Raw genomic sequence first — 232,235 nt, forward strand, 5'->3', positions numbered from 1 at the left:
ACACATTGAAGCGAGCACATGGGGCCATGCCTTCCACCAGAGCACGTTGTAATTTCCGCATGTTTCCAGTTGTGCCTCATGTTAAGGTCATGTCTTTTCGAACGTAAGAAACTATGCAAGATGCTACAGTGAAGCCATTCTGTTGCTTTCCTTGAGTAGGGGTTGCAATGTCAACATCTTATCCCTGTCTACTGTGCTCCTCGTTTATAGGTTCACTCGTTCGCTCTTACTGGTGTATAGAAGGTAGGGCTTCCGGTTGCTTATCGCGCCGACGCGAATCACGTGATCGGGTGTAATTCCGTGCGACTGCCTCATCCTATCGACGTTCGCGCCTGCTTGGCTGGCTAGACAGACCAATGTTGGACACGGCAACGCATACATCTTCAATTCTTGCGGTTATCACTCTCATCCTGCTGTCTGCGAACCAGTGGCGGAGTCTACGCTACCGCTAGGTGCGGGGGCCTGCCTGAGGCTGAGCTGCTTACCGTACGAATATAGCAACAGAATGTCGCGACCTCTTCCCATCACCTTAGCAATTTTGACGACCATGTGAAAAACTTCGCAGAGCCGTCGTAATGGCCGTGGACTCAATCTACTCACCTCTACCTGCGAAGGCACAAACGATTCGCTTACTCCGGTTACTCCCAAATGCGTTCAGCAGGGATATCGAATGCGAGCTTTTGGAGCGTCCTATTGCTGAAGCACGCGATCGTTATATCGCCATATCATACACCTGGGGAAACATAAACGCGACCAAGCAGGTCCTCATAACATGCAACGGCGTCCGGGTCCCTGTCTCTGAAAATCTATGCACGATACTGCGTCGACTTCGACATCCACTTCGCAATGCAAATGTCTGGGTTGATGCTCTATGCATCAATCAAGCAGACACTTCCGAGCGGACAGACCAGGTTGGCCTAATGGGCGAAATATATAGGAATAGTCGCGAAACCGTGATATGGCTGGGCGAGCCAACTCCGAAAGACGAAGACGGACGACGGTTCCGCAGTTCTTGCTGTTCGACTGCGAACAAGATATACCAAGAACAAGGAGGCCCGTTACGACTTGTCTGGCATGGGGGTACTGCAGATGACTACATTTTGGATCAGTATATGCAGGACTGCCTACATGATGATCTCAGTTCCGCGGATGTCCCCAACGATGTCTTTGGGGCATTTTGTCTTATCTCGAGTCTAGCTCAGGGCACCTCGAGCAGAGTGTTTGAGATGCTCAAACACGATGAGAGCCGGCTGTGGGCCAGGTACGATCAAGACCAAAGCTTGTACGACTTGCTATCTGGGGATGTGCATGTCCTAGGCTCGAGAGCAGCAAGAGTCTGGGCTGGGCTTGAACGAATAATGAGCAAGTCTTGGGTGAGTAGCTCCAAGTAACCAATTCTCATTTCAAGTCAAGTCAGGCTACATCATGCATTTTCTAACGACGTAGCAGTGGACTCGTATCTGGGTTATTCAAGAGACCGTTCTATCGCGTAAAGCAACTGTGCATTTTGGGCAGCTTTCTGCGCCTTGGACGATGTTCGCTGAGGCAGCAATCCGATTTGCTCAAGATCGCCAAACCTTCTGTCTGGACCTGTCTGGCGCCTTTCGCGGTCAAAGCATGTTGACTGCGTTCAGCAATACTGTTCTTCGAATCGACAATGCCCGGCAACAGAGCCAGGCATGGCTCGATGTCGACTTACTTTCACTGTTATGGAGGTTCCGCCCTCTCGAAGCGAGCGACAAACGCGACAAGGTTTTTGCGTTACTTGGCTTGGTAACCAACTGGCAAAATAAACCAGCGATGCTTCCCGACTATCGGATGGACGTAAGTACCACGTTTGTACAGACTGCAGCGAACATTGTACGGAGGACGATGTCACTCACAGTTCTTGCGGGTGACTTGGACGCCGTTCTGAATCGGAAGAGAGTCGAGGACCTCGCCTCCTGGGTTATGGACTGGTCTCTACCCTGTCTCCCGATCGAGATTGATAGAGTGAGTTCGCTCGGGCTATACGACGCCAGTGGTGGGCATACTAGCCCTGTACGTCTCCACCAGCAACACTCCATACTAGAAGCTTCGGGCTCCTACATCGACTACATCATCGCTGTGGGTGAGGTCAGTCGACACACTCAGATAAGCGAAACCCTCGCTGCCATCCGAAGCTGGAACTTCGAAACGCAGAGACATCAAGAGCTTCGCGGTTCCTATCCCACAGGATGCACCTACGACGAAGCCTTCTGGAGGACACTCATAGGCGACGTCGTCCACACAAACAATGGCGACACACGAAAAACCAACAACAAGGCCTCCTACCGCAGAGCCACAACCGACGACTTCGAAGCCTACCGCGCCTGGCGCATGTGGTCCCGCTGCATCGCGCGCGACACCCTCAGTCGCACTGCAACCTTCACCCAACGCGACCTCGACGACGGCATCTCCTCGATCCACTACGCCCTCAAGACGGCTACTACCTCTCGCCGCTTCTTCATCACGTCTAAAGGATACATCGGCTTCGGCCCAAGAACGACCCAACTCGGCGACGAAGTGTGGGTCTTGTCAAATAGCAAAGTCCCGTTCTTGCTTAGTGCTACACATACGCCCGCGCAACTTCCGCATTTTGGGCGGCAGCATAATATTAAGAAATGTACGGGTTCGGGGTTAAGCACACTGATCGGATGTGACGCTCGAGACGGCGTGTGCAACGAGCCGCATGGCTGCCGGCGCATGGTCGGTGATTGCTTCTGTTACGGGATCATGGACGGCGAAGGTTGCGCCGCAGCTGGGGAGGCAATGAAGCAGGTTTATCTGGTGTAGTGGCGTGATACACCACACGCAGTACCGCCGAGGAATATTACTGCGATATTAATACAGGATACCCCTTTCTTGTCACATTCTCAATATCATTATTCGGGGTGGGGGGTTTCAATATCGTTTCGTGGGCTTTGAGGAAAGTGATCCGGAGAATTGATATATCAGAAGCGGGATAAGACGTTACGGGAAGGTCTGGGGCGTGCATGGCGAGAGATCCGCGCAGGGAATGTGCGCCGTTATGGGTCGGTCCGATGGGCTGTTGGGGGCTGTACGAGACTTGTCGCGCTGTCAACTGCTGGCTTGGCGATCTCAGTACCGCATACCTACGATGTGAATCGAACGGACGTGTCAAACCAGAACAGCACTGTGACAACTCGCAATCCGTATCTGCCCCAAAAACAAATCGCGTGCTATACAAGAGTCGTATGTACAAAGACTTCAGCACCACTCCCACTCCACTCCCCTTTCACCCTTCACGTCTCCTCAGCCAGGCCTCAAGAAAACGTCCTTCTCCGCTCCAACATCTGCCCAAGCCTCCTCATTTTGGGCTTGAAAGCTCAGGCGTCACAGTGCCCCAACTCAGGCTTTTGCAGATATGTCTCCAGTGATGGTCTATCTTTTAGAAAGAAGTATCTTTGAAGAACAAATGAAAAGATACGCTATAATTTGAAAAGAGTCAGGTGAGAAGCAAGCACCATGAGCTTTTAGTCTTGGTGTTGTGAGTAAGTTACTTTGACCGTGTCGACAGAAGAGACGCACGGTACAGTATGCTTGCTTCAGACTGCTTGGATGTCTCTATGGCGATTTGCTCTACAGAAGAAGAGACTTGCACTTGTTGCGTGTGACGCAAGTGCGTCTCGCTCGCTCGCTCGTAAGCAAGTGGTACGAGAGGGGCGCGTCATCACAAGGTTCTTTGCAATATCGTAGACTACCATAGGTAGCTTCACCGATGAGGTCGTGAAAGCGATGGATAGAGATACGGGTGAGACATTCCAGTACAAACATGAAGTGTGGCTCTGGAAGGGTTCTTGCGCTACGCTTGCATGGTCAAAGGAGCTTGGGGGGAGCAACCGACTGAGGCGTCTGGACGGGCGTGTGGTGCGTAGCGAGACTGGAGCTGCGTGTTAGCAGTAGAGTAGAGAGATTGAGTTGTTGCACGTCTTCTGGATGGACTATGAAGGGAGTCGTGCGCGGTGCTTTAAGCGACTCTTTGTATGAGTGAATCCCTTGATTTGAGTTTGTATGGAAGCTCCACTGAGGCGAGGTCGTGGATGCGGTGGGCTGGACGACGACAGGTTCATGGAGAGTCTCGGTAGACTATTTCTGCACGCAGGATATTTCGTTTGTGTAAAGGACGTAGTGGTGGACGACGTTCTGTTCAATAGTCGCGACTTGGGAAGCTGTCAATGAATCGTACGTTTGAAAATTGATTGTAATTTAACTTTTTGGTTTGGAAGGGAGTACTATCTGCGCAGTCGTATCAAGCTACATACACTTTTCTATCTGTCAAGAAGGAACAGCCAGCTGTCGCAATTTTTTTTTAAAGAGCAGGACTCGCCGTAGCGAGTCTTCCACTAGCGAAATTAGGTTGTGATAGAGTTAGGCGTGGTCGTAAAATCTTGAGTCGCGTCTCGTCATTTAGAAAGACTTTCCGCTCTTCTGGCTATTGGCATCCTCCGTCGTGACACTGACGTGCGTTTGCACCACGATGTCCTTCCCATTCAGCGATCGCTGCGTACCGCCGCTGGTCTGTAGAGACTGCATCTTGATCTCAGCGCCGGGCTTGACAATGTGTTCCTCGCTCTCGTTGTCGAAGGTCATGTTCCTCGAAGCGTCGCGGCTCTGGGGACCCGGTCGGCTGCGATTCGAGGCGCTCGCACCGCCGCCACCAATGGTCACGAAGCCACTTCCGTGCGCGTTGTACTTGTAGGCTTTCCTGTTGCTGCTCGAGTTCATGGTGCTTGGGAGCCAGGGCTTGAGCCAGATCTTGAGGAGGGGGAAGACCATGGGGAGGTTCGTTGTGATGACGGCGATGAAGGTTTCTCGCGTGCCCCATGCGGCTGCTAACTGTCCGCCGTGCTCGGGATCCTGTGCGAGGGTTAATCAGAGGCTGTATCCGATGCGATGGTTCGGCAATCGCAGACAAGGGTCGGGGGAATGGGGCCGAACTTACGACCAGGACGTAGACACTCTTCAAGATCGCACAGACAACGATGAGGATACCGCCGCTGAGCACAAGAGTCGCAGCAAGCTTTTTGTACGTCTTCAAACTCGACTGCCACAGCATAGGCAGGGGTATCACGAAAAGATATATATCGGTCGAAACGTTCCCTACGAACATGACCCAGATAATCGGCTTCGAGACGGCTGCTTGGCAAGTATTTCCCGGATCAGGGTTGATCTGCCAGTAGTGGTTGAACGGTCGACATGAAAGGTAGATCGTAAAGATCAGCGTGACGAATGTTATTGCAATGAGGCCGATTGCAATGTAGATGCGTATGCGATATCGCTTGAGGCCCTCCTGAGAAGAATTCGTCAACGGGTGCCAGTTGAGTATACTCGGTACACGAACGTACATGCAGACGCAGGTAGAAAAACGCAACACAAAATTTTAGCGTCCAGAGCAGGAATGATGCTGAGGTCCATCCTGCTACTTGGATTTTGGCACCGATGAGTCTAGCAGTGTTGTTAGCTCTTGCCTTCCGCATCTGCGCTTCGATGCGCGGCAAAAGAATATGAAGAAACGTAACGTACCTGAGAGTGTATTCGGGATCATCAGGCGAAAGTGCACTCCGCTGTGCTGGGGTCATGCCACTGTTGTCTAGGCCATGCGCAGCAACTCCTACGTTGTATCCGAGACCGCACTGCACGGAATAGAAGATCTGTGTAGAGGACATGTCAGCTTGATGGATACTGTGCCGCATTATGGGGATACGAACCACCGCAAGCCATATTAGGTAGTCGTCTGGACGTAGGTCACGAAAACCCACGGCTACAACTCTCGCATAAGTTCGTAGGATCGTGAAGGAGACGCCTATAGTGTACAGCGTCCATAGCTCTACTACTTGGCTGGAAGGCATTGCGATCGTCGGTTTTCAGATACCCAGGTGTCGTTGATCTGGAGGAGGATCACTTGTGGGCCATGGGACTGTCGTTCACAGGGTGACAGATTGTTCATAAGGTCAGGCACGAGCATGCACTGCCACGTGAAGGAGTTGCATAGAATACCCACTCAACGGGCATAGATCACATCAGTATAGCCAGGGCATCGTAGTGATTTGACAGTGCAGACAGCTTGATCCAGAGAGCTGGAGCCGTGCATCCTCGGTTGATTAACCAAGTGAACCGAAGCGAGTGTGATGCGTGCGTCAGGTTCTGAATGTATGCCGATCTCCGAGTTGGTTGCAGGCATGTTGGGACCGAGGTGCAGATGTGATACAAGAGTTTCCCTGCAAGGACGTTCGACCGCGCGAGACTATCGAGACTAACGCCAACACGGCAACGATCCGAAATGAATTTGCTCCGCAGCCGTCTTCTAGCGTAGCGACGGCGACTCTCTTTTATGGAGTTAGCATTTGTTAGTCGAACTTTAAGAGGCTTCTAGCTTGAATTCTTCGCGAATGGCTACGCGGGCTGTTTGATGAGACACGGCCCGCAGCGCTACTAGCCATCCGCGATGGGGTACCGTTGTATTCTGACTACACATGTCTACAAAGATTGTTGCTGCTTGAAGCGTGGAAGTGTTTTTCGATTCGCGTAAAAAGCGTTTACCAAGGCCAGATCCTCCCGGGCTCGCAGCTCGCGACTGAAATCTCCGAACTTGCATGCATACACGCAACGTGAAAAAGAAAAGGGATAACAGGGTACCGTGTTGGCGGGACGAAGTTACGCGGAACGGAAGGAGCGACCAATGGAAAAACACCGCGATGTAGTAACCCTAGACGCCACAACGCGCTGAAGAGTGACATGCGATCCCCACGGACGGAAGAGTGCCGCCCAATCAATGCAATATATCGCTCGTACGACACGAACGCTAGATCGGTGGTGGGTGCATCGTGACTTCGCTCGCGTTATTTTCTCCAAAGATCTAACGCTTAGCAACATTCAGGAACCCAACTACAAATCAGGCATTCCGCCGAGCAACGCGCAAACTATCGCGAACGGTGCGATCCTTCGTGGCTATGGCGTCTTCCGCTTTCGTGCGCCCAGCCAATTTTTCTTCTTCTTTTGCAGAGCCAGAAGCTTTCCGGAATGGGGTCGGAGCCGCGATCATGTACTCGACCACTACCTCGGTTCTGTATACCCAGGAAAGCATGGTGTACCCCACCCTGGTTCACTTTCACTCGCCTCTGAGGCTCGTGTTCAAGGACCCTTGATTTCCAATTACAATGCGCGCCTTCCTTTCCGAGGGGCCATTTCCCACGTGTGGGAAATTCCCTTATCTTCCAGGCACCCGGAGCTAGAACATCCCACCGTCACAGGAAGCACTCAATCTTCTCCTGCGTTGTTGATTCGTATTCCCACAATGTTTGCTCGCTTCCTGACGCCATTGGCGGCCGCGCTGTCGGTCCTTCCTCTTGTTTCCTGCGGTCCTACCTCGGGTGACCTGCTCCCAAGAACACCTGCCTCGGGCATCGATGTTCAGGCATTTGCGAAGTATCTTAGCAAGAACGCCCAGATTTACGTTCCGGATGATGTCCAATTTAAGACCTACACGGTCCGGTGGTCAAACCTTGATGCACCGACGGTAAACGTTGTGGTCCTTCCTGGAACTGAGGCGGATGTTTCACAGATCGTATGTTCCCCGCTTCCTCTTACTCTTCATGTCGCACAAGCGGCTATGTGCGTCTCGGAGATGTGAGCTGTTTGCCTGACACATTGGCTCTCTGTCATCCCGATACACTGCACGTCTACTGTGGGGGACTCAAGCTGACACTGCTCGTTCAAGGTCAAATTCGCCTACAAGTATGACGTTCCCATTCTTGCTTACAATGGGCACCATGGCGCTCTCACTACGCTGGGAAAGATGGACTATGGCATTGCCATCAACCTGTCTCAACTCAATTCCCTGAAGATCGCCAAGGATGGAAAGACTGTGACCGTTGGTGGTGGTATCAACTCCCACAACATGACTGAGTCTCTTTGGGCAGCTGGAAAGCAAGCCGTCACGGGAACCTGTGAATGTGTCAGCTACTTGGGTCCTGCCCTTGGTGGTGGCCACGGATGGCTTCAGGGCCACCACGGCCTCATCTCGGACCAGTTCGTATCCCTAAACGTTGTTCTTGCCACCGGCGAGGTAAAGACGGTCAATCAGAGCTCTGATCTATTCTGGGGACTTAAGGGTGCCGGCCACAACTTTGGCATCGTCACGTCGGTGACCAGCAAGATCTTCGACATTGTATCCTCCAACTGGGCGATTGAGACCATCGTCTTCGGTGGTGACAAGGTCGAGGCCGTCTACGAGGCTGCCAATGAGTACCTCATCAAGAACGGCACGCAGAGCGCCGATATTCACCAATGGTCGTACTGGATGAATGATGCCACCCTCGATGCTGAGAAGGTAAGACAATCGCTGAGCCTCCACTAAGCTCCGTTGAACATTCGCTGACACTCCCCCCTAGCCCGTCATCTACGTCTATACCATGCAAGAGGGCGTCGACACCGTCGACCCCGTCTACACCCAGCCCTTCAAGGCCCTCGGCCCTCTGAAGGTCACCCCCCAATCCGGCACCTACCGCGACCTCGGCGCCTGGACCAACATCGCCCTCGACTCCCCTCCCTGCCAGGACTTCGGCTTCAACAACCCGCGCTTCCCCATCTACGTCAAGACCTACAACACCACCGCCCAGCGCCTCGCCTACGACCTGTACGCTTCTAAGATCGCGGGCGCAGACAACCCCTACACCAACTCCATCTTTATGTTTGAGGATTACGCTACGGGCGGTGTCCGCGCTATCGACGATCGCAGCAGTGCGTTTGCGTTCCGCTCCGACCGCGTGCTCGCCGCGCCGCTCATCATCTACAACTCCACCGGCGCGGCGGAGGATGCGAGCGTCGCGACGCTGGGGAATCAGTTGCGGGAGATTATCCACGCCGGGACGCAGCAGGCGGAGCTGCACACGTACGTAAACTATGCATATGGCACCGAGACGACGCAGGAGTGGTACGGGTATGACGCGTGGAGGCAGGAGAGGCTGAAGGCGCTGAAGACGAAGTATGATCCCAAGGGGAAGTTCAGCTTCTATGCGCCTATTGCGTGATGACGATCACCGTAGATAGTCTAATGATGGTGAAAAGGCGACGGGGGCTGGGATAGCGCCCTGAGCTGTAATGAATGTATATATGTTAACGAAGTGACACTGTATGTATGGTAGTGATGTGTGAAGTATAACGTTTCCTGATGATACTCAACAAAAAACATAAGAATTGGAAGCCTTTCTGAGCGGACCTGGAATATTGAAAGGTCTGAGGAATGGTTGGTCGAGTGCGAGTAGAAGCGCACTCGCGATTTGGCAATGTCGGAAAATAGAACATAGGTGGTACGACTTTACACTCTAGACCATGGCGTATGTTGACGTTGTTTTCTCGAAAGACGAGATGCATGAGCAGGTTCAGACATTCAAGGGTCGCCTGAGCTCCGACATTGCATATAAGCACTACCTTGGCTTCGAAGACATGCACCATTGACGGTTGACCTTGAGGGTCGCATGCAACAGGCGATCGTAAAGAAAGCGTACGCAGACGGCCATCGACTATCGCACCTCAATTCCTCCAGTCCCTCCATCTCACCTCTCCAACGCATCAAACAATCTCCAAACAAAGGCACAAACGCCAAAGCTATGCATTGATATAATTCTCTATAACATGATATCACGAAAGATACAAATCCAACCCTAAAGTCCAACGAAGCGAAAAAGGGTATACATTCCCATCCCCGTACGAGATAAGCTCTAAACCTCGTCCCCGGTGTTCGTCAGCGGGAAGCTTACAGCAGGAATATGGCTAGGAAAGCGAAGAGGACGGCGTGAACGGTAGGTAGCATGGTGGATGCTGCGCCGGTGAACTCAGATGGCTTGGAGGGCACGGGCGGGGAGGCGGTGCCGGTGGGCTCGTAGGCTGGTGTTGTGGTGTTGTAGGGGAGGGTGACTACGATGGTGGTGCCGGTGGTGCAGGGCGTGTTGGCTGGGGTGCCGGTGGGGAGTCTCGGTCGTGCAGGGGTGGTGGTGTTGCCTGCGGGTGGCGGCGGCGGGACGCTGCTCGATTCAGTGGGTGTGGTCTCCGCAGGGGTGGCGGTGGGACGCTGCTCGACTCAGCGGGGTGGTCTCTGGTGGAGGCGGGACGTCAGAGCTGCTTGACTCGACGACCTCGGTGGTCTGTGGGGGCGGCGGTGGGACGTCTGTGCTGGTGGTGCAGGGTGTGGAGGTGGATTCCGGGGTGGACTCTGGCGGCGGGGAACCGAGCTGCTCGACTCGACGACGGAGCTGCTGGACTCAACGACAGGGGAGGCGTGGAACTGGACTCGCAAGGGGTGGAGGTCGAAGGGGCGGGCGTAGGAGTAGGCTCGGGGGTAGGCGTGGGGTGGCTTCAGTGTAAGGGGAATGGCAACGCCATATCCATACTGACGCCTCTTCAGCTTGAAGTCGGTCACGTTGCTTTTGGGAACATCAGTGAACTTGGGTGTGCCAGTGCCAGTAGCTGCGACACCAGTGCCGACACCAGTGCCGATCGTGCCAACGCCAGTACCAATAGTGCCAACGTCAGTCTCAACAGGGTCAGTGTAGACATCGGTGGCAGGACGGAAACCCTTCTCGGGAGCAAGGCAGAGAGTGGGCATGGTCTTGACCGTGGTGAAGACGGTTTTGTGCTTGCGGATAGGCTTGAAGGGGTTGAGCTCGTTGGTATCGACACCGGGAATGACCATAGGCATAGCAGGAAGAACAAAGTTGAAGCCGAGATCGACAGCCATGGAAACGTTCCACTCGATGTAGACGAGCGACAGCTTGTCGGGCTGAGTGCTGTTGGTGCCGTTGGTGAGAGGGAAAGGTGCTTCGTTCGCGCGCTTGAGATTGCGAGCGCGCTGAGCCTGCAGAGAAGCAGGTGCGCGACGAGTGTTAGATGCGTGGCGGATGGCCTTGACGTCGCGCTTCGCAACAGATCGCTTGCCCGCCGTGAAGCCATCCTTCTTGTCTTGAGCCTTGGCCTCAGCTTCGGAGGCAGCAGAAAGGTCTGTGTCGTCGGTGTCCTCAGTCTCATCACCAGTCTCGGTGTCGTCGGTCTCATCACCAGTCTCGGTCTCGTCGCCAGTCTCGGTGTCATCGGTCTCATCACCGGTCTCGGTCTCGTCGCCAGTCTCTGTTTCGTCACCAGTCTCGGTCTCATCGCCAGTCTCGGTTTCGTCGCCAGTTTCGGTCTCATCGTCAGTCTCGCCATCCTCAGTCTCCTCGTCGTAGCTGAGGTCATTGCACTGAGTGTCAGCATCGTCAATGGTATAGACAAGCGCATCAAGACGAGGAAGGTCCATCTCGGCCTCAACACCGACGTCAAGGACAGACAGGAACTTGAAACCAATGGGAATGGAAGGAACCATGGCAACGGAGACGAAACCGTCAAGCTGCTTCTGCTTGAAGTTGAAGGGGAGAGGAGTAAGGGTTGAGTCTTGGAAACCCTTGACACCAGTCTTGGACATGTCACCAAGGTCGATGCGCATGGTGGAGTTGCTCGGGACCTACTATCGTTAGCTTTGGGAACCCATACAGAAAGAACGACTACATACCTCGAGGTTCATACCATAGCTCATTTCGAAACCGCCATCAAACTCATAGTCGGCCTCGAGAAGAGCCTCGAAGACAGCTCCAGCACGACCGACACCGGGGATGACGAACCCAAGAATGGGGAGCTCGAGTAGGCGGAAAGTGAAGTAACCAGTGCTCTTGGGCTTAGCGCCCAACTCGAAGTAGGCTTCCAAGCCGTTGGCCTTGAGCTCGACGAAACCACCGGTGACAACCTTGCCCAGGTCGAAGTCGACACCGCGCTTGGCCATCTTGTTGCGGCGGTCAAAGGGGTTCAGGTCAGGAAGCTTAGTAGGGATGGGAATGTCGTTGATGATGCTGTTAACCTTGGATTGAGCGGCATCAGCAGCACTGGTAATGGCAGCGACAGCGGTCTCAGCAACGCTCTGAATCTTGGAAGGAGCGGCGTCGACGATGCTGGTAACTGCGTCGACACCCTGGTCAAGCTTGCTGGTAACTTTGTCGACGCCCTGGTCGACCTTGCTCTCTAGCTTCTCACCGGCCTCATCCATCTTCTCGGGGATCGCGTTGATCAGGCTAGGAACAGCGCTGGCGACCATACCGGGAATCTCCTTGAGCTTGTCGGGGATAGCCTTGAGTGCTGCAGTGTCGATCTGGATGTTACCCTGTGAGAGGATGATCTCTCCCTTGGTCAAGCACTTCTTGCAAGTGAGCTCGAGGGGCAAGTTCGCAATGTTGGTAAGGGTGAAACCAACGGGAAGACCAGCAAGGAACTCGTCGGGCCTGAAGGTCTTGTTGGTGACTTCCCAGTTAAGGTCGAACTTGACATCGTTGACGTTGGGGTCCGAATCCTCAGGAACCTCATCCAAGACCGCAGTAGCGTTCTTCGCACCCTTTGCCATGCCCTCGGCGGTCTCGACGTCCGCAGCAGCCATTTCAGCGGTGGCAGCCAGGCCTTCTAGTCGTTCGATTTCTGACAATAGACGCTTGCGGATCTTGAGGTCAGTGTGCTCGCGGACGGAGTGGTGCTCCTCAGTGTGGCCAAAGCCAACCTCGATGCGGTCGAAAGCATGCTCAAATAGGGACTCTGCGACATCGAGCTCGAGAGTCGATCCGTCACGAGATGCCGAAGCACCGTGAACACTACCGATGTCAGCCAAAAGAAGTTCTTCTTTGTATGTAATGACTTACGTATAGACTGATCGCTCGCCCTCCGTGTTGCAGCCAACGTGGGAAGTGATGATGATACCACCTTCAGGGCCGTGGCACGCTAACCGAGCATTCATAGCCGAAGTGGTATCGGCGAACTTAAGGTTGATCTTTCCGTCAACACACTGGACATCCTCAAGGTGATGTTCAATGTCTTCCAAGTTGAGGATCGGCTTCTTGGAAGCAACCTTCAACTGCGAAGCAAAGATGGAGTGACCGTTGTATCTTGTAGGCTCTAATCAATTGTTAGCTGGTATACTCGACTTCTGGAGGAATCAACGTACCCTCAACATATGGCAGCTCATGCTCGAACGTCGGCTCGATCCTGTTTGATCGCTTGTGGGCGGACCTCTTCATTCCCGCACGCAGCACCCTCTCATTGCCAGTAGGAGCACGTGTAGCAACACTTCCTGCCTCCACACCTAGCGACCCGGCCAACAACAGCGCCGTCGCTGCTTTGTAAACGCTGAAGACCATGATGAACTTTGTTTTCAGATGTGTATCTTAGTGAAATGATGAATGATGAGTTGTAGAAAAGACTGTGAACTGAGTACCTCGCAGAGAGTACCGTAAAGAGTGAAAGGACGTAGAGCTACCCTTTCGGGATGAGGCTCTAGAACTAAAGAATGACTGAATGGAAAAAGAGAGAACGCAACACACCCAAGTGCAATGCAAAAAGCCTGTGAGATCACATCCAGCCTGGGAGGGGAGGCCGTTTGTATAATGCGCTCATGGCGGCGCAGTAGGCTACTTGCTGATCCATCGGACAACATCCTGCTCGGTATTGCTTGTGCCCATCTGAGCCAAGTCCAGCTTACAAGGTATGTGCCGCAGGGACTGGATCTAGCCAATGTGCGAACTGGTTGCCCTACAAAATCTCGTGGGCAGGCCGTTTCATGGGTCCGAAACAAGTTAACACCTCGTGCAGAACGTCCGGAGGCACAACCGGACACGCATGCTCACGGCAGCTATTATTGGGCCGAAGTGGGTCGCTGTAGGAAACGGTAAGATAATGGGGAAAGGATGAAAGATCAAACGTGAGCGTCCTCTCTGGCTTCCATGCGGGCTTCGGAGCTAGCAATAGATGAGGACAAGCGCACTCGCTTAGTCTGCCGTGTGGGGTCGATGGGGCTGAGAACCCCGACCTTTTCACTCTGCAACCCCGAGGACGACACAACTCTATGATCAAGCTCATTAAAGGTTCCATCTAAACCAAAATCGTGCCTCGTAGAATTCATCGTTCATATTACAATCGCGGTTATCGAGTTCTTTGCTCGCTCCCTGCTGTTCGCGGCAGGGTGCTGGCATCAGCTGAATTGAAGCTTCGGACATCGCGCCGCCACGGTCTATCGGACTTCGCAGGCTCATCTTAGCTATTTTGCACTCGCCTGCCACAATTATATCTCCGGTCGGATAAGCCTACGCCCGCCTGGGCCATCTAATCTCCATAGCTTTGGACGCTGCAACCCTACGCTGCCAAGCGGTTCGCACAGCCTCGTCACGTTCTCGCAATCTGCAGCACTTAAAACATCCTTATCATCAGCCATCGCCAACGAAAGATCCGTTTCGAACTGTGCTCACTCAGAATGCGAAAACGCGAGGCATCAGCATTATCCGAATGTTGAAGAGCTAGCTGTACGTTCCAGGTCTGCGACGTGTGAATACGGCCTTGCAACAGTGTTAGTTCGCCAAGTTCAGGCAGGAAACCCTGGAAGTATTCGTCTAAATCATCGCACTGCTAGAAGGATGATCGTGCCATACTGTGGGCCTCGTACGAGAACGATTCGAGGAGCTCTTTTAGCACACGACCTCCAAGAGCGTTCTGTGACCGGACCCCATTTGGCCCCAAAGCGACCTGGTTCGACCTGGTGTCTGTTGGCGTGCACAAATCTGCGTCTAGTGTCACAGTACTTTGCGGCTACGCTCACGTGTTTGTCCGGACTTCGCAATGCGCACAGATGCTGATCGCACTGGGTATCTGGAATGTCCGGTATCTTGTCGAACATCGTCGCTTCTATGGACTACCACTTGAGCATTTGAGATTGAACACCAAAGGGTGCAATCACCTCAACAGACCTGCTGTCTTGAAGTTTTAAGCACCTGTCTTTCTTCATCCTGGACCCGGCCTGACTGCCACTCGTAGGGATCGCCGATGATGCCCTTTCTTAACAGCGCGCGATCTCCCAAATACAGCGCAGCCTGGGGTGGTGCGCCTTCCGCTGTGGTGGGCAATTATCGCTCTGTCAAACAATTCCAACATCGCTTCGCAGAACTGACGGCGCATCAACGAATGTGAATGACATAGTCTCCATTGTCATGGCGCTCAATGTACTCGTTCTCGTAAAGGGTAGTTTTTAGCCATTCCTTGAACCGCCAGTACGCCCTTAAGGAATCAATCGTTGCGTCGAACGACCCTACACGTTCATATACCGCGTCTTCGCATCGGACTTGGCGAACAAGCACTAATCCTCCACATATTCGCGGCGGGCTTCCCAAAGAGAGTACAGGCAGAATGAATAAAGGTGAACAACCTTGGGTATGCGAGCGTTGACTACTTGATCGCCTCGCCATGTATGAGGGTGGTGCGGCTGCTCGTGCGCGAGGCAGAGGCGACCATGGATGCCCGAAGTCTCGTGACCTTGGTGATATTGGGGATTGAGGATCTTGAGACCAAGGATCTTGAGGTCGAGATGTTTGTAGCCAAGATCCTTGGAACCGAGGTGCTTGTGACCGAGGCTCGTGGAAACGAAGCCCCTGAGGTGCTGGCGATGAGACTGTTGCTATGTGGCGAGACGGCGCTGAGCGGATTGGTGCACTAGAGGTGCGGAATTGCCGCGGCGGAAGAGGGATCTGGACACGAGGGGGAACTGGTCTGGGGCCGCTGATGTCGCGGGACGTGGAGTTTGTCGACGGCTCTCCAAAATGCTGCGGACCGAATTCTGCAGATCGAAGAAAAAAGTTGAGGTGAATACCTCTATTCTCAAGATAGGAGTCGCGAAAGCGGTATTCTGATTCCGAATCTGGTGTTGATACCAGCTGATTGCGCTCGATGCTTCTCAAGGGGCCCTTTGCAACTAGTACCCTCCGATCGGTTTTGTCTTTCCAGTCTGGTTTGAATAGCATGTACGGTTCTTCTTGAGCAGTGAGCAGCCATTCAGGCCATGAGACTTGAGAATTAAGAGAGGCCCACGACCAGCTCGGAGCGCGTCCAATATCCGGGTTTGCGAGGCGTGCGTCCAATGGGTTCTCGCGCCAGAGCAGACTCCGAATCAGGTCACTTGCTCGGAATCCATGTATGTCGCGGTCCTCTATGCATTTCCCAATGCGATCCATGATTCCCCAAATTGCTGGAAGACGGTCTGACTCGAAGCTCAAACGGCGTCGCGTATATTCTTCGATGATCTGGAACCATACTGAACTGTAGAATCGTGCCTAGTGAAAGGTTAACTTCAAGTCAGGCTCAAAGGTGGTCTCTATTACAGTGTCCTTATCTTTGGAGCTGCTCTCGGTGTCAGCTTCAGCCAAGTATTGTATGTTCTTCCTGATCCTACGTCCATCAACGAGTGTGGACATGGATTTCGGAAAGCCAACTGGCCAAGTTTCGGAAGCCGTCATGCCGCATTCCCAGTACATTTGATCGTTACCAAAGTACAGCACTCTCTTCGACTAGGTGCTTACTTAGTACAGGGTCTGGTCTCTGGAAACAAACTTACCGATAATTCCTCTTGCAGGACCCATGCGCGATCAGCCAGAGGTCCGTCAGTCAGTCCATTCCATGAATACAAGTCCACGACGTAAAATTCGTCGTGTTGTTCATGTGCCCTGACCGTCTCGACTGCAGGCTGTTCACCTGTCCAGAATGTGGTTAGAGGTACTGCTCGTTTGTGAGCGAACTTGTTCATTTCCCGTGTTGCAAATGTTACGGCTGGAAATGGCACAGATTTCAACTTTTGTGATGGGAAAAGCCGATCGTTGCCGTCTTTGGCCGCAGACGCCATGATTGTTAGGACGGAGTTGTCGTAGTAGTCAGCCATTCGATGAGCCTCGTATTCCCAATCGTATTTATCTAGCTGATCCTGTACAATGCATAACGAATCAATCCAGATGTACTGATAGCCCAAATGGAGAGTGACATATAATGCGTCATGAAACAGTTGTCCAAGCTCTTGAATTGGGATGCTCTTTGACAAGTCGTCGAAGTTATTGCTTTTGAGCCTTAGATCTTTTCGGGATTCGGAAGATGGCTGAACGCCCCAGCAGTGGCTCAATGTAAGATAGCGAATTTGATCTGCGAGGCGCAACCGGTCTTGATCCGAAAATGAACGAACTCGAGCATGTAAAGTATCGTCGACTATTAGAACTTCGACAAGTCGTGTAGGTAGGCCTAAAGCCTTGTGCTTTCCTGGAGAGTTGTGAGTTGCATGACATTGAAAGTGGCCCTCTAGACAAGTCTGAAGCCATTTCTTTGCGTCGCTTAAACGTGACCCGAGGTTTCCTGGCAAGTCTCTCGTGAATGGCATTCTTCCCGCTGGTGTAAGTGTTAGGTGGTGCTTTAATGGTGATAAAGCGCGCCACATGTTGTCCGTGAAAACGATCTGGAACCGGTTCATAGCATCGTCTTTGAACAGTGGAAAGCCAGGATGGTCAACTTGTGTTGGGCTGTGACGGAGTCTGGTGCAGATGTAGCACCCTTTCGCAGCCGCATCTTCCTCATGGTCTATACGTCTTTGCTCAAGCTCTTCGGCATTCAGTTTCGTGATATTGAGGCTATTGGCTACGATGTTGAGACAAGGCTGACATAGCCACCCTTTGCTATCGGCCAAACAAGCTTGCCTCGACTCATCGGCCATGTTGCCTCCCGACGGTCGTTTGGGCGGGAAGACTGTCTTACTTATTCCAGGCAAAGTGACGAAATTCAACGTTGTTGGGGGGGAGGGTGAAGTATGACGAATTCGGAGCAGGCTGAAGGCACAGGCGCCCATTGATTTATACGGATTGCCAGGTACACGTCCCCGCACCTCGACAGCTTCCAACCGCAGCGCACACTGTGGCAGGCGCCATGCACGTACGCCACGCCAAACTTGTTATCGCGCGAGGCTGGATCATCTAGGCATCAACGTGATTTGCAGCTATCGCACTGCATTCGTTCGGCCTTCTATCGGATCCTTTCCTCAGGCTCCGAGGCCTTGACCGGTGGACACACTTTCCAGGTTCGTCAGCTCGCATGGTGTGGCATCCTAACCGCGCGCTCTCAATCCAGCCTCGATATTCACCGAGAACTTGCTCTCAGTTGGAGATTGGTTTTCTAAGACAAGGACTCGGGCCGAGCATCATCGAGACATGATTTGAAATTTCGAGCATCTGTTCCACATCGTTCTTTGCGTGGCCTTGCACTCGCACCGCTACATGTCACTGGTCCGCTTTCGCCTGCAATGCGCAGCACCCTGACCTTCCTCGTCATTCGTCGCGCGCACTCGTATTCGCATTGTGACATATCCCTGACTCGCTTCACCCTGCGTAGCTCCTGATTGTATCTAGCAGACGGCTAATCGCCGGAAAGCTCACAGGGTGGTGACCGGTGCTGAGAGATCACTCAAGCCACAACCTTGCCCCGCATCTGCCATGCTGTACTACGAAAGGAAAGCTGAACATATGCCAACCACCTATCTAACCTCAACCTACCTGGATAGCAGCCCGATGCGTTCCAAGGTTTAAGCTGCCCCAAAAGAACTCCTTTCTCCTGCCTACATCTGTCGAACCTCCGCACGAAGCAATGCGCCTTCTACAATGCAACGATAACGGCGAATTTACGTTCACAAAGGACCTGATCGGCGACGACGTTGTCCCTCAGTACGCAATACTGTCTCATACCTGGAAGGATGGCGAAGAAGTCACCTTCGAAGAGTTAAACAATGGCACTGGAAAGGAAAAACAAGGATACAAGAAGATACAGTTCTGTGGAGAACAGGCCAAACGTGACCGCTTACGGCATTTCTGGGTGGACACATGCTGCATCAACAAGTCAAACCAGGTGGAACTTCAGGAAGCCATCAACTCAATGTTCCGCTGGTACGAGAGTGCAGTACAATGCTATGTCTACCTATCTGATGTATCAACGGGGGAGCGCGAAGTGAACGATGAACGGAGTGGGATAGGCTGGGAGCCGGCTTTTCGAGCAAGCAGGTGGTTCACACGTGGCTGGACGCTCCAAGAACTTCTTGCCCCTCGTTCAGTCCAGTTCTACTCCTCAGAGGGCATCTTTTTAGGTGACAAATGTGCTTTAGAGCGAGAGATCTCCGAGATTACTGAGCTACCCACTTCAGCCATCCCAGGGACGAACCTTTCGCAGTTCAGTGTCGAGGAGCGCTTCTCGTGGGCGAAGCGACGCCAGACTACACGCAAAGAGGACAAGGCCTATTCCTTGTTAGGGATATTGGGACTGTTCATGTCCCTGAACTACGGCGAAGGGGAAGAGAACGCATTCCGACGTCTCCAAAAGAAGATAAAGTCTACGAGAGAAGATCAGGAATGTATCAAGCACCTGCGGGTGACCGATCCTCACGATGACAAGAAGCGAATTGAGGACACCAAGGGTGGCCTACTAAAGGATTCATACCGCTGGGTTTTCTACAATACCAACTTCCAGCAGTGGCGCGGCGGTCAGCAAGGCCGGCTGCTGTGGATCAAGGGTGATCCGGGCAAGGGGAAGACGATGCTCCTCTGCGGAATCGCTGATGAGTTAAGGAAGTCACTGGGAGAGACAGAACTACTATCCTACTTCTTCTGTCAGGCCACAGATGCTCGAATCAACAGCGCTACAGCCGTACTGCGCGGTCTGCTATACATGCTTGTCATCCAGCAGCCTCTGCTCATCTTGCATATACGAAAAAAGCATGATGATGCGGGTAGGGCACTCTTCGAAGACGCTAATGCGTGGGTCGCTCTGTCTGAGATCTTCACAAACGTTCTGCACGACCCAAGCTTAGGAGACACGTACATTATTATTGACGCACTTGATGAATGTATAGTAGATCAGAAAAAACTGCTCGACTTTATCGTCCAACAATCCTCTGCATCTCGCATCAAGTGGGTCATCTCCAGTCGCAACTGGCCTGACATCGAGGAACGGCTGGCGAAAGCTCGCGAGGGGACAAGACTAAGCCTTGAGCTAAATGCGGATTCTGTTTCTGCTGCAGTCGACTTCTTTATCAAAGAGAAAGTGCGTCAGCTATCGCAAGATAAGAATTACGACACCAAGACTGCAGAAGCTGTGCAACAGCACTTATCTTTGAACGCAAACGGCACGTTCCTATGGGTAGCGTTAGTGTGTCAGAACCTAAAAGACACTGCAAAGCGGAACGTTGTTAGGAAGCTAAGTGCCTTCCCGCCTGACCTTGGCTCGCTGTACAAGCGCATGATGGAGCAGATAAGCAGCTCAGATGATGCCGATGTTTGCAAGGAGATCCTAGCCTTGGCTGCGACTGTATACCGACCTCTCAACCTCGAAGAACTAGTAGCGCTCGTAGAACAGCTTGAAGAGGAAGCAGACGATCTTTTGGCTGTACAAGACATTATCAGCCACTGCGGTTCGTTCCTCACCCTACGGGAAAACACTGTCTACTTTGTGCACCAATCAGCAAAGGACTTTTTGCTGGACAAGGCAATGGACGACATATTCCCTTGCGGAAGAGAAGAGGTAAACCGTGCAATTTTCTCTAGATCGCTCCAAGTAATGTCTTTCACGCTTCATCGAGACCTTTACAGTGTACACAACCCGGGATGCCTCATTGATCAGGTCACGCCGCCAGATCCAGATCCACTAAGAGCTTCGCGATACTCATGCATCTACTGGATCGACCATCTCTGTGACTTAAGCTCTCCCTTCTATAAAGAAGAATCATTTGGCCCACTAGTCAGAGACAGCATTACCACTTTCGTACGACAGAAGTACCTCTACTGGCTAGAGGCGTTAAGCCTTTGCAAGGCTTTGCCAAGGGGAGTAGTATCAATGACTAGACTGGAGGCTGCAATCAAGGTAATGCTCCTTTAAGAACTATATCTAATAATAAGTATAAGCTGACAGTACATAGGATATAGCCGATACCTCTGAATTACACCAACTTGTTCAAGATGCGTGTCGGTTCATTATGTACCACAAAGGAGCCATAGAGAGCGCACCACTGCAAGCATATATGTCTGCACTTGTCTTCAGTCCAACAGGTAGCCTAATACGGAATTTATTTGGGCACGAGGCGCCGAAAGGCATTGTAGTTCAGCCAAGCATGACCAATGACTGGAGCGATTGCTTGCAGACGCTCGAAGGCCACAGCAACGATGTCCGATCGGTGGCCTTCTCTCATGACGCGACCCAGCTGGCATCTGCGTCCGTAGACAAGATGATCAAGATTTGGGACGCCAGCAGCGGAGCGTGCCTCCAGACGCTCGAGGGCCACAGCGATGAGGTTAACTCGGTGGCTTACTCATATAACTCGACCCAGCTAGCGTCCGCATCCAACGACAAGACGGTCAAGATCTGGGACCTCGGCAGTAGAGCGTGTATTAAGACGCTTAAGAGACACGGCAACACTGTCCGTTCGGTGGCCTTCTCTCACGACGCGACCCAGCTAGCGTCCGCATCCGACGACAATACGGTCAAAATCTGGGACGCCAGCAGCGGAGCGTGTCTCCAGACGCTCGAGGGACATAGCCATCTAGTTAGCTCAGTGGCCTACTCACATGACTCAACCTACCTTGCGTCAGCTTCCTTTGATGGAACCGTCAAAGTTTGGAACGCTAACAACAAAGCGTGCCTATATACGCTTGATGGCCACAGAGGCTGGGTGAAGTCAGTGGCTTTCTCCCATGATTCAACAATGGTAGCATCCGCATCATTTGATGATAAGGTCAGGATCTGGGACGTTGGTACTGGTACGTGCCTACAGATTCTAGAAAGCCATAGCGACTTTTCCTCAGTAGCCTTCTCTCATGACTCAACCCGATTGGCGACGGCGTCGTACAAGATAGTCATCTGGGAAGTAAGCACTGGGGAATGTCTACAAATGCTTGAAGGCCATAGTGGCGCCATCACTTCAGTAGCCTTCTCTTGTGATTCAACCCGGCTGGCGTCGGCGGGCGACAACACGGTCAAGATCTGGAATATTGGCCGCGACGCGTGCCTGGATCTTTCCGATAGCCATGACAGTAGCGTCATGACCGTGGCTTTCTCCCACGACTCAAAGCTACTAGCTTCAGCATCATGGGATAAAACGATTAAGATTTGGGATGCTAGTAGCGGAGCATGCCTACATACGCTTAAGGGCCGTAGCGGTGGGGTTACATTTATAGCCTTTTCTCGTGATTCAGCCTGGCTAGCATCGGTATCAATGTTAAAAACAGTCGGAATATGGGATATTCACAGTGGTGCATGTTTACGAACGTTTGAGGGCCACAACGATTGCATCTATTCAGTAGCGTTTTCCTATGATTCAACCCGGCTAGCTTCAACATCAAGCAATACGGTTAAGATCTGGAACACTGGCAATGGAACGTGCCTGCGCACGCTCGAGGGGCATAGCGACGATGTCTCGGCAGTAGTCTATTCTCATGATTCATCCCGATTAGCGTCAGCCACATTTGATGGAACAATCAAAATCTGGAACGCTGCTGACGATGGAGCATGCCTGTATACACTTGAGGGCCATAGTGACCGGGTCACATCGGTGGCCTTCTCTAATGATTCCACTATACTGGCGTCGGCATCGCGGGATGGAACGGTCAGGATCTGGGATGCGAACAGTAGCGTGTGCTTACGGACACTTGAAGTTAGCATGCACTTGGTACACATCTCATTCGACCACGATAACTCACGCCTTCACACCAATGCGGGCACCATAACAATCGGAGCAAGCTCAATCATACCTACGGCAGATTCAATAGGTCAAACCGCTCAATACAGTGGCCCACGTTTGAGCCCAGATGTAACATGGATAACATGTAACTCGGAAAATTTTCTGTGGCTACCTTCAGAATATCGACCAGGTTCAACCATATTGGGGAATGTGATTTCAGCCATGTCGGGGAATGTGATTGGGATAGGTAATGCGATCGGCAGAGTGCGCATATTCAAATTTGACTCTGACCTTTTCAAAGAAGAATGAGCATGTCAGGATTGTGTATTTTTTTTTGTTGCTTCATATTAGACTAGCGATCAATCAAATTGTCGAAAGGGCGAACAAACGCCTCGCCTGCGCTAGTCAGGAAGATGGTCGACCTGTTTCTGCTCTCCCCTTGTGAGTTTTCCGGCGATAGATGAGTACCATATCACGGTAGATCACACAACCGTCTGCTGGATACAAGCAGGAGCTACACGCTTGAAAGTGATCTAACGCGTATACTTGAGGTATAGCTTCCGCTAAGCGAAGCTGACGCCCTTGCGGTGAGAAAGCTCTCAAAGTGTAGTAACTGGAAGCCGTTTCTGCAAGAGAGTGGACGTGCCTTTGGAGGTGCACTTTGTGGTTCCCTTCACCCCCGCTCTTCAACCTCAAGCCATACAACTCAGTCCTGTACACCTCACCGTGCTGTCGTTCTATCCAATTCTCGCGTCCTCGTGTACCTATTCATGCAGCACAACGAGGCTCATCCTTTGTGTCTCGGGTGACACCTGCCACAGGATGGAGCCTTGAAGCCTTAGGCAGACAGGCACGACCTTCAACCTCGACTTCATCAGGCTCGCCAACATCCGCCTCTTTGCATCAAGATTCGTTACTGTGGACAGCCTGGAACCTGTCATCACGATTACCGGACTCCACGCCCGCTGCCCCATCCAACTCTCCCGTCGTCTTTCCATTTGCGCAGCGAAACGAGGCTCATCCCTTATGTCTCGCATGGCACCTGCCATGAGATAGAACTTTGATGCCTCAGGCAGACAGGCGCAACCTTCCACCTCTACTTCATCATTGGCAAACTCGCCTTAGACTCGCCAACCCCCGCCTCTTCGCTACTGTGGACAGCTTAACCAGCCTCCCGTCTCTGTGCTTCACTGAAACCCCATCTTCAAAATCCACGGCTTCCTCCTCTCCAGATCCAGAATAACCTGCCCAAACAGCCCATTCGCCCAGCTAAACCACTGCCTGCTCCACACTCCCTCCGTATGCGCATGCACACTCTCGTGCATCAACCCATACCCATCCGTACTCTGCACTAACCACCTTAGATTCTTCACTATCTCGTCATCGTCGTCGCTCGTCAGGATGGCCATGATGTTCGCCATCGGCCACGCCCGTCCCGGTAGGGTATGCATACTTCCTACACCCTCTATGATAGGGCCCCATGCGTAGTACGGGTTATCCCGAGAGAGGATCTTCCGCCGCGTGTTCTGGTACACGGTGTCGCTGGCAGGTGTGTAGCCTAGGAACGGCGCAGAAAGCAGGCTAGGCACGTTTGGATCGTCCATTAGGATCGCGCTTCCGTATCCGTCGATCTCGTACGCGTAGATAGGACCGTACTTGGGGTCCTGGATAACAGCGTGGGTCTCGATGCCGTTGCGTATCCCGGTGCTGATTTGGCGCATCCAGGTCGTTAGATTACTGCCTGGAGGCTGGACGTGCGCCATGATGATGGACGAGGCGTTCAGTGCAACGCTGTACATCATGTTGCTGGGGATCAGGTACTGATAGATACAGCTGTCATCGCTGGGGCGCTGGAAACTCCTCACCAACCCAATGCCTCCCCTGTGTGGACTGCCATTACAATCGTTAATGGGTGTCCCGCCGTACGGCGCACAGTACGTGTACGGCGTGTGCTGCCAGTTCCCCTCCGCGTCGTAGCTGTCCATCATCATCGCTTCCGTTATCTCTAGGATCTTCTTGACGGCAGCGATCCACGAGTGTTCACTGAAAAACGTGAAGTCTCCCGTCATGCGCGCATAATCCGCCGAAAGCTGTAAGAACGAAGCCAAAGAGTCCAGCTCCCACTGACAGCTAAACACAGCCATATAGTTGTAACTTGGACTAATCGTATCGCTATTCGCAGAGCTCCTCCTCATAATCCCGCTCTCCACCGGCGCCTGGAACGCATTGCAAAAGGGGTTCCCCAGAATATACCTCGCTTGGAGATTAAGCGCGCCCCTAAACAAACTCGCCAGGCTGCCTTTCTTCTCCGACGGACGTAGCAATGAAGTATACGACTGCAATTGATTCGCCGAATCCCGCAGCCACATAGCCTCTATATCCCCCGTTATTACAAAACTCAACTCCTGCTCTTCTTCCCGCGCCAGGCGCGCTATCTCTTCGTCAGATAGTTGGAACTTATGACTAGCATCCCACTTCACGCTCCTATTCATCACGGGATCCACCTCCTCCACAACCGTCTTATTCGCATACCCCGTCCACGCAACCGTCGTGTCCAGCGTAGACGGCCACGTATTCTCAAATAACCGCATCAAGTCCGGGTCTACGATGACGCTTCTCAGTCTTTCTATCGTGGCTTCGACTTCCTGGCTCTTGAACGTTCGACAGGGGGGGATGGGGCGCATGGAGGAGTTGCCATTTTCCTGAGGAGAGGGGAGGTGCTTTTGGTAGGCGTAGTTTGTGTAGATGGGGCATTGCGCTTGGACGTGAGAGAAGGAGAGGGAGAGGAGGAGGAGCAGGGGCACAGGGAGGGGAACCACATCTTGTGTGGGGGCCGGGCGCCGGTTGGGAGGGTGGGGTCACAGATGCTTCATTGGACTGGTTGGCGTGAGGTGAGACGTAGATGATGATGTTAAGGCAAGCTGAAGACGTTGTAGCACAGATGTTGGAAGACTCGTGCCGGGCGCACAGAGTGCAAGGTGGCTTAATGATGCCAAGCGTCCGCGGCGGGTAGGACGGGCGTTGTAGTGAATAGACAAACGCGCTAAAACGCAATCTCCAACGAGTGCAAAGCGCTAGAAGTAACGACGCTACAATGCCGCGCGGAAGAAATGTGAACCTCGAAGGAGAAAGAGTGCAAAGGTAAACGCGCGAGGAATGTAGTCCTTCTTGGCTGTGGAGCGAACATAGATTAACCAGCTCGCCAAGCTGCTCACATCCCTGCTTCAGATCCTTCCATCTCACCTCGGTCCCTTGACGATGCTCCGCGCAAAGCTTCTCTCGTCCGCGGTGAGCACCCACGCGATGCCCGAGTCGCCCGCCTCTTCCGTCGACACCTCCTCCCACTCGTCGTCCTCCATGTTCATTATCAACGTCATCTGCGTGCACTTTGCGAAAGCGTCGCGTAGCGCGTATTTCCCTCCTCCAACCGCCGCTGTCACAATGCCCGAGATATCGCGCTCCAGCCTTACCGCACCAAGCTCATTGACGAGCCCGTGGTACCCCCGGATGCGCTTCTCGAGGGCACTGGCCAGGTAGGCGAGAGCGACGGTAAGCAAGCGGTCAAAATTCGCAGTAGTAAGTATGCGCTTGATGGGCCTTATGAGCGCGCCCCAGCCCCGATCAAAGCGCGCTTTAACCAGATCTGCATCGTCTTCTTCGCCGTCTTCGCCATTGGCGTCTTCGTCCGAAGGTCTGTAGTTAATCTCGCGGAAGGCTTCTGAGAGGATGGGGCGAACGCGGGGTTTGAGGACGGTGTGGAAGGCGACCTGTATGCCGTCGTTTAGCAGCTCTCCACTGTTTACGGCAAACGAGTGTTCGAGGTTGCGGAGTTTTGTTTCTACGAAGCGGGCGTCGTGGCCGAAGGGGAATAGGTTTTGCAATGGTGATTCGGAGGAATCTTGCGGTTGGGAAGGGCCGCCGAGCTGCTGCTCCACGATGCGCTTGATGTAGTCATTTGAGACGTCCAGGTTGTTGATCAGCACAAGGAAGGCAATGACTTTGTCTTCCGGGGGAAGGCCGCCTTGTATCACAGGTCTGGGATAGCTCTCATCGCGCATCTTGCGCTGGATCATGCCGATAAAGTCTGTGCCTAGGAGACTACCGACTGTGGGGACGACGTTGGCGATGACGTCGCGCTGGGAGGTTGCTAGTGCGCGCTGGAGGACTTGGTTTAGGATGTACATGACGGTGTCGACGGCGGTGGTGATGAAGGGGGGTTCGGCACTGAGGGGCTTAGTGGGATTGAGGTTGAGGCCTGAGGGGGATTGGTCCATTTGGAAGGCTTTTTCTACGGAGCGGCGGAAGAAGAAGGTTGTCATGAAGTTGAAGGGTTCGATTAGATGACCAGAAACCTTTCGGTATAGGTTGCTTGTCGCTAGGAATTGCGGCATTACCAAGCCATGGTCGATGCGATCTTCGGGCTCAGCAGGCTGGGGACGTAAGTATGGTGGTACAAAGAGGGAGTGAAGAACGTACTGCGCATTTGTCGGATATGAAGCGGGAGTAAAGAGCCCAGCGACCGAGCATTAGGGCACTTTCAGCAAGTAGGCCATCGACCTCCTTCATGTCAACGCCTTCATCCTCGCTGGTACGTCCGGCAGCATTGGCCGGTGAGCTGGAACGGGGGGTCCCATTGGCGGGCTTGAAGCTCTGCAACAGAAAGGAGAAAGCATAAGATTTGATATCAGTCAGTTTACGATCAATGTTGCGCTCGTCGTGCCAGGTGTCTAAAACAATGCCACCTTGAACGTCTGCCTCAATCTGCAGACGCTCAATGACCTTTGCCATCATGCCGGGACCATAGTGGCGTTCTACTAGCGGCTCGTGACCGTCTACAATCTGGGCGATGTGCTCGAACAGCTTGGTGAGGGTTTGGCCATAGAAGTAGCTCTCCTGCCTCTGGGATGGCGGGGCCGAATTGAAGTTTGTGCGGGCTCTTGCAGCGACGCCCTGGCACACATAGCGGCCGTATGCATCGAGACCCGTGTCTGTTCGCCCAATCAAGGGGAACAGCTTGAAGAATCTCGTTACGCGCGAGCCATCGCCCTCAGTCGCGGCCTTCTCAAACTCGCGCAGGAACAGGCCGCACAGCGACTCGGCGGCGGCGTTCAGTGTCACCCGCGGCGGGTCAGGCACCTCTGCTGTGGGCACAATCTCTTCCGCAAAGCTGCCGTCTATGACCTCGTCTGGTATTTTGGAGGCACGGCTGAGGTACCCCGCGGCAGTTTCCCAGTCCTGCGGGGCACCCATGGAGCCATGCACACCCAGCACGCATGCCTTCAATTCCGCCACCTGCTCGACAACCTCCAGCGTCGCCTTCACATTTGACTGCTCGTGGTCCAATCGCTTCACGGCGCTCGATATGCGGTTCGCGGTGGAGGCTGCGTCGGACAGCATGCCATTGCTGATGGCGCGGGTGTTGACGACCTGGGTGCCGAGATTGGCGCGGAGCAGATCGAGGCGACCGAGCTCGCGGGAGAGGTCTTTCTGGGAGGCGATGAGGTCGTTCAGACGCTGGGTGACGGCGGCTTCCTGCTGGTGCAGCTCCGCAAGCGCAGCATGGATCTCAGCCACCGATGTGGCGGCGTATACGTCGTGTTGTGCGGTAGCGAGGGTGCCGTTCTCCATTGTCGAGAATAGAACGGCAGAGGCAAAAGCGAGGGCGCTTGTCTTTCCTATGGTACGTGTCGTCGATCGATGTCTTCTCTGAGTGGGCGGTTATGCAACGGTTGCTTGGATGACGACGGCCCACTTGCGCTGCTGCAGGGGCCGCCCGTCGCTCATGAAACCTTGGAAGACGGCTGGCCGCGAAACAACCCCCCGACCTCGTCCCTGTGTCTTACGTCTGACATACTTGCCGTTGCTATACCCACATAAATCGCTTGTTTGTTTAGCATCGTATTCACACGCACAATTGCAGCCGCACACCTACATCCTCCGCTCTACGCTGCGCCCAGTGGACCCCACGTCCAGACCTCCAACGTGCATACGCCGCTGGCACCATTACGAACCAGGCGCAGTTCTCGCTAAATCGAGTACAGCTGAACGTCTGCACTTCAGAGACATAGATACCGCTTTCGACCGTTTGACGGATTTCCTCTCGACGCCCGACGCATTCCTCAGCCTGCTGCGCAAACGGGCTCGTGCGACGGCCTATTGTCAAACACATTGCCCGTTACGTCGAAGCCCGAGTCTGTGCCCGCGAGCACCACGACGAGGCTGGCTGGCTACACGCTGAGACAGACGAACCCGCTGCGCTTCCTACCTATGCCTTCGACGCTACAGTCGCTTCCTTGAATAATACTTCTTCGCTGCCGTCCAGACACCGTGCTGCTGGCTGCGCTGCGAGGAACCACCGTCGTTCCGCACCCGAACCGCGGGCACCCTCCGCGCACCCGCCTCCATGGATTCCGCCGGCCAGCTGCTCCATGATGCCCACCAGCTCTACGACCGCTCCGGTGGGATAGGCGGGGACGCCTCGTCTCGGCCACCCGTATACAAAATCGTCGGTATAATCCTCGCCATATCTTCCGGTCTATTCATTGGCGTGTCCTTTGTGCTGAAGAAACATGGCCTGCTTAAGGCCAACGAAAAATACAATGAAGAGGCGGGAGAGGGCTACGGATACCTCAAGAACGTGTGGTGGTGGTCAGGCATGACGCTCATGATCATCGGCGAGATCTGCAACTTTGTCGCATACGCCTTTGTCGACGCCATCCTCGTTACACCAATGGGCGCTCTGACCGTCGTGGTCGCTGCTATCCTGTCTGCTATCTTCTTGAAAGAGCGCTTGAGTTTTGTGGGAAAGATGGGCTGTGTCAACTGCATTATCGGCTCAATTGTCATCGCTCTGAATGCGCCGCAACAGTCTGCTGTATCCAATATTCAGGACATGAAGAGACTCGTGATAGCGCCAGGCTTTCTTAGTTACGCAGGAGTCGTCATTGTTGCGAGCGTTGTTATCGCCCTCTGGCTAGGGCCCAAGTATGGAAAGAAGACTATGATGGTATACCTTACCATCTGCAGTCTCATTGGTGGTCTCAGTGTCGTTGCGACGCAGGGTCTTGGATCCGCCATTATTGCTCAAATCAACGGCCAGTCCCAGTTCAAGGAATGGTTCTTATACGTTTTACTCGTATTTGTGGTTTCTACTTTGCTAACCGAGATCATTTACCTCAATGTAAGTTTTTCACATCGCCACACCAAATCCGTTACTAACATCTCCTAGAAAGCGCTTAACCTCTTCAATGCCGCTCTGGTCACGCCCACCTACTACGTCTTCTTCACTTCCGCTACCATTGTCACCTCGGCCATCCTCTTCCAAGGTTTCAAAGGCTCGGTTATCAGCATCACCACTATCATCATGGGCTTCCTACAGATCTGCACTGGAGTCATTCTACTACAACTGTCCAAATCTGCAAAAGACGTACCCGACGCTGCTGTGTTCAAGGGCGACCTTGATCAAGTCCGCACCGTCGCTGAGCAAGAAGAGCCGGAATACGAACCGAGAGCAGACACCATCCGTGGCGGTGGTGCCATCCTGCGGTCCATATCCAAGGCGAGGAGCGAGAAACAACTCCAAGAGGCGAAGAGATTGCAAGAAGAGCGCATGCAGCCTATTGGCGAAGGGGAGGCGGTCGAATTCGATGGCCTGCGAAGACGAAAAACCGTGCTCGACCCCAACCGCCCGCCCACGCGAAGCGCTACTATCGTTCAACACAAGGTTGTGCATCCCCCGCTGGGCATGTCGCACTTCCCCGAAGACGATTCCGACGACGACACAGCCTCCTATCACCCAGGTTTCTTCCAAAGGCTGCGATCTCGCGGCAAGTCGCAAAGCAGCACTAACCCTCCACTCGACCTCGAGTCCCTGCCGCCTGGATCGTCTGGAAAGCCCTACGGTGGCGACATGCAAACCGACACCTCGTACAAACCCCACGAGACCACCATCCAATTCACCTCTTTACCTCATCCGCCTCACCCGCAAGATCCCGACTTCGAAGACGCGCCGGGCGAGCTGCATCCTCCGAGGCCACCACCCCACACCGCGAAGCGCCAGTTCTCCTTTCAGAACGTCTTCTCACGGAAGCGCTCGGAGTCTGGCGCCGGGGAATCGATAACGAGCAGGCCCGTTAGCAGGCACAGCCGAAAAGGCAGCCAGAATGTAAAGGACGCGACTGAGGAGGAGCGTCTGGGGCTCGTTAAGGGCGATTCGCGCATAATGGGGCCGATAATTAGCCGTGACAGTCGCGAAGGGAGCCCGCCGATGTACACAGATGATGAGTGGCGTATAGCGAGGAGTTCCTCTCCGGAGCGCGGGCTCAGTCCCGGCAGAGGCCCGAGTCAGGCGCAGGGCCAGGCGTTGCGGCGCGTGGACACGGAAGAGTGGGATCCGGATGACGATAAGGAGTTTGAAAGTAGGAAGGCGTCGGGTGGGGCGTTCATATAAGGGCGCTAAAAAGAAGAGAAGGGAAGAGAGAGGTGATCTGATTCATTTGTGCGCTTGATATGATACCAACGCGCGTGCCTCATTCCTACCGAGAGGATTCTTTGGATACAAGCTTTTCTGCGCGGGTTTTCTGGAAAAGAGCAGGGCGCACTGGTGGTCGCTTGTACGATACGGGGGCGAGGGCATAGTATATACGGGGCTGGACTGTACATGGGATGGGGTGTATATAGATAGTGGAGAGAGAGCGAGTGTGCCGTGGCTTTATGCAGTCATGAGGTAACGACCGACGTATATAATGATATCATCTTCTGCTGCTATCTGTCTCTGTCCTTACCTCTTGCTGGTCTACTCCGCACGAAACACTGCTCTTGGGGCCGGGGATATATTCTTCTCCTAGACAGACTTTGACCCTCGTACCACGCTTAAACTGCTGTTCTGGAAGGAAAGTCTTGGACCGGTTTTCCTGACGTCTTCTTCCAAGAGCCATGTTACTATTCCGCTTGACTGCAGCTTGGTCTTCGTACGAAATTTCAACTTTTACATATGCCGTTGTACTGCTCCTTATCTTTCTTTCACGTTAACGCATCGCCTGTACGCAAAAATCGGTAACGACAGTCGAGTATGGAAGAACGACTACTTTTTCGTTTACGCTTGGATCTTATACAATCTATCGTAATCATTCGCATCATGAACATGACTTCTAATTACCTTGAGAACACTCGATGTGGTAAACTCACGTTCTTTCCAAGTCGTCTGACGGATAACTTCGATAGTAGGTTCTGGCGACAAGGTAAGAGGGATGCAAAGTTACCACCGAGCGTTTTTGTACAGGTTTGCTTTCAATTAAATATGCCGTCGTCGCGCATACAGGTGATATCGATATATACAGGAGATACCGCCGCTAAAATGGGAGTCACAACAGCATCAAGCGCTGGAAGCTCTCAGGCCGGCATCTAGCTGTCCACGCCTCAACCCTTACCCCGGGAAACCCACAACCTGGAAGTTGTAGTTGCAAATATCCGAGCTCGTCTGCACAGTCTGGTTGCTGTAGCCGCCGGCAACCATCTCGCTGCCATCCCCTGTATCCGCACACAGTTAGCAAAGCCACTCATTACTCTCGGGAAGAAAGCAACTCACAAACTTCAAGCTGGACCTTTCCTGCGCCTAGGTTGTCGAACTTGAACTTGTTGTACCCCTCCTTCAGCGTCACCTTGCCAAGCTCCTTCTCGCCGTTGTTGACAACAGCTACAAGGCCTGTGCTGCCCTTCGCAACGAGCACGACACCGCTGACAGAGTCCTCGGCAGGCAGCGGCTCAGGCTTGCCCTTGGGGTCCGCGCTGCAGTCTCCACCAACGGTGAGGGTATGATGCCAAAACGCGCCTTGTACGTTCTTCCCGTTCGTAGGCACCACGTTCGCAAGGTCCGTCTCGCAATTATGCCACGCCTTCGCAAACCCCTTAATCACCTGCTGATACCCCGTGTGGTCAAACCCCTTGTACCACCCCTGCGCCTCGGTGTTCCCCGCGTTAGGCTCGTCCCAGATATTTCCAATGTAATGGCTTTCAGGAGCGTCGTTCCACGTCTGGATCTCGATCATGTCGGGCTGGTTTTCGCCGCTCAGGAGCTCCGCCATGCGGACTTCGAGGTTCTGCTCGCCGCGGCGGTACCAGTTTTGGCCGTCGTAGTGCTTGAAGTTTAGGGGGGAGAGGCCTGCGATGCGCAGCTTGCCCTGAGCGTTGGAGACAGCTTGAGCCCAGACGGCGTCGTCGGTGGTGGACGCGTTGGTTTCGACGAGGCCTGCGGATTGCGCGGGCCAGGAGTTCCAGCCGAAGACGCCGTCGTAGCTGGGGAAGGAGCCGAAGAGGTTGGCGTCTGGTGCTTGGTTGTAGAGGCCTGGGATGAAGAGGATGTTGCCGCCGACGTTGGACTTGAATTGTGAGATTTTGCCATCGTCGAATTGCTCGCCGCCGAAGGTGGTGACGAGTTGTTTGCCGTTGAGGGCGTAGTATGAGGGCCTTGAAAGGAAGGGCTTAAGGTAGTCGACGACTTGGCTGGGGTCGCCGAAGTTATTCACGCCGAAGTCGAAGGAGAAGAAGAGCTTGAAGCCGAGGTCGTCGGCGTTCTTAAAGAGGCGCTCTACGGTTTCGGTCGCCCAGGAGTCCAGGGAGTCTGTGATATGTTAGTTCGTGCTGGATGGTCACGAGACGGGTGCAGTACTGATGTTGAGCGCGAATGCGTCAAGGCCAAGATCCATTGCATCTTGAACATCTTTCTTGGTGTGTTCGTCGGTAATCTCTCCGATCATATAGTGGGCGAAGCTTCTATGGTAAGCTCGACTTTCCAAGGTAAGACATAGCATGTACTTACATCCCCTTGCTTGCGCAATCGCGTCGACTAAGAGGTGCGCTCGGCGCACACGAAGCCAAAGCCGCAAACGCGGCAACGGACCAGCCCGCGAAGAAACGCATTGTGAAAGAGTGACTGTAAACGCGAGAACGAATGGAAGACCCCTAAAGGATCGAAAAGACAAGTGAAGAGAAACGGTTTAGCTATTACCGCCCCATCGCTCCGACGCCATCTCTTATATCAAAAAGAAAAGCGTACCCTCATGTCAAGTGATGTTTGAAACGCCCGCTCAGGTAAGGCGAGCGACTACGCTGCCACGGTAAATTTGACCTATGGAGCTGGCTGTCACCAAGATTTGGCCCCAGCGGGAAACATGAAACTGCGTAAAGTCCGCCACCCGCGAAGCTACCATAGGTAGCTCGTAAACCTCGCTCAATACGGCGTTAGCCTCTCGCTGACGCCGGCATGGCAAGGGATGGTACTGTGGGAATGTGGAAAATGCAATAGGAGAGGATGTTTCAACCCTCGCACGCCGAGAAGTGCGGTGGCATGTTTGGATCCGCTAGCCAATCAGGGCTGCTTGGTATGACTGCAATCCAGCAAGGCCAGTCGCTGTAACATCGCGGTAACAGCCGTGATGTATACACAGCAGGAAGTCTGGCGAACTCGTTTGCTTGAAAGTCCACTGTCAAAGCATCCCCGAGAAGGTGGGTCGAACCCGAATCGCGGCCCTGACGGTGTCCGCTGGGCTTCGGAACCTCCCACTCAATTGGTGTCCTTGCATTGGGAGACGTCCTTTATAGAATCTTCATTCTGTTCGAGCAATTAGCAACGTGCATAACCTCGTGTAATTCGTTCTGTAACCAGAACGATGCGCATGTGGTGTGGGACTTGAAATGGGGTTGGAGTGATGCGCGCAGTGCCGCTGCTAACCAGATGGGGGAAGGTACAGGAACACATTTGCTGATCGCGCCCGCCAGTCCGGACGTCAACCACTTGCAATCCTCTAGGAACCTCAAAATCATAAGAACTGACTTTTGAGCATGTACACATATAACGAGGCGATGCAGACAATTGCTACCTGGAGTTTCCAGCCCCTCATCGATGATAACGGTCTGCACACAAGAATCTACACTCGCCAAACAGAGGCAGACATTCTTGTAATTGAAGCCAAGCGACCCAAACTTACAATGCAAGCGCATGCTTCATCTTCCTGATCGCCCCCCGCAATATATGCGGCACCCTTCACTTGGATCACATGAAGCCGTTCCTACAGAAATTCTTCACAGTCACGATGAGATCCCATCTCTCAGGCCGCAAGCTATACGTTCTTCGATTGCCCTCGAAAATACACTATGAATCGATTATGAGCGGTTTTTAGTCACTAGCAATCTCGTGAGTATCAATTAAACCACAACTTGCCCAAACCATGACAATGGGTAGAGAGATTTTCTATCAGTCCAAACAGAACCCCATGTACCGAAGCATAGTCGATTTCAGTCCCAGGTTGAGAAATCTGAGGGAGAGCGTGTGAAGAATGAAAACGTAGGCGGGTCAAGAAGTGTTTAAATACCTAAGAGAGGCGCTCAGCCTTAGCAACCACAAACAGAACCCCATGAAAGAGGCTTGTGCGGGTTTTGGACTGTCCCAATTTCCTGATAGCGCCCGGATCCCCTTTCTCAATGCCCATAGCAAAGTTTCGTCAAGATTTTAGAAAGCCGGTAATCTCAAACACATGGACTCTATAGACCGCGGAAAAGCCATATGCGCGTTCGTCCACGAACTTTTGCAGTCATATGCAAGCGTTCGGAGTAGAGACATAGGCTGGTGGCAGTGTTTATATGCCTACGTGAAACGAAACCATCACCTAGCAGACCCAAGTAGGAGCCCACGGTTATGGCCTGCGCATAGACGGTTGAGATGCCATGAGCAATAAGGAGACCGCTTTTTAGATAAGTCATCGGCGATAGTGGTGACTCATTAGAGTCCATCATTTCGAGTTGAGGCTCTTTTTAGACCACCAGGGCAAAGCCATAGTGCTTGGCTAGGTGGTTTTGGTCCCAAGCTAAGGAGCTTGAGTGTAAGCGTGTAGAGGGGAGACACAACCGGGTGGAAGTATTTATACATCTCTAAAGGCGCTAGCAAGGCGTTTGTCGAGGTCAGAGGATCACGAGCGGGGCTGGCATGAGGCTTGTGACGGGTGCATATTACATGTATAATTCGCAGACAAACAAACGATGATTACGGTCAGCTGATAGACATGGGCTCGTCTTCCAAAAGTTTTATGATGCCATCAATACTGTTCCATCTATCACAGCCAATTCAACCACTTCTTCAAAGCCTCCGCCGTTTCCTTCGGTGCTTCCTCTGCCCCAAAGTGCCCAACATCGCCTCCAAGAGCATGAAACTCGAGCTTTCCGTCCACCCATTCGCTCCACACCTGGGGAAAATCATACCTCTTCCCAATATACCGCTCACTATACACCACCAACGTCTTCACCCCGATCTTCTTCCCCTTCTCCCTCCACCCCTTTTCAACATCCACATCTACCGTAGCACCAGCCTCGTAGTCCTTGTTGCTCGCATCCAGTGTGTGAGGCTGCTCGAAGAAGCCCCTGTACACAGCTAGCGAGTCATCGGCTTTAAATGAAGTGAGACCAGAAGGATTCTTGCCCGCCCAGCGCAAACACATCTCCTCGCACCAGTTTCCAGGGCCGAAAGCAGAGATGAGGCGGTTCGCGAGATCGACGTTAGCGAGGAGCGGCCAGTGGAAATAGCCTACCACTTCTGCCGGGTTCTTGGATGAGGCTTCCCATTGGACTGTCGTTGGGACGATGTCGATTAGACAGACGCCTTTGATGGCTACGCCGGGGAAACCCTGGACGGCGAGGTGGTGTGCGACTCGAGCGCCGCGGTCATGCCCGATGAGTACGACAGGGATGTTGTCCAGAGACTTGCTGCTCGTGCGTTTGGCTTCTGTAAGGAGGGCTGTTAGAATGGTCGATCCGATAGAGTACTTGGAGTTGTCTTCGATGGGAGCGCTAGCGCCGTATCCGGGGAGGTCTGGGGCGAAGATGGGTGCGTCTGATGGGAGGAGAGCAACCAAGTGTCTCCACATGTACGAGGACTGCGGGTACCCGTGGATGAGTACGAGGATCGGGTTTTGCTCGGATGCTGCACCTAGGCCACGACTGTAGCTGACGACTTGTTCTTTGTTGACTGTCATCTTCTGTAGACCCAAGCTCTTGAGCTTTTCGTCCTGAATGGAAATCGCTGAGGTCGACATGGTGGATTGAGTGAGACTGATAAATAATTGTGATGTACTGAGTCACTACCGACGGGCTTAATCGTAGTGATACTTGTTTGCACGAGTGCAATGAATTGTACACGATGCCTTCAGTCGCTAGCTTCACTACTGACTTTATAGTGCCGCTGTTGTTTGCGCCCTTTAATCGAAAGTGGTGGCTTTGAAATCGAGGTTATGACGTTAGCTTCACAGAGTAGCCGTCGGCCAAACAGCACGCTGCGCTAGTGTATGCGCAACCACGAGAGCTACTCACCTACTGAAGGTGCATCACAATGCGACGACAACAAGGCGTACAAACCTAGAAACCGTAACAGGGTATATAATTTTGCCTGACACATGCCAAATCAAATGATGTCGACAGAGTGGCGCCGCAGTAAGTGCATATCAAATCCTGGCGCCGTCGCTATGCAGAAACAGTTTACAGAAATACCTCCCCTCATTGTTCCCGTGCTAAGATCGCCTTCTCTCGTTCGGCTTGTCGTCTCACTTTGCCCTTCTTGCTGTGTCGGCGCTCGTTTTCTTCCTTCCTCTTGACAGAAGCCAGTTCATCCTTCTTGATTTCGCCAGCCTTCTTCACCTGTTTCGGCACATGTCTATGCCTTGCAATGCGTTTGATCTCAGGCATGTGTTGATATCGCTCCTTCAGCGCGTCATCGTACTGCAGCTTCTGTCGGAGTGCAGCTGACTTGACGCCCTGTCTGGCCGACGCCTTTGCTCTCCACAAGCGCACGTTGCCGTCGTCACTGCCGCTGAGGACGTAGTTGTTATCTGCGCTCCATGCTACCGAGAAGACTCTCTGCATCCGCTGTGTGTGGTAGATGTCGCGTGCGTGGCCTTTCTGGCGTTCCCATAATCGTACCGAACGGTCATAGGAGCCAGAGACCAACTCCTCGCCTGTAGGGCTGTACTCAACGCTCATGACGGCTGCGACGTGGCCCTTGTAAATGTTCAGTGCTCGCTTCATGTTCCTCATATCGAAGGCATAAATGTTGTGGTCCTCATTCGCTACCGCAAAGTTGAATGCCTCCATAGGGTTCCATGCGATGCAATTCGATGCCAGGTGCAGCACTGTCCGATGTAGTGGAGAGCTTGTCCTGAGATCGTACAGGATGATAGCACGATCCGTTGCTGTAGAAGCTATGATCGATGTCTCCACCTGGTTCCAGGCCAGAGCATTAATGGTGTCAATCGCTGTAGGCCAATTCAGTGTCTGCACTGGCGCGCCTGAGGCTCGTGAGATGTCGTATATAGAGACCTTGTCCGACGCGGCCGCGAAGTTTGGCAGATTGCGATGGTGCGCAACCGAAGTGAATGCGCCTCCGTGCCATGTCGCTTTCGGGGGGCTTTTCGAGGGTGTAGTATACGGGTCGAACAGTTGAATTTTCTGGTCTGAACCGCAGGTGAGGAGGTGCTTATTCCTTGTCCAGCACATGCCTTTGATCATGTTTTCGTGGGCTTGAGCCTTCAAAAAGTCAGCGAGAACGAGGAGGGGTTCAGTAGTCGTAATATGTCTCCCGGCCAAGTCATAAAAGTCTTGTCTTGTGCCAACCAGACACATCTGCTGTACTGACGCGGCAATTGCGTACCTGCCAAATCTCTTTGCGCGAACCTTGGTCCCACACCTTCACTATGCCGTCACCGCTGCCGGATGCTAGGTTCTCGAGACTCTCGGGATCTTTTGCCAGGCTGTATACACCGTCGACGTGGCCTGGCTCGAAGTCGCCCAGGAACGGCTGTGCGAACATACGCTCCATCTTTGTCGCATTTAAAGCACGGGTGTATTCCCGCGCGCGTTCGAACGGATGTTGCGTGGGATCCAGATTGCGTGTTAATTTGTTGACTGAAGACCCAGGCGCCTGCGCCGACGACGCAGGCCTGGAGAGCGCTTTGATCTTCATGGGGGTGGTATTATCGTTCGCGCAACTTTTTTGGATGTTAATCTTTCGAGCACTTAGTCCATGTCACCAGCGCTGTTTGGCGTGAAACGAATGGAAGGATCCAGAGATTCGCAGAATTTAAGGTCACGAACGAAGAAAGTAGAGGTTACGAGCGTAAACACGGTGAGGATGTTTTCTGGCGTGGGTCGCAAGAGCAGCTCGAAAAGTTCGCCCATGGATGCCAAGACTCTGGTGCTTTTTGGTGGGGCGAGGCCGCACTAATCGATTCACACTTAGCGTCGGCGCGGCAAAACCTTTAGCGAAGACCGCACGTTAGATTTCGAACCTTGCGACCATTCTCCAACATCAACGACCGCCCATCCACACTAACCGCAGGACAGCAAAGATGAAGTTGTGAGTACAGCCCGAATACTCCAGTGGGAAGATTGCATGCGTGCGATTGGGGATTTGCAGGCGCATTGAGGGTCGCAGGGTATTTTGAGCAGACTGCTAACAACCTCTTCTACAGCCTCAAGGTCGGACGCGTTGTCGTATGTCGCAAACCACTCGAATCGCCTGCTCGCACGAACTTACACATATCTAGATCATCACCCGGGGCCGCTATGCCGGAAAGAAGTGTGTGATCATTTCTCCCCTCGACAACGGCACCAAGTCGCATCCCTTCCCGCACGCCCTCGTCGCCGGCATCGAGCGCTACCCCTCCAAGGTTACCCGCCGCATGTCGAAGAAGAAGCAGGACAAGAAGAGCAAGGTCAAGCCCTTCGTTAAGCAGGTCAACTGTGCGTGATCTCCATTGTGGTGCCTGGAGGCTCTCGGCTAATTTTGGCAGACACCCACATCATGCCCACCCGATACACCCTCGAGCTCGAGAACCTGAAGGGCGTTGTCTCGGCCGACACATTCAAGGAGGTTTCCCAAAGGGAGGAGGCAAAGAAGACGGTCAAGAAGGCCTTCGAGGAGCGCTACACGTCTGGCAAGAACAGGTGGTTCTTCACCCCCTTACAGTTCTAAGCTTTCTTTCGGTTATGGCTGGGCGTCGACGGGCATGGTTTGACAATCGAGATGATCCTGCATGAGTATGTCAAGGGAAATGACCGAGTATGCGGAACCGAGAGAGGTCTGCTGCTCGGGCGTGTATTTCGATAAACAGAGCAAAGAATCAAGGCTTTGGGTCGAACCGGCGATGTTCATCAAAAGTGAGGAAGTGTTTTTAACGCCCATGATGGAATACCCATAGGACAATATTACGATTACAAGAGACTGCACCAGGAGCCACCACGGTGATCTACGACAGCAACAAGGCTCCCGCAATCGTCGTACAGATTTTGCACAGGCCCATCGCACACCGCTAACATTGCGACACGTAGGTTGACATGCACATACACGTATGCATCGGGGGTTGCAGTGAGTCATGATGTTTCTATCCCTAAGGGCCAACGAAAAGGTATCTAAGCAATACTACAAGAAATCATGTACAGGCCGTCCCATGTATTAAGCCAACAAGCCTCCATCCAACCATTCAAACTCTCCGCGCAAGACTCCGCAATGCAAACCGCTGCACCTACTGCTTCTTCTAGACGCACGATTAGCTTACGCTCCTACACGAAAAGCACCAGGAGAAGATTTTGAGCCCAGCCAATATGCCAGTCGACGACGTCCCAGAGCTGTGCTTCAGGAATCACTCACCTCATTGATCTTCTTGCTCGCCTCCTTATGCCCCTTCTGCCAATACTCCACCAACATGGTATACCCATCGAGCCCAATCTTCAACTCCGTACTAATAAGCGCCTTCACGTTCTTCACCACGCCGTCCCCCCTCGTCTTGCTATACTCATCCTGCCACGTCCCCACTACATACTCCCGTCCCTTACCCGCAAGCGCAAACGGCAGGCCCACGATGTCCGACACCGTCTGCTTGAGCTTGCTAGTGTCCTCCTTGACGATGGGGAAGCGCGTGTCTACTTTGGAGAGGCCGCTGTCGCCGAGCTCGTCGGCGCGCGAGAGGTACGGCGAGAGGTAGGAGTAGGGCGTTTGGAGGTAGGGGTGTAGGGGCGCGACGAAGGAGTTGTAGGTTTGGTGGAGGAGGGAGAGGGATTTTGCGCCGTAGGGGTTGGACTTGTAGAATTCGAGGCCGTCGTGGACTACGGGGTAGGTTTGGAGGTGCTGGTCTGGTCAGAATTGTGGGGAGGAAACAAGGGAGGGGTGTGGATTGGAGAGGACGACGTGGGATGGAATGGTGCTCACCGATAAGACTTTCGAGTGCGGCTTGTCGCCGTTGGTGAGTCGCGTAGTCGTCATGTCTCCGTTGACCGTATCTTTCTCGGCGTGAGGCATCAAGTGTGGTTGTTGAGCTGTAGTGCCGTGTGAGAGTTGTGTCCTATCGGGTGTGATAACGGAGGACGGTGTTGGTTTGATTGACAAGCACGTCTAGCCAACATACCTTGTTTAATAGCAAAGGGAAATGACGAATGTGTGGCGCGCGGTCCTGAAAACGGCGGCTGCGTCTCTGTAGGATGTGTTAGTCGCGGCGTGAATGGCATGTGAAAGGCCCTCTTTTTGATTTATCGATAAGGCTGCATGGTGGAGCGTACATGGGTGAATTATTGACCTGCCTGCAAAGGTGCTGCAACGGCCGGGAATTGGTCGAATGTGAGGGGGGGAGGAGCAGCGGAAGAAGGCGGAGTTGCGCGTTATCATAAGCTTCGCCCTTCCTGCAGCCTGCTATAAGGCCTGTTATTTCGTGATTGCCTGCGAAGCATTCCACTGGATAGGCGCGAATGGCGCATGTGAAAGGTGCACGGACCCGCCCCGACCAAACGTCACCTCCGAGCGACAGCCTTGGGCGGGTATCAAATCGCCCCCGCAGGAGGCCAGATTCTGTTGACACGCCGCGCTCACGCGAATACGAGACCCGCGGACCCAAGCCCTACGATGCGCCGCTGGTTGACGGATGCGCAGTTTCCGGTTTCCGCATGCTGACCTCTCAGGCACAACTTGCGGGGTGTGCAGGTCAAACAGCTTCTAGAGTCTATTCAAGGCACCTTGATCGGTGACCGCTGTGCAACACCTATCTATACCGCCATTGCAGGTCTCTGCCCCAACACTTTGACTGGCCGGTTCCCCAGACCGACAAAATTGAGTGAAGGAAGAATGAGTGGGCGGCATGCGATTGTGTCTCTACCGCAGGCAAACCAGTCTTCCATTGGCTCTACCGCAAGCAAACCAGTCCTCAATTGGCGTTGCCGCTGTCTTATCTGCGAGCGCTTCGACGACGCAGTTCAGTAGCAGGGTTTCCAGATTGTGTTTCATTGTGATATTGGTGCGCTCAAGTCCTAGCGATGCGGAGCTGCGTCAGCCGCAGTGGAGTGTCCAGGCAGAAAGGCAGAATTGAAGCATGTGAAGGAAGAAGTCTCGCTTCCGTGGCACGGTTGCTTGGCCTCATGTCTTGGCTACTCTTATCAGAACATTGAACAATCGCATATAGACGCAAATTTTCGCATCTCCGTGATCGTTCAGGTGCTGCCGAACAACGCCTCGGCTTGGAGAGTCAGTGTACACAGTATATGAGATTGCCTAGGCTTCAAAACGTGGAAAGAGTCCCGCTTTGGGTGACACGACGTTGACAATGGTGGCTCGTTCACGCCACTATTGGAGTACCACGGTACTTTCACGTGCCTATCCACCAGCCACGGAGTTGAACTGCATTGCAGCGAAGCGAGCTCAACAGCCTTGGATGAGGCTGCAGCTTGGCTCAACGATCGTGATCGGGTCGTCGCAAAGTTTCCCGGAACGCCTCGCAAGCCCCAAGCAAAGACGATGATCTCGTAAATGCCTGGAGCAGTTACATGCTCGTTTTGGAGGGAAGCCTGCTGAGACTAGCTCAATATTGGATCTCAGACCGACACTCACCTGGCACAAAAAAGGAAGGGCGGTGTGTTGAAAACCGACCTCCAACTGACAATCAGGTGCAAGAGATGATCAATTGCGGATCATAAGTAGAGCGAATTTCGCCTCTGGACTGATATGTGCAGATGTTAGTTGCGATTGCGTTGCTTTCACTAACCCCTTGAACAGAAAAAAAGCGGAGGCGGCAGTAGCCATGTCTCATCGCCACGTATGTCGCACTTCAACACCTGGTTTTGCAGTTACACAATCGTATCAGCGAGATTGCCACGGTCCAAATCAGGCCGCAGTACACTTACCCCTCAACGAGTGCTTCCCGCTCAATTCCGACATGTCGTACCTCAACTCCACGAATAGAAAAGGAACCCCACGACTGGGACGAGAACCCCATATATCCAAGGCATACCCCACTCTGAGAGAAAGATTAAGCACCTCTGCTCAGCCTGCATGAGATTGGACCTATTGCTTGATGATCCGTTGATCCTCGAGTCCAAGGTCATATACGATGGCTTCAAATGCTTGAAACCAACTGTCGCACATGTGAACCCAGCGGCATCGATATCTGCAAGGTCCAAGCTCATGCAGCCCGGAACGAGAGGATCGTGGGCATCCGCAGTGTTAAGTTCCTGGGGAATCGACCACCAATGACCTCTTCGATCACGTTCTGGGCTTGAAAGAGTATCGCGTGACGAGAACACAAAACAGAGGAATACGTGCATCGACATGAGGTTCCAGTGACTACTTACGAGCTGTCTGCGTCTACAAGGGATGATGTCTAATTTAACATAACCAGATCATTGATAAACATGTGCGTATAAAACCACAAAAAGAGCTTTCAGAGCTTTACGTGTTCTTCCAAGCAGAAGGCCCCCTCTACTCGATTGATCGAGATTGTGCAAGACCATAGCTTCGGATTATACATTTCAATTCCGACCTTGGGCTGGGATCCAGTATACCACGCTGAGCTATTCATGGCATTCTAGAGAAGACTCAAACCGTTGCTGTCACATATGAATCGATGGACCAATTGCCGATATATCAGTGTGCTCCAATCAATGTGTTGAAATGCAGTACACACTACCCTACGGCTTGATCTGACGTATGTATGGATTGATGCACTCTGCATCATTCAAGACGATATGCGTCACGAATATTTGAGAGTTCAGCCTATGTAGTGAGCATCGTGGATCACTTAGAATCAAGAACACGAAGATATGCTGTGCTCTAATGCTTGTTGTGTGATACAAATCGCAGCTCCGATGCCTTCTATACGCTGCATATATATTGTGCAACAGGCAGTGTCCGTAGAAGATGGATTGGTTGATGAAGTTATCGTCTGGTGGAGCTCCGGTATTGTGCGGCATACCAATCGAATCATTATCTTCCACGGCACTAAGTTTCTTCATAGCAAGTTGACGCGATTTATCTCATTAAATTTGACATCCAATGCATCGCTCGCATGGGCTGATACAGGCAGACGCAGATCCAAGTCCACAGGAAAGTATAGTTTCAGAGCCCCTCATTACAACATACTGTTAGAGAAAGTGACGTCCTTGCACTTCCCACAATCCATCCAATCGTTCACAAATTCGCCTCAATAGCCTTTCTCAGCTCTTTTGGTCTAGCCCCCGTCACGCCCTCTTGAATATCACCGTCTTTGAAGATACTGAAAGTCGGCATCTGGCTGACACCCAGCTCTTGTGCTATATCCTCCGTCTCTTCCACATCGTATGTGTAGAAGTGAACATTTGGGTATTCAGTGACCATCTTTTGGACTTCCGGAGCTATGGCTTTGCATTGTGCGCACCAAGTGGCGGTGCCTTCGAGGACGGTTACGCCTTCGTACATTACGGCTTTTAGATATGCGGCTTTGGAGTCGAGCGTTTGGATGTTTGGGTCAGACATTTTGGGATGGTGATGGTGATACGGTTTCAGAAGGGTATAAACCGTGTAGTAAAGGTACTCGTAGAATAGGTCAGTGTGGGAGTTAAGGGTTATTGCGTCATCGTTCCCGATTCTAACTATATATAGACTAGACCGCTCAGCTACGCTACGTTGAGCTATAATGCTCACAGCTTCAACGCGTCGATGCGTGGTCTCTGACAAGAACCGTCGATGATCTGGGATTAAACTATGCCTTCGAATTTTCCTCCTGCTCATTGAGCACATGCTCAGAATCCAATGCTCTGTCCATACTCGCATGCTTGATGAAGGCGCTCGCGACGCCAGCCAACACCGCGACGCCCAACAGCACCTCAAAAAGATTTCGAAATGCCTCAGCGTATGCAACACGATAGGACACCATTTCTGCGCTGTCCGGCATCGAGTTCAAGACCAGGATGAACGCCTCTGCGTCTTTAGCAACATGCTCGTCTAGACCCCTTGAAACAAGGTGCACAAGCAGTCGATTCTGAAAAACGGTACCTAAATTGCGGGTACCATGAGTATGAGATCTGAAAATAGGAGCCCGAAAGTCGACATACCGCCAATAGCAACGCCGAGACACATTCCAAATGTTCTCATAAATGTGTACATGGCAGCAGCATATGCGCCATCGCGCTCTTTAGCAAGTGCTTGCAGCGCGAAGTTGAGGGAAGTCAGGACGAGACCATGGCTAGGTCCTATGGTGAGAAAGATCAGGATCCAGCCGTATGTGGGTGTAGTATGCGACAGGATAATCAATAACGCGGTTGAGACGATGATGGTTGCCCATCCGGACCAGATCGCCCAACGGTAGCTGCCCAAGCGCGTCATAAATCCTCCCACGATAATAGAGGTAGGGATGAGGCCGCCGATGATCGGAACTAGGCCTACGCCAGATAGGGTAGGACCATAGGCCTGGACCGACTGGAGATACATTGGGAGATAGTAGAGATGTGAGAACATCTGTGATTGAGTGTCAGGCCCCCGCGGCAATCAAAAAGCGGATGAAAATGAGGATAATGTGAAGGACAGCAAAAAGAAGACGAGACTTACCAGCAGACCTTGCAGAACAGCACACGCGTACGCTGCGGTAGCTGCATGGTCTTTAAACAACCAAACTCTGAGAAAAGGCTGAGGAGCCCCATACCGTTCCCAGGACAAGGTAGCCAGGATACCTACAATTCCTAGTACGATAGGCACAATTGTTCGCCAGCTATCCCAAGGATACTGCGTGCCGCCCCACGTAATACCAATGAGAAAGCTGCATGTACTGGAAATGAACAGAAAGGCACCAAACCAATCGGTTTTCGTGAGTCGGTCCTGAAAGCTCGCACGCTGGGCGCGCAGTCTCACCACGAATGGGACCATACACAACCCTATCGCGCAGAATGGAAAGTTTATATAGAATACCCAGCGCCACGTCGAATGCTCTGCGAATCCACCACCTGCCATAGGTCCAATGATCAAGCCCACTGCCTAGATGAAGTCAGCGCATGTCCACGACATATCCGCTCGCCCACTAGTATAACTTACCCAGGCAAGTTGGATGAGACTATAGTATTTCGGTCGCTGACGAAGCGGGACTATATCGGTCATGATAACGAGGACGAGGGACAGCGCCCCTTCCCCACCGATACCCTGTACCGAGCGACCGGCAAGCAAGGTGCGAAAGTTTTGTGCTACACAGCATAGTATTGTACCGATTGTGAATAGCAAGAGTGACGAGAAGAGCAGTTGGCGGCGGCCGAAAGCGTCGGACAGCGAAACGATGAAAGGCTGGAAGATGGCACATGTTACGAGGTAAGATGTCCCGGCCCAGAAGGTTTCGTTCGCATTGCCGTGGAGGCTTCGTGCAATGGCCTGAGAATGTGAGTCAGTTTGGACTTGCACTCTGGAGAAGAGGTTCAAAAGGACGACTGTACTGACGGGAAGAACAGGTCCAAGGATTGAACTGTCCAGCGAAACAATGAGTGAAATGATGGCCAGGCAGAGGAAGATGAGCCATTCACCACGACTCGTTTTCCACTCGTTCGTAGAATGGTGAGTATTTACGGCGGTATCCTTTTCAGCCCGACCCTCCGATCCAACATCTCGCGAAATTTCGCTCAGAGTTTTGTCTTCGGTTATGTTTGCTTTCCCTTCCATATTGTCTCCCAGTCAATGGTCATTGAGAAACTAATTTGGTTGCAAAAGATGAAGGGCAGGCCAAATGCAACCAGAATCTCGAGAGGCACGTACATTGACCAGTCTTTAGGGTGAGACATGACATATTCCACCGCTCTTGAGGGACCTAGGAACGAATCGAGTGAAAGTAAGACATGCATGCCTTCGTGGCGGCGGGCTGCATCACTATTCGAGCTAACCATTCTTAATGAGGTGAGTAAGCTGTAGTCGGCGATGCAGCTTAATCATTTTCACCACTAAGAAGCCAAAGGATTACACTATTGATTTAGCGCGGTGTAAGTGAGCCTGTGTCAGACCAACCTTGGCTCGCGGGTGGGGGCCGCGAGGTTGGTGATGCTCGCGAACATCTTGGAGGATCTCCTCGCTCAATTCAGCAACCTCTTCGGTATGCATGCCTCCTCTTAAGCAAGATTGAAGTAAACTTCGGGCTAGTATCTGCGATTTTCGGGGCTTAGGCTCGCCAGATTTTCAAATGATTCGCGTCGGCCAAGAGTAAGCTTGCGCTGACTGGTCCTTTGTGCGCCAACCAAGTGCGTCTCAAGAGCTCGGCTCGCGCAGTACTACCACTTTTCGTGATAGCCTCTTTAACCATAAAGCTAGTTCAGATGGGCCAGATGCATCGAACTCGTTATAACTAGGTCCGATCGACCGAAAGCGCGACCATAAAGCGAGCGAAGAAATGCTCGGGATGTTATTCGCAGACCTATCGAACATCTACAGGCTATGGTATAACCACATTGGTTCTGTTATCGGAAGATTCCGTTAAATGGCGAAGATGTTATCATTACAGACCTATGGCTTTGTGTTACATAACGTGTCAGTACATCGATCTACACTAGGTCACCTCCAGTAAAAACCCCACAAACTGGTCAGCTCGCCTATTTTATTACCCTATTGGTTATAGAGTCTGCTTGCAGACCCAATTTCAGGGTCGTGGCAGACCACGACTCGAGTCATCATATGGTTCAGATGGGGCTGAAATGCGTAGGGGTACAATGATAACGACGCGAGGAGCTCAATGAGGGTAAGTTGGGAGCGACCTCTGCATTCAGCCTCGCGCTACTGCCAGCTGAACTCTTAGTGACAGGCGTAGTGAAAGGCAAGAGTGCCTTATGGCGACCCTGGCAGCTGCACGACCAAATGCATCGCGATTAGACGACGCTTAGCCATTATGACGAGACTGCAGCTTACTTGGCAAGGAGGTGAGGAAGAAGCCTAGCCTGTCTCACTGTGCAAGGATTGATACGTTGGATCTATGAAGACAGGTACATAATCGTTACACAGTCTCTCCACATCGACAGCCACGCCAACACATCCACGAGTGCAACTATTAGCGGTTTCCTGCGGCTCGCTGGCTCACCCCTTCGGGATCTTCTGGCCTCAAAAAGTGTACAACATTAGGCCGCTCGCTCGGCTCGATTTGTTTCCCTCTACGTGAATCATCATGACAGTCCAAGCTGCACAAGAGAATGGGTATCGCACAAACGACGTGTGCGAATCCGAATCGGCAAATACCAATGACGTTCAGACGAACAAAATTCCGAGATCACAGCCTAATGGCGTTCAAACGAACAGGAACGGCTTCAAGGACGCCATATCCGAGGACACAGTTACTCCACCGCCTATTGCCATCGTAGGTATGGCTCTGCGGCTTCCCGGTGGAGTCTCCTCCCCAGAAAGTCTCTGGGACCTCCTCATCAATAAGCGAGACGGCCGGAGCCGGATTCCCAGCGATCGTTTCAACGTCGAAGCATTCTACGGCCCATGTGCAAGGAAGGGTGAAGTTGCTTCACAGTATGGTTATTTTCTAGAGGACTCGCTAGAATATCTTGATGCATCTTTCTTCGCTATGTCGAAGGCCGAGATTGCTCAGCTCGACCCTCAGCAAAAACTGTTGCTAGAGGTGGTGTATGAGTGCATGGAAAGTGCTGGTCAGTCAAACTGGCGGGGTAGCAAGGTCGGTTGCTATGTGGGTGTTTTTGGGGAGGACTGGTTGGACCTTTGCAACAAAGACACCCAATCGTTCGATATGTACCGTATTTCTGGAACTGGAGACTTTGCGATATCGAACCGGATCTCATATGAGTATGACCTGAAAGGGCCGAGGTGGGTAACATCGTCTTTCATACTATGCTTAGGACCCTGGTGAGGAACGCAAGCACCTACTAGCTTTTACTGTTTTCTCGATTCGTGTCTTCATTGAAGGATATTGTTCTTGATAAGATCACTCACACTATGCAGCATGACTATTCGTACCGGCTGCTCTTCGGCCCTTGTTGGTCTCGATGAAGCCTGCCAGGCTCTTGCCAACGGCCATTGTTCCTCCGCCATAGTAGCTGGCACGAACATCATCATCAGTCCAACCATGACACAGCATATGACACAGCAAGGCGTCCTATCCAAAGAGGGATCATGCAAGACATTCGACGCTGCTGCTGATGGGTATGCCCGTGGTGAGGCTATCAACGCTGTATACATTAAGAAGCTAGACGATGCCCTAAGAGACGGCGATCCAATTCGCGCAGTGATCCGCTCGACCTTCCAGAACAGTGACGGCAAGACAGCTGGGCTCACTAACCCGAGCTCGCAAGCGCACGAAGACATGATGCGGACGGCGTACAGCATTGCTCAGCTACCAGTGTCACGCACAGCTTACGTCGAATGCCACGGCACTGGAACATCAGTCGGTGATCCGCTCGAAACAGTTGCCATTGGTAAGGTTTTTGGCGGCTCAGGTGTGTATATTGGATCAGTCAGTGTGCCTTGCCTGAGTCTTCTGCAACATAACTAACAGAAGGCTCGAAGGTCAAACCAAATGTTGGCCATTCAGAAGGGGCTTCCGGTATTACAAGCCTCATAAAGGCAGTTCTGGCTTTGGAGAACCGAACCATACCCCCGAACATCAAATTCTCGACACCGAACCCGAAAGGTACGTATGCCTTCAATTGCTGTCTCAGATTTATATCTGACAAAAACGGTTGCAGTTCCTTTCAAGGAGGCCAATCTTCAAGTCCCAGTGGAGCCAACGCCGTGGCCGACTGACCGAGCTGAGCGTGTCAGTGTCAATTCATTCGGGATAGGAGGAGCAAACGCTCACGTGCGTGAGAATTCGAGGAGTACCTACAACAACGTCAAGTCTGACCAGTGAAATAGGTCATATTGGACTCCGCTGCGTCATTCCTAGGCACAGGCGCCGGAAGAAATGCCCAAGCCACAACACCAAGGGATTCGACTCCTCGTCTACTTGCGCTCTCCGCGAATACTTCAGACTCCCTTCGCAGACGTGCCACTGATATTCAAGGTTATTTCGACTCTCATTATGACGGTGTTGATGACATCGCCTACACCCTAGCCTATCGTCGCGAGCACCTACCTCACCGTGCATTTGCCATAGCATCAGGGAAGGATGCCGTGAACTTCTCTAATTCTCAGAAGACGCCCCGCAATGCCCCTACAGTGAACTTTGTATTCACCGGCCAAGGGGCACAATGGGCTGGAATGGGTGCTGAGCTTATTGCAGCTTTCCCTACCTTCAGCGACGACATACTCTACCTAGACAGCGTACTACATGCGCTACCGGATGGGCCATCCTGGTCAATGCAAGGTCCGAGCATATTAATTCCATACAAGATGGCTAAAGACGCTAACATTGGGCAGAGGAGCTGAGCGCCGGGAAGGAAACATCTCGGATCAACGACGCAGAGCTCTCGCAGCCGCTCTGCACGGCACTACAGATTGGTCTAGTGAACTTGTTAGCAGGATGGGGAGTTCATCCCTCAGCCGTGGTCGGCCATTCCAGCGGCGAAATCGCCGCAGCGTACGCTTCGAAGGCGATTTCCGCTGAATCTGCAATTGCCATTGCATATTACCGCGGAATGGTGACGAAGACAAAGTCACGCACAGGAGTAATGGCTGCTGTGGGTCTTGGTCGTAAAGAAATGGCCGGGGTTCTGGTCGAGGGCGTTGTTATTGCGTGCGAGAACAGTCCCAAGAGTGTCACTTTGTCTGGTGACGCCGACAAACTTGACGAAGTCATCAAAAGCTTGAAGCAAGAGCAGCCTGATGTTTTTTGTCGACTACTGCGCGTCGAGATGGCGTACCATTCGCGTGAGTATTTCTTCGGTAGAGGTTTCCGCGAAGCTTTGCAGACTAATGGAAAGATAGATCATATGGCCGAATTCGGAGAGCAATATGAATCTCTGATGGAACCACATGTCCACAGTGATGCACCCACTGCCAAGTTTCACTCTAGTGTGCATGGAAAGGTAGTCGCAGACGCTGGTCGGCTAAACGCGGATTACTGGAGAGCAAACATGGAGAAGCCTGTCCTCTTCTACACAGCTATCAACTCCATCCTCAGCTCCACACAAGGCGAGCCAAACATTTTCTTAGAATTAGGACCCCACCCTGCACTTGCGGGGCCACTTCGCCAGATCTTCCAGGAGAAGCAGCCTACACCCACCCCAACATATATCTCTTCGCTGGCTAGGAACGAGGACCAGGTCCACAGTATCTTATCCACAGCTGGACAGTTGTTCCAGCAAGGCCTTGCCGTAGATTTCAATGCAATCAATGGGCCTGGTAAAGTCTTATCCAACCTCCCATCCTACCCGTGGCAGCACGACACTAGCTACTGGAAAGAATCACGTGTGACCCGGAACTGGAGACTGCGCGCTTACCCTCACCACGAGCTTCTTGGCTCGCGAATGCTGGAATCCAGCGATCTTGAACCGTCTTGGAGGAATGTGTTGCATCTGGATAGTGTGCCATGGCTGCGCGACCATAAGATCGTCGAAGACATTGTTTTCCCAGCTGCAGGATACATAGCCGCCGTTGGCGAAGCTATCCGTCAAACGACAGGGTCTAAAGACTACAGTATCAGAAGACTCGTTGTCAAAAGCGCATTTGTGCTTCAGGAAGGTCAGGCTCCAGAGGTGATCACCAGTCTGAAGCCCATAGCGCTCACGGACAGCCTGGAGTCCGAGTGGTTCGACTTCACGATTGCTTCGTATGACGGTGCGAAATGGACGAAACATTGTACCGGTCAAGCTCGTGGGGGGTCCAGTCAGCCAGAAATCGTCAGGAATGTCGTCGTTCATCCGCGCGCAGTGCAGTCGAGCGTATGGTACCCAGCTATGAAGAAGATAGGCTTGAACTACGGTGCACGCTTCCAGTGCCTGCAAGACATAACCGCGCACCCTATACAGCCCGTTGCCAGCGCGAACGTGCAGGATAATCTGGAATGGCACGAAAGCGTCTATGCCACCCATCCTACAGTAATTGACCAGACGCTCCAGCTCTTCACCGTAGCAATGTCCAACGGCCTGGCGCGCCGGCTCGACAAGCTCGCCATCCCAGCAGTCATAGGCGAGTTATACATCGGTGAGAGTGGTCCTTCTATCGACATGGAAGTGGAAGCCCGCGTGACGCCCAAAGGTGCTATCCATGGATCGGCGTTTGCAGTATCGAATGGGAATCTAGTGCTCTCGCTCACTGAATCGACATTTAATCCACTTGAAACCGATAGTGCCAGCTCTGAGAAACTAGATAACCTGGCAGCAGTCCGGTTAGAGTGGAAGCCAGACATTGACTTTGTGCCTGCCACGGACCTAATCCGTTCGCGAGGCAACAAAGACGAAGCTATCCTCTTGGTAGAAAAGGTTGCAGTGCTGTGTATGATCGAGACAGCCGCACGTATCGCATCGCTCAACATCGCGTCAGGGCATCTGCAGAAGTTCCGGTCGTGGCTGGATATGGAGGTGACACGCATGGCTGATGGCCAATACGACATCGTTCCGGAGGCCAAAGCATGGGTTGCTCTACCATCGGAGGAGCGTATTCAGCTTCTAGAACAAGCACTAGTAGATGCCTCGGCCAATGAAGACAGTGCACCCGTGGCGTCCGTCATTCAGAGCATCCTAGACAACTGTGACGGCATATTCCACGATCGCGTCAGCGGGATAGAGCTCCTGCTGCCGAATAACGGGCTTGCGAGCATCTACACGTTCTACCAAGATATGGTCGACTTCTCCGATTTCTTCGAGCTGCTCGGCCACTCGCAGCCTACTATGCGAGTCCTTGAAATAGGTGCTGGTACTGGAGGTACCACGTCGTGGATCCTAAAAGCGCTTCAATCGGCTGAAGGAGTCCGGCTGTTCTCAAAATATCACTACACCGATATCTCTGCTGGGTTTTTCCCTACTGCGAAGGAGAAATTTAAAGACTTTACTGGTATTGAATACTCGGTGCTAGACGTCAGCAAGGACGTGGTTGAGCAAGGCTTCGAGCTTGAGACCTACGATATCGTCGTCGCCTCGAACGTTTTGCATGCCACACCGAGCCTGCATGGCACGTTGACGAACGTGAAGAAGCTCCTTGCGCCGGGAGGACGTCTGTTTTTGCAAGAGCTGTGTCCAAATCTAAGGTGGACTAACTATATCATGGGCATTCTTCCGGGATGGTGGCTCGGCGAAGCAGACCATCGCCCTTACGAGCCTTTTGTATCGCCATCCCGGTGGGATGAGGAACTCTGTGCGGCGGGCTTCAGCGGTGTAGACAGTGTTGTGTACGATAACGCTGAGCCGCTTCAGATCAATGCCAACATGGTGACGATGGCTGTGCAGACAGAATTGCAGCCAAAGAAAGAGATCAGCCTGATGTACCATGCTGAGAAGAGCCCTGGTGCTCACGAAGTCGCGAACCACTTCATCGAACAAGATTTCGCAGTCACCTGGCAAACGCTCGATCAAAAACCGGATGATGACCAAACGATCGTTGTCCTATTGGACCTAGACGGTCCGTTTCTCCACGATATGTCCCCCGAGAAATGGTCCGCCATCCAGAACTTCTTCTCTCACTGCAGTACCCACTCCAACCATATCATCTGGGTAACGCAGTCCGGCCAGGTCAGTTGCTCAGATCCATCTTACGGCTTACTGCCCGGCTTCGCTCGAACTTTACGCTCTGAACTTTCGCTCGACCTCGCCACATTCGAGATCGACAATTTTCGTACGGACGCCTGGAAAGCTCTAGTCGAGCTCTCGAAAGGCTTTCAACACCGGCGAAAGAAGGAGACCCTCAATCCGGAATACGAGTATGCGTTCTTTGATGGGAAGATCCACACTAGTAGATTCCACTGGATATCAACTGCAGAGAACGACGTGACTGAGGTATTGAACCCGGAAGCTAGATTGGAGATCGGAAAATACGGCTTGCTGGGCTCCCTGGCGTGGAAGATTGTCGATGATAAAGAGACGCTTCACAACGAAGAAGTGGAAGTTCAGATTCGCAGCGTTGGCCTCAACTTCAAGGTAAGATGAGTGCACTACTCTTCTATTTTGATTGCTGTCCTGACCTTCTCTTAGGATGTCCTCGTTAGCATGGGCATCGTAGATGGTCCAAAAAATAGGCTAGGCCTCGAAGGTGCCGGCGTGATCACCAGAACCGCACCAGGTGTTGATCACCTACGCGTGGGAGATCGAGTGTTTGTCTGCGACCTCGGATGCCTATCTACGAAGATTGTGACTTCAGCGCAGTTGTGTGCGCGTATACCTGATAGTCTGAGTTTCGAGGACGCTGCCACCATGCCATGCGTCTACAGTACTGTAATTCATTCGCTTGTCAATGTCGGGGGTCTCGAGAGCGGACAGGTAAGTCACTTACATGGAATTGGGGCGGTCCATATTTGCTGACGAGTGAGCAGTCTGTCTTGATCCATTCCGCTTGTGGTGGTGTCGGAATAGCAGCAATCCAGATTTGTCGCATGCTAGGAGCAGAGGTAGATTCCCCACATGCTAGCACCGACCAGTCCTAATCTACACAGTTATACACGACCGTAGGCAGCGAAGAGAAAGTTCAGTATCTCATCGATACTTTCAGGATTCCACGCAACCGGATATTCGACTCCAGAAGCACGTCTTTCCTACCCAATCTCATGCGCGAGAGGAATGGCAGAGGTGTTGACTTAGTTCTGAACTCTTTGTCGGGCGAGCTTCTACATGCTTCTTGGAAGTGCGTGGCACCATTCGGCAAAATGCTTGAGATTGGGAAGCGCGACTTCATCGGGCACGCGCAGTTGAACATGGACATCTTTGAGGCTAATCGGTCATTCTTGGGAATTGACCTAGCACAATTGACCCTAGAGAGGCCGCGAGTGTGCCAAAGGTAATCGAATTAATTACTTTATTGGCATAGCTCACTAACCCAATTGCAGGCTTCTTGAGCAGTGCCTCGCCTACTACCGGCAAGGTGGGATTGAACCAGTTCGGCCCGTGAAAGTCTTCGATGCGGCGCAGGTCGTCGATGCATTCAGATACATGCAAAAGGGTCAGCATATCGGGAAGATCGTCATCAACATGCCCAGATCTGCGCAGGAACTGCAGGCGCAACCGCAATATCAAGAGACGAGATTCTCTGCAGACACATCTTATCTTTTGGTCGGAGGTCTCGGTGGCCTCGGTCGAGCTGTATCCACATGGATGGTTGAGCAAGGAGCCCGCCATTTGGTGTACCTCTCGAGGTCAGCAGGATCTACGCCTGAAGACACGGCTTTCTTTAAAGAGCTCGAAGCGCAAGGTTGCAAGGCGATTGCTATTTCTGGGAGTGTGTATTCTGAGGAGGATGTCAAACGTGCGATTGCACAGGCTGAGAGACCAATTGCCGGTGTTATACAGCTTTCCATGGTATTGAAGGTAAGTTGATCACTCGCGTTGAATGATGTTCAGCCCTGACAAATCGTAGGATCAGAACTTCCTCAAGATGACGCACGAAGAGTGGGAGACGCCGCTCTCTTCTAAGGTGCACGGAACGTGGACCCTGCACAACGCATTCCAAGATACGGAACTGGATTTCTTCCTCCTCTTCAGTTCCCTCTCGGGTATAGTGGGCCAATGGGGACAGTCCAACTACGCCGCAGCCAACACGTTCCTCGATGCCTTCGTCCAATACCGGCATAGTCTAGGACTTCCGGCATCTGTCATCGACGTAGGGGTAATGGAGGACGTGGGCTACGTCAGCCAAAATGCTGCAGTGCTAGAGATGTTCCGCGCCTACAGCATGCATGGACTCAAAGAATCAGACCTACTTCGTGCCATTGAAATCGCCATCAAGAGGTCGATGCCGGGTCCACCAACGCAAGGCACATACTGCAATGTGGGTCAACTCACCACTGGCCTAGCTTCGGCCAAGTCTATCATAGATCCCAGCAACAGAGCAGTCTGGAAACATGACGTACGTATGGCTTTGTACAGGAACCGCGAACCGGAGAAGCAGTCTAGCTTCAGTACCGCTAGCGAAGGCTTGAAAGACTTTCTAGCTTCGGTAGCGTCTACTCCTGCGATTCTAGACGAGAAAGAGAACGTAGACTTCCTCACGCAGGAGATTGGGAAGCGGATAAGATCGTTCATGATCCAGTCGGACGATCAAGTCGATATCAAGATGTCGCTTTCCGACATGGGAGTCGATTCCTTGGTTAGCATTGAGATTAGAAATTGGTGGAGGATGGGATTGGGTCTAGAAATCAGCGTTTTAGAGATCATGAGCGCAGGCTCGATTGAGAGATTGGGGACGGTAGCAGTGGACGGATTGCGAGTAAAGTATGGTCCCAAGGAGGGTCCGCATCCTGGTTTGGCCATGAAAGCACCTTGAGGAAGATATGCAGAGCTTGGAAGAATGCAGTCGACTCCCCAAACAGGCTAAAAATAAGTTATGTAACCTTGACACATTAGCTAACCATTCCAAGATTGGCGCCTGACGCGCCTGACACTCACCAGCTCACAGCACCGGTGAGGAAACCCCACTTTCTCATCCACGGCGACGCCTATGATAACAGACCTGGCACATTACTGACTATACGAATCGATTTCGATCTACTGTCCTACAATTGAACAAGAACCAGCTCCCTGATCGTCGCGCTATCAGATGAGCAGTGCCACAATGCGGCTCGGCAACGAAACGCGAAGCATGTGTCCTCTACTACGGATACCTGGCGAACTACGCAACCAGATCTATAAATATGTCCTAGTAACTGTCATTGATGAGGCAGCATGTCGTCGCATGTCGGAATCACCGTACCGAGGCAACCCCATTTATCACATTCCCGCGGAATATCACATGGATCAAGCACGGAAGATGAGCCTGCTTCACGTATGCCGTCAAACGCGTCAAGAATACCGTTCGCTGTACCTTCGGTATACTCCATGCCTTTATATGGACCTAGTGCCTGCATATATCGAAGCGTTTCATCCTACATCCACACCTTTCAGTGCGGAGATCGAGCCTTTAGGGTGCAAGATCTCCATAGACAGCGACGTAGAGCTACAATGCCTTGCGAAATTACTCACAACCTTGTACGACCATCCTCAGATTGATTTCAAGTTCCTGGAGTTCGTGGAAGGAGATCCCACCAAGATACTGCAACGCCTCTTCAAGGACAGAGCGCTCGCTTGGAAGACTGCACTCGGTGCGACTGTCAAGGAGATTGTCTTCTCAGTCTACTCTACGTGGACAGGCGTGTTTATGGGCTGGTCGTTAGACATCTTTGTCGATCTGAGTGTCGAAAGCCTGGCTGCGCAGCAGAAGTCCCGCTCACCTACACGACTCGACGAAACTCTCGCCGACATGGGACTGGCACGCACTGATCGAGAGGTTGACGACACGCGCGACCGACATGACATATACAGACGTAACCTGGGTAGCCGCATCAATGTCAGATCATTCGAAGAGCTCGCCGAGTTTTTAGGGCAAAAAGGAGGAGCGATTGACGGACTGCCCTGTAAACTCTCAGACTCTGTTTAGCACGACTCCATCTGCAACAACACTAGGGGGCGACACAATTATTGCACGCTTAGCTCAGCAAGCAACCTTCAAAGTTTCTCCTTCCTAAATGTCTTTCAAAATCTCAAAATTTAACGTAATAACATACCTCTTTCTACAAAGGCTCAATTTCTTAAGATTTAAAGTGTCTTATCTACGCGTTGTTGAGATAGACATGTGAAGGAGGGAGAATCTTGAGGGTGGTTTTGCTGAGCTAAGCGTGCAATAGTTGTGTCGCCCCCTGTTGACAATTAGTTCCTTCGACTACTCACCTTCCCTGGACGAGAGACAAGACCGCTTCGGTAGAATCCATTTCAACCACTTCGGGTGCAGAGTAGTACATGCATTGGCATGAAGAGCATGGCATTGAGCTGCGTAAGCCACAAATCTACACACCTAATTCACAACCGTCCCACTCCACTGCTCGCAATCAACCTCCACCGCACTCCCAACCGCAAGCCCAACACCACTGCTCCCAAACAGCGCCGAAGAAGCACCGCTATCAATGCAAAGGTCGAAGTTGAGGTTCGCTCCATACTGGTTGGTGCCCGAAAGACCGTTTTGCGCGCAGAGAGGGTTTCCGTCAGCTGGAGCACCATTGTCAGCTACGATCCACAGGATCAAGGACGAAATGGGGGAGACTCACCAGGGCAAAGATTCGTCACTTGCACTACGATGCTCGTCCCGGCGTTCGACAGGTTGTTGCCGCTGCTGTCGGTCTCTGCGGTTAACTTCCAGCATGTGCCGCAGCCGGGGCCGGCTCCTGCGCCTGGGCCGACGCCGAATTCGTTCTGCGAGACGGCCGCTGAGTAGCCTGGTGAGGTGTAGAAGCCGCATGCTGTGGTGGCGACGTTGCAGTTTCCTGAGCCCCAGGTGTCCGTCGAGCCGTACTCTGTGAAAGATGCTGTGTATGTCGTTGCGGCGGTGGCTGTTGCGCTGAATGCAGCCGCCGAGAGGAGGAAGATCTTGGAGAACATGGTGAGTGGTTGAGGAACGTGTGGATGAACTAGTGGGTGTTCGAAGTCCTTGATCAAGTCGATGTAGAGAGAAACGAAACGAAACGAAACGATTGAACGTTCGTTCTTATATGGAGTCGGCATTGCTTTCTGTGGAGCCGGTTCATCCTTGCGAGACGACGATCGCATCCTGGCCTTCCATGCTATGTCACCTTTCCCTCGCACCAGGACCACCTCATCGTCACCAATCCTTCTCAACAGACCCACCACCGTCTCGGCTGCGCACAGCTAAGCCTTTGACAAGCTTTTTGGCTCCGGGAGATTAAGCGATGCCATCATGAACCGGGTTCTTGGATGAAACTGTGGGGTTGGGTCAAGCCATCTGGGGCCGCGAAATCTCAAGACGGTAGAAAGCAATTTCGGAATAGACGGCTGCGTTATAGGGCTGCTCAACTTCAAACGCCCATCCGGGTGTGGCCTTGCAGGATTTGGGATTGGCGGTCGATCGGCAGGGACGGGACCAAGGAGGACGTCGATGGGGCGCCGACGTTTCAGGTAAAAAACTAGTGACGACTCGAGCAAAAGCACAAAAACTCCCCTTGTTGTCGAGCCCGCGCTCGCAAACCCTTAGATCTGGACGTCTTGACAAGCCGCACCCTCACCGAAAGTAAAATGCTTGCCTCAACGGCTTCTCAAACCGGCCCAGCTTCTCGAATCCCTCATACGCAAACCCTCTGATGATCGCATACCCCACAATCTCATGATACCCCTTCTCCTCCATCTCCCGCACCACCATCGGAAACTCCGTGTTCTTCAGCACCACCACCTTATCTCCCACCCTGATATCCGAAACCCCCTGGCAGCCCATGCCTACAAGTCCAAATTCAGTAGAGAAGAACGTGCGACCAGAAAGCGAAGTCGCGTTCTCGTAGGACTCGCGGTGGAACGTCTTTTCATTGTGATTGAACATGTTATTCGCCAGGATATTTGGCTTTCCATCTTCCAGCCTCGCAGTCGCAGTCTCAGTCGTAACGCTAAGCGCCTCAGACGACGCCTCTCCTTCTTCGACCACCGTCTCGAACTGTGCGAACATCGCCGCGGCGTTCTCATCATCCGGGAACTGCGCGGCGACAGCTTCAAAGTACTGGCGCGATTCGTCGAGGATCATTTGGCTCAGCGCCTTTTGTCTGGCCTTGTCTTCTGCAATCGTTTTCATTAACGCGTCGCGGTCCACGAATTGTTGATCGCGGTATTGGTGGTAGGAGTCATGCGTTGTGCTGGATCTTGTTTTGGCAGAGTCGGGGAAGGCTCGGATGGCGTGCGCGTAGCTCAGGATGAGTCGCACTCGCATTCGAACCTCCTCCTCGTGCTCGCACGCTGTGATATGGTGCTGCAATAGTTCATAGCAGGGTTGTATTTGCGCAGCTACGCCGGAGTCATTGCTCGGAATCCAATCTGTAGCGCTCTCATTCTGTGCGAAACCCTTGATATTGCGCAACTTGGCAGAGACAACAGAGGTTTGCGACTCGGTGTACTGGCAAGGCAGACTTGGCTTCCTTAAGTGTTCAACCTGATCCAAGAGATTTGAGTAATCGAACAGTGCGGCGCCATATAGGTCTGTGGCAGAGTGATTGCTCTCCTCCAGAAACAAGTGTAGAGTCGAGAGCCGAAGGCATATCTGCATAAATGCGGACCCAGTCCTCAGGTGCTCATGGATCTGAAGACTGATCGGAATCCTGGCTTGAAGAGTAGCAATGGTGATTTCTCTAGAAAGCCCTCGTAACTGCTCTATCAAGCTTTCGCACGTGGACATGTGAGATTTAGAGGCATCTTTGATTTCGTTGAAGAATGGGTCGAAAGTTGATTTGAGGATATCGTGCTTCTCGAAGATATTGAAAGGCGGCAGCTCAAAGACTATGCTTTCCATGTTTCGTTTGATGATGGGATTCATCCATTTTCGTACGAGAGCTCTAGTGTGGAGCGTCGGCAGTGCCTTGAACACTGGAGGAGCCTTTCTGAGCAAAGCTACACTTGGGGTGGCGGCAAATATGTTCTCGAGGAACCACAGCTCCCGGACAGTACTTGGCCAATTAGGCTGGTTGATTGCATATACGTGGTTTACTGAGTCCAGTAGGTATCCCTCCATGGCTAGAACGCCCTCCCGAATGGCGAGTGGGCAGGGTGAGCTTTTCCTCAACTTGCCGTAATCAAATAAGTTGTGCTCCAGGAACGCGGCCTCTGGTATCGGCTTGGTGAAATCCGGGACCCAGGAAGGCATGTCAAGAGAGAGTCTGTGAGGATACCACCAGAAGACCTGCTGCCATCCATCGATAGCAAGAATCCAGGTTGCAAGCTTATGAAAAGCGGTTCCGACGGGCTCTGAATAGTTTGGTGTGAAAACAGCTTGCGCAACTGGGTCCAAGAAGGGACGCATCCCGTATATTCTATCTCGAGGGTTGGTGCACCTCAAATTAACCTTTTTGAGAACGCCCCTTGGCAGCCACAAGTGAGGAAACTCGGGTCTATCGTGAGCCAATCGGAGCGTTAAGACGCCGTAGACGTGAAGTATTTGCCTCATAACGGGCTGCCATGACATTTGAACGTCGAGATCGAGTTTAAAGTCTCCAGCAAATGGTACAAGGTGTGTTGCGATCTTTCCTTGCAGCATTCTCCAGTCCCTTAGCAAGGCGGATACTCGAATCGAGTCGTGTCCAAGGTGGAAAGTCGGATTGGTTTGTGCAAGGCCGTACTCTTGCTGAACCCAAATCCTGTTCCACCATGGCAGATGACAGAAATGGATGAAAGCTTCGAGTAATTGTCGTATATCGCTCTCATTCTGGCCCAAGACTTCAACAGCCTTCTCTGCTGAATCTTCTTCATATACTTCCCGGTTGAGAAAGGAGAAGAGCGTTGGGCTGACAGTTGCTGGCTCGCCGAGATAGACAGCGACATGGTTTGCGGACCTGTATATCTCTTCCATCATGCAGATCTGGGTCTCTTTATCTCGGTTGTCATTTTGGTTAATACACACTGCATCCACCCATAGGACGCGAGGGCTCTGTCTCGGTCGCAGAGCTTGAAGTGCGTGATGGAGATTTGGAGTAATCTCCATCATTGTGCCATCGATATGAAGGAAATAGCTAGCGTCCGCTTCCATTGTTCCCCACACGTATGACAAAGCTTCATAGATCGGGCCCGACGATAGATCCACGCAACACATTGTGGCTTTCAACAAGGGGCCTTCTCCAGGCAAGAGCTCCAATACTCGTATGGTATCCCCAGGTGTAGCGATTCGATGCTTTTGGTAAAGTTTGTGGACGACCGGCTCCGGCTCGTGCCGCGGCATGTCAACTTCAAGAGTTGGAGCAGTTGGTTTTCCGGCTACATGTAATACTGCGTGCGCGTGCTCTATAAGCGCAGCTTGAAGATCTTTTTCAGATGTGGTCTCATCAAGCCTCCACCGCGGCAACTCTACATCTGAGAAACCTAAGACCAGAGAAATTAGAACTAAGCCTTGAGATAGTACTTGGACGAATAATTTTAAACTAGCTGACCTTTTGATGCAAAGAACAGGCCCAGTAAGATCGGTACGCTATGGGTTACCCACGATTTGTACCACTGTAGCCTTTGTATGGGTGATGTCTTGGCATTCACTTCATCGACATGCGCAGGCAAAGAGTCACTTTCGAGGAAGTAGACAGGATTGCGAAACTCTCGAAGCTCTTCGGGCTTCCCGAGGCGTTCCCAGTAATCTAAAAACGCAACCGTGGTCGCTTGCTTGGTTTTCTGGTCTAGGAGTCCACGGAGCCATAGACGAACTTGTTCCTCATTGTCGATCCCTCCTGGAGAAGCTTGTTCTGTATCCCCTACTCCTAAAATGTAGAATGCGTGGCCTGCGCAAGTAGTTGTGATTGGTTTCTTTTGCTCGGTACGTGCCATCCACTTTAAATAACAGTCGTCGCAAACAAAGACGAAAAGGCACGACTTGCAAGCAAGCCATCTAGTGTAAAGTTTAATCCGCTCCTCACAGACGTCGCAAGAGCCGGAATTTGTTGGTTGTTTGAATGCAAAGGATGCATTCGCCGCATCGTTACTGCGTAGACACATGAGTCCCAACACCCAAATAGGGCTCCGCTCAACCTTCAACATCCGTTCGCATAGCTGGGCAAGCTTGACAACGCACTGATGTCGTGGGCGGTCATTCCGAAGCGGCTGCTGATAGAATTGTTGAAGATAACTGAACGACAGCACCTTGCCCAGGGCTACAGTAGTAATGTGAGTGTCTCCGAGTGCTCTACTAGAGTTTTCGAACGCATGTTCCAGCACATCAACCGCACCGTCGTGATAGTTTCGATTTCGAAACTTGAGCCCCAGCTGATACAACATCAGCCTTACAACATCCATTTCAGTCTTATGCAGCGCACGCATTTCGCTATTCATATCAGCCCCGAGCTTCCGGGAACTTTCCACGACTCTCTCGAGCAGGCTAAGCGCTTTTGTTGATTTCCCACTCTGGATGTACACATCTGTCAAGCTGAGGGAGGTCGCAAACGTGTCGTTATGGGTGCGTCCTGCTGTCCTCTCATCGAGCATCAGCGTCCGCTGAAGCACGCTCTCTAGGTTTGCGCTTTCCCCAATCTTTTTGTAGAATAATTCTCTAAGGGCCGATGATACTTCCGGACTATACGGGCCATATGTCTCCTCGGCATCGTTCAGCTTTTGCTGGCACGTTGCTTCGTCCGTGACCACTTCGTCCGCAACCACTTCAGGATTCACCACCTCGTCTGTGACCACTTTTGTGGAGCCAGAGACTGCTGATGAGGGAGTACTTCCAACTGCTCGTAACGAGAGCGCGACTCTAAGCATTATCGCGGTGAACACGCTCAAAAACGTGACGGGGCATAATGTTCGAAAAACAGTTGCGAACCCGTTTCGGATCCATCTTGTGATCATGGCTACGGAAGGTAGGTGTTCAAGTAGGACCGTACAGCCAAAACATGAAGCTCAGTGTAAAAGTGATGGGTTGCTCAGGTAGGAAGTGCTGCCTATATAGGCTAGCGCACTCCTGCCGTACTTATAGAAGCTCCTTCCAAGAGTAGGTACCTCTAGTGAGACAAGGTATGGCCTGGCTTTTGCGGAAAGCATAGTAAAGGAGGTCGGAGAGGCTGGGAAGCGGAGACAGAGGATGCGGCGCGCCATCGCATTGTGGCTGGAGGGCTGAGTCGAGCTAATGCAGGTGTCGTATTCGGCTTCGTGGGGGGGTGACTGAGGCTGCCTTCCTCGTATTACGTACATTAGATATATATCAAGCAGGGAGACTTGAATTTTGAAGTCGAACTGTGATGGCTCTGTAATGAACCATCTAAATCGCATACTTATCAGACGAGATGAACAATAATGAGTTGCTAGATGACATGGGCAGCGACGTCGCCAACAACGCGAACAGCAGTCGAGATCAGCTCAAGAAATGATTCTTCACTACTCAATGCGTCTATCAATTTATACACCCGATCTGGTCCTCACTCTATGAGTCCAACGGGTATCTGTCCAAAAACTTGAACGTCTTCAAACCCTCCTTCAACTGCTCAGCAACATCACTTCCACTGTACACACCCGGCGTCCCCGTCTCGATACCCGCAGCCTTGAACGCGGCGCTCGCTGAGCCCATAGCAGCAACAGGCTTTCCCCACCTATACCCATCCTGCAGAATCTGCAGCGGGCGTCCAGCAGGGTACAGTGTCGCGAAAGGCGAAGACGTCGCGTTGCCTCCCGATGAGGAGGTGGTGGAGTTGGAATTAGCGAGGTTGTTGGATGTGGTGAAGAGCCCATCGGTGGAATCAGCGATGACAAGGGCGTCGAATTGGGAGGCGTCGCTGGCGGAGTAAGTTTGGTCGACTCCATCGCCGAGCTTCTCAGCGACAACCACGAGGCTGACGTTTGCGGCCTTCAACGCAGACTTCAATGCGCTAGCGCTGGAGTTACCAGACACGGCCGCAGAGGTTAGGTATCCAACTTTGAGGCCGTCAAGCTTCAGAAGTCCGCCTTTTGCGACGGACACACCGGTCGTCGTATTGTCATGGTAGTACGTCTCGTCAGCTTCGGGCGCTGTCATGCCGAGGGCGGAAGCGACGCGAACGGCAACATCGTGGCTGATGCGGTTGAGCTGGATGAGGACGTTCGACTTGACGACGTCGCTCTTGAGTTGCGAGCTCTCGAAGCGCATTGCGTTGATGACGAATTGTTGCTCGACGGGGAGTAGGGAGTTGAAGAAGAGACGGGGTTGAGACCAGACGTCGGCAAAGGTGGAAGACACGGCACGAAGGAGTTTTCCTTGTGTCGATCGGTTGGGTGCGGTGAAGAAGCCTCTGCCGGCCGTTTGGTTGGCCTGTTTTGGCCCGCCCGAGTTGACGGTGTTGGGAGAGTACGCGGCGGTATTTAGTGGGATGAACATTTGCGCTGCAAAGACTTAGCATATTCAACAGATAGGCGGAAGTAGCAATCTTACCTGCGCCATCACGGTTGTTGTTGTGAATTGGGACGCGGGGCCTGTTGATCGGAATCTGCTCGAAGTTGGGACCGTTATGACGGTTGAGCTGGGTGTCTAGATAGGAGAAGATGCGGCCTTGCAGCAGTGGGTCGTCTGTGAAGTCGATGCCTCGCACAATATGACCGGGTTGGAACATCTAGCAAAGTCAGACTCCACTTAAATAGATCACGGCTAGAGACTTACAATCTGCTCAGTTTCCGCAAAGTAGTTGGATGGGTTGCGGTTCAACGTCAACTTGCCTAAGGGCGTGAAAGGCACAAGCTCTTCCGGCACGATCTTGGTGGGGTCAAGAAGATCAAAGCCGAATCTGAGTTGATCCTCTTCATCCATGATCTGGGCCTGGAACTCCCACTCGGGGTACGATCCGCTGTCAATGCTATCCCACAGATCCTGGCGATGGAAGTCCGCATTCTTACCCGCCGTAACCTGCGCCTCTTCCCAAAGTAGCGATGCCTTGCCCTGGAGAGTCTGAAAGCGGAACTTGACAAGCTTCGATTTGCCATCGCCGGTAACGAAACGGAAGGTGTGGACACCCCAACCATCCATATGGCGGAAGGAGCGCACGGTTCCGTGACCGCTCATCGCCCAGAAGAGCGTGTGAAGAGCACTGGGTTGCTGGCTGAAGAAATCCCATGCCGTGTCGTGGGCGGTTGCAGCCTGGGGAATTTCGCGGTCTGGGTTTGGTTTTACAGCATGGATGAGATCCGGAAACTTGATGGCGTCTTGGATGAAGAACACCGGAATGTTGTTGCCTACAATGTCTGTCAAGGCGTTAGCAGTCAATTCGATAAAGTCTGAACCGCCCGAAATGTGATAATTCAGAAGAAGCCCCCGAGACCGATTAAGAGCACGGAAATATACAAGGCACCGAAGGGGTTATACTGCAGAATTCGTTCTCGAAGGTGGCGGAATGTTTGACTTACCGTAGTTGCCTTCATCGGTATAGAACCTGACTGCAAAACCATGAACATCGCGAACCGTATCAGCCGAACCACGGCTACCTGCCACAGTAGAGAATCGGATGAAAACATCGGTCTGCTTTCCGCCCGAGTTTAGGAAGGAAGCATCGGTGATGTTTGACCAATCACCATATGATTCGAAAACACCATGTGCTCCTGCGCCTCTTGCGTGAACCGCCCTTTCGGGAACTCGCTCATGGTCGAAGTGTTGGATCTGAGTCTGTTAGCGATTTCGATCTGTGAGAGCTACAACCAGATCTAACCTTTTGGCGGAAGATAAAGTCTTCTAAGAGTGTAGGTCCTCTCTCCCCTGCCTTGAGGCTGTTCTGGTCTTCGAATGGTCCTCCGACATCGCTGGTCATGTAGTCCCCTTCGCTGTCGTTGAGTTCAAACTGTGCCATGAATTCATCGGTACGAGCAGCAGTTGGTGTCGAATCATCTCTTCGAACAGGAGGATGATGTGCTGGAAGGTCACGAGCATCGCTCTCCATGTAAGGGCACATTGCCTGGCTAAGGCCGCTGTAGGCGGCGAAAGCCGCAAGGAATCGAGAAGCCACCATAGTGAAGTTGACGGAAGGACGAACCTAACGAACGGTTGATGGGATGCATGCGCTTTTAAATCTTGGTAACGGTCCATTCTTGCCGATGTCTCCCTGCTCAACGCCCCGCTACCACTTGCCGAACAAGGTAGTGTCGAGTCCATTCTTGGATTGAATAAAAGGGTCGAGATAGGTAAATTACAGGGCATTCTGAGCCAGAAATACATGCCGGATGTGGAAGTCGCAGATTGACATAAATCAGCAGCCGTATGTTTGAAACGTTATTGGTGCATTTGTCCATGCATGTGGATTGTTATTTTCAGTACCTGGCAGACTGGTGTGATCTGACCACTGAGGCGTCATCATCCCCACTACGAGAGAGCTAGTGGTCCGATTACAAGGATCCAACGGTGATGCCAAGTGAATACTGAGCAGTGAATGCGGCACGGGTCACGACAGCTACGCGAGGCCCTAGACTCAACACCAGTGGGACCTACTCTCACAACTCTGGGGATCCTGACGCACCACAGAGGGCACAAGAGCTAGCATGACCAAGTTGGCCAGCACAGGAAGCTGTTTCGTGTAGAGTAGATACTTTTGAACATGAGGCATATTCTGTGATTGCGTTGGAGCTTGTTGCACAGACCTCAGAAACTGACCTGGCAAGTGCTGGGATCTAGCGTTGGGTGACCACCAACGTCACCTCAGAAAGATGGCACCATCGATGATGAATCGGCGAGGTCTCTGGCTTAGACAGGCGAAAGTATTCGCAGATTCCATAATCGTCCGACTCTGGTGGGAACCAAAGACATGTAGCGCGTCCGAACAGGCTACTGGATCCAGTAGGCGAGGCTCGTCCCTCGGCGTGATGACGAGCGACAAGAATTGAGGTATGGATCTGGTGAGCGCACAGGACCATGAAGTGAAAATTAGCGCGGACACACGGCTCGGCAGTAGGGGAGAGAGAGCTGTGTGGAATCTGCTCCTCCTACCTTCTCGAAAGACCAGGAGAGATTATGGAATCATGGTAACCTAGATCCTTTGATGTTAGTAATTGCGGAGTCCCTGGTGGTCGAGCTGCCAAGGCAAGGCGGGTGCTGCACAAGCAGTCATTGCGTAAGCTGCGATTGGCGCAGGCCCTTGTATTGCAAAGATCGCTAGCTGGGAAATCCTCCGACCGCCAAGTGCGCTGTGCAATGTCTACACGCGCTTGCACAGTGTGACAAGAGGACTTGTGTGCATGAACTCCGGCTTTTGCAGTAAGGGTAATGGAGCGCGACGTCGGCCTAACATTCTTTTGACTGCAGTTTTGCGACGAGACAGCATGCTTGGGCTTTGATGCAATATCGACAGACCAGGATTGCCGTTGGCGAACCAGGAACAAAACGCAGAGCAATCCTGGAAGACGGGAAAGACCCGCCCCCGTTTAACGAAGATCGTCCTAACGAGCTAAGCCGGGGTGAGTTAAGATGATAAGGAATCGCATCTGACATGCGTGTTGAGGAGCTGTGCGACATCGGATCCTGCGACATGGCGTGGCTGTGTTACTTGAGTTACCTCTCTGCCTCGAGCGTCTACATGCCATGGTGGAGTTGCTGTTTCCGTGTTGGAACGTTGAACAGGCACCGTCAAGGCACACTGTGTCGGGGTCCACAAATTCTGCAGACACAATTCGATGACAGCGCTAGGGGCAACACGTTTCCCATGTGCTCTGCATCGGCGGACGGAAAAGCGGAGCGGTGTGGCCGGCGGCAATCCACATTTGATTCATATGTATAAAGTTCCAGACACCTTGAATCCGTCAGCAGGAAGTCTTCGACAACTCGATGTGATGTTCGCTCTCGCCCTCTCCCCGACAATCGGGCATTCGCCGAAATTCGCCTTCGAACCCACCATGGACACTGCACTGTGCACTTCGAAATTGCCATGGAGCTGAACCATGGTGTTCCCGTTGGCGGGACTGAAATATCCTCGAAACACGTACTCTCTGGGAGGTCTTCAGATAAAGCTGCTTCCCAATCGATTGAGCCGAGGAGCACAGGATGCCTGAAGGTAACCTTCCGGCGGCGAGATAGAGGGCGATCAGGAGCACCCGCAGCACTATTGCCAGTTCCTCGTGCACGTCTCTCGTGCTGGAAGCCCGTTCTTTCGCCAGACGACGTCAAGTCACCGGTTCATTGCATCCTTCAACGGACGACTTCCTGACGGTTCTTTCCGCACATGCGCGTAGACTGCGGTGGAAGAGATCGCAGTGTTGCTCACTGTTGAGCGATATTCTTTGCGAGCAGCATGACTCGGTGCAGGCTTAGGAGGTATCGTTCATCTTGAGCTTGACGTTCTCGCGAAGTTGTCTGGACACGAAGGCGCGATACGGTCTCGGTGTTGCTAAAAGATAAGCGTCCTTTCCCTTCCAGGCGCGTGGCTTGCCATGACGTCGGTGGGCGCTTCGTAGAACCACTGCCTGCAGCCCATGCCCCAGAACCTCAAACAGGTTCATTCTCCGCTCCACTTGCCAGAAGCTGCGCGTCAACTGTTTCAAACATTCCGAGGAGCATTCAACTCATACCAAACGACCGCTTGTCTGCAATCTGCGCAGCCGCCCGTGAGACCGTGCGACCCTCCAAGCGCTGCATCCCCCCGCCTCGGGCCCCTGCTAACAATAGCTGCATGCAGAACGCGATATAACCTCGAGGTATACCTCGAATACTTTCAGAATGTAAGCTGGTCTTCATCTGTTTCCCTTGCATAGCACGCATTTGGTTCACGGCATCTTCCATTTTCCCGTCCCTTTCTTGTCACAGCTTCTGAATTGCCGGCATTATAATTCGCAATGGCTATTTATGCATATCCCTCCAACCCTCCGCCTCCGCCACCACCTCCGGCCTATTCTAGCTCCCCACCGCGCTCTTTGAGTCGCGCTCGTTCGATGTCTAACATATCTGCCCGCGTTAGGAATCGATCATTGTCCATCCGTTCCAAGAAGGATGGGTCCAACGGTGGGGAGAAGTCGGCGCCGAAGCACCGATTTACTATGGCATCGCTCCGTGGCATGCAACAACCAGACTTGTCGAAGAAACTGTACAAGCTCATAAAGACGGAGAACCATGCTATTGGTGCATATGAGTCGGCCGGACGCGAGCGCATAGCCATCGCCCAGCAGCTCTCCGAGTGGGGCGAAGCTACGAACGATGATGGCATCTCGGAGGTTTCGGACAAGTTGGGGGTGTTGATGGCAGAGATCGCCGAGCAGGAGGACTCATACGCCCGATCATTGGAAGAGTACCGAGGCGTTTTGAAGCAGATCCGGAATACGGAGAGCTCGGTTCAGCCCAGTCGCGACCACAAGGCAAAGGTGGCGGATGAAATCGCTAAGCTGAAGTACAAAGAGCCACAGAGCACTAAGATTATCCAGCTTGAGCAGGAGCTCGTCCGCGCCGAAGCTCAGAGTTTGGTTGCAGAGGCACAATTGACGAATATCGTAAGGTCTCGTTGACACCCAATTAAGCTCCGTTCTGACAAATGTAGACTCGCCAAAAGTTCAAGGAAGCCTACGACATCCATTTCGCGGCCACGATCGAGCGCGCCGAGAAACAGATTATCTTGGCTAAGCAGGCTCGTCGCATTGTCAATCTTCTTGATGACACGCCCATCGTCCCAGGAGACACCCATCCGGAGTTTGCGAACGGCGAGTATGCCCGCCAAATCCTCAATGACGCCGAAGATGGGCTCCGAAACTGGCAGCCCAACATTGAACCGATTCACTCTACTGCTGGAGGTCTAGGAGTCGGAGCGATGCCTGGTGCTGAACCTGCCTACGGAAGCGAAATCGGGCAAGAAGCCGACCACCCTGCGTATATGGAAAAGACGTCGCGCAGTAGAAGTCACAGTGGTGACCGACATGCCGCTAGTGACGGTCCGTTGGGACCCCGTGAGGGTGGTGAGGTGCAACCTCAGTACACCGAGGCCGAGAGGCGGGAGGTTGCTCAAGCAGGTGTCATCTAGCAAAGGCATTCGCCTTGCGTGGCAATTCCCTGTGTTTTGATAAGCAGACGTTGGGGTTAATGATTGTTACGACACGTATGTTAAGACCAGGTATTTTCTGTAGGACTAATGGAAGGCCCATGAAGCCAATGACTGATGCCTTGAGTTGTTTCGTTAGGGGAAAGTGATTAGAACACTTGTTACTGCATGATTGCTTGTGGGAGCCGTGATGAAGGTTGCCTTGAGATCTAGAATTGTAAAGGCGGTCAATGGTGTCAGTCTTGGCGGCGGCCCAGTTGGTGGGGTCCAACTAGTGCGGGTTCGTTGCGGAGGACACATCGAGCGTGCGAGCTTCGAACCTCACCTCCGAAATTCCACACCACATCCCATACCCGCCGTTCTCACCATCCACACACCTCGAATCGCATACTGGGAGCCCCGGCGATGGCTCCGCCACGTAAAAACAGGTATGCGGGTGTAGCCTATGAGCAAGGCGCGAATGTTCCTGCGAATGCTGGACCTCCTGGTGCGCCGGCTGGACTTCCCCCTCAAGGGCCTCAAGGAGACTTCCAAGCTCAATATGGCTTTCCAAGTGCACAATCGCCCTCCTATGGCGCACCTCAATACCCCGTGGCTCCACAAGATCCGAACGCGCTGGGCCAGCAGTTCCAAGGCATGAGCTTAGGAGGTCAGCCGCAACAACTTCCACCTCAAGTTCCGCAGCAAGTCCAGCAAAACCAGCTCCTACCCTCAGACTTGATCGCAGGTAGATTTATCCTCTAGTCAGCGTATGGCATACTGTCGCTGATTTGATTGCAGCTCCTGTTCAAGCCGTCGAAGTAGACGCCCCACCGCCGGTAAGCTTTACAATGCAAGGTCCCGAAGGCGTTTCTAATCAAGTTCCAGCCGATCCCACTCCCTGCGAATCTCGCTGCAACCCCGTCTCCGCATGCCAACTGTCCTGCGCCGTACATTCGCTCGACGCTCGCAAGCGTACCAACGACCCACAGCCTCCTGAAGAAATCGAAGCTGCCTTTCTCTCTGATTGTGCAGCCGTACACGTCCCTTCACGAAGATGAGGCACCGATCCCCGTAATTGATGACCAGGTAGGAGACTTGCCTAGAATGTTAAGCCGGCTGTCGAGGGAAGAGAATTAATAGGAATTCAGGTTATATCGCGTTGCAGGAGATGTAGGGCATACATCAACCCGTTTGTGACCTTCCTCGGTACGAATCACTTGGTATACTGTGGATGTGTGTTTGGCGCACAAGAAGACCTTTCAGGGTTTGCTCAGACATACACATACATTGGGACCTTACTTCCAATCTTGTGACCTGCGCTGACCTTATGAATTCAGATCACGGCCACCGCTGGCGTTGCAACATGTGTAATTTGACCAACGATGTCCCGCAAGCGTTCGACTGGGATGCAGCAGCGCAGAAGAGCGTTGACCGCTGGCAACGAAGTGAGCTCAACTACGGCGTTGTCGAATTCGTGGCGCCTCAGGAATACATGGTCCGCCCTCCTCAGCCATTGGTGTATCTGTTCCTGATTGAAGTGGGACACCCATCTTTGGTCAACGGACTTTGCGCAACGGTTTCCAAAATCATTTCTGAAGCTCTTCCGCGGATACCCAATGCAGAAGGCAGAACGAGGGTCGGTTTCATTGGTTTCGACACGAGTTTATACTACTTTTCGATTCCTCGAGATGGCAGCGAGAACAACGATCCGTCGATGTTGGTCGTTTCCGATCTGGACGAACCTTTCCTACCAACACCCGACAACCTTCTCGTAACTCTCTCCGAATCGATGCAAAACGTGCAGACTTTCCTTGAGAAGCTTCCGACTATGTTCCAGGACAACCCACAAACCGGGTCCGCAATGGGCTCGGCCCTCCGTGCTGGTCACCGAATGACAGCTGCAATTGGCGCTAAGATCACTGTGCTTTCTTCATCACTACCCAACGCTGGATTCGGAAAGCTTGAGAACAGAGAGCGGAAGGATATACTCGGAACAAGCAAAGAGGGCAGTCTGTTGCAGACCCAGAACTCGTTCTACAAGAGCTTTGCAGTTGAATGCTCGAAGAATCAGGTTTCGATCGACATGTTCCTTTTCTCTAGCGCCTACCAGGACGTCGCATCGCTCAGCAACCTCCCGCGATACACCGGAGGTCAAACCTATTTCTATCCTGGATGGAATGCGGCAAGACAAGAGGATGCAATCAAACTCGCACAGGAGTTCACAAATTATCTGAGCTCAGAGATTGGAGTAAGTTTTAGATCTCGTCTATAAGCCTATGAATATGCTAATAGCTCTATTAGTTGGAAGCAGTTCTTCGTGTCCGCGCCAGCACTGGTCTTCGAATGTCTGCTTTCTACGGCAACTTCTTCAACCGTTCCTCCGACCTTTGCGCTTTCCCGTCATTCCCCAGAGACCAGCAATACAACGTCGAGGTTGCAATCGACGAGACGCTCACACGACCGCAAGTCTTCTTGCAAGCGGCTGTTCTTCACACAAGCTGCAATGGCTCAAGACGAATTCGCGTGATGACCTTGGGACTGCCCACAACCGATAACATCGCCAGCGTGTATGCAGGTGCCGACGCGCAAGCAATTACGACGTACTTCAGCCACAAGGCCGTTGAGCGAGCTCTGTCTAGTGGACTCGATGCCGCTCGAGATGCCCTTCAGTCAAAGGTCATCGAAATTCTACAGACTTATAAGTCGAACATCGGAGGAGGCACAGGAGGTCTCAGTAAGTCACATCCCATATTCAAGTCGAGCACTATTCCTAACAGTCTCCAGCACTTCCTGGCAACCTACGCGCTTTGCCTGTGTTGTTCCTTGGTCTGATCAAGAACGTTGGCTTGAGGAAGAGTGCCCTGATACCCTCGGACCTGCGCGCTGCCGCCCTCTGCCTCCTGTCTACACTACCAACCGCGCTGCTCCTACGATATATATATCCAGCATTCCACTCTCTCCACGACATGCCAGACGACGCAGGCGTGCCAGACCCTCAAACTGGCAACATTGTCATGCCGCCACTCCTTAACCTCTCCTCCGAGCGCATTGTACCTTATGGTCTCTATCTCCTCGATGATGGCGTCAACCAATTCCTGTGGGTTGGACGAGACGCAGTACCAGCACTGTTGCTGGACGTTTTCGGTGTCGAAGATCAGTCGTTGATCAAGCAAGGTACGTAGATCTACACGGTCGTTAGCGCTTCGAAGGTTCATGCTGATACTTTACAACAGGCAAAACAACTCTACCCCTCCTAGACAATGACTTTAGCCAGCGTATCCACGCAGTCCTCGAGAAGGCACGGGACCACAAGTCAAAGGGCGTGGGTAGCATCACCGTCCCCACACTCTATGTGGTCCGGGAAAGCGGCGAGCCCACCTTGAAGCTGTGGGCGCAGACTCTGCTCGTCGAGGACAGAGCAGACCAAGGCGTCAGTTTACAGCAGTGGCTGGGCATGCTTAGGGAGAAGGTACGTTCCAACTTGGAGGATGTACCCCTCATCCTCTCGACATGGCCCGATTGATAGATGGCTGACCCCGCGACCAGGTTGTGCAGTAGACAGTATCATAAAGCGGAATGAGCAAGGGGAAAGCGAATCTTGACTTGCTTTGGCGAGCGTTCTGATGATGGAAATGAAGCGAGATGAACGGACAGGAGGATACTCACTTGGGCCTACATTGAATTGAATGCAGCCCGTGCTCTGGGCAGTGGATGTAGAGGTATCGCTAGACCTATGCAGTTGAATCCAATGACATGCAAACTATAAATCCGTAAGTCGTAGTATATTAACAAGATAAGCCTGCTCTGCAATACACCTCCGCGCACCACGTCTCAGCATCTACATGCCCACTCCTCTCACGTTCAGCTCCGCCCTCCCCTACATGTACATGCCCGCACGCACCCCTCGTACCACCGCCCCTCGTAGCGAGAAGGCGGTGAGATTTCACTCTCAGCTCGCCCGCGCACCGAGCGTTACACATCCCTGACTCGCACGCACGACATAGCTTGTGTCCCCCCTCCATCACATACATACGCGTTATCTCTCATACTCACCGGAGCGTCTTCAATGCATACTAATGGACTGATAACCCAGCCAGCCAGCCAGCCATGCCATGCCATCCAGGCAACCCCCGCCACTGTACCTCACGCGTAGCACAAGCGCAAGTACAAGTACAGCGCACATGGAGCCTCGATGGCGCGCCGCCCGTTCTCTGCATGCATACACGCGGGAGACAAAGCCTGTGACACGCGCTGTAAAGCTGAGGCGGCATCGGGAAGTGCCAGTTCGGGAAGTGTCGCGGGCCACGTGCTGGCTTTGGGGATGGGAACGTTGTTTTGTGGAGTGTGCAGTGGAGCTAGGTTGACGAGGTTTGGTGCGTACGCGTACGCGTGGGCTGAGGTGAGATGGTGGTGGTAAGCTGGAGAGGGGAAGGGAGGTGAGGTGAGGCATGTCGAGGTGGGCGTGGGTGCTCTCGGGCGAGACTGCATTGGTACCCCCGGGGGTCCGACGTCGGATCTGGATCTAAGGGAGGGGAGGTGGTTCGAGTGAGCTTCCGGGAAGCAGTGACAACGTGGGGAATGAATGAGTAGAGCGTCAGTTAGGCAGATACATGCATGAGGATCGCCCAGGTCCAGAGATATAGTATGAACAAGCCGGTCAACAAACATCTCATCTCATCTCATCTCCATAAGAACAAGAGTGAAGATTCGTATAGCGAAAGGTATTCGACTCGAAGCATGTACAAAATAAAGTAAAATAAGATAATCTCCCAAGTCCCCTTCCCTCCCCAGCCGCCGCCGCCCATTAAACGCTCATAAAGCAACAAAAGCAACTAAAGACACGCTCTGCACACAACACAACCAATCATAAACAGTCCAATTTGACAGATCCTAGCAAACGCAAGACAGAAGGAAGGCCTAAAAGCCTTCAACGCCCGCTCCGCACAGACGGTGGTATATCCCAATCTTCTCTCGCGAAAGAAAAGCGCGCTCGTAAAGGCATGACATAGGAGAATTTCGTAATGCAGGACAGCGAAGAGCGAATGGAAAGGAGGTAATCATGCCAACAAGGGAAGTTCCAGCCATGCCATCCTGCTGCTCTCATGGGGTATCATCGAGCCGGTAATAGGAGAACGATCCCTGTCCATCGACATGGTGCGCAAAACAGGCAAAACGCGAGCAAACATAGCAAACATACGAATCGAGATAGATGTGTATCGTGGATCAAAAGGGAGTCGTAGACATGTGTCGATGGTCGTCAGGTCGTTTCGATTCATTTCGTCTCGTGCGAAGCAATGAAGCGATATGTTCTAGGACGCTCTCCAAGGTTTCTCCGAGGAGGTCGCATCCAGGTCATAATGTAAGGTGGCATTCGATGTAAGGGTTTCCGGCTCTTGATCTTCATAGATCGTAGACGATGAGCTGTTTTCAACACTCAGAATATTCACTGGCGGTTTCTAACTTGCTCCCCAGTAGCAACAGCAACAAGCGCTTCCAACCGTCGCATATCATTCGCAGGTGGCTGCATGATTGGCGGACCAAAGGTAACATGGCCTCTCTCCGGCTGCTGAAAGGACCGGTAAGACGGAGTCGAGAGACTATGGCTATGGTATGGTTGTTGCTGGCTATATATCGGATGAGGTCGGTCCATGATAGAAGTGCGAACAGGCTTATGTTCTTCAAGAAGCGCACCTGGTGGGTGCGGCTCCACATAGCCATTGCTGTGCACGATGGCTGGATGATATTCAGTCATCGTGGAGTTTGAAGGCGTAGGAACCCCTTCACTGCTACTTGAATCTTCTGGCGAAGTTCGTTGCATAGCTCGGGCCGGTTGCGGAGGGACATTCGGGTTGAGAGGCCCGTTGTACCAGGCCTGACGCTTGTTTCTCTTGGGAGTGACCGGGGGTTCCTGAGAAGTCCTGCCCGCCTCGGCTGCTGAGTGTTGCCCTGCGGGCGAGCTGTCAGTCCGCTGGTTGAAGTAAGCCGGGTGCGGCGCAGTAGTGGGACGAGCATGCACGGTCTGTCCTGGACTGTTTTGGTAGTGGGACCACGCTTCTCTTTGACGATTTGGGCTCGCAATCTCAAGATTGGTAAACCCTCTTTGCAGATTCGTATCCCATGAGATGCTAGTACGCTTTTCATGCTTGATGGGAGGTCGAAGATCCGTGGGAGCATGATACGTGAGTGGTCGCGCGGGTGTATCGATCTGCATAGGGCTCGGTTGGCGCCGCGGCATCGGCGGGGGCGGGGCGTGATCGAAGCTCTCAATACCCGGCAGCCTCGTCTGGGATGCCGCAGGTTGCGACGTGAAGGAAGGTCGCGGGGCATCCGGAGTCTGGTGATAGCCTAATCCGCTGGTAGCAGGCCGAGGTCCGGAATACGAGCCTGGGTGCCATGTTCGTCTCCTCCAGTCTGCATCCGCGTTCGAATCCCTTCGTGAGACGGGAAATTCTGGGGCGACCGGGCTTGCGTACGAGCTACTTTGGGGAGAGAAGGTAGTGGATGGTGTAGCTGATGGTACGGGCGTAATGTACTGAGGCGGATACTGCCCTGGAGGGCCCGAAAAAGGGTTACCGTTTGAAGGCACAGAAAGCCGCCGCCCACTTGGCATGGGTCCTACACCGCTCCAAGATACGGGTCGTGAAGCAGATGCCACGGGTGACTGCACCGCCGAGCTGAAACGGCTCGGGCTTCCTGTAGCGGTGGAGAATGTAGCCGATGTAGGTGTCGTTGCATCACTGTAATCAACAATCTGCGGCCCCGGGCTACCCATGAGCGGAGGATTGTACGCATCCATGGTGTTAAGTGACAAACGTGCCCTTGCACCTCCGTCGCTGGCCATGGCAAGCGGAGGTGGTCGACGTCGTACGTCCGGAGACGGAGCTACGCTTATGCTCGAAGCAGTAGATGTGATACTGGAAGCTGAGAGGTTCCTGCTGTGCCCCCTACTATGGCCTCCTGTGCTCCCTAACGTATTGGCACGGGAGCGATTCCCGGGTGGTCGCACACGGTCGGTCCGGATTTGTCTTTGAAAACGGGTGCCGGTTGCAGCCAAAGAGTCTCCTGGAATGTCTTCATTGACGTGGACTGTCTGCGCATGCTGTCGCAGGTTATCGAGACGAGAAAATCGTCGAGAGCAATGGCATTGGAAGGGTCGTTCGCCGGTATGCTTGCTGTGGGGTATTAGCATACTGAAGCTCATATCCACAAATAGTGACTTACCGAATGTGGCGGGCCAGGTGTTCGCTTCTTGTGAAGCTCAAGTGGCACGGTGGAAACTCTGTGCAAAAGAAGCGTTGACCCTTCTTTTTCTTTGAAGCCGACTTCGCATCTCCACTAACACTTTCGTCATCCGAACCTTCCTTTCCCTCTTCTTCGGCGCCACCCATTTCTACATCTTGTGAGCCGGCAGATTGCGATGAGCGGTGCGAGTCCTCGCGCGTCAGAGGGTGCCTGCCGGGGGTGGTACTAAGCTCGCGTGAAGGCGTGAATGGGGACGACGGAAGAGGGCGCTGGCCAGCGAGACCTGCGAAACTGTTACGTGTAGGCGTTTTCGCCGAAGGATCTTCAGCGCGTGGGTCGTCGGACAAAGGCTTCGCGAAGGTACTGTTCGGTCGAGGTGTGGTCGGAGTCGTTTCTTCGCCTGGACGCCCAGGAGGATCCGGCACCGAAAGCGTAGTGTTGACGGCTTGGAAAGAAGACATATCGAAGACTATGTGCGTTCGAGGACGCTGTTAGTACGCGATGTTGTCGTCTGATGTCGTTCGAGGACGCGCTGTGCCTCGCGACGATCGAACGACGTACTCGCGGTCTATGCCGGAAGAGCTGATGCTCTGCGAGGCCACTCGGCCGCTGCCTGGGGGGACTAGATGGTGGACGGCGCGATGTTGCAGAGCCGCATGGAGTTCGACAGTGTGCTGTAGGACCTCGCGTAGCGCCGGAGGAGGCTGGGAGTGAAGCTGATGACGAATCGAGGACGGCGCACTTGCAACATCCGGGCCGGGTGCTTCAGTGCAAAATGAAGCGAAATAAACTAATCGTAAGTTGTCTCTGGGTCGATATGCTCTTCAGATACGGTGCATCACTATGTAGAAGGTGGTGTTGCGGGTTCGAGGCGGATGCGGCGAGTGCTCAGGGCAGTGACGCTGCGATAAGACGCTGGAGGGGCGATCCTCCCCGCCACCAAAGGACGCGCTGAGCTGCAGCGTTTATGCACAAAGGCACGGGCGGCGGCGAACAGGGTGCGGTTCTCACGGACGCACAAGGGCAGTTCCAACAGACGCCGAGAGCCGAGCAACAGATTGGTGCAGGCAGGACGAGCGGATTGGGGCAGCCGTCGCGGTCGAGGACAAAATTGCGACGCAACGGGCATGCGAGGCCGGTGCCATGTAAGCAACCTAGCGGCCTTTGTCGTCTGCTCGTGCCCTGGGACCTGGGGCCGAGCGTCGCAGGCAGCTGGGGTTCGACTTCGATCGGCCTTGCGACGCGCCAACTCTGCTTGCAGATCCCCTTGGAAGACCTGGTCCTCCGTCCAGCGAACCACTCTTCAGGCGCCGGCCAGACCCGCCCTCTGGGCACGACACAGTTGAGCGCGAGCGCGGCAAACCTTGGCCTGGAGGAATGCGTCCGTCTCGCAGCGGTGCACGAGTCCTACATGCATGTGGAGCTTTTGGGCCATGCGTCTATCCGGGACGCCAGGCGCAGCGACGGCATCTCTGCAGCACTGGGAATACACCGAGATGACATGCTAGGCGGCCGCACCCTGCATGCTGCCTCCGCCCGGAAAGACTCACTCCAACTGAAGCATCGTGCGCCTCGCCTTGATCGAGGCCGCGAGCCAAGGTCTCACCGCCATGTTTCACGTGCCGTGTGAGATTTGAGCGTTGAGCGCACTTGCGGACGTGTTTTAAGCTCAGCCCGCGAATTGTCGTCAGCAGGTGCCCAGGAGTGTGACGACCCTGACGTGGCCATTGGTTGCGTATCGTCCGCTGGGGCACTGCGTGCAGAGTACTAACACGGCGACCAAGCATAGCTGCAAGGGCTGCCGGGGTGTGCTCGAACATGATCCACAAGACACCAATGTACTTCTGTACCTTGCTGAAGCGAAAGGCTAGTCGGCCGATGGTGCAGGCCAGGCTCCCACGGATTCGATCAAGACAGTCGCATTCCGATCGACGAGACCGGCTCGTCAACGGAAAGCGTGGGACGCCGCCACTCTTCTCCACGTTATCGTGTGCGTGGTGAGACGCATGTCTGTTACTGAGAGCCCAAGTGACTTGGCCTAGGCATTGGACTCTTCTCGCCTCATTCTGCCCATCCAGGTATGCCATGGCAGAAGCGAGCGCGGTATGCGCGCGCACCCGAGCAGGCAATACTGACTGGTCAGCTGATGGCTTCGTGTTGGGCAGGTCCAGAGCTATTTTGGTGTCATTTAGAGTTGCAGTTGCAGCCACTATAAAGTCTGTCAATATCTCCGGCAGCCTGTACTGTGCCAATGCAGCGATAAGCGAGCTGTATCGATATCGACATGTGTATATGAAAGACGGCGCAGTGGAGCATTGCTGACAAAGTCAAGTCGTTAGGTGAAGGTCATGGGTAGTCGGCAAGATTATTGCAGTAGTGCTAGGCTTGGGCAGGCGTCGAGTATGGGACGCCGCGAAGAAGCCGCTGAAGAGGGTCGGATGGCAGCAGCTGGTGGCCCATACTGGCGATGGGCGGATTGGTGTTGAGGGGCATTGGTTGGGCGGAGATCTACGCTAGTCAGGCGCATTACATCATTTACCGAGTGTAGCGCTGTTCCTGAGTAAGGGACGGCAAGCGAGCCACACGTCCCGGGCCACTCCATGCAAATCATCCGCCAGCCTATCGATAGCGAGCTGGGACCACCTGGCTGCAGGGAACCAGTCACTCCAGTGTGGCGTAACCCTCTCGGCGGTACCTGAACACCTCAATCATGTCCTGTCTCGCCTTTCGTGCTGTCCATAGTTCTGGTGCTGTCCAGAAATTGGCGATCAAACGTTGCCGAGGTCCGCTCGTAATGCCGACTGTAGCGGGTGTCTGGGGTTGGGCTGGAAAACGAAGCCACGAACGAATACTGTCGTGTGCGCTAGTGTATGAGATAGATTGCATCTTGATAGGGTTGGAACGATCGTCGAAGTGCCCGTGGAAGGTGGTCCGAATGAAGCTTTGTGAGGAAAGAGCCCTGGAGCCCTCTTACATAGGTACCTAGGTACCTACATGCCATGTCATTCATGCTAACTTCTAACACGCATGGGCACTATTAAGCCCCCTTCCCCAACAAATCGAAATGATCCGCATATTCGAAAGCGATGAAAGGTTTGTGCAGCATATGGGGAAGAAGCATGGACAAGTGCAGGACCGTATCCTTTATATACAAACCAAAGCGCCTGCGGTATGGTATCCAAGCTTCAACGCAATAGCAACAACAAGCTTAGGAAAGAGAAGAGTCAGGCGGTCGCGGCCACGGAGCATTCGCATCATCCAACTGTTCCAAAGAATGCAACATGCCCTGGACAGGTCTGCCTACCTGTCCCACATCATCCCGATTGTGCGTTAGAATACTGCGTATCGCTTCTACCGGAGGCCCCGAGCTCTCTCCTCTCCATGGCTCTGTTGCTGCCGCCTGAGCTGCTAGCTCACTGTGCGACATAGCCGTGCTTTCAGGGTCTTCCGATCGCAACGCACTCGCTTTGTGGACCGCCGGCACTGCATGCTGCTGACTGAGAAGACTTCTCGCAGGCGCACGCGGAGACGCCATCATTCTCGAATAGAGCACTGTGGGCCGCTGATTAAGAGGACTGCGCATAGGCGTCCTAGGGGAGGAGACCATATTCGAGTTGAGCACGCTCCTCCACGCTGGATGAGGTTGAGCTGAGAACCCTCGCTGTTCCGGTTCGTCAAGTTCTTGGTTGAGGTGCGGCATCATGCTCATGGGCAAGGGCTTCGAACTTCCTGTTTTCGAGAATACGGCTGTGTAATCTGGCTGGGTGACGACTTGGCCGTGAGGGCGCACTTTCTGCGGTGCTGTGCCTCCAGAAGGGCCATCCAGACGTGCTATCTGGATGCGCGATGTCTGCTGTGCGAGGTTGATTAGGCGTTGGGAGTGGTGGCCTGTTGTTGGTTTGGACATTACGACTCTTGAGTCTGTGGGTAAGAAAATGTTGTGGACCTGCCGACGGTGTAGGGTGAGATTTCGTAGGTTCAGAAACCGTGCTGGACAGGCTTCGCAGGTAACTTGCCCTTCTGGGTTTTCGGTGGCTGAGAACCTGTCTCTGACGAAGTTGCTTGTGATTTCGTCCGAGGGCCATATGCCGCCTATCAACTCGGGGAGCCACAGGGTCATTACGATACCGTTGTTGAAATGAGAGGATATGTGGCTAAAATATGTCAGCATTGTGTTGAACAGATCACCTTTTATCTAAGAAGAGTACTAGTATTGAATTTGTGAAATCTTGACTTACTCTGCTCTCGTCTTCCAGTCCACTAACTCAAGACTGCAGAATCCACACAGCAGCAGCACCTTACGTTCGATCGGCCTGCACCAATCTTTAATCATTTTTGGTGGCTGACAACCATGAACCTGCTTAATGTGCTGAGCCAGTTTGTCCTTGCGCTGGAACGTCCGCAATGCCCATGATGCTTCAGAACAAGTGATGCTCTTATGTGATTTCAAGTGCTCGTGATCTACATTCTCTAGACCGCAAAAGACGCATTGGGAGCCTTCCACAGGCCCATTCGGCATACAAACCCATTCTTTCTGCGGGAAATGTACCGACTCTTCATGGCGCTTCCAATCGTACTTTTGTTCGAAATCGTGGGTGCAAAATGTGCACTGATACTTCCGGGAAGGACTTGAAGGCTTTCGGAAGATCGTTTTAGCTACGTTATGAGAGGGCTCGCGCTGTCTTTTGCGCCCTTTGCGAGAGCCGCGGCTGTCTAAAGAGTCCATGCTTGCAGACGAGGAGTTGGAGGTTGAGCTTTGGGAGCTACTACGAACCGACGGGGTTCTGCCTTTCCTCGAACGGGCTGGCTTGATGGGTCTGTTCATCACATTGGCTGCTGTCCGTACGGCGTCTTCGGAGATGCCTTCATCTTCTGGGGAACTGGAAAGGAAACGCTCCATGGGCCCTTGCTGGTCTGGAGGAGCCGGGATGTCTACGCCTTTGCTCTGTGTAGAAGGACCAGGCAGCTTTCGCGCCCTAGCATTGGCGAAAAATATCTGTACCTGTCGAATCGACAGACCAGTGTCTGTCGCTAGTCGCTGGACCTCACCCTTTGGGATGTACGGATCTTCTCTATGACGTTCGAAGCAATTCGTGAGCAGGCGCCTCGCCTCTGGCGGCATGCGCCGAGTTTTCTTTTCAGTCCTTCCCTCGCCTTCTTTCAGTAAATACTCTTCGGCATAGGACGATGAATTTGAATCTGAATGGGGCGTATTCCCTGAGAATACAGCTGTGTCGGCTGGCGAGACCCAATCACCAGACTGAATCTCATTCGGCAGCTCAGCCCACCATTCCTCCAAGGTAGGGAAGTCGAGCGTCGCAAATGCAGACACATCCTCTGTGTTAGGTGCACTATGGTCGCCACTGGAGACTTGTAAATCATTCGAAATCTTTTGCGGGACCGGTTCAGCTGTTGCTAGTTGGCCTGCAGTCGGAGCAATAGGGCGGGTAGGGTCATATTCGAGATTGACAAAGCTGGACCAGTCAATCTGCTCCGTTGCCGCATGGTGGACATTGTCCAGCTCTAGTCGAGCCCAAGTATCCTCTTCGACTTCCATCTTGCGTAGCGCTCATTTGTAGGAATGCCAGCGTCACTGTAAGAAATCAGTACCCTCATCTATCACTAGTGCATTGACAATATCCAGAGTCCCTATGTTTTCCTGCTTGCGAACGTGATTGAAAAGTGGGGTGTGGATGTACTGTGTAAGCTTGCGAAAGTCTAAGTGTCATCGCGATTTCCCAGTTCGGACATTAGCCGGACATAGGAATCACCCCTGCCACGAGCGTCAACTTGAAAGAGAAGCAATACATGACCAAGCACAGGAAAAAGATATATCGCTTTAGGCTCCCATACATCGAGTCTCGCCCCAAGATACAGAGTACAACTACCAATCGCAAAGAAGATGAGCAGTGTTTCGTACCGCAGGAATCACTGTCCAGTCAGCCGCCGCATAGGTTCTTGTGTCCAACTGGAATACCCCACTACCCCACCCATAGCGTCCACCACAGTCATGTTAGATGAAAATTCAGCTCCTAATCGCCACGACCTTCGTGCGCTCGAACTCACGTTCTCCTTGTTATGATATTGCCGGCTATATTAAGACCACATTCAACACAAGTTTCATCAATTGAACAAGACCAACGGTCGGTTAGCTCAGTTGGTTAGAGCGTGGTGCTAATATCCAAATGTTAACGCCAAGGTCGCGGGTTCGACCCCCGTACTGACCATCATTTTGTTCCTGCGATGGACTCCTTCATCTAAGCGTTCTCGCTCGTTCTTTTTGATCGAATACTAGATGTTCGAACGGGGTCAAGAACCGGGCGGTCGTTGGACAGTCACCAAACCCTGTTCCTGTTTGGTTAAAGTAGCAAAGCCCTTTTACTTTTGTTGACTCTGCTCAAGATATTATCAATCTGTAGATGATTAGTAGCCATTAGTTACAAGAGCGTATAGATAGTGATGTGTTCCATTCATCCGGCCGCGATGCTGCAGGTCATGACGCTATGCTTCCTCAAAGACGCTATGTATTACAAGCAAGTATCGTTCACCAAAAGACATTGATATCGTACCATAACGCAACCATAGGAAATCCGTCCAGGGAATGCAACAATATACGCCTGGTATCATGAAAGAGAATATGCAAAGGTGTGCACCTCACTGTTAGAGGCCATAGTCGACGTAATCCTAGTCGACGTCGCCAACGAAGCCTTTACGTCTCGAAGCACACTCATCAAGGTTGCGCAGAGGGATGCCAAAGTCGTCTTCATCGGCCCAATCCTCCTCCTCATCGTCGGACAGCCACGATCCCGGGATACTCTCGGTAATATTGCGAAGACGGTAGGTGTTGAAGCTAAACACGCCATCGGAGATCTTAGCTGCGATGCGTAGCATGAGCGAAACGAGGTGCGCCGGCGGTCCGAGGACTATTTCGGCTGTCTTTCGGATAAGTGCTGTTGTGAACTGCTTCCGAGGGCCGTTAGTTGGCGGGCAGAACAAGTTCTGTGGAGCCGGCATCGGGGAAAAGGCACGTTTTTGTGTAGCACCTGTGAGGCGTTTCATTCGGATCGCATCGGGTGGAGTGGCTAAGTCCAATGATGGCAGACCGAGGCTGTCGTCATCCGAATCACTCACAAGCGGAGGTGTAGAAGGCGCCGGCGATAGGCGAATCGTGGGTGCTGAGGTAGCGTGGTCGTCGGTCGGAGTGACTGGAGCTTCTTCAGCCGTATGCGTGGAAGATTGCCGGACTGTCAATTCTGACGCCTGTCGGCGGTGCTTGCTACGACCCCGATCTTCTCCGTGCGCAGTGCTTAGTTCACCAGCCCACGGATTGGCAGACTCGCCTTCGGCGTCCAAGAACGGAGGGGTGGGACTACTCTGAGTCGATGATTCGATCGAATAGAACGAGTCAACGGTGGAGACTATGCTCTGTGCATCTGTAGACTCCATCCTCTCCAGGGCTGATCTTACCGGCGGGCCCGGCTCGTCTCTTTCCTTCCCTACCTTGTGTCCTAGTGCAACTTCCTCAGGAACGGCTTCGCTCGAGAATGATAGTCGATGGGCCATTTGTGCTATAGGTGCAGTGACAGACCTCTTCTCTTCGAAAGTTCTTGTGCGTTCGGCGACTGACAGTCGTCGTGCGGGCATAGGCTTCAGTGTGGGCTTGGGTGGGGTAACTTCCAAAGCTGTAGCAGGAGTGTCAGGCCTTGGTTCGCTCCTATCAGTGCAGATGCTCGAAGTGTCGTCCTCTTCGAATGATGACGCGGTACCCGCGTCGGAACCTTCCAATATAGGCGTACAAGGCCGCGAGCCGTCCTCTGGCATCCACGTCTTATCGAACGTCCACTTTTTGGCCTTTTCGGCTGGCTTTTTGGGTCGTCTGCGCGGCGGCGATTTCGGACGCTCGGGCAGCTCTACTTCGAAACCGCGTGTGAATGGGCACCGTGTTCTTTCGTATTGCAGTACCTGCCCAAGGACCTTCTTAAAGTCTTGCACCTTTTCTTTATCTTCTGCAGTCTCGTGCGGCAGTTCTATGCGATAGTATGCGTCTTGCCGTACACGTAGCACGAAAACAGAATCGCCGTCGACGCACCAACATTGAGATCTTGGAAAGATGGTGTGTAGGAGGTTCCCGGAGTTGAGGAATGAGACATTGGAGGATGTCACGCGATAGATACGCAGCGGGCCTGCATTCTCGGTCAGTAGCGGCAACAGCACGCGACCATCTTGCTCACCAACTGCTAACGTGCGCTCCGTTGTTGATCTCCAGGGTATAGAAGGCGCGGCATCGTCGTGGTTGGCGCTGTGCCGCCGCGATGGCGATGCTCGTCTTGACGACGCCGAGGCCGTAAACGATACGATCTTGGTAGAAGTGCACACGAACAGGGTTTCTATCCCGTCGGTGCTGGAGGCAGGCGCGGGCGAAGGCGACTTGGTCGCGATGCGCGCGGGGAGCGTAAAGGAGCGGCGGACGGTTGCATTCGAGACAGCGGGCGGCGCTGGCCTGGATGCCGGCGCCTGAGAAGCCATAGTCGAAAGCTCAAGGTGGCATTTCTGTCCTTCGATGGTTCAGGCGAAAGGTCGAGCGAGAGTACTGGTGCTGGTCTGTGGCTAGTAAGAGTATGAATGGACGAACAGCGAGAGGGCAATGTCCGAGTTGCAGTGCGGCGCGCAAGGTTGCGCGCTAAAGTCTGAAGAAGGGTTTCAAGCTGGTCAGTCGACAGCGCCTGGCCGTGCCTGTCTGTTCTGCACGGCTTCAGACACCCGCAATGATGAAGGAAGGGGAAAAAGCTCGTTATGCGCAGAATGCCAAACAAACACAATGGATGGGCGGACAAGCCTCCGGACAAAGAGGACAAAGAGTGATCGAGTCCCTGCACTCCCATAGGCTGCTGCGCTTTGGCCCGGCGCGTACGTCATTAGTCGCGTCCCACCGGTTCCCAGCAATCCTACAGCTGTGAATCGTTTGATCTCCCACATTCAAATCACCCCCGGTCACAGAGCCGACGAGAGCACGCGATCATGTCCAACTTCGACCCCAATGCCATACTGAGGGGCGCCCAGCTCACTCTTGTTGGAGGTATATCTTCTTGCAACGAGCAGTTACATCATCCTTGACTGAGATTAACACGCTCTAGTAAACCGCGCCCTCCAGAACCCGGCATTGTTCACCTCAAAACACTATCGTCAAGCTGCATTGGCCGTTGCTGCAGGCGTCGCTATCCGTATTCTTGTTTCGATACCAGTAAGCTCTCATATAGTTTGCAGCCACCTGCAGGCTCAAGTCGCAGCCCACAGCATCATCTTGTGGCTAACAAAATCATAGATTGTCGGCGTCAGAAGCCTATTATGGATGTTAGCCTTCATTGTAGATATGGACCACGCTCATTGGGACAATGCTGTGGCGGACGGTCTCCATTTCCTCGAGCACTCCGTTCTTCAAGTGCCCTTCTTTTTGATGACGCTCATGCGATACATCACTCCGACTCTCGACCAGATGTTTATGGATTCCCTGCATTGGGTCGACCAAACATACATCCAGAAGCACAAGTCCGAAGATCCTCGTAACCTCCGCGCAATGTACTATCCCAATCTGAATATGTACCAAACACATGGCCTCAAGAACGAAACCAAGACGCCTCTCAAACAAGCCATCACCGCTTTCGCCATCAGATACGGACGCAAGGCTGGCATTTCACTCGCTGTACTGGCTCTGTCATACGTTCCCTACGTCGGCCGCTTCGTGCTTCCCGCAGCCAGTTTCTATACCTTCCAAAAATCTGTTGGTCCGCAGCCAGCTGTAGCTATATTTGCAGTATCGCTTGTGATGCCACGGCGATACTTGATATCCTTCTTGCAATCATATTTCTCTTCCCGGACTCTCATGCGCGAATTGGTAAGTATGGCCCTTCAAAAAAGCCAGTGTCTCTCCTGACTTTGTTCTAGTTGGAGCCTTACTTTGCGCGGGTACGCTATTCAAAAGAACAAAAGCAATTGTGGTTCAAAGATCGAGCCGGCGTACTGTTCGGCTTTGGACTCGGCTTCTACGTCTTCGTCAAGATACCCTTGGTTGGAGTCCTGATCTATGGACTAGCGGAAGCCTCAACAGCCTACTTGATTACCAAGATCACTGAGCCTCCGCCAGCTCCTTCAGAGGCTGAAGGTTTCAAGCAGGAGGATGTTAGATGGAAGAACAAGCATGAATTTCTCAATCTGCCATGGCATGATATGGATGCATACAATATTGAGATGGCAAAGGACAAGTTTCGATCAGAAGTTCGACAAACGCCTCGCAAAACCTTTAGTTAGGACATCCACCGTTGCTAGCGACGGGGTTTTCCCTTAGGTCGCGCATAAGTTTACGACCGAAGAATGACAAACAACGAACGAGAGTAAACGAGAGTATCGACAACTTTAATTCCCTTTACGCCACGATTTCGCCTGCGCATATGTTTGCTGATAAGCTTCTCGCGTCGGATGTTCCACGCGCATACCTGCCGCTGTTCGGTGGTATACCCCGCTGCGGGGCCGTTGCTAGGAGCCAAGCTCCGAGCTCTATCCGCAGAAGCTCAAGCTTGGGATACGTAACAGCTCTGGTATCTCAGCTTATCAGCTTCCGCTCCCCCAGCCGCGGGTGATAGCTTGATCTGCTTCCTCGGAGAATGAGCCTGGGCTGTCGTATCGATTGTATGACGAGAGCAGTGGGTTTCCCCGCAGCTATCATGCATTTAAAACATTGCAAGACCCCGCGTGCCTTGACAGCCAACAAGCAATATAATACAGCTTCTTACTCCAATCTTATTGAGTCATCGTGAAGATCTTTCTTAACAAACGGTTGCAGAGACGACCATGGGTAAACAAGAAATCCGCTACGCCGCGAAAGTATCTCTGGATACGCCACCACCAGAGCAAAAGGTGCTTCATGTGAGTTACATCTCACTAAAAATATGAACTCTAGTTCTAACTTTGACTAGAATCGCTGGCACCCAGACGGTATATATGCAACCACACCTCACTACTAAGCTAGACGGCTGATTGGCGCATAGTCCCCTCCGTCGGCACCATCAAGAACGGAGAAGTTGTCAAGATTGAATGTTTGGACTGGACTGGCGGCCAAATCGGAAACAACGATTCTGCAGATGACGTCCGCGATGTTGACCTTACGAAAATTCACTACCTAACCGGGCCCTTCGATATCGAAACCGCTGAGCCGGGCGATGTACTCCTAGTAGAAATTCAAGACGTGCAGCCACTTCAAGAGCAACCGTGGGGATTCACTGGTATCTTTTCGAGAGAAAACGGGGGTGGTTTCCTCGACGAGATCTATCCGAAGCCGTACGTATCACCCACATACTCATGCTTCCGGTCAAAACACGTACTAAGGCGAGAAACTATAGCGCAAAAGCAATCTGGGACTTCGAAGGCATATTCTGTTCCTCTCGCCACATCCCCGGTGTCCGCTTCGCAGGCCTCATCCACCCAGGCATTTTGGGCTGCGCGCCTTCGCAAGAAATTCTAGAGACCTGGAACACCCGCGAAGCCGAGCTCATCTCAACACACAGCCATCTCGACAAGATTGTCGCGCAGCCTCCCGAGCCTCAGAACGTGCATGCCGGCACCGCCTCAGATGATATCAAAAAGAAAATAGGCAAGGAAGGCGCACGCACAATCCCCGGCCGCCCCGAACACGGCGGAAACTGCGATATCAAGAACCTCTCCCGCGGCTCCAAGGTCTATCTACCCGTGCACGTCAAAGGGGCGAAGTTCAGCGTGGGCGACCTACATTTTTCGCAGGGCGACGGAGAAATCAGCTTCTGCGGCGCAATCGAGATGGCCGGCGTCATCACAGTGAAGTGCACAGTGATGAAAGACGGCGTTGCTCAGCTTGGCATGAAGAGCCCGATTTACATCCCTGGGCCTGTGGAGCCGCAGTTTGGACCTGGCAGGATGTTGTATTTTGAGGGTTTTAGCGTGGATGAGAAGGGGAAGCAGCATTACTTGGATGCTACGGTAGCTTACCGACAAACCTGTCTCAGGGTCATCGAGTACTTGAAGCGATATGGTGAGCGATCCTTTTCTTACTTTCTTTCAAGCGGGAGGGGATGCGAGGTCTGAACAGGTGGACATGGCTGACGTGCGGACTGCAGGCTACGACGACTACCAGATTTATCTACTGCTATCGTGTGCGCCTATCCAAGGGCATATTGCGGGTATCGTTGATATTCCGAATGCTTGCACGACTATTGGGCTACCGATGGATATTTTTGATTTCGATATCAGGCCGGAGACGAAGGCGCAGAAGATAGACTTGGGCAAGTGTGCCTATGCGAGTAGCTAGGTTGTTGTGAGGCTTCGTGTGAGCGTTGAGGTGGTGTTGTTATGAGCATCGACGTGGTGTTGTGGGGGCATTGAAGTGGTGTTGTGGTGAGCATTGATGAGATGGTCGGGTTTTTGAGTTATGTTTGGTGTATGTGGGTGTTGTACTGTGGCTCAAGAAAGAGGTGAGGCAATCTGAATCCGAAATTAGCATGAGTAGTTATTGCTTGGCTTGATCGCCTCCAAGCCATTCAAATCGCGTCCTGACGTGTGTGCTATCGGTGTGATAACGATAGGAACAGACATGCTTCGAGTCGACGTGGCTGCTCACCCTTGGTGAAGAGAGGGATGCGGATCTGGGAAATGCGATATTGGAAAGCTGCTGCGGCAGGAACAATCGTCGGGTAGCAAACTGTCGGTTTGAGGAGTGATCGCGTAGTCCTGCACGCCACAGCATCACGCAATGCACAAATCCAGAAGGACGGCATAGTGCGGTATACATGGCGGTGAAAGCTAGAGAATTGCCAATGGGGGTATTATCAGGTGCCTTGGACACCAGACACCAGAAAGGTTTACGGGGTGATGCAGGTACCGAGAGTGCATACCTAGGCAACAAGGCTATAAAATCAGAGTCAATTTCCTGGCACACTGATAGGTGTAATGAAAATAGTGTAATGAATGACGCTGGATTATTTGCTCGGAGAAGAGTTACGGGCAGCACTGATAGAATGAACAACGTCTACTGGCTTGCTTGCGATGTACCTCGATGCGAGATCAGATTCGAACTCCGAATCCTCTAATACTGCCCGAGCTTTCTGTGATTTGCATTTTTTTCACGCTGGCATTCGTATCGGAGTGATGTGACCGTAGACCATTCGGTCCGACCATGAGGCTCTGCTCCACCCCACAACCCACGCATGTCATTCCAGCCCCATGACGGGTCTTTTTTAGGAAAGCCCCGATTTTTTCTCCTGGGGACATTGTGCCAAGCATGGGGATCTGCGTTGAATACGACATACGTCACTTAGATAGTGTATCCGACCCCACGAGACGAGGCGGTGTTGGTACACTAGACGCTAGGAACAGGACAGTGCACGATACTATATCCCTTGGCTTAGAGGACGCCGTAAGCTAGCAGTCGTTCTACCGGGCAAATGGCGATCTCATTTCGTTGTTCATTGCGTACACTGTACTTTTTGCCTTGTTTCGACTTCTCGGTTGGGGTCGCTTTCATTGTGAGCAAAGAATTTCAATGAATCTGGCACCAAGATACTTTTGATTTGGTATACCAAGCTCTTCAAATTGATACACGCAATCGGCAATATCATTGGCAAAGCTGAGGCTACCGTTCGCACCGAATCGACCCCAATTGCTGCATGCATCCGGAGCACTGCGTTAAGCTCGCCAAGTCCGGCGGTCCACAGTGCTAAGCTTCTCTAAGGTGCCTTGGATTTTGCTACTGATATAGCGCGAGGCTGGAGTACTAGGAGAAGCGAACACTGAGATTGAGGAACAGTGTACCTTGGACAGCATCATGATCCACCATAGTGAACAGTGCCATGGGATCCACTCAATCCAACAGTGACATTCAGTGTCTCCCGAAATCGTCCGGCCATGATCGGATCGAGTACTCTTCAGGTATATAAACCCAAGGTCTTTCCGTCTCAAAACATATCCCACATTTCAAACCCAATCATTACATACAAGCTTCCATCAAACCTCCACCATGAAGTTCACCCTCTCCACCGTCCTCGCTCTCGCGGCTTTCACCAAAGCCGCCGAAGTCACCCTCTTCACGGGCCTCGACTGCGACCCGGCCAACAAAATCGGCGACACGCTCACCGTTGCCGACGAATCCGGCAACAACGCGGACGCCAACTTCAAAGACGACAACCAAAAGCCCACCAGCATGCTCGTCATCGGCTGGGCGACCGTCCTCCTCAAGAAGAACACAAACGATATCTTCGACCAGCCTACCTGCGCGTACGTACTGTAGACTGTAGACAATAACAGTGAGATTACCTGTGTTGACCACGAACTATAGGTACTGCGCGAACTACTACACGAAAAACGTCGGTACTGTGGATGACGGGTGCCACCCTGACGATGGCCAGAAGTGCGTGAACATCGACACGGGCTTTGGCATTGGACATGTCAAGTTGATTGCGGAGGGATCCCCGAGTCCGGCGGATATCCCGTGCAGGAACCATTTGAACCAGTGTGGCTTTCCTGTGCCGCCTGGCAATGGCTTCTGCGATCAGTCCCATTAAGTGGGGTGTGTTAGGGAAGGGCTCGGTCTAATGAGAGTGAGGATTGGTTCGGGATGATGTGCATGTAGATCGAGGATTCTATATCCTACTGTTCTTCGATGCTTTCGTGCTTCAGATTGTAACGTGGTGGGGCGAATAGCTCAACGAAGTCACACTGAAGGCCGAAGTGCTCTCAAAATATATGACGGCCAGAAATGGTCGAAACAATTACATCATATATGTCATAGTCAAAAAAAATATCATTTGCCTGATATTACGATATTAGCTTGCTTCTCTGACGTTTCGTCTTTCTGATATCCAAAGTCTTGGGTACTTGTTGCATCCATATCCGCGGAAGTTTGCCTACAGTTTCGCGGCTACAGCCATGGGAACTTCCCCATGATCCAAAACTCTCTGAATTTCGTCCTCCGTCTTCTTTCTGTCTTGAGAGCTTAGCCAGGATACGAAAATATCAAAATAAGTTGCACGACCGAGATAGACAGATTGCTCGCAAACGCTATTTGGGGAGCAAGCCTCCTCTACCGCTCAACGACCAGGACGACTTGTGATTGTGGCATCTATGCGGCATCTCACAGTAGCAACCTTACACCTGAACAGGTATTGCAATTGACATCGAACATGGTCGAAAGCATAGTCTGGAGCCCGTCATCGGGCAAAAGATGACTTTGAGGCTGCGAAGGCAACTACTCAATTGCACGTGTCGTGCTGCTCCAATTCGTTAACAGGTCCCTTTCTCTCGGGACTGAACCGGCCAACCGAACCATGGAAACACTGCCGACTGCATGAGGGATAATCTGTTGACTGAGCAGTAGACTGGAAAGGTCCCACCGTACTTTCGCCGTTTCTTCAAGACATTAGCGCTTAATGGAGACGCGATGAAATACTGCCTATCCTGACATCGTAACGCACCAACATCGTCGTTGTTTGTCGTCACGAGGATAGCTCGATTGCCTTTATGCTATCCTTATGCTTCAAGCATAGATCTGACTAGGTTTCTCTTGCTCCCTGACAATTTCTCCTTACCGGGTAGGGACCTCTTCAGGTAGGTGCGCCTAGATCTCTAACTATCGTCGGTGACTCCTCTGGCACCTCACTGGAAATAACGTAGGTTCGGCATATTGACAGCTTCCTATCTGGGACTTCTTTTGCAATGTCGTTTTGCCCATTGACCAAAGATTGATGCCCGGAAAAGTATCCGCTCCACTGCTGCTTACCAACACTCCTCGTCCCACTGTAGCACGCAGTCTTAAGATATTTGCCATCTCAACGTCTTTGAAGGTCAGCAGGAATCAATTGCTAATCCATCATGTAGTATGGCATGCCAATAGAATCGTGTGTTTGGACTCCGCTCTGGCTAAGTGAGCTCTCACTTACCCCGCTACGTCATGACCGATAATTCCGTATCTGCGGAAATGCCTCGGAACCACAGCATCCACATTCAAATGCTCCACACTTCCGAGGCTTCACTTTTTCTTCGATAGCTCAATCCTCCCTTGCTTAGAAATAGCCAAGTATATAATTCACCTTGCAGATCGAATACCATAATTGCAATTACGAACGAAGACCAACGAGCACCATGTCGAACACAATGAAAGCAGTAGGTCTGTAGCTCCTATACCCTCTTGAAAAGCACCCGATTGACAGAATGCATAGATATCGAGGGCGGAAAAGGCCCAAGATCCGCTCTACACATCACGTCGGTCCCGCGCCCCAAACCCGCCGACTCCCAAGCCCTCGTCCGCATCAAAGCCTTTGGCCTCAATCGCATGGACCTCCTCCAGCGCGAGGGCATGTACCCCGTCCCTCCACAGGCCTCCAAGATACTCGGCGTAGAATTCAGCGGCATAATCGAAGAGCTCGGTGCCGGCGGTGGCGGCCGCGAAAACTTCAACGTAGGCGACGAAGTTTTCGGGCTGGCCTACGGCGGTGCCTACGCAGAGTACATCGCCGTCAGCACGCACATGCTTGTGCGCAAGCCTGCGGAGCTGAGCTGGGAGCAATGCGCGGGGATCCCCGAGACGTGGATCACGGCGACACAGGCGATGTATCTCATCTCGCATTTCGCGCCTGGGAAGACGATTCTCTGGCATGCGGCTGCGTCGAGTGTGTCAATTGCGGGGATTCAGCTGAGCAAGGCGGATGGCGCAGCTGCTGTTTATGCTACGGCACGCCAGGACGAGAAGTGCGAATTCGTGGTCAAGGAGCTTGGCGCGACGGCTGCGTTCAATACTACTACGCAAAATTGGTCTGAGGAGGTGCTCAAAGCAACGGACGGAAAGGGCGTCGATATCATCGTGGACTACATTGGTGCTCCTTACTTTGGCGACAATCTCAACGCGCTTGCGAGGGATGGCGTGTGCGTTAGTTTGGCAGTTATGGGCGGCTCGAAGCTACCTGAGGGTGTAGACGTGAGTGCGTTCGTCAGGAAGAGAATATCATTTGTGGGTAGCAGTTTGAGGAGCAGAGATGAAGAGTATCAAGGAAAGCTGCGCGATCAATTGGTCGAGCATGCGCTGCCGCGGTTCAAAGACGGAAGATTTAAAATACTTGTCGATACGGTGCTTCCGTGGGAGAAGATCCAGGAAGCGCATCAGTTGATGGAAGAGAACAAGACGAAGGGCAAAATTATTTGCACGATTTCGTAGGTTCGATGCACTTATGTAGCCAAATAAGTAATTATTACTCTGACTGAAGGATACTGCAAGTCTTCAACTATCTAGCACTTACATTTCACCATGTTGTTCACCGGCGCACCTGCGCGAAACAGGAACCTCAAACATTCCCCTTCCACTCCTCCTAATCCCTACACCAGCAAAAATGATCGACATTGGCCAGATTCGAACTGACGCTCCCGAAGGAACAAGATTTCTAGTCTTGCGCGATAACCACTCCGCCACAATGCCTTTAAATCATGTGATTGATAAAAGACAACATTCATTTGTGATATATAACTAAGATAAATAAAATATCACCAGAATGCTCCTGACACTTTACGGAAAACTTGAAGGTGGTTTGTCTAAGATAGCGATTGGCTCGGCTCAAGGGTATATTATGGACGGTGGGGGTTAGCGTCGAATCAAGATCGTCGAGGAATGCTGTCTTTATGAGTAGTACAGTATTACAATAGTGTTTTGAAGCTCGTCCGTCAAAGCTGGAATGGGACAATCTAACGAGAATTAATCAAGGTTGAGACGTAATGTGCGTTCCGGGGAACGTTTTGAACAGGGCAGGGACTAGCTATATACCATAGGTACCATAGATGATCTCGAACTCAGGTCTTCTTTGTGCCGACCCCTCAAAGGAAGCAGAATTGAAAACACCCAAGCGTTCCCATATTGTCATTGGAACCGTATGACTAACGCAAGAATAGATGACCTTTGACATGCGGTGGCCTAGTGCTTTTTCCACATTAGGTAGCGCTAGTGATGCAACTATTCAAATCGGACGCATGTCCATAACGTATATAAGTACAGCAGCAAACAATATTCTCCCCATAATACTCCCAGTTCAGGTCAAGTCAGCATGGCGCGTCCCTCTTTAATGGGGATCCCCATCGAGCTTCGCGAGCGGATTTACAAATACCTCCTTACACATACCCCCACCTCATCCTCCACACTCGCCCCAGCGTCGCACATCTGCGCTCTTCTTACCCTAAACCATCAGATCCACGCCGAAATCATCTCATTCCTCCAATCGCAACTTCTTGTGCTTCTCAAAACAAACGACAAGGACTTCATCTCCAAAACGCTCGACACGGACTCTACCGCCGTGCCATTCATTTCGCAGCTGCGCTCTGGTAATTTGACCATCATTAAGACCGCCAACAATTCTCACATTGCAATCTCCAAAACGCCCCACACCTCACGGGAATCTATCGCCATGCCATTCGTTTCGCAGCTGCGCTCTCGGGATCTGACCATCCAAAAAAACGCATCTAAGGCTCCCATTGCAATGGAGTTGAACTATTACATATTCATGCCCGATAAAGAGCTGGACAGTTACGCTGCGTTCCTTGTCCCTGCGTCGAGCCTGAAGGCAATGGTGGGTGCGCAGGACAGTCAACCATTCTACACGTGCATCAGGCAAGCCCTGCTTTCCGTCAACCTGCTCGAAACGTTCCCACATACAAGGGATCAAGCCCAGAAGCTACTGCTGCGACCATATATCGACGGATTCTCGCGACCGTTTTTCTTGGGCATAAAGACACAAGGCGTAGCCGCCGAGATGACCAAACTGCTACGCCTGAAGCTGGAAGGCAACTACGAGGCCATAGGGCGCCTGGACATACTTAGAAAAATTACGCTGTACGAAGCCGTAAACGGAGCGGACGGGGCTGAAGTCGACTGGGGCGCAGCAACGGGAAGATTCCGCATGGCGATACGCTATGCGGAGCTGCTGTGGGAAAATCACCAAAATTGTCTTGCTACTGCTCCTTTTGATGGTATTCACCGTTTGTGGTTGATTCACAGTAACGTGTGCGCGGATCTTGTGCAGGTGATGCTCGATGCGGCGGCTGGGACGCCTGGTGCCAATGGAGCGTTCGCAAATGCAAGAAGGGCCGCTGAACAGGCGATCGAGTTTCTAGGTCCGAGGCCCGGATGGGGGACGCCAAAGACAGCTGGGGTGGTGCGGGCGCTGACTGCGCTGAGGAAGAGCAAGGCGAACATCAGTGTCATAGCGCATAAGGCATGTAAGGGCATGGGAGATGTGGATGCGGCTGTGGGATATCTCAGGGAGGCATTGAAGTACGAACCGGAGACTAGTGAGATGCTGTTAAAACAAATTGAGGAACTGAAGGAGGAGGGTGCAGGGGATGGAGAGGACATACAGGGGGTAATCAAGTGGGTGTAGCAGAAGTTGCAAGCTCAAAATAGCGGCAGAGCTCAAAGCTGAGCCCGGTATGGTCTTTGTGAAGCTTGGATTACTCGATAATAAGCTGCTAGGCCGATTGCAAAGTCCTCACAATGAAACATCGAGACGGTTTTTCGACATGTCTTTAGAACGCTCTCTAGGTACCAATATCAGTCGCAAGTCCCGAGAGACTGGTATCTAGGTGATCATATACTCGTCTTTCCATGGCTTAAAATAGCTTCCATACGAGATTCAAAACCGTATTGGCGAGTCCAGGTCCATTAAAAAGTCCCATGTCTTTACGCGAGGCAAGTACTCGCCATGATGACCTGAAATAAGTTATTCGTATGAGATTATAGCGTTCGGTAGTTGATTCGCCATACTCGGACTCTGGAACAGTCCGATCTTGACGCTAACACGGGCATAGATCTCCCCGCTAGAAGCTCCCGAGCGCCAGTCGAACCCGAACAACAAATAACGGTACATATCATAGGTATATATGGAGCGTTCGCACGGCATGGAGCGTCATAGCCAGCATAATTCAGAAGACAGCCATGGATTTCACCAAACAATATCATCTCGACACCTACGCTTCCATCTCATGTACCCAGCCTGAGCTGTCGCAATCCGGCCGCACTATCTTCATCACTGGGGGCGCCGGCGGAGTCGGCCTTGCGATCTCAAGGTCTTTCACGGAAGCTGGAGCGACTCGGTTGGTTATTGTCGGGCGGCGAGCAAAAAAGCTTGCGGAGGCCAAAAATGAGCTCCTCAAGCTTGCGCCCAAGCCCGAAGATCTTGAAATATTGACGTATCCGTGTGATATTGCAGACTCGACTGGATCCAAGGCTGTGTGGGCAGATTTGAAGAGCAAAGGAATCGAAGTCGATGTTTTGGTCTTGAATGCAGCTATTGCCAATACCGTTCCCAATGGGTTGGATGAAGACGACTTTGTGGACAAGGTTTGGGCGACGTTCGACATGAACGTTCGAACAAACCTTGAGTTGACCAGCCTTTTCCTCAAGCAGGGCAGGACAGGGAAGGTATGTCCACTGTGTCGAAACAATCTTGATAACGGGTGTTGACGATTGGATGCAGGCGGTTGTCAGTATCAATTCTAGTGCTGCACATATCAGCCCGACCCAGCCCATTCAGCTTGGCTACGCACCCTCCAAAGCCGCTCTGGGTGCTCTTATGCAAGGGATAGCTGACTCTCTCAAGGTGGAAGAAGCCCAGATCGTCAGTTTTCATCCTGGCTCAGTCAAGAGCGAATCAGTGATGAAGTCTAGATGGGCCAACGCTCCAATCGCTTGGAACACAGACAAGCTATCTGGCGATTTCGCGGTGTGGGCGTCCACAAAAGAAGCACGATTCCTGCATGGGAGGTTCGTGTGGTGTAACTGGGATGTGGATGAAATGAAGGCAATGGGCGAGTTCAAACATCCGGGTTTCAGCAGGATTGGACTTCAGGGGCCGAAGGCATTGTCGTCAAACGAGCTTTGGGGACAGATGGAAGGCCTCGTGAAGCGTCAAGCGTGAGCTGGCGCTGTATCGCGATGCTGATGCTCGAGGAATTGGATGTGTTCGTGATGAGCCACGAAAATGCATTGATCACACGATAGGAAAATCGTACATGTGCTAATGAGCTCTTCTGTTGTTTATTCCACCTCCAAGACCACTTGCTATCCAAGCGTGTCCAGAGTCTTCTATTCCACACACTATATCATACACTAGCACTGTAACCGCCTGGCATTCCTCTCGTCATCTTCCGCTTCTTCAGCCACTTGCGCGCCTCATCTGCCCAGAACACACAGCTAGCCACCGCAACCAGGTGAACGATGTCCATCAGGCCTAGCGCCTCGGTCTGGAAGATACTCTGCAGAGGCGGGAAGTAGATAACCATCAATTGCCCAACGAGACTTCCGGCTACAGCGTAATTAAACATTTTGTTACCAAAGACTTGGATTTCGCCCGCGAGGACGGACTTGCTCTCTGAGCGGCAGGTGAGCGCGTTGAACATATCGAATAAGACAAAGCAGGTAAAGGTCATGGTGGTATCGCGGGCGGTTATTTCGTTATCATCGCCCATTTCACGGTAGTAGGTAAAAAGTGTGCCAAGCATTACGATTGATGCGGACTGTAACACACGTTGAAGAAGGGCGCGAGTCAGGACTCGTGCGTGGCGAGGGCGAGGTGGTCGCGACATGACGGCTGGGTCAACCGGTTCAACGCCAAGTGACTGGGCCGGTGGTCCGTCCATGAGGATATCTACGATGTATTAGAAGGGTGCAATGAATCACTATTGTAAGGGAGACGTACTTATCCAAAGAATCTGCATAGCGTTGAGCGGATTCTGGAAACCGAGGAAGGTGCTGAGAAGAACCAAGCTTAGAGCAGCAGCAGATGTACTGAGCTGGAAAGTGATGAAGTTCTGAATGTTATAGAAGATGCCCTTCCCTTCCTCGATGGCATTGAGAATAGTGGCGAAGTTGTCGTCTGTAAGGATCATGTCCGCAGCTTCTTTGGCGACATCCGTTCCGAGCCGTCCCATAGAAATACCAATGTCTGCCTTTTTGAGGGCTGGTGCATCATTGACGCCGTCGCCGGTCATTGCTACAACATCGCCACGGGCCTGTAGTGCGCGCACAATCTTTAACTTGTGTTCCGGGCTTGTACGGGCGAATATCGAGGTTGTTGCAATTGCCTGTGAGAGCTCTTCCTCGCTCATCTGATCCAGTTCATCGCCTCGTATCACGGAACGGCCCATGGACGGGTTCATGTTGATTGGCATACCGAGCTTTTTGCCGATTGCGACGGCCGTTGTCTCGGCATCTCCAGTGATCATGATCACTTTGACCTTGCCGGCCATCAAGCGCCGTAGGGCCCTTTCCACACCTTTCCTAGGAGGGTCGTTCATGCCAACAAGCCCAGCAAACACTAAGCCTCGATAATGCTCATCATCTCCTAGTGCCGAGATGCTAGAAGGTGCGGGTGATGCGGTGCCGCTGTTTCCCTTGCGGCCAGATTTCGAGCCACTTGCGAAGCCTAACACCCTTAGACCATCTTGAGCCATTGCATCAGCAGCCTTGATGGCTTCTTGCTTTCGACCTTGATCCAACGGTACCTCGTGCCCCTGCGCGGTCACGTAAGTATCGCAACGATCGAGCACTTTCTCTAGAGCACCCTTGATATACGCAACCTCTGGACCAGGCGCGAGGTCCGCACCTGCACTTCCGCTGATAACAACACCCATCCACTTCCTTTCGGAACTGAAAGGGGTCTCGTAAAGACGAGCGCCAATCCTGTCCCTTACATCGTCCTCGCTGAAAGCATCGAGAAGGTCCAGGAGAGCAATGTCGGTCGGTTGCCCGACCCACCGGCTCTTCGCCCCAGAGCTGTCGTCGCCGATCGTAGAAGATAAGACTGCAGCAGTAGACGCCGCTTGGGGACCGACAAGGCGTGCGTTGTTAACAATGTTACCTATCCGCAAGATATTGCGTGTAGGAGAGTCCAGAGCTTCCGAGTCATGCTTCGTCTTTACATCGATAGGTGAGGGCTCGTCAAAGTGCCAGATCTTGGTTACTGTCATGTGGTTCGTAGTCAACGTGCCTGTAAGGCCATTAGCAACCACTCAGAACTATCTTTCGTATGTACGTACCTGTTTTGTCGCTGCAGACGACATTGACGGAGGCCAATGTCTCGACACTTGGCAAGCGTCGCACAATAGCATCCCGCTTCGACATACGGAGCACGCCCAATGCGAGCGTGACGGTAACAATGATGGGTAGACCCTCAGGAATAGCAGCGACGGCCAGTGAGACGCCGATCTGGAACATCTCCAAAAATTCCCAGCCTCTCCAGAAACCCAGCAGAATGATAAATGCAATGACGCCAAATGACATGTAGCTCAACTCTTTCCCAAGTCTGTCCATCGAAAGTTGCAGTGGAGTACGCGGGCTTTCGATCTCCTGAAGAGACGCAGAAATGGCGCCGAACTCGGTGTTGCCTCCGGTTCCAATCACCAAGCCTTGCCCGTAGCCCGAACGAACCAGAGTTCCCATGAAAGCAATGTTCTTCTGATCGTTCAAGCGAATATCGGCGCCAACGGTTCCAGCAGCAGGCGATGCGTAGAAAGGAGACTCGGGCCTTTGTATACCATTCGCGCGTTCGAGGGTATCTGGTGTTTTAGGGACTGGTTCGTTCTCACCAGTGAGGTTGGATTCATCGATCGTAAGGTCTGCTGCGTGGGTAATCCTGATGTCTGCAGGGATACGGTCACCGGTGTGGAATAGTACCAGATCACCCGGTACCAACAAGGTGGCGGAAATAGTATTGGAGCGGCCCTCTGCAGCCTCCAGCGAGGCTGGCGTGTCCTTGACCTCATCCATATCTTCGTTTCCGGCACCCACGCCGTTTGCTACCCGACCGTTTCGAGGCTGCTCCACTCCAGTGCGAATTACATGGGCGGAATGGGGAACGAGCTGGTTTAATGCCTCCAATGACTTCTCCGATCGGTATTCTTGCACGAATCCGACTGTTACGACGATTGTAACTGCAGCCGCTATGCTGACGGCATCATCCAGGTTTCCCATAACCAGAGACACCGCAGCAGAACCAAGTAACAGCAATATTAAGGTCTCTTTAAACTGTTTGAGAAATCGAAGCCATAGTGGCTCAGGGTCCTCGTGGGGAAGCTCGTTGAGCCCATGGGTATGGATTCGCGCCGACGCGCTGGACGAGGAGAGACCGCGAGTCACTGACGTTTCGAGTTTGCGCGCGGTTTCGTGGGAGGATAGCAAGGAGAATTGCGACGTTATTGACTACAAAATCATTGCGATTAGCACCATGTACAATGGGCAGTGGTAGGGCAACCAGACAACCTACCGATGGTGTTGTTCGTCGCTGAGGCGGCTCTGGAGGAGACAGCAAAGGCGTTGCTCCACGAGAGGCTGTGTCTGGGCCATTGGAGGTGTTGTAGAGCGGTAGCGACGGCGTAGAGACTCTGGACATGTTTGCATGGCCAAAGGCCAGTGGTTGCGCGGCGCTCTGAGCGGAGGCCGAGTACGAGGTCGGGGCGGCAACGGGGCGAATTTAGGGAGCACTGATCATCTCATGGATGCTGGTGAAGAAGACGGCAAGCGGCGAACAGTTGTAAGAGCGAAAGGACGGCGGGGGGCCGGGTTCTTTGAGGCTCAGACTGATCGATCTGGCTTGATGAATTAAAACGTAGGCTAGACACGACCCGAGCGCCTCAGATGGATGACTGGGGTCCAATTCTTCCTGCCCCGTTTCACGAGTAATGTCGCGTTTGGGACTTGCGCAGAGAATCATGTGGCCACTCCTCACGCAGCTGTCCAGCAAGCGACTCCGTGAATGTCCAAGGATGGCTGTCTTGGATGTGTTCGTCGCTGGTCGTGGATCATTGTCTTGGCATGGCCGCGTTAGGCCATGCGGGTGCTGCATATGCCCGCGAGCCTTCCCACGTCCAGTGACTTCGTGATTTGACGTGCGCACCACGTCACTTTCTGGCTGGCGCACTTTATAAGCGAAAGATGCAAAAATACGTCTTTGGACTGATGATATGCCAGAGGATGTTGGAGTATCCTCCAGTGAGTGCAAGCTATGCTCTGCGCAGTCTTGACGTAGGTGGAATGTGTAAAGCGGAAAGCATTCCTGTACTTGATCGCCGTATTATTACTATCAGACTGCCCCTGTAACGAATTCTGAACTATCCACCGAGATACTACAAGATGGTGGTAGCGTTGTGAAGCTGTTTGCTCTTGCTCCTCGAATTACATGTTCGCGGCTGCTGCCTGCCTGGTCCGTGCGTTCCCAGCCATCCGTCTGTGTGTGGTGCCAGCCCCAACCTTGGATGCAACTGTCGTCAATCATCGCTCACCGACCACCAGCCCGCCCATCGCTCCCCACCTTCACTGCCATTGCGAAAATACGGCGCGCGCCCGGCGCTTTCACGTACGCCGCCCGCGCACGCGAACAACACGTCTCGTAGACCCTGATCGCCGACGCGCCGCGATCAAAACAAACCAGCAACGCGCATATACCTCCACCACCCACAATTCGACTGCTTATCATCGTCACCACCATGTTTTATCCTTCCGAATTGCTGCAGCGCTCTGGGCCGCTCGCCCACGTCTGGCTTGCGGCCAATGCTGAGAAGAAGCTCACCAAGCAGCAAGTTCTGCAGGACAAGATTGAGCAAGACATCAACGAGATCATGCGCCCTCAGGCACCTTTCTCGCTGCGCCTGAGTGGTTCATTGATGTTTGGCGTGGTGCGCATCTACAGCAGAAAGGCGCGCTATCTGCTAGATGATTGCACCGACGCGCTTTGGAGAATCAAGATGGTATGTTTGCCTCGCGTGTAGACTTCCATAGCTGGGAAACTGACCATCATGATAGGCATTCAAGCCTGGAAACATCGATTTGCCCGCTAACTCTCATGTTGCGAACCCCGCGGCACTTATGCTGGCCGATGCTATCACCGACATTGACCTCCTTGCGCCAATGCCTGACCCCTCATTGCTACTGTCTCAGTCTCTGGACTTACAGAACCTGGGTCTTCCCAACCTCGGTGCCGATTGGGATATGGACAGCAGTCAATTCCTTTCTGGCAGCATCGAACAACCCCGACGCGCAGAACCGGAGATCTTGGACGATTCTGACGACTTGGGCTTGGATCTTGGAGAAGACTTCGACGTCCCCCTTCCATTGGATGAAGGCACCAGTATCGAAATAGGGCGTGACGCGCCGGCTGCGCGACCTTTGGAAGAAGAGTTTGGAACCGAACTTGGAGGAAAAGGAGCCGAGTTGGAAGAGCCCGAAGATCTTGGACTTGATATGGGCGACGACCTTACCGAAATACCTGGCCGACCCGACATTACCATCACGGACACGGACGTTCCTATGGGCGGCATGACTGAGTTGGGCGATTTTGATGAACCAATTATCCCAGAAGAGGAGCCGGCGCGCGAGCGCTCAGCGTCGCCCCTTTCAGAACTTGGTGAAGATGAAGAACGCGCCCTAGAACAGGAGGTGAGCGTTTTCCAACCTGCAGCCGAGCAGGAGGAAGAGGAAGAGCAGCACCAAGCCCGCGCCAAACGACGAAGGGTCATCCAGCAAGACGCTCAGACGCAGCTGTCTACCACGGAAATTCGTGAACAACAGAACAACCGCGAGCAAATCCTCAAACCTGCTTCATTCTTACCCCGCGATCCGCTCCTGATGGCTCTCATGAACATGCAAAAATCAGGCGGCTTTGTGTCCAGCATTCTTGGAGATGGCCGAAGCCAAGGTTGGGCGCCAGAGCTCCGAGGCATCCTCTCGCTGGAGGTCGTGTCTCGTCCTGCGCAAAAGCGAAAGCGTGATAGTGGTGTCGCCGCTACCGCCGACGAAGGACGTGCATCTGCTGAGCCGACACCTCAGCTGGAGTTCGAAGAGGATCAGCTTATTGTTGAAGAAGGGGACGGACTTGGTGGCGACATTTCCATTCGTGAAGATGAGGAGCATATCCAACTGCCTGAGGACGAGCCCGGTTTCATTCCTCAAGAAGAAGAGGAGGACGTATTCTCTCCCATCCCGGACAACTTTGATGATACAACGGCTCCTATCCTCCATCCTGCAGATAGCGGTGTTGTATCCCTAGAGACCAAGCACGCTGTCCACCTTCTACGACAAGTCTTTGGCGACGCGGCCGAGACGAGTGAGGAAGAACGCAGGAACACAGCCGTCTCCTTCCAGGGCATGTTCCCCCGAAACCACCACAGCAAAGCCCGACATCGCCCGCATGTTCAACGAGATCCTCGTCCTTGGCACAAAAGACGCCATCAAAGTTGAGCAGCAGACCACCGACAACGAGCTCGGCGGACCCATCCGCATCCGTGCCAAGCGCGGCCTCTGGGGCTCATGGGCAGAGACCGATGTCTCCGGCGCCGAGGCCATCAAGTCGGCGGCCGCAGCAGAGGCTGGACCTTCTGTTAGAGACGACACTCAGACGACTGCTACGTCTGCAGCACCTATCCCTTCGGCTGAGATCGCTGTAGAAGCATAGATGCGTAGACGAGTAGATATACGCAAAGCCGGTCTTATTTATATATGGGGTCGGGCTTGCGGTGAGCATTCATTGGCGAGCGGCGTTGGAATACCCTTTGGGTTGAATTGGGGTGGATCATTGTACAGGTGTTCAGAGTGTTTTGATAGGACGCCTGTATTTTTGTGTGTCCGGAACATGGTCGTATCGAATCAATGCATGCGTTTCTTCGTACCATTGGCTTTTGGTGATTTTGGGGCTTCAAGTTCAGTGTCGCGAAGCATTTTGTGCGTGGTGGGCAGCGTAGCGCAAGCGTTTCGGCGGACATGGGGACGCCGTACAGTAGCGCGGGCAAGGGCTGGACGTGGGATTGGCTTCGCGGCACCGGGAAGTAGCCATTGGGCATCATCGCCTGCCGTGAACCATTTCGCTGCACCCACGAGGCGGTGAATGACTGGCTACATAATATTATCGTCTCGCGCAGTCGTCCATGTCTTCTTTTCTCCCATGCACTTTGTTCGACTGTCATTTGCCATGTTCCAGCTGCATGCCCTCCGCATTCGCCACAGTGATACTTTGGAAGGCGCAGCGTTGTTGCGACTCGATCCACGACCACGGCCTTAGCATCCCACGTACAGCCTTTTTGTCGCACAACGTCGCCTGTGTTTGTTACTAGACAGCATGCACGGAATCGCACACTGCGCGACCTTAGATTTTCTGCCCCTCCTCTTCAACTCCGTTCTTGATTCACTCCGGCACATGCAATACCAGATTCATTGACCGTTCAGCCATTCTTGCCAGGATCTCCTGCAGCCCTGCGTGAACACGTAGCATGGTGGGTAGAAAAGCGAAGCTCCCTTTCCCCGCTTCCGTCGGTTCTGCAGTCTCTCTCCATACTGATCTGTGCTACGATCCACAGACAGACCGCAGAGCCGCTTTCGACGGCGTGTTCGGCCGTACGCGACACCATAGTCCGGCTTCAGAGACTCGTTCGACTCTTTCTTACAGAAGCGCTGGCTCGGATGCCTCAACTGCTTCTACCAATCCTCGACGACGCTCATCACGCACGAGACCGGCCACAGATGTTGCGTCTGATTCGTCTCGGTCATGGCTAGGTGCTCATGAGGACGACATCTATGAAGCAAAAAGACGTCACATTACTTCTCGTAGAGCCGCCAATGGTTCAAGTGTCGCTGCCTCAGAACTATCCTCTTCGGACACAGGAAAGGACGCGGGTGGTTTCCTACCCAAGCTTGGTCGCATACTCGAGGGAAAAGAGAGCAAAACAACCAGACGCAGGCGGGACTCTACAGCCAGCTCCATGGACAGTCATGCTTCAGCACGTCGTATGAACCGATCTGTAGACGCCACTGCTTTGAAGAACCGCTCAGCCAGACAGAAGCACAGCTCATTGCAACGCGTTGAACTAAATCTTGCCAATCTACAAAATCCATCCCTCATTTCTGTCCTTTCTGGACTGACGCAGCAATCTAACGCGTCGAATGAAAGCAATTCGACCATCACGCAACAATCGTATGACAGGAAACTAATAGCTAAGCGAAAGCCTCCTAAAAGTAGGACACGACTTCAGACAAGGAGGACGCCTGCCACAAGTGAAACTACAGTCATGGCATCAACACAGCCAAGTGTATTTCAGTACATGGACCAGCCAACTGGCCCAGATACGTTCATTGAGAGACATCCTTCGTCAAGCCGTTCATCAAGTGCATCGTCTTCGTCTATGGGCTCTGATCATGGTGATCTTTCTTCACCCGCGGAGGAGCCGGTCATAGAGTCACCTCCAACTTCACCAGCGTCAATGCGGAGGCCATATGCTGAAGACTCTCATGAGGACGATGAGACTGACTCAGAACCGCATACGAATGCAGGCCCTAGGTTCCAGCCTAGCGTGAGTGAAGTTACGTACGACACTGAAGGACAGAATGATGATACCGAGGAGGTAGGCGATAGTGATAGTGGGTCAGAAGGGGAGCAAGCCAGCAAGGCTTCGAGTACTGCTAAGTCTTCACGACGACCGTCTCCGAAGGACCGTATGGCTTTGGAACGTGTTCCACCGCCGAGAGTGCCTTCTTCAACATCTTCCCGTCACTCCGACCGACACACAAGACGCCTTAGGCGCCAGGAGCAGGCCCTTGCTGAACATATCCTGCAAAATCCCCAGCCCCATAGGGACTTTCACTTTACTGGAGCACCGTCTCCACACTATGCCCCACCAATGCCTATGTACGATCCGTACCTCCAGTCGGGAGCTTCGCCTGTCAGCTTCACCACTACTGCGCATTATGCTCCACCAGCGGCCCCTCCTCCTCCTCCACCTCCACCTCCACAACAACAAACGATCGGATACTATTCACCTCCGCACGCACCTGGAGCCCCATGCTCATCAGGGTATGGAAATGAATTTGCAGTGGCAGCTCGGGCACCGATGGTTCCTAGTGCTGTGGCACAGTCCTCCCAAGTCCAGTACTCGCCTATGCAGCCTCCCCACTATCAAGCTCGACCGCCAGGGTCAGATGCCTCCAAAACCACCATGGTAGGATATGAATTGGTCGCAGACAAGTTGAGCCAGCATTCGAGAAAAATCCAAGAGGAAGCTGTGGTGCCCATGTATCGCAAGTTTGAAACTCTCAACCACCGGGTGTTGCTCCATCTTCAAGACGAAATCGCGGAGTTGGAGGAAGAACTACGCTATCTAGATGAGTGCATTGCGCAGTGCTCGCCGAGAGACCATGCGGGGCGCCACCACCCTGCATCTCGGCGCGGCGACGCACGCTACGGAGGTGAGCTGCATTACCGGAGGACAGAATTGCTAGGACGCATCTATCTGAAGCTGGGACAGTACAGTAAGTGTTTCTAGTATCATTGTGCCACCTTGCTGCATAGGATAAAAATTTGTTTTATGACGAGTGATTCCAGGTGTCATAAAGCTGACTTCTTCTGCAGATACAGCGCTGACTTCCTTTAATTCCATGGTCAAAACCCTAGACCCTGCGAATGCGGAGGACGTTCAGGCCTACCGCTCATGGATGGAGAAACGTACACCGGTCGACCATACGGAAACTAGGTTTCTAGAACACAATCACGATCTGCTCACAGTCTCCGAGGGAGGGTCAGCAAGCACAGTTAGTGGCGTGACACCCCGCCAATCTGGGGCGATATGGCTACCGCTGGTGCTCGTTCTCCCTCTCATGGTATTTGCCATAGTACCCGGCTTGCTTGGAAGGCTCGTCATCCTAACTTTGACTGGTGCGGTAACTATGAAGCTGATAGCTACCACAAAGGAGCTGATGGATATGATGACTGCCCGGGAGTGGGCAGGGTGTTTCTCTGTGTAAGTTTAACTTTTGTTTGTATTGTATGCATGCAAGTGCTCGCATGCGGCATGAACCGATGGAGCAAAACGCAATGACCAGCTTAAACGCCTAAACGCAGAGGAACGGACTGGCGTTTGCGGGGTCCTGAATCCTCCGCGGTTCAGCTCGGCTGTCGCTCCTGCAGGGGTGTTGTTACTCGCTATCGAAGTGTATCATGGAGACGAAGTGCGCTCGTTCGCTTTTACCCGGCCATGGCCACCCCTTATCGACATATATCGACGTCAACAGTACTCTTCGCGAGGCACGGGCTGACGAATGTGTAGTTATTTTGGATTTATGGCGCTTCTTGCGGCATTGGCACACTGACTCGAACGAACGCCACTGCGGAGTCGATATTGATCGACCAGGCACGGAGGCGCACAGACAGGTACGGCCGCGACGCGGTTCTCAGGGACCACGGCACTTGCTCGGACATTGCACGTCGTAGATATTTTTGATGACTTTGTGCGCATCGCAATGGTTTGTTCCTTATTTCCTATCACGGATCTGCATTTGTGGCGGGGCGATAATAGATAGATGGACATATATGGGCACGATCACTCGTTGGGCTTTTCTTCTGCGGGGAGCGCTCCTGCACGACGTAATGGTGTGCTGATGATTACTTATGATGGCGATGTTGGGTTCCTGGACTCAGGGCGTTGGAGGAGGACAAAGATGGTCGGATAAGAAGCTTGGCCGCAGAGAGGGAGCGGGATGACCGGCGCGATGGACGTGCAATGGGTGCTTCGACATGGGGGCTACTCCAAGTTTGCTTGTCTCTACATCATCTAGTGGGGTTTTGGGCGGCGGAGCGAGCCCAAAGCAGCGTGTGGCATGACAGAAACACGATGTGGGATATTGCAGCGATGCCAGAAACTTGCAACGGTGACTCTTTCGTCTACACGAGGCCGCAATGGCGCGGCGAGGCAATATTGACCGGACGGCTAGCCCAGACAAGCGCTGGGGGAAGATGCGCGTGATGCCTACAAAGTTTCATACATACATTCCGGGGGGTTGTTGCTGGAGTCGTTTGTACGAGGCATTGTAGAGGCGGAGATGTTTCCGCCGCGTCAGGCCAGCGGGCTGCGAGTGTCGCTGTAATTGGACAGGGGCGGGCGTCGTGGTGCAGCAATGCTTGTGCGACGAGGCCCGATCAATGTGCCCATCCGCGGGCCTGACTGTCAGATGGCGCTCCGTCCGTCATACCGCGCACGGTAGACAGTGTAGATGTCGAGGATGCAGGGCATGGTGAAGGTCGGCGTGCGGTCGTCGATCGGTATCTCGTTTTGCCTTAGCCCGGCCTCGCGCTTCGGCTGATTGACATGCTGTAGCCAGGCACGTAGCGCCGTGTGCGAGCAGCCCCTTGCCCGCCCGCCCTAATCCCGCGCCCAGTCGCAGTTTCAGGTGCGCTGTGCGGGCGTGTGGAATCGAGAGAGAGGGCGTTTGAAGGCTGCTTGCGCGTCCGCCGACGCCGTGCGCTCCTCTGTCCCTGCTCGCTGCCCTTCTGCATCGTCCCGCCGCTCCACCTGCGCCGTGCCGTGCCCCTGTTGCAGCGTTTGGTGGTCGACTAAACCCGCCGGAGACCATCGCCTTATCCTGAAACACGTCTAGCACCCTCCGTTCGACCAAACCGACCCGCTCTGCTGCACCCTCCCGTCGACACCAATTCGCACCGGGCGCTGCTGAACGCGCTGGTGCTAGCAGACATCCACACAACAACCCTCTCCCTGCGCGCACAAGACACCGCATTGCTGCCGCCCACGCCCTGCCTGCCTGATCCGACTACAGCCCCGCGCCCGCTTGCGCCTGCCCGCTACAACCACCGCACTTTCCTCCGCCTGTGACTGCCCGACCCATCGCACTGCTAACCACCACCTCGACGCCCGCCCACAGCTGCAACACCACCAGCGCCGCAGCAATCTCTCTCAGACGAACGATCCTCAGCCTTCTCCGTGGTCTCGCATCATCGCCTGCACACGCCCACTCACCGCACCAAGCCCGCGCACAAAGAAAGACCCACCGGACTGCAGCCAAAGAACCCCTGGCACGCGGACAAAGCGACACACACAGCGACGCCAGGCGTGTGGGTGACTGCCGGTGGCAGCGTGACACACGTACCTGAGTCTACTCCCTCGTCGCCAATCACCCCGCGACCGCTCGTACAACCGCATTCCTCTACAACACTACAGGCCGCGCCTGCCCCGACAAGTTCCTCGCGCGCCGCCCACGAGTCCTCGCCATGGCCGTCTCCATGCTGCACGCCCCCTCGCGGGCGTCGACGTCGTCCTCGTCCTCCTTCATACCCGTCTCCCGCCAGAACACAATGTCGTCACACGATGGCTCGCGTTCGGTGCGCCAGTCGAAGCGCTATTCAGTCACGGCGCTGTACCTATCCATGTCCGCAAAGGACAAGGATCTGGAGATTGAAGATGACCTAGCTAAAGGTACGACTACCTTTCATATGGTATCATACAGCAAACACTAATTCCATGCAGCGCAGAAGATATTGCGTGAACTCAAATCCAAGATCTCGTCGCAATCGAAGAAGAACTTCGTTCTCGAAAAGGACGTGCGCTATCTCGATTCACGTATAGCACTGCTCATTCAGAACCGCATGGCTTTGGAAGAGGTATGCGTCACTCTCTTCCTATCATTTGTGAATTTCAGCCTGATTGTGCATGCAGCAAAATGAGGTCGCAAGCCACCTTGACGATGCTACCGAACTTCAAGAGGGCTTCTTTCCGAACGACGAGAAGACTCAAAAATACGGAAACTTGCTTTTTCTGCTCCAGTCCGAGCCCAGACACGTTGCGCATCTTTGCCGCCTTGTATCCATGGCCGAGATCGATGCGCTACTACAAACAGTCATGTTCACTATCTACGGAAACCAATACGAGAGTCGCGAAGAACATCTGCTACTCACTATGTTCCAGGTACATTCCCCGCCCAATGGCAACCCAAACTAGCTAATACCAGATCAGTCTGTCCTCACATATCAGTTCGACAACACACCGGATTACAGTTCGCTCCTTCGCGCAAACACCCCCGTTTCTCGCATGATGACCACCTACACTCGACGAGGACCTGGTCAGAGCTATCTGAAGGTCGTTCTGCAGGACAGCATTAATTCACTGATCGAGCTTAAGGATCTCAATCTGGAGATTAACCCTCTCAAGGTGTACGAGAAGATGGTCACCGACATTGAGGATCAGCAGGGTACCCTCCCAGCGAACCTGCCCAAAGGTGTGACTGCCGAACAGGCTGCAGAGAACGAGACAGTGCAGCAGATCATCGCTCCCCGGTTGACAATGCTCATGGAGATTGCTAACAACTTTCTGACCACCATTATCACTGGCTTAGAAGAGACGCCATATGGTATCCGATGGATATGTAAACAAATTCGCAGTTTGTCGAAGCGAAAGTACCCAGACGCACAGGATCAGACCATCTGCACGCTCATTGGCGGTTTCTTCTTTCTTCGATTCATCAACCCGGCCATCGTCACTCCACGGTCATACATGCTCATTGATGCGACTCCAGCGGAAAATCCCAAACGGACACTGACATATATTGCAAAGATGCTCCAGAACCTGGCCAACAAACCGTCTTACGCAAAGGAACCATACATGGCAAAACTCCAGCCATTCATCCAGCTCAACAAGGATCGCATTAACAAATTTCTGCTTGACTTATGCGAAGTCCAAGACTTCTATGACACGTTGGAAATGGACAACTACGTGGCGCTTTCCAAAAGAGATCTAGAGCTATCCATCACTCTAAACGAAGTGTATGCGACACACTCCCTGTTGGAGCGGCATGCCGTGGAATTGGCCAAGGATGACAGCTCACATCTTGGTGTCATTCTCGGAGAGCTTGGTCCTGCTCCTGCCCAGCTACCTCGCAAGGAAAATCGAGCAATCAATCTTCCTTTGTTCAGCAAGTGGGAAACTCCCATTGACGATCTGACTGCAGCTCTGGACATCACCCAGGAAGAGATCTTCTTTATGGAGGCTAAGTCGACATTTGTGATGATCTTGAGATCGCTGCCGCCAAACAGCTCCATCACCCGGCGACCGCTAAGACTGGACCGCATTGCCGAAGCAGCGGCCACCACGAAGAACGACTCGGTCATGGTGAAGAAGGGTATTCGCAGTATGGAGTTGCTGAGCCAGCTACAAGAGCTTGGAGTCGTAGACAAAGAAGACGGTTTCTCACTGCTCCGCGATGAGGTTGAGCAGGAGCTGGTGCACCTTGGCTCCATGAAGGAGAAGGTTATAGAAGAGACCAGGAAACTTGAAGAGGTTTTCCGCACCATTCGCGACCACAATGCCTACCTCGTTGGGCAGCTCGAGACCTACAAGTCATATCTCCACAACGTCCGCAGTCAATCCGAAGGCAAGACCAGGAAACAGCAGAAGCACCAAGTATTGGGACCATACAAATTCACCCATCAGCAACTTGAGAAGGAAGGAGTCATCCAGAAGAGCAATGTGCCTGAAAACAGGAGAGCTAACATCTACTTCAACTTTACCAGTCCATTGCCTGGAACCTTTGTCATCTCTCCACTACAAGGGCCGCAACCGTGGCCTACTTGAGCTGGACCTGAAGCTGGACGACCTGCTTGAGATGCAGAAAGACAACCAGGAGGATCTAGATCTGGAGTACGTCCAGTTCAACGTTTCCAAAGTGCTCGTCCTTCTAAACAAGCGATTCGCTCGCAAGAAGGGTTGGTAGAACCATACCCTCTAACCTGCGACGATGCTATGATACACCATTTCCTCCCACTCCCTGGCTTTTCAATGTCATATATGACGCACGTAATTCTCCAACTTTCACATCCACGAACGAAATATATCTGGGAGCCAAGGAGTCTGGAGTATTGAGGATTTTGCTGGCTATTCGGTTCTTTGAGGATACCCCCTGGGCGGTGAGCGACCATGACAATCGAGAATGAAAGGCAGGCTACGGATATGAAAATGAATCGAGAATGAACAGAAAGAGGAGGATGTCTTCACAGATGGTGGTTGCAGCGAAGAGCGGATCTTCGCGCGTAGTGGCAGCTTTTCCTTTGTCATTGTCACCTTTTCTCCTACTACATCTTCGCATCTCTCGCTCCTAATACGCCGGTTTGTAGCATTCGAGGGATAGCATGCGCTGGGCACCTCGATGAGTGATGTCTTATTCTGTTGATTGTTGTTCGATTTCTTCGTTTTGTTGTTTCGTTGTCGGCAGGACCGAGTCGAATGCGTAGTGTGGATTGTGGGCTTTAGTTAACAACGATATCCTGGGTGTAAGATAGTGGAGGTTTATCACATAGCAAGGTGTATGGATAATGCAGTTGAGTTTGGCTTTTGCTACGAAATCTTCCGTAGGCCCAGTCCCTGCCATGCATCGGCGACGGATGTCCACGGGCGCCGATAGATACATCACGCGTTGTTGGCGTCATGTGTTATTATGACGATATCCTTAGGCCGGGTGTAGACGCTGAGAGATAAGGGTTCCAACGCTGCTTTGTCTTTGTTCCCGATGCATCATGCTGGTTGTTGCTGCGAGCCGACACGGTCTTCAGCTCGGATCAGCAGCATTCTGATCTGATCACTCAATAGCAGTTTGCTAGAGCGTGGAATCTGACGGCAGTCAGACCGTCCCTGTCACACGGCCAGCAGCACCCCTGTCTTGTTGGCGTCGTGGCACGCCGCGGCTGCTGCTTGCGCAAGTGATCGCCAGGCGGAAACATGGCGTGCGGTTGCATGATTGGCCAGGCTGCGGAGCTTGGGTGGATGACTGGACAGCTGGGTACCGAACCGTACTCGGCCTCTCGAGGCTGTGACTTGCTTTGACTTGGCTTTGACTCTTCATACCAACTCTCATAGTACAGCTTCCTTACTCTGCACAATTACTCACCCTGTTCGAAGAACATATCATACACCATTACTGTTGTATTGTGCTACTACCATCTCGGAGATAACGGCAGCAAGCGCCAGCGCAAGCATGTCGAGCAGCACCGCCATCGCCATCCCGCAGCGACGCCGGAAGCAGAGTCGAGCCTCTGGAAGCACGAATGCTTCTCCCGCGAACAACAGCTTCACATACGGCAGCTATGGCTCCGTCAGGAACGAAGACGGCGCTACGACGCCAAAGGCGGCCTCGGAGCGGAGGCCGAGCTTGATGTGTACGTCTTCTACCCATTGATGCCTGCCCAACAGCACATCACACCTTGCACGCATTGGTACTGCATAAGCATCGGTGGAATACTAATTGAGAAATAGCGCCTGCCTTCTCCCGCGCCGAACATACGGTTGTGAATATTGGCAATTCGGACATGCCGCGGCTGGTACTTTGGCCCCGAGGTACACAAGATGGGAAAGAGAAAGCTGATCAGAGCGAGCAGATTACGTGCGTTAAGGCGTCGCAGGGCTTCGACTGGAATCAAGGTATGTTTCACGTTTTCCTCCGAGTCATTTGCAGGTCTTTGGGGTGCGACAGCGAGATCTACTGTTTCAGGCTGGCGCGTCGCAGGCTGCTCGCCCTGGGACCTGATTTGACTTGCGATACACTCTTGCATACCTCTTTGCCACGGAACTTAGGATAGTGGGTGTGCTGGGCTGGGCTGGGCTGACGAGGAACAGAGATCTTCCTACCCAGCTATGCCAACTTCGACTTCGACGATCTCGAGCGCAAGCAGGATCCTGTGGAGGAGATTGTAGTTACGGATGAGGAGAGGGCGAAGATGTTTCCTTCGTAATGAGACCACACGTCACGAATGGATACGCATACGGGAGGCGCAATTGAATATGGACGGAGTGTGTAAGCTTGAAGTAAGACCTCGCTCGAGGTTCTTGCATTCGCGGCACACGGGCATGGGGCGGAGTCAAAGTCTGGATAATTAGGATGGTTTTTGTTTTTATGATTGGGACGGATAGGCGTTCGGATGGGACATCGTCATTCTCTCACGGGCTACGGGTTATGGATATGGGCGTTCGTGGGTGGGTAGCTCTCGTTCCTTTGGGATACTTCACTCCTCTCCATAGATGGCGGAAGGAGTTGTCTAGTCTCGTTCTGTACACAATACATACATACAGATATCTTCATTTTAGAGCCACGAATATATCTCAGATCTTACGGATTCTAAGATATCGATGTTGTTGCTCAAGTACAGACGGGTGCTCACCGTCCCTTTCCGCCACCGTGCCGAGGGTGGGGTATGACGCCAATCGCCATGTTATCGCGTTATCGTCACGTGAGAGCGTGGACCCCAGGGCTAGCGTCCGCATCAACAAAACAACAAGATGCGGAGGTGACAACCATTCACCACGGCGACAACTGGCACTTACCGGACGCAATTCCAAAATCAAATTTATGCACGACGGTAGTGCGATCTTGAAGAGATCAAGCTCAAAAACCGAAGCCATTGGACACGCGCACCACTTCGTTCCACCCATCTTCCGCGCATTCACGCCAGCCAATTCGATTTTGGACGCAAAGGCGCAGAGTATCACGCCGATATAAAGCGCCACAAGTCCACGTAACCGTGTAGAACAGCCTCAACACCGACGCTCAACCCATTGTTTGCGCAGAGCGCACCCCTCCGCACACCACCCACGACCACCTCACCCCCAACAATGGACCCCGAATACCGCAAGATCGAGCTCCAATCCCCGCCGACCTCACCCACCTCACAACCCAGCTCCGCACCCTCGCCCGCCAAAAACTAGACCTCCACCTCCCCCTCAACCAGACACCACCTCCCCGACGACCTCCGCACGCAAGCCGAGGCCCTCGTCGACGCCTTCGTCGCGCAGATCCTCGCTGGCATGCGCCATAATATCAGCATCAATGGCGTGGACGTTATCGCGAGAGGGGATATGGATGAGAATGGAGATTTTGCAGAGGCAAAGGATGTCGGGGAGGAGGTTGTCATCGAGGAGTTTGAGGCGTTCGATGAGAAGCTTAGGAAGAGGGTTGGGGGATGGTTGAGCGGAGGGATAGGCTTGTTGAGGAGATTAGCAGGCATAGGAGGGAGACGGGGGCGAAGGCGGCGAGGAGGTGGGAGGAGGAGTGGGGAGGGGGAGGAGTTGGAGAGGGCGAGGGTGGTTGGCTTGGAAGACGGAGAGGTGGATGTGGGTGGGGTGGAGGCGTTGAAGAGGCAGGAGGAGGTGGAGAAGAATTGGGGACGGGCGGTAGAGGGTTGGGCGCTTTGAATGGGGTTGCCTGAGACGAGGGCGAAGTTGGAGCGTGCTGGGGATGTGGTGGGGTATCTTGGGGGAAGCGCGAGGGCTGAAACGTTTCCTTTCCTTCCGTCGGTTTCACGTTCACGGAGTTTGGGGCGTCAAGGCATGGTCACGATGGAAGAGATACCCGCAGATTCATTTGCTTTCGTCGTCCGTTTCGTTCGATCACATCTAGGAATCTCATCCACACATCGATGTATCGCAAAGTCATGTCACATATATCTAAATCCAAAGGGTATCTTACTCCAACAACGCCGTATCCACCCACGCCGCCGCACTACTCCTCGTCTTCATCCTCTTCGTCTTCATCTTCCTCATCGTCCGAACGCACCACAAACGCCTCCTCATCAATCGGACTCTCCAACCCCACCCCACTCACCTCCGCCCAAGCCCTCACCCTCGCCCTATTCACAACAACCCCTTTCTTCCTCCTCTCAAGCACCCCCATCGCACTCAGCGTATTATGTATATCGTCCACCGCGATAGCCGTCTCCTCATGCAGCTCTTCAACCGTAAGCTGCCTATCAGGCCACTGGACGACCGTGCGCGCAAGCGTCTGCGACCAGTAGTGCATATACGCGGCATACCCATGGCTACTCAGCGGTCTCTCCGGGCCGCCCAGCCTCCCTTCTTTCCTCCCGAGCGCGTACGACGCTGCGATTAGAACCTGTGCGAGGCCTTGCTTCTGCCAGGGTGGGAAGACGCAGATGCAGGCGAGGTTGTTGTTGTCCCAGGAGAGCTTTTCCTTGGAGAAGAATCCCACGACCTGGCCTCCTCCTCTTCCTGTGTTATCCGCATTGGAGTTAGATTTGGAAGAGGGCGATGTGTTCGGGATATCTGGCTGTGGCTGTGCTTCATCCAGCACCAAGAGGTAGAACAGAAATGCAGAAACGTCGTAGAACACGCTCTTCACATGCAGGAAGAGCTTCGCAAACAGCGAGAGATTCTGCGTGTAGAGTTTTGCATCCGCGCCGTCGAGCTCGTAGATCGAGAGGTTCGCTTTGGCGTAGATGAGCGTCCCGGGGGGCGGTGCCGCGCGGAGGGCACACGAATTCTGCACCGTCCGTCTTAGCTGTTTCTGTATAAGAGGGTAGGAGAGCACGACGTACCAGATGCTGCAAAAATGGCAGCAGTTCCTGCGTGTATTTAAAACACCATTGGCATACGAAGAGCCTTTCTACGTTCTTTCCGACAAGCTCTTCGGGATATCCTTCGGAGGAAAACCAAGGCTTTATGATTTGCGAGCCGAGAACGACGTCCTGGACGTTGAGGGACGGTGGGTTTGGCGCCGCGAGAGCTTTTTCGGCGGCTTTGGGGTCGCCGTTTAGGGCGTCTTTTGCGCCGAGGGGGGTGCGGCCGTTGGTGAGGGGCGCGCTGATGGCCATTGAGGGGGGGAAGGCGGCGCGCGGGCTGAGGAGACGCGTGCGCATCTTGTGGGGAGCGCGTTGGGGTGGACGGAGGTGAAGCGCTAGGGATGGATGGGGTTAGGGTGGCGCGAGGGCACGTGGAGGGTAACCTCCTTCTAGATCTTTTTGAGAATGCTGTGAGATTGGGATGATAACATTGGGCTATCGACTAACCTGCGCTTATGTGAATATCATCTCGGCGATGAGGTAAGTTCGACCAGATGTCCTTTTCGAACTATGCAAAGTCGACTATAGCAGGTGCTATTGTACTCTGCTCTTTGTCGTGCCTATTCCTTGCTTTGTCTACGCGTACGATGAACGGAGTTCATGGTTTGAAGAAGTATAAGGACGACAATCATGACAAAGGGAAGAAGATTATGACTGTACCTTTATTGCTAAGGCAAGCTTCCAAAGTGTCTCAAGGCCACAGCCGTAATTACCTGTTTCATTCAAGTTGGAGTATACACTGGTCAAAGCTGGGTTCATTGGATCAATGTATGCCAGCAACGAAGGTTACGCGGTTACAGCGCACGCGGTGCTTGGAGGGAATCTACTGTGGCTTCTCTTTAAAGTCTTGAGCAAAGAAAGTGACCCAACGATCACTTGACAAGAGGCTGTGGAAAGACACACTTATTCAACGATAAGTGTCAGTTCGTAGATATGCACGTCATCATCATGTACCATCGTTTTCTAACATCATTAATAAAACAAACTATCTTTGTGGAATACTATCTAGCCTTGTGTACCATCTTCATTACGTACTCTTCCCCTGTATACTATCATCCTCATATCTCATAATCCTTGTGTTTAATCCTCGCATATTCATCCTCGCGTATTCATCCCCGTGTATTCATCCTCGTGCACTACCATATTCATACCTCATCATCCTCATGTGTCGTCATAGTGTGCATAACCGAACATTGTCTCTTCCAAACAGTACCATCTACTATATTGACCCGACAATGACGAACATCAACAAAACAACACTAAGTCTCGTGCAAACATGGTGGAATGGTAATGAAGGGACGATTTTCTTCATCCATATAGTATCGATGGCCATATTTCCAAGCCGGTTTGGGCGGCACAGGGTCCGAACGCGATACGCGTAAGGGCCTTATTTGTGGCTTCATAGAGTTGGACCTGGACCTGGATCGTCGCCCAGATTTGAAGCAGGACGGAGAGCCCGTCCTTTCGCGGTCACCGTATATCTCTGCGCGAGATCCCCCGGCAAAGCACTCGATATGGCGTCTGAAACAGTGTATCACCTGCCTCACCACCCCTGGAGTTGGGCTGTCGACGAGACGGCCATTCTAAGAGTTCGATCAGCTTGATTTATGCGTTAGAAGATTCGTGTAACTTACACTAGAGCTTGGGGACCTTAGCAAGTTTGTTGATCGGTTACGTATAGAGCTTGGGGAGCTTAGCATGTTTGCTGATCGTTTACGTATCTCGCGATTCTGATCGTCCATCTCGTATTGACACGAATTGTTGTTATCGGGATTGAGGTGGCTAATTTTACTGATAGCGATCCAGGACTGGTGCTGTTGTACTTGACAAACACTGAAGGCTGCGTATGTTGATATATGCCAATGCCTCGAAATGTCGAAGTAACCCCCGAATGCCATACCTGTAACCTATGGTATTCATGGCACCGTCAACAATTCCTACGAGCTTGGACCTTTTGTCACACAAGACATGTCCGCTTGCAGGCATGTTCGATCGAGGTACACTGTTTTTAGTTTGAAAGGCGGCTATGTTGTAACACGTGCAAGTTACCTAGGTACTTTCTGTACCTTTTAGTGTAGCGCCGGGTTGTAGCATGTGGTGGCGAGTTTTTGCTTTATTGTTACCGTGTCCGCCACTTCTCAGTCAATGCCGCTTCCAGGCTGGGATCTATCTTATTTTTGTCCGCATCGCCTACCAGCATTCCCAGCGCTAGCAGGCTAGACCCGCACAGCTCATAGCATTGCAAGTGTTACGCAGCCTCAATTGGGGCGCCTCGGGTATCTGCAACAGTATATTCAAGTCGATCCTGGGGTACGTTGAATTGAGAGACGCTTCGGCCAGAAGCAACGCTCTCCTGCAAACGAAGCTCATGGAGGCCACGGCGATCTGGATCAATTCGGTAAGGGGTGTAAGTCATCTTGCAGGATGAGTAAGAGAATACCCTCAGATTGAGAGCGCCAGAATGTCTTCCTCGGAGATCGAAAAATAGAGTTTGTTAGGTTCGGACGTTGCCGTGGGGATGGAAGACTTCGCTATTTCCCGTAACAATGTACCGAAAAGGAGTACACGCTAATGCTCCGACGATATTGTCGTGCCATTCTCCAGAGGAACAACACCGTTGCCGCATCATAGAACTCGCCTTGTGAGGCTGCTGTTGTACAACCGCCCATTAGGAATGACAGACTGTAATCGTCAGGGACCGGAAGGTCTTTCCGCAGCCAATCGCTAGGTAGCTTTCCGAGTTGACATTCGAACGGCAGGTTCGAACGGCAGATGTCGGTCTCGTGGCAGCCGACTTGACACATTGTCGCAGACCGCAAGCACCTAGTAAGACGCAACAGCTTCAGTAATCTTCATGCTAACCGAGGTTACTCGGTATCACTTGGACACGGTAACAACCCGTGAGAGTCCAGAAGGCCTGGACGACTCTAGACGTCTATAAACATCTACAACATCTATATTACCCGATGCACGACGATCGCTTATGTTATATGTCTCTTGAGACCATTCAGCTGGCATTGTAGACTACATCCGTAACCGAGACCGGAACAGCGGCCGGCTTAAATCTAGTACGGTGATTGGAGCGCACCTAGTTTCGACCACGCATGAAGCAACAACGCGATTTGACCAGTCTGTATTTATTATCACAGTACCTACGCTCCAACCCATCCTGCCAAGTTTTGCACACCACTGAATTGCTCAAAGTGCATCCAAACATTGGCAGACGACTCGGTACCTGGACGATCTACAACAGAACACAACCTGGAATCACAATGTCCGTCGGTCCATTATAGTAACACGGGCGTGGACACTCTAGGAGAAGCAACTGGCACGACGCACACTTCACTTTGCTTCCCACCAAGTCTTGTTCGAATGTAAAAAGGGCATCGAATCTGGAACGAAGCGACCTAGCGAGAAGATGAGAACTATGATACTCAACAACAGTATGGCCGGAGAATCAAATGCTTCTGCGGAATGCTGTAGATTAGTAGCATCTCCACCAAAGTCGAGTTGGAACGCAGCCTGCCTATACAGACAGCATGAGCGATACTGGTTCAATCTTTTGAAAACAATAAGTCGGTTGGAATGGAAGTCTCACTGTCGACATACAGCAATATCGTGCACTGTCATAGTGTGAAAGTCCGAAAATTCCTTCACCCATTACTTCCCACTTTTCGCGTCGAATCGGTAACGACAGTCGAACACTCTACAAAAAACAACCCGACAACAGCACCTCCTACAAGCGATCAATGCACACTCAATCCCTCGAAATCAATCAATCATTTGAAGAGGCGGACAATGAGGCAACAGGCCATTACGCACCAGGCGAGCTGGCGCGCGTTGTCCTCCTCCACCTCCTCCAACACCACCACACGGTGTATCTCCATGGTAAAACTCCCCGTCATCGGTCTCCTCCGGAGGCGGGGCTTCCGAGGTCTCAGACGTGGGACCAATATGTGTAACAGTTGAAGCTGGTTTCGCCAGCCCAGGCTCGCAGAGTAAGCGATAGTGTGAACTTCCGTCGGCGTCGCCAAATGTCTGTTCGCAGTCTACGCTTATGCTGGCAGGGATAGTGGGACGGTCGCCGCCGGCGTTGCTTTCTGGGGTTGGGGAGACGGTGACGGTGACGGTGGCTGTGGAGACGTAGATGGTTGCGCCTGTGGTTATCGAATAGACGAATGAGCTTTCGGGGGCTGATGAGGAGCTGTTTGAGCTTTGGCTTGTGCTGTTAGCGGACGTCGTTGTGAGAAGCGAAGTGGCTGTGTAAGTCTGGCTTCCGGGCTTAGTGGTAGTCTTCGATGATGCGGACCTTTCGACATTAGCTGGGGCCTAGTTAAGAACAAGCCACGAAACGTACTGTGTCTTCGTAGAATTTTGTATCACTGAAGATATCGGCAGTATGCAGTGCGTATTGGTTCCATTAGTCTCATCTCTGCGCTGATTACATTCTCTGCTATCTCTTGCTAGGTTATATATCACATCGAGCGAGTCCAATGTTGGCCAGCCCTCGGGAACGATGAAAGGCCCTGGGACGCGCGTCCAAGCGTGGTTGGCTATCAGGGTTTTCATGCTGAAACCGGGATACGCTATGAATTGAGCCAGTTCGGGGACTTGGTATAGGTACGCTACGAGTCCGGACTACGCGAGACATCAGATTTGGATTATGACTGGTTAAACTTGAACTCACAGTGATAGCTGCGGCTTGACTTGTACCAGATCTCTGTCTTTCAGGAAGCATTTGACCGCCAAGGCTTGGAACTTCGATGTTCTACAATAATATCAGGATACTTTCAATGCACGTCTTCATGATCGATAGCATACCTCTCCGGGTGCATAAAAGCTCATAGAGCCTTCCTCATTGGGGACAGGCACGGCGGTGTCGGGCCACAACGTACCGTCTTCCTTCACCGCACCGACAGTAATGATGTTGTTATCATCCGTTCCCCAGTGTTGGGGTGTACCGCCATGCAAATTGGATCCGGATGGTTGATTTCCAGCCGATATGACTATGGGTATGTTGTGCTCTTTACAGAAGAAGATGAACGTCTCGAAATACTGGTCTAGTCTTTCTCCGCCTGCATCTAGTGACTGCCCTGTGATGGTATGTTAGATTATGGTCTGTGGAATGAAATGAAAGGCTTACCCCATGACATATTGATAACAGACTTGGCGTTCCTATCGGATGCCAGCCTTGTTGCGATATGTTCCGTGACTTCTCCCAAGATGTATCCGAGGGCTTGCGGTAAGACCCCTCCAGTTTGTATAATATCAGGATGCAACCTGTTTCGGTATCTGTTCTTCGTCTTTGCCAGAAATAGATTCGCGTTTGGCGCTATTCCATGAGATTTACCTGCGGCTATTACAGACATCCTACTTTAAATTAGTTGATGTTTCACATATCTTATGCACGATGAGTGATGCAGTTGGATTTAACGAAAGCAAAGACTTCAATGGTGCCAGTGCTACTCACATCGTTCCGTGTGGACCACCACCTATGCCTTCTGGGAGGCGATTCTCAGGCAGGATGTCTTTCAATGTAAGAACATTGGGAGTAAAACTCGTTTCCACAGTGCGGCCATCCGCTGCGAGGTCATCGAGACTGAGATCGAACCCGTCATCTAGTACGTATATCGTGGTCCCTCTGCCCCCGGAATCGTCAGCCAAATAGGGGAGGTCGTCCAATGATCGACCCCGCTCTCTCTCGGATGCTGAAATCAACCTTTTCCACCACGGTGCAGCTTCATCCGATACTATTGCCCGTTTCCAAGTTCGGGAGGCATTTGCCAAGGTCTCAGCCGAATCTGGCTCTCTGGCTAAATTTGGTTGGGCCCGTTGGTCCACAGCGCGGAACTCTTCAATGCTACCGTCGTACTTTTCATCTTGACCGCCGCAGAGGCTGACGGATTTGATAAACTTATGCTGCTGTGGAAGCTCTTGCGCTTGCTTAGACGTAAGATTGGTCACGTACATTTGCGTCTTCGTAGTTTTCCATGACCAAAGGTGTCCGACCCCTTCATCGAGCTTCTGAACAAAGTCATCGAAGGCTCGAGACTCAGTCCCTTCTCGCGAGAGAACTATGTACTCTTCTGGAGAAAGAGTAGCCGAAGCACTTTCGCTACTAGTACTGGAAGAACTCTCGGTGGATGGCTGGGACAACGAGGACGTTGGGTCCGTTGTAGTGGTTTGACCTTCTGAACTCCTTTGTGAAGCCGTATTTGTTGACATGCTAGTACCGCTGGGCCGATCCGTAGCAGAAGCTGTGGGATTCTGAGTCACCGAAGGTATTTGTGACTGTGGAAGCTCGCTCTCCCAAGGAAAGTCTTTGAAAGCCTCCAGCGCACTCTCAGCTTTCTGCAACTGTCCGCCTTCCTTGGCATAATCTTTGATGTTGTCAAACACTTGTTCTTTCATATCATCTGGGAGACCTTTCACCAAGCTGGCAGTCGAAGTGAGCCAGTTGGAAGCTTCTCTGCCAAGGTTCTGTGCATTGAGCACGGTCTTCAACCCATCTTGGGTGAGCTTATCGGTAGGCATAGATTGCTGAATGCCGTTGATAGAAGATACAAGGCTGTTGACCTCGTTACCAGCGTTCGTCAGAGTGCCAGCGACAGCGACTCCACCAGCGGCGGCACCAGATGAAGCCATGTTGAAAACATCATTGCGTGCCTTAGAGACACCATCGACTGCACCTTTGCCTGCTTTGGCAAGACCTACCAGAAGCCCTCCGATCCCACCGTGACCGCCGCCGCCATTCTTGGAGGGCTTGGGTGGCTCTTTCGACTCTCCTGTCGTTTTCCCTAGTTCGTATTCGTGTCCACCTTGGTTGATGGATTTTGTGCCCGTGAAGGCTGCCATGGGAACTATCTCATCTCCTATCTTGACTTGGTCGTTGGACAATTGTGCGAGCGTACCACCTGCCAAAATGATCGTCATGGGTGGCTCATTGGGGGCTGGAAGATGGTAATTCTGACCATCAATGACCGCGTCAAAGACGAAAGCTGGCGGAAACGAACCATAAGACGATGTTTGTGAAGGGGCTGCGCTATCTGTTCTGGACGGCCCACCCAATGGCGTAGTCTCCCCGGACCCACCCGAGGAAGGCGCGGTCCCCACTGTCGTAGTGAAGGTGACAAGGCCCGAGGACCCATCCGAAGCAGTGACCGTACTGACAACATATTGCGTCTGAGTCGGTGCTTCCGCAGAAGTTATCGATGCTTGCTCACTGGAAGATTGAAATTGCGAGGCTTGGTTGGACGCACCTTCCGAAGAGGACTCTGAGGAAGGAGCAGCAGTAGAATTGCCTGAGGCCTCGCTCGAGCTCACCATCGTTGAGGACGAAGGTTGCTCTCCTATTGTGTTGGTACCTGAGCTTGAGGGCGTAGTGGATCCGTCGCTAGGCGAACTTGAAGGCACTGACGCCGTTGAGCTGATTTCGCTCTTTGTTGGCCCAGACGTTGACGACATGACGGAAGAGCTCCCTGTGGAATTGTATACTGAGGTAGAGCTTCCTGTCGAGCCGACACTACTGAGCGACCGATGCGTAGTCAAGTTGGTGAGCGCTGTAGAAGACCCCGAGTATGTAGACAAAGACGATGTAGTTGCGGCCGAGGTGGTAGCTGATATGACTTCACTTGATAAATTTCCTGAAGTCTGGTATAAGCTGTTGCTGAAAGAAGAGACACTTGCCGAAGCATTCACAGATAGCGTGGGCGTCGTCAAAGTACTAGATTCCGTAGGATTGGTGCCGTTGGATGAATTCCCTCCTGTAAGGTTTGAACTGCTGCTTCCAGAAGCTACGCGCTGTGATGATATCCTGGATGAGCTCAAGGATGGTTTTGGCGGCTTTGAGGTCCCGATAATCAAAGAAGACGTGTTATGATGAGCAGACGACGTGCCCGTCGACAATCCACTGGGCTGAGATGGCGCCCCAGTGGATCGAGTAGGGCCCCCCGAGAGTGTGATCCAAGGAATCCCGGGTGGTGGTCCGGTTATGATAGATCCACTCACTGTGAGCAGTGATGCGGATTGGAGAGTTTCAATTGAGAGATCCTCTCCACGTTCGGCCTTCGACTGACCTGAGTATGTCGGCCGTCAGCAGGTTATACAGGCGGCCTATCGACTTTTAGACTTACCTAGTGCAGAACCCCGATCTACCTTACCGTACACTCTGCCAGAGATTAGCGTGAGCACTATGAGTGTGTCACGGTGGATTCGCATCACGGAAGAAAGCAGATGAGACGATGAGTCGTTTGTAGAGTATCAAAAGTAGAAATGTGCGATTATGAGAGAAACTGAATGCATTTCAAGGCTCGATATCGGAATCTTTATACTTACACAATGGGATATAGTCGTACTGGTGATGTCTAAAGGAGGCGGCGCGTGTTCGAGACATACACAGGTGATTATCAATTATATCAAGGCAGCTGGGATAGATTCGAAACTTTGATGTAGTACGGCCTCAGTGTGGCCGGAATCTGAGGCAGCGAAAGACGTACATCCCCGCCAGCTTGTTTACGTACTCGGTGAATTTAATGGGGCGTCCAGATGCTGTGATGCGGTTATGAACAGATCAAGCGTACTGTAAGCAGAAAATGATGACATTGACGTAAGGCTCCTTCGAAATGTGAGGCGTGGCTCGCGGCAAAGCGTTTGAAGATATCTCGCAGGCGGAGGCACAAATAGACGATCACTCTAACTGACGGAGAAGAACACTTGTCTTGATAGGAAAGGGCGAGGGGGACATAACTCCTGCTAGGTATCCCGAGGCCTTCCTGCCAGTCGGAAACAAAGTAAGACACAATGTAGGAGAGACGCTGTGCCGCATTCATGGCGTGTCGTTCACACGTTTGCACGTGATTTCTTGGCGGCCACTCGATCACGGAAGCTCGTGAAGTTCGAACCCTTGGTCGGGGACCCTTGTATCAAAGCGGTGTACTTTGCTATAACTTCACGTGAAGAGGTGCGGGTTGATATTGCCAACGAACGAAGATTCATGGCATAGAAACAACGCCTTGTATGGCAGCGGCGCTCATTTCCGGTACCAGTATGCTACCCGGTCACAACCTCGGAAGGTCGGTGGACCACGTAGTACCCCTGTTCCGAGGAGGCAAAGCAACGCTATTGAAATTAGCAGAGGATTCTGCAGCTTTTCGTACACGGCACAGCTGCGTAAGGATATGGGCGTATGTGTCGAGAAGACGTTTTAGAGCTGTGGATTGTATCCCCACGCTGCGGACCGTGGGTCTTCCAAGCCAGAGAGGCACGCGTTCCTGAGATGGCGCGCACATCGTTTACGACGATGCCTCGCTGATCATGCGGGACGACAGGGATGCTTGCGCAAGCGGTGGTGATAGGCTCGTGGTGTTGAGTTCGTCAAGCCCCCCGAATTATTTTCGCGGGGTTTCCCAGCCACCAGCAGCAATACGCGCAAATTGCATCATGCTCTTGTCCGCTGCGATGCTTTGTCGACCGAGGCTACCATTTCTATCTTCTCTTTTTCACTTTTCGATACTTGATCCGCGACTGCCTCACTGGTTGTTGCGACACTTCAGTCGCTCTTTCCAACACTGTTTACTGGACCCCCGCGCCTAGCGCCCCGGCATCACCGGCCAACCATCAACAACCCAGACACCCTGTTCTCTTACGGCGACGCTTCATCATACTCTCACGCAGCGACGCTCGTAGTCTTGACTACTCTCCTTTCGCCGTGATAGCACCACTTTATTCGGGAACATACTGGGCCATCTGTGGACACCATGCCAGTCCTTGCCGATCTCAACGGCGCGCAAGCACCGGGCGCGCCCAACCTCGATAGCCTGACAGCGCGAGACACCACGACTCAGTTTCCTTCCAACGACGCTTTCACTCCCTTCGCAATCGACGCAAGGTCACTCGAAACACGGCAGATTGTGACTGGCCTGATTCCCACATATTATCGACGCGATGGCCCTGGATCCGGCGCTGTGGTCGGTATAGTGTTGGGCAGTGTCGCTGGTTTCCTGTTGCTAGTCTGGCTCCTCTGGACCCTTACGAACAACAGCCGTAACGCGATTGCGGGTGAGGAGGAGATAGTTGTGCGCAGGCCGAGGCGCAATTCGAACTCACATCGCTCACGACGCGGAAACCGTACTAGCGAGGTACGCGAATATGACAGGAGTCCGCGGAGATCGGGAGGAGGAAGGTCGACAGTCATTGTCGAGGAAAGAAGAGGGTCGCGGCCGCGCAGTATTGTGGAGGATAGACGGCGGCGTGTGCCAGGCGACGACATGGTCGAGGTGATCGAGGAACACGACGAATATGAGAGACGGAGGTCACGTAGAGGCAGCGGATATTGATAAGAGCTGCATGATGGTCTGCGATTACGTTCAAAAAGTGCGTATCCGACATCACGCCCACAAGATGGGTAACACTAACAGCAGGAGCAGAAACTGATTGCACCTTCCGTTTGACAACTTTGCGGAGCGACCGAACTGCTATGTTTCCAGGCACGCTCTCGGCCATAACCGCGAACATAAACCTATCAGCAGAGCTAAGCTCCACCGGGATACCCTATTTTCGAGTTATTTCTACGTCGATTTGTTTTGCACATGTTACCCTGTTATTGCACTTCTTGCAATCTCCACTAGGTCTTTGATTCGCTGTACACCATTCCGGCATTCTTTCAGCATCGTGCGTCAGGGGCGGGTAGGGGAGCATGGCGAAGCGGCTACAGAATTTGGGACTGTGCATGCTCGCATCGCGACATTGCGGCCGTCCCAGCGGGGCAAGGTCTGGATTATGACTGCCCGAGTTGAGAAAGCATGGCTGATGTACGATGGGAACGTGAAGGATCTAATGTGTTTCTGATACCATTTGCATATATTTTACTCAGCAAATATAGCGAATCATTCGGCTCGAGCCGACATACTCAAATTGGAGCACACTGCCCACAGTATCTAAAGCACACCCACATGCGCACGATCAAAATCTCGCCACAGTACTTCGAGCGATTGTTTAACACGTCTTGCAGCTGACATTTGAAATTCTTAAGAAATTGTTCCGCCTACAAATCCATCGAGCAAGGTGTCACTGTCTTCGTGTCTGCACTGACAATTGCAATCCTCGCGGAGTCACTGACTAGCATGCTGAAGTACAGATCCAATCATGAGAACGAACGTTTCCAGTCTATCAGAAAGCTATATACATTTCTTTCAACCCAAAATATTCACAACACGAACCTTCCTCCAACGACCCGTCTAGAACTGCGGCTTAGCGTTCTTAAGCAAGTCCTCAAAGTACGCCTGGTTCCATTCACCAGCCTCGGGAGACGGCTTGTAGGCGTCAGCGTTGCCGCAGAAAGAATCATAACGGGTGGCGGAAGTGTCGCTCGTGCCGTCTGACTCGCCGCCGGGCTTGCCCCAGACGAAGGCGTCGGTGCGCTCGTCGCCTGTGTCGGCGGTGGGACGGACGCCGAAGCCGGCGCCTTTGACGTTGCACCAGTGGCCCCATTCTTCGCGGAGGCCGGTGACGGCGTTGCTGGGGGATTTTAGTATGTACTGGAAAAAGGGGGAGCGAGTAGGATGGCGGTGGACTTACCGACCAGTGTCGACGATGGCGTGGTTGGGGTGGCCAGCGGTGGCGAGAGCATCGCCGAAGAGCGAGACGTAGAGCTTCTCGTTTTGCGCCTTGTTGTACTGGGCGTCAGACGTAGTGGAGAACTCTCCGGGGGTTTGGTCACTGTTCACAATCAGCATTCTCCTTCACATCCGAAAGTCGCCTTCGTGTGACTTACAAGGAGTTCCATCCAGCAATGTTGGTGGAGATACCACGGACTTGGCTGGGAGAGCCAGCAGCCTTGTACACCTTCGCGAGGCCCTCAGCACCGGGCTTGAGGTTGTCGTTCCAGCCCAGCCAGCCTCCGTGACCGGCATCGACGTACATGACGACGTTGGGGAGGTTGAGAGTCTTGAGTGCGTAGGCAACGCCGTCCTCGTAGCCAGACTTGGACTGCTGGCATGTGGTGAGGTCGATGTTGGTGACCAAGTTAGGGAGAGAATCGGGCTCGATTATCAGGGCGAAGGCCTGGTTGGGGGCTCCCTTGAGGAGAGCGGCGATGACTTTGCCTCTAGTTAGTTACGTATTTGGGTACACCGCAGGACAACTCACCATCAATGTACTGAGTCTTGTACTTGTCGATCTCGCCGACTGCGAGTTCACCGTTCGAAGCCTTCGCAGCGCAGTCGCGGCCCGGAAGATCGTAGATGACAAGACCCAAGACGTTCTTGCAAGGAATGTCGGTGGCAAGCTCCTTCTTCAACTTGTCGATGTTCGCAATGGTGTCGAGCCAGAGGAACGATCCGACATCGCCAACCTTGGCGGCAGCGGTGGCAAGGCTCGAGTCGGTCATGTTCTTGACTGCGGCGGCGACCTCGGCCTTGTAGAAGGAGTTGGCGTGTAGGGTGTAAGTCTTGAAGACATTCTCGCTGCCGCTGAGTGTGACGGCGGAGTCGCAGGCCCTCTTGTTGACCTTCTGCGATGGGAGGGCAGCGGCGAGGGTGGCCAAGGCCAAGATGGAACCGGAGGTCTTCATGTTGGAGAGTTGTGATGAGTGGCCGACGTTGTTGGCTTGGATGTCGAAATGAAACAGCTGTTGAAGCCTTATATAGTCAAGCTTAGGTGAACGTCTTTACGATTCATTGCCCCCGAGTCTACTTGATTGCGGCGTCAGGTCATTGCACGGGATTTGCTTCCCGCTCGTTGATTACCCCAGAAAGCGCATGGTCACCTACGTGAACCCGTTGAGCCTCACGCCAGGGGAAGACCCGTTCGATAGGATGGAAGAATCTACAATGCACACTTTGAAGACTCGCGTGCTCAACGGCGACCGGACCGTATTCGAGTTGTATGTAGACCCGTACCCCTGGAGAAATAGAAGTCTCATGGAAAGAGCGTAGATATTACAGCTTCCTGGGCAGCCCACTTTTTGCTCCAAAGATCGTCTCATTTCCTTATGCTTCGAGTAAGGAAGGCGCTTACATTCAAGATGATAGGTACAAAACAGCACAGGGAGGTATACAGACTACGCGCTAACAAAGACCCAAGCCGGAGGCCAGGGCCGGTGGTGAGCCAGGGCCACTCGCAGCATAGTATACGAGATCTTAGGACCCTATATCTCGTGACGATAGAATTCCTGGGTTGCAAAGCTTGACGTGCTGTTTCAAATAAAATTCGCCGATCTGTTGCCGTGTTGGTAGCAAATCAAGGCTCCGGGTTCTGAACAGGGTATGGCGGAAATGCAAGCCTAAATTGCCTTGTGACGACAACCCGTGAACTTTCCCGGGTAAACTAACTTACACACTTAATTTCCATAGAGCCGCCAGCCGATCGATGCCTTGGCGAGAAGGTCAATGGTATTTCCTAATTAACTGCCGCCTGATCGGAGTATTTTGCGCGTGTTGAGGTTGAAGCCACACTTTATGGTTCGGAAGCAATCCAAGGTCGCGGACCTACTGTCTCAAAGAATGCTTGCACACAAAAGTCCGCTGACTTCTGGAAGTCTTCCTTTCCAGAAGTCGAACGCAGGTTGTGCACACCGCACACCGCACATGCAATGAGTATCTTGGTGGCCGCTTTTCATGTAATAACGTGTGCTTGGTATCTTAATATTGTTGCAATGCTAGGCAATGTCTAATCAATACGCCGAGCCTTGTCGGTCATCTATAAAGCATACAAGTTAACAAAAAGCCAACACCAAGCTTCATGTGTTGAATGATGAGGGAGAGGGGGAGTGCTTGAGTAATCGTGTTGGTAAGGATTGGACTCACAATTCGCACCCATGGCTTTCCGCAGCTTCATGGTAACTGCATCAGCCTTAAGTTCGTTCTTGTCACTAGTTTGGACTTCCACCGCGTATGTTCTGATGACTTTCTTGACCTCTCCGCTTTGAAAGCTCATCTTCGCTTTCCGCATGATCTTCGTTTGAGGACCTGTATCATCAATGTTAACTCGTCCATCTTCACTTGAGCGTTTCTTCTTATTTCACAATTTTAATTAGTTCCAGCGTCACACTTACCCTGCCAGACGATGAAGACGAATTTTGTCCGTTCGGAATATTCATCATTTCCCAACTTCATTCTCACATACGCATACGCCGCCTCGTCATTTCCCAGCGTCTCCGTCATCTCCGCAATGTCGCCGGTGCCGGTCTTGTCCAGTTTCAGGGAATCCGATGTTGCAGACGCATACTTGAGAACTAGCCACGTGGTCTCTGATTTGTCGGAACGCACATCCTCGTAGGCTTGCGCAATGTCAGGGTCCGATAGGATGTCACCTGGTGGAGCCATTTTGTGTTTTTTGGTACAATTTTGAAAGGATCTCTGGGTTGTCGCTGTGAGTTGATCTTGAGGGCAGGGGATAGCGGTGAAGGTGGTGGGGAGGAATTTGAGATTCGGCGTTAATGCGGGGCCATAATTCTGGGGCTGATTGGCTAAAAGGAGTCTGGACGCTGGATGCCTCAGACTTGAACCGAGTCCTTGCAATGCAACCATCATGCCATGGATTGTATTGTTCGTGAGCCCAGGGCTGTAGAACGAATCTTGATTGATCGGTCATAGATTCCCGCCTTGATGTAGGAATACAGCAGAGAGTCTGCGGATTGAGCTAGGCGTCAAGATCAAGACAACGCATTTGTATTGCGACGAAGAAAATTACCAAGTCATAGACACATTCTGCGATTGCGTTACTGTACTGCCCGAATAGCGTAGGTAAGGGTGAGTCAGCGGATCAGCTTGCATCTCGAGTGTAGGATCCCATAGAAATCTGGGGTAGGAGCATGGGCACCTGGGCACCTGGGCATCTGAAGGATCACGTGCCAGGGTCTTCCTCCACGTAATCTGCCCCACTCATCTCCAGACGCGCTCAGCGTCTCCAGCACAATCATGTCGAGCTATCATCAGATATTTCCCCTATCTTTCCACACTGCGGTTTCACGCAAGACGGCAACTCACACCAATGTCTAATATTTATCACTGCGGTTCCGCGCTCGTGTGTCGTCACGCCCGGCAATCGTGTTCGGCCTAATTAACAGCTGCTAAACTGATAAGTACCACTACCTAGGTATCGCGACTATCATCCGTTCTGCGACTCTAAATTCCACTATGGGAATCTACAATGTGTAAACGATACGTACGACTGCAACTCAACAACTTCGACTATGCCAAAGACGACCAACAATAGAATGCAACGCGCATCGTGTGCTTGCGACTTCTGCCATTCTCGAGGGTTGAAATGCCGCTGGAGGACCGAGCACAGCGACTCACTCCAGGGGCGATTGGCTGGTTGTCTCACTTGCAGTGATTACAATGCGCAATGCACGACGAATCGACCCATTCGAAAACGGGGTAGGAAACCTGCCAACCCAACAACAACCATCGCCGAAGAGAATGCACAATCAAGCGAGCACCCTGACGGGTTGGAAACACCGTACGGTCAAGACATATCACCGAGTCAAGATACATACGCCGGTTTTGTATCCCCAGTACAGGTCCGACGCCTGGTCAAAATCTACCGCGACACTATGTACCAATGCTACTTTCCCTTTCTTCCCGAGGATGACCTACTGCTGCGCTGGGAAGAAGGAATCCCGGACTCGAACAGTCCATCTTACATGCTCTTGATGGCTCTTTGTGCCGTTAGTGCACAGATAGCATCCCTTAATGCCGTCTTCGACCAAACTTTGCTTGTAGGCCAGCCCACCCCAGATAGCGAGAGATACTTTTTCGAGGCCATTTCCAAGATCCCAATCCGGATCGCATCATCACACGACCTTGACTACCTGCGCTCATTCGGGCTTTTGGCAGTCTATTCGTTACAACGTGGGAATAACAATGACCTGCATCGCTATCTCGGCCTGTACCACGCCTTAGTAGCTCAACATGGCTTGCACGACGAGAGTCGCTGGCCTGATAATCTCTCGTTACAAGATGTGGATGATCGACGACGCCTCTTTTGGTGCGTTTACCGGCTTGAAATTCACTCTGCGTGCGTCTTAGGACATATTGTACGAATGCCAGAGGCACAAATCTCAGTGGACTACCCTCGCATCACAGCTTCAATGGAATATGAGACTCGAGCGTGGACTGCTGGCTGGGACTATATAACGGACCTCTTTCGCCTGCTTGAGTATGCCATCTTCAGTCTTCGCGGATGCAAGAACCGTAAACCTGCATTAGCAGTATTCTGTGAGCGTCCGTCACCCGTCACACTACTTGATGGGTTGGCTCGTCTCAAAGGGGCCAAGCCTCGAATTCTAACAGAATTTCCTGGGCCCGACGAGATCCTTCGAAGCAATCGTTGCAGATATATGAATGTGCAAATCACCTGCACTGAAGCGCTCGTCAACATCATGGCGTTACTTTACTGTCAGGAACCTGCCTCCGAAATCATGACCATCGCCAAGATGTTCCTGGACGACATTACTAAAGCGGATCTCATCATGTTCAAGATTGCGGGCAGCCAGATTGTACACCAATTACTTGGTGTTGGTCACATTGTCTACAACACATCTCGCAGCGAGAATGGCAGATATTGGCCTGAGGCAAAACGACTGATTGAATTTTTGGGAGATCTGGTGAACGATCTTGAGGACATCCCTTCCGCGGCAGAAGCTGCGGCCAGGTTGTTTCGACTTGCAGAAGCTACCTTGTGAGATCGGAAACAAGTTCATATCGACCAGAAGGTGCATGTAAATTATTAGACTACAAGCAACGCGCTGCAACTGGTTTGGCTCGTCTCGCATGCAAACCGCGATAGCCTCAACGCCGATATAAAACTCCGCGTTGCATGCCTCGTATGCGTACAGCGCCGTCACTTTGATCTCAATCACAACCCAGACTTGCCAGCACCCACTTCAACAGAGCGATATGCTTCATGCATGCGCTACTACTGTAGTGGCAATATACTTCCGATAAGCTGGAATGGACCACCGGCGGATACGCTTTCCATACACGATCATCACGAAGAACGTGAAGGTGCAGGCGAGAGATATCATGCCAGCGGTGATGAAACAGTTCTGCAGGCCCTGCGATGTCCACCAAGGCGTAATAGCATAGCTAAAGCCAAAGCCGATTGTGTTCCGGATCAACATGATCGATACTGTTGTCTCTCCGGCGATCTCCTTGAAGCAGTCGACGTTGTAGCTTACCGCAATGCTACCTCCGGTAACGCACCCGAATGTTAGCATCCCCAGTCCAACCACTAGGCCAACCCAGTGGACTTGGTAGTACGCGCCAACACCCCAAGTGATTAGGCCAGCCGCTGACATGATTCCGGACAGAAGCAGCACCCACAGTCGGTGTTCCGCCTCTCTTATTCCTCTATTGCGCCGTGCGAGCCTCAAGGCGATCCAATCTGCAACGTTGCCGGACCAAAGCGAGGCAAAAGCGGCCCCGATTATCGGGCCTGTATAGACACAGCCCACCAAGGCTGCCGACCAATTATAGGGACTGGCACTAAGAACAGGGCTGGCGGTACCATTCAAAACATTGTACCACGCCAGATTGATCCCGTACAGGAAACCTGCCCATGCCACTGTAGGAAAGCGAAAGATCATGATGACTGGTCTGTAAGCCATCCGCAGCATGTTAAGATTGCTCGGTCGTCCCGGCAAAGTCTTGAACAGGGTGTATCGGCTCCAACCAGCGTTGATGTTACGGTACTGAGGGCGCCTTGTCGATGATGTCGGCGACGTGGCAGTAGCTGCTGAGGCTGCCTTTACTGAACACTCATTGCCATCCTTCTCTTCTGTGGCGCCAGTCTTAAAGTCAGTGACTTTTTCGCCTTCGACTGAATTGTCCCGAAAGTATATCGTTTCTTCCATGAAGAAGAATATGATGACAAAACACACGGCGCAGACGATCGCTCCCAAATGCATAGTCCATCTCCAACCGAAGGCGTCATTGAACCTGAGTCCGCAAATGCTCAGTTAGCGTAATTCGGAAACTAGAATCATGGTGTACGTCTCAGAGGCACAAGAAGAGCACTTCTATGCGCGTTTGAAAACAGACCAGTCAATACTCGGGCGTTACTCACCATCCTGCGAAAAGAGGAGCCAAGAAATTCGACCCGAACAAGATAAACACATACAGCCCCATATAGGTGCCTCGGTTATGGGCGAAGAACAAGTCGAAGATGGTGACCTCGCACAGCGATTCGATTGGTGACACGACGATGCCGATCAACGCTCGATGTGCCATCCATTCTCCTGCAGATGTCGAGTAGGCTGTCCACACCATCATGGGCACCGTCAGGAGCATTGTAATAAGGTAAACACCCCGACGTCCGTACGTAAGCGCGATTGGTTGCCATAACAAGCAAGCCCATCCGAAAAAGAGGAACATGATCCCAGTTCCTTGAACCAAATCGGCTGTGGAGATCCCGGTATCTGCAGTGATATCGGCCAATACGGAGTACTGGAGTGAGGTTGCGATACCGGTGCCTAGGTGTTGGTATATAAGTTAGCATTGGCTTGATAATAGGACTTGGACGCCTTTTTCACGGCCCGTCGTGTTGCTTACCGAAGACATAGAGGTACGCCATGCTCACGGCGAGAAGTTTGCGCCGGTATGTCCAATTCAGTGGGTCATTCGGGTCAGAGCTAGGATGAGGGACGAGAACAATGTCCTGATGAGAATGATCGTGAAATTCTGTTGATACATTGTGATTAATATCGACAAGGTACACAGTGCCAGGCACATGGTCCTGATCAAGATCTTGGGGAGCCATAAGATGGCGTCTGAGATGGAGTGCGAAGTACGTCGTAAAGCACCTGCAAATAACTTTTTGATTCAGGACTCATCGCTATTTTATAGGACTTGCCAATCATGTGTATTTGGCACCTAGTGTATGGAGGTATCACCGTCCCCGCCTGTTGGCCGGTAACTTATCGCAATCCCAACCAAAACAACGGGGAATCCGATAACGTGGGTGGCTTGAGACCCCAATGTATCTAAGATATGCACCCCAGGTATGTGTTTCGGAATTGGTCGTGCAGGGCCGCTGCTTGGCCTATCGCTCAATTAACAGCTGTTGAAGTCGAATGAGATCTTTAGGACGAGGAAAAGGCTGGGGCGACCCCTGCAGGACTCCGTTAGTGGCGGCGCTATCGCAATTCAGCAGCTGTTGCTTCAAACACGATATCAGCAGCTGTTAATCGAACTACCGCCGTTGACAATCATAGTCTCGACAGCTGTTAATCGATACGCACGACGGGCCTGTCTACATCTACTATGCGGGGTATCTGTGAACTCTTGTGGCTAGAGTCGATCTCAGGAACTAACAGACTGCATAAAGCGCAGTAAAATTGCGGCCTGCCTCGAGCACTCTACTTTCGCAAACCCCATGAGATTCACGGACACGTCGTGAGTCAAGTCGCGCGAAAGAACCCAGTCAACAGTATTTGCAGACTCCCGTCTAGTATTCATCACGATGTCCAAGGTAATTCACTCGCTATGCAGACCTTCAACGTCACCGGCTCATCAAGTCTAGCAAACGTCTATCGTCGAAGCTACGATTGCAGATCTTGCATCAGCACTCTCCAATGGCCATATCAACAGTGTAGAACTTACTGCAAAGCATCTCATTCGCATCGCGAGATATGATCGTCGATCGACGACGCTCAACGCAATTCCTATCATAAAGGAAGATGCCTTCGAAGTCGCTCAGGCCTCTGACGACCGCCGAGCATCTGGCCAGTCGCTGAGCCCACTTGATGGTATTCCTTGTACTATCAAGGACTCTTACAAAATCGAGGGCATGACCGTCGCATCCGGATCTCCAGCGTTCCAGAACCTGATAGCAAACGAAGACGCCTTTACCGTGAAGCGCATCAAAGAGTCGGGAGCGGTGATCCTGGGTAGGACCAACATGCCACCCATGGCCGCAGGAGGCATGCAACGCGGTGTCTACGGCCGGGCTGAATCTCCCTACAATGCCGACTACCTCACAGCCGCTTTCGCGTCTGGATCATCGAATGGATCAGCTACAGCGACTGGTGCAAGCTTCGGATTATTTGGCATGGGTGAGGAGACGATCTCATCTGGCCGGTCGCCGGCGTCTAACAACGGCTTGGTGGCGTATACCCCTTCAAGAGGAATTATTTCTATCCGTGGAAATTGGCCGTTGTTCCCTACTTGCGATACGGTTGTGCCGCATACGCGTAACGTAGACGACATGTTTGCCCTTCTGGATGTCATTGTCGCCAAAGACACGAGCACAGTGGGCGACTTCTGGAGAGGCCAACCTTTCGTCAAGCTTCCAGAGGTCGATACCGTCCGTCCTAAGGTATACGGGGCTCTTGCTGACGTGAAAGCGCTTGCTGGCAAAAAGATTGGTGTACCTAAGATGTACATTGGTGGTACTGATTCTGATCCAACCGCAAGGAAAGTCCACACGCGCCAGTCGGTCATCGATCTTTGGCAGAATGCTCGGAAGGTCATCGAGGGCCTCGGTGCGAGTGTAGAGGAAGTCGACTTCCCGGTGGTGACCAAGTTCGAAAACCCAGTTGCAGACCGCGCGGACAGCCCGGTCGAAGAATCGATTGCGCCTCCCCACCACAATGAGGTTGACATGTGTAAGCTCATGGCTTACGCTTGGGATGACTTCCTCGCTACAAATGGCGATCGGAATGTTGCCACTAGTCTCGCGCAAGTTGAGTCAGGAACTATTTTCCCGCGCCCGCATGGGTCGGTCAAAGACAAGTACGACGATAACGACCCACTTGTCCGCCATACCGATGTAGTGGCACATGTTACGAACGGTCGTGTTCCCATGTATGAGATACCCGGCCTTGGCGACGCACTGAAGAACCTTGAATCCAAGCGAAAATCGGATTACGAAGACTGGCTTGCCGATCTTGGACTCGATGCCGTTGTATGGCCCTGCAATGGAGATGTAGGCAAAGCCGATGCGGACGTCAACGAGCAGTCTGCCGCAGAGGCTTGGCGAAACGGAGTCTTGTACTCGAATGGTAACTGTGCAATCCGCCAATTGGGTATTCCAACAGTCAGTGTACCAATGGGTGTCATGGCAGATATCGGAATGCCTGTCAATCTTACATTCGCTTCTAAAGCGTACGATGACAACAACCTTTTCCGGTACGCATACGCCTTCGAGAAGGCCAGCAGTTTACGGCAAGCGCCTAAGCGGACACCTGCTCTACCCACAGATTCCTTCGAGGTTACGGAGGACACGAAAAAGATCGGCTCCGAACTACCGCAAGTTACGGCAACTGCATCTCTTGTGGAAGACAAGGACGGCAGACGCGTCAATATTTCGGGTACGTACGAAGGACAGGAGCTGGCTTCGTTGAGTGCCTATGTGGATGGTGATGAAGTTGAGAACGTGAAACTTGAGGGCGGCCAATGGACGGCTAGTCTTCTTACGAAGAGTGCATGGACTGGACGAGCGGAGGAGAAAGGTGTACCGGATCCGGACAAAGCGATGGTCATTGTTGTTGCTAAGGGTACTAACGGCAGGTCAGCGGGAAAGCTGCTCTTTGCATGATCTTTGTCACCTACTCTTCCGTTGTCTTAGAAACGCTAAACAATATTTTGGTCATTTCAAGCCAAGTGCTAGTCTAGAGAATTTGCATGTCTTGCGTCGCTTTCGATATAACAACAACGTGAGAATGAGAAGCTTTCAGCACTTCATTTTTGTGTAAGTCGCTCGGTAGGCCGTGCAAATGTCCTGCATCGCACTACAGTAACTTCCTTTTGATTCCGGTCAAAATATCATACTCCCACCCTTCTTGTGACCACTTGAACTTGACGTACGGAGCAAGTTCTTTGTCACTAGGAACGACTCGTTTCCACTCAGGTTCGACTCCCTCAGCATCCTGAAGCCTGCGCAAACGGTCGCGTCCAAAGATTCGATACGAATCTAGCGCATACTCACCCACACCCGGGAGATGCCCAATCTCCCAGCCTTCTCGCTCGTCATCGGGAGCTAGCAGCTCACGATCTTTCACGTTTCTGCCATCTCCTTTCTTAGGATAATCGCGACGCCCATAACGTCGCGTAGGGCATGGTGGAGCGGCTACCCAAACATTGGCCAGCTTGACTAGACATTGTGCTCTTCGCTCTTGTAGACCTAGTACACGGATGATTTCTTGCACTGCAAGTGGATCCGCAGACGCGAGCGCTTCTGGCGTGGGGTACGTGCATAATAATTTCCATAGAATAGGTCGGGCGGCGGTGCCCTTAGTTTTGTTCCACAAGATGGCTTGGACGACGAGCGCAAACAAGCTCTCGCAGATACGCTCTTGAATGAGACCAAACTCGGGTGTTTGTAGCTCAAAGCTCAAACCAGGCGGTGGGCGTTCACGCGAAAAGGGCTCGGGAAAGAAGGGAGATATTGTGGGCCCAGGGACTGGCTTCTTTTTAGGCTTCTTCTCCGGCTCTGGGAAGTATGGAGACACCGTCGGTTTCTTGGTTTGTCTTTGCGTTTGAGATTTAGGATCGGCTATCCTGAGCGACCTTCGCTTGCTTTGCTGCGGACGAGGTGTGATGCTATGGTTCAACAAAGCTGTTGCAGAAGACAAGTCGGTCGCGGCTTGGGTCAGAAGGGAAGATCCAAATTCCAACGATGCACAAGCTCGCGCAATGAGCTGTGCAGGGGAGAACAGCTGATGATGCGCATCGTCCATGTTGCAGAAATCCAACGGGTAGTCAATCAAGGCAGTGAGTGAAGTTGCTACGATGGTTGAGCGAGAAGACGCTTTGCGGTGGTTGGGTTCTTGGCAGCTAGGGTCACCTCCTTTCACCACGAGCTTTCGCCTGTCCTTTATAATTCGCCATCAATCAAACGAGCGCTTTCTAAACGATGCGTCGCTGTGAGACATTCGAGATTGATGTCTAACAAACACGCTAATTGGTCGCTGAGTAATGTTCAATGACGTCACCAGCAGTGGGACCATCTCTACAATTCGACGGTCTATATCTATCGCTAAATGACAGCTCTTCCCGGAATTATTAGAGATTCCCACAAGAAAGTCATTTTTTGTGATTTCATTCAAAGCTTAGGGGCCTTTAAAGCGTCTAAAACGACGATCACACGGTCTTCGGAAGTTGTCGGCGTTAAGCAATTCGGAGACAACATGCACACCGAAAACATGTCAATAGAAAGAACGGACTACATCGTGCACTGAAAGACGGATGAATCTTGCAGTCTCATGATGGAACACTTTCCTCTGGACGTTTTTGGCAACAATCCACGGCTCAGCCGACTGTACACGCAGCTCTGCTTCTGCTTCCCATTGCCAAACTGCCCGCGGCGCACTGAGAACACTATAACCCACCTGCAGAATGGTTTGAATGTGCTCACATCGAACTTCCCTTGGGTAGCGGGCCAGGTCATTCAGGCAGACGATGGCGCCTTCACGATCGTCCCGTTGGAGAAAAGTCCAAAACTTCGCGTACAAGACAGGAGCAGCCAATTACCGACGTTCGAGGAGTACCGAAACATGGGCTTCCCCTTCAAGTGGCTCGATGAGAAGGATATCGCATCGCACAGTACGCTTCCAGATGGACGGGACGTGCCGGCACCAGTTCTAGCGCTGCAAGCCACATTCATCACCGGAGGTGTGTTTCTGACATTCAGCGCTCAGCATAATTGCATGGATATGGCTGGTCAGTGCCAGATGATACTACTATTCGCTAAAGCGTGCCATGAGGCAGTACCCTTCACAAGCGAAGAGATCAAAACGGGAAACCTATCGCGGAAACGCATAATACCTCCCCTAGATGATCTACCTAAGATTTCAGAAGAGCTTGTGGCCAAGGCACCTAACAGCAAGCCTTCGCACGCATGTGAGGCAGAGGCTGAAGCTAAACCCACTTGGTCATACTTCCTACTCTCCTGCACTACTCTATTGACTCTCAAATTACGGGCGCAGAAAGACATACACACCACCTTCATCTCCACTGATGACGCCCTTTGCGCTTTCATCTGGCAACAAGTTACTAAAGCTCGCCTGTGTCGCCTCCAAGATATGTCCGCATCCACGCAATCAACCTTTGAACGTCAGGTTGACGTGCGGAAACACCTGGGCTTGCCTACAACGTATACAGGCAACGCCGTCTATAAGACGTCTACCACCCAGTCCATTGAAAACATTATATCAAAATCACTTGGCTACCTTGCATCCGAACTACGCGCATCGTTGTCTCCAACACCCGATCTAGGACACAGCGCGCGGAAAGCTGCTACCATATTGTACCAGCAGCTACAATCAAACAAACCAGACGCGGTGACTGTGACACGCGGAAACCTCCCGGCAATGGATATCAAAATGAGCTCTTGGGCGAAAGAGGACTGCTACAACTTCGACTTCGGCGGCGTATTAGGAAAGCCAGAAGCGGTTAGGAGGCCCAACTTTGAGGGATGGGAAGGGTTATCATATTTCATGCCGAAATCAAGAGATGGGGAGATAGCGGTTGCGGTTTGTTTGAGGGATGAGGAGCTGAGATTTTTACAAATAGATGAAGAGTTCAGTCGCTTTGCGCGGTACGTAGGTTAAGCCTGATCACCGGCAATCATGTTGTCAGCGTCTCTTGCTGTGCGTACCGGTCTCCTCACAGACGGGTAACCCATCTTTCTTTGGATTCGTGCAAGAAGCTTTTCTCTGGCGCCGACATGTGCCGTGGCGTCCCGGTCTTTGTACCAAAACGCCCATGCAAGGAAGAAGGCAGATAATGCAAAGCTGATAGGAACTACAGTGCTATCTTAGCAGCTCCGAGATAAAGCTGGTGTGTGGTAATACTTACACATGTAGAGGAAGATCCTTCCGAGATGTACTGGAGAGCCATCGCTGAGCTCGCTGGCGTTCATTCCGAATATGGAGCTGATGAAGCTCAAGGGAACCTGTTTCATTATTGGTTCAAAATAATCTAAGTCGAACTTGCGTCGACTTACAAAGACGATCGTGACTATTGTAAACACGAGTACAGTTCGATTTTGGCGCATCGCAATCTCGCCTTGGTGTATGCTTAGTTGGGTCTGCTTCAGTTCTAAGGTTTTGAACAACTGCATTCGGTCATTAATTTTGGCAAATGTGGCAGATGCATATACTGACCATTTCATGCACATCTTTGGCTTGGTCACGTAGGTTTTCGAGTCTGTGACCGATCGTGTCAACAGACGCCTTGATCGTAGCATATTTCTCAGTGTCAAGCGCACGCTGCTGCTGCTCCACCACATAAAGTATCATTTCGAGCTCTTCAATGGCATCGCGAACTTCTCCAACGGCGCGAATGTCGCTTACGATGTTGAGGTGATCCTCCGTGCTGGTAGCATCGCTAACTTCTCCAACGGCGTGATCCTCCGTGCTGGTATCATCGCGAACCTCTCCAACGGCGTGAATGTCGCTTACGATGCTGAGGTGATCCTCCGTGCTAGTGGCATCGCTTGGCTCGTTTGGTTTCCGAACGACCTCATCTTCGAAGTCGTCAAAAATTTTGGCGCAGACCGCCCTCTATTTCCCTTAATACTACTAGTAAAGCGTAATAGCCTTTTACTCACCTGATGAGCAATGTACTTTCGAAAAACGTCCACGATGCAATCTCTCACTACACCGTCACCTCGATGCCCCCTCAACTTGCCGCGACCCTCGAGTATTAGTCGCGAGCACTGCTCTATAATGTGAGAGGACAGCTGCTGAGCATTCTGTTTGCCCTTCGTCTTGTTTATACGCTCGACTATCAAACATTCGCAGTGAAGGTGCTCGCAACGATCATCGCAGGGCGGCCTGGCGGTATCGCCGAGGCTTTCCGGAAAGCTGGTGACAATTGTATCTGCGGGAGATTATGAGCGTTCAGCGTGCAATATGAGTGCAGTTTACCTTGGTCCAAGATCCATAACCACAGTTGATCTGTGACAATAAGCTGAGTGGCGGGACTTTCTTTTGGGGCGCTTGAGTGACCTTCCACTCTCGTGGTTTTATGTCCCCTCTCATTTTCATGAATCATATATTTCTTCATGACTTGGTCACTGTTTCGTCGCGACAGTTCCTCTTTTGAGTGGTATTCATATCCAATTTCGTCAAGACCACGTCGCGGATGCTGCCCTCTGGCCACGTACTTCTCACGAGTTGTATTGTTATATCTCAGTTTAGTCGAACTTTCGTGTTCGGAGTATCCCTCTGTATGCAAATACGGCATCTTCGTACTTCATTAGCAAATCAATAATCTCTTCTTGTGGGGACCTACGTAAAGTATCGTATTTTCGATGGGACCGGTTGCTTCTTCCCTCCACTCGCTGTCCTCGGGTATACCTGGAACACCCTCTTGTACTTCTAAGAGTAGATAGATTAGTGGATGCTTTGACAAGATCTTCGAGGTCAAATACTAACCGAACTCGGGAGTAAACGCCGTTGCAGCCATGCAAGGCACACCAAATAGTGTCTGCTGGTCGCTGATATCGCCACACCAACCTACTTGAACCTGGCCCTCCCAGCGATCTATGTGCATCAGGTACTGATAGTGTGATCCGTGGCAAAGTCGTCCTAGAACCTCCTTTCGGCCTGGTCAGTTGAGAATCTTTGGCTTCGTCACATAGTCTTACCTCGCAAAGCGACATATCGTTAACAGGTATATGTATCCATGTTGCCTGACCTGTCCACTCCTGCTGAGATGCCTCTCTCAACCGAGTGGATCTGATGTCGTTCAGTTTCTGCGCTGTCAGGTTCCCGCGCTCTCCAAGAGGGTCACGCCAAAGCTCGAGGCGTCCATGGGCATTCCATTCTCTGATTCTTATATCTGACAACGTAGGTTCAGGGTATTCCTGGAGTTCATCGGGCGCCATCTCAGTATAAGCAGAGCTTTTCACGTCGGAGGCCGGTCATACTCACCATGATGCGTCCCTCTTCGATCAAATCGTTCATTTCAGAGATATTACCTTGCGTCCACGCTTGTGGTATGTTGGGTCTTATGTAGTCACTGATCAAGCTGAGAGCTGGAGGCTGCCCCGCTTCGCTAATAACCTGCGCAGAGCGGATCTGATACGCTGTACATCTATCATTGGTGGCATCACTGTACGAGAAGCTCGCTTGACCCAGAAGGCAACAGCACGCTGGCAGCCAAGCTCGCCTCTAATGAGCTTGTATGCTGTAGCCGCTATGTTCATCCGTTCGAAGTCGAACCCCAATTTCAGCTGAGTGATGCGGCTGTTGCTATCTTCCTTTGCTGGTGTGTGGGAGGACAAACCTTGTATGTTATGCCTGCTTTCGTAGGTATATTATGCCACACCACAGGGCGGATCGTAGTAGCTCCAGGCAAGAGTGAAGATAAGATCAATCCTTCCCGCGGGGATCTTCAGAAGTAGCTATGCAAGGCAAGGACGCTGAAGCTTTCCAAGTCATCGGAAGAAGCAACGAACCTGGCGAGCCGCGCTTCCCCGCACTTCCGTTCTCAGCCCGCCCCCACCTTCGACCCTAACGACGACCCATTGTGCCATTCTATACGATCTTTCGCTACACTTTATACTTTTCGTGTCTTCAGTAGACTAATCGATCCGTGTCCCCCATAAATTATTCACCATGACAACACCGTTCGTCCGCCCCTTCAATTTTGACACAGATTACTCACCCTGTCTGCACGTAGTATGTCCCCTTTGCGCTTACTTTCTCCATACAAGCAAGTGCTCATGCCTTCTATCCCAAAATTCCCCCTCGCATCACCTTTGTCACCCATCCACTCGCCGTTACACACCCGCCTCAACGCTTACACCCCTCCCCAGTTCTCCACCACAATCGACCCCTCCGTCTCCCACTCCCCGCCCTCACCATAGGCTCCCACCTCTGGTACACCCCTACACGCACCTCTCCCCCTCCACCTGCTCCGTCCTCGACAACGGCGCCGGCCTCGCCGTAGGCTACATCATCGGCACCCCCGACACCGCCTCTTTCGCCCTTCGCTGGAAAGAAATCTTCGTGCCTGCCATCGATGCAAAAGTAGTTCCTCCGCCGGATATCGTGTCCACTGATCCCGACATGGAAACAGAGCTCGTGAAAGGCCTAAGGAGAGAAGTATACGAAGCGAAATGCGCGATGTTGCAAGCGTATCCGAAGCTGCTGGAGGAGTATCCCGCGCATTTGCATGTTAATATCTTGCCTGAGTTTACGGGGAGGGGGTATGGGAAACTACTGATGTCTGCTTTCCTTGGAACGATTAGTGATGCAGGAGCGCGGGGCGTGCATCTGGGCATGGTGGCTACGAACGATGGAGCGCGGAGGTTCTACGAGAGGGAGGGGTTTGAACTGTGTGGGGAGGTGTTGGATGGGGGTGTGAGCGGGGAGGTTGGGAGGGAGGGAGGTGCGGTGTGTTTGGTGAAGAACCTGTAAAAACCAAGAGCAAGAAAGAAAGGAAGGAAGGGATACCCTGGGGTGTCAATTTAGCATGTCATGTAGTCGTTATATACAGCTATGAGCGCTTGTGCATGTTTTGTGGGTTTTGTGGTGTTCATACGAATGTAAAGAAGATAAGTGATGAGGACATTGCCCGATACAACTCAACTGCTCCGACGCCCGCCTGGCCGACGCCCAAAGAGTGAACAAAGGGAAGCCTAGCTGACGTTCACCTTTCCATAATCCCATGTGCAATCTAAGACTATCTACAATCTAGACAAGCCGGTGATCTCGCGCGGCGCGTGATACGTTGGCACCTTCATGTCGAGTGCAGAGCCAGAGTAGCCGAGATCCTCAGCAGTGAGCACAGCGCACTTCTCGCCGATGAGCAGGGCGGTGGAATAAGTGTTGCAGCCGACGTTGTCCTGGAGGGGTGTTAGTCAATGAGGGAGATCTTACTGCTGTTGAGAGGACGTACCGGGCAGATGGACAGATCCGCAACCTTGAGGTTCTTCACGCCATGCACATTGAGGCGTTCATCGAGCACACCGTGCTTGACAATCGAATTGCCTTCCTTAGGCGCCATGGAGCACGTGCCCAGGGAGTGCCACGTAGTTTCGACGTGACCTAAACGCCATTAGTGAGTGAGTTTGGGTGGTGTAAAAGTATGCTTACGCTTAGTCCAGTCCTCGATATGCTTGATGTCCTCATTAGAGTAATTGAGGTCCTCCAGGCAATCTTGACAGTTCGAGTTGAGCATGTTCGGCTCCGGAGCGCGGCCCTTCTCGACCGGCATGCTCCAAGAGCCGTGTTGGATGCCGGCAGTGAGGTTTCCATCAAGTGCGTAAGCATTGGTGGTAGCCAGATCCATGTCCTTGGCCCGAGCGGGGCTGTCGAACGCGTAGAACGGGTGCATAGCTTGGACTTCGCCAGCATACGCATCCATGCGTCGTGCCGTCTCACGAGACTTGATGTAACCCCAGACCATGGGAGCTGTACAGAAATATGTTAGTCAGGAGAAGTGAATATGAGGGTTATCAGATACGCACCCATATCTCGCTTGTCATTCATGAAACCTGCGTCGAAGTCGGGCGCCTCATAGGGATTGGGTGAGACAATGTGGGTGGAGCCACGAGAGAACGGATACTCCAGGAAGTGGAACATGGTGAAGAACTTCCCGGGTGGCATGAGCATCTAAATTGTGTTAGTATACATAGAGGATCAATCGTATGGCATGACAAGACTCACGTGGTCGCCGAACCAACCGGCAATAACAGCTGCGAATACATTAATAACTGAGAGTTGGTAGTGGAAGAGGTTGACAACTTACAGTAGTGCATGACGGGCTTGTCAGGCTTATCCTTGAAGTAGCTGTCCCATCCAGACCTGAACTCCTTGCAAGGCCACGAGTCCATCGCCTTCAATTCTTCTTCTGTGGGCCTGACCTTCACACCAGCTTCGATACCGTTGGTCGCCAGAGGGCCTGTACCATTGAGGTTCCACTGGTCGAAAACCTTTTCCTGTGTCTTCGGGTCGCCACGAACAAAGTCATCAAACGACTCAACGTGTGGTTTGGCGCGGAAGACGGAGAAGGTCTATACTCTGTCAGTGGGCTCTTCCATGACTTGGAAATCGCACATACCAGATAATGATCTTGGAAGTTCAAGCCGACACCAGGAAGGTCAACGAGCGGCTTAACGCCAGCCTTGCGGAGCTTCTCGGGGTCACCGATACCACTTCGCTGGAGGATCAAAGGCGAGCTGAGAGTGCCACCAGACACGATGATCTGCTTCCGAGCCCTGTAAATCTTGCTTTGCTTCTGATTTGGGTGAAGGGGCTTGGTGGGTACGGTTTGAACGCCAACCGCCTTGCCACCTTCGAGAATGACCTTGTCGACTTTGGTGTTGACAGCCAAGTGCAAATTCTGGTGAACCGCACGAGTGCTGTGGATGTATCCATGCGCAGAATCGCTTCGGCGTCCGGTGTCACGGTTGATCCATTTCAACCAATGCTCAGCACCGTGACCTGTGACCAAGTCTTGGAGATCGTCCGTTGTAGGAATGCCCTGAGACTCAGAAGCGCGTAGGAAATCCTCTTTGATCGGATATGTGTAGTTGCCAAATGAAACCTTGATTGGGCCCTCGAAGCCGTGTATATCGCGGTTGTTGCATGAGCGCTGACATGCTGTTAGTCTTAGACATGTGCTGGGCATGTTATTCTTACCTGGTACGTCTCGTGCTTCTTCATCAACGGAATGAGCTCCTTGGTGGTCCAGCCCTTCGCTTGGAAGTCATCGTAGTCTGAAGCAGACGCACGAGTGTACATCTGGACGCTTGTCAGTAGCAATTACTCTAGCCGTAGTGCAGACCTACCATAAAGTTAATTGAGGAGCCGCCACCCAAAATATGGGCGCAAGGCACAACAGCTCGACGACCATCGAGCCATTCAGATGGCCGTGAGTAATAGAAAGAGGCAGTCTTGCTGTCCAATTTCATGTTACGGGGATAAATCCCCGGTCGGAAAACCCTTTGTACGTCAGCAATGCCATTTACGGCACGTACGTAGGTACACGAACCATGGGTTGTTTAGATTGTTCTCTCCACCTTCGATAAGAAGAACTTGAAGGTTATCTACACCACAAATGCATAGTTAGTCGCAATCTCTGGTGTTTCCATGGGTGGCACAAGATGAGGCGGCTCGTCCTTGTACGAAAGGCGTTCCAACAACGGCGAAGCGTCTCGCGTGAAAGGACACAATGAGGCTGCGAAATGACAAACGAGACGTAGGATTGAACTCACGGTCAAGGTTGGCCAATCGTCCAGCGACGACACATCTGCGTCGAGTAAGTACATTCCAAGCCGTCGTGAAAGCTGAACTGACCCGCAAGACCCTCCACCACAAACGATAATATCAACCTAGAGCAAAGGAGGTAAGCTATAAAGTCGAACCGCGTAAGGGAAGCTGTACCTCGTCTGGAATCGTCATCTTGCCGTTACACAGTGACTGCGAGAGTTTCGTTCTCAGGTTAAGAAGGTTACCACAAGAGAATATGAATTCAATTGGGCTTGCATTCGAGCAACAATGCCGCACAAGTCCTTCTTAAGCTCCGCAAACCCCGCATTGACGGGGCGTCGGACTCAAGGAGCACCCCCATATGGGAATGAGCGGCACCAATCCCTCGTCAGCATACGTCTCCAAATCCTTAGCCATGTCTCTATTCATCGTGCGGTGGCTGTGCCACCCGCGTCTGGACATGCATTCTCATAAACGCGAAGTAGCTATACGCCGGCAAGTACACTCAAGTGGATGTCCTGTGAGGCGTATGTGGACTGATGTCCGGTCCGCATGATTGCTTTCCAGCGGATCCGCAACCACAGTGCGTCCGTAGAGAAAGTCCTGGTTCATGATTGGCGTAAGCAGGCGGGTATCATGGATGTTTCCCGGAGATGTGGAACCATGTAACACCCTGACTTAGCGGCTCAATAGGACTTGCAGTTGTAAAGCGGAGAGGCACAGCATCCAGATCGAGCATGGTCCATGCAGCGGTAAAGTACGTCACTTCTCATCTACTCGCTGGAAAAAGTCTGAGATAGCTGGGTAAAGCAGATGGAGCCCAGACGGTTTTCTGTAGTAGCGACGGATGTTGGCGATTACAAGCGTCTCATTACAAACGTCACATCCGGTTCCCGAGACCGCCGAATAAGTGTAGGCTTCTCGAGAGAGCTGACTCTAATGATGAGGTCCGCGATTCAGGGCTGAGCGGATCCGATCGAAACAGCCAAGCTATGCCAGTAGCGTGGTGCTGCGGGGTTAGCCTCATGGAAGGGACCAAGGTGCCGTGCCGTCCGAGGCGTATACGTAGGCCGCCAGACGTGAATAGTTCTAGCGATTATCACATCAGCACAAGAACTTGGCTAGAAAGGATGTGGGGTGCAGTAGTTGCTGCGGAGAACGCTTGAACGAAGACGCGCCTATGCAAGGGTCGCTGGGCCGAAGGTTTAGCGAGCGGGGTGTGGTGGTAAAGTGCGGGGGTCGAACTTAACAACGCAAGCTTATCACGTTGTCTTGCAGTCAATCGAGGTTAGGAGGGCAACGGACTAGAATCTGTGTAGATCCGCGCATTCCGCACCATTCGTGTTTATTGGGTCAGGCAATTCGAACTGGATGGTGCGGCGTTGGTATCTGTGTTATTCCCGTCAGCAGTGGGCTTGCAGGTCGGTCCGGATGCCTGCTGCAGCCTTTTTGGTTATGCCACATAGCACTCAGCATCCAAGACCCCGGAAGCGGGGCTATCATGATCCTTGTTGTTGACAAGCTGGCGATTGCCCACGAGGGCGGAAAATTGTATTCAAAGTATCTTTGGTGCTTTCCCGACATCCGAAATGCAGTGGGTATCCGATGATGTACGCCTCTCTATCCGAAAAAACGCCGTGCTGATGCTTGTGAGAGTGGAGAAACAAAAGAAAAGGAAGTAGGACCACGTGTGAACCAACTGGAAAGGGCCTTTCCAATCTAGATGATGTCGCTGCGCTCCCATCCTGTCGGTCGTTGGAACTTGAGATCTTTGCATGGATGGGGCTTCTCGCTGTCCTTGTACTCGCTAACGTAGGGATTGGGGTCTTCGACTTGGTCGAGGTTACCCAGCGTGTGGTTGACTTCGCGATGCTTGCTCTCATCGGCGCGGACTAGTAATATATATCAGCGAATGCCTGGCCAGGAAAGTTGTATGCATACTGTACAGCAGTAAGTCTCGCATCGAGCGGTTGCCTTCAGGCATCTTCCAGTAATCGATCGCAATTTGTGGTGCCTGCAGCTTCTCCCACTTGGGAAGTCGACCGGCATCCAAGTCCTTGATCTGACGTGTGTACGTGATGACAGCCTCTTCTTCTAGGTATCCGACGAAACGGTGCACGGTGCGAGGGCTGAGGAGATATGCAAAGAACAGTGCATTGCACCACACTCCCTGAGCGCCAAGGACTGAGCAGGTCAGTAAAGGTCTTTCAATCCCAGACATAGACGCATCTTGACTGACCTAGAAATCTCATAAACCAGCCGGGCTCACTCATCTTGAGGAAAGTGAGTAGGTGCATACGCTCGTTGAAGCTTTCTTCGAGCAAACTCTCGATCCTTATTACTGTCAGACACGGTACAGAAAGCATACGGATCCAACTCACCATCCGTTATCCCTCTTCATACGTCGCATCGAATGGAGATGCCTTAGCATGCCTGCGACCATCCCGGGCACGCCGGCAACCGACTCCAAGAACACATTTCGTATCATGTACTTCTCTTCTGTCATCGCATACTTCTTCCTCGCGGCTTCAGGGTCCTTTTCGTTCAAAGCGACAGCCTTCTCATGCTTGTATCCCGTTGCGATGTCCAAGCCCCATCGAAGGACCTTGACCGCGAGGAGTGCAACCTTGTCGGAAAGAGTTTTGGCTTCACGATGAGCCACGACGACGCTCTCCATGTCCTCATATGAATAGACTTTGACGCGTCAGTGGATGTCGTTGGGTAGGCATGTGGGGTCATTCATACCAGGGTGCGGCCACGCTGGCGGCGTCCTGCGGACTTTGTCTGTCTCTTTCTGTGGGAAGAACTCATCGATCCTGGATGTCCTGGAAGTGTTGGAGAATTGGCGTTGAGATGCCTGAATGTGATGGACGGCGACAAAGGTCGGCCTCAGCCCAGCACTGGAGGTACTCAAGCCATTGAGGGTCTTGAGGAACTGAGCAGAAGCCTGCTTGGAGCCCCTGGACCCGTATGTCGCTACTCTCGTGGAGATCATGGATGTAAGTATTTTGTGGCAATGATGTTGATGGTAGGTATTGTCAACGTGTCAGGGATCAAGTTGGTGTAGCAAATTGAGGCCGACAATAGATGCGACTGTAGATTTGAGTGAGGCTTAGCTGAGGCAACAATCGGTCTTTATATGATCAAGGATTTGCCGTCAACGACAAATGTTTTTAGGGTATCGAGAACGTTTCGGGATCCCGCGCGTTGCGGTACAGGGCGCAGCTTGCCAATGCAGGCGCCGCCGACGAAGGTTAGCAGGCGCATAAGCCCGAAACGGCGATTCGTAACGCATCATATTCGTCAATCGGTCTAAAAGAAATCTGGGCAGGTCTCGTGCGTCGGGGAGGCTGAAGGCGTTGGTGCATTTCACGAAAAGCCGCCGGGACGTTCCGCCAAGATCGGAGTCATGCTTTGTAACTCGCCGCGAGTCCAGACAGGCAGTGACAGGTCAACAGCAACGACGAGGCAGTCGATTGATAAACAATAATCGAAAGACATCTCTTCATAGGATAGACAGATGGAATATGCATTCTACGAGGGACCATGTAGCTTCTAGAATCAGTCAGGGATCTGTACGCAGGTGCGGGCTGAAGTTCACCTATCGCGAGCGCGCGAAAAATAATCGGACGGTGTCTCGGTGTCTCGCTCTCGCCTTGTTGCCCCCACACGATCGATCCCACGTAAAGTCGCCGAAATCTATTCTAGCTGATTGCCTATTTAGTCCTGCCGAAGGGCTTGCTGCCGACGTAATCTCTTCGAAAGGGACAGAACGAAGCTGTCTCTTGGTGACAGCGAAGAATCTGCTCTCTGCACATCTCCCAATATTACGGCGGTTCTTGCATGCATGTGCTGGACTAGACTCTTAGGCGCAGCTTCATCATTGGGGGCATTTCGAGCTGTACAACGAAATCCTTCACTACTCCAAGGGTAAGCAGGTGCATACAAAGTGGGCAAATTCCACGCTGAATACCGTGATCAATTAGATTCTACCTCCATCTGTGTAAGAAGGAGACTTTACCGGAAACGAGCAACCTTGGAAGTGACCGGTGCATGACCGTACACCTGGCTTCGACTATCCTTTCGCGATGCTTCCCATTCAAGGTGCAAGGCAGCTCGAAACACTGCGATTATCGAAGAGCATATGGAATTGATGTTATACATTGTTGATTGGTTGGTCTCAATAACTATCGTCTCCCCTCGTCAACGCTTCTCAGTATTGATAGCCTGGGGACCAGCTGCTGAACTTTTCACTGGACGTTGAAACCATTTTCGCCAGATTTGGTCGAAATGTCATTGTGCTCCACGCCACTCACGCTAGCAGCGGAGGGGCCCTTGTTGAGATGTTGGACGAACTCTTTGATTGCATCGGATGAGCCTTGAGCTTCACCTTGAACCTAGCAAGATTAGAAATGAGTACTCCGCGAGAGTAGCGGACTTTACAGTTCCGTCGGAAGCATTAGTCACGAATCCTGTTACTCCGAGGCTCTTGGCTTGCTTCGAGGTGAATGATCTGGATAGGTCATCAGTCATAGCGATGAACTAGAGAAGCAGTTGCTCGCACCGGAAGTTCACGCCTGTGGCCATCAGCAAACGGTATCATTGACCAACTGGAGCGAGTGTATAGTTACCCTGCACCTCGCCATCAACCTTGAAGGAAATCTGCTTGCCATCAGCCCCATCACCAGCTTGCTGATGGTTCGACATACTCGCTTGTCGGCCATTCTGATTGTACTTGAAAAGAAGCGTTTCATAAAACAAGCTGCTTGGGAATAATTGACTTGCTAGTGTCGTGTGCCAAACATAGTCACTGGCCGTAGAGCAGCAGAGACTAATCGCACGCAAGCTGCCGACGTCATCGTGAACGCGTTGCTCGTTGACACAGGCCAGCCCTACGAAATGACACGCTAAACTCGAGGCAGAACCCTGGCAGCTAACGGCGGGGACTACCCGCCCGAAGCTCAGGGACTCGGGGTTTCACAGCGTGGCAAAGCTTCAGGAACGGGTACGTGTTTTCTGCTGGAATGCTTCCGGCAAGTTGCTTGTCCGGCGCAGGCGTGGCAGCGGTGCGCGCAGCTGTACTGTGTAGTTTGCTGGTTTGGGTGGGGCATGCGACTGGCTGGAGCGGCGCGTTGTTGTCGCTCGCGTCTCCTTTAACTTACTGAGACGATAATTGAAACTCAATCTCCTACCGTCGCCGCCTAGCAACCGCACCCACCCTTCCACCTCATGGACTTCGGAGATGACCTGTAGCTAACTCCCCCTGCAAGAAGACACACGACAGTCCCACGACACCTGTTGCTTGCACCTGCATAACCGCCACACCGCCCGCAACCAGCCATGGAGTCAACCCCCTCCCCTCCGCCCGAGCGTGCTCTTTCGCCAGAGCCATGGATTTCGCCCTCGCTCGCACTGCATGCTGTGCCGCAGCTCGACCGCTCAGTGTCAACGGCATCTGATGTCTCGTCCGTCTCCGGCCGCTCGGCGAGTTCGAGACTTTCCGATAGTGGCATACCTGGCAGGAGGCGGGGGTACATGCGACCAGAAGGAACAGAATTCTCTCGGTCTGCAAAGAATAGAGAGAGTGTCATGAATCTGGGCACAATAGCACATTTGCAGTACTACTTCGCTCGAACCGGCCTGCTGGACGAGGCGACAGGTCGAGTTGCGAAGAAGCGTAAGAACGGCTCAAGGACAGCAAGTGGGTCGGAACGGCCGCTCTCAGACATCGAGGGCGACATGTCTGCGCTCTCACTTGGGACCGGGGATCAACTGGGAGAGGGTCTCGTAGAGTCTCCCATCGACGACAATGCATCCATGATCTGGGACGACAACGAGCCAGTCATGCTTCCGCCTACCGTGAGCACGTACAAGAGCACCCCAGTTTACGTACCTCCACCGCCCGACATGACGATCCTGCGTCGGGAACTACGCGAGTCGCTCGAGGAATGCACAAAGCACTTGCAAGAGCTTGAGAAAGGCCACAGCAACGGGACCGTGGCAGATATCTCCCTTGCAGATGGAGCCGGAGGCCGGCAGTCTGCAGAGGCGCCCGGATGGCACCAGATTCAGGGCCTAAATCTACTCGACGTGGCAACTCTCGCGATTCGCGCGGCGAAGAACTACTACACGGCGCACGAGAACCCTCAGCGACTGTACTCCATCAAATCGGAGCGGATGATACGCAAGGAACTATACGATGTGCTCGAGGTGCTGAAGCGCTTAGCTATACGTAACTTCGCCAATGGTGTGTCACCCGCCGAAGTGGTCAGCATCAAAGAGTGGGTCGAGGACATCGGCACGCTACTAGACACCGAAGAAGAAAAGGAGCACGCGGAACAAGAAGAACGGGAGAACTGGTCCTGGCGCGAGGGCGACTGGACTGGAAAAGAGAGGGAAAGAGAGCTACTATTCCTAAAATCATTCGACTCCGTTCCAGAACCGCTACCGGATTGGACAAGCCCCGAGGGCGCGGAATTGCCCACACCCTTCCTGGCTACTTTACAGAATGGACTGCGGCTCATCCATCTGCACAACAGCCTTGTCAAGAAGTCCCCTAAGCACTTCGAAGAGATCAAGCAGTACCATACAGATACCGCAAAGCCATATCGATGCGCTGATAACCTGCGCTATTGGGCCAAAGCCGCCGAGCTACGTTGGGATGTCAAGATCGAGATCGATGCCATGGGCGTGGTGCAGGGAATCGACGGCGAAGCATGGCGAAAGTTCGACGACGCGCTTATGAAATGGTGCAAGGGCGTCCGCGAGGAGATCGTCAAAGAGTGGAAGCAGCAGAAGAGCCTAGTTCGGGCGCCAACTCTCCAAATTGATACCGACTTCGAGGTCTCGTAGCCAGTTCTCACACCAATCCCGGCCAGCCATCAAACCCCTTACCCCTTCTTTGTCCATGTTTTTCAGCACCACACCTTTTACAAGAACGAGGCATCCGAGTTGACGAAATCTCTGAATAGCGGCTGGATTGGATACCGATACTACCTTTCTTCCTCAAATTGAAGCCAGCCTGCTTCTATTTTGTCTCATTGTTTCCTTCTACCAGAGCGATACCTCATCATCTGAGCTAGATACCCCATACCCCATCATGTTAACCCATACCAATTTGCATTTATAGCACATAGCTGAGGTCGTCACGAGCCCGGCGGAATAGATTTAATCTCATTGCGTGTCGCATGCCGAACATCGTTTTTCGTCGTCATACTGCACAGATCTGACCGCTCGTGTCTACCACGCGTGAAACCTACGTCGGTTCTGCTATAGGCAAGGACATCGTACTATAGTACACCTATGCAGAGATAAGCCGTGTCCACGTCAGGTACAGTGGTCCGTCATCCGAACAATGAACCGCGCATCCGTGCAGTGTCGCGTAGGAACGTTTGAGATAGAACGGGGCTGTTTCTAGAAGCCAGGGTTGGCATGTAATCTCGCGGCCAGGGGTTATCATGAGCATTGACGCACGGTGAGACGCCACAGCGACACAAGAACGAGTAGCGCGCAGAGCCGTGGTACGTCTGCTCGAATAATACTTGCAGAGGCGGGCGCTGCGGTGTACACGATAGTCTTCTCCACTACAGCTGCAGTAGCTTTGTTGACTTGTTGACAAACTTTGTGACGAAAAACAACAAGGTGGGACGCGCATCGGACGCGCCCCGGAAGCAATCAAACGGGCTGCACAACATCATCCAGTGCATCCTAATCCCGCGAACGACTGCGCCGAGCAGCCTCCTGAGTTACATCTTCTCGAGCGCAGCGCTCGTCTTCTAGCATGTCAAATGAACCCATCTGCGCTGCCGCTGGCCCAGACACCGCCGAACGCTCCTCCCTCGTCTGCCGATGAGGTGGCAGCCCGCTCCACGTCCTCACCACTTGCACGCCTATCGCCCGCACGCTCCTCCCCGTCTTCACCCAAGCGCCCCGAGTCCGCCGCTGCCCTTGAAAGCACCACAAAGCTTGCAAGAAACGTGTCGCCGGGCCTGCTGGCCCGCATGAAATTCCTGAACCAGAATCAGGCACCAGAATCTAACCGTGGCTTTTCACCCGCGCAAATAGGCCGCATCTCGGAAAGCAAGATCCGCTCGCTCGACAACTTCCACAGAGACCGCCGCAGCTTTCAGATTGAGCGCAGGGGCACAGCCTGGAGCGGCACTAGCAGCCAGGTTGGCACGCCGCTCATACCGCAGTTGACGGGCGAGTCGGTGCCGGCGCTGGCAATGGACGCCAGCCCGCCCTCGAGCTTCGAAAGCAACCGCAGCAGCTTCGTGAGCACCAGCGACAGGGTCTTGCCCTCTGATTCGGAAGCGGGCGATCTGAACGAGGACCACCAGAAATACCGCCTCCCCGACATCACCAAAACAAAAAGCCTCTCGCGGGCCGTCACCGAAACGGAGGCCAGCAGCGACACGGAGCTGGGCCGACCACCCACGCCGCCGCCTAAAGATACACCACCCGCCGTCGAGCCCTCGGTCCTCGACAGTGAAAATGGCATCGATGTCGACGCCTACTTTCACCAGCGCCACTTCTCGCGCGCCAATTCCATCTACACCCTCTCCCGCGCAAGCTTCACCAATCAGATCCAACAGTTGACCTCCATCAAACTGCCGCCGCCCGAATCGCTCACCTCAGAGATCCGCGCGCTTCCTTCCTCAACGGCCGCCGGTCGGGCGTTACACAGCGCCGCGAATAGCATAAAACAATGGATGGCCAAGGCAGCAGAGGTCCTTAGCGGACTTGATGCCGAGGACGACGTGGAATGGGCTGCTGCTGCTGGACGTGAAGGCTTGGAAGAGGTGGACGCTGCCATTGGCAAGTTCGAGGGTCTGGTCAATGTTTACATTACTGCCATCGAGGACCTCCAAGGCAGAGACGACATTGCTACCTTACCGGGCCGAGATCTCACTACACTAGTGGTTCAGATGGAGGAGGTGGTTAGCAACTGGTCCAAAATCAAGAAGACACTCAAAGGCATCAAATCGCAAGTGGAGATGGCGATGGAGTGGGAAGAGCTCTGGAACACCGTATTGGGAGAGATTGGCATGGAGATTGAGAACCTCAGCCGCCTGGTATTCGAAATGGAAGAACGCCGACACCGTGCAATCAGTGACTCAGTCGCCGAATCTGCCGAAACTTTCAATATTGCGGATCTCGAAACGATCGTTGAAGAGACTCCTCGTCAGCAAGCGCGTGAACAGGCGCGGCTGCAAAGCAATCGGTTTAGCATGCCGATACTGCCTACGCTCTCGATCATGTCCCCCGTGTCACCCATTCCGCAGATTGAGCAGGAAAACTCCCGACTCCTCGCACTATTTGCGAAGCTGCAGCCCTTGCGCGCCTCCCTCGACTTCCTGCCCATGCGACTACAGCACTTTCACATGCGCGCGGGTAACTTGTTCCCTTCTGCATGTGACGAGCTTACTAGGCGGAAGGAACAGCTCGAGAAATTGGAGAAGAAGCTGGAAGCTGATGCTGATGCCTTGAGGGAAGAGCTTGGCGAAGACAAATGGGTGCACAGTTTTCGACAGGCTGGCAGCAAAGCGATTGCAATGTACGATTCGCTGATGAAGAGTATACAGAGACTCCGACAGGTCATCGAAGAGGGTGACGACGAGAAGCTCGGCTCTCGCATGTCGACATACAAGGACAAGCGCGAGCACTACCCACCTTCGATGAAGCGGGTATTGGAGCTGATCGACATTGAGATGAAACACCGGTCAACCGTCAACGGCGAGATCTTACGCATTCAGCAAGATGTCAGGCAGAAGGTCTCTGACTTGCAGGTCCAAATGAAGGAGATGGACATGGTCCTCGAAGAAGTGACGGCCTCACGGAAGCTGCGCGATTCGGTGTCTACAGTTTTATCGGGTCGAACTGAAGCATCACTGACAGGCTCTGCTTTAGATACGCCCAACAGCTCACCTGCCTCGAGCGTCATTATGAGCCGGAAAAGTAGTGAATACGGCCGCATAACTCCAGTCGGAAAGAGTTCACGTCAGCCAAGCACATCCAGCACGAAGCCTTCTCTGTCAGCGAGTCGTCGCTTGTCTAGCCTACCGATGGCCACGAGCAGCACTGGACGCAAGGCAATCTCGTCCTCTCGATTGGAAGCACTGGCTACCCCCAGTCATCCTCCGCGATCCATGTCTAGTACTCCAACACGGCAGCTACATTCAGCAACCCCATCATCTGAAAAACCAAGATGGAACTGTAGCGTCAACATGCGTGATACTGTAGTCGGACACAACTTCAAACCGTTATCTCTGACGACCCCTTCACCTCATCGGAAGGATCCTACTACCCCTCTTAGGACTTTAAGGAGTGTGTCTAGTCACTCTGCCATTCCTGTTCGTAGCCCGCTCAGCCAGGCGTCTGCGCTCTCGCCTTCTTCCTTGCGTCCTGCATCCACCACGCCCGCACAACTGTCTATTAATCGGCGTCCTTTGGCCAGCCCTATGCAGTCTCCCTCAACACCGGCCCGTGGCAAGTCTGCCCTACAGACTACGCCCACTTCGTCGTTGTCGTCGTACCGCACGCCAACCTCGGGTCGCAGAGTGACAATCGCAGAGGAGGAGAGTGACAGCACGGCCACTGAAGAGAGTCCCATGGCTCGTCGCGCCTCGCGCCCGGCAAGTGCCATGACAAGCCGCCGCACCAGCATGTTGCCCACGCCCAAACAGCGCACCACTAGCGGCACAAATATCCCGGTGGTTACAACTTCGGGGACACGCACTCACAGCAGGTTAGGCAGCACTGAGGACGGTCGCAGAAGCAAGCTCGGGCTCGACGCAGGGCGCAAGAGCTCTCTCGGCACAGCCAGTGGCCGCAAGTCTAGCTTGGACGGCCGCAAATCGAGCTTGGACGAGCGCCCACGATGGAGGTAGATTCTCACTTCTCACGCCTAGTCCGGATTCCACGGACGGATCGGTCACACTTTCACTTCCACTCATATGGCTCTAGTAGCCCTGGCATCTTTTTCGCTTTTCAGCAGTATGAGGTTAATACCGACCGATTCGTCAGTTTGCGTTCAGATTGTATGAGCATTTCAGTGTTTCTCGGTCAGATTTTGCAGAAACTGTTAGCAGATTGGCGTTGTTCTTTTTCAGGGAGATAGTATGCTATACCCAGGAGTTCTATATGGATCGTTTGCGTTCCTTATTTGAGTGAGGGCGTCGCCGCACACGGTGGGGCTTGTGGGGTGGAAAGGGTATTGCCTCAAGAGATTGGTGTGGACAGGCGACTAGGTTGCGCAAGAAGAGGTGGGAGGTCAAGCCCGAGCGATGTAGCTACATAGCTTTGCTGTCAATATAACATATATTGGCCTGGGCAGGTGCCATCCGCGTGCGAATTCGCCATGTCAACCCTACTACGATGCATTGTCCGGCAGGCGCAGCTAGTGAGTAACGACGCGATGCATTTTACCGGAGACAATATTGCAGAGACACCAGAAAGTATAAATATATACTTGAGAATTACAGCCCATGTCGGAGGAGGCCTGTAGTCATTGTCGCGTGGAGCTCTTTCCCTATTCACATCGTTCTTTCCCTTCAGGACCGCCTCGTGGCGTCACGTATTGGAACCAGTGACCTCTTCGTCACGCATTCTCTCACTCTCATCTTCACCTTTACCTTAGTATTTCACCCCTCGGTGGTCCTGGGGCCCGCGCGTCTTAAAAGCTCTCGCTCCTCGTCGCCTCTCGCTCGTTTACCCTTTGTTTCAACCCCCTCTACTATTCCCTTAACCGCAATTCCCTCCCGTCATGCTTGTATCGGCCCTCTTCTACGGGCTGCTGCAGCAGCTCTTAGTTGCGTCCGTTGTCAGTGCCGAAGGGTTGATCGAGGTCGCTGATTTTGGTGAACTGGGTAATGACTATAACTGCCCTGGGTGGGTTTTGCTACGACCTGTACCCACGCTATCTTACTGAAAACTCTAGTGGGAACGTTTACTTTGTTGCTCACCCAGTCGATGCGCTCTTATACCACAATCCCGACCTCTACCATGACGTCCATACCTTCAAGTGTACCACAGTGGTCGTTTTCACCGCCGGCGATCGTGGGGTGAAAGACACCAGCTTCACCGATTCGCTCGAGCGGGGGCTGGAGACATCCTACAACTTCATGGCAGGCGCACCGGTCAATCAAACTGGCTGGGACGGCGTGAAGGTTGCCTGCGGCGACGCTCTCATCACGCTTCGCTATCCAAAGGACGCAAAGGGTCTCTTGCTCATTTGTAAGCGCGAATGAGTGGGCTCGTGTGATCTGTACTTACAACGAATAGACTTGCGTTTCCCGGACGGCGCTTCAGGCGGACAAGGCTATAAAGAGACGGGCCAGGTGTCTCTCAAGAAGCTGTATCAGAATCAGATCCAGAGTATGTCATCCATTGACGGCGAGATAACTTACAACCTCGACGGACTGAAGCATTTGATCTCCATCATTCTTCAGTGGAAGAGCCCAAAGTTCATCCGCACCCTCGACGACCTGACTCCGATCGCGAAAGACGGCGAATATACTGCGGAGCATGCAGACCATTCTGTGTCTGCGCGAATCGTACACGACGTGATCAAGGAATACAAGATCCCTGGAAACGTGACAAGGCAAGTTCCTCGCTCTTCACTCGAAGGGAAGGTTTAACTAACCCATCTCTAGCTACGGTGGAAACCTTATTCGCAACTTCGGCTCAACACTGGAGAAGCTTTCCGACGACTTCTCCTTCAAAGTAGGCGCTTATCTTGAGTATGCCAAGTACGATAAAGGCATGGTGAGTTGCTCTGCCATCGTTGGGTGTTGCGAGGTGCTAATACAAGCTCAGTGCAAGCTTTACAAGGAATGCTTCAAGAACTCAGGTCTCATGCCTAAAGAGACCCCGGACGACGTCAAGTACACAGTCGAGTACCTTGATCGGGAGTATTACATTACTTAGGTACATCCTTTATCAGCGCATGAGACGTCTCGGTTCCCAACCACTTCGTTCCATGACGCTATTTCTGGGACTATATTCGCCCTGTTTTCTTTGGAGAGCATGTCGTCTATGTATGGTATATGACTTACATTCGGCTGGGTGCTACATATACTGGCAAACTAGGGTCAGGATTCTGCGTTGAAGACGGAATATCAGATAGACTTTTTAGTAATGCAATTTACTCTCGAAAGCAGAGCGAAGAAGTCCACAATTGAAGTTCCAAGTATTGCTCAAAGGGAAACACCTGAGCCTAGGCTCAAGATCTGGGGTGGAATGACGCACGTGCTCCCGTGGTCAGACAAAGCGCGCTAATGCTTGGGCTTCACCACAACAACAACGTCCGCCCGCAACGATCCCTTTCGCTTTGCGCCGCTTTGGCTCTTCGCAGCACTGTACTTCCCAATCATGGAGTGATATCGGTCATCGAAAAATCTGAATGTTTGAAACCCACCGATCCCATCACTCCGACAATCACAGACAGATAAACAATGGCCTCACGAAAACCAAACCAACCAAGCTTCGACTTTTTCTCTGGCGCGGCGATTGATAATTCCCCACAACGACCGCGCGAACCATTGCGCGAAACATTCAGGACCACACTGCGAACCTCACAGAGCGCCGCGCCGCACACGGTTATTGCATCGGATACGGTCAACGAAGACCTCCGCACGCAGATCAATACCCTTCGTTATGAGCTGGAGACAGCGAAACAAGATCAAGAGAAGTTGAAGCTGGAACACAATGCGGAGCTACGCGATGCGCAGAACCGCGCGGAGGGAGAGTTCAGAAAGGCGCAACAGGCCGAAGCGACGGGCTCTTTAGCAACAAAGAAATATGAGGTGTTGCAGCGGGAGATGTCAGAGGTGCAGGCGCGGGCTGAAAACGAGAGGCAGGATCTACAAAAGCGGCTGCAGGCTTCGCAGGCGAAGGCCTCGCAACTGCAAGAGGATGCTGATGAGGCGAAGGAGGAGCTAGCGTCAACACAGAGACAAAGCGAGCACCAGTACAATACGCTGCAGAGGGAGTGCAAAACATTGAAGGAGGCGGTGGAAGACTTCAAGGAAAAGGCGGACGAGAAGGCTCACGCGCTGCAGGTTGTGCAGAGGAAGCTGTCTGAGAAAGAGACAGAGGTGGGAGATCTGGAGGCAGAGGTGCTGCGCTTGAAGGCGATCACTGGGGACGCGGAGACCATTGCCGTCATCAAGAAGGAACTTTCTGAGCAGGTGGCGCACATCAAGAAGCTGGAGAATTTGACGCGTGAACAGAACACGGAGCTTAAGCAGTACCGGAAACAGCAGAAAGCGATTCAGGTTATCGAGGAGGAGAAGAGGACGCTGGAAGTCAAATTACGTCTAGCAGCAGACTTACAAAGTCAGCTGAACGAGGCAAAGGTCCGTAATGAGGCACTCGAAGCCGAGAGGAGTTCTTGGACATCGTATCTGGAGAATGAAGCAGAAACTGATGCGCAATTCGAAACGCCTGAAGACCTTGCGCGTGCCTATATCCGCGAGCGCTTTGAGAAGACCGATTACATGAACCGCCTTGGAGAGATCAAGCCCGAACTCAACGTCAAGGAAACCACCATACAGGCGCTTGAGGATGAGAAAGCCAAACTCCAAGCCGAAATTGCACGACTCAAGACGGCCACGCCCGCCCCCAGTGCCGACGAAGTCAAAGCCCGCGCAAGACTAGAGCGCCAAAAGAACCTCGCAACGAAAGAGGTCGACTTTCTCCGCGCCCAAATCAAAGCCTTCGATGACGAAGAGCGCGAAATGCACCCCGAAAACTTCGACGCCGCGAAAACCGACCGTATCAAAGAACTCGAAGACCTCGTCGACCAATACCGCGCCGAAATTTCCACCCTTCAAGCCGACCTCGCCACTCCCTCCCAACCCGTCACCATAGCAGCAGGCCAAAAGCGACCCCTGGATGACGACTCCGCCGATGAGCGCGTCGGCGAATTGCGCCGCAAAAACCGCCAGCTCCAAGACGACAACGCCGCGCTGACCAAGCGCGCCAAGCTCCTAGAATCCGAGTACAAAGCGCAACACTCGCAGCTCAAGAAGCTCAAGGAGTCCTCGCGCGTGCGTGTCCTAGAGCTGAAAGCCAACCCCACCGCCGACGCCGAAGCCCTCAAGCTCTCCACCGTGCGCACCCTCCGCGAGGCAAACGAACAGCTGCTGGCCCAACTCCAGGGGACTGCGCCGCCTTCTACAGTCCCCCTCGCACAGCTTACTGCCGCGCAGGATATGCTAAACGAGAAAGACAGCACCATCGCGTCCCTCACCAAGAAGGAAAAACGCCTCAAGCAAATCTGGTCAGCTAAAGCCCTCGAGTTCCGCGAAGCAGTCGCCTCCATCCTAGGATGGAAACTAGACTTCATGCCCAACGGACGTGTCAAAGTAACGAGCATGTTCCGCCTCTCTGAGGACAGCTCCAGCGGGGAAGGAGAAGAGAACAGCATAGTGTTTGACGGGGAGAAGGGCACGATGAAGGTCAGTGGGGGCGAGAGGAGCGCTTTCGCGGGGGAGATCAGGGATAGTATCGTGTACTGGGTGGAGGGGAGGAAGGAGATCCCGTGTTTTCTTGCGGCGCTTACGATGGAGTTTTGGGAGAAGAAGTTTGGGGATAGTACGGTTAGGATTTGAGGGGGAGGGATGCATGGGTAGGTGTTAACGGGAGTTCTGGGCGGGTGTCGGCTGGTGCTTGGAGGGCTTGTGGTTCGGGAGGCTGTTTTGCTGTGCTATTTGTTATATTTTTGCTTTGGGTCGATACCAACGTCGATGAATTCGAGGCTACATCTTATCTTTCCGTCGTTTACCAGGGGCGAACTAGAGATGTTCTGATCCACGTCACTAGATGGCACAACAATCCACTATCCACTCATTCAGTATGGGTATCGCAGATATTTCTCATGATTCGATGCGATCACGAAGAATACCTGATTGTAAGCCATTACTTGAACAGCCCTGAATATACAGCGTCCGTAAGAGCTAGCTCGGTAATGAACCTTATCAGACGCCTTTTCGACCCGTTCGCCAAACGCCGCGCCAAATGATGCAACTTTCTCGTACTACTGCTCTCTCGTGTCTTCTTCTCTTTCTTCTTCTCTTAGCAAGTATCGAACTACAAGACCTCATATAGCCCAGCGGTAACTCGCATATCTTCCTGCCGTCTCCGACTTCCTGATGATCTTGACAACCTGCCCTCTCCTCAGCCCGTAGTACTTGGCCACCGGATCCGTCACTTGGATACGCGGCAGCTGTGTCTCCTTCAGACGGTACCGCTTGAGCAACTGCTGCTTCTCCTCTGCGCTGAGCAGCAAGTGCGTAGGAACCAGCTCGTGCTTTGTGATGTTGATCTTGAGATCTTGCTCCAGGAAGACCTCGACGCCGCCATTGGGTCCGTTGCCCAATTGAGCCGCGCCACGAAGGGCGCGCATGGCCATTCCGGACAAAGGCTTGACGACGATCATGATGCCCGAGTAGTAGGAGCCCGTGGTGAGGTGGGTGATGAAGTCGCGCAGGTGCTTCATGCCGAAGGCTTCGTCGCCGTTGAACTCGACCCAGAGGGTGCCGATCTGGGCTTCTGGGGCAGGAGTCTTGGCCGTTGCGGGCGGCGTGTATTTGCGGACCATGTCCTCGGAGGGGATGGCGGAGAAGTTCATCTGGCCGCGACTGCGAGGTCGTTAGTTAGGCTTCTTCCTCCATCGCGCTTAAAGATGGAGGTGTGCAGACGCACTTTATCATGCCGCTCTCGGTGCCGAATTTGCGCGAGAAGTCGTCAAACTTGATGTCGCATTCTTCCGGAAGGACGTTGTAGCCCTACACGCGGCGGTCAGCGCTGCAACGCGAATGCGCCTCGAAGGCACCAACCCTGTCTCTGCACATCTCCTTCGTTGTGCGGTAGATGCGCCACATGTCGAGCAGCTCCTGCCTTGCTTTGGGGTCGCTTTCTGCCATGGTGACTGCGCGGGGTGTGTGGGTGTCGTGGAGCGTGGATGGACGAGGAGGCGCGAGACAAGGTAAAGAATGGCTGCACGTATAAAGAAAATCGTCAAGTCGCGAAGAAGCAGCTCGGAGCCTTGGCGTGCAGATTCGCGCCTTCCTTTTTACGGTGCTAGTGCTTGTGCCCCGCGGTCCGCCCCGCCAAAGCTCCGTTGCGTACTCTCATGCGACAGCGAACGTCATGTCTTCCAACAACCAGATACCGAACCTCAAGTCTCTCCTGGGCAGGGGTCGCGGAGGCGGTCTGAGAAGCCGAGCAAGAGGCGGACTTGGAGCTCCAAGTGAGAGCAGTGAAGCTAGACGCGACAATGCGGTGCGCGGGACTGATCAAGACGCGGCGGGGAGCAGGGTGAGCTGCGTGGAGCTTGGGTACCTCGATGATCCATATGCGAAGCCCTTTGCAACCCAGCCTTCTACCAGACGATTACCTCTTTTGAATAGAGGTACACTTATCCTCTCCCCTCCCAGAAGAACCTCCTAATCCCAACTCAGGAACCTACGTCCGCACCTCCGCAATGGACCACCTCATCGACCTCTTCATCACCACCCCCACGTCCTCTAACAAACAAATCGTCTCTCTCGGCGCTGGCACCGATACGCGCTTCTTTCGCCTACGAGACAAGTACCCCGACGAGCACATAGTCTACCACGAGCTCGACTTCCCCACCAACACCGCCGCAAAACTCTCCTCCATCCAGCGCTCCCCCGAACTCCAAGACGCCCTTGGCGCCTCCCACTTCGCCATGCTCTCGCACGGAACTTCGTACCACAGCACCCGGTACAACCTCCACGCGCTGGACCTGCGCTCCCTCGCGATCGCCACCCCTGAAACCCTCCCAGAATTACCCAACCTCAACCCAAACAGACCGACACTCATCCTTTCGGAAATGTGTCTGGTCTACCTCCAACCCTCCGTCGTTGAGAGTATCATGCACACCTTCCTCACACACTATCTCCGCCCTAGCACTCCCGCCTCCATTGTACTCTATGAGCCTATCCTCCCACACGACGCTTTCGGCCGCACCATGATATCCAATCTCTCCACCCGCAATATCGCACTGCCCACCCTTCTCTCCTATCCTGAACTAGGCGACCAGCGTGCACGGCTGAAGCAGTACGGTTTCGTAGACGGTGCTAGGGCGGCGGATACGGAGTTCATATGGCGGGAGTGGGTGAGCGAGAAAGAGAAAGAGAGGGTCGCGGGGCTAGAGATGTTAGATGAGATGGAAGAATTGCACCTGTTGTTGAGGCACTATTGTGTGTGTTGGGGATGGAGGGATGGACATAGCGACGCGGGCGATGACGAGGTCTTTTCGAAGGCGTGGAGTGAGGTTAGGGAGATGGGATAGGAGGAGGAAGACATGGAGAGGAGATAGTGTCAAAACGAGTGGAAGAACGTATCATTGACGACGCAGCACCCGCTGCAGAGATGTCTCCCAGCGCTCAAAGTAACTAACACATGTACTGCAAAGTAAAAAATGGCTATACAAGCAAAGCTGAAGCGAACATTCATGTACAATTCAAGCCGTATCCGGACCTATGCTTTCCCCTGAATATATCCGAGAGGTCGTAATGCATTAATTCGCCTGGTCCCGAGCGCCGTACAAAGCATACGCAAAGGTATCGAAGAGTCCAACTTCACCCAAAACCGTGAGTCGTGCACGTGAAAATCTTTAGAGGGTGTGTCCACGCCCGTTGTCCTGCTCGGGCGGATGCCACCGCTGTGTCGTATTCGTCCTCACACTCGATGGCCTGCTCTTCTCCTCTTGCCCCTTTAAATCCGGCAACGGCGGTGTCATCACAGCCGGTTCCTCCACAATCCTAGAGCGTTCCATCGCGGCACTGACCCCGTCGACGTCCGCCTCTGTTAGAGCCGCCTTCACTATCTTCTTCGCCTCCACCTGTAGATTGGGAATTTCCTTGTCCTCCTCACTCTTACTCAGATAACTCTCGAGCAAACTCTTCAACGTCTGCGCCCTCACCGGCTTGGCTAGATAATTGTTCATCCCACTCTCAAGACACTTCTCCCGATCGCCCTGGATAGCCGATGCCGTCATAGCTATGATGAGTATATTCCTTATGCTGGGATCTTTATGTTTCCGAATCAACTTCGTCGCCTCATACCCATCACAATGCGGCATCTGTACGTCCATCAAGATCAAATGGAACGGCCTCCCTGAGTCCGAAGCTCTCTCGAGCGCATTGATAGTCTTGAAGCCGTCGAGGTACGCGTCGCATTTAAACCCGAGTTTCTGGACAAACGAAATCGCGATGCGCTGGTTGATGAGGTTGTCTTCTGCGATGCAGATCCGCAGGTCGGACCGCGGGATCGTGGTCAGATCGATTGTTTCGCTGGACTGCTCGTGGCCGTTATTTTCTTGCGAGGAGAATTTCGCCATCGGGTCGGTGTCGCGCGTGGAGTGGTGCTGGGTTTGGCCAGCGATTTTGCGGACCTGGTGGGGTCAGTAGAGGCACGACTGGCTAGAAGGATGGAAGAAGAAAGACTTACTTTCTGGAAACGGAGGGAGAAGGAGACGGTTGTGCCGACGCCGGGCGTCGACTCGAGCCATACACGGCCTTGCATGACGTTCTCGATGAGCGCTTTGCAGATGCTCAACCCGAGACCCGTGCCGCCGTAGCTGCGGGAACTTGAGGATTCGATCTGGCTGAACGGGAGAAAGAGTTTCTTTTTCTGCTCGTCGGGAATACCTATTCCGGTGTCGATGACGCTACATGTAACGTCTATCCATTCGTCGCTCTCTCTGTCGACTACCGCACGCACCGTCACTGAGCCCCTATGGGTGAACTTGTAGGAGTTAGAAAGCAGGTTCATCAGGATCTGGTGAAGGCGAACAGGGTCGCCCATGACTAGCAGTTCGGGATTGAGCTCGAGCTGTTCGACAGTTTTCAAGCCGCGCTCAGCATTGGTATATGCTAAGGCTCGGACAACCTCGGTGATGGTTTCGTTGAGTGAAAGGGGCATGGAGATGACGTTCATCTTGCCAGCCTCCAGTTTCGAATAGTCAAGCAGGTCGTTGATGATGCTAAGTAGGGTATCGGCGCACACTCTGATGCTGTCGGCGTAGCCAGTCTGTTCAGAGTTCAATGGGCTGGCCTTCAACAGCTCGCTCATACCGATGACGCCGTTCAAAGGGGTCCGCAATTCGTGGGATACATTTGCCAGGAACAGTGACTTTGCTCTGGCGGCTTCCTCCTTCAGCCTCATGTTCCTGACTGCGATCGCCTCGGCCTCTTTAGCCTTGTTCTCTGCTGCTCTGGCTTGAGCAAGTGACCTCTTCTGCATCTCGAGCATAGCCTCGTTACTCGCGCTGACCTTCTCAACTTTCTTGAAGAGGAGGGCGTTCGCAAGCGAGATAGAAATCTGGTTGACCAGCAGGCGCAGGACATTCGTGTTCCGCTCGGTAAAGGAATCTGGCGGGCCTTCCACGTAGATCGAACCCATAAGATGATCTGAATGAATGATCGGTATACAGATGACGGCTTTACCATCCGGATTTCTCTTCAAATACGCTTCACTAACATTCGAGAACCGGTCATCCTCAAGAAGGTTCTGGCAGAACACAATCTCACGGAACCTGAGCGTGTACAGCGTAACTTGCCTCGCCATAACATCTTCAATCGCATCGAGAGGCTGACCGTTCGGGAACGAGGTCACGGCGCAAGACCCATCGTCGCTCGATTCGTCGGTTGCAACCGTAGCGACAGACCATTCGATCTGGGCGTCTTCCACGATGATGCCGCATAGCGAGGCTCCAGTCGATTCTAGGATTATCTCCGCCATTTTTGCCATGAGCTTGTCGATGTTGAGTTCGCTTGATAAAACCTGACTGGACTCAAGAATGGATGACAAGTCAAGCATGTCGAGGCCGTTGACGGAGAAGCCGTTTTGGAAGTCGTGCTCGGTGTTTTGGCGCTTGGCAGAGTTTGGCGCAAGCCAGTCCTGCGTCCTGTCCACGGCAGTTTCGGTACCTAGAAAACGCTCGTGATCCTCGTTCTGTTCGAGCCTGAAAGAGGTGTTGCCGGTGTCTATGATCGTGGTCTGCACGGCGACGTCCATTGTGTTTAGTGACGCCGTGCCACGCAGTAGCCATTCGTACTTTGTGGTGAGCTGATTGGCTTTCCCAAACGCAGAGGTTCTATAGCTAGTTAGTGGCTTGGCTTATAGTGGTGTGATCTATTCCAGCATCCACTGATACGTGGGCAGAATATATGGTTCTTACCTGCGATATATGGATACACAATCCTTCAGGATGTGGCGAGCTGGTCGGAGAGCCTTCTTCCTCAAAAGCCAAGAAGCGTACAGTTCGAACGCGTGAGCCTCGTCTAGCGCAAAGCCATGAATTTCACTGTGGTCCATCGCAAGCTCATAATTGACCAGTGCCTCAGGCGAATTGGTGATGTCGGCAATGCCTGCAGCAAGCAGTGCGATCCAGTGCCTGTAGTTGACGTCTGTGACCATGCAACATGCCTACGATCGCGAGCACGGTTAGTTAAATCACATAAAGCTTGGATGGATGTGTAGACTACACAATCTCCGAACCACTAAGAAAAAGAGTTTCTCGTGCGTTTACGTACCTCAAGCCTTTTGATGGTCTGTGTGACGTAACCCAACCACCGCTCTTTGTCAGGATGCTCAGGTTCTTCTGTAAGCACAGCTAGGTATGCTAGTGATAAGTAGTACATGACTGAAAAAGTCATTCTCTGGCACCACAGGCTATCGACCATTGGCAGTAGCATCTCTCCAAGCGCGATCGCTTCGCGGTTGAAACCGTAGAGGACCATTATGGGTAATTTTGCGCTCAAATAAATTGTCTTGGGACGTTTCGGATTGCTCGCACGCTTTTCGAGATACTGAACGTATGCGGCAGAGTCATGTTCGGGGTCGGTAAAGATTAATGAAGCGTCATAAGTGCCAGTTTTGCCTTGAAGAGCTCGAGCGGCTTGCCGAGATGATACTGAAGGGAGACAGTCAGCATATTAATCCAAGTAGCAGGAATTGGTAAAGGAATGGGGGCTGCGTGACTCTAGGATACACAATGTTCGTTCGACGTGTGAACGCATTGGTCCCTGTTTCTCCAGGTCACACAATACAGTGGCTGTAATATCGTGCCCATACTGAGAAGATACATACCAAGGAAAACCCCGCCGCGGAGATCTTGCTGCCAATTATTGAATTCTAACGGTGCATCTTCGATCCAAGCCTCGATCTCCGCGGCATCGTGTGATGCCATCAATCGGAAGTGAGCTACGACCCCAAGATTCAGCAAGGATAATATTCTGTCGCCGGCGAAGATAGATGCCTAAGGCGTGGGTACAAAGTCAGTATGAGTCAAGACGGGGTGGACGGATACCTCGTGCATGTCTCAGCCAAGCGAGAAAGGAAGCTCTTTTCCTGCCAGAATAACACATGCACTTTGTAGGCGGTGGTGTACGTACATCCATCGCATGCCTTAGATCTGGGATGAGGTCGGATATCGGCGCCTCAAGGTGACCCAGGAACAGCGTATGCAGTGTCTGGCCACGACCTAACGTGTAGTGATCGTCGGAGTACATGTCGAACAAGCGTCTTGCGATCGTGCCACATTCGACTGCGAACTCAATCATATTGAACCTCCCTCCCGCAATGGACCCCATGTGCACGTACCCCATAGCTACTTGTGACACGGTACCACGTTTTAGATGCAGGGAAACCAGCTTCAGGGAACTCTGGTAGAACAGAAGGCTGTTGGACCAGAACGCCGCGCTTAACAGCTCGACCACAACGGGACCTAAAGTCATCAATTGGCGGTCGTCCGTGGTTGGGGGCCGCGATAACAGCTCTTCTTTGTCGGTTGACTGAAGTAGAGCGCAGAGCTCTTGAAACTCTTGATCACACCTGGAAACACATTGTCAGCTGATACACATACTTCATCATCTAGATTACGTACTCTTCCCATGTAGTAGGGGGTATGGGCGATCCAAGCAAAGATAGACAGTCCTTCAGAGCTTGGAAAGCGCCGAAACTGTCCCCACGTATTGCGTGGACGCGGGACTGCAAGATGAACGATGAAGCCATATCGCAAGGGTCGCGAGCGTGCGTGAAGGTTTTTCTGATAAGAGAAAGTGCTTCGTCAAACATGCCTTGATGCCAATAACACTCGCCTGCGCGAACAAACAATTGCAGCGCCTCCTGATACGAGACGTCTGGCAAGTCTTCGTTCCAGGGGTCATCCTGCAACAGGGACAGGCAATGCACATAGTAGTACGTCGCTGTAGACCTCGCGCCTGACTCGACGGCCTTCTCTGCAGCTTGATATAGAACGTCGCGATATGGAGCCCGGGTGGACTCACGGGTCTTAACGAGCGAAGAGGCAAGGCAGATGTGCCTGCTTCGGATATAAAGCCCTTTAGGACCCGTCAATGCAACGTTGTGGTATTCCCCCTCTCGTTGTCATGAACTTCGCGATCATGTAGTGCATCATCGTGATGTCCCATTCTTGGTCCAGAGAGTTAGTAGCAGCCGTGAGATAGCGATCGTGACTGAACCGGAACCTGTCCTCATCATCGGCGGGCATGAGAACGAATGCGCTAACAGCGCCGTTCAGAGCAGTGATTGCGCAGTCCTTTGTTCGCAATAAGGGAATGCGTGTGGTGTCAGCGTCTGGCGGCGCATTCAAGGGATCCATCAGGTTCCGTATAAGATCGAATGTGAAGGAGCCTGTTAGTATAGATGCCCATGCCACGAGCTTTCGTGAGTTGGCTGGCAAGTCTCGTAGCCTCTTCTCGATGAAATCACTGTTGACAGACGAGCCATACTCGTTGCTCTCGAAAGCATCGAAAACTTTGTCCAGATCGAAGCACCAAGCCCCTTCCTTCCAACAATAGAAGACACATTGCTTGCGGTAGCAGGTGTCCAGTATCTCTCTGATGTAGAAAATGTTTCCTCGAGACTTCTCCTGTATGACTGCGACCTACGGAATGATTAGCAGTGGTAAAGTATGCGATTCCAATCCAGCATTACTCACCAGAGGAAGAATGTATTCTGTATCACGGTGCAAGGTCTCTGACACGTACTCAGCTGTATCAGCCTCCGTGAAGGGATAAAGCTGGATCCTGGTAGCTGTAGGCAAAAGCGTACGCAACTCCTTCGGAACAAGTTCTTCGCTTTGGTACGTAAGAATAAGGACTAGAGGGATCCTTGCTTGTGCGATGTGGTGTATTAATTCGGCACTCTCGGCATCAGCGTTTTGAACGTCCTCGAGCGTCCAAATACAGAGCTTTTGCAAAGCCAAGAGTCGCAGCACATCTATGAAGACGTTCATGAACCGTGTTGATTTCGACGCACCGCCGCTTCGCAGCCACGCATCGGCGGTGTGACCTGCGCTACCGCAGTGTATCGCTGGCGACGATGCTCTTCCATTGTCGTCTTTAGCTATCCGTACATCGTGTTGCTGTGGCGCAGGCTGAGCGCTACCAGTCGACAAAAGCCATTCACTAAACGGATGGTCAGTCATTGTAGCAACGTGGGCAAGCAGCTGAATCGTCCGCTCCTCCATAATGCGTAGCCAGGGGTGACCCGGTGACATTGATAGTGCCGCTTTTCTCCTACGACGCTTGCACCTGGTTCAACTTACGGTAGGTCAAGGTAACTATGCAAGATCTGCCACACGCCTGAGTTCTTCAGATGACTGCGCAGATTGGCATGAAACTCGGTACCAACATCAGCCTCGCTGAAGATCTGTCGGAACAAGCTAGACATCAACTTCAAAATTGGTTCAAAAGGAGCCTTCTTGGACGCGTCAAATTTTGCTGTGGAGAAGTAGGACGGGATGTTCTTGCTGCGTGCAGTCGATTGAATGCTTTGAACGAGCTTAGACTTGCCCAAGCCAGCTTCACCTCCAATGGCAATGATCTCACATCGCGCTCGTCGTCTTACTTTTGAGCTGCGTGCAGTCGATATTGTACGTATCAGAGATCCGCTCTCGGACTGATTCGATCGCGATATTGAAAGTGAGCCTTCTATGCTAGTGCTCGAAGGACCTCGGCTTGGCTGTATGTGCGGGCGAGACACCGAGTGTTCGTCTACCCCCGAGCTTTCTGATTGGGTCATACTGTCCTGTGAGAAGTGATGGATATTACGAGCAGCATCCATGAAGACGGGTCCAGTCGCTCCTGTGGCACTATTCAATCGGCTATCGGAGCCTCTCGAGCTAGTGCTATCTGACATGATATCGTCTAGCTGATTTGACTCTATACGAGGGTCCGAGAACGACGAGCTGGAACTCAAGCTGTTAAGAGGGTTGCCAAACATCGGTGACAACCGTCGCCGCTTCGACACACGTTCGATTATATCGACAATGATGTTCCTCTCCTTGTCTCGGCCGATTTGCTTGAGAGGTAGGTTGAAGAAACAGGAAACGTCCTTGAGTCCTATCTGGAACCCCTGAAGGCCTTCAGAATCGCCTTCAGACAGTAGCTCACGGATTCTTAGGAGGTCGTGTTTCAGGCCGCTAGTACTATGGTAACGCTCCTCAATATTCTTTTGAGTCATGCGCTGTATGACCGAGGACAGGATATCAGGGATGTCCATTCGCTTGGAGGAGACGGGCGGTATGCGTTTACTAAGCACATTTTGCATAACCTCGAGCGGCGTGGTGCCATCGAAGGGTGTCTCCCCACAAAGCATGCTGTAGAACAAGATACCGAGACTGTAAATGTCCGTTCGACTATCGGGTTCAGCCGGCATACGTCCGGTCTGCTCTGGCGCGACAAAAGCAAGCTTCGATTTGATTCCCAGCTCTTTGCTCAGTACATTCCATCCAGCAGATGTAAGACCATTCTCAAAGGACCGCGCTCCACCGCCGAAATTAATCATTTTGACAGTTCCATTCTCGCTAAAATGAAAAGCGTCGCCCCGTAGCTCTCCGTGTACGAGTTGGTGGCCATGATGGAGGATTTCGAGACACTCCGTAGCTCCGACAGCAAAGTCCAGGAATAAAAGCAGCGGGATGCCGCCCTTGTACTCGAAGTGCTGAATCTTCCAGCTATTGTCCTCTTGGCGTGCGAGCCTGTATGCGTTGGGACCAAATTTGACCACCTCCCTAAGATAGTTCGGTCCCGGAGCGTCGCATATGAAAGCGATCAGCGGCTCGCTGTTTCCAGATTTTGGTGGAAGCCTCACAAGCTCGATTGGGCGTACAAAGTGGCGCGCCTTTGGGTCTGACTTTTTATTTATAATCTTGCAGACCTGGTACTCACGCTCTATCCGTAGAGTGTGTGTAGAAACGCGACAGACAACGGATTGGTCTTTTGGCACGTCGGTAGAATGCGAGAAGCTGGTGAGTTCGCTGGCATCGCTGCCTGATGATTTATGGTTTCGGCTGAGGGGCGGTCGAGCAGCATCGGGAGAATGCGAGGACGAAAGAGAGTTGCCGGCGCTGCGGCCGCGGGATACAGGTCGTTCGGTGGGGTTTTTGCGCTTTCCAAAGAAATGCCAATTGTCGTAGGACTATACAAATCAGCTATTAGTTCTATTCAAACATGGTTATCTACGCATCGCAGCTTTGAGTTACACCAGGATACCAAATATACCAAACGGAATATTTGTAACCTGGCTAGCTCCAAACGCATGTGCATGTAACTGCAGGGCGAACGCACCGAATGAAAGGGCGCTATGTCGGTATGCCAGGTGTAGTTCGGGAGCTCCTGTAGGCGCGAGAGAATCTGGGTGAAGAGAGCGCTGCGGTCCGCATCCACATCATCTTCTTTGGCGGTCATGGTGCCTGGGTATGCTCGAGGACCTGGATCACGACATGTTCGGGGTGGGGGTCGGCGCCGCGGGAAGGTGCTTGCAGCAGTCGAGGCGGGCGTCTTGCAGCACAGCGGGTGCGGCAGGGACACGGGGGAGGAGGGAGTCACAGGAGGAAGATGTCCAGAAAGAGAGGAGAACAACTGGCGGCGAACTCGAAGCCAGTCTCTGGAGCTCGACGGCGCGCGAATGACATGCGCCTAGGGTCAGTGCTCCTCGCTGACTGATGGCATTTCAGCCACCAGCTATGCTCCGGGATGCGCAACTAAACACTCGCCCATCTTTGTCTCCACTCGGCACTAGGCCGTTTGGGCGTAGCGGTGGATCGGCCACTCGCCTTGCTGGCGCCGACGGGACGACATCACGCCTCGTTTGAGCCACAGAGAGCCGCACTGTGCGAGCACGCGGTGCGAGTGCAGCCTAGAACACTTTCGTGCATGTCTCTCGTAAACGTCAGAAACGGACGTTCGACCTCGCATTCCTCCCTCTGATCCAGGCCCTTCGCCGCCCCGCAGAAGCCCGGCAGCCACGCACGCACATCCCGTTCCCTCGCTCCGTCCCTCGACCCTCTGCCTACCGCATCTTCACCGGGCATCATACATGGTAGCGAACCACCGCGACACTGCCCAACCTAACGGGTACCTTCGCACCTAGCTCCCCTGCACCCAGATGCTGCACCATGGACTTCGACCAAGAGCACGCCTACTCGGGCGACGACCCCCAACCTAAGCCCCGCCAGCTGCCCGCCGCCCTGCCTGCCGACCTGCCCACGTCGCTGGATGATAGAAGAGCACCGCACATGCCCCCTGAGGAAATGGAGATTTACGATGCCTGGCAGGGTGAGTGACCTCACAACCCCAACCACAACTTCGGCTGATGGTGCAACAGGGCAGTCGCAGTTTCTCACCACCCCTACGCCCGCCCAGCCCTTGACCTTCAACCTCTCCCTCGATGATCCGAGCTTCGGCGACGAGGACATGCAGCAGCTGGAAGACAGCGACAGTCGCTTGGTACAGATGCTCGCCCATCAGGCTCGCCTGAAAAACGACAATAGCGGGGACGAGGCAAAGGTGGTCGCCGATGATAAGCTTTCCTATGAGGAAAAGCAGCAGGCATTGCAGGGCTTGTTTACTCTGGCAGCATCCAATGGCGAGCTGCAGAGAGTGAAGCGGCTCCTGGACGGCAAGGCTCGCGAGTACATCGACATGGACGGGGTGGACGCTGAGGGCACGCCCCCGCTCGTCTACGCAAGCTGTTTTGGTCACGAAGACATCGCCGAGACACTGCTCAAAGAAGGAGCCAAGGTGGATGTGCAGGATAAGAACCTTTGGACTCCGCTGATCTGGGCCATGACCAACAGACACAAGGGCATCGTCAAGCTCCTGCTCGAGAATGGCGCTTCTCCTGACCACAAATCATCTGGTGGTAGGACCGCGTTCGACTTCGTAGAGCCCAACAGCGAGATCTCGGACTATCTGCACGATGCCGGTTACAGCATTGGGAACGCTGGGGTAACTGACGACTTTTATAGCTCGGGGTTTTCGCAAGACCGCTTCGAGCAGGAAATGCAAGAAAATGACCTGAAACGACGAATGATGATGGAAAGTGCTTTCAACTTGGAGGTTGATCTTGGGAACCTGGGTCTAGACGAACAGCCAGAGGTCAGTAAACCCCATGAGACCTTTGATCCTAAGAAATTAACATACTGTGACAGTCACCCGAAGAACTGGAAGAAGAGGGCCAAGAATTCGTCTGGGACCGATGCCTCAACGATCAGATGTTTGTCTTTCAAGAAAATGAACTCGATCGCATACTGGACATCATAATCACCAACATGACGCCTCAACGGTCTCCGTCACAGAAGCCGATTCCAGCGAACATCTTGTTCCTCAGCGCTCGATATGCACACTACCATTCCGGCACAGAGCTGCTAGAGATCTTGCTCTCCGCGGCTATGGAAAAGATCAATGATATCGTCGAGAAGCACCAATGGGATATGACGGTACTTGCATTCTGGATATCGAATGCAACGTTGTTACTCCATTACCTTAAGAAGGATACAGGGCTTGTCGCGGCCACTGCCGAGTTTCAGCTGCAATTGGCCGAGCTCATCAACGAGATATTCATTCTCATCATAAGAGATGCAGAGCGGAGAATGGACAAGGTCCTGGACCAGGCCATGCTTGACCATGAACCGATGCCGGGCTTTGAGGATATCCAATTCCAGAACGAATGGAAGATCTTCAAGACCAGACAAAAAGCGAAGCCCGTGGAACCCTTCGAAAAACGCTTTCGTCCTCCGTCTCCCAAGCAGAGGATGAAGCCCTCCGCTAGAAATATTACCTCGCTTCTCTCGTCGACTCTTTTCGTATTAGATCTCTACGATATTCATTCAGTCATCACAGCACAGATTCTTTCACAACTCATCTATTGGCTCTCCGCAGAGCTTTTCAATCGCATCATGTCAAATCGCAAGTACCTGGCCCGCACCAAGGCGATGCAGATCCGCATGAATGTTTCCACAATCGAAGAATGGGTTCGCTCAAACAATCGACAGCCCGAACATTACGAAAATGGCTCAATGACATCGACAGGAGAGACAAGTGCCGAGTCCGCAAAGCGTCATCTCGAGCCACTCGTCCAGTTGCTCCAATGGCTACAATGTTTCTCCTCTATTGGCGACGATCTAGAGGATCTTAAGAGCACGATAGACCAATTGACTCGACTGTCACCCCAGCAGTTGCTCCACGCTGCAAAGTACTATCGAGCCGAAGTGGGTGAGAAGGGTATAACTAAGAGTGCGCGCAATTATATCAACGGACTCCAAAAGGCTGCTGCAGAACGGAGGGCCGCTCGCGGGAGATCTCCCAATCCTCCACCCAGGGCACCGGTCTCAACTCCTTCAACGCCCGTCAAACCAATTTCGCAGCCCAATCTATCGCATTCGCCAGCACCCTCCAGATTGTCCGAAGACGATCAAGAGCGGGACGCCCCCGATGAGCTGCTGTTCGACCCGTCTTACATGCTACCTTTCCATCTGCCCACTTCGACCGACATGCTTATCACATTTGGAGCAGGGTTTGGTGGTATGAACAAAGAGCGCGAAAGGAAATACATACCTACTGTGCCGCCGGAGTTCTTGTCCAAGCTTGATTTGAGCGGCGGCAATAAGAATGGGTCGAGCTTGTATGATGAGACAAAATGGGAGAATCAGGGTTACCGGTGAAAGCGAAAAGCTACGATCCATGTCACCAACGGCCCTGCTGACAGCGGATACCCAGGGTGATGATGTACACGGCACAAGAGCACCACCTACGCCGAGTCCGTCGCTGCCTGGGCGAGCGACCCCCTGCAAGCTCAAAAAGACATCGTTCAGTACGTTCTGTGGTATTGCGAGTCTGACTACGGCGAGTGCTTTCGGGATGCGCCATGCGTTCGACAGCCACGGGTTTCCCTAGAGATCACTCATGGCTTGCTCGAGTTATCGCGCTGGTGAGAAGCGTGTTTGGACAGAATGACTTTGCATTGTGAAGAGTGAGGGGACAGATCAACATAGCGCGGCGCCTGGTTTGTTTCTCATGTAACTCTCCCCATTTTGAAAAGCTGCATTAAATGATGGCACGAGGGTTTCTGTACGGCTCCAACATGTTGCATACCTAGATTTCCATTCATCGTTCCCCCCAAAAACTGACTCAATCTCTGCCGGGCTGCCCATTTTGTTCGTTATGCTCCGATGTTCGCGTCCAATTTTACGTTTCTCTTACTCGATACTATCCCTTCACTATCATGTGCCCCTCAGCGGTTGGCTGGAGGGCGGCGCTTTCCGCCCCGACTGCCCCACCTAACCCTGACTACCCCGCCGTTTGCCTGTCGCACGCCTATCAACGGAACGAAAGCTCCCCCTGGTGCACGACAACAACTTTTTTTGAACCCTGAACAGCTCCCCTTTCTTATACAATTTACTTACTCTGTGAGACATCACTTTACTCTTCAGCTTCACAGTCTCTACTTACCATGGAAATCCACACCGTTGGGCTGGATGAAGTCAAAGACGCCGCTACCGCTGGCGCACGCAGCATTCCCGCCGAAGAAATCGACTCGACATTCAAGTCGAAATACATAGGCATGCCAATCCCTCTTCCTAGCTCTGCTACTGCACTAACAATGATGCACAGATCTCATATCTGCACCCCTCGGCTCCAAAATCCTTTCCTTCAGCGACGAATGGTTCGCCGCCGCTGAGAACCTCATCACGCCCACACCCCCAATTCGCAAACCCGGCGTCTTTACCTACGCGGGCGCCTGGTACGACGGCTGGGAGACACGGCGGCACAATGTCGAGCCCGCCGACTGGGTGGTGATTAGAGTAGGCGTAGCCAGCGGACGCGTCGCCGGCGTAGAAATCGATACGGCGTTCTTCAACGGGAACCACGCGCCTGAGATCGCTATCGAGGGGTGCTTCATCACCGATGGAGCGGACGAGGAGAAAGTCAAGAGTCCCGACTTCAAGGGGTGGGAAACGATACTGGCGAAGCAGGAGTGCGGGCCTAGCCAAAGGCATGGATGGCTGCTGGACAAGATCACAGAAAAGGCGTACACGCATGTACGACTGCTCATGTATCCTGACGGCGGCATCGCGCGGTTCCGCCTGTACGGCGTTGCGGTGCCCGTGTTCCCTGCGGCCGTGGACGCTGTCTTCGAACTCAGCGCCACTGTCATGGGCGGCGTCGCGGTGTCTTGCTCAGACCAGCACTTTGGTACCAAAGACAACCTGCTTCTTCCTGGCCGCGGCAAGGACATGGGCGATGGGTGGGAAACGAAGCGCACACGGGGCGAGCACGTCGACTGGACGATTGTGAAGCTCGGTGCGAAGGGCGAAATCGACCATGTTGTCATTGATACCGCGCACTTCAGGGGCAACTTCCCGCAGAAAGTGCAGGTCTTTGCGGGACAGTTCGACGAAGGGAAGGACCCGAGGCACGACGATGGCGCATGGGTGGAGGTACTGGAGCCGCAGAGGAGCGGGCCTGATAAGGAGCATGAGTACAAGGCGGAGCTGAAGGATGTCAAGGGAAGGGCATACACGCACGCGAAGCTGGTCATTATTCCAGATGGTGGTGTCAAGAGGTTTAGGGTGTTTGGAAAGAAAGTATAGAGCGTTGGTAAAACCACAATTAAATTTACCCCGAACGACGGTGTCAAAAAGAAGCTAGTCGATCGTGATATTTCCCCTCGAGTAAGCTACACCAGAATGTATGTCTAGTATCATCGTTGGCGAGACACTGCATTGCAAGACAACACTTCGTAACAAACTTCTGGAGCAAAATAACTACCGTGCATCGCGTACAGTCGCAACTCCATGCGCAATCGCTTTTACACAATATACCACGATAAAATATCCACCTCCCATCCAAACATATCCGGGATAACACCACATGCCCTACTCCTATTATGTCGAGCCCTTTCTCTACAAGTCCCATCACAAAGCGCCCCCTTGTCTGATACCAATACCACCTGCTGATGCTACCCTGGCCCTTCCCCCCTCGCATATCACTAATCATCAACCGCGCACTCCTCGGCGCACGACGCAGTAATCGACGCATTTCAGTTATTTCCTGTTTAAGTATGTCTTTACTGCGGATAGGTCGGTCTGTAAAGGATTAGGCTGATAAGGCGAGGGAGCCGAGGTGTCTGGGGTCGGGGCACAGGGGAGTAATCGTGATTACTCATGCGCTTGTGTGGGAGGGTCAACGGAAGAAGCCGAATGCTTCTACATTGATGACGATGCTGTGGAGGGAGTATAGGAGATGTATACGATGTTTGACTGATTAGTTAGTGGTTAGCTGGGGGAGTGTATGGTGTGGCGTTGAGGCAGCATCAGCGGCGGGAGCCGGATACAGCTACGTTGATGATGATGCTGTCCGAAAGTGTGTGTGGTGGAGATGTATACTACTACTACGATGTCTCGCTGATTAGTTACTGTTTTAGCTGGAGGATTGTATGGTGTGGCGTTGAGGAGTTCCGTCGAGAGTGTAGGTGGTGCAAGCGAGGCTTTTGGTGATTACTTGGCGGTATAGCCATTGAGTGCAACTATGTGCGATGGTGATGATGGACTGAACCGAGTTTTGTTGCTGATGGCGACTTTGCTTTGAGTTCAACGGTGCGCGGATGGTATAAAGAGATGGGAAGGTGGTGGTATTAATCACCAGCAAAGAAGGAAAGCGCACACCAAAGCATCACACATATCTATCTGAAAAAAGACAAGACGGATCAACAATGGCTACACCTTTCCCTTCCATCCGCGACCTTGCGCAGAAAAACGCGTACGTTGTCCTCCCGTATCTACGGGTCTGAAGCCATCCATGCGCTAAGCTAATACGTTAATACAGAGGTGCTACATCGGACTTCAAACCCAAACTCACACTCCAAAACCTCATGGCCCGCGAAGCTGTCGTGGTAATCTCCTGCGTTGACCCGCGTGCCGATCCTAAGGACTTCTGGGGCATCCAACCCGGCATGCCGCCAGGGATAGTTAGAAATGCTGGTGGAAGGGCAGTCGACGCGCTCAGGACGTTGGAAGTGCTGAGTGCGTTGGGGAAGGGGCTAAGTGCGGTGGCAGTGGTACATCATACGGTGAGTTTTCTGTGTTTAAGTAGGGGGCGAGTGTGGCTAGACTGGACAGAGCTAACGTTATCTGTAGGAGTGCGGTGTTGGACCGCACGGGATCGATGATATGTATATCCGGGAGACGCTTCCAGGGCGGATGAAGGGGAGTGAGCAGGAATTGGTTGATAAGGAGTGGTACCCTTTCAAGCAGTGAGTTCACTACCTGGCGATAGGACCGGGTGTTTGAGACGAGACTAACAAAATGCAGTCAGACTGAGGAGGAGAGCGTGAAGGAAGATATGAGGCTTATCATGGAGGACAAACTGCTCCCGAAGGATGTGCAGGTGTTGGGTTTTGTGCTGGATGTTGAGACGAACAAGACCACGGAGGTGCTTTTGTGAGCATCGTTGGAGAAGGTTACACGAGAGCCGTGGGTTATAATTGGAGTAGAACGCTGTTGTAATGGAAGTCTTTTTCTAGATGCTGGTGATTTGTTGAAGGCCGAAGAGATTATTTACCATAAATTGGCTCCAGATGAACACTCTAAAATCCTTCCCCCATATTCTGTTCCACAACCTTGAGATGACAGGCTCGAGCAACCCATCTTTCGCAGCATTTACCATGTTCCTAGTTGCATTCACAGCCCCGGGTTGTCGAGTAGCTCTCTGTAGCCTTCTCGTATGAGGGCTTTAGCCGCCAATGGACTCTCTTCGAAATTCCTCATTCCTCACGAAGGAAATTTTGATATTGATTGGGCGGTCCAACGCTCTAAGCCAAGTTCTAGGGATCGAGATAGCTGGAGTCGAGCTTGGAAGGTAATAGGAGTATCGGCCAGCTAGTCTTGCTCGAGCCTAGTGCGCGCCGGGTCCTCCAACCCCTACTTGAAATACGCTGCGTAACATCAACATCAAACCATGAAGGCCCTGATCCCAGGCATTCGAGCTTCCGGTGTTCTCCGCATTTTCACTAACCATAATCGTAACAAAGTTGCGCTTACATTCCCTCAAAAAGGCTTCAGCACGGCTTTCGCGAGTGAGTGGACCGGCTCATCGGGACGTCTCTACCAGTTCAAGGAGCTACTCCAAGAAAAAACATATCTTGGGCGGGTGTGGGTAGCAACGTTTGTGCACTTACAAATATCCTACCAGGAACCTCCACTAAAGCGTAGCAGATCCGGAAAAGAGAAATTTGTGTTAAAAGACATTCCTGAAGCAATCTTCTCTAATTTCAACGACTTGATTCGGCCCCGCCTTAAGAATAGTCATTACCTACGCCTCCCATGTGACAGCATTCCAAAACAGCCTATATTTGTGTACAAGTATTTGATCGATGACCTTTTAAGCTTCATACGCAAAAGTGTTTCGGTGAACACTCGTAGACGAATCCTTAAAGCGGCTTTATACGGTATTGCCGAGTTACACAGCCGAGACGTCGTACATCTAGGCAAGTTGTCTTCAACATGACGCGCAGATCCAAGCTGAGAGTGTTGTCCAGACGTGAAACCCGACAACATCATGGTCGACTTCCATCAAGATCAAGAGGGCCAAGACGTAAGAACCGAACGCGTCCAAATCATAGACATCGAGAACGCCGCCTACCTCCCGAAAGGGAGATGCATCAAAGGGATGCTCCCCGGAAACGAAAACTGGCGCAGCCCAGAAGGTCATCTCAAGGGTGAACTGAATAAACCGACCGACATGTTCTCCTTCGGAACTGTGGTAACTATTTCCCATTTTTGTACATGCGAAGACCGGCGTTAATAAAAGCATCAGTGCATCTATGCCATGCTTGGTCGTGTTATCTTCGGTCCTGACGCCGACTTCCAAAAGCACGTGGTGGCAGGCGCACTCCCGGAGATGGTCCGCCTCCAGCGCCAAATATCTTACTTTCCGGATCGGGAGAGTTTCAATGGGCTCATTACGCATGTAGGAGATAATGAGCTCAATTGCCAAATCCTTGGCATGCTTTGGGATGACCGGGTCGCGGATTATCATTCCTACGAGCCGTTCTATAGCTGGAAAGATGTCGAAGATTGTTCGTTTCGGGAAGTCGTCGTAGGAATGATGCAGCTAGATCCTGCGAGGCGTATTTCAGCTGAGCAGGCTTTGGACCACGCTTGGTTTAAAGAGGTCGAGATAGATGAACGTTAGGTTCGGGGTCTCGTACTTGGCGAGACGAAGTGGAGCGTTGGAAAACCACCTACTACGGTACATATCTTACAGCTAATAGAATCATTACTAAGGAATGCCCCTATTATACCCCTACGATGGACCCACTGACTTCACGTCTCCTTCCAACCATAGTGACTTGTGAACTCAACACGCACCACCACCGCCCCCTCCATCACCTCCTCCTCCTCCTCCGCCGCCATCACCTCCACCCCCACCGTCCCCTCCCCATCACCAGCTAATACCTCCCCGATCACCTCCCCAAACGTACCCACCGCCTCATACTTCTTCCCTTCTTCCCCTTCTGCTTCTTCTTCTTCTTGCTATTTACAACCGTATACGGCCTCCCATTATACCCGATGTACGTCTCATGCTGCCCATGCGTCGCCTGATAGCCCTGCGGAGGACGCGCCGCGTAGGTTTGGTAGGAATTATAGTACTGTGGTTGAGATGTAGGGTGATAATGTTGTTGAGGCGGGTATCCAGACTGTGACATTTGCGGGCGGTGAGAGTTGTAGTATGGCGAGGGGGTCTGTGAGGGGATATATGGTCGAGGACCCGGGGCATGGGAGGGGGGTTTTGAGGAGGTGCAGCCCATTTTAGGTGGTATTTCGGTATTACGGTACTGCCTTCAAGACAAGGTGGGAGATTGAAAGGAGTGAGAGTTGTACAAGGCAGAGCGATATGGATGTCTTGGAAAGAGATTTGAGGGATGAGTTCCACTCTGAAGTAGGAAACGTGAAGCCATGCCTATATATCTATATGTATGCTATAATTGTCGAATTGCACACTCTAAAGACCAGACCCACGTCATTGCGCCTTTTAGCACTTACCACAAAAGCGGAAAGCTCGCTCTTGCTTGGATGGGGCTGAGAATGTTAGTGTCCGTGCGTCAGAATTACTACCTCTTACGGTAATAAGCAAGCCGGCGTGGCCGGCTATGTAGGTAGCGGAGGGGGCTGAAAGTCCATCTCAAAGCAAACCAGATTTGCAGTCTTTTAAACTTCTTTGGGAAATAGTAGCGTTATGGTCCGAACTGCTTACTAACTATATACTACGCGCATTGTATCCAGCTTCCTCCACATATGCTTCCCTTCAAGGGTAGTGAATTGCTCGCTTTCAGATTGTACACTTCAGTGGACGCAAAGTCACTGTGGAATGAATTCGCCCCAACTCAGTAATCGCATTCATGTGTCACTACCACGCTACGATGGGACACCCAGCCTTCCCTGAACACTCCTCTTTCCATCGTCGCTCCTCTCATCCTCACTCCCCACCCCCTTCTCCTCAACCATAACCCCACTACCAGGTCTTCCATCCTCGCTACTTCCTCCCCTCACAGAGCCTGGCCTATTCCCCTCGCTCCTCGCACTCCTCGCCGGACTCAAACTCCTCAGACTCCTCATGCTCCTCCTCTTGATCTTACTCGCAGCCGTAGGCAGCCCATCCGCGATACTCACCGGTGTAATAGATTCCATGAGCTCGCCGAGCGTCGGAGTATCCTGCACCCTCTTCGTAGCTCGAAGGTAGACATCAAGATCGCTTGCCGCAGCCGTGCACGGCATAACCGGCAGCGTCGCCAACCATCTCCTCGCAAGGTAGTTTTTCGTCCGTGACCAGGTGCCGAGTTCGTGCTCTGCAGGGTCGTCGGGGCGGGTGGCAAGAACCGTACGCTCGCTGTTAAACCAGTGCGTTACAAAGCGCCACTTTACGCCTGCCCACCAACCTACTGGGACGACGCCGTGGCGGGGTCCGCGCCGTGTCCACAGCGTAGGATGTTTGGAGGAGAGCTCGTAGTAGAGGCGTTCGTAGACGCCGCGGCGGAGGGTTTCTTGATGCTGCGAGGAGAGCGTGTGCTTCATCATGTACCACAGCGCTATTACAACCGTAAAAAGCGCGACGACGGCTATCAGGAAATACTTAATCGACGGGTTTTCGGAAAAGGTGTCGACGTTCATACCGAAGAAACCAGTTGTGAAGGTGAGCGGGAGGAAGACGAAGGTAATCCATGAGAGGCGCCACATGCTCAGCCCGAGCTGCAGCGAGTGTCTCGCATCGCGTATACCGACGCTCTTGTACATGAGGTCGGAGAGATTGTCTGTGGGCTTGACGACGCCTTCTTGGAAGAGCGTCGTTAGCTTTTCCATCTCCTCGGCAGAGGACTCCAGCCAGGGTCCATCTTCTGAAGGGTCCGAGTTGTCGAGCTCGTGGAGGTAGGTTCGCATCTCTTTGATTAGATCGATGTGCAGATACATCAGGCGCTCCACCTTGAGCCATAGACTAGCGTTGATCCAAAGCTCGGGCGCTCTCGTCTCGTCCGCTGGGTTCTCGTAGATCTTGTCTTCCAGAATCCCGGTGTGGACTTCGCAAAGGTTACTGTATTTCTCCCAATTCTGCGACAATGCCCTAAATATGTCACGGAGTATGAAGTCCATACATTTCGTCACCATCAATCCATCATCCTCGGTGTCGGTTTTCGGCATGTAGAATGTTAGCCTTCGCCATTTCATCTCTATCTCCTGTCGCGCCCCGACTAGGGTATCTTCCACGGATCCGGTCTGCGAATGCTCGAACAGGATGATCGTGTTTCCGTTGTCCAACGTCTTCAGCTTGGGTATGTAGTCGTCTGCATGGTACTGTCTTTTGAGGTTTTCATGGTACTGGTACTCATCGTCGTCGTACGGATTGCTGATGTCCGGATCAACATCCCCCCCAGGCTCATCGTAGCTGTATTGCACATATACACTCAAGCGCTGCACATGCACGTCGTACGTATGTGTGGGTAGGTCATACTCATCATAATGGTTCAACGCCATCATCTTGGTCGACCTCACAGAATCTGAATCCGCAACTTGGTTCGCCTGCCACGATCAGTGAATTGCACGCCGAACACACCCCCTTCACATGACTTACAGAATAATGCCTCAAATAATCGCACCCAAAGCTCGTCCGACTAATTCCTCTCCACGGATCCCTCTGCGCCCGAAACGTCTTCCCATTCAGCACCGGCTTGTTCGCCCTACGCTGGGGCCTCTCATATCTCGCCCATCGCCCAAAGCTCGTACCCACCAAGTCATCGCTCGCATCAATATTGAACTTCCTCAGTAGAAATCTCGTCGCCCAACTCGCATTCTGCACATGAATGACTCTCAGCGCCGCTTGCCCGGACAGCTCCTCGTTCTGGTAGAACTTCCTGAGTCCTTCGACATTGTTAAATTCCTGGGCTACAATTTTGCGCCGGCCTTGGGACGTGTGGGACTTGTCGACGTAGTCGATGAGCAGCACGCGGCCGTTCTGCCAGCTGTCTTTTGTCCATTTCTCGTGCCATTCGATGTTTGGGCTGCGCTGGCGGCGGTGGCCGCGTTCCCAGGTGCTGTTGCGGCGGTCACGGCGCGTGGTGAAGGAGTCGCGGTTTTGGGGTATGGGTCGCTCGTACGATGTTTGCGATCGTGCTTGTTCTGAGAGGAGGTCAGCGATGTGCCTGGGACATTGTGCTGGGTAATCCCAGAGGGGTGGGGCAAAGGTCGGAAATGTCTGGTAGAAAAGCGGCCACTTACTCTCCATAAGTGGCTCCGCGTTCGAAGCCGTATCCTCTACCAGGATAGGCGGTGGATCAGATTGAATTCTTTTGTGCGAAGACATCTCTGTTTGTACTGAGGCATCGACTGCGGCGGCGCGAGATGTCGATGCGATCAGCGCAACGCAGTGGAGCTCGCTGGCAAACAAACTGCTATGTGCTGATTGGAATCGCGACGGCGACGGCTTCGCGGGTGTAGCCGTCGCCGGTAGAACAGGCAGCTACTAAGTAGGTAAGAAGAAGGCATGGCGCTTTTACCGGTCAGGTCAGGTCAGGCCTCGTGAAGGAAAGCGCCTTTGGGGGCCTTGCATGTCGCCCCGTCTCGCATGCATAGGGCTGAGGTTGCAGATCGGTCACAAGCGCAGCCGCCCCGCGAGTCATACTATTTATAACCATATTGTTGAAGAACTGTTACAGAGTATTACATATGATATGGTACTGTATACCCTACCTAGGTTCTTTGTTGCGAGAGGCTTGGTCGTCCAATGGCGATGTGTAGTTGTGATCAGCTACTGAGCCGTTGGTGTCGTCGTGAAAGCTAGTGACCTAGGAATCTCACTGATCGTAAGAAGGCATCGCGGATTCGACACTAATATAGCGGCGCAAGGCAGTAGCTACCGTGCGATTGTTGGAGTTAGTAAGTTGTGGGGTTCGGAGACCGCCTTAAGATCACGACACTCTCCACTCAACAAGCGCGTACACCCCAAAAAACTGTAAAAAAGCGGCCTCAGCAAAGCTGACACAACGCATCAAGCACTATATTCATACGCTACTCTCCCCCTCACATAATCTCATCAGCATTCATTAACACTCCCCACAGTACCCTAGCAGGCCTGCGTAGTGTCCTGTCCGTCTTTCCCTCCTAGCGCTAGACAAAGCGCCAAAATGCTCCATCCAACTACATGAAGATATAAATGCAACACAAAAACAAGATCAAGGAAAATGGTGGCTACCAGACAGCGTGAGCGATTAATTCTAAACAGCGCATCGCAGTGCGCACGATGGATGGCCCATAAGCCGGGGAATCAGGTCCATGGGTATACATAGCAACCTAAACATATGCTAAGGAAATGTCGTCAGGTCGTGTCGGGGTGATGCCGCGCTGTAGGTGTGAACGCTCAAAGAGCAGACAAGATTATAAAACTATGATGTATGGTATGTGGTATGAGGAATGCAGGAATAGATCGAAGAACGATGGTCGCCAAATGGGGTGTGCGATCGGTTCGGTTCGGGGGTATCGATCATTCGTGCTGGCGGCTGCGCTTCGCGATCTCGTCGTCGCTGAGGGCAGCCATCCAGAGACATTTGCTAATGATGTTGGGCTCGACGTTGAATGTGTATTGGGAACTCGCTTCGAGGAGGCGCAAAAGACTTTTGACTATCGTGGCGGCCGTGTGGTGTCGTTCGAAGTTGACCAGTTTTTCTCCAGCTGCAGGGGGTGCATCGATGAATGCAGGCTTCTGCGCGTTGTAGATCAGATCTCGTGTGTATATGCCTATGTATTGATTAGTGAAGATCGTGGACTGAGGAATGTTTCTTATTACCAATGAAAGGAATGCAGCCCTCCTCAACGGTCGCTGTCTCCATCTCTACGCGCAGGTTGTGGAAATTCCGTAGGGGTTGCACGAGCGCTTCCAGTTCTCTCATGGTTTGCAGTTCAGCGGGGGGAACCAGTGACCAGGTCTTGCGCATGCGAGAGACGTCGTTAGACAGAAGAGCGATAGTGAGCTGGTACATTGTCGCGTAATTTCGCAGTCGTCGGGTATGTGAAGCAATATGAATGTACTTGACGATGCATCGAGCTCGTTCCTCGATGCTTTCCGTAAGGACGATCTCCGAGACAGCCCACTTGACAACCAGGTTGAATCGAGCAATGACGACGTCGACGCCTCTTGCCTCTTGTGTGCGCAAGTACTGCACCCAATCGGAGATCTGTGGAGAAGATTGTTTCCACCGAAGCTCGATGAGCTCCCTCCAGTCAATCTCATCTAGAGCATCCTTCTCGATGATGGTAAATTGTTGCGCAAGGGTCTCGGAGTCGTATGCGAGAATGAATGGGAAGTGCGGAGGCTCCGCCACTGGACTTTCTTGTTTGACCTCCTGTGGTTTAAAGACTGGCGACTGGCCGAGCATCTCGAAAGATTGCCCGTTGAGGCGAGAAGTCGGCGTCAAACCCGGTGTAGGAAGGCCTTTTTCGAAAACTGTGGTGTCGACTTGAGGCAGGTCGTTCAGCCGGTTGGCTGTAAGCGGGGGAGTAGGTGGATGTCGCATTGGATGTGTAGGTAGGAATTCATCTTTGTCGCCAACAGGGGTCTCGTCCTCGAAGAAACTTCGAACGCCGTGACTGTCATTTGACATAGTTCTTCTGGCTGAGCCTAGATCGCTCAGGTCCTCGTCATCGTCCAGGAGGAAAGATTCGCGAGCGACCGAAGACCTCGGCATGGTGCCATCTGCTGGGATCCTCTTCATGCTGTCCGTTTTGATGATGTGTTCGATCGACGAATTCGACGAGGCAGTAAGCTTTGCAGACTGCTCTCCGAATCGGGACACAGGGCTCATGGGCTTCAATGGAGCGGGCTTCGCTGATAGCCTCATTGTGTCCATCGTTGATGCGCGCCCTCGTGCAGGACCACCAACATCGCTCAGACCTCGATCGAGCAAAGGGATGGAAGAGTATGAATCTTCCGACTCGATTTGCGAGTTGACAGGAGGCACGCGACGATTGAATGCTTCTCCAGAAAGGCGATACATCTGTTGGCCTTCGGCTTCCGGTGCAGAGAGCGGTCGATGGAAAACATCGTCTCCCTTGACATAGCTTCTAGTCTGGGAAGAATCATATTCCGACGGTATGTAAGAAGGATTTGACGACTCTATCGGCAGTGCCGGGGACGCGAAAGCGCCTGATTCGACGTCAGGCCGAGGCGATGTGTTTGCACTCGTGTGCACCAGGTCTGGCGACTTCTTCTCGTATCTGCCTTCTAGTTTCATCAGCGCAGACTCAATTCCGCCATCGTCGTCAATATCGTCCGGCAGAGCTGCTAGCTTAGCTACTTCAGCTTCGAAGGAAGGTCTGAGGTTGGGCTGTGACGAGTGCGTGTCGACCAAAGAGAGCGGTTTCTTTCTCTTCAGCTCGCCCTCACTCTCGCTTTCGACTTCTTTCTCTGGTTCTTTGGTAAGCCCATTGAGGCGATCTGTCCTCTTCAAGATAACAGAATTGGCGATGGAATGAGTGCGGTTCGATACAGATCCCGTGGAGTGCGGACGTTGTCCTTGCTCCAGATCTTGTACATTACCAGCAGCGCGAAGATCACCACCCGGACGACGCCGTAGTTGACGAGCAGGTTTGAGCGCCTTTATAGAAGACTGACGATCGAATTGGAACGGATCGTTGTCTGACGACATCGTCTTGAACGTGGAAATGCTCTCGATGGGCTGCTGTCTTCCCAGGCCGCTAGCGTGGGACGTATGTCGGCGTAGAGACGCAGGGCGTGACATTGAAGTTTTGGTAGATCCTCGTCGTCGGAATGAATGCATCCGTTCTCTCCCCAGAGAGACCGAGCGTCTTTGAGGTATAATGGATGGTCGAATTGATGTGCGAGAGGCTCGTTGCCAGTCTTGCGGGACTTCTACTTCCCTGTGCTCGGAATGCAATTCGGTCTTTTCACCGTCTTCAAGTTTTGCGTCGATGGATGCTACTCTGGTCAAGCCAACAGGGACAGAGGTGATGAGATCATGTTCCTTATCGGAGAAGGGCAATGCCCCAGTCATCATCGGAACAGGTGGTGCGCCAGTGTCATCCATGATGACTATGGACTTGCTCCCAGTCGTGATACCGCTGTTGAGCCTAAAATCTTCGTTCTTGGTGGATGGGCTCTGGCCTCGGCTGCTGTTCGCGCGTTTCTCAAATTCAAACTCAAATCCACCGAGGGCAGGAGTAGGCATTGTGCTCCGTCGCTGCTGTTCGTTCCTCATCTGCTCTTTCACTGCTTCCTTGAAGCTTTCAGCGACCGCAGAGGCAAGTACGTCAACTCGCACTTGAGGACGAGGGCGGGTGTTCCGACGCTTTGAGACGACCCCGGACGCGACCGTCGACACGGTAGCAGGGTTGGAAGATCGCGCTGAGGGTGCCCCATGATTGAATTGGAAGGCGCTGGCCAAGTGCGGGCTTGAAGAGCCTGGCTGCTTGCCGCTCAACGCACGACGAACGCTTCCGAGAAGCTTCTTTACACCCGGACTGGCCACATATCCTCCGCGAAACTGGACATCCGGATGTACCAATTCTGCATGTGCGAGTTCCACACGTGATTTCGTATGCCTCAAATTACCATTCTTCACGTCGATATATGGTGAGCCCGGCTGGAAGAGCCCTCCGCGCACAAGACTGCCTGGGATCTTGGAGATCGTTGTTATATCGACCGTTGTAATGTCCCCGTCTGAAGTTGTGCTCTTTGGAAACGAAAGATGCGTTCTGTTGTCGCGCAGGGCGTCTGAAAAGCTACCACTACGTTTGTGGCCATGAGATGGTCTATTTGGTTGTTTTGCAGGAGAATGTTGCTGCGGGCTGGCTGTACGGCGTGATGGAGCTGCGGTTACTGGATGCGGGACAGGATATGCATACAAGGGTACATCTTTTGCCGGTTCTGGTTTGTTCAAGCCTCTCATTGGGATAGAGCAAGACAAGACTTGCATGCTGCGTTCACTCTCAGGCGATAAAGGTACCCTGACGCCGTCTTCTACTTGTGAAGGGATGTATGGAGAGCTCAAGCTATTTTGAGGCGTGTGTCGAGCTCTGTGAGCCCAGTCCATGTGTTTGCTGGCGAATTGGTCGCTCGGGTTCGATCCAATGGTTTCTGGTTTGGTCTGTGCGCTGACCTGGCGGGGAGCGGGATCTCGAGGAGGAGTGGATGGCAAGGCAGTAGTGAACGCGTTTTCGTCCACGGATGCCAGTGATCCTGGTTTCCCACCCGGCTGAAGATCTTCGTCTGCTCCGTCCTGACCAATACGATCATCACCTTCCCAATACAGGGCGCATGTTCTTCTCCAGCATTTTTTCAACTCGCCAATGATCTTGATATCCCCTCTACCTCCATCTTCACGGGCTTTAAGGTCTCTGTACAGCCCGTTCACCAGCTCACAGAAGTACACTCGTAATCGATATTTTGGCACAAAATCATCCACGAAGTAGTTGAGAATCCAATGTCGTAGAGCAACGAAGGTACGTACGCGGACGATGCGGCCGAAGTCATCCTGTCGGTTCACAGCCCATCTGAGGCGTGACAAAAGGTAAGCGACCAGTTCGCGGCTGACAAGAAACGAGCGAAACGTGAGAAAGAAGTCAGATAGCAGTTCGTAGTCGAGGAAACTGGGTGAGGTAATGTGTGCAATCAGTCGCGAAGGCGTGGCTGCGAGAATGTCTCCATTCGGAGAGAAGCGAACAACAGCATTATCGTCGGGGTTTACAGTGAGCAAATCGTAGATCTGGGGCCCAATTGGGAGCTTAGAGATGCGGGCTGAAGAGGGCTCAGACGAAGGCAGCGGAGGCCTCAGGTCCATAGTGGCGCGGAAGTTGAAGGAGTTGGGCGAATAAACGTCGGATCGTGTACGGGACGAAAGGAACGAGTGGGTCGCACGTTGTGGGGTCAAGAAGGACGATCTATAATCCTCTGTTGCCGTAGCGTTCGTGTAGACCGAACTGCGCAGGATAGCCGTTCCTCGAGCACTAAAACGCGGCGTGCCTAGCCGATATGATGGGATGGGGACCTCAAGTATGGGCGTGGTCTCGGTGTCGGCGGTCTTGGGGCGTCCGGAGCGGTCAATCACCACCTTGAAAGTACCTGGCTCGAAGCTTTGCGAGCTCACAGTGTGTTCGTCGACGGTGGAAAAGGATCGCGAGCGGGTGTGGTGTGGCGGGGGCGGAGGGGACGAGTCGAGGTACGCGGGCCGCGAGAGCTTGATATCATCGTCCGTCTTCACTTCTGTCGGCAGGGGAGGTAGGACAAAGTCGGTGCGGGTGGGTGTTCTGGCCTCGAACACACTCTTCTCCCAGCCATCGCTCGTCGGTCGTGCCTGGGAGTCGAGCGTGGCACTGTCGGGCGGTGTCTGCGGGAAGATGGGCTCTGGCAGCGGGCGGGCGCGCTGATGTGCAGGGCGTACCGAAGGCCTGGCGATGGTCAGCAGCTGAGTGTGGATCGTGGTATTAGCAATAGCAGGCGCGCAATGGTGTCGCGCATGTCATGATTCACCGAGCCATGTAGAATGCACCCTAGTCCTGCATCCTACGTGCTGGAGGGCCTTGAGACGTTATCTACCGCCGCTCGCGCCTACCCGTCTACAGGTGCCCAGCCCCCGCCTCTCGGATCCCCAACAACGAAACATGCGCTCCTACGTACCTCAGGTAGATGATGCCGTTGTTGATGTTGGCGACGGTGAACGATCGGCCGGGCGCCGTACTCGGTGTGGAGTCGGTCGTTGCGTTGCTAGTGCCGCGCGCTCTGGTGGTGCGCAGCTGTTCCCTGGAGTCCTTGACGCGGCGCAGCGAGTTGGCACGGGCGGGTGGTTGTTGAAGTCGCTGTGTTCGTCCGCCGTCCTCTGCACGGCGTTTTGCTGCTTGGACTTTTCTTGCGACGGCCAGGACGTCGCGTTGCGTGGTGGGATCCGGCGCTTGAGGACCCCATGTTCGTCCAAGAACAGGCTGCGGCAGGGCCATCCTGCCTGGCGCGGAAAAACGCTCTACAGGGCGACGACCATGAGCGCAACTATCGGCGAAGCGTGACCTGAAGAATTGCGCGGGCTGCAAGCATGGCTAATATGGGCGCAGTTGGAGAGGAGTGAGAGGTCGGATGAAGTCGAGCGAGCCCAATACTCGTCGACCAGCCAGCGGCGTCGAGCCAGCAGGAAGACGCGATTCAACAGGGCGCGGCGAGAGCCACTCGGCGGCTTGTTTGGCATCAAGGCCTTAATGGGAGCGGCCGCACCCCGGCCCTGTGCAGGCGAGCCCTCTAGCGATGATTTAGCCTTCGACTGCGTCAGTGCTCCACTGCGTTCGCAGCTGCGGGTAGCCGAATCCAGTTCGGACGCCGTTCGATCGAAGCCTGGCTACCTTGTCTCTGCAAACAGGCATCTCTGCTGTATACCGCGTGGGCGCTTTGCTGTGCGGCCCCTCTTACACCGCCCGAGGCGCGACTATGCCTGTGGCACCATGGGCTGCCCGCCACCTATGCATGTCTAAGGCATACGAGATAGGCGCGCATGTCGACAAACCTTCTGCAAGAGTAAGGACCATAGGCTCTGGGCGGGCCCCGGCCCGCCTCACAGGATGCAAACACCCGTGACCGCCACGAGCAATCAAAACGGCCATCCCTCCAGGACGACTGTGACACCTGCATCACCGGCAATAAACAATATCAAAACAAATCAAGTCACGCTCGCTTTTGTGCGCCCATTGCCGTTTGGGGCACACGCACAGGTAACCGCTGACGACGATGCGGCTCAGCACAGCAGTACCCCATGTCGTTATTGAATTGCCCTCCGCGAGAAACTGCCAGCTGCAAGAGGACTTCTCCGTGGCGCGTTCTGACCATTGTGATAGCCAAGAAACGGCAGCCCTGCTTGACTTGCCATCTCGCAGTGACTGCTCGGTGCGCAAGCAAACCTTGGAAGCACCGGTACCCGAATCATGCACCTCTGTCACAGCACAGACGGGGGGTTCCTATCACAGAAGGAACTCGCGTTTCCCATTTTCGCACGTTCGCCTCATCTTTTTGGGCGTCAACGATGTCTACCTTCCTCCTCGGTGCAAGACGTTTTGGGGGCACACTTCGCCAAAGTCTAACTTTGAGCTACTGCATGACATCGACTCAGTCCATGACACGCGGCAGGCGAGCCGCTCCCGATCGCGTCGAGAGTCCTCAGCAAGTCATTGGGTACCGTTTCAGGTGCGTCCATTGTAGTACTGATGCAATGCTATTTGATTGCAGTGTAGAGCTAGTAGGACTAACACAGCACTCTTTTCTTTTGCAGTGACCGCATCAGTCCACCCGCATGTCGGTACTCAGACTTGCATGCATATACATCCGCAGACCAGGAATTGGGTTTGTCTATACACGCGTAACACGTACACCTCAGTAGAGCGACCGGACGCGTTCCCACAGTCATCGCGTGCATCGGTCGACTCGAGATTGGCTTGGCACTGGGGCAGAATGAATCAAACTGCCTGATGTGATTGCCTATAGATTAGAAGACTTGCAATATGGCAGATATAACATAGAATAGGCATGGATAACCTATAACGCCTATCCTGCTAACCCCATCAATGCGCACAATGAGACTCTGTATCTCAGAATGCCCATGCTGAACGGACAATCACCTTCCGCAAAGAGTGATCCAAGACGCACCCCATCACTCAGCAACGCGATTCTCTACCGCAAGATTATCTCTCAAAAAGGATAAGCCCTGACCTCCTCCTCCTTCTCCAAGTCCAGCCCGTTCGCTACCTGCTCCTCATGCTTCTTGTCCAAATACTCCAGCAGCACCTCCCCATACCTTTCCTTGCCCTTGTACTTACTGACATCATCGCCCCAGCTGCGCACCGCGCTAGCCAGCCGCCCAGGCACGTACGGCTCCTCACAGATCTCCGTGATGGGAAGGAAGTACGTGCGAATGGTGAAGACAACGCCGCCGGAGCGGGGGAGGCTATGAAACGTCGCCGTAAGTGACTATGTTAATGAGGGGGATTGTTGGGGAAGGGGACAGCCTACCGTCTCAGACTCTGCCGTTCCGAACGAAACATATGATGCTCAATCGCCTTATTCTTCTCCGCAGTATACCACCCTATCCCCTCGCTATCCTCATCTCCAATACTATTACTCCACGCCAAATCATCATCCACCTGAATGAAGTAGTTATTCCTCAGCACCGGATTCTCCGGCTGCACTCTGCGGAAGAAATTCATCATGGATTTTTCAAGCTTGTCTTTGTAGCCCGGGACGTCGCCTGAGGTGTGGATTTCAGACAGGGGCATCCCGAATTTGTCGGAGAGGCGCCAGAAGCCGGCGAGGAGGATGGCGCCCGCGAGCAGGTAGTATTGTCCGTCTGACTTTTCGAACATGATGGCGAGATCGTCCTGTACGAGGCGCGCGGCGATGGCCATGGGGTCTTCTGCGAGCGGTCGCTCGATGATGTTGAAGGACTCGCCGGTCACAATGTTATCGATCCCCACGTCCGTCTTCCTATATAAACTCGGATATCTCTGCGGCAAATAATCGCACAGCTCCTCTAGCAGCTCTATCGCACCGTCGAACGCCTCTGGCGCCGTGTGGCAGCATTTGGATCCGCGCTCTGCAATGCGCCGCGCTTTGTCCGCGTGGTACCGCATGTAATGGTTGTCGAGCTCGATCCACTCGTCCCACTTCATGTTGCGCAGGCCGAGGGTGATGTTGTATTTTGGGCCGTAGCGGAAAGGGCGGTAGGGGAGGGGCTTGGTATCGGTAAGGGACCATTCGGGATAAGGGGTTGCGGGGGGTCGCTTGAAATCCATGGGTGTCCATACTACGCGGTGTTAGATGACTTGCATGAGGAGGGGGGTGGGAGGTGGTGGAGGTACTTCCTGGTTTTCTAGGCGGGGCTTTGAAAGGGCTTCGCTTCTCTAGGTCGGGTGTATTTGGTCGAGTGGCATGCTTCTTCGTTCGAAGTCGACGTACGCCGACGCTTACGGCCCAGCAGATTGTTAGGAACGCGAAGAAACCATAGAGCAGGTGTTGAGGGTCAATGTTTGCATCTTGAAGCGCCACATTCAGGCTTTGTAATTTCTTCTCAAATTTCTTGCTCTTCATAACCTCATCTACTTTTTTGTAGACCATATGACAATTACTTCGAATCCATAGGTTCGCGTCTTGGAGGTTCCGTTCCAGTCGAGGTCGGATATCGGCCATGACGTCGGAAATGGTTGTGAGAGCTGCTGGGAGCGGTACTTTCATACAACAGTGTCACATCATATGTCTTTGCGCCTTATCAGAAAGATCAAATAAAGACGCTGCAATAACGCTTCAAGAGGGTGGTGGAGGTAGAGCGGTCTATTAGTGAGTCGGAACCGCAGATATGGCTACGGCTACCCTGTTTCTATACCCTGGATGGCTAGCAATGAGCGTACAACGATACCCGATTGACAGATGGCTAGTAAATCAGCGATTACTGTTGGTCAACGGGTATCAAATGTGGGGTCCCCACAAAGGGAACAGTACCAGTTTATTAGGGATTTAGATACCCATTCGGGCCTAGTCTACGCTACGTACCCTGTTGTAACGCTTCGATTGTCCGCCGGAGCAGAACGTCGTGTTAACTTACCAGGCCCCATATGCGCGAGTTGCTAGCGAGCTTCCCGAGTTGCCAAACATTTGTTGTGTAGGGAGTTGCGCAGCTGACTGATGAGGTAATGCGTGTGGCATTGTGTTGCGGAACCGCACCACGCATATCAGGTGCTGCGATAAGGTAGCGGCGGGCCGGGCAACGGGTTTTCTATGTAGCGATGCGATAATGCAACACAATCAGTCTTTGCGACGCAGAAGACAGTATTCACCCCACGTCCGGCGAAAGCGTGCTGGTATGATTGGCCAATCCGGTACCCAGATCAGGCGGCCTATTGTTGATGTAGCACTTGCATCCAAGAACGTTTGGCAGGCGACCTTTTCCCAGGTCTTCGTATCAGCCATGTAATCAGGCTCCTTCTCTGTGGCAGAGACGCTTGGAAGACGCGAATCGACGAGGTAGTTACAGTTATCAATGTGAGTCTGTTCTGTATCAGCAGTGAAACTAGGGATCGACGAGCCCGGACAACGTCCACATGTACCTCCCGGACAGCTGGAAATCATCAAGAATACCCGCTGGCCATGTGGAAGGGGTGTTGAGCAACGTCCAAATAGTCAAGGACTCACATATTTTCCCGGGTCTTCGATGTTCTCGTCGTTCATGCCGGTCGGCATAAGGTACGCACCATCGAACGTAGCGTAGCCCGATCTATGTTCAAAAAACTCCCCAGGCAGCAGCCCAGAGAATTCGCTCTTGATGAATCTCGGTCGGGTATCTTCCGGTAGGAGATAAGACGACGGAAAGCGATACCATTCTTTGCCCAAACAGATGAAACCACGTTGTTGCGCAAAGCTTTCCTGCTGTAGCGGTTTGTACACGCTGAGTGGAGCAGAGTATGCTGTCATGGTGCCAATCGTTCGTAGTGCACCGATGTTGAATGTCGCTAGAACGAATGCGCTGACCATGAGGAGCTTCAATCGAGCAGGTATCTTGCTGAACAGACTCTTTGGATCCGTGGAGCCGAGGTTCGCGAGTATGATGTGAAGTGACGTTGCCGCATTCAATGCCAGCGCAGGATAAGCCGGATACATAAATCTTTCTTCCTTGTGTGGCTGTAGCGTAAATATCGCAAGCCATAAGTAAAAAGGTGTGAGGAAGACGATTCCGCGAATAAGCGCTTGGTGAGAGAATATCGATCTCGAAGTGAAGTGCTGGAGCAAAAGTAGAGGAAGAGCAGCCATTGCTAAGAAGAACCAGGAATTGAAGTTGAGGGCTAGATTTCTGATGTAGAAGTGCCACGGCTCAACACCGTAGATATCAGGACCTCTGCTCCCGCCACTGAAGACATTATACAGTACAATGTTCAAGGGCACAAATACGATTTTTCTGTAGAAGTACGTGTCGATGACAAGTTGAACGAGCTGGTTTTGTGATAAGCAAGCAGACTTTACATTGTAGGCTCATGGCGCTTACCAAAACACACAGAGAACGGAAGAAACCATCGAGTAGTCTTTTGATCCCTGCAACAAGCTGTCCGGTAGTGACTGCCAAGAATAGCTCTTCAAAGATGAAGGGGAAAACGAGAGCACCAGCGAAGGGCCAACCAAGTAAGCTGCCCACTGCGAACCAGAAGATACCCTGAGCTGTCCGCATACCACCGCTCCAATTCATGAACGCTGAGAAGCCAAGCATTGTCGTATACATGGCGAAGCTGGAGGGCAAATATGCTATCGAAGCGTGATACATCCCAGGGCTGAATATTATGGCCATAAGAAAGAAGATGGCGACGCGCGGATTTAAAGTCTTAGAGATGGTGGAGAACAGCTTCGTCTCGCACGAGGCGCAGAAGATACCCAGGACAATTCGAAGAAAATAGAATTGAGAGGTCTTGTTGTTTAAAAATGGCAGCAGACGTCCAATTTCTATGATGGCGGCATGCATGCCTGTATATGCCCAGCTCCGGATGGCGTATTGAGGTGAGTATTCCCATGTCTGTAGGCCATGTCCATGATTGAGGTAATGAGTGGGTTCCCAGTAATTGAAGACTTCATCGCAATCCTGGATCGGCGCGAAGATAGCAGCAATCACATTCGCCGCGAAGAAGATCGAAAATGCAACCTTCGACTTGAGCTGTGGCGGTGCTCGCTGTTCAGGGACTGGGTCTGAAGCTGCCGGAGCAGCAGAGTTTGCTATAGGTGGCATTGGGAAGGCTGTAAAGACGTGTGACAAAACATCAAAACTGTCCCACAAACGGCTGTGTGATGCTGCAGGATGCAACTTGCAGCAAATGACCGATATTGGAGAACAACCAACGCAGCGCAAGTGAATGATGCTCCTTCGTCACTTTGTTAGGGCTGAAACGCCAAGAAGGCGGCGGTGCACAGGCCAGGTCGCTCTTTCTTTAGAAAAGCAGGCGCGGCTCCCTTTCCTTCCCAGCGATCATTCATATCTGCACCTGAGACTGGTGCAAGCTGCAAATACCCGCTCTGCTACAACCAAGGAGCTGCACGCTGCAAGGAAAATCCCGTCTGCGCGCTCAGCATGGCAGACTTTGAGCCGCCCGCCAAAAAGGCGCGGCTGGACTTGGACGCACCTGGCAACGGGAGTCTTGACGACGCGCCCGGCTCGCCTGTCGATGATCTCGACGACGACTTCTACGAGACCTCAGCCGCCGACAATGCGCATTCCGCTGAGCCTATCCAGGATGCCCCTCTCAAAGGCGGCCTGGACAGTAAAGGAGACGCGCCGCCTACAGAGCCGGTTAGCGCAGCAGGTGCTCAGATCCCAGGCCTCGGCCTCTGGGGCGAGCCCTCTGTCCAGCAGCAGCCTCCCGTGCCGAATGAGGGCGGTTCGGAAGACGGCGAGGTGTCTGATGAGGAGAACTTCTACGCTGAAGTGAACCCAGACGCCGCCGTTGCTCAACAGCAGCAGGCCGTAGGCGATGCGCCCCAGCTAGAGAGTAAGCTATCGCAACCTGGCCAGCTCTCGCTCTTCTCACAATCTGTAGACGGCGCTGAAGCTTCCGCTGCTGCTGCGCTTATCGCAGACGGAGAGGTGCCCAAGAGCCTCAAGCGCAAAGCATCCTCGCCCCCTGTCGAAGCCCACGATGACGATGACGCACATCTTGTTGATGCGATCACTGCAGCTATAACAAAGGACGACACCCCGCCCGCACAGCAGGAGGATGACGGCAAAGCTGAATTTCTCGAGGCAGCGGCAGCGAACAAGGATGTCAAAGATGCAGAGTGGGAGCTTGATTCGCAAGCTTCGAGCTCAAGCTCATCCGGCTCGTCCAGTGATTCCAGCTCTGACGAAGACGGCGAAGCTTCTGATGATGGCGAGCTGCTGTCTCCAGCGGAAATGGCCAAGCGCCTACTTGAGGCCGATCCAGATGAGGACGACCCAAGCGCAAGCAAGACCGCGAAAGTGCGCACACAAAATGAGGTTGATGAGGCATACGTCAAGCCAGACATCACAATGACCGATGACACAAAGATCACGGAACTTGGCACAGTCGAGTCTGTTGTCGACAACGTAGTCGTTGTCAAGGCCAACATATCAGGGGACTATCATGTGCTAGAGGCTGGCTCTGCGCTGTGCCTGGGCAATCGAACGGTCATCGGCCAGGTTTCGGAGACTATCGGCCGCGTACAAGACCCTAGATATTCAGTTGGGTTTGCAGACCCGGCAGAAATCGCGGCCCTAGACATAACGAAGGACACGTCCATTTATTATGTTGATGAACATTCATCCTTTGTGTTCACCGAGCCTCTACGGGCTCAGAAGCACACCGACGCCTCCGGCCAATATGACGAAGAAGCCAAGATGCAAGAGTTCTCTGATGATGAGCAGGAAGCGGAACACAAGCGTAACTTGAAACAGCAGAAGAAGGCGCGAGCACAGGGCGCTGACGAAGCTCCTTTCAATCCTCCCACCGGCCCTTCCGCGTATGTCAATCCTACGTTATTGTCCCACCCTACTGACCTGAATAGCTATCGCGAACGTTCGCCACCTAATCCCTCCGCCTACACTGGTGGAGGTCTCAAGTATAGCGACGATGAAGACGAAGACTTTGGCATGTATAAGCCACTTGCTCGACCAGACCGGTTCGAAGATATAGTCGGTGCCGGTGCACCGCTTGAGGATCGCAGTCACGTTAGGCGGGGCATGATGCGAGGTGGCCGAGGAGGCTGGACGGACCGCGGACGGGGATTCCGTGGTAGAGGGGGTGGTGGCCGCGGAGACAGAGGCGGCATGGGTGGCGGTCATCCAGGCGACAGAGGTGGCCGGGGTGGAATGGGTGGCCAACGAGGTGACAGAGCCGATAGAGGAGGAATGGGTAGAGGAGGTGGCCGAGGCGACCGAGGCGATCGAGGTGGACGCTTTGGAGGATCTCCTGAAAGACCAACACGGCAAGAAGAGCATCCTCGCAGGACTCCGCTACCACCGCAGCAGGACATTCGACCTAACTTCCGAGCGCAGTTCTCACCTGCAGGATCGCCACCACGACAGGACATGGGTCCGTCTCCACGCGGAGGAAAGAAGAGAAACAAGAAGCGGAACCGTCGCGAACGAGAACGAGAGCGAAGGGAACAAGAGCGCCAGCGCGAGCAGGAGCGAGATCGCGAACGCGACCGCGACCGCGAACGTTCATCCCAGCCACCTCCCGCCGCTAATGCTACTGCCTATGCCAACAATCAGGCACAGAGCGGCGGCGGATGGAACTCAACTCCTGCCCCTGCACCAGCTAGCTCTTATGCTCAACCTCCGGCGCCGCCTCCTGCACCAACTCCCTCGAATTACTACGTCAATCCTGGCCTATTCCCTACGCAGGCTGTTGCCGCCGCCGCTCCTCCTCCGCCAGCGCAACCCCAGCCCAACTCAGCTCAAGCATGGGCTCAATGGTTACAGATCGCAGCGTATATGCAGCAAGCACAACAAGGCCAACAGCCTCAAGCAGCCCCACCGCCTCCCCCTCAACCACCGGCTCAGCCTCAAGCTTATCAGCAGTATACTCAACCACCGCAACAGCCACAGCAGCCACAAGCCCAGTATAGCTATGGATACCAGCAGTATCAGCAGCAGCCGCCGCCACAGCCGCAACCAACCCCACCGGCCGATCCACGCCTGCAGCATCACAGCCAGCAACAGCAGCAGCAGCAGCCCGCTCAGGCGACACCTTCGATTCAAGATATCCTCCGGGCCCTTGGGCAGTCGTCTGGTAGGTAAGACGGAAATGCAGGCGAGGGTTTTTGCTGCGAAACAACACAGGATGAGTAATGGCAGAGGCAGGCAAATGGGCGTTTAGCTCCGGTGTAGTTCATGGTGTTTTCTCATTCGGACTTGTGTAGGATTAGTCACGGGGCAACAGCATTTCTTACACGGTCGATGGTTACTAGGAGAGGGAATCTTGCGAAGTTCCTAGTTTATGACGTTTCCTACTATACTATGAACGTTTGGGACAACAGAGCATTTGTATTATCTACCCGGGTGGGTGGTTCGTAGCCACTGAAGGCGGACTTTTGTAACATGCTGGCTGTTTCTTTCGTTTTCCTCGGGCAATGCCAGGTTCACAGGTTCACAAGTGCATCTGCACGACCACGAGGGCATCTGCACGATATTATCACGGCGTTGTATCTTCGCATTCTCCTCGGGTGTCTCCGCTGGGCTCACAGTCGGGCATTGTTGCCGACTGAGGTTGGCGTTGCTAGATGAGCACTCCTATCTTTCCGCGTCAGCTCGTACGCATTACCTTCCTCGGTGCTATACCAGAGAAAGTGTGCCATAAGCGCCAGCCAATAATAATTCCCTACAGGCAAGGATGCCATCTAGTCAACGAAGTCATGGTGAAGTACAATGTAGGGGTCGCGGTGGAATTGGGCCGTGAACGGAGTTGTGTAACTATTGTGAACATCGACTCCTTGGAATGACGGCCCGCCTCCACGTGGCTGGCAGCCGCAAGCCGGGCGTTTGGGCCGTGTAAAGGTCCGATAGGTGCAGTATGGCAATGTTGGATTGCGAGACTGCAGGGAGGCGCTGTTACAGAGTGTGATTCACGGGACTGCGTGTGGTCGGATGCTGCTTCCGCTTGTACACAGCGACATGTTGTTAAGGTTGGTGTGCAGTACGGTTAGGCGCGACAGGCGTCCCATATGGCCACCAGAATCTACGATGCGGCCCTGTCTGAGATGCATTGGGTATCCTCATCGTAGTGGGTGCAGATCATGGACTTGTGGGGAAAGGGATGGATGGGCTTCGAGTGTGGAGGCGTGTGGCATCCAACAGCGCTCCTAGACGTGCAGCGTGCGAGGATATGCAGGCCGGAGACACCACGGCGCGCGGTAGCTCGACGCAAGTGGACTAGCAGGTATGAAAACACACAGCCAGACACGACGGGTTCGCTGTTGGCGACTGCGTTGTGAAATGTTTGGCTCCGATGCAGTGGCACCATCTGATAATGTGCTGGACAAGTGCGCAAGAGCTCGTGCTCGCGCTCGAGCCTGCAGGGCGCCACATCGTGGCTCCCAAAGGCGGGGATGCGGGCAGTCCAAATGCTGCGACGAGCGCTGGTCCTAAAACACTTGCAGCTAGCAGCCGCGTCCGAGATACCGTGGCCATGGACCGAGCCTGGGTTGAAGCAGCGGGAATTCGGCGACGACAGAGGGTGCGACGGGCCTTGGGTGTCGCACGCAGACGTCTCCGGACCGTCTCAGTGGTCGGAGTGCACAAAGAGGCGCGCCAGACACGGTCGCGGGCTCGCTTCTGTTGCGCCGTTCTGGGCCTTGTTGCGCCGAGCGTGGCTGCTTGGACCCCCGGAAGCCAGCAAGTGGCGGATGAAGGGCCGTGAGCGAGCGAGCATCCGTCGTCGTCGTGGAGCCGTCTGCAACTCCTCATCGTCGACGACAGACACCACGAACCTCTGCATCGCGCCACCCTGCCTGCTCCCGTGCTGCCCGCTGCCCGCTCCCTGGCCTACCCGTCTTCTCGCGCCCCCCCCCGCTAACTACGCCCATGTGCAGCCCAACGCGCGCCTGGCCTCGATGAGCAGCCGTGCTGGAGCGTCTTCTGCGGCTGCAGCCCTCCCTCGAACCCGCCTGTCTACGCCCACTGCTCGCTCCCTCAGGCGCCTCGCGACTTCTACGCCCGGTGCAGCCCGACAATGACGAGGAACGAGTCGGTAGGCCGCCATGGATCCACCGAGAGCTCCACGAGCTGGCGATCCGTCCGATCCAATGACACGGTGCGACCTTTCGGTGGGCGAGGCTCTCTGCGCGGAACACCCGTCACAGTGCAGACTTCCAAGGATCCCAACTTCCAGTACGTGTCTTTCTTCAGCCTGAGCTCCTGTCTGGTCGCAGATTGGACGATGCGGCTTGCGGCCGGCGAGCTGCGCGCTCCGTGCGCCTCGAAAATATGCGCCGAGGGCGCCCTGCTCGCCGTGTGGTGGTGTCTCGCAGCTCAACAACCTGCCCGCCAACTGCCCCACCAAGCTGTCGACGCAACACGCGGAGGGAACGGCCATGTTCTTCTCGACATGGGTGCCAGACAGCCTGAGGCGAGACGGGTACCTGCGCCAGCCTCGCTTCGCCCGTCTCACCACCAGACTTTGGTGAACTTGACTCAGCTGACCTTGATGCAGGATAGAAAAGGAGTCTGAAATATCGCCGGGGACCGTCCCACCAGCTCCTCCGCCGAAGGACCCCGGTCACAAACCGCGCAAGACGTCGACGTGGGATAGTCCGCTTACGAACGACTACCGGGACTTCCGAGACCACCGAAAACAGCTGGCTGTGCTGGAGACGTCTGGAGGCCGGATACCATCTATATCGCGCAACCCACCCACCGCCACCTCGCCGACGCCGCCGTGGGCCTCGGCGGGCACCAATGGTTCTTCCATGGCTGCTAGCGTCTGGGGCAGTTTCTTCAATGACTCTAACGAGGACATCGCCCAACTTTCTCCGAGACTGACGCGCCCGGGGAGCCAAGATGACGGTATGGGTTTTCCGAGGGACGATAGACGACCGTCGATGGCGAGCGCCACCACGGTGAGCAGTACAGGCTCCAAGTCGAGCGGAACCCGTGCAGGGTACCACAAGCGCCTACAAAATGTTTTCGGTGAAGATTTCCCCCAGGATTCACGCCAGAACTCGGATACGAGCTTGCCGGCGCCATATGTGACCGAATCGCAGTCGGTGCGTGGGGGTCGAAATCGCGCGAATTCGCAAAACAACACGTTGGGCAGCTTCAACAGCAGACCCAATTCGCCTGCCAGTTCGCGACCGCGGACGCCGTTGCCTTCGTCAGAGGTGACGCCTTGGGAATACCAAGATTACAAGGTGAGTGCTGTGGGTTAAGAAGCTTTAGTGTTATTGTTGCAATAGGTTGAGCGGGTAGGGACGCTCAGCGCGCCTGCCTTGTGATAGCCCAAACTGCACCTAGGTAACCGCGATCGTACCAAGAACAGACAACTGACTTGAACTTCAGGACCTCTCATCGCAAGGCGAAAATGGCCGCCCATCTGCCGATCAGCAATCCATCAAGTCGAACAAAGGTTCACATCACCACCACAAGCTGAAGTTTCCGGGCCATCGTCACCACCGGAGCAAAGAAGAGAACAAGTCAACTGAGGCCCAAGCGCGTGTTGAAATCAGCCAACCGTACCCAATACGACCAGCCACGAGTCGAGAGGATTCCACATACAGTATACGGCGAGACCAACAACAGCAGCCGCCGCAGGGTCAGTACGGCTCGTCGCTCGGATCTGGACTTGTATCCAAACCCAATCTTCTCGCCCGCCCTCCAAGCCCGACTCCCAGCGCATATAGCGCAGTGTCTAGAGATCCGACGTCGCAAAGATCGCCGAGCACCGCGAAGGGCCCTCGCGGTTTCTTGGACCGCCTCAAGGGCAGGGGCAAGGCTGATCGACAACCACAAGAGAACCTACAGAATCTCCCGTCCTCTCAGGTCTCGCTGCAGCCATCCATCCAGTCCGCTAAGGGTCTGCCAACCGATCAGATGCCGGGAGCGTTCGGTTCCAAGGGTCGAAAGGGGACGGACAACTCCAAGGACAAGATTGTCAAGGAAGGTAAACGAGAACATGGCCGTTTCCCGCTTACGAGGCCAGGCCATAGGAAACAGGCCGCCCCCGTTCCTGTTGAGCCACAGCCGCAACCTGCCGGAAAAGATCCCAATGAAGCAAATGCGGATGCAAACAAAAATGACGCTGTATGGTTCCTTGATACCAATCTGGAATCTATGGAAGGCATCGTTGATCCCCAGCACCAACAACCCATGGCGACACCCATTGGTGAGAATCTGCCAAGCACCTCTTTGAGAGCGGACGACATGATAAGAGAGTCTAAAGACGATGCCAAGTGGGATATTCCTGAATCTTGGGGCGTTGTTACACAAGAAGGAAAGGGCGATTCACCCCACGCAGAGCTTGACGAAGCCGAAGCCGTGTCCAAAGAAGAAGACGGCAACAGGACGTACTGTGTCCGCATATTCAGGGTAGATTCGACCTTTGCAACACTGTCGGCCACCTTAAACACGACAGTCTCCGAGATCATCCAGATATTAGGCAAGAAAACTCTGCTGCAAGATGAATTGAACAACTATCACATTGTCATGCGAAAACATGACACTTCCCGGCAACTCGACGCGAAAGAACGACCCTTGCTAATACAGAAGCGACTGTTGGAACAAGCGGGCTACTCTGATTCGGATCGTCTTGAAGATCTTGGACGTGAAGACAACAGCTACCTGTGCCGATTCACCTTCATCCCAGCGAAGCTAAGCGGGTATTCTAGCCTCGGAAAGGACCCGGGCTTCACCAAGATGCAGAAGTTCAGCCACATCGATCTACAGGGACGCAACTTGATTACGATACCCATCGCACTTTACCAAAAAGCTACGGAGATAATATCTCTCAATCTTTCACGGAATTTGTCATTGGCTGTACCGAAAGATTTCATACAGGCGTGCACCAACCTCCGAGAGATCAAGTACACGAGCAATGAGGCGCGGCGACTCCCTCCAAGCTTGAGCCTCGCAAGCCGCTTGACCATGTTGGACATCTCTAACAACCGTCTGAAGGACCTCGAAGACGTTCAGCTGCATCGTCTCCAGAGTCTTCAAGGCTTGAGGCTCTCTAACAACAGATTGACGAGATTGCCGGCGTACTTTGGTCAATACCGGGCCTTGAGAAGCCTCAACCTAAGTTCGAATTCACTTAACGAGTTTCCGGACTTCTTGTGCGATGTGCGAACGCTTGTGGACCTTGACATCAGTTTCAACTCCATCAGTAGTCTGCCTAAGATCGGCCAGCTTACATGTCTGGAGCGGTTATGGGCTACAAACAACAAGCTCTCTGGTAGCTTTCCGGGTACACTGAGCAATCTTGTGAACCTCAGGGAGATCGACGTACGATTCAACGCACTCAACAGCATGGATGTCATGTCTCATCTACCGCGATTGGAATATCTCATGATCGGTCACAATTCCATTTCAGCTTTTGAAGGCTATTTCCCTAAGATACGAGTTTTGCATATGAACCACAATCCACTAACAAGGTTTGGCATGGTCCAGTCCGTACCTTCATTAACCGTACTCAATCTGGCTTCCGGGAAACTAGCTGCACTGCCAGAGGAACTGTTTCCTCGGATCACTGGACTGACCAAACTCATTTTGGACAAAAATCATTTCAGTGCACTTTCGACAAGCATTGGAAGGCTCATTAGATTGGAACACTTGAGCGTAGCCCGCAACTCTTTAGATGAGATTCCAACTGAAATTGGTCGACTGGCCGAACTCAAGTATCTGGACGTGCGAGAGAACAACTTGGGCCGGCTCCCCGCTGAGATATGGTACGCGCGCCGTTTGGAGACGCTCAATGTATCTTCCAACGTGCTCGATGGTTTTCCGAAGCCAAGCACTGCTCCTCCACCTGCCCAATTGAATGGGGAGAACAACTTGGATGGCCCCACGCCCGCGTCAACGGCCGGTCTGGGAACGAGCCCAAGCTACGAAGAACTAGGGAAGTTGGAAGATTTCCAGAACCGTCGCCCTAGCCAAGCCTCTGCGGGCTACCTTAGCTCGGCTACGTCAACAGGACCTAATCAGCGTAAGGGTTCTATAGCGTCTTATAATTCTACTAGCACCACGAACACCGCGAGGAAGCCGTCGGTTATGGCAAGAACACCAACTGAGGGAACTATAACCCCCGTTTCCCGCAAAGACTCCAGTCTTTCCAATAGGATGGTAACGACGTTTGCGGGATCCTTACGGCATCTTTTCTTGGCCGACAACCGACTGGAGGACAACGTTTTTGATGAACTATGCTTGCTTCCAGAACTACGCATCGTAAACCTGTCATACAACCTCATCTACGATGTTCCTCCACGAACCATTCGCCGATGGCAACACTTGGCCGAGCTGTATCTCTCTGGAAATGACTTGACATCCTTACCCTCTGAAGACCTAGAAGAAGTCACCTCGCTGAAGGTGCTGCACATTAACAGCAATAAGTTCCAGGTTCTCCCAGCAGAGTTAGGGAAGGTGGCAAAGCTGGCTATCCTTGATGTCGCCAGCAACGCCCTGAAGTACAATGTCTCAAACTGGCCCTACGACTGGAACTGGAACTGGAATCATAACTTGAAGTACCTCAATTTGTCCGGTAACAAGCGCCTAGAGATCAAGCCGAGCGGTGACTACATGCGTCGCGGAGAGGGACGAGATCTCACTGACTTCACTTCTCTCATCAACCTGAGGGTACTTGGTCTAATGGATGTCACGATGATGGTACCGTCAGTCCCCGAACAATCCGAAGACCGAAGAGTGCGAACCGCCGGCTCAGCTGTGGGCTCCATGGCGTACGGTATGGCAGATAGCTTGGGAAGAAGTGAGCATATCTCTACGATGGACATGGTGATACCTCGCTTCCGAAGCAACGATAATGAACAGATACTTGGTCTTTTCGACGGTCAAGCCCTCACTGGTGGCGGGTCAAAGATTGCGAAATACCTTTACGACAACTTCAAGATCCGGTTCGCAGAGGAGTTGGGAAAGCTACGACCTCAGGAGAGTCCAATGGACGCCCTTCGTCGTACATACCTGGGTCTCAACAAGGAACTGGCCCTAGCGGCAAATCATTGCATTGAGAAGAATGCCGGACTGCCCTCCATACAGCCACGTGGCTCATTGCCCGATCTTGGTGAGGAGGATATGACTTCTGGAAGTGTCGCCACGGTTGTATACCTCAAGGATATGGAGCTGTACCTTTCAAATGTAGGCGATGCTCAGGCGCTTCTCATTCAAACGAATGGCGACAAGAAAATCCTTACTCGAAAACACGACCCTGCTGAGCCGTACGAAAGGACGAGGATACGTGAGGCTGGTGGGTTCGTATCACGGCAGGGAAAGCTAAACGATGTCCTCGAAGTCTCTCGGGCCTTTGGCTACGTACACATGTCACCTTCCGTCATCGCCTCACCACACATTGCTCACGTCACGCTGAGCGATACTGATGAGATGATTCTCATTGCGTCCCGAGAACTTTGGGAATATCTCACTCCGGATTTTGCAGTCGATGTTGCTCGGTCTGAGCGGGACGACCTTATGCGCGCGGCTCAGAAGCTTCGCGACCTCGCTATCGCCTTTGGTGCTACAGATAAGATTATGGTCATGCTACTGGGAGTGAGCGACTTGAAGAGCAAGCAAAGAGCGAAATACCGGACCCCAAGCATGTCAATGGGACCTAGTGGGTCGCCTGACGACTTCTTCCTGCGACCCAAAGGAAAGCGTGCACGCAACTTGCCCAACGACTCGAAACTGGCTCGTCTGGATAATGAAGTCGATGCCCCGACTGGCGAAGTCAGCTTGGTCTTCACGGATATCAAAAGCTCTACCCTTCTCTGGGAAACGTATCCGATCGCAATGAGGTCGGCTATCAAAATGCACAACGAGCTGATGCGTCGGCAACTGCGCATCATTGGCGGCTACGAAGTCAAGACTGAAGGTGACGCCTTCATGGTGGCCTTCCCAACAGTCACGTCGGCTCTCCTTTGGTGTTTTACCATCCAGAGCCAACTCCTAGAAGTGCCATGGCCTCAAGAGATTCTCAACAGTGTGAATGGTCAAGAAGTCGTCGACCCGAACGGCAACGTCATTTTCCGCGGTCTGTCCGTCCGTATGGGTATTCATTGGGGCACACCGGTGTGCGAAGTCGATCCAGTCACGAAGCGTATGGACTATTTTGGCCCGATGGTTAATCGAGCTTCGCGTATCTCGTCTGTCGCCGATGGTGGCCAGATTACTGTGTCGTCAGATTTTATCGCAGAGATTCAACGGCTTCTCGAGACCCACATTGAAGGTGATCGAAGCAACTCGATAGGTTCTGAGGAACAGTACGGCGATGACCAGTTATCCCAGGCGATTCGTCAAGAACTACGGTCACTGAGTAGCCAGGGTTTTGAAGTAAAGGACTTGGGCGAACGTCGCTTGAAGGGTCTTGAAAACCCTGAATACATCTATCTGATGTACCCTCATTCCCTCGCCAGCCGTCTCGACGTGCAACGGCAACTCGAGCAGAAATCAGCGCAACAATCTGCCCCAGGCGCTGGACAAAAGATGCCGGGCAGCCAGCTTACCATTGACACGGAAAATGTCTGGGATCTTTGGAATGTCAGTCTTCGTCTGGAGATGTTATGCAGTTCGCTAGAGAATCCCGATTCTCACGAATTAAAGCCGCCGGAAACCGCTCTCCTAGAGAGGATGAAGAACAGGGGAGGCGAGATTACGGACAGATTCTTGATCAACTTCGTTGAGCACCAGATCTCAAGAATCGAGGTATGTTTCACCCACATCAGACTTGGAATAGGTGCTAACAGAACTCACAGACGTGCACGACTACCTTGGCTCTCAGACACATGGTTCGACCATTCGGGCAAACCCCGAAATTGCAGCAAGCATGCCCCATGTCCGACATCCTCAGCGAGCTCCAGGTCCAACTTGCCGAGCTGCAGCAGTTCAAGCAAGAGGCCGCTTCAGAATTCGCATCTGCTTAATTACCTTGCACCGCCATGTTACGACCCCCTTTACCTAATCTGTACCGCTTTGTCGTATATACCAGCGGCTCCAACGACGTCTACGACCGCACACTACTACCATATCATACCATATCACCTATCCTAATACCGCCACACATCGCTAGTGCCTTGGCATCATTGGACAACCCTTGCTTCGGCATATGTTCCTATACGGCGTTCACTCACATATGTACCATCACTGCCCCGGTGGCTGAGTCTTATATATCTCTTTTCTCAGTTGAGGACGGAGGATTCATGAACTGGCTGGGCGGAATTATGCCTTGGCGTCTTTTTGGGCCTCGCGCGCAGGTCTTAACTCACTCTTGCTTCGCTTCTTTTTGTGATTTGTTCACCTTGTTTCTTGCTTTCGATGGGGGCGGATCCGCAGTCTTACGGCTATGCTACGCGATGTGGACGTCTTTATGTCTTTGTAGGGTGCGTGGGGCGACTTCTTCGGCATTTATTGCGTCGCGCTCCGAGGGGTTGGAGGCTTGTAGCAAAGAGAGAGGGGTGTGTTGCTTATGACTTGGGTCGGCTTCAGGGTTTTAGCTGCGAGTGAGCGTCGCATGTACGTGAGAATTGAGCACGTTCTTATCATGCTTGTGGATAATCCGTTCGCTGCTGTGATGTGTGAGCAAGTATCATACGGGAAACATCAATTCCGTAATGATCAAACCAAAATCAGCACAGGACCTTCAATGTCAATTAATACATGTCAATTGTATTCCAGAGAAATAGCTGTATCCATCTGCCTCATATACTACCAAAAATGCTATGCAAGAATGCCATGCGCCGACATCAACGCAGGCCACATAAGAAGCTAAAAAGCAGAATGTACAACAAACAATATCCCCGCCCCTCACTCAACAGCTATAATCGTCTAGCACTTAGCCAGACCAGCAGCGTCGTCAATGTTCTGAGAGATAACGCCCGCCTCGACAGCCTGCCTGTACCCCCACCTGTAATCATCGCCCAGCTGCACTTTCCACGACCAGAAGAACCACCCAAGGCCCTTCTCGTACGCCTGCACCTGCGCACCCCACCACTGCTTGTACCAGTCCTTGTTGCCCTGCGGCTCCCAGTCGGCATTGCTCTCCTGGGCATCGTCGACCGCCAAACTCCACTCGCCGACGACAATCGGGCTGTTGTCGTTCCCGCCGAACGTATCGCCGCACGACGTCGCGATGTAGCTCGGCTTACTCTGGTCGATGCTCGCCCACTTGAGGTAGCGGTGGTCGTCGAACGCAACGTCTGTCTTGCCCTCGACGGCAGTGCGCGGGTTTCCGGCGCCCCAGCTCTCAGCCATGAACTGGATGGTGAGTTTCTTGTCGTCTGCGACGCCGAGGGAGGCTTCTGTCTCGCGGATCTTGCCGTAGGCCGTGGCGTAGTATTCCGGGATGAGGGTGTCGTGCGTGCGCTGGGGCTCGTTGAGGACCTCGATCATGCCTGTGGTGCGGTAGGCGTCTGTTTTGTGGATGTGCTCTGTCATTTTTTGGAGGAAGGTGTAGGCGCGTTCGTACTGGGAGGTTTGGTAGAAGCCGGCGTCTTCGGAGTACTAAGTTCGATCGATTGATTAGCAAAGGAGAATGGGACTGTGTGAGAGTGGGCGTCTTACCTGGCCGGTGAACGGCTGGTGGATCTCCTGCGAGTACGGGGCTCCGTGCAGGTCCAGGTTCATGTACATGTTACGCGACGCTGCCCAGCCTGCAAGGCGATCTAGGTACTCGAGTCCGCCGCGGGGGAAGTGCTCGCTCGGGTCGACGAGTTCCTCGACCATCCAGTAGCCGACAGGCACACGGATAGCATTGATACCATACTCCTTCATCTTGTCCATATCTTCCTCAGTAATCCACGTGTCCCAGTGTTTCTTGAACGCAGCGTCAGCGGCATCCTGGCCGAGCTTGTTCACGCAGTCGAACTCGGACTTTTGGTCGCCACAGCCCATGTCGCCCCATGCTTGGCTCATCATCCATGGCTCGACGATGAAAAGGGAGCCGAGGTTGACGCCGCGGATTTTGTCGGGGTTGAAGCGTTTGGTGAGGGATCGGCCCTGGCCGATGGAGAGGCTTCGAGCCTCAGACTTGAAGAGTCCACGCTCTGCTGGGAGCCATGCGCTAACTGCGCTGGTGAGCGTTAGGAGAGAAAGTAGTGAACCCCTCATATTGGATGTGAAAATAGAATTCTATCAGTCCAATAACAGACGAAGATTCTGAATGAAAGACTATAAAACGGTAAACGTAGATAATAAACAGAGAGTGTGACGAATGTAAAAGAGTGTGTAGAATGAATGTAACTTCCAAAGCACCGCAGTATAGACAAAGTAGAAGCGTAACGGACCCTGCGACCGGCAAAGGTCTTATACAAACCTAAGAATGTAACTGACGGCCTACCTACCCACCTACAGGGGCTGCGCATCGGATGGGACAAACAACACGGCAAAGAAACATCGAGCGCCACGGCCCATCTCATGGGTCTCGTGGGAACTTTGGCGCCATCTTCGTGCGTCCTGCCAATCAGACACACGCAGCATCATCAAGGTACGCACTTTCAGACAGCTGCGGACAGTGCTAGTACGTTGACTACGCAGGCGTTCAGTCCTGCGGAGATTGACAGCCAGGGACAGGGGTGGGGCGAAGCTTAAGTCTCAGTAGGAGTGATCGAACAGCTTGCTCGATTAAGCTCATGATAGCGCCGGCGGGTTGGTCCGGAAAGTAGGCGAGCGAAGTACGAGCATTCTGTGGAGTCCGTGGCTGGTGTTTCATGAGGCGGTAGTCAGCCGGGGGGTTAGTAAGCTCGATGTGAAACGAGCGAAGACGGCTAATTCAGAGCTAGATCGTGGGGTTAGGGCATAGAGGGAAGGAACAAAGACGAAAATAAGAGATCATCTTTTTAAAGTTTCGAGAGAATACGGTTTACGAGGACGAATGTTCTTGAGAGGACCGGCAAAGGAGGTGGGAGGCAGCGTTGTGGACTACGCGGGCACGGCCCCCATCATTTGTCCGCTGCGCGCCTGACGAAGTACCAGGGAGCTCAGGCTCAACCGAGGTGAACTGTGATCCTCGTGATCCTCGTATAGAGACGTTGTTAACGCTGATAATAGGACTACTTCTTGCAATACGATCTTTTTTCTCTTGGGTCCGGATTATTCATGATTGCGCTCCGCATGTCGATATGGCTGCCCAATTGAGGCGCTCCGCGGGACATCGTGGTTCCGGAGCGGACATGTTAACGTACGGCAATCAATACTAAGGATCAGCAAATGCCGTGAGGTCAGTATGCCAGATGTAGTGGTACTAGGCGAGAGTTCGAAGTATGGTAGGAATGGGAACAAACATTGAAGACAAGAAGGGACGCTACTTCCCTTATGTAAGCCTTTAGTGAACGCACCCCCGGAAAAGTCGGCATTTCTGAGTCGATTACTTTCTCCGGTATTTGCAGAGAAGTTTTCATCTTCGCATCGCTCCCAGAATTCGTACGCATGAAGATGCCGTTGGAAGAGATGCTGTGCATTACAGGGCAGAAGTCGACCTCCTGCGCGTCGAAACTTCATTGGCTAGATCCTGCGCAATGATCGCGGCAACAGTTGAGCTTGAACTTGCGAGGTTCGATATTCAAATGTTACGAATTACCCTGTTTCACACAGTGTCTGCTCTTGTGTTATCTTAATTCCCATAATCTTCGCGTCCTGCTCGTTCATTCAACATCGCGCCTAGATCCGCTTTATGCCCAGGAAACGTCAAACAAGCATCTGATGTCGCAATCAGATCCAATGCACGCTCGACGTGCACCTTCTTCCCTTCGCACCAATAGCATCATTTCGCTCAGCACATCTCCAGTTGTTCGACGCATTTGTTCGCGCGTGATATGTCGCTAAAACACGTCATGCCCGTTTTCTGGCATCATTCTGAGCGTTGTGGATGTAGGTCAACGTGCACCCATGTATGTGAAGATAGCAGGGCCTGTTTCCAACCATAGAAAAAAGCGTTCCTGCAGCATGCCTTCCAAAGTGCCTCTCAGACCTGCAAACTTTCGACAGGCACTTCAGCGCATCGAATAGAAGATGGCTTCGTACACAGCCCAGGACAAAGAGATCGAGACCATCCAGTCTTCTCCGCCCGTACACTCAGAGACGTCATCGCAGTTCGACGATACCTATCAAACGTACAAAAAGAACCAAAGCACCGTGACAGACGCCGCAGAAGCGAAAAGAGTACTGCGCAAAATCGACTTTCGCATCGTGCCTATCCTGTTCTTCATCTATCTTCTGCAGTATCTTGATAAGAATGGGATTAATTATGCGAGCGCGTATGGATTGACGGAGGGGACGAAGTTGCAGGGACAGGACTTCTCTTGGCTTGGTACGTTTAGTATGGACTTGCTTTGTCGAAGCGCTCATTGACAGGTATCAAGGCTCTATCTTCTATTTTGGATATCTTGTTGGTCAATATCCGTCTGGATATCTTCTGCAGCGCTTGCCTATAGCTAAGTTTCTAGGGTTCACGACGCTAGGTGAGTCGTGTTCTACTGCTGGAGGACGGGCAAGAAGCTGATTATGATTAGGATGGGGCATTATTCTCATAACAACTCCAGCATGTCATAACTTTGCAGGCATCGCTTCGAATCGCTTCCTCTTGGGCCTTCTCGAGTCCGCCGTAAACCCAGGATTTGTCCTCATCATGAGCATGTGGTACACAGGCGCAGAGCAACCCCTGCGACTCGAAGCCTACTATTGTACGAATGGCATCGCAACCATGTTCGGAGGCTTGATAGGCTACGCTGTCGGCCACATCAAATCTGGTCTTCCGCGATGGATGTACGTCTTCTTGATCTTCGGCTCATGCAGTATAGTCATGGGCGTCGTCACCCTCCTCTTCCTCCCAGATTTGCCCTCCACCGCGAAGTTTCTCAGCGAACCCGAACGTGTCATCGCCGTCGAGCGTGTCGCAGCGAACCGTCAAGGCGTAAAGAATCGTCACTTCAAGAAGTACCAAGCATGGCAGACGCTGTATGATCCCAAGACGTGGATTCTCTTCGTCATGGCGACGGGGGCGCAGATACCAAATTCGGCTCTGACGAGCGTAAGTGTGGTCCTTGATCATTGCGGCACGTGGGGTGGTACTCACCATCACAGTTCAGCTCGCTCATCATAAAATCCTTCGGCGTCGACACGCTCGGCACGCAATACCTCCAAATCCCTGGCGGCGCCGTACAATTCATCTCCCTCATCGCGGGCGGCTTCATCTGCACGCGGTTTCCGAATACGCGCTGCCAAATCATGACGTTCGCCAATGTAGTCTGCATCATCGGCGCTTCGATGCTCGTTGCGCTTCCAGCAGCGAATAAATGGGGCAGACTGGTAGGACTCTGGCTGTGTTACTTCCAGGGATTGGGGTTTAGTATGAGCCTGACGATTGTAAGCTCGAATGTGGCGGGGTATACGAAGAAGCAGTTGACGGGCGCGGCGCTATTTACGGGGTACTGTGTTGGGAACATTATTGGGCCGCAGACATTTAAGGATGGGGAGAAGCCGGGGTATCACAGTGCATATGTAGCGTAAGTCTCGATATTGCTCCTTGAGAAAGGTTGGCTAACGCAACTTAGCATGTTGATCGGGTATTCCATCAAGCTGCTTGCAGTCTTGGTGCTGTATGCGTATATGTGGAGTGTCAACAAGAAGAGGGATAGGGAGTCGGCAACTGGAATTCATCTAACGGATGAGGAAGAGAAGGCTGCGGTCGAGGCGGGCATGCTCGACGTGACTGAGATCGATAACAAAGGGTTCAGGTACATCCTATAATACTAAGATAGAATGTCACGATGCGACAACAAGACGCAAGTGTATGCATCCGAAAGAATTTCAGGAAAATCAGCAAAAACGTCCGAAGACCATGGCTGACAGATTCAACTACCATAAGCTTACAGATAACCTCCCAAAATAAACAATTAGCCTCCCAGCCCCAAACCGGTCCTAGCCTTCCATTCCTATTCCTATATCGGACCTTCCCAAGGGTATCAAAGCGCAACCGAAAAAGCTAGTTGGCTGATGTGCTGAAGAAAGGAAATATTACGGATGACACCGCGTGGTGTTATGGATATCTTTGCGCACGAGCGCTTGTACATCTACGCCTGTGAAACCCTATTAAGCCAATGATTGGAGAAGAAGAAGATGATGATGAGAAGTATGAGAAATATGACACTAGGAAAATGAGGATAATGAGTGGCTTTTGAGTGATGCACTTTTGAGTGATGCAGTAAAAGAGACAAGCGCAGAGCCAGAACACATAGTCGGCAATAGCACGTAGGTCGCATACAAGTCGTCGAAAACTTCGCAACGTATGAGACTAGAATCCACGGAAAGGATCGTTCATGATTTCATCGTATGCTCCGCCAGCTCGGTTCGCTTCGTTCACGCTCCATTGGCTACCGCGTCGCCTTCGGTGTCCTGGGCGAGCAGACGATTGCAAGACTCGTTGCGAGGGATCTTTGCCTAAGCTGTCGTCGATGAAGGCTTCCATGCGCATGGTCCCCATAGTGTCAAAAAAGGGACGAGTCGAGGTACTTGCTTCTGATGTTCGTGTGCTAGCGATGACGCTGTTAGGGTTGTAGACAGAAGAAGGCACAGAAGGGGGTTGTCTGCTGCTGTACATATCGGAGGAGTTAGAGGAAACCACGGACGGTACTGGTTGGTGAGAGAACGTCCTGTACTGCTGGGTGGGTCGAGGCGCAAGCGGTCCTGTAGAGCTTCTCTTCCTGCTGTGGACAGGACCACGAGGGATGGTGGGCGGGTCTGCAGAGTCTTCCAATGATTGTTCCGCTTGGAATGTGTTCAGCTCGGGCATCGGCTCCATAGATGCTTGATACCGCTGACTGACTGGGTTGGCTTTCCCTTTCGCAAGGCGGACCGAATCACGAACGTGCGACCGACGGAGCGTTGCTCCTTGCGGTCGATAGGTGGGCTCCTCCTCAGGAGGTGGTGCGAGCGGTATGGGTCCGAGTTCTGGAATTGGAGCGCTGGAGTGAGCCAGGAAAGTGAGGGCTGTCAGCCACAGATAGTGGCGCTCTCGCGAGTTGGTCGTGAACTTGAGGGCGCGAGCTGGGGTGAGAATTAGAATCGATCGGTTGAACACGGCTTGAGTTCCTGCGTTTCGGGGAAGTGGCGTGTTGTCGACAACATCAAGGACGGACTGTATGATGACTGACAAGGATGTTAGTAGGTGAAATGTGTGTACACTGAACAAACTTACGTTTCCGGCCTTTGGTGCCCATCAAGGCAGGACCAGTTGTTGGCTGCTTGTTACTCCACAGCACCGAGCGCTCATATGGCGAGATCCAAACCCATCGCTTGTGGCGTACACCATGGACGGAGGAGACTCCTTCTTCTCCTGCCCGAGCAAGCTCCGCAGGTGACTCCTGCCCACCGAAAGCCTTCCTTCCTCGCACGTATTTCCACATCCATTCACCAACCATAGTAGCCGCGATGGCATCGACTACGCTCGCTTGGTAAGCAACACTGCTCGAAGCACTTCCCGTTTGCCCTGTTAGTGCAGTTTGCGTGGTAGTAGTGGAGAGTTGGTGACGATGACCACGTGCATACCCATAACTGCTGCTCACATCACTAGGTATTGGCGGAAGCGAGGGACTAGGAGGGATCGTAGGAGTCGCAGGCAAAGGTGGGGACCGACTTCTTGGGCGTCCTGATCTAGGCATGACTGCCGCCGATCGCACCTTTCGAAGGCTGTCCTTACGCTGGTGTGGTTGCTTGGTGCCGTATGGTCGACGTCCCGCAGAAGCACCACTGTTACGCGGTGTAGGGCTCTGCGAACCCTCACTCTTACTGAGGCCAACCTTCCGCGAGCTTGATCGTGTAGGTACGGGGAACGGGGGCTTAGAGAGGAAGCTGTTCGTATCGACGCTACCGATGCTAGGGCTGCGCGAACGCATATGTGCTGATGTCCCACTCTGGATCATGGCTGATCGCCGAATGCTAGGCTGTCGACCAAGCTTGCCGACCTTCGCCGGTTTCTCCATCGAAGTGCGCGCGGGAACTTGTGGCTTGACTGAATCCTCAGATGGACGAGCAGGGGAAGGCGAAGGCTCCTTTTCCTCCGGGACTGGGGTAGGCGGGCTGTTGAACACCTTACCGCTCTTGACATTACGCGATGATAACATAGGAGGGGGCTTGTGCTGCTCCTCGTCACTGAGCTCCGCGTCTGAATCCTCTTCATCTGAAGACGGTCCGTCGAAGCCAGCAAACAGGCTGCTTGTTCGGAAGGGTCTGCTAATGATGCTTTCTCTGTTACGAGTCAAAGGACCGTTATCATTGTTCCCTGGGTATCGATCCTCGATCTTGTCCGCAGTTTTCTCAAGCAAAGCCATAAGATCTTGCCGAGCGGAGGGAACAGCAGTGCTCTTTTCCGCCTGCTTCGTGTCTGTCTTCTCAGCAGAAAGGCTGGTGATTGTCCCCTTCTGGCCAGGCTCCGGTGTACCAGGCTTAGACGATATGGCCGAAGGCTGCAGATGAGGCGGTAGCTTGTTGAATCGCCTGTCAACCATGATGGGCTCAGTTTGCATACCCACTGTGCGCATGTTCGACCTCAAATCAATCGTAGTCTGTGTAGCGGCACTTATCGTACGTGGCGGCAGCATAGGCTCTTTGGGCGATGACGGTGTAGACGAAGGAGCATGAATCGCGATGGAAGGTATCAGGATTGGTACTGGAGGAGGCGCGCGAGACGGTGGTACAGGGTGTGATTGCTGTTGCGCAGGCTCGATTTGGTCGACAGGTTCGATGCGTTCAATTGGCTCAGTCTGGGTAGCAATGGAGGCAACTGCAGGTCGGGATTGAGGTGGTAAAGAAGTATCTTCAAAAGACGTCTCGATCTTAGGCGTCGCTGGAGGACTCAAAGGTTGATCGCTAGTTTGCGAAGACGTGGATGTCATCAGTCGGGGCATCGGCGGAGCTTGTGATGCCCCTGCTGATGGGCCAGATGCGGCGGACACACGCTTTTTCCTCTGGTTGGCTTCTACTTCGACTCCCGAAGCGCTTCCATCGTAGAGCTTGAAGGTCAAAGTTGACTCTGACGTTTCGGGTCGTACAGGGGACGACGGAGGGGAGGGTTGTACTCCAGTGTCAACATATTGAGGTTTTTGCACCGATTTCGGTTCTGGCTCTTCTTCCGGCTCTGGATGTGGCTCTGGTTCTGATTCTGGTTCCTCTTCCGGTATTTCCATTGACTGCGGCCTTGGAGGAGGGAACACCAGCTGGAATGCTTGTGGCGGTATGACCATAGAAGTGTGCGTTGTTTCAATCGAAGACTTCACTGGCTCATTGTCTGGGGCATTAGACAGGATGTCCCTGTTCGGCAATTCGCTATCCAGGCTCAGGCCGAGAATGCGTTTTGCCTTGTCGTCCTGGCGCATGGACTGCCGCGACTCGAGGGCTCTCAATGCTCTCATTTCATGCTCTGGGAAGTCATCCGAGTCGAGTTCCAGTTCGTCAAGGTCTTCTTCCTCCTCGTCAAAGACCAATTCGTCTGCTAGGCTTATGCCATTAGCACGGCCGTGACCTTCGGATCCCGTTCCGCTCATGAGAGACATTCGATAACCGCGTCCAAAGCTTCGGAAACTGCTATTACTCAGGTTTCGGGAGTGACGCGCAATACGTGTGGACGTCCTTCTCGCAGGCGAAGATCGCACGCTTCCGGCCTCACTTTCCGGTCCCACTCCACTATCGCGAGGGATCCCCTCGCCTTCGCTGTCCAAATCATTCTCTTGTGCTTCCTCATGAATAGCAATCTCTTCAAGAAGCATCTTTAGCCGGCTTTCGGAAAGGTGTACGCGCCGTTCTAGAGAGCGTTTTTCGCCAACCCAGGCTTCCTTCTCGTGCTCCCACATGTCATGAACTAGAGTAGAATCATCTTCCTGGCTACGCAGCCTCTTCTGTGCCGAGTCAAGCTTATCCTTGAGATCTGCATTCGCTTCCTTCAATTTATCTCTCTCGTCTGCGATTTCTTCCAGTGCCGACAGAGTTGCAGTCTCGAGTTGTTGTAGCTGACCCTTCACAGCTCGGCCCTCCCTCGTACTCGTAGACAGCTGGCTCGTAAGGGTATCGTTCTCTTTCCGGACCGTGTGAAATGACGTTTCGAGATCTTCAATGAACTTGTGCTTGGAATCTAGTTCGCGTCGCAAAGAAAGGATTTCGGACACAAGGGAGGCATGCAGTGTCGGTGTGAATCGCCGCGGATCCAACATGGATACGCCGTCACTATTGTTAGAGTCATGATTGTCATTGGGTTCCGGAGGAAACGGTGCCGGAGATGCGGGAGCCTCGCTCATGGGTGTTCCATAGCGGGACGTTCTTCGTGAGAGGGAATTGTACGGTGTATCGGCCGGCGAGGGTAAAGGCTGGTTGCTTATGTACGCTTCATTATCGGAGAAGTATTCGGTGGCCATCGTGATAGAGGGACGAATTCGATCGGGAAAGACGATGCGATCGAGTAAGTTAGGAAGTCTTGCCAAAACCACAGTTCAATGGCGCTAAAGGCTACAACGCCCAACACATTACTATGCCAATGGTCAGATATGGTTCAAGGGAGGGATAGTTGTGTCCAGCTTTCAGATGGACTGTGCGGTTCTCCATAGCTGTTCAAGGTACTCACCACAGCTCCTGCGCGTCATCCAAGGACACAATGTCGGAGTCACAAGCCTCGAGCGCAACCGTAAGAAATGACAATGTGCCGTTGAAGACAATTGCGAATGCCGAAAGGGTGGGATCAAAGCCAATCGCGAGATATCGCAAACGCTGGTCAGCTTCGTTCAGGTCCGTCAATGTGGTGCAACGCTCAAAGGCTAGGTGCGTGATGTCAGCCTGCAGCTCCGTTTGCCATGCTCTGTGTGTGGTGTGAACATGAGGACCGTGGGCTGACTTACGTTCTAGACATATGCGACGAAGATATGCAAAGGAAAGCTCTCCTGGTACAATTGAAACTTGTCAGTGCTCAGATTGTCAAGGGTGTAATGTACAGATTAGAATGCATTGAGGGGCGAACGAATATGAAGAGAAGCTAGCAGGCATGCATAGTTATCAACGGCAAGCCCCAGACTCCCAACGCGTTGTCCAGCTCGTGCGTGGGTCGTAAGGAGGGGGATCAAAGGTGAACGAGAACGGGGTGGGCATGAATGTGATGATCAGCGAGTGCCGGGTTCATGCATCCTCCAGATCCTGGTAAAACGCTGTCGTGGGGAGACGGGAAAGGTCCAGGATCGAGACGTCGGAGCGAATAACGTGCATCTGTGTAATTGACCCCATGTTTAATTTGGCCTGCACACGGTGCACACGCGTTTATGCACGATGCTTTGGGCTTTTGGCTGGCGAGGGCACGGAGGAAGTGCGCTCCCCTGCATGCAACCGAGCTCAGAAGCCCAGGCTAACGGAAACGCTATATTGAGTTAAATAGGCCCACTGATTGCCCTTCATTGGTCCGAATTTCTGGTCCAACGTACCCGTTCCGCTAGGCTAACGCATCTCCTGTCGAGCAAAAGGAAATGACACGGGCAGATGCTCGAGCGGCGCAGCTCTCGATGCGTGGGATCATCGTTCGCAGCCTGAGGATGTGCCGCTGTGTGATGAGGAACACTTGGCACACCTTCCGAGGATTGCCACACGTTCGTGCAGCAGCTGAATCCTGCGACTGTCCACCGATAGGCTTTCAGCCCGCCGAAAATCCATCGCCCGTGAAATGAAGTCCTGCGACCCAACCCTCTGCTGTACCTGTAGCTTCAACGCTACGAAGGACCGCCCATTCGAGAGGAAAGCTAAAGTTTCAGCCTCCTACCGGAACGACCACTGAGGTATTAGCCTTGAACCCAGCGAACAGGAGACCAGATCTGTGCGCGACGATGAGGCTCGTAGCTCGCGCGGCAGCGCCGCTCAGTGGTCCCGTTTGCGCCGCATGTTTAGCCTGCTAGTGTTGTTCGAGTACACGAGGCCAACCGTCAGCATCGGACTCTAGTAGAGCACAAACATGCGTCGCGGTGCTCCGACGTTTGCAGATGGTCAGTCGGACAGCGTCTTGAACTGGAAAAGACACTGTTGGGACGCGTCGAGATCCTGGATCTTTCATTCATGCTATAGCAGCGGTCGGAAGCATCGGGTGCCATGGCTCAGAAGCTGTGCCGTTTTGAATATGAGCTTTGATCGATTCCACGCCTGCTCGGTGGAAAAGATGCCCAGCGATCGCCAGGGAAGATTGCAGTTTCGGGCGGGCCATGTGATTATGGAGGTAGGAATTCAAATGCTGTCGTCGACGCGACAATATGCTCACCAGAAACTACGTCTAGCACTGGCAACATTCTCAACGGTGCGCATTACGATGTTAGTACACAGAAGGCGAAGATGCTTTTTGGTGGTGTGGTTGCAAGATAATTGACGTTTCCGTGGCTTCGGGAGCCAATGCGAGATGTGCGCACAGAGGTGGATCTTGTCAATAGGTACGCCGGCCCTTAACTCTCTTGAAATCGTAGAGTCCACATGCAGACTCGCGGCAAAGCCACAAAAGCTCAAAAACGGGGCGTCATGCCCGCATCCTTCCTGCTTTTTCTCGCTTCATCCGTCCTGGAGTCCGGGGCAATGAATCGCGACCACATCCAACACAATTCCCCTGGCAAACTCGCTGCACGAGACTGCGCACAGCGCCTACATGTAGGCCTGTTCCGCTGCACGACAGCACTTGCCTTCCTGACACTTTCATCTCCCCAATGCGCCTGGCAGCTGTAGCAAGCCTCGGCTTGCCTTCGGGGCTTTGTCGCCGATACTCTTCGCTAATCCGCGTACCCGTGTCACGTGTGTGTAAACGGTACGGGACAGCTTCAGGCCACCCACACTCATGCCCAACGGAAACTTAAAAGTCGTGAGGATGAACAGGCGTTACGGTAACGCCTTTGCTAAAGACAAAGTAGCTTCGCAAATCTACGATCTTGGGGAGATGAAGATGGCAACTTCGCTTCGTAAGCTGTGCCTTGTGAGGCGCTTCACCCTTGTGTTGATCAATCTCGGCTGGAAATCGGGGTACGCGTGTTTGGAGCTGGACTTCCATTGACGCCATGCATACGGCATCTCATCGGAAGTACAGTTCCTTGTGTAACCCTCGTACAAGCAATGTACACCGGAAATGCCGAAAGTACTCGGCGAAGTGTTTCAGTATCAAATAATCCTTTCATATGGAAGCAGCGGCTGGGATGACTTAAACTCGTTAAAGTAATTCAGAGTGTTGCGCGCCCCTGCGAAAGCATACGAGATACCTCGGGCACACAAGCCTCCATTGTATGGCGAGGTCCTTGGGTGGATGGGTCTGTGTTGTGATCTTCTTTCTTTTGGCCACTATGGCATTTTGAAAGGGAGATCCTCGGTCGAATTTGTTGAAGCTTAAGGTTTGGGATCAAATAACGTCCAGGATTTGCTGCAATAACGTGGATTTCGTCTCAATATTGTTCCATGCTGCTACGATCTTGAAGTGTACATGATCATCGATTCAAGATTGATTGCGGATTCGGTACACTGAACGAATATGAGAAGGTCGTGATAATCGACCATGATCAAACTGCAATGGACACTTCGCCCTCGATGCTGACCCATTGGCCATCGACGCACTGAGGTGCATGTTTCACACATAGTATGCGATGACCTGATAAATCCCGAAGCCATTGTAGGCCGACGATATAGCGATTGGGCATATCAGGTGAAGTGTCAGTGAAGCGCTCGTGCTTTCTTGTCGGATGTAGCACTCGAAGAGGACAAAATACATTACTGACACGGAGATCGTAGGTTTGGGGAATTTGTCGATTACATCGATTCTGCTGCCTCGTATGATACTTGAACTTGGATTTGCCGTTTTTGTTGCCGCATATACGAAGATATAAGAGTGTCCCTACGGCAAATCGTCGGAGTTTCCAGGTAGTGTAGCCGTTTCATGAATGTTGCACTGTTGGGCCAGTCGGCACCGGTCCGTCACGTCCCATCGATTTTCAATGCGACAACAGTTGCACCCAATTGCACGTTGGCGATATTCTCCGACCCTCTTCCTTGGATTCTTTGATCCCCAGTAAGTTGCCAGCTACCAGCATTGCCCTGTTCGTGTTGCGTGGGTCTCGTCTCGGGCCCTGTTCATCGGCTATCTTAATTCAATCGTTATGGGATCCCACTCCTGTTCAGAAAGGGGTTTCGTTGCGTAATAGGGCTGCGTATGCCCGTCGCGTCTCATGGAAGGCCCTGGCCATCTCCAAGTGACCCGCGCATGGAAGCCGCAAGGAAGTCGTTGGGGTGACCAGCCGTCGCTCCAGGGCTCGCTCGAGTCCACGAGTTCCCAGCATGCACGTGACCGGTATCGATAAGCGACTGTGATATCGAAAAAGTTGACCACAAAGCGGGGCGATTGCACAGCGGCGTACACAGCACCAAACCAACCCATTGTCTGAACTTTTGACAGAAATTCTGTGAGGAAATCTGCTAGCTGTTCGAATCGTAAATTTGCAGGTGGCATATTTTCATCAAACGGGCTGAATACCGAACGCGATTTCTCACACATCACCAACCATGGCACAGCTGCCTCAAGGAGATGGCGTTTCGTTACCGTCAGCAGCTATGCCACCGGCAATGGCGGACATCAAATCACTAAGTGTGGATGATGTCATCAAGGAGATGAACCGCATGCCTCTCTTCATGACAACCCTTGACGAGACCGATGGCGAAGGCGGCGACAATGAAGCCTTAGAAGCCCTGAAAGCCCTTGCATACGAAGGCACCAAAGCGGAAATTGCTGAAAACTTCCGGCAACAAGGGAATGACTGCGCCCGGACCAAGCAGTGGACCGATGCAAAGGAGTTCTACGACAAGGCAATAGCAGCCTTGAAGGCGCCTAAGAAAGAACCGCAGCCAGAGGATGGTCCGCCTGTAATTGATGTAACCGATGTAGAGGTCAATGAAGAGGAGGAGGCGGAGAAGGAAAAGGTCATCGAGGAGGCATGCTACATCAACCGAGCGCTCTGTAACCTAGAGAAGAAGAACTACCGCTCTTGTATCCAAGACTGTGCAGCAACCCTTCGTCTCAACCCCTCCAACATCAAGGCGTACTATCGGTCTGCCAGCGCATGTCTCTCGCTCGATAAAATACCGGAAGCGGTTGACGCATGCGCCCTAGGCCTCGCCATTGACCCTTCCAATGCCCCGCTCAAAGCCCTCCAAACTAAAATATCCACACGTAAAGCCCACCTCGACTCCGTCGAAAAGGCACGTAGAGAACGCGAAGCGAAGGCTGCCTCCGAACGTGCAACTCTCGCCCTCGCCCTCAAGAGCCGCGGCATCAAGACCAGGAGTACAGATCAAGCGCCGGATCTAGAAGATGCTGCGGTGAAGCTCGAGGATAAGCTAAATCCCAGCTCAAAAATTTCGTTTCCAGTCATGTTATTGTATCCCACGCACGCTCAGTCAGACTTCATCAAAGCGTTTGGTGAATCGGAGACCCTCAGTCAACACCTTGAGTATATCTTCCCGCTGCCGTGGGACGAGAAACATGAGTTTACGTTGAACGATGTGGACGCATATATGGAGACGATCGCGGGTGGACTTATCAAGATGGGAAAGAACATGACATTAGGGAAGGTGCTGGGCAGCGGCAAATGCGAGGTCAAGGACGGGCTAGTTAAAATAAGTGTGATTCCAAAGACAAAGTCGACGGAATGGATAGACGAGTTCAAGAAGAGGAGGGGGGCAAACTAATACTTCTGCATTTTAGCGTACAACCTGTCCGACGTTATCATTCACTTGTCTGGGTTCTTTCCACGAAATGTCGGCGGATATCGCGGTTAACTTCACCTTCGGCATTCGTTTGTTCCTGAAGTCTCACTCTCAGACCTCACGCTTAGCTGCAGTTACTAGTCTCTTTCATCTTCACCTTAGTACCGTGCGCAATGTTTAGCAAACGGGCGTGTCAAACTTTGCGACTAGAGATCCACCTCATCCACTTCACCTTCGTTTGTTTGTCCTCTTCACTACGCGTCGGCAGATCTCGGATTCAACTTTATCTTTGGCCTTCATTGTTCTAAATCCTTAATTCCAATCTCACGCCTAGCTGCAGCTATTAGTCTCCCGTCGATCAGTTTGCCTCTACCTTCGACACCGTGCGATATTGAGCAAACGGGCGCGTTGAACTTCCGCGGCCTTCGAAACCGTGCGCAATATTGAGCAAACGGGCGACCTCACCTTCGCTACCGTGCGAAACAGTGAGCAAACAGGCGCGTTGAACTTCGCAACTGGTGCCCACCTCAACTTCAGATATCCAGCATACTCAACCGTACCTCAACAGATCTACAGACACGCATGGCCTTCCACTAAGCACCGTCAATTGCGAAAGCTATGGCGCCCGCCTAACTACAACCCCTGCGTCCCCATCCATCGACACGAACGTACGCTTGCGGCTCGAAAATTGATGTTGAGGCGTTGACCCGACCTTCGACCAAAGCGCTCGCGATCGCACTCCTGTCGTGTCTGACCATGGATATCTTCGACCACCAGTTGAGCGGTGACACAATCGCGGCACTGAAAGTGCCTTTCGAACACGACGCCAATTATCGGAACAAGGCCACCACAGCTGATGGCGAAAGGGTAAAGCCCAATGACAGTGTCGAGTTGCGAAACGGCAGCTTGCTGCGCATCGTTTTCATCACCAAGGACAATAGCGGAAAGACATGGTTACACGGAATTCGGCTGCTGCACAACGAAGAAATAGACAAGAAGTACTCGGAAAAGTTAGGGCATTACTTGAAAGCCCTACTACCATGCGACCAGAACGAGGTGTGCGCTATCATAAAGACGACTACAGATAGCGATGCCATCGATGCCTTCTTAGTCAGCGAGCCGCTGATAGATGTTGTATGCAAACGCCGGATTATTTTTACCAATACCCTGCGTACTTGGGGCGACTCTCAAGCTGAACCCAAAAAATCCACTGACTCCGACCGCCATGGAACTCTTTTCTGCCGTTGGAAGCACATTGAGAAGGCAGATCTGGAAAAGCGCAAAGTTTCCGAGTTCAAGCTGCGGAGGCTGACCAGATCGGAGGCTGACATTGAAAATGGTATAGCACCTTTCTGGTTACTTCATCATCATCGCCCCGGTCAGAACCGTTCAAGGCCCTCGGATGTACAATTTACGTACGGCGACATATGCGCTGGAGGAGGGGGTACCAGCCGCGCAGCAGAACTTGCGGGACTAATGCATCGCTTCCTCCTCGACAACGACACGAATGCGTGCGAGACCTTGAGGTTGAACTTCGGACCGGAAGTCGTTATAGAGAGCGACGTGTGCGAATTCTGCCAGCTGAAGGAGAGTGGGCTTGTCGTTGACGTTGTCCATTTCTCGTTCGTATGCAAAGCACATTCGGCTGCAAACCGCCACACCAACCCCGAACGGGATGCCGAGCATATTGCCCTGGGCTACACACTATCAGACATCCTCAAGATGTGCAGACCTAGAATCGTCACCATGGTAAGGGCAGCGTTTAATTTGCATGTCAGATATGCCATTGACTACTATGGTGGCTAACGTTTGTTCAGGAACAGGTGCCCGGGATAAACAAGCGCTCCGATGATGGACAGCATCTCCGATCATATATCCAAGCACTCACAGAGAGCGGGTATGATTGCCGTTGGAAAAAGATTAACTTTCAAGAATATGGCAACGCGCAAGCAAGACAGCGTATCATCATCATGGCCGCTTGTCCGGGACAAGATCTTCCTTCATGGCCTCGAGCAACCAACGGCAATGGTCGACGGCTTCTAAAGCCTGTCAGGATAAAAGATGCATTGCTTCTCGTTCCAGAAGTCGATGATCTCCCGCCGCATATGTTACAACACACTGCGAAGCCGGATGCCGTACACAGTGATCCAAGGCAGCCCCTGAAAGCCTGCATCACGACCCGAGGCGGAGACACTGACGTCCATCCATACGAAAAACGCAGCTTCAACATGGCCGAGCTCGCGGTTCTCAATGGGTTCCCGGCCTGGCACCAGTTCCCTGCTGAGCTGGGAGTCACGGCCCTCCGCGAGCTCATTGGCAACGCAGTCCCTGCGTTATCTTTTAAGCTCTTCTTCGACAAGGTGGTTGAAGCGCTCAAGCAGACCGATGAAGAAAATGCACAATATGAGCAGACAGAAGGACGCGACTTCATGGAGTAAGCCGGCTACGCGCTCACGCACCTGTCGAACGTCAAGTCGACCTGCCGAATTCCCAGCGTTTGCATCGACAGAACGTCACACGCGGTCATAAGTCCATGCACCCGTTCTTTCGGGCTTTACGGAGAGCACGCTCACACTGCAAGGGCATGGCCAGTCAAAACCTGCAATTTATCTTGAATGCGCGTCCTCTGCTTCACTGCTTCCTGCCTTCTTGATTATACAAATTTTCTTTTGTTCTCAACGGGTTACCAAGCTGTTATCAGCTTCCCCACAGCCAGGGCTCAACGGTCGGAAGAGCGCCGCAACTCCGTGGTATTCGGTGCGCCCCCGATACGCATTGGAAGCCCATTTAAAGCACGCCACGACATACGCGTACGTGCAGCAACTTCTGAGCTGAAAAGCTCTAAATCAATAGGACAAGGTCGATAAAGGAAGTTGGTAAAATAGATCTGTATCTTCAATCCCAGCTCCTACTCCACATGCTCAAACATCGCTGCGAATCACCAGTGACCACACCATAATCTTCCCGCATCCTGCACCTCCCAATTCTCGCGTGCCCCACCCCTGGTCCCATTTATACATAAACATGCTTTCACCCACACCCAAGCATGCACTCACGGACGCACGCACGCATGCATGCACTCACACCTCGCTTCAACCATGCATCGGCAACACCCGCTGCAAATTTCACGCGCATGCCATTCCCACCATTAATCACGGCTAATAAGGCTCCAAGAGGGATCCAGCATCCCGGATGGGGGAAACGATTCCGCGCTGCCGTGCTGCGCTGAGCCAGCCACCCGCGTAATCCGCAGATAAGCGTCGCGTTACAGTCCGCGGGGGAAGACGTACCTCCGTAATAGCGACGCGGCAAAGACGCAAGAGCGGGAGGGAGATTATAGACTTCGTACATATAAAGTTTTCGGTTGCGACGGCTGGAGTTGTGCAAAGCAAGCATGTAGACAGATAGCGCTAATGCAAGGTACGCGCTGAGCTGTAATTTACCCGCTGCACGTGAAAACACCAGTTGACGTGCAGACGAAACAGCCACTCACGGTATTCCACGCGGGAGGACATAAGTGGCGGAGGGATACGGTGCACGCACGGAGAATCTCAATCTATTAAACTTTTTGTTGGCATTTTAGCTAGATACACGTCCATGGTATGCCCGTTTTCCAGTAGAGGAAAATGAAAGCCGACAGGTCAATCCAACGGAAAGGATGTACTTTTTGGCTCGGAAACTACGGGAGGAGAGGAGTGATAGTGACAAGGGCTATGCCCTGCCTTACTCCGCCCGCCCAGATTAGAAGAAGTACGGGAAACATGTGGGGTATAATCTGCATGCAAACAAACAAATAAACACATTACATGGGGGTCGTGTTGATGCCCAATATGCATCAAGCCGACCGATTTTATGCGTGTCTC

At 52.8% G+C, this 232,235-nt stretch overlaps 70 protein-coding genes and 2 non-coding genes across 72 annotated transcripts; 39 read left to right on the plus strand and 33 right to left on the minus strand.

Annotated features, from left to right (window-relative positions):
* Positions 1-1,617: 1,617 nt before the first annotated feature.
* Positions 1,618-2,814, plus strand: N0V89_010416 (uncharacterized protein; the record flags this gene model as incomplete). Its single annotated transcript, XM_056219160.1, has 1 exon — positions 1,618-2,814. One exon carries the CDS (start codon positions 1,618-1,620, stop codon positions 2,812-2,814), a length of 1,197 nt encoding a protein of 398 aa, XP_056066287.1.
* Positions 2,815-4,449: 1,635 nt separating this feature from the next.
* On the minus strand, positions 4,450-5,389 carry N0V89_010417 (uncharacterized protein; the record flags this gene model as incomplete). The annotated part of the gene is made up of 2 exons (XM_056219161.1): positions 4,450-4,899; positions 4,985-5,389. 2 exons carry the CDS (start codon positions 5,387-5,389, stop codon positions 4,450-4,452), a joined length of 855 nt encoding a protein of 284 aa, XP_056066288.1.
* A 1,947-nt stretch (positions 5,390-7,336) lies between these two features.
* On the plus strand, positions 7,337-9,071 carry N0V89_010418 (uncharacterized protein; the record flags this gene model as incomplete). The annotated part of the gene is made up of 3 exons (XM_056219162.1): positions 7,337-7,606; positions 7,760-8,371; positions 8,433-9,071. 3 exons carry the CDS (start codon positions 7,337-7,339, stop codon positions 9,069-9,071), a joined length of 1,521 nt encoding a protein of 506 aa, XP_056066289.1.
* A 725-nt stretch (positions 9,072-9,796) lies between these two features.
* Positions 9,797-13,063, minus strand: N0V89_010419 (uncharacterized protein; the record flags this gene model as incomplete). The annotated part of the gene is made up of 5 exons (XM_056219163.1): positions 9,797-10,111; positions 10,331-11,536; positions 11,585-12,704; positions 12,753-13,003; positions 13,055-13,063. The coding sequence occupies 5 exons, from the start codon at positions 13,061-13,063 to the stop codon at positions 9,797-9,799; spliced, it is 2,901 nt and encodes a 966-aa protein (XP_056066290.1).
* A 5,480-nt stretch (positions 13,064-18,543) lies between these two features.
* On the plus strand, positions 18,544-21,636 carry N0V89_010420 (uncharacterized protein; the record flags this gene model as incomplete). Its single annotated transcript, XM_056219164.1, has 3 exons — positions 18,544-20,805; positions 20,861-21,547; positions 21,604-21,636. 3 exons carry the CDS (start codon positions 18,544-18,546, stop codon positions 21,634-21,636), a joined length of 2,982 nt encoding a protein of 993 aa, XP_056066291.1.
* Positions 21,637-23,805: 2,169 nt separating this feature from the next.
* On the minus strand, positions 23,806-25,302 carry N0V89_010421 (uncharacterized protein; the record flags this gene model as incomplete). The annotated part of the gene is made up of 1 exon (XM_056219165.1): positions 23,806-25,302. One exon carries the CDS (start codon positions 25,300-25,302, stop codon positions 23,806-23,808), a length of 1,497 nt encoding a protein of 498 aa, XP_056066292.1.
* A 555-nt stretch (positions 25,303-25,857) lies between these two features.
* On the minus strand, positions 25,858-28,246 carry COG4 (Golgi transport complex subunit 4; the record flags this gene model as incomplete). Its single annotated transcript, XM_056219166.1, has 2 exons — positions 25,858-27,048; positions 27,095-28,246. The coding sequence occupies 2 exons, from the start codon at positions 28,244-28,246 to the stop codon at positions 25,858-25,860; spliced, it is 2,343 nt and encodes a 780-aa protein (XP_056066293.1).
* A 775-nt stretch (positions 28,247-29,021) lies between these two features.
* N0V89_010423 (uncharacterized protein) lies at positions 29,022-31,067 on the plus strand (the record flags this gene model as incomplete). Its single annotated transcript, XM_056219167.1, has 2 exons — positions 29,022-29,798; positions 29,847-31,067. The coding sequence occupies 2 exons, from the start codon at positions 29,022-29,024 to the stop codon at positions 31,065-31,067; spliced, it is 1,998 nt and encodes a 665-aa protein (XP_056066294.1).
* A 975-nt stretch (positions 31,068-32,042) lies between these two features.
* Positions 32,043-33,372, minus strand: N0V89_010424 (uncharacterized protein; the record flags this gene model as incomplete). The annotated part of the gene is made up of 3 exons (XM_056219168.1): positions 32,043-32,146; positions 32,205-33,236; positions 33,285-33,372. 3 exons carry the CDS (start codon positions 33,370-33,372, stop codon positions 32,043-32,045), a joined length of 1,224 nt encoding a protein of 407 aa, XP_056066295.1.
* A 2,352-nt stretch (positions 33,373-35,724) lies between these two features.
* N0V89_010425 (uncharacterized protein) lies at positions 35,725-36,699 on the minus strand (the record flags this gene model as incomplete). The annotated part of the gene is made up of 1 exon (XM_056219169.1): positions 35,725-36,699. One exon carries the CDS (start codon positions 36,697-36,699, stop codon positions 35,725-35,727), a length of 975 nt encoding a protein of 324 aa, XP_056066296.1.
* A 457-nt stretch (positions 36,700-37,156) lies between these two features.
* sof1 lies at positions 37,157-38,618 on the minus strand (the record flags this gene model as incomplete). Its single annotated transcript, XM_056219170.1, has 2 exons — positions 37,157-38,182; positions 38,307-38,618. 2 exons carry the CDS (start codon positions 38,616-38,618, stop codon positions 37,157-37,159), a joined length of 1,338 nt encoding a protein of 445 aa, XP_056066297.1.
* A 385-nt stretch (positions 38,619-39,003) lies between these two features.
* RPL27B (60S ribosomal protein L27B) lies at positions 39,004-39,629 on the plus strand (the record flags this gene model as incomplete). Its single annotated transcript, XM_056219171.1, has 4 exons — positions 39,004-39,011; positions 39,127-39,148; positions 39,202-39,397; positions 39,448-39,629. 4 exons carry the CDS (start codon positions 39,004-39,006, stop codon positions 39,627-39,629), a joined length of 408 nt encoding a protein of 135 aa, XP_056066298.1.
* A 550-nt stretch (positions 39,630-40,179) lies between these two features.
* Positions 40,180-40,952, minus strand: N0V89_010428 (uncharacterized protein; the record flags this gene model as incomplete). The annotated part of the gene is made up of 3 exons (XM_056219172.1): positions 40,180-40,191; positions 40,305-40,781; positions 40,863-40,952. The coding sequence occupies 3 exons, from the start codon at positions 40,950-40,952 to the stop codon at positions 40,180-40,182; spliced, it is 579 nt and encodes a 192-aa protein (XP_056066299.1).
* Positions 40,953-44,102: 3,150 nt separating this feature from the next.
* N0V89_010429 (uncharacterized protein) lies at positions 44,103-44,426 on the minus strand (the record flags this gene model as incomplete). The annotated part of the gene is made up of 1 exon (XM_056219173.1): positions 44,103-44,426. One exon carries the CDS (start codon positions 44,424-44,426, stop codon positions 44,103-44,105), a length of 324 nt encoding a protein of 107 aa, XP_056066300.1.
* A 226-nt stretch (positions 44,427-44,652) lies between these two features.
* N0V89_010430 (uncharacterized protein) lies at positions 44,653-45,380 on the minus strand (the record flags this gene model as incomplete). Its single annotated transcript, XM_056219174.1, has 2 exons — positions 44,653-44,902; positions 45,055-45,380. The coding sequence occupies 2 exons, from the start codon at positions 45,378-45,380 to the stop codon at positions 44,653-44,655; spliced, it is 576 nt and encodes a 191-aa protein (XP_056066301.1).
* A 2,692-nt stretch (positions 45,381-48,072) lies between these two features.
* N0V89_010431 (uncharacterized protein) lies at positions 48,073-49,776 on the plus strand (the record flags this gene model as incomplete). Its single annotated transcript, XM_056219175.1, has 4 exons — positions 48,073-48,734; positions 48,870-49,363; positions 49,426-49,557; positions 49,613-49,776. 4 exons carry the CDS (start codon positions 48,073-48,075, stop codon positions 49,774-49,776), a joined length of 1,452 nt encoding a protein of 483 aa, XP_056066302.1.
* Positions 49,777-50,225: 449 nt separating this feature from the next.
* On the plus strand, positions 50,226-56,273 carry N0V89_010432 (uncharacterized protein; the record flags this gene model as incomplete). The annotated part of the gene is made up of 6 exons (XM_056219176.1): positions 50,226-50,232; positions 50,286-53,938; positions 53,993-54,277; positions 54,451-54,791; positions 54,841-55,318; positions 55,368-56,273. The coding sequence occupies 6 exons, from the start codon at positions 50,226-50,228 to the stop codon at positions 56,271-56,273; spliced, it is 5,670 nt and encodes a 1,889-aa protein (XP_056066303.1).
* Positions 56,274-56,561: 288 nt separating this feature from the next.
* On the plus strand, positions 56,562-57,422 carry N0V89_010433 (uncharacterized protein; the record flags this gene model as incomplete). The annotated part of the gene is made up of 1 exon (XM_056219177.1): positions 56,562-57,422. The coding sequence occupies one exon, from the start codon at positions 56,562-56,564 to the stop codon at positions 57,420-57,422; it is 861 nt and encodes a 286-aa protein (XP_056066304.1).
* A 414-nt stretch (positions 57,423-57,836) lies between these two features.
* On the minus strand, positions 57,837-58,417 carry N0V89_010434 (uncharacterized protein; the record flags this gene model as incomplete). The annotated part of the gene is made up of 2 exons (XM_056219178.1): positions 57,837-58,027; positions 58,087-58,417. The coding sequence occupies 2 exons, from the start codon at positions 58,415-58,417 to the stop codon at positions 57,837-57,839; spliced, it is 522 nt and encodes a 173-aa protein (XP_056066305.1).
* A 637-nt stretch (positions 58,418-59,054) lies between these two features.
* On the minus strand, positions 59,055-61,742 carry N0V89_010435 (uncharacterized protein; the record flags this gene model as incomplete). Its single annotated transcript, XM_056219179.1, has 1 exon — positions 59,055-61,742. The coding sequence occupies one exon, from the start codon at positions 61,740-61,742 to the stop codon at positions 59,055-59,057; it is 2,688 nt and encodes an 895-aa protein (XP_056066306.1).
* Positions 61,743-61,936: 194 nt separating this feature from the next.
* N0V89_010436 (uncharacterized protein) lies at positions 61,937-63,262 on the minus strand (the record flags this gene model as incomplete). The annotated part of the gene is made up of 2 exons (XM_056219180.1): positions 61,937-62,289; positions 62,491-63,262. The coding sequence occupies 2 exons, from the start codon at positions 63,260-63,262 to the stop codon at positions 61,937-61,939; spliced, it is 1,125 nt and encodes a 374-aa protein (XP_056066307.1).
* Positions 63,263-63,920: 658 nt separating this feature from the next.
* On the minus strand, positions 63,921-66,462 carry N0V89_010437 (uncharacterized protein; the record flags this gene model as incomplete). Its single annotated transcript, XM_056219181.1, has 5 exons — positions 63,921-64,852; positions 64,902-65,079; positions 65,127-65,704; positions 65,867-66,116; positions 66,166-66,462. 5 exons carry the CDS (start codon positions 66,460-66,462, stop codon positions 63,921-63,923), a joined length of 2,235 nt encoding a protein of 744 aa, XP_056066308.1.
* Positions 66,463-69,367: 2,905 nt separating this feature from the next.
* N0V89_010438 (uncharacterized protein) lies at positions 69,368-70,443 on the plus strand (the record flags this gene model as incomplete). The annotated part of the gene is made up of 2 exons (XM_056219182.1): positions 69,368-69,919; positions 69,967-70,443. The coding sequence occupies 2 exons, from the start codon at positions 69,368-69,370 to the stop codon at positions 70,441-70,443; spliced, it is 1,029 nt and encodes a 342-aa protein (XP_056066309.1).
* Positions 70,444-70,866: 423 nt separating this feature from the next.
* Positions 70,867-71,580, plus strand: SEC24_1 (COPII subunit; the record flags this gene model as incomplete). The annotated part of the gene is made up of 2 exons (XM_056219183.1): positions 70,867-71,188; positions 71,285-71,580. 2 exons carry the CDS (start codon positions 70,867-70,869, stop codon positions 71,578-71,580), a joined length of 618 nt encoding a protein of 205 aa, XP_056066310.1.
* A 226-nt stretch (positions 71,581-71,806) lies between these two features.
* SEC24_2 (COPII subunit) lies at positions 71,807-73,966 on the plus strand (the record flags this gene model as incomplete). Its single annotated transcript, XM_056219184.1, has 4 exons — positions 71,807-72,691; positions 72,745-73,177; positions 73,228-73,617; positions 73,677-73,966. 4 exons carry the CDS (start codon positions 71,807-71,809, stop codon positions 73,964-73,966), a joined length of 1,998 nt encoding a protein of 665 aa, XP_056066311.1.
* Positions 73,967-75,886: 1,920 nt separating this feature from the next.
* Positions 75,887-78,146, minus strand: USV1 (Up in starvation; the record flags this gene model as incomplete). Its single annotated transcript, XM_056219185.1, has 2 exons — positions 75,887-77,615; positions 77,665-78,146. The coding sequence occupies 2 exons, from the start codon at positions 78,144-78,146 to the stop codon at positions 75,887-75,889; spliced, it is 2,211 nt and encodes a 736-aa protein (XP_056066312.1).
* Positions 78,147-82,341: 4,195 nt separating this feature from the next.
* Positions 82,342-83,242, minus strand: N0V89_010442 (uncharacterized protein; the record flags this gene model as incomplete). The annotated part of the gene is made up of 2 exons (XM_056219186.1): positions 82,342-82,398; positions 82,460-83,242. 2 exons carry the CDS (start codon positions 83,240-83,242, stop codon positions 82,342-82,344), a joined length of 840 nt encoding a protein of 279 aa, XP_056066313.1.
* Positions 83,243-83,827: 585 nt separating this feature from the next.
* On the plus strand, positions 83,828-83,912 carry N0V89_010443. Its single transcript has one exon. It is a non-coding gene; the product is annotated as a tRNA-Ile (tRNA).
* Positions 83,913-84,369: 457 nt separating this feature from the next.
* N0V89_010444 (uncharacterized protein) lies at positions 84,370-86,211 on the minus strand (the record flags this gene model as incomplete). The annotated part of the gene is made up of 1 exon (XM_056219187.1): positions 84,370-86,211. One exon carries the CDS (start codon positions 86,209-86,211, stop codon positions 84,370-84,372), a length of 1,842 nt encoding a protein of 613 aa, XP_056066314.1.
* Positions 86,212-86,703: 492 nt separating this feature from the next.
* N0V89_010445 (uncharacterized protein) lies at positions 86,704-90,019 on the plus strand (the record flags this gene model as incomplete). Its single annotated transcript, XM_056219188.1, has 9 exons — positions 86,704-86,761; positions 86,820-86,926; positions 87,008-87,577; positions 87,628-87,985; positions 88,523-88,605; positions 88,656-88,674; positions 88,728-89,016; positions 89,079-89,743; positions 89,829-90,019. 9 exons carry the CDS (start codon positions 86,704-86,706, stop codon positions 90,017-90,019), a joined length of 2,340 nt encoding a protein of 779 aa, XP_056066315.1.
* A 1,704-nt stretch (positions 90,020-91,723) lies between these two features.
* Positions 91,724-92,267, plus strand: N0V89_010446 (uncharacterized protein; the record flags this gene model as incomplete). Its single annotated transcript, XM_056219189.1, has 2 exons — positions 91,724-91,980; positions 92,042-92,267. The coding sequence occupies 2 exons, from the start codon at positions 91,724-91,726 to the stop codon at positions 92,265-92,267; spliced, it is 483 nt and encodes a 160-aa protein (XP_056066316.1).
* Positions 92,268-93,855: 1,588 nt separating this feature from the next.
* Positions 93,856-94,912, plus strand: N0V89_010447 (uncharacterized protein; the record flags this gene model as incomplete). The annotated part of the gene is made up of 2 exons (XM_056219190.1): positions 93,856-93,868; positions 93,912-94,912. 2 exons carry the CDS (start codon positions 93,856-93,858, stop codon positions 94,910-94,912), a joined length of 1,014 nt encoding a protein of 337 aa, XP_056066317.1.
* Positions 94,913-95,089: 177 nt separating this feature from the next.
* On the minus strand, positions 95,090-95,170 carry N0V89_010448. The gene has a single exon. It is a non-coding gene; the product is annotated as a tRNA-Ser (tRNA).
* Positions 95,171-95,789: 619 nt separating this feature from the next.
* Positions 95,790-97,118, plus strand: N0V89_010449 (uncharacterized protein; the record flags this gene model as incomplete). Its single annotated transcript, XM_056219191.1, has 1 exon — positions 95,790-97,118. One exon carries the CDS (start codon positions 95,790-95,792, stop codon positions 97,116-97,118), a length of 1,329 nt encoding a protein of 442 aa, XP_056066318.1.
* A 554-nt stretch (positions 97,119-97,672) lies between these two features.
* On the plus strand, positions 97,673-98,654 carry N0V89_010450 (uncharacterized protein; the record flags this gene model as incomplete). Its single annotated transcript, XM_056219192.1, has 2 exons — positions 97,673-98,158; positions 98,214-98,654. The coding sequence occupies 2 exons, from the start codon at positions 97,673-97,675 to the stop codon at positions 98,652-98,654; spliced, it is 927 nt and encodes a 308-aa protein (XP_056066319.1).
* A 184-nt stretch (positions 98,655-98,838) lies between these two features.
* Positions 98,839-102,125, minus strand: PMR1 (High affinity Ca2+/Mn2+ P-type ATPase-like protein; the record flags this gene model as incomplete). The annotated part of the gene is made up of 4 exons (XM_056219193.1): positions 98,839-99,383; positions 99,435-100,724; positions 100,774-101,935; positions 102,000-102,125. The coding sequence occupies 4 exons, from the start codon at positions 102,123-102,125 to the stop codon at positions 98,839-98,841; spliced, it is 3,123 nt and encodes a 1,040-aa protein (XP_056066320.1).
* A 1,093-nt stretch (positions 102,126-103,218) lies between these two features.
* On the plus strand, positions 103,219-105,182 carry MCD1 (sister chromatid cohesion protein 1; the record flags this gene model as incomplete). Its single annotated transcript, XM_056219194.1, has 3 exons — positions 103,219-103,479; positions 103,535-104,860; positions 104,904-105,182. 3 exons carry the CDS (start codon positions 103,219-103,221, stop codon positions 105,180-105,182), a joined length of 1,866 nt encoding a protein of 621 aa, XP_056066321.1.
* Positions 105,183-107,558: 2,376 nt separating this feature from the next.
* N0V89_010453 (uncharacterized protein) lies at positions 107,559-108,517 on the plus strand (the record flags this gene model as incomplete). The annotated part of the gene is made up of 3 exons (XM_056219195.1): positions 107,559-107,570; positions 107,632-108,025; positions 108,126-108,517. 3 exons carry the CDS (start codon positions 107,559-107,561, stop codon positions 108,515-108,517), a joined length of 798 nt encoding a protein of 265 aa, XP_056066322.1.
* A 2,341-nt stretch (positions 108,518-110,858) lies between these two features.
* gap1 (RasGAP protein) lies at positions 110,859-113,269 on the plus strand (the record flags this gene model as incomplete). The annotated part of the gene is made up of 5 exons (XM_056219196.1): positions 110,859-110,979; positions 111,031-111,164; positions 111,220-111,468; positions 111,517-113,088; positions 113,144-113,269. The coding sequence occupies 5 exons, from the start codon at positions 110,859-110,861 to the stop codon at positions 113,267-113,269; spliced, it is 2,202 nt and encodes a 733-aa protein (XP_056066323.1).
* A 1,257-nt stretch (positions 113,270-114,526) lies between these two features.
* N0V89_010455 (uncharacterized protein) lies at positions 114,527-115,280 on the plus strand (the record flags this gene model as incomplete). The annotated part of the gene is made up of 3 exons (XM_056219197.1): positions 114,527-114,707; positions 114,805-114,969; positions 115,165-115,280. The coding sequence occupies 3 exons, from the start codon at positions 114,527-114,529 to the stop codon at positions 115,278-115,280; spliced, it is 462 nt and encodes a 153-aa protein (XP_056066324.1).
* Positions 115,281-116,349: 1,069 nt separating this feature from the next.
* Positions 116,350-116,736, plus strand: N0V89_010456 (uncharacterized protein; the record flags this gene model as incomplete). The annotated part of the gene is made up of 1 exon (XM_056219198.1): positions 116,350-116,736. The coding sequence occupies one exon, from the start codon at positions 116,350-116,352 to the stop codon at positions 116,734-116,736; it is 387 nt and encodes a 128-aa protein (XP_056066325.1).
* A 307-nt stretch (positions 116,737-117,043) lies between these two features.
* Positions 117,044-118,151, minus strand: SAS2_1 (SAS complex subunit; the record flags this gene model as incomplete). The annotated part of the gene is made up of 2 exons (XM_056219199.1): positions 117,044-117,820; positions 117,933-118,151. The coding sequence occupies 2 exons, from the start codon at positions 118,149-118,151 to the stop codon at positions 117,044-117,046; spliced, it is 996 nt and encodes a 331-aa protein (XP_056066326.1).
* A 5,214-nt stretch (positions 118,152-123,365) lies between these two features.
* Positions 123,366-124,754, minus strand: N0V89_010458 (uncharacterized protein; the record flags this gene model as incomplete). The annotated part of the gene is made up of 1 exon (XM_056219200.1): positions 123,366-124,754. The coding sequence occupies one exon, from the start codon at positions 124,752-124,754 to the stop codon at positions 123,366-123,368; it is 1,389 nt and encodes a 462-aa protein (XP_056066327.1).
* Positions 124,755-125,110: 356 nt separating this feature from the next.
* N0V89_010459 (uncharacterized protein) lies at positions 125,111-125,778 on the plus strand (the record flags this gene model as incomplete). The annotated part of the gene is made up of 2 exons (XM_056219201.1): positions 125,111-125,147; positions 125,195-125,778. The coding sequence occupies 2 exons, from the start codon at positions 125,111-125,113 to the stop codon at positions 125,776-125,778; spliced, it is 621 nt and encodes a 206-aa protein (XP_056066328.1).
* A 3,355-nt stretch (positions 125,779-129,133) lies between these two features.
* On the minus strand, positions 129,134-130,574 carry CEL6C_2 (1,4-beta-D-glucan cellobiohydrolase cel6c; the record flags this gene model as incomplete). The annotated part of the gene is made up of 5 exons (XM_056219202.1): positions 129,134-129,413; positions 129,474-129,614; positions 129,670-129,994; positions 130,044-130,502; positions 130,568-130,574. 5 exons carry the CDS (start codon positions 130,572-130,574, stop codon positions 129,134-129,136), a joined length of 1,212 nt encoding a protein of 403 aa, XP_056066329.1.
* Positions 130,575-131,594: 1,020 nt separating this feature from the next.
* On the minus strand, positions 131,595-132,220 carry N0V89_010461 (uncharacterized protein; the record flags this gene model as incomplete). Its single annotated transcript, XM_056219203.1, has 2 exons — positions 131,595-131,863; positions 131,950-132,220. 2 exons carry the CDS (start codon positions 132,218-132,220, stop codon positions 131,595-131,597), a joined length of 540 nt encoding a protein of 179 aa, XP_056066330.1.
* A 1,769-nt stretch (positions 132,221-133,989) lies between these two features.
* Positions 133,990-134,583, plus strand: N0V89_010462 (uncharacterized protein; the record flags this gene model as incomplete). The annotated part of the gene is made up of 1 exon (XM_056219204.1): positions 133,990-134,583. One exon carries the CDS (start codon positions 133,990-133,992, stop codon positions 134,581-134,583), a length of 594 nt encoding a protein of 197 aa, XP_056066331.1.
* Positions 134,584-137,360: 2,777 nt separating this feature from the next.
* N0V89_010463 (uncharacterized protein) lies at positions 137,361-139,436 on the plus strand (the record flags this gene model as incomplete). The annotated part of the gene is made up of 2 exons (XM_056219205.1): positions 137,361-137,369; positions 137,421-139,436. 2 exons carry the CDS (start codon positions 137,361-137,363, stop codon positions 139,434-139,436), a joined length of 2,025 nt encoding a protein of 674 aa, XP_056066332.1.
* Positions 139,437-139,629: 193 nt separating this feature from the next.
* N0V89_010464 (uncharacterized protein) lies at positions 139,630-140,577 on the minus strand (the record flags this gene model as incomplete). The annotated part of the gene is made up of 1 exon (XM_056219206.1): positions 139,630-140,577. The coding sequence occupies one exon, from the start codon at positions 140,575-140,577 to the stop codon at positions 139,630-139,632; it is 948 nt and encodes a 315-aa protein (XP_056066333.1).
* A 528-nt stretch (positions 140,578-141,105) lies between these two features.
* Positions 141,106-142,449, plus strand: N0V89_010465 (uncharacterized protein; the record flags this gene model as incomplete). The annotated part of the gene is made up of 1 exon (XM_056219207.1): positions 141,106-142,449. The coding sequence occupies one exon, from the start codon at positions 141,106-141,108 to the stop codon at positions 142,447-142,449; it is 1,344 nt and encodes a 447-aa protein (XP_056066334.1).
* A 4,088-nt stretch (positions 142,450-146,537) lies between these two features.
* On the minus strand, positions 146,538-149,256 carry AOX1 (Alternative oxidase, mitochondrial precursor; the record flags this gene model as incomplete). Its single annotated transcript, XM_056219208.1, has 13 exons — positions 146,538-146,696; positions 146,750-146,898; positions 146,947-147,264; positions 147,321-147,465; positions 147,520-147,548; positions 147,602-147,866; positions 147,914-148,447; positions 148,495-148,596; positions 148,644-148,797; positions 148,847-148,901; positions 149,070-149,104; positions 149,152-149,186; positions 149,239-149,256. 13 exons carry the CDS (start codon positions 149,254-149,256, stop codon positions 146,538-146,540), a joined length of 1,998 nt encoding a protein of 665 aa, XP_056066335.1.
* A 1,527-nt stretch (positions 149,257-150,783) lies between these two features.
* Positions 150,784-152,059, minus strand: AOX2 (inducible alternative oxidase 2; the record flags this gene model as incomplete). Its single annotated transcript, XM_056219209.1, has 5 exons — positions 150,784-150,956; positions 151,006-151,248; positions 151,304-151,398; positions 151,446-151,758; positions 151,810-152,059. The coding sequence occupies 5 exons, from the start codon at positions 152,057-152,059 to the stop codon at positions 150,784-150,786; spliced, it is 1,074 nt and encodes a 357-aa protein (XP_056066336.1).
* A 2,345-nt stretch (positions 152,060-154,404) lies between these two features.
* On the plus strand, positions 154,405-155,916 carry N0V89_010468 (uncharacterized protein; the record flags this gene model as incomplete). The annotated part of the gene is made up of 1 exon (XM_056219210.1): positions 154,405-155,916. The coding sequence occupies one exon, from the start codon at positions 154,405-154,407 to the stop codon at positions 155,914-155,916; it is 1,512 nt and encodes a 503-aa protein (XP_056066337.1).
* Positions 155,917-156,851: 935 nt separating this feature from the next.
* N0V89_010469 (uncharacterized protein) lies at positions 156,852-159,953 on the plus strand (the record flags this gene model as incomplete). Its single annotated transcript, XM_056219211.1, has 1 exon — positions 156,852-159,953. The coding sequence occupies one exon, from the start codon at positions 156,852-156,854 to the stop codon at positions 159,951-159,953; it is 3,102 nt and encodes a 1,033-aa protein (XP_056066338.1).
* Positions 159,954-160,828: 875 nt separating this feature from the next.
* N0V89_010470 (uncharacterized protein) lies at positions 160,829-161,991 on the plus strand (the record flags this gene model as incomplete). The annotated part of the gene is made up of 4 exons (XM_056219212.1): positions 160,829-160,953; positions 161,003-161,298; positions 161,347-161,669; positions 161,881-161,991. 4 exons carry the CDS (start codon positions 160,829-160,831, stop codon positions 161,989-161,991), a joined length of 855 nt encoding a protein of 284 aa, XP_056066339.1.
* A 527-nt stretch (positions 161,992-162,518) lies between these two features.
* MAD1 (coiled-coil domain-containing protein mad1) lies at positions 162,519-164,678 on the plus strand (the record flags this gene model as incomplete). The annotated part of the gene is made up of 1 exon (XM_056219213.1): positions 162,519-164,678. The coding sequence occupies one exon, from the start codon at positions 162,519-162,521 to the stop codon at positions 164,676-164,678; it is 2,160 nt and encodes a 719-aa protein (XP_056066340.1).
* A 488-nt stretch (positions 164,679-165,166) lies between these two features.
* On the minus strand, positions 165,167-165,992 carry RPB5 (DNA-directed RNA polymerases II 24 kDa polypeptide (RNA polymerase II subunit 5); the record flags this gene model as incomplete). Its single annotated transcript, XM_056219214.1, has 3 exons — positions 165,167-165,707; positions 165,772-165,854; positions 165,906-165,992. The coding sequence occupies 3 exons, from the start codon at positions 165,990-165,992 to the stop codon at positions 165,167-165,169; spliced, it is 711 nt and encodes a 236-aa protein (XP_056066341.1).
* A 560-nt stretch (positions 165,993-166,552) lies between these two features.
* Positions 166,553-167,386, plus strand: PPM1 (carboxy methyl transferase for protein phosphatase 2A; the record flags this gene model as incomplete). Its single annotated transcript, XM_056219215.1, has 1 exon — positions 166,553-167,386. The coding sequence occupies one exon, from the start codon at positions 166,553-166,555 to the stop codon at positions 167,384-167,386; it is 834 nt and encodes a 277-aa protein (XP_056066342.1).
* A 324-nt stretch (positions 167,387-167,710) lies between these two features.
* CHK1 (Chk1 protein kinase) lies at positions 167,711-175,814 on the minus strand (the record flags this gene model as incomplete). Its single annotated transcript, XM_056219216.1, has 11 exons — positions 167,711-168,490; positions 168,547-170,194; positions 170,279-170,526; positions 170,634-171,013; positions 171,190-171,358; positions 171,495-171,933; positions 171,986-172,423; positions 172,497-173,008; positions 173,063-173,531; positions 173,672-175,545; positions 175,695-175,814. 11 exons carry the CDS (start codon positions 175,812-175,814, stop codon positions 167,711-167,713), a joined length of 7,077 nt encoding a protein of 2,358 aa, XP_056066343.1.
* A 710-nt stretch (positions 175,815-176,524) lies between these two features.
* On the plus strand, positions 176,525-179,071 carry N0V89_010475 (uncharacterized protein; the record flags this gene model as incomplete). The annotated part of the gene is made up of 3 exons (XM_056219217.1): positions 176,525-176,684; positions 176,734-177,506; positions 177,560-179,071. 3 exons carry the CDS (start codon positions 176,525-176,527, stop codon positions 179,069-179,071), a joined length of 2,445 nt encoding a protein of 814 aa, XP_056066344.1.
* A 788-nt stretch (positions 179,072-179,859) lies between these two features.
* On the plus strand, positions 179,860-181,000 carry DAL2 (Allantoicase; the record flags this gene model as incomplete). Its single annotated transcript, XM_056219218.1, has 2 exons — positions 179,860-179,968; positions 180,021-181,000. 2 exons carry the CDS (start codon positions 179,860-179,862, stop codon positions 180,998-181,000), a joined length of 1,089 nt encoding a protein of 362 aa, XP_056066345.1.
* A 1,121-nt stretch (positions 181,001-182,121) lies between these two features.
* On the plus strand, positions 182,122-182,852 carry N0V89_010477 (uncharacterized protein; the record flags this gene model as incomplete). Its single annotated transcript, XM_056219219.1, has 4 exons — positions 182,122-182,168; positions 182,235-182,400; positions 182,546-182,661; positions 182,720-182,852. 4 exons carry the CDS (start codon positions 182,122-182,124, stop codon positions 182,850-182,852), a joined length of 462 nt encoding a protein of 153 aa, XP_056066346.1.
* A 2,972-nt stretch (positions 182,853-185,824) lies between these two features.
* On the minus strand, positions 185,825-188,183 carry N0V89_010478 (uncharacterized protein; the record flags this gene model as incomplete). Its single annotated transcript, XM_056219220.1, has 2 exons — positions 185,825-187,480; positions 187,533-188,183. The coding sequence occupies 2 exons, from the start codon at positions 188,181-188,183 to the stop codon at positions 185,825-185,827; spliced, it is 2,307 nt and encodes a 768-aa protein (XP_056066347.1).
* Positions 188,184-189,437: 1,254 nt separating this feature from the next.
* Positions 189,438-194,902, minus strand: LTE1 (Guanine nucleotide exchange factor lte1; the record flags this gene model as incomplete). The annotated part of the gene is made up of 3 exons (XM_056219221.1): positions 189,438-189,691; positions 189,741-194,356; positions 194,586-194,902. 3 exons carry the CDS (start codon positions 194,900-194,902, stop codon positions 189,438-189,440), a joined length of 5,187 nt encoding a protein of 1,728 aa, XP_056066348.1.
* A 1,729-nt stretch (positions 194,903-196,631) lies between these two features.
* Positions 196,632-200,700, minus strand: N0V89_010480 (uncharacterized protein; the record flags this gene model as incomplete). Its single annotated transcript, XM_056219222.1, has 5 exons — positions 196,632-196,887; positions 196,953-197,742; positions 198,761-198,980; positions 199,125-199,919; positions 199,972-200,700. The coding sequence occupies 5 exons, from the start codon at positions 200,698-200,700 to the stop codon at positions 196,632-196,634; spliced, it is 2,790 nt and encodes a 929-aa protein (XP_056066349.1).
* A 339-nt stretch (positions 200,701-201,039) lies between these two features.
* N0V89_010481 (uncharacterized protein) lies at positions 201,040-203,727 on the plus strand (the record flags this gene model as incomplete). The annotated part of the gene is made up of 1 exon (XM_056219223.1): positions 201,040-203,727. The coding sequence occupies one exon, from the start codon at positions 201,040-201,042 to the stop codon at positions 203,725-203,727; it is 2,688 nt and encodes an 895-aa protein (XP_056066350.1).
* Positions 203,728-206,393: 2,666 nt separating this feature from the next.
* Positions 206,394-212,561, plus strand: N0V89_010482 (uncharacterized protein; the record flags this gene model as incomplete). Its single annotated transcript, XM_056219224.1, has 3 exons — positions 206,394-206,834; positions 206,983-212,343; positions 212,394-212,561. The coding sequence occupies 3 exons, from the start codon at positions 206,394-206,396 to the stop codon at positions 212,559-212,561; spliced, it is 5,970 nt and encodes a 1,989-aa protein (XP_056066351.1).
* A 901-nt stretch (positions 212,562-213,462) lies between these two features.
* Positions 213,463-214,743, minus strand: N0V89_010483 (uncharacterized protein; the record flags this gene model as incomplete). Its single annotated transcript, XM_056219225.1, has 2 exons — positions 213,463-214,137; positions 214,198-214,743. 2 exons carry the CDS (start codon positions 214,741-214,743, stop codon positions 213,463-213,465), a joined length of 1,221 nt encoding a protein of 406 aa, XP_056066352.1.
* A 1,899-nt stretch (positions 214,744-216,642) lies between these two features.
* On the plus strand, positions 216,643-218,379 carry N0V89_010484 (uncharacterized protein; the record flags this gene model as incomplete). Its single annotated transcript, XM_056219226.1, has 5 exons — positions 216,643-216,940; positions 216,993-217,091; positions 217,143-217,660; positions 217,714-218,135; positions 218,184-218,379. The coding sequence occupies 5 exons, from the start codon at positions 216,643-216,645 to the stop codon at positions 218,377-218,379; spliced, it is 1,533 nt and encodes a 510-aa protein (XP_056066353.1).
* Positions 218,380-218,923: 544 nt separating this feature from the next.
* On the minus strand, positions 218,924-223,034 carry N0V89_010485 (uncharacterized protein; the record flags this gene model as incomplete). Its single annotated transcript, XM_056219227.1, has 2 exons — positions 218,924-219,777; positions 219,827-223,034. 2 exons carry the CDS (start codon positions 223,032-223,034, stop codon positions 218,924-218,926), a joined length of 4,062 nt encoding a protein of 1,353 aa, XP_056066354.1.
* A 4,138-nt stretch (positions 223,035-227,172) lies between these two features.
* CNS1 (HSP70/90 co-chaperone) lies at positions 227,173-228,354 on the plus strand (the record flags this gene model as incomplete). Its single annotated transcript, XM_056219228.1, has 1 exon — positions 227,173-228,354. The coding sequence occupies one exon, from the start codon at positions 227,173-227,175 to the stop codon at positions 228,352-228,354; it is 1,182 nt and encodes a 393-aa protein (XP_056066355.1).
* A 774-nt stretch (positions 228,355-229,128) lies between these two features.
* Positions 229,129-230,810, plus strand: N0V89_010487 (uncharacterized protein; the record flags this gene model as incomplete). Its single annotated transcript, XM_056219229.1, has 2 exons — positions 229,129-230,121; positions 230,190-230,810. The coding sequence occupies 2 exons, from the start codon at positions 229,129-229,131 to the stop codon at positions 230,808-230,810; spliced, it is 1,614 nt and encodes a 537-aa protein (XP_056066356.1).
* Between the last annotated feature and the right edge of the window lie 1,425 nt (positions 230,811-232,235).

Source organism: Didymosphaeria variabile (assembly GCF_027946475.1).
Source record: "Didymosphaeria variabile strain IMI 356815 chromosome Unknown scaffold_8, whole genome shotgun sequence".
Lineage (NCBI taxonomy): Eukaryota > Fungi > Ascomycota > Dothideomycetes > Pleosporales > Didymosphaeriaceae > Didymosphaeria > Didymosphaeria variabile.